General features: G+C 44.3%; 2 protein-coding genes and 1 long non-coding RNA gene across 6 annotated transcripts in view; all 3 read right to left on the bottom strand.

Moving 5' to 3' along the window:
- Positions 1-28,425: 28,425 nt before the first annotated feature.
- On the bottom strand, positions 28,426-43,750 carry LOC139268070 (uncharacterized). Its single transcript, XR_011593968.1, has 3 exons — positions 43,622-43,750; positions 29,018-29,132; positions 28,426-28,566 (listed from the first exon to the last, which is right to left on the bottom strand). It is a non-coding gene; the product is annotated as an uncharacterized lncRNA (long non-coding RNA).
- Positions 43,751-95,442: 51,692 nt separating this feature from the next.
- On the bottom strand, positions 95,443-218,178 carry ptch2 (patched 2). The gene is made up of 23 exons (XM_070886061.1): positions 218,038-218,178; positions 215,704-215,896; positions 170,161-170,350; positions 169,460-169,529; positions 165,556-165,647; positions 159,438-159,633; positions 158,548-158,669; positions 153,334-153,481; positions 140,655-140,786; positions 137,925-138,080; positions 137,619-137,717; positions 134,738-134,863; positions 131,202-131,320; positions 129,948-130,353; positions 128,903-129,215; positions 117,460-117,602; positions 116,338-116,518; positions 114,699-114,979; positions 109,302-109,439; positions 108,200-108,342; positions 100,598-100,697; positions 96,930-97,205; positions 95,443-95,997 (listed from the first exon to the last, which is right to left on the bottom strand). Exons 1-23 carry the CDS (start codon positions 218,176-218,178, stop codon positions 95,443-95,445), a joined length of 4,320 nt encoding a protein of 1,439 aa, XP_070742162.1.
- Positions 218,179-277,030: 58,852 nt separating this feature from the next.
- Positions 277,031-288,358, bottom strand: part of eif2b3 (eukaryotic translation initiation factor 2B, subunit 3 gamma) — a 171,475-nt gene continuing 160,147 nt past the window's right edge. For all 4 annotated transcript variants that reach the window (XM_070886757.1, XM_070886756.1, XM_070886755.1 and 1 more), the window contains exon 12: positions 277,031-278,539. In XM_070886757.1, the coding sequence (XP_070742858.1) occupies positions 278,487-278,539 (53 nt within the window). In that variant the 3' untranslated portion in view covers positions 277,031-278,486. The remainder of the gene's footprint in view (positions 278,540-288,358) is intronic.

Raw genomic sequence — 288,358 nt, 5'->3', positions numbered from 1 at the left:
GGAGCTGGAGGAGTCTTCAAAGGGCCTCACCTGCATCAACACGCACAAGGGACTGTTCATCTACAACAGATGCCCGTTTGGAATTCGGTCGGCTGCAACGATCTTCCAGAGAAACATGGAGAGCCTGCTCAAGTCGGTACCACGCATGGTGGTTTTTCAGGACGACATATTGGTCACGGATAGGGACACCATCAAAACCTGGAGGAGGTCCTCCAGCGACTGATCGCGTAGGGCTGCGGCTGAAGAGGTCGAAATGCGTCTTCATGGCAACAGAAGTGGAGTTTTTGGGGAGAAAGATCGTGGCGGATGGGATTCGGCCCACAGACAGCAAGACAGAGGCTATCAGGAACGCACCCAGGCCACAGAACGTCACGGAGCTGCGGTCGTTCCTGGGATTCCTCAACTATTTTGATAAATTCCTACCGGGGTTAAGCACCCTCTTAGAGCCCCTACATCTGTTATTGTGTAAAGGTGAGAACTGGGTATGGGGAAAAAAACCAAATAATTGCTTTTGAGAAAGCCAGAAACATTTTATGCGCCAACAAGCTGCTTGTATTGTATAACCCGTGTAAAAGACTTGTGCTAGCATGTGATGCGTCGTCGTATGGAGTCGGGTGTGTATTACAACAAGCTAACATTGCGGGGAAGTTGCAACCTGTCGCCTATGCCTCTAGGACCAAGAGGGCCTACAGCATGATTGAGAAAAAGGCATTAGCATGTGTGTTTGATGTAAAGAAAATGCATCAGTACCTGTTTGGCCTCAAATTTGAACTGGAAACCAATCACAAGCCCCTCATATCCCTGCTTGCTGAAAACAAGGGGATAAATACTAATGCCTCAGCCCGCATACAAAGGTGGGCACTCGCACTATCAGCGTATAACTATACCATCCGCCACAGGCCACGCAATGAGAACTGTGCGGATACTCTCAGTTGGCTACCATGGCTCACCACGGGGGTGAAAATGGCGCAGCCTGCAAACTTGTTGATGGTGGCACAGCCCGCAGACTTATTGATGGTTATGGAAGCATTTGAAAATGATAAATCACCTGTCATGGCCCGCCAGATTAGGACTTGGACCAGCCAAGATCCTCTGCTGTCCCTAGTAAAAAAAACTGTGTACTGCAAGGGAGCTGGGCCAGCATCCCCGTTGAAATGCAAGAGCTAATCAAGCCGTTCCAGCAGTGAAAGGACGAGCTGTCCATTCAGGCAGACTGCCTGTTGTGGGGTAACCGCGTAGTGCTACCCAAAAAGGGCAGGGAGACGTTCATCTCGGATCGCCACAGCACACACCCAGGTATAGTAATGATGAAAGCGATAGCCAGATCCCACGTGCGGTGGCCCGGTATCGATTCTGACTTAGAGTCCTGTGTACGGCAATGCAGCGTGTGTGGTTAGTTGAGCAACGCGCCCAGAGAGGCACCACTAAGTTTGTGGTCCTGGCCCTCCAGACCATGGTCGAGGATCCATGTCGACTATGCAAGCCCGTTTCTCAGTAAAATGTTCCTGGTGGTGGTGGATGCTTTTTCAAAATGGATTGAATGTGAAATAATGTCGGGAAGCACCGCCACCACCACCATTGAAAGCCTGAGGGTCATGTTTGCCACCCACGGCCTGCCTGACATACTGGTCAGTGACAACGGGCCATGTTTCACCAGTGCCGAATTTAAAGAATTCATGAGCCGCAATGGGATCAAACATGTCACCTCAGCCCCGTTTAAACCAGCCTCCAATGGGCAGGCAGAGCGGGCAGTACAAACAATCAAACAGAGCCTTAAACGAATCACAGAAGGCTCACACCAAACCCGTTTGTCCCGAGTACTGCTCAGCTACCGCACGAGACCCCACTCGCTCACAGGGGTGCCCCCAGCTGAGCTACTCATGAAAAGGACACTTAAAACCAGACTCTCGCTGGTTCACCCCAACCTGCATGATCACGTAGAGAGGAGGCGGCAGCAACAAAATGTAAACGATGGTCGCGCCACTGTGTCACGGGAAATTGATCAGAATGACCCTGTGTATGTGCTAAATTATGGACATGGTCCCAAGTGGATCGCGGGCAGGGTGATAGCTAAAGAGTAGAGTGTTTGTAGTCAAACTAGACAAAGGACAAATTTGCAGAAAGCACCTGGACCAAACGAGGCTGCGGTTCACAGATTGCCCTGAACAACCCACAGCAGACACCACCTTTCTCGAGCCCACAACACACACCCAAAGGATCAACGACACCACGCCGGACCAGGAAATCGAACCCATCACGCCCAACAGCCCAGCAAGGCCAGGCTCACCCAGCAGCCCTGCAGGGCCAACAACACTCCAGCCCAGCGAGGGGACAGCCAACACACCAGAACAGACATTTGTACCGAGGCGGTTCACCAGGGAAAGAAAGGTTCTTGACCGCCTCACCTTGTAAATAGTTTTCACTTTAACTTTGGGGGGGGGGGGGGGGAGGGGGGAAGTGATGTTGTGTATCTGTAAAGCATGCACTCCCATGTTCCATCACCAGTAAGTGCATCCCCTGAAGTCCCAAGGGATCCCAGCCCCTAAGGCCTGTTCCTCACTCTGGAATGCCTTAATAAAGACTGAGGTCACTGTTACTTTAACCTCCCTGTGTGCAGTCTCATCTAAGTTAGGAACACAATAAGGCGTCTGCAACTAATTTTGCGAGCTGGGTGCTAGCATGGTCGTTGCACCAGGACTGATGTCATGACCGGACCGAAAGTCAGCAGCCGGGCGCTAGCATATCGCGCCGATTTTAGCCCTTAACTAAATTTTCTGGCGGGGCGCTGCAAGCTACATGCCCGGTCGCTAAGCTATTATGTACGCTTTAATGCCCCTCCTGGCCCCTAACTGACACGCTAGTCAACCGAATTTCCACACAAAAGTTTTAGAAAGAATTAAGAACTTGAAAATAGATAGAGCAGTCGGGCCGGATGATATCCACCCAAGGGTCCTCTGGGAGATGGGACATGTGCTGTGCGAGTCCCTGGCCTATATTTTTTAATAGCTCACTGCACTCTGGAATGGTTCCTACAGATTGGAAGGAGGCTAATGTAGTCCCCATTTTTTAAAAAGGTGACTTGACAGACCCAGGTAACTATAGGTCCATCAGTTTAACAACAGTAATAGGTAAGATGCATAAAGGAATCATAAGGGATGCAATATATGAATACTTGGATAGGGAGGGACAAATTCGGGACATCCAACATGGCTTAATAAAAATAGAGGTCATGTCTTACAAATCTAATTGTATTTTTTGAAGAAGTTACAAAGTTGGTGGATGAAGGAAGCCCAGTAGATATAAGATTTCCAAAAGGTTTTTGATAAGGTACCGCATAAGAGGCTTCTTTATAAGATCGGAGCCTCGGGTATTAGTGCTAATATATTGAGTTGGATTCAGAACTAGCTGGCAGGACGCAGGCAGAAAGTAGTTTAGAGACCGGTCACCAGTGGTGTCCCACAGGGATCAGTGTTGGGACCGTTACTTTTTACTATTTTTATTAATGATCTGGATTTTGGGGTTGGGGGCACAATTTGCAAATTTGTAGATGATACCAAGATCTGTGCGTGTGTTCGAACTGTAGAAGATGCTCGTCTGCTTCAGGCAGATCTTAATGTGTTGGGAGATTGGGCTCAAGACTGGAAAATGATGAATAACTTAGATAAGTGCAGTGGTATGCATGTGGGAAGGGCAAATGCTCAACATTCAGGGAAAGGCATCAAAGATGGTGGAGACAGAAAGAGATTTGGGCATTTTAGTGCATACATTCTTAAAGGTACATGAGCAATGGCTTGCAGCAATAGCTAGAGCAAATAGGGTGTTGGAAATAGGACAATTGAGTATAAGATGAGGAATACTGTTTTGTCCTTGTACAAGACCTTTGTTGGGCTACACTTGGAATACGGAGTCCAGTTTTGGTCTCCTCATATGGTGGGTAATATTGAGGCTCTGGAAAGGGTGCAGAAGAGGGCCACTAGACTAATTTCAAGTCTAAAGCATCTTAGTTATCAAGATCGGCTGAAAGAGTTGGGACTCTATACCTTAGAGCAGCATCGACTTAGGGAGGATCTGATTGAGGTTTCTAAGATAATGAAGGGAATAGATGGTGTTTCAGCTGACAGTTTATTTCAAATTAATAGGTTAGGCAGGACCAGGGGGCACAAATTTAAGTTGTATAGGGCTAGATCTAGGTTAGAGGTCAGGAAGTGGTTCTTTTCCCAGAGAATACCTTAACAAGCTGCCGTTTCATGTGGTGGATGCAGACTCGCTGAATTCCTTCAAACAAAAACTAGATTTGTTTCTGGCTGTGGTGGAGATCACCTCTTACAGAAGGTAGTTAGGTCCTGCAGGGAATTCAAGGCCAGAGTGATCTCCTGCACCAGTTTCGATCGCCCAGATAGGTCGGAGAGGAATTTCCCAGATTTTCTTTTCCCAAATTGGCCTGGGTTTTTAATCTGATTTTTTGCCTCTCCCAGGAGATCGCATAGTTTGGGGTGGGGTGGAGTGGACATGTTGTGATACACAAGGTATCGCAATTGTGTGGGACAGCCAGATGGACCAGATGGTCTTTACCTGTCTGTCATTGTTCGTAAGTTAGTTAAAAAAAGGTTTCTTGAAAGAAAGAGAGATGTAATAATGTTAAAGTTGTACAGAGCCACCTAGTGGCATTGATAGAAAACACATGTGCCCAGTGACATTTTGAATAAAGTTTGAAACATTCTGCAAACAGTCTCCTGAAAATAATTGTTCAAATACGCTCCAAATCTTTACAGGTGCCTGCTGAGAGGTAACTGTCCTCTTCTGCAGTCTGACTTGCTTGACCTCTCTCTCTTGGCCTTCCTCTAAAAAGCATAAATGAAGGAAGATTCTCAATGGAAAACCCACTGTCCCAGTCTTGTGGAAGTAACAAGAAAAATACTTGGAACAAAGCATCCTGACCAACTAAACACAGACAGGAGGAAAAAACAAGATCTTTCCTGTTTTACTCAATAAATGGAGAAACCCTGAATCTGTGGTTATTATTTGTGAAAATAATATACATAATAACAAGGAGCAAGTAGTAAACATGCATTGCAATAACCCCCAGAGTTGACGCCTTTCATATTGCTGACCTATGGAGGCAATAGCCTAGAAATTGCAGTGGTGCTCAGAATGAGGCAGGACGGAACTTCTGGCCATCATGGGTGGGTTTAAATACTCGGGGGTGTGTGCCCGTGCCAGCAGCAGCCCCACAGGAGTGCCCACTCCACACACAAGCAGCCTAATTGGAGAGCTGCAGGGTGCCAGTCCAAGAGGGCAGTCAGAGGCTGCTTGAGCTGAAGCAGTGCAGCAGCCTAACATTTCTCAAAGTTCTCCCCCAATGATGTTACGGTCTTTGTCGCATAAAATTGATCCTTCTGGGATCTCTCAGCTGACATATGTTCCGTTGGGCCAATTAGCGGCATCCCTGGCTGGATTCCCAGCGTAGTCTGGGAACGTCCCCAGACATGACTCCAAACTACTGCCAGGAGGTAAGGGGGACAGGGAGAAGAAGCATTACCCCTACCCCCTTACCAGATCCGAAGTTGACACACAATTGAAAGTGGGTGGAATCCCAGATCAGAGTTCAATCCCATTTTCCAATGTCCCCTTTCCCGGCGGGGGAAGTCTGCAGTTTTGGCAGTAGGACCTTTACACCATTTCCAAGCTAATATCTCCTTTAGAATTCATGGCACTGACTCCTGGTGCTAAACTCTCTTCTAATATTTGCAGTAGCTGCTCCCTCGCTCCCATCATTGGCTGGATTGCTTTCTTTCACAGATTGACACCAGCAGTAGCAATTCCCCCACTTCCCTGGTATGAATCCAACTTCAGTAAGCGACTGAATAGCACAATATTGTCATTCAGTCAAAGGGCAGTGAGTAAAAGCAAACACATTTTCATGTGGAGAATTAGACAACCTGCACAAACTGCTCAATTTTCACTCTTGCAATTAAGGGCAGCATCTGAATGCTCAATGCAATTACTCTATTAAACTTGCGCCTTCAAAAGCTATTATTCTCTCTGTTGGGTCCCACTGATAGGGGCCATAAAAGCTGATACTTTGTTTACACAGGTGAAAAAGTAACAAGAGACAGAAACAAGCATAACCAGTGTGGGAAATGTAATTTGACACCAGTTCAGTCGGAAGTGTTCTTCTGAGGTTTGGGGTTATAATGCATTATGGGGACAAAGCAGCAGGTTTTGTGTTGGTTCCATACCTAAATTAGCTAAACCATGTTTCCACACTTTGAAGACAGTTTACATTGTTAACTAATATCTTTTCCACAATATGTTATTTATGTTTTACCCTTTCTTTCTTTGGTCTCCCTGCTCCGCTGCCACCGGTGCCGCTCTGGAACTGAGCTGACTGGTAGCATGACTCTTAGGAGGCTGAGGGACAAAGTAAAGGGAACTTTACTCTGCATCTCGTCTATCTTACCTCATCCATCCAGAAACAGAAACGCTTACAGACACTCCTTCACCTCATTCAACTGGATCTAGTATTGACTCATCATCATCATAGGCAGTCCCTCAGAGTCGAGGAACATAAGAACATAAGAATTAGGAGCAGGAGTAGGCCATACGGCCCCTCGAGCCTGCTCCGCCATTCAATAAGATCATGGCTGATCTGATCATGGACTCAGCTCGACTTCCCTGCCCGCTCCCCATAACCCCTTATTGTTTAAGAAACTGCCTATTTCTGTCTTAAATTTATTCAATGTCCCAGCTTCCACAGCTCTCTGAGGCAGCGAATTCCACAGATTTACAACCCTCTGAGAAGAAATTTCTTCTCATCTCTGTTTTAAATGGGTGGCCCCTTGTTCTAAGATCATGCCCTCTAGTTCTAGTCTCCCCCATCAGTGAAAACATCCTCTCTGCATCCACCTTGTCAAGCCCCCTCATAATCTTATACATTTTGATAAGATCACCTCTCATTCTTCTGAATTGCAATGAGTAGAGGCTCAGCCTACTCAACCTTTTCCTCATAAGTCACCCCCCTCATCCCCGGAATCAACCGAGTGAACCTTCTCTGAACTGCCTCCAAAGTAAGTATATCCTTTCTTAAATATGGAAACCAAAACTGCACAAAACTTCCAGGTGTGGCCTCACCAATATCCTGTATAGCTGTAGCAAGACTTCCCTGCTTTTATACTCCATCCCCTTTACAATAAAGGCCAAGATTCCATTGGCCTTCCTGATCACTTGCTGTACCTGCATACTATCCTTTTGTGTTTCATGCACAAGTATCCCCAGGTCCCGCTGTACTGCAGCACTTTGCAATCTTTCTTCATTTAAATAATAACTTGCTCTTTGTTTTTTTTCTGCTAAAGTGCATGATCACACACTTTCCAACATTATACTCCATCTGCCAAATTTTTGCCCACTCTCTTAGCCTGTCTATGTCCTTTTGCAGGACTTGCTTCCACTCAAAGTTCTCAGGTGACTGAGGAGTCCAATGCTGAACCTACAATCTCTGTCACAGGTGGGACAGACAGTGGTTGAGGGAAAGGGTGGGTGGGGAAACTGGTTGGCCGCATGCTCCTTTCGCTGTCTAAACTTGGTTTCTGCTTGTTCTCGGCGATGGGACTCGAGATGCTCAGCGCCCTCCCGGATGCTCTTCCTCCATTTTGGATGGTTGAGGGCCAGGGATTCCCAGGAGTCAGTGGGCATGTTGCACTTTATCAAGGCGGCTTTGAGGGTGTCCTTGAAGCGTTTCCTCTGCCCACCTGGGGCTCGCTTGCTGTGTCGAAGCTCCACATAGAGTGCTTGCTTTGGGAGTCTCATGTCGGGCATGTGGACGATGTGCCCCGCCCAACGAAGTTGATCGAGCGTGGTCAATGCTTCGATGCTGGGAATGTTGGCCTGAGCGAGGACACTGACATTGGTGCGTCTCCAGTGTTTTGAGGTGTCCGCTGTACATAGTCCACATCTCTGAGCCATATAGGAGGGCGGGTATCACTACAGCCCTGTAGACCATAAGCTTGATGCCGGATTTGGAGGTCCTGGTCTTCAAACACTCTCTTCCTCAGGCGACCGAAGGCTGCGCTGGCACACTGGAGGTGGTGTTGGACCTTGTCATCGATGTCTGCTCTTACTGGAAGACCATTCTACATGTTCATAAGATAATTACAGATAAGGATGGCCTTTTTCATCCAATGCTTTCTTGTTCTTCAGTCATTTCAAAAAGAAACAGTGAAAACAAACAAAGAAAGACTGACGCATTTTATATAGCACCTTTCACAACCACCAGACGTTTCAAAGCGCTTTACAGCCAATGAAGTATTTTTTGAGGGGTAGTCGCTGTTGTCATGTGGGAAATGGTGGAGACAGTGGTGAGAGGTGGTCCTGTACCATATACATTCACTATCTGTGGGAGTCCTGGCAAATATGTTGCACCATTATCCTTTAGGGCAAGTGTGTCCAATCCACTGCTTATGACGCATTTCGAGCCATTCAAACCCAGGAAACTGAGTTCTATTTGTGCATATAATTCTTCCACAATTTGTTAATATTTCAGTTTTACCAGGATGGAAGTTTATTTGGCATAAAGAAAATTTGAATGGGGAAAGGATTATGGAATCTTTCTCAGCTTGCTTCACTGATATGAGGCGAGAGGTGAATGATATCCCATCCTTCGGAGAATCATATCTGCAGCTGCTTGGATCGCTTAAATGTTTAAAGGAACAGAAACAATAACGCATTAAATTTTAATTATATTCTACCCAGCTATTTTAATGAGTGACCTCGCACAAGTTGAGCCACCTTCCACATGCATACAGTAATAGAATGAAGCTCCAGAACAGGAGTGTCCAAGTTTTGTGGACCGCCTAGGCTCATATCATGGAGCCCTGGGGCTACATAATTCAGGCTGGATTTCCCTCCTCCCGCAAGGTGGATGGTTGGGACAAGACGTCTGCTTGCCAATGGACATTATCTATGCAGCTTTGCCTTCTGGTGAGACCCATGCTGAAAAGAAAGAACTTGCATTTATATAGCACCGTTCACTGGCCAATGGCAGGTAACGTATGTGCCACATAAGAGCTAGCTAATGCCAATCGCCAAGAGAAGGCCCAACCACCTCCCCTTTGCCACGTCCCCCACCATCAACATCCAGGAGGTCACTATTGATCAAAAGCTTAACTGGACTGATCAAATTTACACAAGTTGGACAGAGACTGGGTACTCTGCGACATATGGCGAACCTCTTAACTCCTCAAAGCCTTTCCACCATCTATAAGGCCCAAGTCAGGAGCATGATGTAATATTTCATCATCGGCAGTCCCTCGGAATCGAGGAAGACATGCTTCCACACTCTTAAAATGAGTTCTTAGGTGGCTGAACAGTCCAATACGAGAGCCACAGTCCCTGTCACAGGTGGGACAGATAGTCGTTGAAGGTAAGGGAGGGTGGGACTGGTTTGTCGCATGCTCTTTCCGCTGCCTGCGCTTGATTTCTCCATGCTCTCGGCGATGACATTTGAGGTGCTCAGCGCCCTCCCGGATGCACTTCCTCCACTTAGGGCGGTTTTTGGCCAGGGACTCCCAGGTGTCAGTGGGGATGTTGCACTTTATCAGGGAGGCTTTGAGGGTGTCCTTGAAACGTTTCCTCTGCCCACCTTTGGCTCGTTTGCCGTGAAGGAGTTCCAAGTAGAGCGCTTGCTTTGGGAGTCTCGTGTCTGGCATGCGAACTAATTGGCTTGCCCAGTGGAGCTGATCAAGTGTGGTCAGTGCTTCAAAGCTGGGGATGTTGGCCTGGACGAGGACGCTAATGTTTTTGCGTCTGTCCTCCCAGGAGATTTGTGGGATCTTGCGGAGACATCGTTGGTGATATTTCTCCAGCGTCTTGAGGTGTCTACTGTACATGGTCCATGTCTCTGAGCCATACAGGAGGGCGGGTATTACTACAGCCCTGTAGACAATGAGCGGTGGCAGTTTTGAGGGCCTGATCTTCAAACACTCTTTTCCTCAGGCGGCCGAAGGCTGCACTGGCGCACTGGAGACGGTATTGAATCTCGTCATCAATGCCTGCTCTTGTTGATAGGAGGCACCCGTGGTATGGGAAATGGTCCACGTTGTCCAGGACCGTGCCGTGGATCTTGATGACTGGGGGGCAGTGCTGTCCAGTGAGGACAGGCTGGTGGAGGACCTTTGTTTTACGGGTGTTTAGCGTAAGGCCTTGCTTTCGTATGCCTCAGTAAATAAGTCGACTATGTCCCGGAGTTCAGCCTCTGTATGTGCGCAGACGCAGGCGTCGTCCGCATACTGTAGCTCGACGACAGAGGTTGGAGTGGTCTTGAACCTGGCCTGGAGACGGCGAAGGTTGAACAGGTTCCCACTGCTTCTGTAATTTAGTTCCACACCAGCGGGAAGCTTGTTGACTGTGAGGTGGAGCATGGCAGCGAGGAAGATTGAGAAGAGGGTTGGGGTGATGACGCAGCCCTGTTTGACCCCGGTCCAGACATGGATTGGGTCTGTGATGGATTCGTTGGTAAGGATCACGATCTGCATGTCGTCGTGGAGCAGACGAACTTTTGGGGGCATCCGAAACGGAGGAGGATGCTCCATCGACCCTTGCGTGTCCACTCTGCCGAATGGGTGCAGCCAGAAGAAGCTCAACAACATCCAGGACAAAGCAGTCCTCTTAGTTGGCACACCTGCCACTGAACTCAATGTCTACCCCTTCCATCAATGCTGTACTGTGGCTACAGTAGGTACTATCTACAGGATGCAGTGCAGCAACACCCACAAGCTTACTTCAATCGTACCTCCCAGCCTCACAATATCTACGACCGAGAAAATAAGAGCAGTAATGTCGATTTTCAGGCTGCATCTGCTTCTGCTGCTTATGTAGCACGTACGTTTGCTGCCACTTTAGCCTGGATTTTAATTCGGGGGCTGTTGTGAGGTCAGGAAGCCCGGAAGAATGGGTTTCCTGAAGGTCCTGCAGCTTTTAACTGCAGGCTCCTTTAAAAATAATTCTGGTGGTTTCCAGCCCAGAGGCAGCCTGATTGACAGGATGGAGGCCTGTCAGGTGAAGAAGCCTGCTTCACAAGGCCGCAGCCGAGGAGGTCAAGCTGCGGGGTTCCAATCACAGTGTCGGGAGGAATTTCCTATTGCAGGCGAGCAATCCTGCTCGCAGGGGGAATCCCGATCGTGGTGGGGGTCCTCATCGCAGTGAGGGGGCGGGGGGAGACTCCAAATTTGGGGGTTCCAATCACATGGAGTGGGTGCGTTCTGATCACGGGGTGTAACACATAAACAAAGAAACATAGAAATTTACAGGGCAGAAGGAGGCCATTTCGGCCCATCGTTTCCATGCCAGCCGACAAAGAGCCACACGGCCCTTGGTCAGCAGCCCTAAAGGTTACATATTAACCTATGAACAGTGACGGAAAGGCAAAGAGCACCCAGTCGACCAGTCCGCCTCACACAACTGCGACACCCCTTATACTGAAACATTCTACACTCCACCCCAACCAGAGCCAAGTGATCTCCTGGGAGAGGCAAAAACCAGATAAAAACCCAGGCCAATTTAGGGAGAGAAAATCTGGGACAATTCCTCTCCGACCCATCCAGGCGATCAAAATTAGTCCAGGAGATCACCCTGGCCGTATTTGATTCCCTGCTGTACTTACCATTATATCTGCGCCAGCCAACAAAAGGTCATCCAGTCCAATCCCAATTACCAGCTCTAGGTCCGTAACCCTGTAGGTTACTGCACTCTAAGTGCACATCCAACCATCTCTTAAAAGTGGTGAGGGTTTCTGCATCCACCACTCTTCCAGGCAGCGAGCTTCGGATCCCCACAACCCTCTGCGTAAAGAAGCCTCCCCTCAAATCCCCTCTAAGCCTTCCACCAACCACCTTAAAACTATGCCCCCTCGTAATAGACCCCTCCACCAGTCCTGAGCTTGGGGAGATCCTGATCCCAGGGGGACGATCCTGATCACCAGAGGGGGGGGGGGGTGGTCTCGATCGTGGGGGGATCCCAATTACAATAGGGGTGCCGATCATGAGGAGTCACAATTGCGGGGAGGAGCTTACGATCGTGGCGGGGTGGGTTCTCAATTGCGGGTGAAGAGTCCCAAGCATGGGACGGGGTTCCGATCGTGGCGGGGGGGGGGTTCCAATCGCGGTGAGGGATGGGGAGGCACGGATTCCGATCGTGGGGTTCCTGATTGCGGTTGATTGTTCTGATCGCGAGAAGGCCCGATCGCGCAGGGGTGGGGAGAGAGTCCAACGGGGATGGGGCGGGTAGCAAATAGTGGTCAGCAGGAGCAGATAGTGGTGTGGGAGTCCTTATCACAGGAGGGGGGTCCGTTGGTGGTCGGGGGAAGTCCGATGATGGTCAGGGGGAGCAGATGATAATTGGGGGTTGGGAGAGGAGCAGATGCAGGTCGGGAGTCCAATGGTGGGGACAGGGAAGCTGACGGATCACAGGGGTGGGGTTTACTGGGTAGCTTGTTGGGCCTGGAGGAAGCACTCCTGCTCCTCCTGGCCCCCAAGCAGTGCTGTAAAGGCACTTACTTCATGGATTCAGCCCCTCTCACCTCTTTTCAGTTGACGGGTTTCCCGAGGCCTGGGAAACCCCAGCCGACATAAATTAACAATAAGCATAGTTAAACGACCAACTCACTTTCTGGGCTAGATTTTCCCCAACAAGTTTTGTCGGCGCACTGACCTCAAGCGCACCGACTTTGCTTGCTGGAAACGGCGCCGTCAAAAACCTGCCCCACCCTGGCGCTGCGTGCAGTCCCCGGAGTCCTGGTGTGGCGTCGATGTTCAAGTGAGGGGCGGAGCCAAATGCCCGCGCCGAAAACACTGCCGGCACCTTCGCGCATGTGCAGTGGTGCCGCCCCCCCCCCCGCCGTGTGCGCATGCGCAATAGACAGAGATAGAAAGAAAACTTGGCTCCAACAGCTACAACTTCCCTCCCCTATCGCAGGCCGAATGGCCTCACACACAGGCTGGCCCGCTGCCTTTCCCGGGCAGACCTGCTCGGCGGGCTCCCCCCGCCCCCCACACACATTAAACGCAACTCCAGCAGTTTCTCGGCTCTCTCTTCCCCCCCCCCACCGCGATTAAACACGCAGCACTTCTCCGGTGCGTCTCCCCCCATCCCGAATGGCCTCACACACAGGCCGGCCGGCTGCTTTTCCCGGGCAGACTTTAAAGATAAGGTAAGATTTATTTCTTTTTTTATTGTATTTTATTGGTTTGAGCTTTTCCTTAATGTTTGCTGCTTGTACGTTGAGATCCTCTCCAGTTCCCTTCCCTCCCCTATCCCTGCCCTAATGTCTGTTGAATGTGCGCTGCTTTTTCTTCACTGCCCGCAAGGTTTTTCAGAGCTGGCCACATACGCTGACCTAAGTGGATCTGGAGTACTTTTTTGCTGGCCAAAGTGACATAAATGGCCAAAACTGACGTAAGTGTCTGGGAACGCCCACTGTTGGAAAAAAAAACGATCTGAAAAAAAATCGTACCTAACTGACTTACTCTGGAGCAAGTTTTGGGGGGAAATGGCATTTTCTAACTTAAGACACGAGAAACAACTTACTCCAAAAAAATTGATGCAAGTCATGGCCAAAATTTGGCCCTCCTCATCTCACTTCCAGTAAAACCGTAAGTGGGCAGGTTCAAGGCAGGTTGAGTTCCTGATTCAGATTTTCTGAATTTTAATCTCTGACCAGACACCAACCCACCTGTTTTTGGCAGTTAAGATTCAGCCTTTTGTTCCACTTGGGGGTTTTTGTCCTCCAGGGTCTCCATGAAGAGTAATACTGCTCTGAGGGAAAAACCAAGCCATACTTTCTCAACAAATACGCAAAACTCCATATTTATCCGTGTTGTTTAGTTTGCCATTTAACTGCACAATTACAGATCCAATAAAAACCTTTCTACAGTGAATGTTTTCTCTGTCCCTACTGCCCTCTCTATTTCAGTGTCATCAGCAGCTCTGATCCTGGTAATTAATCTAGATTAGAAACAGCAGGGGTCCAAACACTGACCCATGTGAGTCTCCACTCAGTTGAAAAATGTTTGGAGTGTCCCCCAGATTGGGGGGCACTTGATCTAATGTTTATTTTGTTCCCCCCCCCCCCCAAAAGGGTTGTAGAGCTTGAAAAATGTTTGGAGTGTCCTCCCCCTTTAATTAGGGGGGCGCTTGATTTAATTGGTTAATTTGTTTACAACCAAAAAGAGTTGTGAGTCTCCACTCAATACCTCTGCCCAATCTGACATTGCTCAGCAGGCCGGGGCCATCAGAGGGAGCAGCGTGCGGCGGCATACCACTGCAGGAGGGCGATGGCTGCGAAGTCAGCTGGCTGATTGCAGTGCAGGCAGGCACAGCAGGAGGGGCGAAGGAGCGGCAAGAGTTTGTAGAAGGAAGTGACCGGGGCCCAGGAGAGGCGAGGGCCCAGGGGCAGCATGGGCAGCCCACACTGCGATATGTGTACGCGCTCGGTCCATGCAGCAGAGCTGGTCTCCAGTCGTCTTGGGTAATCCTTCCAACTGGACCAAGACCTAGCTCTGTCAAGCCCGTGTGGTGGCTGGTGTGCAACGGTCACCACACGTTAAAAAAATCCATGCACAGGCATCTTCCATCTTCCAAGATGTAGTTCGGAATCTAGAATATTAGGTCCTTCATTGAAACACCTGTGAACTTATCCCTTTTCAGCGTGGAAGCAAGTCATCCTCGCTTCAAGGGACTGCTTATGATGATGATGATAGCCCTCCCCAAATGCAATACCTCACACTTCTCCGGATTGAATTCTATTTGCCATTGTTCTGCTCCGCTGACTAGTTAATTGATATCTTCCTGCAGTCTACAGCTTTCTTCTTCATTATCAACCACATAGCCGATTTAGTATCATCTGCAAACTTCTTAATCATACCCCTGACATTCAAGTCTAAATCATTGATATATACCACAAAAAGCAAGGAACCTAGTACTGAGCCCTGCGGAACCCCACTGAAAACAGCTTTCCAGTCACAAAACACCGATCAACTATTGCCCTCTGCTTCTTTGAGGATGTAACGAACTGGGTGGATAAAGGGGAACCAGTGGATGTGGTGTATTTGGACTTCCAGAAGGCATTTGACAAGGTGTCACATAAAAGGTTACTGCACAAGATAAAAGTTCACGGGGTTGAGGGTAATATATTAGCATGGACAGAGGATTGACTAACTAACAGAAAACAGAGAGTCGGGATAAATGGTTCATTCTCTGGTTGCCAATCAGTAACTAGTGGGGTGCTGCAGGGATCAGTGCTGGGACCCCAACTATTTACAATCTATGTCAACGACTTGGAGGAAGGGACCGAGTGTAACGTAGCCAAGTTTGCTGACGATACAAAGATGGGAGGAAAAGCAATGTCTGAGAAGAACACAAAAAATCTGCAAAAGGACATAGACAGGCTAAGTGAGTGGGCAAAAATTTGGCAGATGGAGTATAATGTTGGAAAGTGTGAGGTCATGCACTTTGGCAGAAAAAAAATCAAAGAGCAAGTTATTATTTAAATGGAGAAAAATTGCAAAGTGCTGCAGCACAGCAGAACCTGGGGGTACTTGTGCATGAAACACAAAAGGTTAGTATGCAGGTACAGCAAGTGATCGGAAGTCCAATGGAATCTTGGACTTTATTGCAAAGGGGATGGAGTTTACAAGCAGGGAAATCTTGCTACAGTTGTACAGGGTATTGGTGAAGCCACACCTGGAATACTGCGTCCAATTTTGGTTTCCATATTTACGAAAGGATATACTTGCTTTGGAGGCCGTTCAGAGAAGGTTCATTAAACATAGAAACATAGAAAATAGTTGCAGGAGTAGGCCATTCGGCCCTTCAAGGTCGCACCACCATTCAATATGATCATGATCATGCAACTTCAGTACCCCATTCCTGCTTTCTCTCCATACCCCTTGATCCCTTTAGCTGTAAGGGCCACATCTAACTCCCTTTTGAATATATCTAACGAATTGGCCTCAACAACTTTCCGTGGAAGAGAATTCCACAGTTTCACAATACTCTGAGTGAAGAAGTTCCTCCTCATCTGGCTTATCCACTATCCTTAGACTGTGTCTCCCGGTTTGGACCTCCCCAACACTGGGAACATTCTTCCTGAATCCAACCTGTCCAATCCCGTCAGAATTTTATATGTTTCCATGAGATCCCCTCTCATTCTTCTAAACTCCAGTGAGCCTAGTCGATCCAGTCTTTCTTCATATGTCAGTCCTGCCATCCCAGGAATCAGTCCGGTGAACCTTCGCAGCACTCCCTCAACAGAAAGAATGTCCCTCCTCAGATTAGGAGACCAAAACTGCCCACAATATTAGGTTGACTTATGAGGAAAGGTTGGACCTCTACTCATTGGAATTCAGAAAAATGACAGGGGATCGTATCGAACCGTATAAGTTTATGAGGGAGCTTGACAAGGTGGATGCAGAGAGGATATTTCCACTGATAGGGGAGACTAGAACTAGGGAGCATAATCTTATAAGGGGCTGCCCATTTAAAACTGAGATGAGGAGGAATTTCTTCTCTGAGAGTTGTAACTCTGGAATTGGCTGCCTCAGGGAGCTGTGGATGCTGGGACATTGAATAAGTTTAAGACAGAGATAGACAACTTCTTAACCGATAAGGGATTAAGGGGTTATGGGGAGCAGATAGGGAATTGGACCTAAGTCCATGATCGGATCAGCCATGATCGTATTAAATGGCGGAGCAGGATCGAGGGGCCGTATGGCCTACTCCTGCTCCTATTTCTTATGTCCTTATGTTCTTCCTGCCTCTGAGCCAATTTTGGATCCAACTTGCCACTTTGCCCTGGATCCCATGGGTTTTTATACGTGTGACTAATCTGCCATTATCAAAAGCCTTGCTAAAATCTATATACACTACATCAAACGCACCACCCTCATCGACCCTCCTTGTTACCTCCTCAAAAAATTCAATCAAGTTAGTCAGACACGACCTTCCCTTAACAAATCCATGCTGACTGTCCTTGATTAATCAGTGTCTTTCTAAATTAAGATTTATCCTGTCCCTCAGAATTTTTTCCAATAATTTTCCCACCACCGAGGTTAGGCTGACTGGCCTGTAATTACTCAGTCTGTCCCTTTCTCCCTTTTTAAACAAAGGTACAACGTTAGCAGTGCTCCTGTCCTCCGGCACCACACCTGTAACCAGAGAGGATTGAAAAATGATGGTCAGAGCCTCTGCTATTTCCTCTTTTGCTTCTCTTAACAGCCTGGGTACATTTCATACGGGCCTGGGGATTTATCCACTTTCAAAGCAGCGAAACCCCTTAACACTTCCTCTCTCACTATTTTTATTTCATCTAATATTTCACACTCCTCCCCGATTGTAATCCCTGCATCATCCCTGCATCATACAGATGCAAAGTATTCATTAACATAGAAACATAGAAAATAGGTGCAGGATTAGGCCATTCGGCCCTTCGAGCCTGCACCACCATTCAATATGATCATGGCTGATCATGCAACTTCAGTACCTCATTCATGCTTTCTCTCCATACCCCTTGATCCCTTCAGCCGTAAGCGCCACATCTAACTCCCTTTTGAATATATCTAACGAACTGGCCTCAACAACTTTCTGTGGTAGAGAATTCCACAGGTTCACAATTCTCTGAGTGAAGAAGTTTCTCCTCATCTCGGTCTTAAATGGTTTACCCCTTATCCTTAGACTGTGACTCCTGGTTCTGGACTTCCCCAATATCGGGAACATTCTTCCTGCATCTAATCTGTACAATCCCGTCAGAATTTTATATGTTTCTATGAGATCCCCTCTCATTCTTCTAAATTCCAGTGAATATAAGCCTAGTCGATCCAGTCTTTCTTCATATGTCAGTCCTGCCATCCCTGGAATCAGTCTGGTGAATCTTCGCTGCACTCCCTCAATAGCAAGAATGTCCTTCCTCAGATTAGGAGACCAAAACTGTACACAATATTCAAGGTGTGGCCTCACCAAGGCCCTGTACAAATGTAGTAAGACCTCCCTGCTCCTATACTCAATTCCTCTCGTCATGAAGACAAAATGCCATTTGCCTGCTGTACCTGCATGCCGACTTTCAATGACTGATGTACCATGACACCCAGGTCTCGTTGCACCTCCCCTTTTCCTAATCTGTCACCATTCAGATAATATTCTGCCGCCTTGTTTTTGCCAACAAAGTGGATAACCTCACATTTATCTACATTATACTGCATCTGCCATGCATTTGCCCACTCACCTAACCTGTCTAAGTCACCCTGTAGCCTCTTAGCATCCTCCTCACAGCTCTCACTGCCACCCAGCTTAGTGTCATCTGCAAACTTGGAGATATTACATTCAATCCCTTTGTCTAAATCATTAATGTATATTGTAAATAGTTGGGGTCCCAGCACTGAACCTTGCGGTACCCCACTAGTCACTGCCTGCCGTTCTGAAAAAGACCCATTTATTCCTACTCTTTGCTTCCTGTCTGCCAACCAGTTCTCTATCCACATCAGTACATTATCCCAATACCATGTGCTTTAATTTTGCACACTAATCTCTTGTGTGGGACCTTGTCAAAAGCCTTTTGAAAGTCCAAATACACCACATCCCCTGGTTCTCCCTTGTCCACTCTACTAGTTACATCCCCCAAAAATTCTAGAAATTCTAGAGCATGATTTCTCTTTCATAAATCCATGCTGACTTGGACCGATCCTGTCACTGCTTTCCAAATGCATCCCTTGACATCCAGGGGGCTCTAGATTTGTTAGTCCCACCCTTTTTCTTTAAGGGAATATATTTGCTCTGAGCCCTCAGGATCTCCTCCTTGAATGCCTCCCACTGCTCTGACACTGATTTACCTTCAGGTAGCTGTTTCCAGTCCACTATGGCTAAATCACCTCTCAGCTTGGCAAAATTGGCTTTTCCCCAATTGAGAACTCTTATTCCTGATCTATCTTTGTCCTTTTCCATAACTATCCTAAATCTAACTGAATTATGATCACTAGCACCAAAATGCTCTCCCACAGACCCCTTCCACCAGCTTCATTCCCTAAAACTAAGTGCAGAACCGCTCCCTCTCTTGTTGGGCTTGCTACATACTGGATAAAAAAGTTCTCCTGATTGCATTTTTGCATTTTTGCATTTTAAGAATTCTGCACCCTCTATACCTTTCACACTAATTCTATCCCAGCTAATATTAAGGTAATTGAAATCCCGTACTATTACTGCCCTATGATTTTTGCATTTCTCAGAAATTTGCCTAGATATTTGCTCTTCTATCTCCCTTTGACTGTTTGGGGGTCCATAGTACACTCCCAGCAGTGCGATTGCCCCTTTTTTGTTCTTCGATTCAACCCATATGGCCTCATTTGACGATCCTTCCAACACATCATCCCTCCTCACAGCTGTAATTGTTTCTTTAATCAATACTGCGACCCGTCCTCCTTTGTCATCCCCCTCTATTCCGTCTGAAAACCCTGTAACCAGGAATGTTGAGCTGCCATACCTATCCTTTATTCTGCCATGTCTCAGTAATATCATACTCCTAAGTGTTTATCTGTGCTCTCAGCTCATCTGCCTTATTCCCTATACTCCTTGCATTGAAGTCTTCTTACGCAGTCCCTCGTATTGAGGATGACTTGCTTCCACATGAAAAAGGGATGAGTTCACAGGTGTTTCAATGAAGGACTTGACATTCCAGGTCCCGAACTACATATTGAAGCGTGGAAGATGCCGGTGCGTGGATTTTTTTAATGGGTGGTGGCCGTTGCACACCAGCACTTGACAGAGCTAGGTCTTCTTCCAGTGGCGAGGATTAACCAAGATGACTGGAGACCAGCTCTGCTGTACGGACCTAGTGAGCACAGACATCGCGTGTGGGCTGGCCCATGCTGCCCCTAGGCCCTCACCTCTTCTGGGCCCCGAACTCCCACCTCTCCTGGACCCCGATCACGTCGCTCTACAATCTCTCATCGCTCCTTCGCCCCGACCTCGCCGCTCCTCTGCTGTTTGCCGCCTCTCCTGCTGTAATGCCATGCTCCAATCAGCGACCTTGATTTTGGTGACGTCCAATCCCGTCGCCCTTCTCCAAGTCATCGCCCTCCTGCACCAGCTCGCGCTGCTTCCTGAAGTAGCATGCCTCCATGTTACTCCCAGGCCACCGCACCTCCGCTCCTTTTATGGCCCCGACCTGCGGCTGGTGGTTTCTCGCAGGTCAGGGCCTCCACGCTACATTGAAGTATATTCCATTTAGCGCTGCCAAACTTTCTTGCTGTCTCTTTTCTAACCTTTGTTTCCTCTGCCTTCCAAATTCACTTTCTATTTTTCTGATTTTCAATTAAATCTTTGCTTCTCTTCTTACTGAATCTATCCCCCTGCCAAGCTAGTTTAAACTCTCCCCAACAGCACTAGAAACACCGCCCCCCACCGCCGCCATCCCACCCCCCCCGGCGAGGAAATTGGTCCTGGCTCTGTTGAGGTGTAACCTGTCCGACTTGTCCAGGTCCTACCTCCCCCAGAAATGGTCCCAATGCCTCAGGAATCTAAAGGCCTCCCTCCTGCACAATCCTTGCAGCCACGCATTCATCTGCTCTATCCTATTTCTGTACTCACTACCTTTGAGGTCCTGCTTTTTTCTCTCTCCTAGCTCCCTAAAATATGCCTGCAGGACCTCGTCTCTCTTTCTACCTATGTCATTGGTACCAATATTGACTATGACCTCTGGCTGTTCACCCTCTCCACCCAGAATGCAGCCGCTTGGTGACAGCCTTCACGCTTGCACCAGGGAGGCAACATACCATCCTGGAGTCACATCTGCGGCCGCAGAAATGCCTGTCTGCTCCCCTAACTATTGAATCCCCTTCCACTATTGCTCTTCCACTCTTCTTCCTCCCCGCCCCTGTGCAGCTGAGCCACCCATGGTGCCGTGGTCTTGGCTCTGGCTGCACTCTCCAGAGGAACTATCGCCCCCACTGGTACTCAGAACAGAGTACGGGTTGGAGAGCGAGATGGACTCGGTGGACTCCTGCACTACCTGCCTAGTCCTCCTTTCTGTCTGGCAGTCACCCACTCCCTCTCTGCCTGCACACTCTTAAGCTGTGGGGTGATCACCTCTAGAAACGTGCTATCCAAGAAGTTCTCAGCCTTGCGGATGCACCACAGTGACTCCAGCCGCCGTTCAAGCTCTGAAACACAGAGCTCGAGTTGCTATAGCTGGTGACACTTCCTGCACATGTGGTCGTCCAGGCTATGCGAAGCATCCAGGACTTCCCACATGGCACAAGATATGCATTCCATGGGACTGAGCTGCCCTGCCATGCCTCTAGCTATTTGACTATGAACTAAACTATGAACTATTTGACTATGAAATAAACTTAAAACTAGAAGACAAAAACTCTCGTTGGCTACTCACCAATCAGCTGTTTCCCTTGAGCTGACATCACTCTGATGTCACACTTTCGATTTTAGCCTCTGTTGAGTTGCTCCTGCTCTCCGCGCTCTTTTATCCTGCTCCTCTGCTCCGGCTCCTCTTGGGTCCGCCGTCTTGTATTTTATTTAACTAATTTGTTTTTTGAGTTTTGAAATATCACTCAATTATCTATTTGCAGTTTCTAATCTATAATCACGGCTCTTAATTTACATCAATGCCCTAGTTGTAGAGAAAAAGAAATAGAGAGAAATACTCACCAACCAATCACTTATCTGCTTTCCTGTGATGTCACTCTTTGGTTTTTTTATTCCCTCACTGGTCCGTTTTCTCCGCTCCCAGCTCGCTCCCCCTAATGGCCACTTCCTCCACTCTGCTCCCCCTAATGGCCGCCTCCTCCGCTCTGCTCCCGCTGCTGGTCTCGAGCGCTCGCTCCCCCTAATGGCCGCCTCCTCCGCTCTGCTCCCGCTGCTGGTCTCGAGCGCTAGCTCCTCCTTATGCAGTTAAGGCAAGACCTTTGTCTACTAGATCCATTAAACTATTGCTAACCAGATGCTCATCTAGCTTACCTTCAGAATATTTGTCCTGATTTTATCTGTTGTTAGGCCTGTAGTTGCATGGGTCAGATTGGTCAACCTTTCTAATTATAGGCAGTAGATATACTTGCCTCCAGTCCTTGTGTCAGCTGTGGCTTAGTAGGTAGCCTCTGAGTCAGAAGGTTGTAGGTTTAAGTCACACCCACTTCAGGGACTTAAGCACATAAATGTCAGCTGACACAGGGGGAGTGCTGCACTGTTGGAGGTGCCGTCTTTCGGGTGAGACGTTAAACCGAAGCCCCATCTGCCCTCTTGGGTAGATGTAAAAGATCCCATGGCACTATTTCGAAAACGAGCAGGGGAGTTATCCCCGGTGTCCTGGCCAATATTTATCCCTCAATCAACATAACAAAAACAGATTATCTGTCCATTATCATACCGCTGTTTGTTGGTGCTTGTTGTGTGCAAATTGTCTGCTGTGTTTCCCACATTAGAACAGTGACTACACTCTAAAAGTACTTCATTGGCTGTAAAGTGCTTTGAGATGGCTTGTGGCCGTGAAACCCTTGTGTTCGCTGACATTGGCTCCCAGTTAAGCACCGCCTTGATTTTACAATTCTCTTTCTTGTTTTCAAGTCCCTCCATGGCCTCGCCCCTCCCTATCTCTGTAAACTCCTCCAGCCCGACAACACTCCAAGATATCTGCGCTCCTCTAATTCTGTCCTCTTGAACATCCCTGATTATAATCGCTCAACCATTGGTGTCTGTGCCTTCAGTTGCCAAGGCCCTTAGCTCTGGAATTCCCTCCCTAAACTTTTCCACCTCTCTGCCTCATTTTCCTCCTTTGAGACACTCCTTAAAACCTACTTCTTTGACCCGGCTTTTAGTCACCTGCCCTAATATCTCCTTATGTGGCTCGGTGTTACATTTTGTTTCATAACGCTCCTTTGAAGCACCTTGGGATGTTTAACTATAAAAATATAAATTGTTGTTATTATTACTGACCTCTTTATTCCCCCATAATATCCATTTCACTTGTTTTAACAAATTCCTTTCTTCCTCCTAGAATTCACCCCAGGTGAACTTTATGTATTTTATTTTGTTTCTTTATCCTGTTTCAATTGCTCTATTCATCCATTGGTTTGGTTCATATTTATTTTTCTTAGGTGTTTACTTATCTTGTATATCCAACAATATTGTCTTGATGACATTCTATTTTCCTCAGCTGAGTGCAGTGATAATCCCAGTGAATTTATTTAGTTCATTCCTTTGAAGTTTGCCTTTTTCAAGTCAAATGTTTTTGTCCTGCCGCTAATTGCTGCTGATTGCCAGATGATCTTCAATTTAGTCATATTCTGGTCACCAGTTCCAGAGGTTCCATTCCTTCTATAGCACAGATCTTGTCATTGTGTTATTGCAGCACTCCAGCTAAGCTGGTTAAAAAAATGAAGGTAAAAAGAATTGGGTGGCCCAGTGGGTTAGCACAACGTTCTTTCACCGCTAGAACCTGCGTTTGAAAGCAGGCCAGACCAGTGGAAGAAATTCTCCTCTCACTGACAACTGTAAGGATTCTTTGTGAAATGTACTTGGGTTGTCTTGCTCCAGTTTCTAATGGGCGCAGAGCCAGAGCCCAAAAATGCCCACAATTTGGCGCAAGCTGACAAACTCATTCAGAGATCATAAGATAGCTATTGTGCGGCAGGGGTGGGCGGGGTGGCTGGCAGGGCGGGAGCTCTGATGGGAAGGAATTCACACAGGTGCAGTAGAGTGTGATCTCCTGAAATTGGGGTTAAAAGAAAAGGTAGGTCAAAACCTTTCATCATAAAGCCTTCCCTACCTCGGAAATTCGTGTCCAATCAATGAAAATTAGGCCGAGAAATTCAGGTAGTTTGCGCCTCTTGTTAGCGCCCCCCTGTGGGAGTTTAGCGGTGGCAGCGATAACGCGTAGCCCCCCCCCCCTCTCTGCTGCCAATGTCAGTACCATGTGCAGCGCCCCGTTTTCGCCTTGGAACAAAAATTGGGGAGCGCTCCCTCAAGCTGCACCGGGCGATGCCAGCGACAGCTACAGGGGACATGAACCTGGCTGTAGGCTGCTTGCAGGGCACTATTTAAAGGGGAGGTGGCAGCCAAGTTTTTTAAATTGACATTTTTTTTCGCCGCCCCGTTGGCTCGAGGGGACCATGCCGCAATCAAGCAAAGTGTCAGGCTGTTGGCATGACACCCCGCTCTCCGGTAGTCCATGGAGGCCCGGTTCTTACCTGCAGAGTTTGCAGCTTGGGCCCTCACCTTTAATGAAGGGGAGAGCCCTCCAACACCTCCCGCTCCTGATCCATCTGCCCCACTACCGCACCAGAAAGGAAGTGGAGCGCGTTATTTTGCACTACGCTTCCTTCCAGGGGCGGTAACCCGAATTTTTCAAGCGGGGCGAGACTTTCTCACCTGGCGCAGAATGTCCCACCTTCCGTTTGTTTTGAGAAATTTCTTGCACCACAGGAGATATTCCTAGTTATAGGGTCAATTTTCCCCAGTGATTTGCGCATTTTTTTTGGTGTAAATTAAGAAATCCAAGTTTCCCCAAAGATTGTGTGCTAGCGTAACTCAGTTAGTTATGATTTTTTTAGGTTAGTTTTGTTTTGTGTCATGGGGGTGTAACCTGATGTCTGCGCCAGTTTTTCACATTTATGCAAGTTTGTCCAACTTATATTTTTCCTAGGACGGCCTATGTGACCACTCCCAAAAAACCTTCTGAGCACTTGGTTGTAATTTACCAAAATGCCCTGGATTCTGGGGAGGTCCCAGCAGATTGGAAAACTGCAAATGTAACGCCCCTATTTTAAAAAGGAGGCAGACGAAAAGCAAGAAACTATAGACCAGTTAGCCTAACAACTGAGGTTGGGAAAATGTTGGAGTCCATTATTAAAGAAGCAGTAGCAAGACATTTGGAAAAGCAAAATTCGGTCAGGCAGAGTCAGCATGGATTTATGAAGGGGAAGTCATGTTTGACAACTTTGCTGGAATTCTTTGAGGATGTAACGACCAGGGTGGATAAAGGGGAACCAGTGGATGAGATGTATTTGGACTTCCAGAAGGCATTTGACAAGGTGCCACATAAAAGGTTACTTTTATGTGGCACCTTATGTGGCAACAGAAAACAGAGAGTTGGGATAAATGGTTCATTCTCTTGTTTGCAACCAGTAACTAATGGGGTGCCACAGGAATCAGTGCTGGGACCCCAACTATTTACAATCTATATTAACGACTTGGAAGAAGGGACTGAGTGTAACGTAGCCAAGTTTGTTGACGATACAAAGATGAGAGGAAAAGCAATGGTGTGAGGAGGTCACAAAAAATCTGCAAAAGGACATAGACAGGCTAAGTGAGTGGGTAAATATTTGGCAGATGGAGTATAATGTTGGAAAGTGTGAGGTCATGCACTTTGGCAGAAAAAAATATCAAAGAGCAAGTTATTATTTAAATGAAGAAAGATTGCAAAGTGCTGCAGTACAGCGGGATCTGGGGGTACTTGTGCATGAAACGCAAAAGGATAGTATGCAGGTAGAGCAAGGAAGGCCAATGGAACCTTGGCCTTTATTATAAAGGGGATGGAGTATAAAAGCAGGGAAGTTTTGCTACAGTTATACAGGTTATTGGTGAAGCCACACCTGGAATACTGCGTGCAGTTTTGGTTTCCATATTTACGAAAGGATATACTTGCTTTGGAGGCAGTTCAGAGAAGGTTCACTAGGTTGATTCCGGAGATGAGGGGGTTGGCTTATGAGGAAAGGTTGAGTAGGTTAGGCCTCTACTCATTGGAATGCAGAAGAATGAGAGATGATCTTATCAAAACGTATAAGATTATGAGGGGGCTTGACAAGGTGGATGCAGAGAGGATGTTTCCACTGATGGGGGAGACTAGAACTAGAGGGCATGATCTTAGAATAAGGGGCTGACCATTTAAAACTGAGATGAGGAGAATTTAATCAGGGGGGCAATATTGACAATGCCATACCTCATGCAAGCCTTCTGTATGATGGTGCTGTGGAGGACACGATTGATTCAATGTCATCGCATGAGGAATCTCAGAGCACGTAGCATGATGGGCAGGAGGCCTTACCCACATCGGGTATATTGAGACAGGCGTTCATACCTGCACCTGAGTGATGCAGACTGTGCGGGAAGGCTGCATTTCCGCAAAGAAATTGTAACTGAGATCTGTGAGTTAGTAAAAGCAACCTCGAAGCATCAGCAGGACTGCTTTGTCAGTTGAAGTGAAGATTACAGCTGCACTTTCATTCTATGCATCTGGATCGTTCCAGGCCACAACTGGGGATAAGTGCACCATTTCTCAACATGCAACACATAGCTGCATTCGGCAGGTGACTGCTGCACTATATGCCCGGAGGAATGACCAGATAAAGTTCCCCATGACTGCCCAGGCAATGCGTGAAAGGGCTACGGGCTTCTCCAGGATTGCTGGCTTCCAAAAGGTCCAGGGCTGCATTGATTGTACCCACATCACCTTCGAGTACCTTTGTAGGATTCCGAGATATACAGGAACAGAAAAGGGTTCCACTCTGTGAATGTGCAGCTCATGTGTAACGACATGCATCGCATCATGTCAGTTGATGCAAGATATTCTGGGAGCACCCATGATGCGTTCATCCTAAGCGAGAGCGCTATATCTACCATATTTCAGCAGCAGCCAGAAGGGCAGAGCTAGCTACTGGGAGACAAATGGTATGGCCTTGCCACCTGGCTCATGATGCCCCTATGCGTAACCCGGACAGATGCTGGCTGGGAATACAACATGTCACACATTGTGATGCGTAGCAAAATAGAAAGAACCATTGGCATTTTGAAGCAGCATTTCTGATGCCTGGACCATTCTGGAGGCTACTTGCAATACTCCCCTGAGATTGTTGGTCAGTTCACCTGAGGTGAGAGTGGCTGCTGATGAAGAGGAGGAAGATGCAGATGACGAGGGGGAGGAGGAGGAGAACAAGGAAGCCATGCAACTACCTGAACCCGGAGCACGACGGTGGAGGAGGGCGGGCCGTCGTGCCACTTTAACGATTGCTCGAGCCTTGCGCCAGCAGCTCATCAGTGAACGCTTTGCTGCCTGAAGGCTCAGCGGCAACTATTCCAAATGGACCATGTTTACTGTTTGAACCTGTTCTGTAATGTTGTGTTGTTTTAATGGAGCAAATAATGTAAATGATTCTTCTTTACTTCAAAAAGTTGTGTTAATAATGGAATAAATAATGGAAATGATTCAATTATAATTTAAAATATATTTTAGTCAAAAGTTTAACAAACACTTGTTTGTACTTAATTTAACTTTAATAAAAATATTCTTGTATCAAACTTTAAAGTTTTCAGTTAAGATCACTTATAAACTTTAAGATCACTTAAAAACTTTAAGATCACTTACAAAGTTTTAAACTTGTAAATTTACATAACTTACAAAAAACGTTTAATTTGAGAACAGTTATAACAGTGACAACAATAATAATAACAACAGCTGCAAAGAAAGACTGCACCCATCTCTCCTCCACCTTATTCTAAGACCACCTGCTGCACTTGGTCTTGTTGATGCCACTCCTGCCCGCAGGCGGTGGCGCAGCATTTCTCGAGTTGGTACCAGGCTTATTCTTTCGAACATCTCGAGTAATGTGCACTTCTTGATGGGGAGGGAGGGCAGGCGGTAATGTAGAAGGCCTGGCTTGGGCCTCTTCAGAGGCTGGTTTGGAGATTGGATTGGGAGTGGCATTTGATTCTCTCAACGGGCGCGGTATCTGGGCATGTTCCCTTATTGCAACAGCTAACTCCGATATTCCCTCCCTCATGTGCCCTGACAGTGCCTCAACTACCTCCAACATTCCCTCCCTCATGTTCCCCAACAGTGTATTAGCTACCTCTGACGTTCCCTCTCTCATGTTCACGAACAGCGTGTCAACTACCTGCGACATTCCCTCCCTCATGTTCCCGGACAGTGTTCCCATTTCTCGAGAGAGTGTTGTTACTTCTCCCAACAGTCCCGATACCTCATCACCCACCCCACTGATGGTATCCAAAAGTGATTGTGTAAGGTGACTGCTCTCCGCACTCACCTGAACTACATCTGTTTGATCCTGCACCTCAGGAGAGCGTTGTTGAGCTCTCCTTTCCCTCCTCACCCTGTGTGTGGCTCGCTGCATCCCACTGGGACCCGCGGCTTCGGACGGTGGTGCCCTGGGTATGCCTCGCTGCACCCCACTGGGACCTGCAGCCTTGGAAGGTGGGGCTCTTAGTGTGTCTCGCTGCACCCCACTGGGATCCCCAGTCTCGGACTGTGAGAAACCATGGAATGTCCCAGCACTCGTACCACTCAGGAAAGGGCCTGGTACCTCAATGGATGGCACCTGCACCTCCTCCAGAGTGAGTACAACAGTGGGGGCTTCATCATCCCCTCCCCCTGCCCCTCCCCTTCCTCCTCACCGCCATGCTCTTGGTCTGGAAGGTCAGATTGGAAGATGCTCTCCTCTTCAGGCTCGTCCGCGTCTGAATCTTTTTCTGAATCTTCTTTTGCATCAATAGGATTGGCCTCAAGTTCTTCAAAATATAACAGAACAAACAAATGGTTAGCAGCAAAGGAGGGGGCAGGGTGGGTGGCATGAGTAGGCTCACACTGTGCAGGCAGCAGGCTGATTTGAAGGACTATGATGAATGATAGCACATTGCATCAACCGAAGTGTAGCTGACGGAGACATCCCCATAAATGCAGATCGGGAGCTGTACTGGGCATGCGCGCCCATAGCAATCACATCAAAAACGTCCTTTTTTTTGCACATGCGCAGAAGGGAGGGCATTGTTTTTCAGCGCAGACATTAGGCTCCACCCCCGGAAGCTAAAGGACAGGCTGTGCGGTGCCAAATTCAAAAAATAGAACAGGGGATCTTGCTAGGTTTTTTTTGAGTAGTGAGAGCCCAACAAAACGGGCATAACTCTTGCAGTATGGCAAAAAAACAGCATTGGGGAAAATTGAGCCCATAGTGCCGCTTACCTTGCAAAGATTAGTCAATCAGTGTTGAATCTTTCTGGCTCTTCTGCATCTTTATTCACTTGGTGGTTTATTTTTCAGTATATTTCTGAGGTCCATGCCACATGCTTTAGGTGAACTGTGTAAGAATGTGCACAAGATAGAGAAAAGATGTTCTTAGTGAGCAGGCTGTAGCACCACATGTGTGGAAATGCACCAGTTATAATGCTGTAATGCTGTTACATGGTTGTTGCTTCTTTTGTAGTGCTATGGCGACGCAGAGCATTAGTACGACTATGTCTATATTAGTTACATACATGGATCACAAGACACGGGTTAGGAAACTGCTGTTGCATGTATTGAGATATTAGCCTCTGGTTTTAAGGTCATTTTGGGTCAATAAGTAGCTTGGAATTAAGTGAAAATTTGTTTCTAATGAATGGCCTTTAACCTGTTAAAATCTAAAGTTTAAGCTGCATATGTGTTTTAACAGTTAATGAGTGGAGTATAACCTCCCTTTTATCATTATTTTAACAACAAATTATGTTAATCTATTCAAACTATGTGATTGCATTCCATTTTTATATTTCCTTCTTAAAAATTATTTTTCTTTTTCAGATCCAAGTGCTGACTCAAAATAGTTCAGAAACCCACTGAAACCTGACTGTTTTTCAGTGTTACTGTGGTGGGTGACCCAAAGTGAGGCTGGAGCCAAGCAGGTATCTGGTTTGGCTTCAGAATTGTTGATGCAGATGCTTTGAGGCCAATTGCATTTACTGTTTGGCTCCGAATTGTTTTCTTATGGGTGGTCTACTGTTCCACAGGAGCTAACAATTTAAATAATGTCTCAACACTGCTCAGATTCTTTCTTTTTACTTTATGAGTTAAACCTGAAGAGACTCGTTACTAAGCTGCCTGTTTGTGCCTTCGTACATGTCTGTAATCATTTCAAATAATTTGCACATTGAAGAAAAGATATGTTTAGCTTTTATTTCTTTTTAAATGAGGGTACTGTATATTGTATCCCTGTTCCTCCAAAAAGTATACTTTAATAAAAACATAAATCATGATTGCTTTATCTTCTATCTATTTTTGTTACCTCATCTCACCCCATCGCTCAGACCAACTCATTCATGCCTCTTTATATTACAGAACCGCAGTTGTATGATAAAACCTGGCTCTCTTGCTACTGAATCTGTCTTGTTTATATTGTGCAAAATCTGCACAAAGCACAATTGGAATCTGTTTATATTTGCCGTCACCGTCAGCCAGCAGTCAGAGGTGCCCTGTGAAACCCCCTCCCAAAGGGAGTTTTGGTACATTGATTTTTTTGTTTCACTGATGTGTTGTAAAGTGAATAGGGTATCTCTGAGTCTATCATGCCTGTCACCCATAGCATAAGCAGTAACAGTGCAGACACGGCATCTGTAGTTTCCTCACCTTGATCAAAATTTAAGTTCTCACTTTGGTGGGTTACAGGAGTGATAGTTTGATTAAAATTATATTTTGTACATTTATATTTTCTTAAGATTTTAGCTTTTTGCAGTTGAAATTGTGGGTCGTGGAATAGTGATATTGAAGGTATCAGGGATGAAAGCCTTCTCTGTTTGTTGGCAGTAAGAGTGCTTAATGCAATGGGTTTGGGGCAATATTTAATTCAATTCTGATTTGACTTGAGTCCACAGCATCGAGCTGCCCATATTATGATACAACCAGCACTAGATTAGTGGTCTCTATCAGAGAAAGTACAAGGGTTCCTGTACTCTCCTGCTATCTTCCCCTGGCAGGAAAACCACAATGGCTTCCCCACTCAGGCCACCAGTTAAAATTGCAGTTGGGGCCCAATGACGTTATCGGACCCTGGTTTGCATATTTAAAGAAAGACGCCACGTCTTCAGGTGAGTCTCCTTCCTGCGAATGTCCTTCCCGCTTGCTCAGAACAGTAGGTTAAACGAGAAGGCATCAGGAATGGTGCAGGACATTGGCGAATAAGTCTCCCAGCCGATTTTAATTGCCCACCTGCCTGGTTTCTGCCGGGTGGATAGGGTTAAAATCGCCCCTCATACCTAGAAAGACTGGTAAAGGTTGGGGGGGGGGGGGGTGCGGAATCTCTGGACAATCCATTGATGATTTGGCCAATCATATTATAAGACAGACAAAGTGACGGGCTCTATTTAGAAGCACGAGCAGAGTACTGAACTTTCCTTCAAACGGCCTGGTACCAGAAATTTCGTCTGCCAGAGTGTGAGGCTCCCAAAGCTTGGTAGCTCTAGTTGTTGAATAGTGGGATCCCAAAGAGACGGTTCGGTAACTTAGGTGGTGGAGTGCTGGGCTTTAATTCAGACGATGTGGTGAATCTAGCATTAGAAGTTTCAGATATCCAGTAGCTGTCCTGCGACAGTGATTGCCTCAAATTCAGGTGGTCTGTATTTGAATCCAATTTTCAACGACTGTTGAACATTGATTCTTCTCATTTGGCAATATATTTAAAAATTACTCACTGGCTCTCAGCCAGGCCACTAGAAGGAGCACTTTAGGTAGCATATTACTTGGGGGAGAGAAAGCAAGCAGGGCTAATCCTGCCTTCACAGCAGCACAGTGTGGGTGGGCTGATGCTGTTGCAGAAAGGTCTGTAGGCATTACCACCTTCACCAAATGAAAAAAATGTAACAATTTGTTTCAGCAATGTCTGATGTGAAAAACTGGGGTAAGAGTGCAATCTCCATGAATTTTGCACAAGATAGAGTAAAAAAAAATCTCTTATTTAAAAAAATATGAAGAATGCAGTAAATTTCAGTTCAGAACAAGTTCAATTTGCCATGAAAAAACTTATTCATAACAAGAATAATTTTATCTGGAACACCTCTTTTTCTGACTGATCAGTGGGGATAATCTGCTTGTAAACCACATGCTTTTAAATTGGGAAACCTATAAAATATAATTGCAAAAGACAGGATAATATGTTAGACATCTCACTGAATTGATTCTAGTTAGTCATGAGACATCTCGCTCAGGTATGCTAGTTTGTGGTTACACCTCCCCAGTTCACTCAAATGCTCTCAGCAGTTAAACATCTCCTTGACATCTTTGTTGTGTATTACGTTGCTGTGTCTGTCCTTCCAGGGGATTTGCAGGATCTTGCGGAGACATCGTTGGTGGTACTTCTCCAGCAACTTGAGGTGTCTACTGTATATGGTTCACGTCTCTGAGCCATACAGGAGGGTGGGTATCACTACAGCCCTTTAGACCATAAACTGAGGGTGCTGAGCACCTCAAGTCTCGTCACCGAGAGCATGCAGAAAGCAAGTGCAGGCAGCGGAAGGAGCGTGCGGCAAACCAGACTCCCCACCCACTCTTTCCTTCAATGACTGTCTGTCCCACCTGTGACAGAGACTGTAATTCTCGTATTGGACTGTTCAGTCAGCTAAGAACTCACTTTTAGAGTGGAAGCAAGTCTTCCTCGATTTCGAGGGACTGCCGATGATGATGATGATGATGTTGTGTATTGGATTTGGTGAAAGAAAGAGGAACAACTCATTCTCACTGGGAATTTAGTCTCATTGGGGCAGGGAAATGAATCCATACATGGAGCAAATTGAGTAGACCTTACAGTTATTAGGGTAGTTATTAAGGGGTAGACTCTGCTTTTCTAGTAATTGAATGCCTAGTCGTGGAACTCAGCTATTGTGTCAGAACGCACATTCACATTCTCGCAAAGCAATTTGAAAGGGCTCTGCCGTTATCATTTTACAAAACAGAAAGTGCCAGCTTCACACACAAAGGCAAAGGTTGCCATCATTTTTGTACCTGTATTTTGTATTGGAATCTCTTCTCTCCCCTTTAGGCACGCTGCCCCAGTTTTTGCCTTTTAACTTTGGAGAAGTATACCGTCCCTTCGAGTAAATACCTTGAAGTAATTGGGAAAGAGCAGATCGTGCAGGTTCTGAATGGCTCAGGGTGATACTTGAACAGTAGGTGGCAAACAAGCTTCGTCAATAAATCTGAAAGGATCGACTGCCGAAATGAAGCCCATTCATAACAACAGTTCTGTGATGCTTGTAAGTTTTTTTTCTCTCAAACTTATCATTCCCTTATTTAAAGGAGAGGGGAACTCCAAGGGGAAGGTATTAAGAATGCCAAGTCTTTGCTCCCAGTTTTGTGCCAGCTACATTTTTACTTTTTCTTTCTTTCCTTGTGGAACCACAATTTTCATCTATCACTAGGAGAGCAGATCTGCCGGTAATGCAAAGCAGGGGAGACCAAGGAATCCCCACCACTGTAGTCTGTGCTGAGTTAACTGATCTCAGCTGGGGCAATGGGGAGGGGAGGAAACTAGAGTTATGTGTCTCCAGGCTGTGGGAAGAAGAAAGACTTGCATTTATATAGCACCTTTCACGACGACCAGACGTCTCAAAGCGCTTTACAGCCAATGATGTACTTTAGGAGTGTAGTCACTGTTGTAATATAGGAAATGCGGCAGCTGTTATGTTGATTGAGGGATAAATATTCGCCAGGACACCGGGGATAACTCCCCCGCTCTTTGAAATAGTGCCATGGGATCTTTTACGTCCATCTGAGCGAGCAGACGGGGCCTCGGTTTAACGTCTCATCTGAAAGAGGGATGACGGGTGAAAAAGCCACTTTTGACCACTATCCAGACATTTCAGAGAGTTACATAGAGTGTACAGCACAGAAACAGGTCCAACTTGTCAATGCTGGCGTTTATGGTCCACTCGAGCCTTCTGCCAAGATAATTTGGAAGTTGGCTGAAGATGGGAATAGGCTTGGCTGTGATGGTTTCCGTTGTAAAATAGCCTGCTGACAGTTGCTGTCCACGGTAACCCAGGAGAGATGGCCATTTGGGCAAGGTAACTGAAGGTTGTGCCTGTGGAACCGTACATTTACAAAAAAGTGAGGGGGGTGGGGTGAGCCAAAATAAAAATATTAAAATAACCTGAATCAGTGGTAGGGATGCATATTTCTTTTGCTGCTTGCACTGAATCACCGCTCACCCACATAAATTTGAGAGTAATCAGAAATTATGTAGATCAAGTTGAAGCAAGATTGATAAGTAAGGAAGCTTCTGGCAAATAGTATGTTTGGTCTGGCTTTGGTTAATAAGAACAATAATGAACTTGTTACGATTGCTGTTATAATTAACATAGCATCATAGAGGAGGCTTTCTGTGGGTAAGGGTAGGTATCACTCTGTCACCATGACAAACAAAAGTATAGGTTTCTTTTCAGCTGGCATCTCTGGAGAGCAGCCCTGCTTAACAAATGCATATTCAAATTGTCAGTAATTGCACATTGTCTTATTAATGGGCTGCACCATACTGCTTGTTGTCTTCCAAAAAGCCTCGATAGAAAATGTGCTGCATGTCATTCTTCAAACATCAGGTGTCTTTGAATGGAGGAGGTGGTCTCATGCCCACAATGTCACGCAATGTGAACTCATGGAGGAGGGGGAGGGGCCCTTCTTCACTTTTTCGCCAAGAATCGGGCAGGATCGCAGCAGAACCAGGATAATTGGATAGTAAGGCATACTACTGCCTCATCACCCCAACTGGGATTTCCTTCTCTCTGCTCCCGTTGGGACTGCTGTTACCCACTCCTTCCCTCCCTGTCACATCCAAATAATGGCTGGGGCAACAGATCCTGGGTCCCCGGGGGAATTTCCTTCACTCTGTCCACGTTTCAACGCCTTCTGGGTGTTGCCATGGGGAAGATGGTGGAGGGCCCTGGGAAGTGGTAGTTCTTATGTTTTCGGTACAACCCACAAACACACACAGGCTGCAAGATGGCTGATAACTTCAGGAAGCCAGTCACGTTGACTTGTTCCCTCTATTGTTGTAAACTGCAATGGCTGCAATGTCACAGAAGTCCACTGGGTGGAGCTACATATATATTACAGTGATAATTGCCCTGAGATGCCCCCCTTCCGTCCCCATGGAGTGGGAGAGCTTTGTGGCAGGCTCTTCTTTCTCCCCCTTCTTGCCCCCTATGGCTTGTCTGTTGAAGGCCCTGGTCTCTGCCAAGGCCTTCAGTGAGTCATGGTCTCTGATCTTTGGGTGGCTCAGTCTCTTTAAGGCTCCTTGTTTGATCTGCTAGTGCTACAGTGACACTCCTGCTGCAGCACCTCCTTTGCACTGATGGGCTCCCTCTTGTATAGTGGAAATCCCATCAGGCATCTGCATACACACTGAGCCACGACCCAGGAAAACTGCTGGGTTGGGCTGGGGTGTATATGAAAGGGCAGGCGAAGGTTTTTCCACATCAGAACTCCACCCTGAAGAGATGAATCCTCCCATTTAATAAGAACATAATTAGGAGCAGGAGTAGGCCATACGGCCCCTCGAGCCTGCTCCACCATTCAATAAGATCATGGCTGATCTGATCATGGACTCAGCTCCACTTCCCCGCCCACTCCCCATAACCCCTTATCCCCTTATCGTTTAAGAAACTGTCTATTTCTGTTTTAAATGTATTCAATGTCCCAGATTCTACAGCTCTCTGAGGCAGCGAATTCCACAGATTTACAACCCTCTGAGAGAAGAAATTTCTCCTCATCTCTGTTTTAAATGGGCAGCCCCTTATTCTAAGATCATGCCCTCTAGTTCTAGTCGCCCCCATCAATAGAAACATCCTCTCTACATCCACCTTGTCAAGCCCCCTCATAATCTTATAAGTTTCGATAAGATCACCTCTCATTCTTCTGAACTCCAATGAGTAGAGGCCCAACTTACTCAACCTTTCCTCATAAGTCAACCCCCTCATCCCCGGAATCAACCTAGTGAACCTTCTCTGAACTGCCTCCAAAGCAAGTATATCCTTTTGTAAATATGGAAATCAAATCTGCACGCAGTATTCCAGGTGTGGCCTCACCAAAACCCTGTGTAGCTTGTAGCAAGACTTCCCTGCTTTTATACTTCATCCCCTTTGCAATAAAGGCCAAGATTCCATTTGCCTGCCTGATCACTTGCTGTACCTGCATACTATCCTTTTGTGTTTCATGCACAAGTATCCCCAGGTCCCGCTGTACTGCGGCACTTTGCAATCTTTCTCCATTTAAATAATTGATTTTTTTCTGCCAAATTGCATGACCTCACACTTTCCAACATTATACTCCATCTGCCAAATTTTTGCCCATTCACTTAGCCGGTCTATGTCCTTTTGCAAATTTTTTGTGTCCTCCTCACACACTGCTTTTCCACCCATCTTCATATTGTCAGAAAACTTGGCTACGTTACACTCAGTCCCTTCTTCCAAGTCGTTAATATAGATTGTAAATAGTTGGGGTCCCAGCACTGATCCCTACGGTACCCCACTAGTTACTGGTTACCAACGAGAGAATGAACCATTTATCCCAACTCTCTGTTCTCTGTTAGTTTGCCAATCCTCTATCCATGCTAATATATTACCCCCAATCCCGTGAACTTTTATCTTGTGCAGTAACCTTTTATGTGACATCTTGTCAAATGCCGTCTGTTAGTCGAAATACAACACATCCACAGCTCCCCTTTATCCACCCTGGTCGTTACAGCCTCAAAGAACTCCAGAAAATTTGTCAAACATGACTTCCCCTTCATAAATCCATGCTGACTCTGCCTGACCGAATTTTGCTTATCCAAATGTCCTGCTACTGTTTCTTTAATAATGGACTCCAACATTTTCCCAACCACAGATGTTAGGCTAACTGGTCTATAGTTTCCTGCTTTTTGTCTGCCTCCTTTTTTAAATAGGAGCGCTACATTTGCAGTTTTCCAATCTGCTGGGATCTCCCCAGAATCCAGGGAATTTTGGTAAATTACAACCAATGCATCCACAATCCCTGCCGCTACTTCTCAAGATCCAAGGATGCAAACCATCAGGTCCAGGGGATTTATCTGCCTTTAGTCCCATTATCTTACTGAGTACCACCTCCTTAGTGATGAGTTCCTCCCCTCCACATAGCCCCTTGACTATCCACTGTCAGAATATTGTTAGTGTCCTCTACCGTAAAGACTGATACAAAATATTTGTTCAGAGTTTCTGCCATCTCTATGCTCCCCATTACTAATTCCCCGATCTCGTCCCTCGTTTCCTCTTTATATACCTATAGAAACTCTTGCTATCTGTTTTTATATTTTGTGCTAGTTTACTTTCATAGTCTATCTTTCCTTTCTTAATCATTTTTTTAGTCGTTCTTTGCTGGTTTTTAAAATCTCACCAGTGACACGGGTTGGGGGTTAGAATCAACAAGGACAATGGTTACATAGTTGGATTCTTGGATTACAGATGTAGTTGAAACATTAAAAAATAAAGTTAAAGTACCACAATTAAAAAGAATATGGATATCATCTTGACACTGGCGATCAAGGTGACATTGGGAATCAAGATGACACTGGAGATTTAGGTGACATTTTGGGATCATGGTGCCATTGTTGCGCCCGTGTAGCACGGCACATATTAGCACTCATAATTCCCCTTATAAAGATATCCAGATTTCGACTGTACAGCCGTGAGAGGGAAATTTGGCAAAACAGGCACCACAGGCGAGCCTTGTGCAGCTACTACTCTGGGAAAACATTGGCAATGGTCTGGCAAGAGATTTCTTCTTGTAGCTGAGGAAGGTATGTAACATATAAAATAAGTTACCCGAGAAAAAGAAAGAAAGCAAGGATAACTGAAAAAAATTAAAACATTAGTTAGGGCAACCAGGAACTGCAAATAGATAGATTTTTCCAAGGTGCTGTTGTTAGAAACATAGAAAATAGGTGCAGGAGTAGGCCATTCAGCCGTTCGAGCCTGCACCACCATTCAATATGATCATGGCTGATCATGCAACTTCAGTACCCCATTCCTGCTTTCTCTTCATACCCCTTGATCCCTTTAGCCACATCTAACTCTCTTTTGAATATATCTAATGAACTGGCCTCAACAACTTTCTGTGGTAGAGAATTCCACAGGTTCACAATTCTCTGAGTGAAGAAGTTTCTCCTCATCTCGGTCTTAAATGGTTTACCCCTTATCCTTAGACTGTGACCCCTGGTTCTGGACTTCCCCAACATCGGGAACATTCTTCCTGCATCTAACCTGTCCAATCCCGTCAGAATTTTATATGTTTCTATGAAATCCCCTCTCATTCTTCTAAATTCCAGTTCATATAAGCCTAGTCGATCCAGTCTTTCTTCACATGTCAGTCCTTCCATCCCGGGAATCAGTCTGGTGAACCTTCGCTGCTCTCCCTCAATAGCAAGAATGTCCTTCCTCAGATTAGGAGACCAAAACTGTACATAATATTCAAGGTGTGGCCTCACCAAGGCCCTGTACAACTGCAGTAAGACCTCCCTGTTCCTATACTCAAATCCTATCGCTATGAAGGCCAACATGCCATTTGCCGCCTTCACCGCCTGTTGTACCTGCATGCCAACTTTCAATGACTGATGTACCATGACACCCAGATCTCGTTGCCATAAAATCATAGATAGTATGTAAACAGAAACCCTGCACTTAAATGTATCTACAGATGAGCCCATACCTCAAATCTGATCATTCAAAATCCTGTACACACGCAACAGCTACTTTGTGGAGACTTAAAGTAAACTTCTAACTTTTACAACATATACTCAATAGTCTGATAGCAAATGCGTCCTTTATTAAAGTGAATTGTCTCAGTTATATTGCTCCCTCTTTTCCTATGTTGGCTTTAGTGGATGATATCATAAGTTCATGCAAAAGAGTCTGGCCGAGATTCAACTTACGACATTGTCAATGGAAGGAACATTGGTGCTCGTCCTGGTGCCACAAAGTCCTCCTGATCCACTGCCAGCTTGTTCTCATCCCCCGAGATCTTCCCCTTCACCCATCAGGTCCTACCTGCCGTCTGGCTCCGCTGCAGAAGCTGGCCACTTTTTACCGCACCAAACTGGCGAGCTGCTTCGAAGTGCCCATTTGGCATCGGCAGCTCGGTGGTAAAAGTTAAATAAGGCCCAAAGCTGAAAATGGTTCAGAAATCCCACCTTGGGAGTGCGCTGTGGATACACACTGCCGATATCGCGCCCGTTTTGAGCATGAGTTAAAAATCTCCCCCCTGACATTGCTTAAAACCAAGAGCTAGAGTCAACCAGGGTCAAAAAGACTAATTGGCCAAAACAGGTCCATCACAAGCTCCATGGGCCAAGATACAAATGGCTTGAATCAAATGAAGACTACAGGACATCTGTAAACATTTTATGAAAAAAACATTTGTGATTTCATTTAACACTACCATCCAATGAATTGGAGTGGGGGGGGGGGGGGTAAAATTCCAGTGGATTGTGATGGAGGGGTTACAATGTGGGGCAGAAAATGGATCCATCAGGTTTTATTCCTCTAAACTTCTGTCCATCCCAGTTATATGGAAACTTGGCTCTTGTACCTCTCCAGAACTCTGCCCCACTTGCTACTGATTGAAGACATAGGTCTTACTGGACCCAAGGGCAGACATGCCAAACCCACATTGTGGGTCTTCTGAAGTTCTCAAAATGAAAAGCACCAAAGGTAATCGATCCTGCCTCCTTAACAAGAAAACATGTTGATTTTAACAAAATCCAAATACAGTATTATATCTCAACTCCTTGAGGGGAATTAAAATAATTTAAAGACTTGTTTTCTTAGACCCAATCCAGGCCTTGGGTCAGTGCCCACTTTTGGAGTGGCAGGCTGCCATTCCAACCTCCGCTCCCTCAGTTCGGCAGGAGTTTCTGCTACATAGAAACATAGAAAATAGGTGCAGGAGTAATCCATTCGGCCCTTCGATCCTGCACCGCCATTCAATAAGATCATGGCTGATCATTCGCTCAGTACCCCTTTCCTGCTTTCTCTCCATACCCCTTGATCCCCTTAGCTGTAAGGGCCATATCTAACTCCCTCTTGAATATATCCAATGAACTGGCATCAACAACTCTCTGCGGCAGGGAATTCCATAGGTTAACAAGTTTCTCCTCATATCATTCTTATCCTAAGACTATGTCCCCTGGTTCTGGACTTCCCCAACATCGGGAACATTCTTCCCGCATCTAACCTGTCCAGTCCCGTCAGAATCTTATACGTTTCTATGAGATCCCCTCTCATCCTTCGAAACTCCAGTGAATAAAGGCCCAGTTGATCCAGTCTCTCCTCATATGACAGTCCGGCCTAGTGAACCTTCGCTGCACTCCCTCAATAGCAAGAACGTCCTTCCTCAGATTAGGAGACCAAAACTGAACACAATATTCCAGGTAAGGCGTCATTAAGGCCCTGCAGTAAGACCTCCCTGCTCCTATACTCAAATCCCCGAGCTATGAAGGCCAACATACCATTTGCCGCCTTCACCGCCTGCTGTACCTGCATGCCCACTTTCAGTGACTGATGAACCATGACACCCAGGTCTCGTTGCACCTCCCCTTTTCCTAATCTGCCGCCATCCAGATAATATTCTGCCTTCGTGTTTTTGCCCCCAAAATGGATAACCTCATATTTATCCACATTATACTGCATCATGCATTTGCCCACTCACCTAACCTGTCCAAGTCACCCTGCAGCCTCTTAGCGTCCTCCTCACTGCTCACACCGCCACCCAGTTTAGTGTCATCCGCAAACTTGGAGATATTACACTCAATTCCTTCATCTAAATCGTTAATGTATATTGTAAAGAGCTGGTGTCCCAGCACTGAGCCCTGCGGCACTCCACTAGTCACTGCCTGCCATTCTGAAAAGGACCCGTTTATCCCGACTCTATGCTTCCTGTCTGCCAACCAGTTCTCTATCCACGTCAGTACATTACCCCCAATAACATGCGCTTTGATTTTGCACACCAATCTCTTGTGTGGGACCTTGTCAAAAGCCTTTTGAAGGTCCAAATACACCACATCCACTGGTTCTCCCTTGTCCACTCTGCTAGTTACATCCTCAAAAAATTCCAGAAGATTCGTCAAGCATGGTTTCCCTTTCATAAATCCATGCCGACTTGGACCGATCCTGTCACTGCTTTCCAAATGCGCTGCTATTTCATCCTTAATGGTTGATTCCAACATTTTCCCCACTACTGATGTCAGGCTAACCGGTCTATAATTACCCGCTTTCTCTCTCACTCCTTTTTTAAAAAGTGGTGTAACATTAGCTACCCTCCAGTCCATAGGAATTGATCCAGAGTCGATAGACTGTTGGAAAATGATCACCAATGTTGTGTCACTGCAGACCAAGGTGCTCACCCTAAATATTCTAATAACCCTGTCCCTGAGATTTGAGATGGAATCACCAAAAGGGCAAAATGTTGGGCGCAGGGAAAATCACACCCTGACGCACTTCCGTCCCTCAAAAGGATCCGTGGAATTTTCTCCCGAAAAGACTACTACATTTCAGCAGACTGATCAGTACTCAAGATTGCTACTGATGACAGGAGAAAGAGAACAGATGATTTGTCTAGATTTGGAGTTGGAAAAGGAAAGAGGGTAGGTGAAGTTCTTAAAGGGACAGTATGTGAGCTTTGTTAATAGCACCCTCGCCTCTATCAAAAGCACCATTTACTTCCAAGTCTATAATATTTACCACCTCTTCATCCATTTCAATCTTACCCGCCCTCCTGTATGGCTCAGAGACATGGACCATGTACAGCAGACACCTCAAGTCGCTGGAGAAATACCACCAACGATGTCTCCGCAAGATCCTACAAATCTCCTGGGACCAACATCAGCGTCCTTGTCTAGGCCAACATCCCCAGCATTGAAGCACTGACCACACTCAATCAGCTCCACTGGGCAGGCCACATCGTTCGCATGACAGACACGAGACTCCCAAAGCAAGTGCTCTATGCGGAGCTCCTTCACGGCAAACGAGCCAAAGGTGGGCAGCGGAAACGTTACAAGGACACCCTCAAAGCCTCCCTGATAAAATGCGACATCCCCACTGACACCTGGGAGTCCCTGGCCAAAGACCGCCCTAAGTGGAGAAAGTGCATCCGGGAGGGCGCTGAGCACCTCGAGTCTCAACGCCGAGAGCATGCAGATATTAAGCGCAGGCAGCAGAAAGAGTGTGCGGCAAACCAGTTCCACCCACCCCTTCCCTCAACGACTATCTGTCTCACCTGTGACAGAGTCTGTGGCTCTCGTATTGGATTGTTCAGCCACTAAAGAACTCACTTCAGGAGTGGAAGCAAGTCTTCCTCAATTCCGAGGGACTGCCTATGATGATGAGGACTTTGAAATCCTACCCATGTATCCTAACTCACACCAAGTCTCGTTCACCTATCACCCCTATGCTCGCTGACCGACATTGGCTCTCGGTTGAGCAACATCACAATTTTAAAAATCTTGCACCCATGTTTACAAATCCCTCCATGGTCTCACACCTCCCTATCTCTGATACATCCTCCACCCTTTTAACCCTCTGAGATATCTGCACTTCTCCAATTCTGGCCTCTTGCACATCCCCAATTTTAATTACTCCACCATTGGCGGCCGTGTCTTCAGCTGCTGAGGCCACAAGCTCCGGGATTCCCTCCCTAAACCTCTCTACCTCTGTACCTCTCTTTCCTCCTTTAAGACATTCCTTAAAACCTAATTCTTTGACCTCATCTGCCCCAATATCTCCTTATGGGGGGTCAGTGTCAAATTTTGTTTTATAATTCTCCTGTGAAGCATCTCTGGACATTTTACTACATTAAAGGCACTATATAAATACACGTTGTTGTTTTGTCACCTGTGAGAAATCTGGCTTTACTGATACAACTTAAATATAACTAGCACCTCTTGAAGGGGAGGAGCATTGTGGCTACAGACAACAGGGACATTTCAGAAGTAGAAAGCCTGGCTGCAAGAGGCCCTGAAGACCCAGATTCTCAGATGTAGGATTGGAGATTTTGGTCTCAGGCAGTAGACAGGAGAAGGAAGACTCTGTTCTCCCTGGAGGGCAGAAAACCCTCTATCCATCATGAGTACACAGGAAATTGCACTATGTCGCTGATGTCCCCTGCTACAGCCTGGAAAGAGCCTGTGACATAAAAGATAAGGGCCACGGTGACCTTGACAGCCACAGGCAGTACTGGTCATGCCCTGGTTTGGGGTTCCATTTGTGGCAGATCTCATTATAATATTTAGTTAAGGGCCCTATGCTTATTTTGTAGGATGCTTTTGTGAAATTGGTCTACCCCAGCACCCAACTCACCATGCGATAAACTCACCCAGAAAATCATGATGCTAATAGTCATCGGGGACCCTGCAGGAGCAACTATTTAAAGAGCTCATCCATTCCATACAGGTTAGTTACTGGTTTGTCTTCAGGCTGTTGGTTGAAGTGCAGGTGCCTCATATAATGCTCCTCGGTGAAGTTGAGGTACAAGACATGCTCCCTGAAGACCCACTGTGGGTATGGCCTCCTGTGTAGTGCCCTCCTTCTCCCTCTTCTACCAGATGCTCCTGCTCTCTCTTGTCTTCCTCGCTGCTCCCCTGCATTCTCTAGCCCCAAAGGCAGAACCTACCAGACCACCCATGACTGCAATAAAACATTTCAGTAGCAGTTCAGCACCAGCACAAAAGTTGTTCCCAGAATTCACTCATAGAACGCAGAAAATAGCCAAACAAAGAAAGGCCCAGAAGTTAACCAACAGCCTGAGGACAAACCAGTAACTAACCTGTATGGAGTGGATGAGCTCTTTAAATAGTTGCTCCTGCAGGGTCCCCGATGACTATTAGCATCATGGTTTTCTGGGTGAGTTTATCGCATGGTGAGTCGGGTGCTGGGGTAGACCAATTTCACAAAAGCATCCTACAAAATAAGCATAGGGCCCTTAATTAAATATTATAATGAGGCTTTTAATTGCTTCTGACGCACGCTCTGAATGCCTACTGGGCAGCCCGATCCAATACGGCCATGCTGCACTTCTAGTGTGCACACACTGCCTGCCATGTTGGACCCTTAATTGCCCATTTTACGCCTGTAAAACGGACACGGCGCGATCATATTTCTAGGCTTATTTGTCTGACCTTTTAAGAGGACATTGCCTTCATGTAAAACTGTTTGGCAAATTAGCAGATGTTTGGAGAGCCTAGCCTCATTTTTTCAAAGGGACATCATACGCAAGTGAGGTGATGATGCATTTTAATGGGATTTAGGTTAGTGCAGTGCATGTTGTGGAAACATACTTAGCAATCCTTTGTTTGGCTACAAAGATGGTGCCTCATTAATTTCCCACACTTATGGCCTCTGTGAATGTGATTGTCAAATTGGTACCAATTAGCGACACATTTGAGTGCTGCTTAATGCTGCTGCTTTGTGTCCACTGGGATCTGGATTGATGACTACCTGAACCCATTTAATTTGTGACTCTTAATAGCTGTCAAAGAAGAGGCCTCCATTCCCTCTTGCTGGGTTGAATTTCAATCAAGATCCCACTGATAAAAGGACAATCCTATAACTACTGTGCCACCCAGTACCCTATTTGAAAAAGGGGAATTTGATCCCAACTTTCTAAGTTTGACGGGCAATGAAGTCCAAAAGGTGAAATGATCGTACCTTAAACCAATGCAAGCCAGTGACCCATTAGATTCAGGAGAACTTTGTCCAATCTCTGGCTTGCATTCAAATTCAGAACCCAGAAATAAAAATACACTCTCCGAACACACATTTGCAGTCAGACCCAAGAGGTGAAAGGCCGTGTATATCTTGTGTTTATCTCCCCTCGGTGGCATTAATTGTTAGAAACTTAAACAACGTCAAGCTGCGTTGGAAAAAAAAATGATGCAAGTTTCGAATTAGCCTGGCAGTGCTCTGGTCGCCATAAAATATTTCACTGTTTTTGCACAGTCAAAGCTGTCAAAGCTTCTTAAAACAAACAGCTGCTGGAAGCTGGTATTAACTCAGCCTTTGTAGCAGGGTATTAGCTGATAGATACATTGTGGTCACTCGTCAGATTGACATAACCACCCAGAAGCAAGCAGTTCGCCACATACCAGGTTCAATCAAAGCAGATGGAAGAAAAAAATATGCAACAGAAAATAATTACATCTTTTTTTTAACCCCTCTTCATGTAAACAGTTATTAAGTTTAATTATGGTTTTAAAAAATATCTGTATGGGGCCCACCTCAGAGTTTCTTACCTCACTGAAATATTTCCCGCCCCCCCCACACACCAGATTCCTCCACAATGTGCTGATCAGTTGCACCCCATAAAAGAACGCTCTCTTGATAGCTTGCGAGGAGAAGTCCAAGACCCAACGTGTCCCAATCGCTGGGCTGAAGGTTGCTTATAGATGTCGGCCTAATGTGAGCTTAAAATGGGAAAACTTAGTTGTTTTTTTTAAATGTCTGATTGAGTTGCAGACATCATTAGACCCTGTTGGGTGGTAAGACCACCTGCTAGCAGGCTCCTTCACCTGCTGCCTTCACAAAGGCCCCCCCTACAGCTCCCCCTGTGTGTTGTGGAATCTGCTGCTGCTCCTCCTCTGCATTCAGTACAATGCAGCAAGAGGGCCACCCATCAGAGGTTTTCACTGCTTACTGAGGGTAAGTAGCAAAAGAAAGTATCACAGATACATGGAGCAAGACCTAGATGACATTCAGGCTTGGGTTGCTAAGTGGCAAGTAACATTCGCACCACACAAGTGCCAGACAATGGCTATCTCCAACAAGAGAGTGTCTAACCACCGCCCCTTGACATTCAACGGCATTACCATTGCCAGATCCACCAACATCAACATCCTGGGGTTACCATTGACCAAAACTTAACAGGACCAGCCACATAAATACTGTGGCTACAAGAGCAGGTCAGAGGCGGGGTATTCTGCGATGAGTGTCTCACCTCCTGACTCCCCAAAGCCTTTCCACCATCTACAAGGCACAAGTCAGGAGTGTGATGGAATACTCTCCACTTGCCTGGATGAGTGCAGCTCCAACAACACTCAAGAAGCTCGACACCATCCAGGACTAAGCTGCCTGCTTGATTGGCACCCATCCACCACCTTCAACATTCACTCCCTCCACCACCGACGCACGTGGCTGCAGTATGTACCATCTACAAGATGCAATGCAGCAACTTGCCAAGGCTTCTTCAACAGCACTTCCCAAACCTGCAACCCCTACCACCTAGAAGGACAAGGGCAGCAGGCATGTGGAAACACCATCACCTCCAAGTTCCCTTCCAAGTCACACACTATCCTGACATATCGTCGCTGGGTCAAAATCCTGGAACACCCTCCTTAACAACACTATGGGTGTACCCTCACCACAAGGACTGCAGCAGTTCAAGAAGGCAACTCACCACCACCTTTTCAAGGAAATTTAGTGATGGGCAATAAATGCTGGCCTTGCCACTGATGTCCATATCCTGTGAACAAATAAAAATAATGGCAGAAGGGATTGTCGTGAAAATCAGATTCTGATAAAAGTGAACTCATTGCTTTCATAAATGAGCATTTTAATATTTCCAGCACATAGGCTGGTATCAAATCTTTAACCATCTGAGTGAGATGTCTAACTGCCATCTGCCTAATAAATTGTACTGCATCTTTTAGAAGGACACAAGCCTCGAAATTACCATTGGTGATACTAGAGGGTGAAATAATTAAAATGAATGAGTTAATATCTGCATTAAAATAACAGACAAAGGAATGTCACACTAATTTCTTAAATGTTCACTAATATCACCATCATTATGTCTGGCCTGCCCTGTTATTCACAGGTTTTTTATTTCACTTAGATTCATGTGGTTGAGGAATAACACACTGTAATGTCTGGCCAGTAAAACATCTTTCACTGATCCATGGCGAAAAGGATGGTGGGCAGGTGACCAATTCCCATGGTCAATATGAAACACAAAGAGGTGGACAAAGTGCCTGTCCGCCACTTAGCACTTCCCCACAGCAAGGTGGCTGAGATTGGGAACTCCCTGCTGTGGGAGGCTCACAGGCACAAAGCAGTATCCCATCATACCATAGTACTATGCCATGGCACTTCAAACTGAGTGACAATGCTTCGTTTAATACTGCTAATGGTTGTACGAATCCCCAAACTCTTTAAACGCTGAATCTACTTTATAGCGGGAGTAAATCTTGAGTTGTTTGTTTTTAAAGTTTTCTTTAAACTTAATTTTGTTTATAGTGAGTATTCACTTCAGACCGAGTGAAGCCTGATTTTAGCTGAATATTTATGTCTTTCTCCGATGTACAGTTTAGTCTAGCAAACGGAAAAGTGCATACAGTTAAAATAAACAGGAAAGGCACTAAACGCATATTGCATTAAAGCAGTCTGTCTTTAAAACAACTGCAGAGCTTAGTTCTTGTGTCTACTCCTCAGTAAGACCGAGGAAATGAGCAAAGTGTAGCTCATTGGTATTCACCAGTGTTGCACCTGTAATTGGGGATTTGTTTTAGTCCTACAGTGGCCAAGCAGGGTAGATAGGAAAGCTGTGGTAGTTATTGTTTTGTACAGTTGACGGCCCTGTTGGTGATATTTCAAATACTACATTGTAGTGCATGAGGAATCCTTCATTCAGTGCTTTCAATAAATAGAGTTTCTTGTTTGCAAAGTGCCACATTAGCCCAATCCATTTCTCTAAAGGGTTATAGCACGTATTGAGTCGAGGGGGAACCATTCAGTCATGTCTGGCTCTGTACAGCTTGTGTATGTCTCAGTGTCAGCTGTTGTACACGTGTGCTGTAAATTGAGTATGTTTCATGCCTGGTGCAGCAGAAAGGTCAGCGTCTGAGAGCGAGACAAGCTTTTATGGTGATGGAGGCGCTGATACTCTTTTGCCTGGAATCTCACATGGTTATCAATAGTTTATATCGCCTCTGAAATTGTATTTTTTCTCTACCAATGACATCCAGCTCCTGTATGATCTGTGAACAATGGACTTTCCAGCTTCTCTGTAGTGAATGCTGCACGTAAGCTGAGTGAAAAAAATCTCTTTGCAATGTCTTTGTTATGTTTATCCAGGTGGGGCCATTTCTCAGCAGCCTGCAGATCCATACTTATCGTACATGAACATAAGAACATAAGAAATAGCAGGAGTAGGCCATTTGGTCCCTCGAGCCTGCTCTGCCATTCAATAAGATCATGGCTGATCTGATCATGAACTCAGCTCCATTTCCCTGCCCACTCCCCATAACATAGAAACATAGAAAATAGGTACAGGAGTAGTCCATCGGCCCTTCGAGCCTGCACCACCATTCAATAAGATCATGGCTGATCATTCCCTCAGTACCCCTTTCCTGCTTTCTCTCCATACCCCTTGATCCCCTTAGCCATAAGGGCCATATCTAACTGCCTCTTGAATATATCCAATGAACTGGCATCAACAACTCTCTGCAGCAGGGAATTCCACAGGTTAACAACTCTCTGAGTTAAGAAGTTTCTCCCCATCTCAGTCCTATATGGCTTACCCCTTATCCTAAGACTATGTCCCCTGGTTCTGGACTTCCCCAACATCGGGAACATTCTTCCCGCATCTAACCTGTCCAGTCCCGTCAGAATCTTATACGTTTCTATGAGATCTCCTCTCATCCTTCTAAACTCCAGTGAATAAAGGCCCAGTTGATCCAGTCTCTTCTCATAGGACAGTCCAGCCATCCCAGGAATCAGTCTGGTGAACCTTCGCTGCACTCCCTCAATAGTAAGAACGTCCTTCCTCAGATTAGGAGACCAAAACTAACACAATATTCCAGGTGAGGCCTCACTGCAGTAAGACCTACCTGCTCCTATACTCAAATCCCCTATTCCTTCAAAGACTTGAGTTTGTTTTCCCACTGATATTTATTGGCTAACCTGTGGAGAAATAAATTAGACTATCTTCTTTAGACACATCCGTAGATGGTTTACCAAAGTCATTAAAATGTTATACAGGTACATTCGTAGACTGTTGTTGATGAAGTATTGCAGGCTGTATAACTGTTTTTAAAGGTGTTCTGTGGATCACTCTTAATATCCTAACAATAACCCTTTACTTTCTTATCGCTCAAAAATCTGTCTATCTCCGCCTTAAATATATTCAATGACCCAGCCTCCACAGCTCTCTGGGGCCGAGAATTCCAAAGATTTACAACACCTGAGAGAAGAAATTCCTCCTCATCTCAGTTTTAAATGGGCGACCCCTTATTCTGAAACTATGCCCTCTAGTTCTAGATTCCCTCATGAGTGGAAACATCCTCTCTGCATCTACCTTGTCGAGCCCCATCATTACCTTATATGTTTCAATAAGATCACCTCTCATTCTTCTGAACTCCAATGAGTATAGACCCAACCTACTCAACCTTTCTTCATAAGTCAAACCCTTCATCTCAGGAATCAACCGAGTGAACCTTATCTGAACAGCCTCCAATGCCAGTATATCCCTCCTTAAATAAGAAGACCAAAACTGGGCGCAATACTCCAGGTGTGGCCTCACCAATACCCTGTACAGTTGTAGCAGGACTTCTCTGCTTTTATACTCTATCCCCCTCGCAATAAAGGCCAACATTCCCTTTGCCTTCCTGATTATTTGCTGTATCTGCATACTAACTTTTTGTGTTTCATGCACAAGGACCCCCAGGTTCCTCTGTACTGCAGCATTTTGTAATTTTTCTCCATTTAAATTAATTTTTCTGCCAAAATGGATAACCTCACACTATCCCGCATTATACTCCATCTGCCAAATTTTTGCCCGCCTGTCTATATCCCTTTGCAGATTTTTTGTGTCTTCCTCACAACTTGTTTTCCCACCCATCTTTGTATCATCAGCAAACTTGGCTACATTACATTCGGTCCCTTCATCCAAATCATTAATATAGATTGTAAATGGTTGAGGCCCTAGCACCAATCCCTGTGGCACCCCACTAGTTACTGTTTGCCAACTGGAAAATTACCCATTTATCCCGACTGTCTGTTTTCTGTTAGTTAGCCAATCCTCTATCCGCGCTAATATATTACCCCCAACCCCATGAACTTTCATCTTGTGCCGTAATCTTTTATGTGGCATCTTTTCGAATGCCTTCTGGAAATCCAAATACACTACATCCACTGGTTCCCCCTTATCCACCCTGCTCGTTACATCCTCAAAGAATTTCAGCAAATTTGTCAAACATGATTTCCCTTTCATAAAACCGTGCTGACTCTGCTTGATTGAATTATGCTTTTACAAGAATGATATGGGACTTCGTATAACTTCTTGTTGTAAATTGAAGGTACACGCACCCTCACTGAAGCCATGCTCTTAAGTCCTTCTCCTACACACTTGAACCCCTAGCTGATAAATGTCATAGGAGGAAATTGAGTTAACACCATTACATGAAGGTAACTAACTCCAAATAATAACAGAAAATGCTGGATATACTCACCAGGTCAGGCAGCATCTGTGGAGAGAGAAACAGAGTTAATGTTTCAGGTCGCTGACCTTTTGGCAGGTTTGGAAAAAGTTAGAGATGTAACAGATTTTAAGCAAGTGTAGGGGCAGGGAAAGGGTGGAGCGGAGGATGGAACAAAAGGGAAGGTCTGTGATGGAATGGAAGGCAGGAGAGATTAAGAGACAAAAGGGATGATGGTGCAAGGCAAAAGGAACTGTGGCAACCAATCTTTTTGGCGCAGATCAAGGCTCCACCCCCAAAACTAAACGACAGGCTAGGCAGTGCCAAAATGAAGAAATCAAACAGGGGAACTTGGAAGATTTTATTTGGCGTACTTGGATCCCCCCAAAAACGGGTGTAACTCTTCAAGTATGCCAAAAAACAGCTTTGGGAAAAATTGAGCCCATAGTTTCCAGAAGAACTTGGTGCTGCAACCACCCCTTTTTATTTCAGCCACCACCGCTTCTGGTGCTGCAACTGTGATAAAAAAGACTTGCATTTATATAGCGCCGTTCACAGCCTCAGGATGTCCCAAAGTGCTTCACATCCAATTAAGTCCTTTTTGAAGTATATTACCTGGTGTAATGTAGGAAACGCAGCAGCCAACGTACCACAAACAGCAATGAGATAAATGACCAGATTGAAGGATAAATATTAGCCAGTACACCAGAGAGAATTCCCCTGCTGTTCTTCGTATAGTGCCATGAGATCTTTTACTTTCACCTGAGAGGGCAGACGGGGCCTCGGCTTAACATTTCATGGAAAAGATGGCACCTTCAACAGTGCAGCACGCCCTCAGTACTGTGCTGATATGTCAGCCTGTATTATGTGGTCAAGTCTCTGGAGTGGAACTAGACCCACAATTTTCTGGGGCTGAAATTCGGTTGCTACCACCAGCTGATACCGCCTGGCAGAGACAGCAATGGGCTGGGCGCCGGTGTTAGGCAGTGGTGCCATCTGATGGGAAATTCAGTTCTGTTTTTTCAAGGGGGTAAAGATTTGCTGCTTCACCGACTATTGCCATGGAAATCCTGACATCAGTAAGCGTGTAACACCTCGTTGGCACCGGTCTCGCCAAATTCCCTTTTGCCGCCTCTCTTACCGGCTAACGGGGAACACGCCACAAAAAGTTGGTGTTCACAAGTCGATGTGATGATGCTGGGGCGGTATTTAAAGGGTCAGTGCTGCGTTCTCTCCTCGCAGAGTGCGTAGGCGTTGGCATGCTGCGACTACTCAGCTTCACAACTAGCATTTCGCAAACATTGGTGAGTTTCAGGTCAGATACATTGGTGAGTAGCACATCGCGGCTACCTTGTGCAATTTAATGGGGGCGGTGATGGCAAACCATGTTGTCCTGTGGCGAAGACTTCAAAAGCGCGGCTATAGAGATAGCTTCAGGCCAATGTGGGTCCACGCCAGAGGAGAGGCCCCAGACCTCGGGCAGGAGCCGCACATACAGAAGGTTTACTTTGCACATTACTCTTACCTTGATATGTCCGAGGAGCAGTGCATAAGAAGGCTGTGGTTCTGCAAGGAGGTGCTCACCGAGCTCTGCCACCTCCTGCAGACAGACCTCACAGCTGACATCGGCACCAGGACCTCGCTGTCAGTGCCAGTGAAAGTGACAGTAGCCCTCAACTTCTACGCTACCGGCTCCTTCCAGTCTCCTGTGGGCAATACATGCAACATCTCGCAGTTTGCAGTACAATGCTGCATTCGCCAGGTGACCAACGCTCTCTGCAGCCGATGAATGGACTACATAAAGTTCAGCATGTCCAGGCAGAGCCAGGATCAGCGCTCCCGTGGCTTCGCCAGGATAGCGGGTTACCCCAGGGTTCAAGGAGCCACTGATTGTATGCATCTGGCATTGCGGACCCGCATCACAATGGAGAAGTATTTCGGAATCAAAAGGGCTACCACTCCCTCAACGTTCAGCTAGTCGGCGATCACAGGCAGATTATCCTCGCTGTCAATGCACGCTATCCTGGCAGCTGCCACGATACCTTCATCCTGTGGGAGAGCAGTGTGCCACATCTGTTCCAGCCACCGCTTGAAGGGCATGGCTGGTTCATCAGCGACAAAGGATATGGTCTCGCCACCTGGCCGGTGACACCCCTCCACAATCCCACCACAGCTGCCGAGCAGCACTATAATACCAGCCATACCGCAACCAGGACCATTATAGAGCAAACTATCAGGGTTCTGAAGCAGCATTTCCACTGCCGGTACTCACCTGATAGTGTCCATCTTCACCGTTGTGTGCTGCATGCTACTCAACGTGGTCATCATGAGGGACCAGCCATTACCAGAAGGGATGGCAGCTCCTCCACCTCAGGAGGACGACGATGATGAGGAGGAAGACGAGGAGCTGCAGCCAAGGAGGAGGCAGCCTGATACTGTTACGGCTGCAAGGGCGATTCGTCAAAGGCTCATCGCGCATCGATTCCAGTGAGTAATGCAAGATGTGCCGAATGGCCAGCCTATTCACCTGCTGAAGACACTGCGCCCCACCCTCCAAGAAACATAGAAACATAGAAAATAGGTGCAGGAATAGGCCATTTGGCCCTTCGAGCCTGCACCGCCATTCAATAAGATCATGGCTGATCATTCCCTCAGTACCCCTTTCCTGCTTTCTCTCCATACTCTTTGAGCTCTTTAGCCGTAAGGGCCATATCTAACTCCCTCTTGAATATATCCAATGAACTGGCATCAAAAACTCTCTGTGGCAGGGAATTCCACAAGTTAACAACTCTCTGAGTGAAGAAGTTTCTCCTCATCTCAGTCCTAAATGACCTACCCCTTATCCTAAGACTATGTCCCCTGGTTCTGGTCTTCCCCAACATCAGGAACATTCTTCCCGCATCTAACCTGTCCAGTCCCGTCAGAATCTTAAACGTTTCTATGAGATCCCCTCTCATCCTTCTACACTCCAGTGAATAAAAGCCCAGTTGATCCAGTCTCTCCTCGTATGTCAGTCCAGCCATCCCTGGAATCAGTCTGGTGAACCTTCGCTGCACTCACTCAATAGCAAGAACATCCTTCCTCAGGTTGGGAGACCAAAACAGTACACAATATTCCAGGTGAGGCCTCACCAAGGCCCTGTACAATTGCAGTAAGACCTCCCTGCTCCTATACTCAAATCCCCTAGCTATGAAGGCCAACATACCATTTGCCTTCTTCACCGCCTGCTGTACCTGCATGCCAACTTTCAATGACTGATGAACCCAGATCTCGTTGCACCTCCCCTTTTCCTAATCTGCCGCCATTCAGATAATATTCTGCCTTCGTGTTTTTGCCTCCATAATGGATAACCTCCTATTTATCCACATTATACTGCATCTGCCATGCATTTGCCCACTCACCTAACCTGTCCAATTTACTCTGCAGCCTCTTAGCGTCCTCCTCACAGCTCACACTGCCACCCAGTTTAGTGTCATCTGCAAACTTGGAGATATTATACTCATTTCCTTCATCTAAATCGTTAATGTATATTGTAAAGAGCTGGTGTCCCAGCACTGAGCCCTGCGGCACTCCAACAGTCACTGCCTGCCATTCTGAAAAGCACCCATTTATCCCGACTCTCTGCTTCCTGTCTGCCAACCAGGTCTCTACCCACATCAGTACATTACCCCCAATACCATGTGCTTTGATTTTGCACACCAATCTCTTGTGTGGGACCTTGTCAAAAGCCTTTTGAAAGTCCAAATACACCACATTTACTGGTTCTCCCTTGTCCACTCTACTAGTTGCATCCTTAAAAAATTCCAGAAGATTCGTCAAGCAATATTTCCCTTTCGTAAATCCATGCTGACTTGGACCGATCCTGTCACGGCTTTCCAAATGCGCTGCTATTTCATCCTTAATGATTGATTCCAACATTTTCCCCACTACTGATGTCAGGCTAACCGGTCTATAATTACCCGTTTTCTCTCTCCCTCCTTTTTTAAAAAGTGATGTTACATTAGCTACCCTCCAGTCCATAGGAACTGATCCAGAATCGATAGACTGTTGGAAAATGATCACCAATGCATCCACTATTTCTATGGCCACTTCCTTAAGTACTCTGGGATGCAGACTATCAGGCCCCGGGGATTTATCGGCCTTCAATCCCATCAATTTCCCTAACACAATTTCCTGCCTAATAAGGATATCCTTCAGTTCCTCCTTCTCACGAGACCCACTATCCCCTAGTATTTCCGGAAGGTTATTTGTGTCTTCCTTCGTGAAGACAGAACCGAACTATTTGTTCAATTGGTCTGCCATTTCTTTGCCCCCATTATAAATTCACCTGAATCCGATTTCAAGGGATCTATGTTTGTCTTCACTAATCTTTTTCTCTTTACATATTGATAGAAGCTTTTGCAGTCAGTTTTTATGTTCCCTGCAAGCTTCCTCTCGTATTCTATTTTCCCCCTCTTAATCAAACCCTTAGTTCTCCTCTGTTGAATTCTAAATTTCTCCCAGTCCTCAGGTTTGTTGCTTTTTCTAGCCAATTTATATGCCTCTTCCTTGGTTTTAACACTCTCCTTAATTTCCCTTGTTAGCCACAGTTGAGCCACCTTCCCCGTTTTATTTTTACTCCAGACAGGGATGTACAATTGCTACAGTTCATCCATATGATCTTTAAAGCCTCTGTATGTATTAATGGCAAGACAAGAATGTGACAAATCAAAACAATGTTTATTCACAACAAAAACTATAGTGTGCTGTGAAGAAGCACAAAAGGATGCCATCATCCACAGCAAATAATAATGGACACAAGTCCCCTTGAAACATTCTCACCCACATCCACGTGCAACTATTTACATGAATTTATATTCGAACAAGGACAGCATCTCTGGCCACTATCGCACACATCTTTAGCGGGTGTTTCTGAGTGTTTTCCCACTCCTTACCTTCTCCCCCCTCCCATGCCAACCGCTCCTCCTCAATGGGATCTCAGTGACTACAGGAAGACTGGTAGAAAGTTGCTCTGTGTGCGCCGCGGTCACACCGGATGGCCTAGCAGGATGTTCCACACCAACTCGGGCCCTGGAAGGCCCGGCTGCGGACTGCATCACCTCAGCATGGGGGGACAGCACTCTGCAGTGGATGGGTTGCAGAGAGTGGCAGCGCATGGGCGGAATGATGTCGTCCTGAGAGAGGACGTCACGTTCCAACAGACCTGACACGCTGCTATTCCCTCAGGCAAGAGCCTCAGCATGTGAAGTAATCTGGCTGAGCACAGATTGCTGCCGTGCTTCGCCAATGTTAGCTCCCCGTTGAACTGATGGAGCCCCAGGCACGATGGCAGCAGTCAGTACGTGCGTGGCATCAAGTTGGCTCTGCATTAGGGCAGACTGCGCCTGCAGCACACCACAGAGCTGATTGATGCCAACACTCACTGACAACATGACAGTCTGTAGGCCCACCATAGCGTCGGCCTGGTGCTACAGCCACGTCAGCCGTAGCCCGTGCCACCATATCTGAGACACCATGGTCACTTGAAGCATCCAACATCCGTTGGTATCGACCAAGGATGCGTTCAACGGGCTGCTGAGAGCCATGTGCAACAGTTGACACGGACTCCTCCATCCTCACAGCTAGTACATCGAAACTCTCGGGCACCCCTGCCAATGCACCCAGCAGATCGCTGTGCATCCGCAATGGCTGTCTTGTGAGATCCTCTAATTCGGGCTCGTCATCAGAGTGCTGCTGGGCATCACTCAGGCGCACACACCCCCTCCCTTTCCCCTCCCCCGTGGCATTGCTGCAGGCCACTGGGTCCCGGGGCATCACCCACCTCCATCTCCCCAACCACGCCTTCCTCCAAAAAGCTGCTGGCCCCGCTCGCTGAGGCCGCGAGATCCTCTGTCACATCCACCTGCAGTGGAAGGCTGACGTGCAGGGCCCTGGCCATCTGTGTCATCATCTGAAAGCACAATGCCAGAGAATAGTGGTTACCTGCAGGGGAGCGGGCCAGGACTGGGAAAGGCGTTCGCAAATGCCAGTCTCATGGAAAATGATGCAGGATTGTGGTGTCAGGGCTCAGTGGCCTGTTAGAGGCTGCAAAGGAACTCAACGTACCGTCACTGTCCCGAGGGGGCTCGGCCTGACCCACCGCCACTGCACCCACTTGTGGCCCATCAGGGCCGAGACGCGTTCCTCAACAGGAGTTAAAGGTTGCAGATCAGGGACCACTCCTTCAGTCCGCATCTGTTCCTTTCTATTGTGGGAGAGCTTGGGTTGCAAGATTAAAGAGAACATCAGAGTTAGTGCCCTTCTATCCGTCTGTCCGAAGTGCCTTACAAAGTTCAGAACATGTTAGTGTATGAGAATCTTTAAAGGTCGATGTAACTTCCATTAGCTGCGAGTACTTGTGGCAATGCCTGATTAAGGGGGCTGACCTCAGCCTGGTGCTGATGCCTCAGGAGCACCCCTCCAACGAGGTGCCTGAGACAACTCCACGCCGGGGGCAGGATTTCCTGCCCGGGCAATAACTGACCCGGGCCCAGAAGGTTACCACTCCCGGACAGGCGTGGGGCATTTTCGGCCGCCAAAACTGTACACAGTACTCCAGGTGTGGTCTCACCAAGGCCCCATATCATTCCAGCGACTTCCTTACTCTTATCCTCCAATCCCCTTGCAACCTACCATTCTCTCCAATTTAATATTGGGAAGACCGAAGCCATTGTCTTTGGACCCCACCACAAACTCTGTTCCCCAGCCACCGACTCCATCCCTCTCCCTAGCATCTGTCTGAGGCTGAACCACACTTTTCGCAACCTTGGTGTCATATTTGACCCTGAAATGAGCTTCCAACCACATATCCATGGCATAACTAAAACCGCCTATTTCCACCTCTGTAACATTGCCCATCTCCGCCCCTGCCTCAGCTCATCTGCTGCTGAAGCCCTCATCCATGCCTTTGTTACCTCTAGACTTGACTATTTCATTGCACATCTAGCTAGCCTCTCACATTCTACCCTACATAGACTTGAGTTCATTCAAAACTCAGCTGCCCATGTCCTAACTCGCACCACTTTCCGTTCACCCATCACCCTATGCTCTGGAGCTCCCTTTATGTCCTCTCTAGCTCTCTTTTCTCCTTTAAGACGCTCCTTAAAACCTACCTCTTTGACCAAGCATCTGCCCTAAGTTCTTACGTGGCTCAGTGCCCATTTTTTGTCTTATAATACTCCTGTGAGCCGCATTGGGACATTTTACTACATTAAAGGTGGTATATAAATACAAAGTTGTTATTGTTGTTGTTGCTTTCCACTTGCTTGCTGTGCCTGCATGTTACCTATTTACTTGCCTGGCTTATTCTTCATTTTTGAGGTGGGAACTATTTCCGAATAAACTGAACGCATATAAACACAGTGAAACAGGAAGGGACTCTGCAGAATGGGGATTTCCCCCCAACAGTACCTAGGGCTCCTGCACAGCTCCATGAGGCAGAAGAAAGGCTGGAAACGCTAGTCAGTGGCATTTCTGTCAATCATCATTATAGTCTGTGACTCAAAATCGAGGAAGACTTGCTTCCACTCTAAAAGTGAGTTCTCAGGTGACTGTACAGTCCAATAGTGGACCTACAGTCTCTGTCACAGGTGGGACAGACAGTGATTGAAGGAAAGGTTGGGTGGGGAGTCCGGTTTGCCGCACGCTCCTTCTGCTGTCTGCGCTTGATTTCTGCTAGCTCTCGGCGATGAGACTCAAGGTGCTCAACGCCTTCCTGGATGATTTTGTCTCATGGTTTGAGGCTTTTTTTGTTGATAAACATATTAATTCTGACAATTCCTATGGTGCAAAAGTGAATATCCCATGGATCCCAATTTGTCCGTTACTGCAGCTATTTGTAATGAAAGTAAATGGACAAAAAAAAGCTGTCAGCTGCTGGCAGGCCAGGTGATCTGTTATGTTCTGTGTAAAACTCCGTAGGCCCCATGCTGGTCTACTGCAGTCCCCAAATGTTAATCACCATTTACTAAAACCCACTATGGATGGCAGGGCAAGTGAGTGTGTCAAACCCGGCCTTTGTCACATATCACAATAAGAGTAAAAACAAAGCAAGAAGGAAATGAGGAGCAAAATGAGAGAGAGAAAAAAAATAATTACCCAGAGGCAAAATCAGCTCGTTGTCTGTAATCAGGCTCCATTCTTCTGAGCATAATCATAGTCGTTCAGTCCGACCACCCAAGTTGTAATGATTGGAGATCAAGTGTCAGTCCTTTTGTCGTTTCTCCCTTCTCTTTTGTTAAGAAGCAAATGTTTGAGGCTGCAAGCTGGCTCCTTAAAAAGATTGTACCACCTAGATTAAACCATCTGCTTTTAAAGAATGTCAAAGCATGTCACTCAAAGATCTGTTTGTTGGGTCAAATTATGTGACAAACAGCAATCACTTGTCTTGGAAGTTGGAGAGTCACTTCTCAGTGCCTGTATGTATGTGGGAAGAGGGCAACCTATCTATTTTAAACAGCTGCATGTTGTACTGTGAAAGTAAATGGACGCCGCGTATTTCTCAACATGGTCGCAGGCGCCAGGAAACTTGTCACGCAACACTGCATCCTGGTGTTTAAAGTGATGTTTTCACTGTAATCGGTGAGGCTCAGTTCCTGGAACAGCCCACTTTAAATACTCCACTGAGCTCTGCCACATTGGCTGACAAGGGAAGTTGGTGCTGCAGCAAATGTCGGACCGTCATTTTCTCATTCTATGTCATTCATTAGTCTCAAACTCCTTACTCATTCTTTCTTCCATACGGTTCTGGTAGTCTGCAACCTACACGTCTATTCCCCCCCATCACTACTTTACTATTCCACACCCATTGCATTAATGTATAAAATAGCGCAATAGCGGAATACTTTTTAGAGGTTTGGAGAAGAGTTACAGTGGGGCTAACTTTCATCTACTGGTGAAAGTCAGTTCTAAATGGTTATGAACTACTGCTAATCCTGTCAGAATGTCCAAGTACTAATGGCACCCAAGTTTCCTGGGTCAGCCATTTTGTATAATTATTCATAGGTCTAAGTGAAGGTTTAGACAAGTGTAGGGAGTACACTTGTGCTTGTACTGGAAAATTGTGCGCAAGTGAAATTTAAAGGAAAAGGGACAAGTAAAAGGGAAATGTTATAATAGGGTGACAGAAATTCCTAAAGCTTTTGGAAAGGTTAAATAGACATCTTGATCCATTGGCAGCATTTGCCAAGGCTGAAAGGACAGGTGATTAAAAAATGACAAACAAGAATGAAGAGAAAGGAAACCCCTTGTGCAGGCATGAGTCTGCAGGTAACTGAATGAGCAGCTAAGCACCTAACCTCCTGTTTGATGGCTGCCGATGTGAAGACGGTGTTGCAGGCATTGGTTGTGAAGAGGTTGCTCTCTTCCCGCCCCTGCATTGTTACTTCTGGTGTCCCCCAAGGATCTATCCTTGGCCCCCTCCTATTTCTCATCGACATGTTGTCCCTTGGCGACATCATCCGAAAACACAGCGTCAGTTTCCACATGTACGGTGATGACATCCAGCTCTACCTCACCACCACTTCTCTCGACCCCTCAATGACCCCCCCACGTTCCGACATCCAGTCTGAATGAGCAGAAATTTTCTCCACCGAAGCCATTGTTTTCGGTCCCCGCCACAAACTCCGTTTCCTAGCCACGGACCCCATCCCTCTCCCCAGCTTCTGTCTGAGGTTGAACCACTCTGTTCGCAACCTTGGTGTCAATTTTCACCCTGAAGTGAGCTTCCAACCACATATCCGCAGCATAACTAAGACCGCCTATTTCCACCTCTGTAATATTTCCCATCCCCGCCCTTGCCTCAGCTCATCCGCTGCTGAAGCCCTAATCCATGCCTTTGTTACCTCTAGATTTGACCATTCCAAAGCACTCCTGGCTGGCCTACCACATTCTACCTGCTATGTTCAGAATAAATCCGCAGGACCGTATCGCAAGCTCAAACTGTTGTGACCTCGGTCTCTTTATTCAGCCTCCAGAGTGGAGAAGCAGCATGGTGAATCACCTTTTATACCTGCTTGCCCCAGGGTGCACAGGTGACCCTTAGGTCTCCCACAGGTGTGCCCCCGAGTGGCAAGTCTTACATTTTGGTGAGGTTTACATACATACATAACATCACTGCCCCCCCCCCCCCCTCAAAGTCTTATGTACAAGTTATTTGCAAATTGAGGCGATCTGGCGCCCTGTGTCCCCGGGTCGATCATCTGGGTTGAAGTCCTGACATGGTGGGTTCATCCTCGTGGTTGACGGCAAGTTTGATTGTGTAGTGGGTCGCTGGGGGCCAGGTCCTTTTACAACGATTTCTGGTATTCTGTAGTTCACAGTTTGCTGCTAAATGCTTTATGTGTTACCCCAGTACATGGTTTCATAATCAAGCACTCCATTTTCATCACACACACTCCATTCCCCCCCTTGGCTAATGCGGTGCTAGCAGCCCAACTGGGACCCTGATCATGGTCTACATCACTTATTCTGATGTCGCGTGGAGGGGCCGTGCGATCATGACACATTCTCTGCTGATGGCATATGGACGGCTCAGTTCTGAGTGATTCTGTTTAGTGACAGCGTAGCACCCGGGATAGCCGGGTCTGTAGGGAGTCTACCGTGACATGTGTAGTGCTTGGCTTTGTGATTTGGGCTGCCTGCTCCGGACTATTGTCGCTGACCCTAAGGTCTAGCAAGCCCAGGATGGCTGCAATGACCTTGAGACTTTCAGTAGTGGCGGGAGGCCTCGTGATCCCCGTGGATCCTGGGCCGTAGTATGGGGGCTCCGGACCATTGACTGTGTGTAGCCGCCCTGCCTTGCTTTGCAACGTTAGGATGGGCCTTTCATCTTTGCGACGGATAGGTTGCAACATCCCGTCACGCAGTTCACCTTTGGCAGGCGGTAATGTGGGATCCTGGCTGGTTCAGGTCCTAAACTGGGGGGCCGTTACAATTGACCTCTTGCTTTCTAGCACTTCCACGACCGCGAGTGGGTCTGCAGGCTGCGTCGTTTCCACCCTGGTGGTGGGAAAACATAGCCAACTGAGGGCATTAGTGCCGTTCTCAGTTCCTGGCCCATGGCGAATCATGTTACAGTACACAGACAGTGTTAGACATTCTCGAAACTACGCATCGATAATGGTGCCTCTGCGCTCCCAAAACTGTGGGATGGGCAGCTTGTCTGACTCGAGCATATATTAGGACACTCTTTGGTACGTCTCTTTAGTCCCCGTGAATGCAGGCTGCTACCTTGGTTAACTTATTGGATACATGTTCAACCGTTTGGGGCTCGCCCTCTACTTTGGATTGCTGTACAACACTCCCGACCCCGTGCGGTAACACATCACTTGCTACAAGTACTTTGTCAGATACATATACGACCGGTTGGTGTTCGTACCGCTACTCTGGCTTGTTGTAAGGTCCCCCCCGACCCCATATAATGGTACATCATTGGCCGCGAAAGACCGCTCACATGGGTTACATAGTGCAAACAACCTATTGGAACATAGTGGGTTCCTGGCCTTCACAGCGGCCGCCCCATTACCTTTGCCCCAAACCCAGTCGTCTTCCTTGCTAGGCGACACATTCCTCCGTCCGTTGCGGCAAGATCCCGTGGTCTGGACGCACCTTCGTCCCGTAGTCTGGACACACTTTTGTCCCGTGGTCTGGACACACTCTCGTCCGTGTCCGTGATGCTGACTGCCGCGATCTTCCTCCCCAGGGATTTGGCCTCTGGCATCGGGAAGACACATTCGGATCGTTTCGGCCGGAGTCCCACTCTGTTTGGTCGACCTGGAGTCTCTTCCATTGTCGGGAAAGGTCATCGGCTTCGGGTGGTGGGTACCGCGCCTGTACCGCTGCTCGGTTGATCTTCACCTCCTCGTGGTCGTGATGAGCGGCCTGTGCTTCGGAGATCTACAAATGGATCTGCACTTCAATGCCTTGTTCAGCTGAAGATGGGGGTTTGCTCAGCCTTTGAGAAGAGGCGACGTCATTCACCGGAGAAGCTACGCAGAGGTCTTCCCAGTTCCATCGAATCTTCCCCATCCACCTTCCACCAAGCAGCGTTGGCCCATCACGTGAAACAATTCACAGTGGTAAATCATGCCCCTCATGGGATACTCTTATGTCCGCACTACCAATAACTGGTATCAGTTCCTTGGTGTATGTGTGCAGCTTTGCCTGAATTGGGATCAGCTTGGGTCGCTGTGCTTCGTCGCTCCACAGCCTTCTGGCTCATAACTGATTGACTCGCCCCCATGTCTAATTCCATGGAGACTGGAGTGCCGTTAAGTTCAACTTTTAACATTATCGGAGGGCTTTTGGTGGTGAAGGTGTGTATCCCATATACTTCCTCTTCAACCTAAGGTTGAGTTGCCTCTCCTGCTCGTTCAGTGTTATCTTCGCTGGATCGCTCGTCCTCTCCTGATTCTGCCACGTGGTGAGTCAGAGATCGTTTGCACATTCGCTGGACGTGTTCCATTGTACCACAGCCCTTGCACACATAAGGCTTGAATCGACATTGTTGAGCTCTGTGACTGCCCCCGCAGCGCCAACATGGTGCTAATGGATACGCATTCACGCCCCACTCTAGGCCTAGGTCTGGCCTCTGCAGTCATGTGGGCCCTGTCCCATACCATTCTGCTTGCTGAAGACATTATTTTATGCACAGTACTTGCCGGTGAGCTTCGATTCTGTGAAGATATGTTTCTTGTTATCGCTAGTGGATATGAAGGATTGGGCTATCGTGATGGCTTTGCTCAGATTTAGGGATTCCGGCAGACAGCAGTTTGTGAAGAATGACCTCGTGGCCAATTCCAAGCATGAAAAAGTCCTGCAACATTTCCCCCAAGGATCCTGCAAATTCGCACTGTCCCGCAGGGCGTCTTATGTCGGCGACAAAACTCGCCATATTCTGGCCCTCGGAGTGATGGTGCGTGTAAAAGCGATACCTGGCCATTTGGCTTGAGGTGTTCCCTAACCAGTGTACACAGCTCTGTGTAAGACTTGTCCATTGGTTTGACCAGTGCCAGCAAATTTTTGAGGAGGCCACATACGGTTAGGAGAATCGCCCTGCGCTTGATCGCCATCTCAGCCTTGTCCAGTTCGTTGGCCACGAAGTACTGGTCGAGGTGCTCAATGAAGGCTTCCCAATCATCACCTCAACAAATCTCTCAAGAATACCAATGGCAGCCATTACCATGTGAAAGTTCGTGATCCGTTACTCGTCGCCAATTTGTTATGTTCAGAATAAATCCACAGGACTGTATCGCAAGCTCAAACTGTTGTGACCTCGGTCTCTTTATTCAGACTCCAGAGTGGAGAAGCAGCATGGTGAATCACCTTTTATATCTGCTTGCCCCAGGGTGCACAGGTGACCCTTAGGTCTCCCACAGGTGTGTCCCCTAGTGGCAAGTTTACATTTTGGTGAAGTTTACATACATACATAACACTACCCCACGTAAACTAGAGGTGATTCAAAAGATGGTCCTAACTCGTACCATGTCCCGCTCACACATCACCCCTGTGCTCGTTGACCTACATTGGCTCCCGGTTAAGCAATGCCTCGATTTCAAGATTCTCATCCTTATTTTCAACTCCTTCCATGGCCTTGCCCTTCCCTATCTCTGTAATCTCCTCCAGCCCCACAACTCCCCTGAGATGTCTGCGCTCCTCTTAATTATGTCCTCTTGAGCATCCCTGATTATAATCGCTCAACCATTGGTGGCCATGCCTTCTGTTGCCTCGGCCCCAAGGCTGGAATTCATTGCCTTGACCTCTCCATCTCTCTTTCCTCCTTCAAGATGCTTCTTAAAACCTACCTCTTTGACCAAGCTTTTGGTCGCATGCCCTAATTTCTCGTTATGTAGCTTGGTGTAAAATATTTTGTCTCATAACACTTCTGTGAAGCGCCTTGGGACATTGCACTACGTTAAAGGCGCTATATAAATACAAGTTGTTGTTGTTGTTTGATGGGTACTGATGTGAAGGCGGTGTTCAGGCGTTGGTTGCAAAGACATGCCGCTCCACTGCACGCTGCCTATAAATGCACATTGTATCACGCCCAGAGGCAGGCGTAAGGCCACTGGTAATCGGTATTATCTATTGCTGTACCTGCACTGCGGTGCACATTAGCAGAAGATGTCCTTATGGAAAATGGTACAGCTGTGCATCTGGCTTTCTGCTGACCAGGACCCTGTGAAGACAATTCCCCCATGGTCGTTGCCAGGAAGCTGCGACAAACCCGCAAATGTAGTTAATGACATCTTAGCAGGTGTGGCCAATTAAGCTGTGCTGGCTGCTGATCAACCAGGAATGCTTTCTTTCATGCAGTACCACATAAAACATGGGCCTGCTGTGGGTGGAATGCCTTTGAATACCCACCATGTACCTCCCAGTGAGCTGATCGAGACCATTGACAAGAGTTATTTCCCTGTAGGTCACCTTGGCTACAAAATGGTGCAAAAGTCCATAAGGATCATAAGAGAATTCTGACACTTGATCGCTGACTTTGCTCAGTGCATTGTTTTACGCCAGCCAATCAGTCGGGGCATTACAATTGACCTTAAGACCAGGAACACTTTCTGGAAATGCATACATATAGGTTTGGATGAGATCAGAGATGAGCTGGGCTGTGATGGCCCACTTGGTCAAATAGCCCACTGAAACGAACTAACCAATTTCACGTGGGGTACCAAATGCCTGTGGGATCAAACCGCTGATTATTCAGTAGATGGATATGAGATGAAAAATATGCATAAGACATTCATTATATGAAATAAAAATTAATCAAAATCGAGAATGAAAGCTAGTTCCTGAGGAGTTTCTGGAAGAATCTATTCAGGAAAACAATTTAAAGTCGCTGGTATTATCAACACAGGACTGAAATTTTAACCTCAAAAAAAGGGTGGATTGGGGACGTGGGGATAGTTAAAGTATTAAAAATGTGAATCCTGACCCAAACCCGCCTCCCACTTCTGAGGCGGGATGGGCACGGGAAGCCAACCCGCTGCCTGTAGGCGGGCGATCTATTTCATTATTATAATGAGGCTAGAAGCCTCTTTAACCTCAATTTTGTGTTAAACTGGAGCTGGTCTGGTTTTGCACACTTTGTGAAACCTGCCAGCGACAGCAAAGTGCGGACTATGCATCCAGGAGGTAAGTGCCTTTACCCCCTACCCCCACCGATGATCGTCTGACCCCGATTGACTCTCTCCCCACCCCATCCCCCGCTCCCTGACCCGAAGCTCAGGCCTGATCCAGTCTTCCCTCCTCACCTGATCCTCTGGTCCCGATTCTCCTACGGCCAACCTTGGCCCCCACCTGATCCCTCCCTCCCTCCTCCCTGTGGCCTAGTGCCGCCGGCCTACCCGCCTGCAGCCAGCCAGGCTCTCTATCTGACTGGCTGGCTGCGGGCGGGTAGGCCGGCCTCTCTATCTGACTGGCTGCGAGTGAGAAACAGAGGCATCCCATGCAAAGCAGGTCCTGCCGTTAAAGTCAGCAGAGCCTGCGGAAAACCCGGGTTTCCCGACACCTCAGAGCCCCCCCCCCCCCGTCCACAACCCGCCTTCCCGTTAAAATTCAGCCCCGTGCATCATTTTGATTTCACCTTGCGACAGTGTTTGACCTGATCTGAGATCACAGCTGTGAACTACAATAGAATGCGCCTATGAAATAGAAGAATGGCAGGTCATCCATTAAATAGCACACATTTACCTCTGTTACTTTGGCCGTGGGATCTCAATTACAACTTATTTTAAATTTATAATCAACAGTCAATGGTGGTGTGAACAAAATCTAAATGAACAAAGGATGTAACAAATAATATCTGTAACCCCATTTACACAGGAGTGAACAATGGCCAGAATAATACTGTGGTATCTGTAATCACATCTATACAGCAGATGTCATCATCATCATAGGTGGTCCCTCGAAATGAGGATGACTTGCTTCCATGCCAAAAAAAGGACGAGTTCACAGGTGTTTCAATGAAGGACCCAAGCTACATCCTGAAGGGTGGAAGATGCCTGTGCGTAAATTTTTTTAACGTGGGGTGGCCGTTGCACATCAGCCACCACACGGTCTTGGTCCAGTGGCAAGGATTACCAAGATAACTGTTGACCTGCTCTGCTGCACGGACCTAGTGCATACACGTATCACAGTGTGGGCTGGTCCGTGCTGCCCCTGGGCCCTTGGCCCAAAACTCATGCCTCCCCTGGGCCCCGATCACGTCCCTCCATAGTCTCTCGCCGCTCCTTCGCCCTGACCTCGCCGCCCCTGCTGTATCTGCCCACGCTCTAATCACTGACCTGGATCTCGATGACGCCACTCTGCACAGCCGTTACCCTCCTGCACCAGCTCGCGCTGTACCTTGTAGTGGCATGCCTCCACGCTGCCTATGGCCGCCGCTCACCGCTCCTTTTATGGCCCCGACCTGCCGCTGATGTTCCTTCGCAGGTCAGGGCCTCCATGCTGCCCGTGGGTCGCAGAGGGTTGTCATCATCATAGGTAGTCCCTCAAAATCGAGGAAGACTTGCTTCCCACTCCAAAAGTGAGTTCTCAGGTGACCAATATGAGAATTACAGTCTTTGTCGCAAATGGCACAGACAGTCGTTGAAGGAAAGGGTGGATGGGGAGTCTGGTTTGCTGCACGCTCCTTCCGCTGCCTGTGCTTGTTTTCTGCATGCTCTCGGCGACGAGACTCGAGGAGCTCAGTACCCTCCCGGATGCTCTTCCTCCACTTAGCGCGGTCTTTGGCCAGGGACTCTCAAGTGTCAGTGGGGATGTTACACTTTATCAAGGAGGCTTTGAGGGTGTCCTTGAAACGTTTCCTCAGCCCACCTGGGGCTCACTTGCCGCGTAGGAGTTCCGAGTAAAGCGCTTACTTTGGGAGTCTTGTGTCCGGCATGCGGACAATGTGGCCCGCCCAACGGAGCTGGTCAAGTGTGGTCAGTGCTTCGATGCTGGGGATGTTGGCCTGATCGAGAACACTGACGTTGGTGCGTCTGTCCTCCCAGGGGATTTGCAGGATCTTGTGGCGGCATCGCTGGTGGTATTTCTCCAGCAATTTGAGGAGTCTACTGTATATGGTCCACGTCTCTGAGCCATACAGGAGGGCGGGTATCACTACAGCCCTGTAGACCATAAGCTTGGTGCCAGATTTGAGGACCTGATCTTCGAACACTCTCTTCCTCAGGCGGCCGAAGGCTGCGCTGGCGCACTGGAGGCGGTGTTGAACCTCGTCCTAGATGTCTGCCCTTGCTGATAATAGGCTCCCGAGGTATGGAAAGTGGTCCACGTTGTCCAGGGCTGCGCCGTGGATCTTGATGACTGGGGGGCACTGCTGGTGGAGGACCTTTGTCTTATGGATGTTCAGTGTAAGGCCCGTGCTTTCGTATGCTGCGGTGAAGTTGTTGACAATGACTTGGAGTTCAGCCTCTGAATGTGTGCAGACGCAAGCGTTGTCCATGTACTGTGGTTCGACGACGATGGGACAGTCTTGGATCTGGCCTGGAGGCGACGAAGGTTGAACAGGTTCCCACTGGTTCTGTAGTTTAGTTCCACTCCAGCGGGGAGCTTATTGAGTGTGATGTAGAGCATTGCAGCGAGGAAGATCAAGAAGAGGGTTGGCGCAGCCCTGCTTGCCCTTAGAAGATGAGAAGGGGGATTTAATAATGGGAAATGTGGAAATGGCTGAGACCTTAAACAATTATTTTGCTTCGGTCTTCACAGTAGAAGACACAGAAACCATGCCAAAAATTGCTGGTCACAGGAATGTGGGAAGGGAGGACCTTGAGATAATCACTATCACTCGGGGGGTAGTGCTGGACAGGCTAATGGGACTCAAGGTAGACAAATCCCCTGGTCCTGATGAAATGCATCCCAGGGTATTAAAAGAGATGGCGGAAGTTATAGCAGATGCATTCGTTATAATTTACCAAAATTCTCTGGACTCTGGGGAGGTACCAGCGGATTGGAAAGCAGCTAATGTAACGCCTCTGTTTAAAAAAGGGGGCAGACAAAAGGCAGATAACTATAGGCCGTTTAGTTTAACATCTGTCGTGTGGAAAATGCTTGAAACTATCATGAAGGAAGAAATAGTGGGACATCTAGATAGGAATCGTGCAATCAAGCAGACGCAGCATGGATTCATGAAGGGGAAATCATGTTTAACTAATTTACTGGAATTCTTTGAGGATATAACGAGCATGGTGGATAGAGGTGTACCGATGGATGTGGTGTATTTAGATTTCCAAAAGGCATTCGATAAGGTGCCACACAAAAGGTTACCGCAGAAGATAGAGGTACGCGGAGTCAGAGGAAATGTATTAGCATGGATAGAGAATTGGTTGGCGAACAGAAAGCAGAGTCGGGATAAATGGGTCCTTTTCGGGTTGGAAATCGGTGGTTAGTGGTGTGCCACAGGGATCGGTGCTGGGACCACAACTGTTTACAATATACATAGATGACCTGGAAGAGGGGATAGAGTGTAGTTTAACAAAATTTGCAGATGACACAAAGATTAGTGGGAAAGTGGGTTGTGTAGAGGACACACAGAGGCTGAAAAGAGATTTGTTTAGGTTAAGCGAATGGGCTAAGGTTTGGCAGATGGAATACAATGTCAGAAAGTGTGAGGTCATCCACCTTGGGAAAAAAAACAGTAAAAGGGAATATTATTTGAATGGGGAGAAATTACAACATGCTGAGGTGCAGAGGGACCTGGGGGTCCTTGTGCATGAATCCCAAAAAGTTAGTTTGCAGGTGCAGCAGCTAATCAGGAAGGCGAATGGAATGTTGGCCTTCATTGCGAGAGGGATGGAGTACAAAAGCAGGGAGATCCTGCTGCAACTGTATAGGGTATTGGTAAGGCCGCACCTGGAGTACTGCGTGCAGTTTTGGTCACCTTACTTAAGGAAGGATATACTGGCTTTGGATGGGGTACAGAGACGATTCACTCGGCTGATTCCGGAGATGAGGGGGTTACCTTATGATGATAGATTGAGTAGACTGGGTCTTTACTCGTTGGAGTTCAGAAGGATGAGGGGTGATCTTATAGAAACATTTAAAATAATGAAAGGGATAGACAAGATAGAGGCAGAGAGGTTGTTTCCACTGGTAGGGGAGACTAGAACTAGGGGGCACAGCCTCAAAATACGGGGGAGCCAATTTAAAACCAAGTTGAGAAGGAATTTCTTCTCCCAGAGGGTTGTGAATCTGTGGAATTCTCTGCCCAAGGAAGCAGTTGAGGCTAGCTCATTGAATGTATTCAAGTCACAGATAGATTTTTAACCAATGAGGGAATTAAGGGTTATGGGGAGCGGGCGGGTAAGTGGAGCTGAGTCCACGGCCAGATCAGCCATGATCTTGTTGAATGGTGGATGCAGGCTCGAGGGGCTAGATGGCCTACTCCTGTTCCTAATTCTTATGTTCTTATGTTCTTGACACCGGTTTGGATGTTGATTGGGTTTGTGGTGCATCCGTTGGTCAGGATCACAGCTTGCATGTCGTCGTGGAGCAGGCGGAGGATGGCGACAAACTTTTGGGGCAGCCGAAACAAAGGAGGATACTCCATAGTCCCTCGCGGTTAACGGTGTCAAAGGCCTTTGTAAGGTCAAAGAAGGCCATGTGTAAGAGTTGGCGCTGTTCCCTGCATTTCTCTTGCAGTTGTCGCGCTGTAAAGATCATGTCTGTTGTACCCTGTAGTGGACGGAATCCGCACTGTGACTCCGGGAGGAGCTCCTCAGCCACAGGGAGAAGATGGTTGAGGATGATTCTAGCGATGACTTTCCCAGTGGCTGACAAGAGGGAGATTCCTCTGTAGTTGCCGCAGTCGGACTTGTCTCCTTTTTTAAAGATGGTCACGATCACTGCATCTCAGATCTCCCGGCATGCTCTGTATCTGTATATCAGATATGCAACATTCTTTGAGTACTGCTATCACCATTTCATGCAATTCAGCCAGTGTACCATGCACTGTTGCCTGCTGCACTCCACCTCAGCTCAGTTACTGTCGTGCACCTCAGTCTCACATCATCCTTCGTCTCATTCATTTTTCCCTTCCTTTCAGTTAGCAAGGACTGGATGCTGAAGCATCTCTTGAGTAACATCACACCTGCCATTCCCTCTTCCCCCTTTCTTCCTCATTCCTTGCTGGGTTTTCACCAGCCTTTTTAGCCTTTACCTTTCTCAAACTGAATGATATGTGCTCAGCAATGGCCCTGGCTTCATCCACCTATGTTCCCATGTCCACAAATACCAAGCTCGACATGATGCGCGAGCTCTTTTCTTGACACCGTCGCCTCTCTGTTGCCTTTTATGTTTAGAAATCTCTCCCTAAACTCTGCTTCTGTCTGCACCCTTATCAGTCCTCCTGGACCCTTCCCTCTGGCCTCTTGCCTTGTCTCAAGCTTTTCATCGAGAACTGCTTCCATGAAAGGGGCCAACTTAATTTCTCTGCTCCTGTTAGTCGCTCTATTCTATCGACCTCTGAACTCACAGCACACCATTCTTTCATTCTAACAATGTTATAGAAACATAGAAAATAGGTGCAGGAGTAGGCCTTTCGGCCCTTCTAGCCTGCACCGCCATTCAATGAGTTCATGGCTGAACATGCAACTTCAGTACCCCATTCCTGCTGTCTCACCATACCCCTTGATTCCCCTAGTAGTAAGGACTTCGTCTAACTCCTTTTTGAATATATTTAGTGAATTGGCCTCAACAACTTTCTGTGGTAGAGAATTCCACAGGTTCACCGCTCTCTGGGTGAAGAAATTCCTCCTCATCTCGGTCCTAAATGGCTTCCCCCTTATCCTTAGACTGTGTCCCCTGGTTCTGGACTTCCCCAACATTGGGAACATTCTTCCTGCATCTAACCTGTCTAAACCCGTCAGAATTTTAAACATTTCTATGAGGTCCCCTCTCATTCTTCTGAACTCCAGTGAATACAAGCCCAGTTGATCCAGTCTTTCTTGATAGGTCAGTCCCGCCATCCCGGGAATCAGTCTGGTGAACCTTCGCTGCACTCCCTCAATAGCAAGAATGTCCTTCCTCAGGTTAGGAGACAAAAACTGTACACAATACTCCAGGTGTGGCCTCACCAAGGCCCTGTACAACTGTAGCAACACCTCCCTGCCCCTGTACTCAAATCCCCTCGCTATGAAGGCCAACATGCCATTTGCTTTCTTAACCGCCTGCTGTACCTGCATGCCAACCTTCAATGACTGATGTACCATGACACCCAGGTCTCTTTGCACCTCCCCTTTTCCTAATCTGTCACCATTCAGATAATAGTCTGTCTCTCTGTTTTTACCACCAAAGTGGATAACCTCACATTTATCCACATTTACTTCATCTGCCATGCATTTGCCCACTCACCTAACCTATCCAAGTCGCTCTGCAGCCTCATAGCATCTTCCTCGCAGCTCACACTGCCACCCAACTTAGTGTCATCCGCAAATTTGGAGATACTACATTTAATCCCCTCGTCTAAATCATTAATGTACAGTGTAAACAGCTGGGGCCCCAGCACAGAACCTTGCGGTACCCCACTAGTCACTGCCTGCCATTCTGAAAAGTCCCCATTTACTCCTACTCTTTGCATCCTGTCTGACAACCAGTTCTCAATCCATGTCAGCACACTACCCCCAATCCCATGTGCTTTAACTTTGCACATTAATCTCGAGTGTGGGACCTTGTCGAAAGCCTTCTGAAAGTCCAAATATACCACATCAACTGGTTCCCCCTTGTCCACTTTACTGGATACATCCTCAAAAAATTCCAGAAGATTTGTCAAGCATGATTTCCCTTTCACAAATCCATGCTGACTTGGACCTATCATATCACCTCTTTCCAAATGCACTGCTATGACATCCTTAATAATTGATTCCATCATTTTACCCACTACCGATGTCAGGCTGACCGGTCTATAATTCCCTGTTTTCTCTCTCCCTCCTTTTTTAAAAAGTGGGGTTACATTGGCTACCCTCCACTCCATAGGAACTGATCCAGAGTCAATGGAATGTTGGAAAATGACTGTCAATGCATCCACTATTTCCAAGGCCACCTCCTTAAGTACTCTGGGATGCAGTCCATCAGGCCCTGGGGATTTATCGGCCTTCAATCCCATCAATTTCCCCAACACAATTTCCCGACTAATAAGGATTTCCCTCAGTTCCTCCTCCTTACTAGACCCTCCGACCCTTTTTATATCCGGAAGGTTGTTTGTGTCCTCCTCAGTGAATACCGAACCAAAGTACAAGTTCAATTGGTCCGCCATTTCTTTGTTCCCCGTTATGACTTCCCCTGATTCTGACTGCAGGGGACCTACGTTTGTCTTTACTAACCTTTTTCTCTTTACATATCTATAGAAACTTTTGCAATCCGTCTTAATGTTCCCTGCAAGCTTCTTCTCGTACTCCATTTTCCCTGCCCTAATCAAACCCTTTGTCCTCCTCTGCTGAGTTCTAAATTTCTCCCAGTCCCCGGGTTCGCTGCTATTTCTGGCCAATTTGTATGCCACTTCCTTGGCTTTAATACTATCCCTGATTTCCCTTGATAGCCACGGTTGAGCCACCTTCCCTTTTTTATTTTTACGCCAGACAGGAATGTACAATTGTTGTAGTTCATCCATGCGGTCTCTAAATGTCTGCCATTGCCCATCCACAGTCAACCCCTTCAGTATCATTCGCCAATCTATCCTAGCCAATTCACGCCTCATACCTTCAAAGTTACCCTTCTTTAAGTTCTGGACCATGGTCTCTGAATTAACTGTTTCATTCTCCATCCTAATGCAGAATTCCACCATATTATGGTCACTCTTCCCCAAGGGGCCTCGCACAACGAGATTGCTAATTAATCCTCTCTCATTACACAACACCCAGTCTAAGATGGCCTCCCCCCTAGTTGGTTCCTCGACATATTGGTCTAAAAAACCATCCCTTATGCACTCCAGGAAATCCTCCTCCACCGTATTGCTTCCAGTTTAGTTAACCCAATCTATGTGCATATTAAAGTCACCCATTATAACTGCTGCACCTTTATTGCACGCACCCCTAATTTCATGTTTGATGCCCTCCCCAACATCACTACTACTGTTTGGAGGTCTGTACACAACTCCCACTAACGTTTTTTGCCCTTTGGTATTCTGCAGCTCTACCCATATAGATTCCACATCATCCAAGCTAATGTCCTTCCGAACTATTGCCTTAATTTGCTCCTTAACCACCAATGCTACCCCACCTCCTTTTCCTTTTATTCTATCTTTCCTGAATGTTGAATACCCCTGGATGTTGAGTTCCCAGCCCTGATCATCCTGGAGCCACGTCTCCGTAATCCCAATCACATCATATTTGTTAACATCTATTTGCACAGTTAATTCATCCACCTTATTGCGGATACTCCTTGCATTAAGACACAAAGCCTTCAGGCTTGTTTTTTTAACACCCTTTGTCCTTTTAGAATTTTGCTGTACAGTGGCTCTTTTTGTTCTTTGCCTTGGGTTTCTCTGCCCTCCACTTTTCCTCATCTCCTTTCTGTCTTTTGCTTTTGCCTCCTTTTTGTTTCCCTCTGTCTCCCTGCATTGGTTCCCATCCCCCTGCCGTATTAGTTTAAATCCTCCCCAACAGCACTAGCAAACACTCCCCCTAGGACATTGGTTCCGGTCCTGCCCAGGTGCAGACCATCCGGTTTGTACTGGTTCCACCTCCCCCAGAACCGGTTCCAATGCTCCAGGAATTTGAATCCCTCCCTGCTGCACCACTGCTCAAGCCACGTATTCATCTGCGCTATCCTGCGATTCCTACTCTGACTATCACGTGGCACTGGTAGCAATCCCGAGATTACTACTTTTGAGGTCCTACTTTTTAATTTCGCTCCTAGCTCCTTAAATTCGTTTCGTAGGACCTCATCCCTTGTTTTACCTATGTCGTTGGTACCAATGTGCACCACGACAACTGGCTGATCTCCCTCCCTTTTTAGAATGTCCTGTACCCGCTCCAAGACATCCTTGACCCTTGCACCAGGGAGGCAACATACCATCCTGGAGTCTCGGTTGCGGCTGCAGAAACGCCTATCTATTCCCCTCACCATTGAATCCCCAATCACTATTGCTCTCCCACTCTTTTTCCTGCCCTCCTGTGCAGCAGAGCCAGCCATGATGCCATGAACTTGGCTGCTGCTGCCCTCCCCTGATGAGTCATCCCCCTCAACAGTACCCAAAGCAGTGTATCTGTTTTGCAGGGGGATGACCACAGGGGACTCCTGCACTACCTTCCTTGCACTGCTCTTCCTGTTGGTCTTCCATTCCCTATCTGGCTGTGGACCCTTTCCCTGCGGTACGACCAACTCGCTACACGTGATACTCACGTCATTCTCAGCATCGTGGATGCTCCAGAGTGAATCCACCCTCAGCTCCAACTCCGCAACGCGGACCGTCAGGAGCTGGAGGTGGATACATTTCCTGCACACATAGTCGACAGGGACACTGGAGTCATCCCTGAGTTCCCACATGGTACAGGAGGAGCATAACACCCGACCGAGCCGTCCTGCCATGAATTAACCCTTAGATACACTTAAATTGGCAACAACAATGTTAAAAGTTACTCACTGATATAGAAGAGAAAAAAGAAAAACTACTCACCAATCACTTACCCTCAAACTTGATATCTGTCATGTATTCAACTGTCATTGTAACCCATGTATAAGCTGACCTAAGTTGTATACCTTGAGAACACTGACCACAGGGGGCGAACTTGTGGGAGACACTCCTAACCTGGACTTCCCAGTATAAAAGGGGAAGCTCCACCCACCATCTGCCTCTTGAGGTCTTGGTAATAAAGGTAACTGGACACAGAGTGACCTTCTCTCAAGTATGGGCCTCGTGTGCATTTATACTATATAGTAAGGACATATTATTGGCGATGAGAAACTGGGATTTAAACCACGCGAGCATGGCCACTAGCAGCACAGAAGTGAGGTACTGTGTTGGTGATGATTGGGACGACTTTATTGAAAGACTACAGCAAAGTTTTGTCACTAATGAATGGTTGGGACAGACAAATGCAGGGCTCATCTCCTGACGGTATGTGGATCCAGAACGTACTCCCTGATGAAGGACCTTCTAGCGCCAGAGAAGCCGGCGGACAAGATGTTCGAAGAGCTCAGTAAGTTGATCGGGGAACACTTTAAACCGGTGAGCAGCATGCACATGGCGAGACACGGGTTTTACACACACCGGCGGCGAGAAGGGCAAAGCGTTCCAGACTTCGTGGCAGATCTCTGGCGACTGGCGAGCCTATGTAAGTTCCCGGATGCATGCAGAACGGAGATGCTGCGAGACTTTTTTATTGAGGGCATCGGGCACGCTGGGGTTTTCAGGAAACTGATTGAGACCAAAGACTTAACCTTGACCTTGGCTATGATAGCCCAGAAAATTATCTCACGGGAGGAAGAGACCAAAATGATTTATGGCAAAAATCTTGGCTCAAATGTGGCAAACGAACAGGGAGTCAACATTGTTAACGCAGCACACAGTTCTCTAGGCAGACAAGGGCAATCGGACATGCCCCAGCATGCAGTCGAACCCAAAGGGGGAATTCAACAGAGATAATGGCTAGCTGAACGGCGATTCATGCCATCGCAATGGACAATGCGGCCAGTAATGGGGCCATCAACACCTGTTAATGATGCGCTTAAGGACAGTTACAGAGACTGATAATGAACCTTTCCAACAACGGTGCCTCCAGCTCATGCTGGAGGTGTGGAGGCAAACACCCAGCCAGAGCTTGCAGGTATCAGCAATATACCTGCAGAAACTGCAACGTCAGCGATCACTTGGCGCGTATGTGCAGGAAGCCTGCAGCCAGGTTGATGTACGAGGAGGACGGGCCCGATGTATGAGGCCAAATGAATACTGGGGGAAATCGCTGGAAGCTGAAGTTCAGCAAGTTCATATGGAGCACTTATACAGTTCATATATCAGGACACCACCGATAATGATGAAAGTATTCCTCAATGGCATCCCAGTATTAATGGAGCTAGACACAGGGGCCAGCCAGTCCCTGATGAGTATCAAACAGTTTGAAAGGTTGTGGGTGTCCAAGGCCAGGAGGCCAAAATTATTGCCGATTGACGCACTGCTACGGACATATACAAAGGAGATCATTCCGGTGCTAGGTAGCGCCACAGTAGTCGTGACCCACAAAGATTCGCAGAACAGGTTGCCACTCTGGATTGTCCCGGGGACGGTCCAGCACTAGTGGGGAGGAGTTGGCTTGCTGTCATGAACTGGAAATGGGGCGATGTCAATGCAATTTCTTCTGTGGAGCGAGTATCATGCTCACAAGATCTGGACAAATTTGACTCATTATTTCAATTAATTTTATACTTGTGGAATGTCAAATTTTTCTAAGAATGATAAGTTTTTAAATAATATTTAAGAATGCTAAGTTTTATGGCACTTTCATGGGACCAAGGTAGTGATTCACATAAACCCAGGCGCCAGGCTAGTACACCACAAGGCCAGAGCGGTGCCGTACGTGATGCGGGAAAAGATAGAATGCGAATTGGACCGCCTGCTGAGGGAGGCTATCATCTTGCCAGTTGAATTCAGTGACTGGATGAGCCTGATCGTGCCAGTGCTCAAGGCGGATGGGTCAGTCAGGATATGTGGCGATTACAAGGCCACCATCAATCGGGTGTCACTCCAAGACCAATACCCGCTACCGAGAGCGGAGGACCTCTTTGTGATGCTATCCGGTGGCAAACTTTTTTCAAAATTGGACCTGACCTCAGCTTACATGACCCAGGAGCTGGCGAGTGAGTCGAAGAAGTTGACCACCATCACGACACACAAGGGGTTGTTTGAGTATAACAGATGTCCGTTCGGGATTCGTTCGGCCACCGCGATCTTTCAGCGAAATATGGAAAGCCTCCTCAAGTCGATTCCATAATGGTGGCTTTTCAAGGTGACATCCTCATCACGGGTCACGATTCTGAAGAACATCTCTACAACCTGGAGGAGGTGCTATGCAGACTGGACCAGGTAGGGCTGCGACTGAAAAAGGCGAAGTGCGTCTTCTTAGCTCCAGAGGTAGAATTCCTGGGGATGAGGGTAGCAGCAGACGGGATCAGACCTACAGGTCCAAAACGGAAGCGATCCAGAGAGCACCCAGACCCCGTAACACGACGGAGCTGCGTGTGTTCCTGGGACTCCTGAACTATTTTGGCAACTTTCTTCCCAAATTGAGCACGCTGTTAGAGCTGCTACACGTGCTCCTATGCAAAGGTCGCGATTGGGTTTGGGGGGACAGCCAGGAAAGGGCTTTTGATAGAGCACGCAATTTGTTATGCTCCAACAAACTGTTAACGTTATATGACCCGTGTAAGAAACTAGTTTTAACGTGTGATGCGTCATCCTATGGGGTCGGGTGTGTGTTGCAGCATGTGAATGCCAATGGTCAGTTACAGCTGGTAGTTTATGCCTCCAGAAGTCTGTCCCGGGCAGAAAGGGGCTACGGGTTGGTAGAAAAGGAGGCGCTCGCATGTGTATATGCAGTAAAAAAAATGCACCAGTAGCTGTTTGGCAGGAAATTGGAGCTGGAGACAGATCACAAACCCGTAACGTCGCTTTTGGCTGACAATAAGACCATAAATGCGAATGCATCGGCCCGCATACAAAGGTGGGCACTTACATTAGCCGCCTATGTCTACACAATTTGGCACAGACTGGGCACTGAAAACTGTGCCGATGCACTCAGCAGGCTACCACTAGCCACCACTGAGGGGGCAACTGAGCATGATGCTGAGATGGCCATGGCTGTTGAAACTTTCGAAAGCGAAGGCTCACTTGTGACAGCCCGTCAGTCTGGACAAATAAAGACCCGCTACTGTCTTTAGTTAAAGAAATGTGTCCTGAATGGGGACTGGGCAGCCACGTACGGGGCATGCCTTGAGGAGTTTAAACCGTTTCATAGGCGCAAGGATGAACTCTCGATTCAGGCCGATTGCCTACTGTGGGGAAACCGAGTAGTCATGCCCTAGGAGGGCAGAGAGGTGTTTATCAGAGAACTTCACAATGAGCATCCGGGCATTGTCATGATGACGCAATTGCCAGGTCATACGTTTGATAACCAGGGATAGATGCAGAGCTGGAACTTTGTGTTCGCAGGTGCAACACGTGTGCTCAGCTGGGCAACGCATCCAGGGAAGCCCCCCTAAGCCTCTGGTCCTGGCCTGCCAAGCCATGGTCACGCATCCATGTGGACTATGCAGGTCCTTTCATGGGAAAAATGTTTTTGGTTGTAGTAGGTGCCTACTCCAAATGGATTGAATGTGCCATTTTAAATGCAAGCACATCCTCTGCCACGGTAGAAAGTCTACGGGCAATGTTCGCTGCCCATGGTCTACCAGATGTCTTGGTCAGCAACAATGGCCCGTGCTTCACAAGCACTGAATTCCAGGACTTCATGGCAGCCAATGGAATCAACCATGTCAGAAGGGCACCGTTCAAGCCGGCCTCAAACGGCCAGGCGGAACGTGCAGTGCAGATAATCAAACAGGGGATGCTCAGAATCCAAGGGGTCCCCTACAAAGCCGCTTATCACGCTTCCTGTTGGCCAATAGATCCCGACCACATTCGCTTACAGGGGTTCCACCCGCAGAGCTGCTAATGAAAAGGATGCTCAAAACCAGGTTATCCCTTATACACCCTACTATGAAAGAAATTGTTGAGAGCAGGTGTCAGTCACAATGTGACTACCATGACAGGAATGCGAGGGCGCGATGTATTGATGTCAATGACCCTGTTTTTTTACCTTAATTACGCTGCAGGGCCCAAATGGCTTGCAGGCACTGTGATTGCCAAAGAGGGGAATAGAGTTTTGGTAGTTAAACTTACCAATGGACAAATCTGCCGCAAACACGTGGATCAAACTAAAAGGAGGTTCAGCAACCCCATAGAAGAAGCAGAGGAAGAACACGACGTAGAGTTTACTCCACCACAGGTGACCGAACACTGGAACCAAGTAGAGGAGAGCCCAGTCACTGTGGGCAGTCCGGACAGGCCTGAGGCACCGCAAACAGCAGACACTCAGGCCAGCGCCCAACAACCGGAGCCCCAACTCAGGCGCTCCACAAGGAATCGTAAACCACGAGAGAGACTTAACCTGTGATCCCAATAAGACTTTGCGGGGGAGGTGATGTCATGTATACAACTGTCATTGTAACCTATGTATAAGCTGACCTAAGTTGTATACCTTGAGAACACTGACCACAGGGGGTGAACTTGTGGGAGACACTCCTAACCTGGACTTTCCGGTATAAAAGGGGAAGCTCCACCCACCGTCTGCCTCTTGAGGTCTTGGTAATAAAGGTAACTGGTCACAGAGTGACCTTCTCTCAAGTATGGGCCTCATGTGCATTTATACTGTATAGTAAGGACATATTATTGGCGACAACAAACTGGATTTAAACCATGCGAGCATGGTCACTAGCAGCACAGAAGAGAGGTGCTGTGTTGGTGATGATTGGGACGACTTTATTGAAAGACTACAGCAAAGTTTTGTCACTAAGGAATGGTTGGGACAGGATTCGGCCGACAAACGCAGGGCTCATCTCCTGACGGTTTGTGGATCCAGAACGTACTCCCTGATGAAGGACCTTCTAGCGCCAGAGAAGCCGGCGGACAAGATGTTCGAAGAGCTCAGTAAGTTGATTGAGGAACACCTTAAACCGGTGAGCAGCATACACATGGTGAGACACCGGTTTTACACGCACCGGCGGCGAGAAGGGCAAAGCGTTCCAGACTTCGTGGCAGATCTCTGGCGACTGGCGAGTCAATGTAAGTTCCCAGATACATGCAGAGCGGAGATGCTGTGAGACTTTTTTATTGAGGGCATCGGGCATGCTGGGGTTTTCAGGAAACTGATTGAGACCAAAGACTTGATCTTGGAAGCGGCGGCTGTGATAGCCCAGACAATTATCTCAGGGGAGGAAGAGACCAGAATGATTTATGGCAAAAATCTTGGCTCAAATGCGGCAAACGACCAGGGAGTCAACATTGTTAACGCGGCACACAGTTCTCTAGGCAGACAAGGGCAATCGGACATGCCCCAGCATGTAGTCGAACCCAAAGGGGGAATTCAACAGAGACAATGGCTAGCTGAACGGCAATTCATGCCATCGCAATGGACAATGCGGCCAGTAATGGGGCCATCAACACCTGTTAATGGTGCGCTTAAGGACAGTTACAGAGACAGTCAGAGACGATCGACTGGTAATGAACCTTTGGTTTCCAACAACGGTGCCTCCAGCTCATGCTGGAGGTGTGGAGGCAAACACCCAGCCAGAACTTGCAGGTATCAGCAATTTACCTGCAGAAACTGCAACGTCAGCGGTCACTTGGCGCGTATGTGCAGGAAGCCTGCAGCCAGGTTGATGTACGAAGCCAAATGAATACTGGGGGAAATCGCTGGAAGCTGAAGTTCAGTGAGTTCATGTGGAGCACATATACAGTTCATGCACCAGGATGCCACCGATAATGATGAAAGTGCTCCTCAATGGCATCCCAGTATTAATGGAGCTAGACACGGGGGCCTGCCAGTCCCTGATGAGTATCAAACAGTTTGAAAGGTTGTGGGTGTCCAAGGCCAGGAGGCCAAAATTATTGCCGATTAACGCACAGCTACGGACATATACAAAGGAGATCATTCCGGTGCTAGGCAGCGCCACGGTAGTCGAGACCCACAAAGATTCGCCGAACAGGTTACCACTCTGGATTGTCCTGGGGGACGGTCCAGAACTCGTGGGGAGGAGTTGGCTTGCTGTCATGAACTGGAAATGGGGCGATGTCAATGCAATTTCTTCTGTGGAGCGAGTATCATGCTCACAGGATCTGGACAAATTTGACTCATTATTTCAATTAATTTTATACTTGTGGAATGTCAAATTTTTCTAAGAATGATAAGTTTTTAAATAATATTTAAGAATGCTAAATTGCATGGCACTTTCATGGGGACCAAGGTAGTGATTCACATTAACCCGGACGCCAGGCCAGTACACCACAAGGCCAGAGCGGTGCCGTACGTGATGCGGGAAAAGATTGAATGCGAATTGGACCGCCTGCTGAGGGAAGGCATCATCTCGCCAGTCGAATTCAGTGACTGCGCGAGCCCGATTGAGCCGGTGCTCAAGGCGGATGGGTCGGTCAGGATATGTGGCGATTACAAGGCCACCATCAATCGGGTGTCACTCCAAGACCAATACCCGCTACCGAGAGCGGAGGACCTCTTTGCGACGCTATCCGGTGGCAAACTTTTTTCAAAATTGGACCTGACCTCAGCTTACATGACCCAGGAGCTGGCGAGTGAATCGAAGAAGCTGACCACCATCATGACACACAAGGGGTTGTTTGAGTATAACAGATGTCTGTTCGGGTTTCGTTCGGCCGCCGCGATCTTTCAGCGAAATATGGAAAGCCTTCTCAAGTCGATTCCAAGGATGGTGGTTTTTCAAGACGACATCCTCATCACGGGTCGCGATACTGAAGAACATCTCCACAACCTGGAGGAGGTGCAACGCAGACTGGACTGGGTAGGGCTGTGACTGAAAAAGGCGAAGTGCATCTTCTGAGCTCCAGAAGTAGAATTCTGGGGAGGAGGGTAGCAGCAGACGGGATCAGACCTACAGGTCCAAAATGGAAGCGATCCAGAGAGCACCCAGACCCCGTAACACGACGGAGCTGTGTTCGTTCCTGGGACTCCTGAACTATTTTGGCAACTTTCTTCCCAAATTGAGCACGCTGTTAGAGCCGCTACACATGCTCCTACGCAAAGGTCGCGATTGAGTTTGGGGGGACAGCCAGGAAAGGGCTTTTGATAGAGCATGCAATTTGTTATGCTCCAACAAACTGTTAACGTTATATGACCCGTGTAAGAAACTAGTTTTAACGTGTGATGCGTCATCCTATGGGGTCGGGTGTGTGTTGCAGCATGTGAATGCCAATCGTCAGTTACAGCCGGTAGCTTATGCCTCCAGAAGTCTGTCCCGGGCAGAAAGGGGCTACGGGATTGTAGAAAAGGAAGCGCTAGCATGTGTATATGCAGTAAAAAAAATGCACCAGTAGCTGTTTAGCAGGAAATTTGAGCTGGAGACAGATCATAAATCCCTAACATCCCTTTTGGCCGACAACAAGGCCATAAATGCGAATGCATCGGCCCGCATACGTTAGCCGCCTATGACTACACAATTCGGCACAGACTGGGCACTGAAAACTGTGCCGATGCACTCAAGAGGCTACCACTAGCCACCACTGAGGGGGCAGCTGAGCATGATGCTGAGATGGTCATGGCTGTTGAAGCTTTCAAAAGCGAAGGCTCACCTGTGACAGCCCGCCAGTTTAAAGTCTGGACAAATAAAAACCCGGTACTGTCTTTAGTTAAGAAATGTGTCCTGAATGGGGTCTGGGCAGCCACGTACGGGGCATGCTCTGAGGAGTTTAAACCGTTTCATAGGTGCAAGGGTGAACTCTCAATTCAGGCCGATTGCCTACTGTGGGAAAACCAAGTAGTCATGCCCCAGAAGGGCAGTGAGGTGTTTTTCAGAGAACTTCACAATGAGCACCCGGGCATTGTCATGATGACGCAATTGCCAGATCACACGTTTGGTTGCCAGGGATAGATGCAGAGCTGGAACTTTGTGTTCGCAGGTGCAACACGTGTGCTCAGCTGGGCAACGCACCCAGGGAAGTCCCCCTTAGCCCCTGGTCCTGGCCCGCCAAGCCATGGTCATGCATCCATGTGGACTATGCAGGTCCTTTCATGGGAAAAATGTTTTTGTTGTAGTGGACGCCTACTCCAAATGGATTGAGTGTGTCATTTTAAATTCAAGCACATCCTCTGCCACGGTAGAAAGTCTACGGGCAATGTTCGCTGCCCATGGTCTACCAGATGTTTTGGTCAGCGACAATGGCCCGTGCTTCACAAGCACTGAATTCCAGGACTTTATGGCAGGCAATGGAATCAACCATGTCAGAACGGCACCGTTAAAGCCGGCCTCAAATGGCCAGGTGGAACGAGCAGTGCAGATAATCAAACGGGATGCTCAGAATCCAAGGGGGTTCCCTACAAAGCTGCTTATCATGCCTCTTGTTGGCCAATAGATCCTGACCACACAGGGGTGCGGCCCGCAGAGCTGCTAATGAAAAGGACGCTCAAAACCAGGTTATCCCTTATACACCCCACTATGAAAGAAATTATTGAGAGCAGGTGTCAGTCACAATGTGACTACCATGACAGGAATGCGAGGGCATGATGTATTGATGTCAATGATCCTGTTTTTGACCTTAATTACGCTGCAGGGCCCAAATGGCTTGCAGGCACTGTGATTGCCAAAGAGGGGAATAGGGTTTTGGTAGTTAAACTTACCAATGGACAAATCTGCCGCAAACATGTGGATCAAACTAAAAGGAGGTTCAGCAACCCCATAGAAGAAGCAGAGGAAGAACACGACGTAGAATTCACTCCACCACAGGTGACCGAACACCGGAACCAAGTGGAGGAGAGCCCAGTCACTGTGGGCAGTCCGGATAGGCCTGAAGCACCGCAAACAGCAGACACTCAGGCCAGCGCCCAACAACTGGAGCCCCAACTCAGGCGCTCCACAAGGGAGCATAAACCACGAGAGAGACTTAACCTGTGATCCCAATAAGACTTTTGGGAGGAGATGATGTCATGTATTCAACTGTCATTGTAACCCATGTCAGCTGACCTAAGTTGTATACCTTGAGAACACTGACCACAGGGGGTGAACTTGTGGGAGACACTCCTAACCTTGACTTTCCGGTATAGAAGTTGAAGCTCCACCCACCGTCTGCCTCTTGAGGTCTTGGTAATAAAGGTAACTGGTCACAGAGTGACCTTCTCTCAAGTATGGGCCTCGTGTGCATTTATACTGTATAGTAAGGACATATTAATATCCTTGCTGCAACATGGAAGGACATATATTTGGCTGAGGTTCAGTGCCACCGACAATTTGTATCTTTGGTGACTCCTTCTATCTCTTTCCTGATCAAGACCCCACTATTGAATACCAAATCATAATTTCCCAGACTGTTCCTGACTCCACCTTTTCTGGATATCTTTCCCTCCCTCTCCCCATCTCACAGCCTCCAACCTAATAATTCCGCACATCCTATTTATGCCTCTTATAAAAGATGCACACGCGGTCAGACAGATCGGTTTCAGCCTGCTCCGTTCCGACTGATGTATTACATGAGATTTCAACCTCTATTCGAAAACTTCAATGTCTTTTCCTCCAATGTACACAGATTGAAGGTTTTATTGATATGTATTTATGATTGCCACTAATGCAGATTCGTGGACATGCATCATGCAATACTGATATGAATAAAAGTTATAAATTAGCAAATATTATTGAAGGAATGAAAAAATCTCAAATACTACAATAAGCTGATACTGTTGAAATGAAATTAACCTCACCCAAGGCATTCAAACAGAACGAGGACCATGTATTGTAAAAGAGTGCACTGACTGCACTGATGATATGGTTATGCCCACAGCTTTTAAGCGAGGTGGTTAAGACAAAATTCCTCACACTGGTGCTTAAGAACTCTCACTCCATTATAGGCCGTAAAGGGCTATGCAGAAGTCTGACTTGCTGAATGTTATTCAGATCAATTTGTTTTCAATATATTTCACTGTTACTTCGAGGAATCATTGATGTTTGAGAGCGCCATGTATTCAGGCTGAATGTCAGCTGTGGAGGGTATGCCAGGAATGACAACTGATCCTGTTGGACTCTTTCGAAAACTAATAGAATGCTTCCAAGTGATTACCCATCGCAGCTGTGGAGCAGTTCTGGACAATTGGATGGTATGTAAAGGGTATGTGTGAAAAGGTCAAAGGATAATAGATGCCTGGCAGTGATCTACAATCTAATAATACAATCAACGATTTCCAATGAAGCTATAAACCATTATATTGAAGCTTAAGCAGGTTCTGAACTTCAACAGGATTGCAGGATTTAATAGCTTACATTAAACTTATCTACATACTATTATTATATGTGGCCTATTATATGTACCTTTTTGATAACCATTTTATGGTAGGAGTTCACTAGAGGAAGAGTTTACCTCAGAATTCAGATGAGCAATTGCCAATTATGTTTGATTTCCCATGGGAACTATTTAACATGCTATTGGATTCTTATTATGATTCCTTTAACAGAATGTATGTGTGGGCAGCCCCTGTTACAGCTTGTTTTGGCAGCAGCTATAAGTGGATCCATCTAAGACCAGTGGCGGAGGACCTGGAATCACCGCAACTGATGGAGTGCTGCACTGTCTTTCGGATGAGACATTAAATGAGAGCCCACCTGCCCCCTCAGGTGCACATAAAGATCCAATGATACCATTTAAAGAGCAGGTGTGTTTGCTTGATGTCCTGGGCAAAGTTTATCCCTCAACCAACATCACTAAGTCTGATCATTTATCTCATTGTTTCTTGCACAAATTGGCTGCTGTATTTCCCCTAAATTATCACAACTTCAAAAATATTTTGTGGGCTGTATTATGCTTTGGGATGTCCTGAGGATGTGAAAGGCATTATATAAATGCAAGTTCTGTTATTTTATTGTTGGGACTTGCACTTGGCAAACAGATGACTTCAAAGCAAATGGCCACAACTTTGCCCTATAAATGGTTCCATCCTTACCTCCAAAGCACATTGTCACACGGACAGATAATGTCACTGTTGCCAGGTACCTCAACAACTACCAAGCTACTTGTCCCAAGGTGTCTGTACAGATCCATCAGAGAGAGCATCACTGGTGCAGGATCTCACTGACTGCTCAGCATCTGGCTGGATTTCATAACCAGATGGTGGCTGTGGTCCCCAAAGGCATTGTCTAACCTCACAAATTGAGTCTGAAAATAAAATCGACTTTGACAATTTAATGCTAATAAGGATGTCCACATTTTCCTTACAGTATTATATTGACTTTTGGAGCGATTCTGATCCTGAATTTCACATTGGCTTGACCCATAACCAACTCGTATCATCCACTGTTTCACTTATTTGGTTCACGGTTAGGATCAATTTAGAGTGAAATACATGTGGTGATTATATGATTGCACTACATTAATAATCTGAGATACAGCTATTTTATAACTTGGAAGTAATGCTGATGGTATCATATGACCTCAAGGTCACAACTATCATCTGAATGTTTAACTTGTGAGATTCCTCTGCATGTTTATAGCGGCTGGATGAATGTGAGGGTCTTCCCCAAATGTTAGGGGAATAAAATGAAAGAGCAATTAACCACATGCATTTCCCCTCACTAAATGACTGTCCTGTGAGTAAAACCAGCAGACAAACCACAATCTCTTCTCTTGATTGAGCAAAGGTTTACAGATTGACAGAAAAATGAGGCGTGGAGAAAATTAATTAGAGAATCATAGAATCATAGAAATTTACAGCACGGAAGGAGGCCATTTCGGCCCATCGTGTTCGCGCCGGCCGACCAAGAGCTATCCAGCCTAATCCCACTTTCCAGCTCTTGATCTGTAGCCCTGTAGGTTACAGCACTTTAAGTGCACATCCAAAAGTCTTTTAAATGTGGTGAGGGTTTCTGCGTCTACCACCCTTTCAGGCAGTGAGTTCCAGAACCCCACCACCCTCTGTTTGAAGACATTTCCCCTCATGTCTCCTCTAAACCTCCCCTCAATTACTTTAAATCTATGTACCCTGGTTGTTGACCCCTCTGCCAAGGGAAACAGATCCTTCCTATCCACTCTTTCCAGGCCCCTCATAATTTTATACACCTCAATCAGGTCTCCCCTCAGCCACCTCTGTTCCAAAGAAAACAGACCCAGCATCTCCAATCTATCCTCATAGTCAAAATTCTCCAGTCCAGACAATAGATAAAATAATAATAAAAAAACGTGATTGAGTATGCCTCAAAATCTGATAGTTATTTCACTGATGAACAACAGAATAAAGTACACAGGACAATCATTAGATTAAATGGTTCATGTTTTATTTTTATTTTGTTAGTTAATCTCCTATTGTGCTGGAGACTAAACATGGCAGTATAACAGTCACAAGGAGCAGGCTTATTGGTCACAGTGTCTGGATGTCCAAATAATCACCTCAATTAACAGGAATGGGAAGAGTGTGAGGAGCAGTAACAAAACAAGATGACAACGCAGACAGTAACAGTTCTGTACACATCCTTCATTCTGCAGATGTGTATAAGAGAAGGTGTGCCACCAGACCTTAGTAATGAACCCAATTAACAATATATAATATAATAATATATATTTACTCTTTAAAAATATAGTTCAGTCAGATGGCTACTTCTGTACAACTACAAAAATAAAAATTTATATAAATAACTTATATGGCATACAATATTTTAACTGTGATTACATATACCCAGCAACCAAACCAAGCCCGCATGAACAGATTAAATTTTTTCATGTGGTGGGTATATTTTCTTTCTTGCTACAGTAACTACAATTTACAAGATTCTTACTTCACAGAAAGAAACAAGACATATTCTCTACTGGATTCTACAATAAAAAAACATTTTTTTCTTTTTTTACCCCCTCACACTTTAGACAGATACAGCATTTGTACGCTCATGAAATATTGTTTTTAAAAGTTAAAGGTTGAAGCAGCCCCTTTTTGCTTCAAATACATTTATCAAAAGTCTAGAAAAAAAACAAAAGTAAATTCCCTGCATTTGTTGAACTGGCAGTGATTAGACAAATCACAGCGATGAACCCTTAAAACTCTGGATCGCCAACTGTGCTCTCAATTGGGTGAATGATGCTAAATCTTGAGCTAGTATCAGAAGACACAATGGTCTCTTTCTGTGCTGCACTTTCTATGGGAAATGGTAGAGTGAAGTATGTACAATTAACAGGATTTCTCAGTGCTCCCTCACTCCTGTACTTTAATGCTCAAAGCCTTCTTGATAAAGTGCAACATCCCCACTGACACCTGGAAATCCCTGGCCCAAGACTGTCCTAAGTGGAGGAAGAGCATCCGGGAGGCGCTGAGCACCTCGAGTCTCATCGCCGAGAGCATGCGGGGGACAAGCGCAGACAGCAGAAGGAGCATGTGCCAAACCAGACTCCCACCCACCCTTTCCTTCAACCACTGTCTGTCCCACCTGAGACTGTAATTCCTGTGTTGGACTGTACAGTCACCTGAGAACTCACTTTTAGAGTGGAAGCAAGTCTTCCTCGATTTCGAGGGACTGACTATGATGATGATGTTGGTGACTTTAATGCTGCGCAAATTGTTGCTCACAAGCCTTCTCGGGAGTAGAGACTTCGAGTGGAAGGTTCACTTGCAGCGATAATGTGAATGGTGATTTGATTGGTATTCCAGGCTCTGTGGCCAGTTCACCCTGAGTAGCCCTCCGCAGAGATGGTACCAGAAAGCTAGAACATAGGTTTTCCAAACTGGGGTCCTGGGGATTCATAAGGGGATCCTATGGGACTGTGAGATCATCAGATTTCTGTGTTCATAGACTTACTAGTATGCCATTTGGGTTGCTGTGTATTAAAAGCATTTACAGCACTTATAATGCTGTTTATCTTTGGGTAGCTGAGGCGGTCTTTCAGAAATTAGGATAGGTAGTCCCCAAGAGTTTGTTTGTATTTCCAGGGGATCCTACATTTAGAAAAGTTTGAACACCACTGGACTAGAGGGACATCACAGGAAATACATGTATTAATAATTGAGTGAGTACACTGTGCTGACTTTATAAAAATATTAATTAAACTCATTAACACTAGAAATTGGGCTGCATCATATTATACCAAGTACAGTTATATTCTGTACTTGGTATAACTGCTGTTCTATTACAGGGAAATATTAAAAGCAAAACACACTTATTTGATCTTATTGGGAAGGATAACATTATTTTTTTAACTTCAATTATTTTGTAAATTGAAAATGAGGAGGTATTATTTTAATGAATAACTTCAAACAACAAACAGGGACAAAGTCACCCAACTGATGGATGAAGCGAAGTTTGTAAGGGGTTCGAGCACATATTGTGCTTTCACTGATAGGGCCTGTTGACATGTCTTAGGCCTCGAAGGAGAAAAAAACAACGGAAAGTAAAGTTAGAAAAAAGAACAATTTAGAGCAATTAACAAAACTGGGTTTTAAAAATGTTAAAAATTGAAGCGCACACTTTGTTTCAAATATATTTATAAAAAGTCTAAAAAAAAACAAAATTAAAATTCCTTGTATTTGCTGAACTGGCAATGATTAAACACACAGCTACAGACCCCCACCGCCCCCCCCCCCTCCATGTATTATTTCAGCAGAGTTGGGATCAGTCAGTTCAAATGATTGGTGGATGGGGGTAATGTACAAATTGCAAAATCAAGTTTGTTGATGTAGTTTATTGTGACATCCTACAGATTTCAAACCATGTGACTCAGTTTGCGATCCAGAGCATTATGGGTAAATACCTCTGTGACAAACACTGTTTATTTTTCCATATTGTACAAAAATATAAATATAACACCACTGGCAACAACAAAAAATACTATTAAAACACTTTTTCATTCATTCATTTTTACTGGCTTTGAGGCTCCATTCTCCTCAGTCTGGTTAGAAAACAGAGTACTTGGTGCTGAAAATGGCTGCGTGTTTTGTGAGAATACAATGGCTGAATGTTCTGTGAGAATACACACAAGGGAAATGATACAAGGGACATTTTAATCACATTCATCCAATATGAATGATTTGAGCAGGAAACAAATCCAATGTTCCAAACAAAACTTTAGTGTCTCACTCGGTTGAGTGTTAAAGATGGGCTTCCTCTGAATTAGGTTTAATGTTTATTTAAACAGTGGGCCACAGGTAGCATTATCTGTTTACATCACCACCGTTATTGGGACTAATACCTTTCAAACTGTTAAGATGCCAATTTTTGTTATGTTTAAAAACAAATCAGTCATGGTTTGGAAGATTGCAGTTGATTTCCAAAATGCCTATGCTTTAAATCATTGCTTATTTCATTTGGTGAGTCTTTCTTTTCATACAGGAGGGAAAATTCAGAATAGGTTAAGTCATCTGCTTGGAGAAAAGTTATGCACATCCAAGCAACAGGCTTCAGTGCGGCATCGGCAGTAGCCTAGATACAGGGCTGCAAATTAGACAAATCATTATTTGCATCAAACTGTGACTGACAAGCCCTTTAAGCAAATGGAACACCAAATGCTAAAAGCAACTTTGAATGGAAGCAGAATACTGGAAGAAAGAAGGCCCCTTTAAGAGTGCTATATTGCATAAATCTCACACTGATGCAATAGAACTGGAGAGGCTGTTTGGGTTGAATAGCCTCAAATAAGTATAGTATAGCGGGTCATGGGTGCAAGCTTGCAGTTTCTCACAGGCATAATGGGACTATGTTAATTGGACTAAAAAGGGTAGCACTTGGAAAACCAGTGTCACCAAGACAGAAATCAGCACATGTGTCCTCTGAATCGGAGGAGGGCACCACTAATAAAACACTCTTATAAATGGTACAATTAAACTGAAAGAAGTGCAAAATAAAACAAAATTGTGATCTAATTGTCATGATCAATAATAGTTACCACCCTGCGGGGCCCACCAGTCATGGAAGGCCACAAGCATACTGATGGGAAAAATCACATTAGAAATGCTGGAATCATACATCTCCTATTGATTAGCACTGACAGATGCCTGGAACAGCACACCTGACCAACCCCGGTGGATGTGTGAAAGGGATGGTGCGTGGCATTTAAAGAACTGGAGAAAAGCTAAAGCTGCCCTGATGGCTCAACTGATTAAGGCACTGATTTGTTGAGTGATCTGGACCACAAAAGTGGATTCGCTGTCTGTGTTAAATTAGCTAGGATCATAGAGATGCTGCTACAATTCATCCCAACTCCACTGGGTTAGCAAGGGAATTACATGGAATTTACAGCACAGAAACAGGCCATTTGGCCCAACTGTGCCAGTGTTTATGCTCCACATGAGCCTCCTCCCACCTTGCTTCATCTCACCCTATCAACATATCCTTCTATTCCTTTCCCCTTGAGTACTAATCTAGCTTCTCCTTAAATGCATCTATGCTATTCACCTCCATGTGGTAGCAGGTTCCACATTCTAACCACTCTCTGGGTAAAATAATGTCTCCTGAATTCCTTACTGGATTTATTAGTGACTATCTTATATTTATGGCCTTAGCTTTGGACTCACCCACAAGTGGAAACATCCTTGCTATGTCTACCCTATCGAACCCCTTCATAATTTTAAAGATTTCTATGAGGTCATCGCTCAGTCTTCTCTTTTCTAAGGAAAAGCCAGTTCAGTCAGAAAATCCTCAAGGGTTTCGGCTTTGGATTGCTTTTCAGCAACCTCTCTGCGTGTGTGAACGTTGGATGAGGACAGTATCAAGCTTGACTGTGATCACCACGTCTAATAGCTTGCTGACACTCAACTGTCAACGTTCACACATGAAAGGATGGCCATATAGATGGGGTACCAAAGGGCATCCACAGAACCATACCTCAGCAAGGAGTCAACACCCTAAGAAGGAGAGAGAAAAATAAAACTTAATGGCCCGTAATTTGCGGTCAGCAAATCACCAGAGAAAGCTGCCCACAGAGATCTGGCGATGATTGCGGCCAGTGTCAGAGCAGTGAATGACTGACCACAACTTCAGCATTTCTGAGTTTAAATCCTGAAGTTTCGGTCAGTTTCAGAGGGGTAATAACGGCGAACAGTTCGCCATCATTACCCACTGCATAATCTGGGCCAATATCTTCAGTGATTGAAAAGAAATCTAATTATAGAGGTTAAAGTGTTTAATTTTTTTTTAAACAGAACAGATTGTTTCATTTGAAGCTTTGGCCACTGTAACATCCGATGGATGATGGGCGCAGATGGCAAGCTTTTGCAGAGAAAAGATCTTAAGTGCATTTAACACTGAATTTATTATACTTAAAATATTTAGAAAAAGATTTTCAGAACACATGCATTTTATGGTTTTTTGTTCCTGGTTGCAGCCAGCTAAAAAATGTTGTGTCTTTCATTTTGTACATTGTTCTTATTGAAACATCAGCCTTGAAACATTGACCTGCACTGGATGAAAGCCCAAGAATTTCCTTTAGGTGCAACGGCTCACCAGGGCTTTCTCGGAGTAGTATACAGTTAAATAATAGTCAACGTTCTTGATCCTTGCCAATTTTCTTCCCCCTTCCTGAAGTACTCCTTGTAGGGGCCTGGTTCCTGGGGTGCCAGCCACACTCTAGCACCTAGCTTGTATGTGCGTTTTGATGATCAGTTTGGGCAGGTTATTTCCCCCACGGGGCATCATAGCTGAACCCAATTCTATCTTCACCTGACATCCATATACACACGCACACACACACCAAGTAATTGTCCCCTCCATAATCCATGAGTGCTGAGACTAATTCTATCACTTCCACCAGGATCAACTAACTCAGCACAGACCAGGGTTGAAGCTGGGACCTTTCTCGTCACTGAGCCATCGAGGGAACTCAGCATTCAACTTGCAGAAGGCTAGATGTAATGGCTGACTTCTAATTTTACATTGCTCCCCGTGTTCTAAATAGTCTGGTCCATAGATTGTCAGAGTTCAATTACGACCACATTCGGCTCTATCGCTCGTGACATCATCCAGTGGAACAGTTTATTTGAAGGGGAAAGGATGGAAAATCTTTTTATGATATGGCAGATAAGCTGTCATTAAAAGATCTTGATCTTGTGTTTGAAAAAAAATGGTCAGAATTTAAAATATATATTGTTAAATCAGGGATTTATTTTGGACCATTAAATTACCTTATAATGAAATTATAGTACAGTCCAAGCATTCCCATACACAGGCCTGTGAGAAAGGCAAGTTGCTTCTGTAATCTTGGTAATTTGTCTGAACTGGAAAACCTTTCATGGTGACTTGGTACTTGCATAGAAAGAAAATCCTGACAGGGTTTGGGGGGTGGGGTGGGGGGGCAGTGATGGAAAATCTAACCTATATAAACTTATAAGTTTTAAAAGAGTAGCAGCAAAATAATCAAGCAATTATCATTTATCTGAACCCAAAGTTACAAAAATTCTCTTCATTGTATACAGACTACACATCTTACCATTCATTAGAACTCTGACTCTGAATTTTCTGGTGCTTTACACATTATATAATACAGAAGTATACAGTACATCATTAAATAGGTTTGTTTTGTTTTGTTTTTAGTATTAAAATATATTTAAACACCAACTTAATATTTTAATATAAATTTTCCTGTCTCCGTCTTGAGGTTTATGTACATAGGCAGTTTTACACATTTCTTGAGCCGGAGGACATCGGGATGTGGGGGGAATGTAAGCATTCTTTGGTTGCCACATGCATGTGAGGCGACCTGTAGAGCATAAGGTGAATGATAAGAATATCAGTAACATAAAGCCAAGCACATACGTTATAACTGATGCTACTGCCAAGTACCATCTCTCCTCCCACAATATTAAATGCAGCTTCACCATACTTCAAATCACAAAAATTGAGGTCCAAACAAATTACATCTACTTTAACTAACAGTAGGCCTATAAAAACAAAAAACAATATTATTGTTCTTCTTTCTCTTGAATTTTGACAGAATCTCCATTTTGGAATCACGATTCAACAGCCTCGTTATTCCATAATCGTTAACATGTACTTCTAATTGTTTTTAAAAGCATGATTTTAAAATTGTTGAAAAATTCTGTTCTGTTGCTGAAAATTACTACAGGTAAGCTTTCCTGTGATTTTATTTCCTTCAGTGACAAAGTCTTTTGTTAGATTATGATTATGCCGCACAGTGGCCATCGATAGCTGCCTTCAGCAAATAAACGCAGACCAAAAACAGAATAAAAGTCCCACACGTAAAATCTGAATCAGTATTTAAATTAGTAAGATCACATATCAAGAAATGCGTTCTCATTTTTTTTCTTAAGCTGCCTCGATGACACAGCAAATTTATTGAGCCATATAGACCAGGCAGGAAAGTGTCTAATTTGATGATAGTTCGGTTCTGAGCTAGCTGATCTCGGCTGTAGGGGCATTACAATAACAACTTGTATTTATATAGTGCCTTTAACGTAGTAAAATGTCCCAAGGCGCTACACAGGAATGTTAATAGGCCTCAGTCCCACTAGGTTGGAGAGAAGTGAATCAGCTAGAGTTCCCACTCCTGAAAGTGTATATGCATGGGCAGGTTCTCAGATCTATGATTTAGGAGCATATATAGGTAGAGGGCATACAATCTCATCTCATGTATTTCAGATAGTAGATAGGTTTGAGGTGTCCAAGCACATCTGCAACACCATGAAGGAGGTATGCCAGGGCATGAAGAACATCATGGTGTGTTGGTGACCAGGAGATATCACAACAGGAGGAGGTTCTACGGGTAATCACTGCTTCCGAGTAACAGGAAACACTGTTTCGATAGATTCTCTCAAGGGCACCCTAGCTTGGGATTTCAGAAATTTAATTGGGACCATTCGGCCTGCTCACATGGTGACCATTAGACTAATTGAGCCCCGCGCACAGAACCAGTAGCTTGAAAGGAATGGTCATAGAAGTTGTTGTTTCTCGCGAGTGACAACATAGCTGCATTAATCAAACCCTCCTCAAAAACCTGCACAGGAGGGAGCTTGTGGCCTGGGCCCAATAGACATTGGATGTACATACAAAATGACACCAGAAGCAGATCTGCAAGGTCATCAGCATCACAAGTACTAAGGAAGACAGGTGTATCTTGTCTCCCATAATATGACTCTAGCCGCTCTCTCTGAAGCATGTGGAAAATCAAAGTGGGTGAGTAAGTGAAGGTGGGAGAAAATAGATTAATGGTAGTGAACGGCTGGAAAGTCAATGCGAAATGGGGACATAATAAAACAAGTCTGCCATTGCAGCTTTGTATTTGATTCTCCAAAAATCACAATTTATTTTTTTTAAGGGGAGGAAAAGAGGATAATCAGGACCTATATTCAGCACTGTATTTAAGGGCAAAATGAGAAATTTTGAGTCTGCCTTTAATGTTATTTTTTGGGTTGTTTTCCTGGAGATTACCATGAAAAGTAGAAAAACTCACCTAATGCCTTCGAGGGACTTCCCTGCTCCTTACTTCACATTCAACATCCTGAAGTTCAAAACCCTCTACTTTGAAGTCTGTCTTTTTTTCATGATTCACATACAAGGAGGGTATGTGCGGTTCCTCGAAGCAGTCTGACTCACTGTCCTCGAACCCTTCATGTGTGTACCCTCTAAATGTCTGTGATACACTCGGGTGCACAGCTAGTGTCACTGATGCTGTGGCGGTCACTGTAGTGAAAGGGTTACTTGGTCCAGGCACACTGGTAGAGTATGCTGGCAGTGTAGTCCTCGGATGGTGAGTCCTGTTGTTCCGAGACCTGTGTTGACTCCTGGAGGAATTGACAGGCTGGATGGGTTGAGCAACACCCCTGTTGTGCAGTTCATTGTTGGAGACCTGTTGCCTCCCTTCTCCTGCCGCCTGATGTAAGTCTTTAGGTTCTTGCCAGGCTAGCTGAGAACTAACAGAATCCACAGTAGGCCGAGGTTGTCCTTTTGAGTTTATGCGATTCTTCCTGTATGAGGAATCCTTAAGCTCTTTGTATGGCTTCACAATCTGTTGGGGAGCATTCAAAATAATATTGTCTACATATATATTTTTTCAACAATGTTTTAATATTCAAAAAATGACTGCATCATTCTAGCATTGCATGCAGTTGTCTAAAAGGTTATACAGGCCTCTGAAACTGTATGAACAGTCATTAGGATTACTGAGGCCTGCATTGGCTGTGGAGTAGTAACTAGTCCCACTGAAGGAAGGTGGTATTCTTTGAGTTCCTTTCCAAAGCAGCCTTATGAATGCAGAACTTGCAGACTGAATTATTATTTCCCAATGATATAAAGAGCAAAGTAAAATGCATGATTAGATATCTCCAGTGGAATTTTCCTTCTATCAATGGGAAAATTCTAGCCACAGTCTCTAAATATCTTTCCATGCACACATGATTTACAAGAACAGATTGGAGATGTAATTCGCTATTCTCCCTTTTTAGGGCAGGACAGTAAGGTAGCCGAACACGTGGATACCTTTGGACACCAGCAGTGCTCTCGAGTGACACAGCAAAAGATGGTGGGGGTGGGGAGAGGGGGGTAGAACTACACCAGCCACTTTTCCTTCCCTCCCAAAAATTAGATTAATGGATCTTTCACTCAATGAGCAACTTGAGTGGAAATATGGTATTTTGAATCCACTACTTGCACATTTACTGACAGCACCAATCAATTAATAAATATGTCCTTATGTTGCCTTTGATGTGTATAACCTAGAGATGAGCAACCTTTTAGTTTCCTGCTTTCGCTGTGGTAAAGGACCTAAATTCCATTTGTGACCTCTTACCAAAAGTTGTGGTCAATATGATTAGCTCATTATATGGGCTGGGTGCAACATTCAGCAGTGCAGCCCATTTCCATAGCCTACCATTTTCTGACTCCTATCAAAATGCCAATAGAAAATTGAAAATGTTTTGAATGACAAAGAAAGACACTTACCGTGACTCGTGGGAAGTTTGGGTTATTTCCAGACTCCACCAGTATCTGTGAGTGAGTTGGTGGGATGATGTACGCACTTTGGTCAAAGTGCGGCAGGTCCTCCTCGCTGATCCCAGACACTGTGGTCTCGGAGTAATATTCTGAATCGGAGGATTCAGAAAACGTACTCTGCTGACGTGGAAATGAACGGACATAAAAGCCGTGATGGTTCATGGGTGGAGGAATGGGCTCGGGTGAGGGGGTTGGCAATCGACTGCCTCTATCTGCTGGAGTGACCTGGAGACAAAGAGTCAAAAAAGATTGATGAGCAAAAATAAGGTTCAGCATTCTTGGCGGTTTTAAGAGGGATTAGTGGTACAGATGTCTCTGGGGTCCTGATTACACCCCATGTCTGATCTCCCAATAATATTTTTTCACTTCTGATATTTTTGTCTCTCGTTTTCTCTCATAGACTCGTGAGGGGTGAGGGGGCAGTAAGGTACTTTGGGCTTCTTTGGCGGAAACCTCCATTTACGCATGCAAATGGGGTTTTGGCCGAATTTTCGCCATACGATGGTGGAGTGGGAAAGGTCCCGAGGAAATTCAGCCCCAAGACCACAAACCAACTGCAGCCAAAAGAGTGAGTAGGCAGCCTTCTCCCAGGCTCCGACTATGGACGTATGCGAGAGTGCTCTGGGCACAAGACCCCACAGTGACCAGGCGGAGATTGAGAAATAAATAGCATTGGGGATTGCACCTACATCCCACCAGTGCTGTGATACTCTGCATCAGAACTCTAGCATTCTGTCTCTCTTCTTCACCCACTTGTGGTGATGGTATGATCGTAGTAGCCCTGTTCACACTATACTCAAGGCAGGACAGCCCTCTACCCAGTGACAAAAGTCAAACAGACATAGCACATTCAAAATAATCTCTGTGGCATTATGTTACATGCAGAATAATAGATACTCTGAAATGATTACAGAGTAGTAAATCACATCAAAGGTTTCACATGGTTTGTATACAAAATAATGGATACCTGCGAATTAGTTACAAGACTTTAATCTAATCATGGGGTTCAGATCAGGTCACAAACTGGGAGAGTCGCTGAACCCCAAGACTAAGATTTCAGTCTAGAGTTACTGAGCTGCTGTGCTTATGCTGCAGATTCACAACAAACATGAATTTGTAACTCATGTATAAAAAGGGCCTGCTTCCAATTATATTAATTACCTTTACTGGGTGAAGCTCTTGTTACACAAAATTCAGTTTTCAATGCAAAAGAACCTAAATCTTTTGTTAATCAAACACAAACATGCTTCTAAAAGCAATTTGCATTTGCTGTTTGAGAAATACTCAGACAAAATTTGAAGCTCTGGGATAAAGTACTGGGATTAAAGGTGACACAGAGGAGCCAATGTAGGACATTAGAAAAGGTACAAATTGTGTGTTTTAGAAAGTGTGTTTTATCTGGGTTTGTTGTTACAATGGAGCCGTCGCTAGGTTGGTTAAGGTATATCAAGCTGCAAGGTGCTGTATTGAAGGTATCTGCTATTTCAGAAAGTGTAATAGTGAGGGATGTGAGGTATATCAGAGAGTGTAATAGTGAGGGATGTGAGGTATATCAGAGTGTAATAGTGAGGGATGTGAGGTATATCAGAGAGTGTAATAGTGAGGGATGTGAGGTATATCAGAGAGTGTAATAGTGAGGGATGTGAGGTATATCAGAGTGTAATAGTGAGGGATGTGAGGTATATCAGAGTGTAATAACGAGGGATATGAGGTATATCAAAGAGTGTAATAGTGAGGGATGTGAGGTATATCAGAGTGTTATAGTGAGGGATGTGAGGTATATCAGAGAGTGTAATAGTGAGGGATGTGAGGTATATCAGAGAGTGTAATAGTGAGGGATGTGAGATATGTCAGAGTGTTATAGTGAGGGATGTGAGGTATATCAGAGAGTGTAATAGTGAAGGATGTGAGGTATATCAGAGAGTGTAATAGTGAGGGATGTGAGGTATATCAGAGTGTTATAGTGAGGGATGTGAGGTATATCAGAGAGTGTAATAGTGAAGGATGTGAGGTATATCAGAGAGTGTAATAGTGAGGGATGTGAGGTATATCAGAGTGCTATAGTGAGGGATGTGAGGCATATCAGAGAGTGTAAATGCAAAACATTTTGTACGGTTTCTTGATTAGTGAAGTACCAATATATGCATGCTATATCACAGTCTTGTACACATAAGAGTATTATAAAAATATGGTGAGCGCTGTGAGCTATGCCTAACAGTGTTATATGGAGGGTTGTGTCTTATATCAGAGGGTGTGGTATGCCAGAATGTTGTAGTGTGTATTATAAAGGGAGAGTATTGTGTGTGGATGTTAATGAAGCAACAATAAACCATCCATGCTATATCAGGAGTTGTGCAATTCTAAAGACTGCTCCAGTGAGGGGCATAGGATATATGTTGAGGGGGCACCTGAGCATGTCAGATTGTGTATGGTTTCTTTATTAGAGAAGGACCTATGAAGAACGTATGTCAAGTCAGGGGCTGGCATCGATCAGACAGTATATAGGAGAGCTATGGGTTCCATCAAAGCATGTGTTACATCAGGTAGTGCTATTGTGAGGGGATGATAAATTGTCAAAAGGAGGTTTCAGGCAATCCCTAATTGAAAGATAGCTTTTCAGGCACATATTAATCCAGGGAGTGTGTGCCTCAATCATTAGGAAAACGAGCTTCCTGCATTTAACTCTCCATGCACCCAGCCAAATGAAACCTGCTATTACTGATTAGGAAAAGGCTGGAGCCGATGCAGAGCAGATGGAAACATCCAAGCCCCTGGGGAAAATGAGCCTTGCATGTTTAGTTTGGAGCACTAGTCAGATCCAACCACAGATCTTCTAGGTTTGTAATATTGTTCCTCTCGCCATTCACTGCTATTTAGAAAAGTAAATTGAGGAGGTGCTGAAAGCTGCATGAACAACCTAAGTGAGAGTGGGGCAAGACAGAGAAAGACAAATACTGACACCAAAAAATGAATATCAATACTGCAAGGTTGGATTATGAGTCTTGCCAATGTATGTCACTGCGTAAAAATCAGGCAGCCAAGTACTGCCCGTTCACATTCAGGTACATGTGGGGACATGGGTTCAGGATGCATCCCACAGAAGAGAGGGGGGTTTGTGGGGCGAGGAAAGGATGTCTGGGACGAGGAAGGTCTAAACTTTCCTTTTGGAGCCTGGAGAGGAGGAGCATTCCTGCCCTTCCTCGGCTTCACAAAGGAACGTATAAAACATACCCTGAATGGCCTCTTCTACTTCCTGGTCCTATTCTGACAGGCCTTCACCTTGCTGGAAAGCTTCAGCAAGTCTTTGCTCAAGCTGAAGTTAAAATTGCAGTCGGGCCCAATGACATCATCAGATCCGGATCTGCCTTTTTAAAGAAGGACCCCGCCGGCGTTAGGCGGGTAGCTCAGCCGCCTGTCCAGGAGCGGTGGTAAAAATCAGAAATGGTGGGATCTGAGCAGTAAGCCGTTCATTGGATTTTAACTGCTAGGGTTAAATTCTACCCCAACATAGCACTTGCCACAACAAATCACTTGCCCAATTAATGATATACAGAATTACGCTCGTTCTGGCAGTAGGTCTAAGCAGGTTCAATAAATCAAGAATTTGCCAAGCTTACCTCAGCTGGGGGTCCAATGACTGACAGCAAAACAGGAAGTAGAACCAGACCATTAAGGATACCCAAAACTGTTAATATGGTCAAAACAGCAAAAAAATACCTGCAAATGGAGAACAGAAATTCATATTGTTAGAACACTCTCATTTTGGTTTAATGTTATTGCTTTAATTATACTTTATGCTCATCAAGGTCAGGCACAAACCTGGTAATTCCAAGTCAGCTAGTCTGGCATCCATAATGGCAAAAATATTGAAGAGTGAGGTCAAGGGTTGATCTTAGTATTTTGAAAGGGAAGGGATCAGTACCTGAGGACAGCAAACTATTTGTCTATCAGCTACTATGAGAGCCAGTAAGGGAAGTTGGACGATGAGAACTTTAGTGGGCATGGGATCAAAGAAAAGAAAACTAAAGAGATGGCTTTCAAGACAAGAGTGGTGGAGTGGTTATGTCTGACTTAGTGGGCAAGCGAAGGAGGGAAACAGCAGAGGCAGCTAAAGGGCTGGTGTGAATCCGCTTGGTGACTAAACAGAAAACTAAGCAGCCAATATGTGTTGGATGGGTCATGGGAACATGGCGAGAGGAAAGAATCTGCTCAACTCTGTCCATCCTGACCAAATTGAGGGATGTGAAAATATGAATGTAGCTACATGATGCAGTTACCACCCCCCAGCCACCACTACAACCACAAACATTCACCACCCTCCCTTTGAATACACTGCAATCCCACATCTTTTGTCAATGCATTTTGAAACTAGGTGGCATATTCCAAGGTCAGCTGTGAGCTACATCTCTTGTTGTGTAAGTAAATTGGGAAAGGTTGTGAATAATTATGGCCAATTTTCAGTTTTGGGCCTGCTGGTCTGGAGGCATTCATTACAGAGCAAAGGGCCTCCACAGAAAGTCCTTACTCTACTTAGAAGGATTAAGACATTTGGCGCGATTTCAAGTGAAATTCCTCAGCAGAAGGCTTAGCCCAATTCCCAGTGGCAGGCTCATCTATCATTACAGTCTTGGTACTTCCTGCACTGTGTGAGTATATGTGTGAGAGAGAGAGAGAGAGAGAGACTTAGTTCTACACTCAAGAAAAATCCAGTCTTCTCCTTTTTCAGAGTATCACACCCCTCATACATGGAACCCAGTATTCACTACTACTCCTTTAGAGGGAATCCTCATTCTAAAACCCTCTTAAATGATGCAGAAAGGAGCTGGAAGCTTACTGTGGCAGTTTAGATAAATTCTTTGGAATTGCAGTGGAAAACTGTTCAGTGTTCAAATATATTGCACAGATTATGCATTCAGAACCCACATTTAAAAAGAAAATTTGTAGTGAACTTTGAACTTATCAAGTGCTCGATGCGGAGCTTCTTCACAGCAAATGAGCCAAAGGTGGGCAGCGGAAACGTTACAAGGACACCCTCAAAGCTTCCCTGATAAAGTGCGACATCACCACTGATACCTGGGAGTCCCTGGCCAAAGACCGCCCTAAGTGGAGAAAGTGCATCCGGGAGGGCGTTGAGCACTTAAAGTCTCAACGCCGAGAGCATGCAGAGGTCAAGCGCAAACAGCGGAAAGAGTGTGCGGCAAACCAGTCCCACCCACCCCTTCCCTCAACGACTATCTGTCCCACCTGTGACAGAGTCATACTGGACTGTTCAGCCACCATAGAACTCACTTCAGGAGTAGAAGCAAGTCTTCCTCGATTCCGAGAGACTGCCTATGATGATTATGATATCAAGACCAAAGTTGGCTGTTTGAAAAAAAATAGAATGAACGTGCATTTATATCGCGCCTTTCAAAACCGCAGGATGTCCCAAAGTACTGGTGTACTGTAGGAAAACACAGCATCTGATTTGCGCTCAGAAAGGTCCCACAAACAGAAATGAGCTAATGACTAAATAATCTGTTTTTAATGATGCTGGTTGAGGAATAAATATTGGCCAGGAAAACTGCCCTGCTTTTCTTCGAAACGTGCCATGGGATCTTTTACATCCACCTGTGAGGCCAGCCAGGCCCTGGATTCAATATCTCATCTGAAAGACCTTTGGTGGATTTTATATCCTTCCTTTTTGTTGTTGGGTTTAATATTGATCCATCCTCAATATACCTTCTTTTAAGCATTTGATGATCATTTAAAATGTGCAGTAGCCTAACTTATTTTTTAAAACACAGGAATTGTTGCAAACTGGGAACTCAGGCACAGCTGCAGAACAGCAGTAATCTTTCTACTAGTCCTTTCTGCCTTTTCTGCTTTAAAGCCTTTGAGCCCCATGTGTGCAGAGGAAGGCCAAGTGTTTATTTAACAGCACAGCAAGATAAGCAACAATATACATTGCTTGGAATTCATGCAACTCCAATGGAGCCTAAGGATCTGTCTCCCCGCCTCACTGAAAACATTTTTTTTTGGCTTATGAATTTCCACTGTGGCTTGGTTATGTCTACACATGTTTGGGGTTGGCGATGAAACCTCTTGTATTACCATTTGTTAAAGGAGCCTTGGCATCTCACGAGGAGCCAGTGGTTACAGCAGATAATACCCCGTTGAAATCCTTTGTACGTCTCCTATAATCTTGCTAACACGGGTTGACAAATTTCTAAAAGTGATTTAAGGAATGGCATTGGTCACAGCAGAATGAACCCAATCCACATGTCCCTTCTTTGTGCCAATCTCCTTCTCGCCCTGTTAAAAATAGTTATGGTCCTGGCTTCTAAAACTGCTGATGAATCATTTAGTAAAAGATTCTTGCAGTGATATTGTTGAAATGCCAAACTTCAGTCACTCTTTTTTTTCTTGATCCAAACACAACTCCCTCTCATTTTACTGCCTCCCTCACTTACTGCCAGAAAATTCACCAGACTGAATTATCCGCATTGCTATTTGTTTCATTATAATAGCCACTTCAGTGTTTGTCTTCTACCAATGCTAAGAACAGAGGGAAGAAAATGCTTTGCCTCAGCCGCCCTCCTCTTCCCCCGTGATTGAGATCAGATCACGGTGTGGAGAATCACGAGATGCAAAGTCTCTCCCTAGGACTCTGAGGCTCCGTCACTTTAACTAGCCACAAGACCAAGAGTGGTCACTGCTACAATATACAATCCCCTTCCCGGTGGCTGTGGGGTTAACAAAATTTGACTTTGGTGTTCAACAGTGGCAAATTAACATGCTGGCTGACTTCCCCCACCCCCACAACACCAAGAAAAAAAAATTAGGCCTTGATTGCCACCCTCCTTTGCCCTTTGTAACAAGGGGGGGGCCCTCCTGTTACTGCAATCAGACAAATAACCATCTTCTATTTATTTTACTTAAGCCAACAGTCTGAAAATCAATCGGTTGGGCTGTTGTACAAGACCTCCATGCAGGCAGCATGTCAGAATCCCGTTGTTTATGCTTTCTGTAATCTTTTCCATTCTGAGGAAGGCTCGCTGAAAAATGCAGAGTTTGTTCAGCTGTTTATGGTGCATGCACCATAGAAGAAATATTTACAACAACTTCTTTACACTAACCCACGCTATCTGACTGGCTCTCTAAACAAGACCTCCCTGATCGAAAGTCTACCTTGTGGTTCATTTAGTTCAATGTTTAAAATAAAAATGACAGTTTGGGCTTTCAAAATATTATCTCTGTTTCTCATCATTTCTAAATGATTTGGAGTGGAAAATATATATTTTTCCTGTTTTTCTATCAACTTTTCCCATTTTATTAACGATCCTTTTCCCCTCTGCCACCTATGCAAGAATTCTCTCTGATCAACTGGGTAGCCAGGCAACCTAGTCCCAACCCTCTGCCAATGCCACTCTGTGGGTTGACTCACAGTCTATCATGGTCCACCTTCTCCCAATATGATGCCAATATATGAGAGTATAAAAGTCACCTTGTGCGGTAATAACACATTTGAACCTCAGCAGGAATTTCAACCTCTTTCGCCCCCTCTGCAAAATAGCTAACACAGGCAGAGGATTTTACTTGGATTTTAACATTTATTTTGTGACTGGCCAACTGATTTACTAGCCTTGTCATGAATAAAGTGTGTTTTTACTGAACTAGCAGGGTTCATTACACTGCAGGATGTGCAGCAATATGATGACTGCTATTTTAGTGTTTTCTTTAGGTTATGCTATGTGGATCCATATAGTGTCAACCATGGCTCAGTAGTAGCACTCTTGTTTATAAGCCAGATGTTGTGGGTTCATGCACCGCCCCAGTGACTCAAGTGCATAGCCCAGGCTGGCACTTGAGTGCAGTTCTGAGGGAGTGCTACGTTGTTGGAAGTGCTGTCCTTCGGATGAAATGCTGAACCAATGCCCTGTGTGCCGTCGCAGGTGGACGTAAAATATCCTATGGCACTACTTCAAAGAAGAGCAGTGGAGCTCTCCCTGGTGTCCTGGCCAATATTTATCCCTCAAGCAACATCAAAACCTAATTATTTCATTGCTGTTGGTAGGAGCTTGCTGTGTGCAAATTGGAGGCCGCGTTTTCTACATTACAACAGTGACTGCACTTCAAAAGTACTTCATTGGCTGTGGGACGTCCTGAGGTTGTGAAAGATGTGATATAAATGCAAGTTATTCTTTCACCAAACATGCTCTACTGACTGAAAATGCATTTTAAAAAATGGATGCAGGAGGAGATGACAATTAAATTATCTTTATTTTATTTTTGCTATCACTTTATATCCTAAAATCTTAATTGACATTTCTCTTTGGCAAGGCATCTGGAATAGCTTCAACTTTTGAAGTGGATATCAGTGATAGCCGGATGACGTTTCCAGCTTGGGACTGGATTTCAAGAATGACAAATTTCATCTGGATTCAGGCGTCTCTCTTCCCTGTGTACTGGCCTCCAGAGATATGCTGGGTCCCATCTGAGCCAGTGGGGCAGGAACTCCCAGTATAAGGATTTCCTGCCCCATCTCTGGCTCGAGATAACATCTGCCCTGTAGGGGGCGGTAGAGGGTCTGCTCCATACAATACAAGACAGAAACTCTGGGTTCTGCCACAGTTACGGCAGTGCCCCAAGGAATTGTGGCCCTTCTGAGTCACGTACCCACCAAGGCTGATCTGGCAAACCTTCAGGCAAATGGCTGTAAAGTAGCATTGCTAGGCTGCCTGCCTGCCTCCCCTCTCAAGCTGGGTGTATGGTTCAAGGAAGAAGGGAAACACATATACAAAAGCTAGGGAGAAAACAAAAATGAGCTTACTTCATCATTAGATATTTAATTTTATAGTACATTTAAAATCTCACCAGTTCCATTTTACTTAAAGCAATGGATTTGAGATTCAGAACATTAGTCCCAGCTCCCTCCGGAAGGCAGTGTGTTCCAGTCTAACTTCTGCTCTGGGAACACTTATGGACTGGATATCTACTCAGTGTCATAGGTTACATCAATCAAATGAGCAGGAATGACAGCTGAGTATCACCCTTACAGGGAGCGATGAAAAAGACTTAAATCACTATCACATATGGGCATCAAATTCCCTATAGACATTGGACACTGCTTCAGCACCTCAGCACATCTATTGCAGACATTCTGTTCTATCATTGGCACGTTTAAAAGAATACAGCAACAGCTTGCATTTATATAGCGCATTTAACATAGTAAAATGTCCCAAGGCGCTTAACAAGTGTGATATCAATAAAAAAATATTTTGACACCGAGCCACAACGGAGATATCAGGACAGATGACCCAAAAGCTCGATGAAAGAGGGAGGTTTCAATACAGTTTATTAATGTTTAATTCAAAGATTATTTAACCCTGAAATAATAATAATTGAGGTGCTGCATTGGTTTGAGGTGCTGCATTAATTTGAGGTGCTGTAATAGTTTGAAGTGCTGCAATAGATTGAGGTGCTGTGTTAGTTTGAGGTGCTGTGTTAATCTGAGGTCCGGAAATAGTTTGAGGCGCTGTATCACTTTGAGAATAAAAAACGTTTCAGCGATCACATCATTCTTTTAAAACGTGTCCTCTTTTTTAAAAAAAAAATGCTGTCTCACCCTCCCTTGTTTAGTTGCAGTCCCCAATACCACAAACCATCCCCCAAATGAGAGTGCCTGTAGGTGGCTACTCCCAAGCCTGTGTAAATATCACTCTGTATTTCTCTATTATTGGCAGGGGCAAGGGCTCCTCCCCCATTCCAGGGTCAGTCACTCTCCTTCACTGTAAGGAAACACTGCCCTCACCCTCATCCTCTCTTTATCTCCCTTTTGGGTTGGGGGTAGCGGAGGGGGGAATAGAAGAAAAATCGCTGATGTATAACATTATGTTTTCAACTCTGCAGGCGAATATAGTTCTTTTAAAGTCAACTGTAAATCTCACTGACGAATCTCATTCATCTCCCAAATGATGAGTTTCCATTTTCAGGTACAGCATCAGGTTGGGGGAGGAGGGGCTCCAGGCAGGAGGAAGTGCCAGATGAAAGCTAGGCACTTTCTGACAGGGGAAGGGTGGAGAGAAAACAGCAATTTGTTTCAGATGAGAGGGAGGAAGTTAGGACGTTTTTCTTTCCCCCCCAGAAGATTCCTATTCTTACATCGCAAGCATGGTGTGATTATTGAACCTCTCGATCAGTCCCCACTCTGGAGACATTATTGCATTCAGCGAAAATACAAGCCAATATTGACGCACACAAGCTGTAACAGTATAAGAGGCTGGGTCCCTTGTGCAGAAAGGAGCTGTACTGAGCCCAGAATGGCAAGTTTCCAACAATTCTGTATTTGACTCCCGCAGTCATTAGATCAGATTATATTCCCACTTTCTGATGTATAAGAATTGCTGGGGCATGATACTGCTAACATTCCCCCAGAATTACAACACTTCTAACATTCTCCCAGTGTTACAGGAATGCAACAGCGTTAACATTCTCAGAGCTGCAGGAGTACAAGATTTCTAACATTCTCCCAGTGCTACAGGAATGCTACACCTTTAACAGCACCTAGTGTCAACATGACTTTCATTGAAGTTTGAACATGTTACCACTGTCCCGCTGAGGCAGTCAATTGGCATGTGAAAGGAATTGTGCCTGTAAATGGCCAAAGAGTGGAAGAATGTGTGATTTCTCATCACCCTACTACACTGGTAAACAAGTAAAAGATTTACCCCCAAGTTCCAACATGTTCAGCACCCATACTGAAATGGCTCAGGAAGAGTGAGGGACTGAATGGAGTCCATGTACTTTGCCACAGAGACACAATGAAGCTGAACCTCAGAGAAAATCAACAACAGCTGCATTGACGGACACCTGATAAAAGTTATTATGGGTTAACCTAACTCGTCAGTCTAGAAACTGATGGGATTGGGTGCAACGCTGGTTTTACACCCTACCCGATCTTAATCTCCATTAAAGCCAATGGGGCTGGACGTAGAGCCAGCATTCCACTCAATCCATTGGCTTCCCACCAGGTGAGTCAGGTTAAAATTGCCTCCATTTTCTCACCCTCTTTTTTGGGGAATGGTATTTACCAACATCAGGAGCAGGGGAAACGAAACGTTCAAAATGAAATAGATAAAAATATATATTTTTTAAAAAGTTCATCCATTCTGGCTTATTTGCATTGGATAATAGGAAAGAGAAGTTTGTCCCGGCAGGGTTCTCCACTCAAAACCTACCTAATGATGAAGTCAAACTCAGAACCAGCCAACATCAGGACCCCGAGTAGTGTGGAGATTGCCCCGTCTATTACTGGTGCAAACATGTGTTCCAGTGCCACAGCGGAACGCAGATTCCTATTCCCAATGGCAGTCAGGAAACCCTATAGTGTAATAAATATGACATATTTGTAATAGGCAAATTGTACAAATAGGAAGAAATGCACCTAAACACATTATTAGGTTTAAAAATTAAATTAACAGGATTTACAATTAACTCAAATGAATTTGCTAAATACCCCAGATGTTAATTTCTCTCTTGCTGCAAAAAGGAAAACACTTTTCTTTTAGAGTCATAGAATTATAGAAGTTTACGGCACAGAAGGAGGCCATTTGGCCCATCATGTTTGTGCCAATCAAAAAAGAGCTATCCAGCTTAATCCTACTTTCCAGCTCTTGGTCTGTAGCTTTGTAGGTTACGGCACGTCAAGTGCATATCCAAGTACTTTTTAAATGCGATGAAGGTTTCTGCTTCTACCAACATTTCAGGCAGTGAGTTCCAGACTCTCTGAGTGAAATGTTTCTCCTCAATTCCCCTCCAATCCTTCTAACAATTACTTTAAATAGTTGTATCTACAATGGTCATCAACGTTAAGTCTATTCTGCAGCTAAATTATTCTGTTCTAAATTGACATATTTATCAGCACCACCATCACTAACTTGCATTTATTTGGCGCCTTAAAAGTAGAAATTGTCCCAAGGTGCTTCACAGAAGTATAATCAGACAAGAATCAACACTGAGCCAAAGAAGAATATATTAAGAGGGGTGATTAAAAGCTTGAGCAATGAGTTTTTAAGAAGGGTCTTAATGAGGAGAGGGAGGTAGAGAGGCTGAGACGTTTAGGGAGGGAACTCCAGGACGTTAACAGCCGAAAGCATGACCATCAATGATGGGGCGAAGGGAGTGGGCCAGAGTAGGAGGAATGCAGAGACAGGAAACAACTAGAGAGTGAGTCACGGGTTCAGCACCAAGACTTGACTGTGGGCAAAAGTCATTGCCCTAATGATGGGCTGCGATTGCCCTTGTTGGCAGGAATATACACGACTATGGTGATCTACTTACCAGAGCTACATGGACAGTGAATTCCACTCCAATTCCAACAGATGCAATCAGGATCACTACAGGGATTGCACTCAGTTTGATGCCCATCAGTCCCATAATTCCAAACAGCTCCACTGTCATCATAGCCAGAATAAACACCTACAGATAAACAAGAGAAGATGAAGATCTTAGACTTGGATGGATAGCAAGAACTCTCAATGACTTGGGCTTGGGTGGAGAGAAGTCCAACTGCAATGGGTAGTGTCACCAGGGTACAGTACCTTACAAGGCATTTTACCATTTATATGTATGGTGCATGAGTGAAATGACACTGTTAATTTCTTACATATAATCACAATTTCCATAAAATACTAGGTTTCAAAATACAAAAAAAAGAGAAGAAATTCTAATAGATAGTGCTGCAGTAGATACAGGAATAGAAATGCACAGTTTGGTTTTTACCTTGAGTAATTAATCAGTGAAACAGAGGCTTGCATACTGCTAGACAAGAATGAAATTGGTGGATAAAAGCACAGATATTATTCAGAACCCGGTAAGTTGCTCTTTTACAGGATTAGGCAAATATCTTGCCCTTGGTGTTGAATTTGCCAAAGTTTGTAGCTCTCCCCTGCCAACCGACCCATTATAATGCAGTCCTTTGGAGCCATACGAGTCAGAAGGTTGTGGGTTCAAGTCCAACTCCAGGGATTTGAGCACAAAAATCTAGGCTGACACTCCAGTGCCGACAGTTAATTCTTGAGGGACTGCTGCACTGTCGGAGGTGCTGTCTTTTGGATGAGACATTAAACCGAGGTCCCGTCTGCTCTCTCAGGAAGACATAAAAGATCCCATGGCACTTTTTCGAAGAAGAGCAGAGGAGTCATCCCGTGTGTCCTGGCCAATATTTCAACATAGGCAGTCCCTCGAATCATAGAAAGATAGAAAATAGGTGCAGGAGTAGGCCATTCGGCCCTTCGAGCCTGGACCACCATTCAATATGATCATGGCTGATCATGCAACTTCAGTATCCCATTCCTGCTTTCTCTCCATACCCCTTGATCCCTTTAGCCGTAAGGGCCACATCTAACTCCCTTTTGAATATATCCAATGAACTGGCCTCAACAACATTCTGTGGTAGAGAATTTCACAGGTTCACAATTCTCTGAGTGAAGAAGTTTCTCCTCATCTCAGTCCTAAATGGCTTATCCCTTATCCTTAGACTGTGACCCCTGGTTCTGGACTTCCCCAACATCGGGAACATCGAGGATGACTTGCTTCCACGTCAAAAAGTTCACAGATGTCTCAATGAAGAACCTAAAATTCCAGGTCCCGAACTATATCTTGAAGGGTGGAAGATGCCTGTGCGTGAATTATTTTAACGTGTGGTGATCGTTGCACACCAGCCAACACATGGGCTTGACAGAGCTAGGTCTTGGTCCAATAGCAAGGATTAACCAAAGCGACTGGAGACCAGCTCTGCCGCACGACCTAGTGCGCAAAGTATCGCAATGTGGGCTGGCCTATGCTGCCTCTGGGTCCCAAACTCATGCCTCTCCTGGGCCCCGATCACCTCCCTTGACAATCTCTCGCCACTTCTTTGCCTGACCTCGTCTCTCCTGCTATATCTGTCCGCACTCCAACCAGCCAATATTTATCCCTCAATCAACATACAAAAACAAATTATCTGGTCATTATCACATTGCTGTTTGTGGGAGCTTGCTGTGCGCAAATTGGCTGCCGCATTTCATACATTACAACAGTGACTACACTTCAAAAGTACTCCATTGGCTGTAAAGCGCATTGGGACGTCTGGTGGTCTTGAAAGGCGGTATATAAATGCAAGTCTTTCTTTCATATAGAACATACGTTGAAAAATGGTACAGGATTTGTGTCATAAGAACAAAGTTCTTTATGGGTTCTCCATCAAGTTGTATAAAAATGTGCTAAAGAGAGTATTTTATTTTTTCTTGTTCATATTTCCTCACTTATGTGGGTGGCAGAGTAATCTGAGAGAAACATGTTGCTCCCTTGCTTTCAATGGGCTATTCCACTGATGATGTCATGGATTGAGTTACTGCAGGTTTCCCACATTATCTTTTCAATTCATTACATCATCCAGTGGAACAGTTCATAGAAAAAGAGGGGGAAAATAAGATTTCTCGTATTAACATTTAAGGTGTATTCAAGACTTTTGAATGCTTGAAACAACTAAGGGACTCACTCGGTGACAGAATTAGAAAAGCTTCCTGTAAGTTTGAGGGTTTACTTTAAGGGTTAACTTCAAAAGGGGAGAAGAGAAAGGTGTTGCCCTTTTGTAAGAAAATGCTGGAGCAAGGGGTTTGTTTATAGTCTGTGCTTTTATCATCCGCTGCAAGCTATTTAAATGTAAATTCTTTCAGCCTCCTCTAGCCCAGACCTGGAGAAGATGAGGTTAGCAGCAAGCAAGCTTTCTCTCTGAACCTTGCTGGCACCATCATCTGTTAGGCATCGAGTTACAGGGGCCTCCTGTGATTCAATGTTTACAAGGAATGTCTACCACCTTTAAAGTGGGGACAAATAAACCTTTTGTTTAATTTTTTTATTCCACAGGACCAGCGCCCACTCCTAACTCTTTGCTTGCAAGTTGAAGCCTTACACATTTGGCTGAATGACTACAGTGAACAGCCAGGGTTTTGCGTGCCTGCATGAAAATTGGTTCTCTCTTTTCTTTTTCGGCTTCCCTGTACCTAGGTTATGATAAGATTCTTGCTTTGAAGTCAGCACGGGGCAGGTTTCGTCACGCATACCCTGTTGTTTGACTAGCGCAAAAGGAACCATAGATAACTTTCAAGATTCCTTCATAATGAAATTGAATAGGATTACTATACATGGATGAGTTTCCAGCTTGCCACAGTTATAAAGGGCATTGTCACTACTGTAACTAAGCATCAAATAACAAGAAAAATATATATAGTTTAAATTCCAAAGTAATGTTTTTTTTAAAAACAGATTTTTATAGAAAAATATGTCGGCAGGGGTTTTGTGCAGAAACATATTGTGCCATAAAATGGGAGGAAAATATTTCACATCCGAGATACACTGGTCTTCCCTCCCCATAGTTATTTTCCAATCTCAGCTGTACCAAACTAAAGGCTGGTCTCTGCTCCTCAAGGAGAGAACATTGACGGGCAGCTCATCCCTCAGCCTTGGTGCTGATGCACGTTGACTTGTTTAGTGGCCAACTGAACAAATAAGAGGGTTTTGACTTCACAATTCCACTTGTGTTCAAGCCTATCAGCATGTAATGTTGAGGAAAGGGAGTCTCAATGCCTGCGGGTACACTACAAGGCTGTAATTGAATGGGGGAGGGGGTCGTTCAGATAATATCACAAATTACAAGAATGAAACTTGAGTATTTTGTGAACATCATCCAAAACCCCTCAATTAATTTACATCCTTGTAACTTAATTCCCGATTTTTATTATTTCCATCTTTTGAACTCAGTATAAACCATATGTCCTTTAGAGAACATAATGGTTTCTCTTAATTGTTGCAGTTTCTGTATTTTGGTAAGAAAGACTTGCATTTATATAGCATAGTTCATGATCTCAGGATATCCCACAGCGCTTTACAGCCAATGAAGTGTAGTCATTGTTGTAATGAAGGAAACATGGCAGCCAATTTGCACACAGCAAGTTCTCATAAACTGCAATGAGATCTGTTCTTTTTAGTGATGTTGATTAAGGGATAAATGTTGGCCACGACACTGGGGAGAACTCTTCTGCTCTTCTTTGAATAGTGCCATGGGATCTTTTACATCCAGTTGAGAGGGCAGATGGGACATTGGTTTAACATCTCTTCCGAAGGACGGCACCTCCATCAGTACTGTACTGGAGTGTCAGCCTGGAATTTGTGCTCAAGTCTCTGGAGTGTGACTTGAACCCCCAACCTTCTGACTCAGACGCACGAGTGCTACCACTGAGCCACAGCTGACACATTTGGCTTTGCAAAATGTTATTCATTCTACATTTCTCAATGTAAAGTATGTCTGCAGATTCTTTTCCAAAAGAATCAGTTTTCGGCAATTTCCTCTTAAAGCTGGGTTTGCTTTTCATGGTATTATTAACTGGGCCTTGGAAAAATGCCTTGCGGTGACCCCTCCTGGCCAACAGGCCTCCCTCTCCTTACTGTGAAATCCTTCCCAGCCACTTTGCTGCCATAGCCCGTCAGCTGCTGATGGATTGATTTAGCACGTGAAGGTCAAGCCAAGGACAATTCTTTCCCCAAATTCAAACAGACAAGGATGTGGGGGTCCCTTGAGCACTGACTATTTTATCACTGTTTTCTTAAAAGATTACTTCCCACTGTACTCCATCAGTCTCAAACAATATCGCCCACAATTTAATTTATTGGCAACTGTCAGTGATTCTTCAGAGACTAGTAGGGTTATAAAAATGAAGGTATCATACTGTATTTTCTCTGGCATTTGTGTTGTCAACTTCGATTCGTTTTTAAAGCTTTGGTTGATCTTGTAACAAAAAAAACAAGGTATTTGACGAACAAATATTAGAACCTCTCGGGTAGCAACACAAGATGCTAAAATATTGAATGTCCAGATTTCCAAATGTCATTTTGAGGGACACAATGGCCAGTGCCATCATTGGTCCTCCCAGGAACACAACTGGAAAGGCTCCATCCAAACTGTGCGTATGTGTCTGAGAAAAGGGCATGTTTTTTTTAAATCAAGATTGTCAGCCTTGATTGTGCTTTTGTACAGTATTCTGCTTACAGAAAATCATGGGCAATCTCTGAATTTTAAAGACCTTTCGGACACCGACCATGTGAAAAGGAAATGATTTACTCAAAGGCGCTGGGGAGAGGGTATTCGTCACAACTCGCTATTCCACCAATCATAGGATCAATATTGCAAATGTATTTAAAACAAATTGAACAGTTTGCATGTGCAAAACAACAACATTGAACATAATAAACCTCATCAAACAGAGCCACTAGTGGTAGGTAATAAAGAGGCCTGGGAGATGGTCGTTTGTTTAACCTCTCTGCTAGGGTAATACTTGGTGCGGGAAGAGAACAAATGAAAAGGGCCTGTCCAATGTTACCTGTAAGCTGCACGCGGGCACAGCTGTGCAACAATCGAGACCGTACTGTGTAGGCCGCTCACTAGCTGTTCCCTCTAAGATACCGCACATGCACAATTTAAAAGGTAGTGCACACGAAAAACATTTAGAAAGAACTTTGAGCCCACCTTTGACCCTGAACCACCTAAGCATTACAATTGTGGTAGGCGTATTTTTGATGTAGCTCTTTAAGGGGTCCAGTATTTGAACAAGATGCATACATCATGAAAGAAATAATAACGGAGGAAAGTGCAACTCCCCTGTCTGACCATCACAACCGTTAATTCTGAGAGACACTTACAATGATGCCAGCTGTCCAAGGGTTGAGCAGCAGCAGAGCGCACACCAGGAACGTGCAGGCCAACACAATGCTGATGGAGAGCAGAAACCAATGCCTCAGACCGATGTACTGTTCCCAGAACAGGAAAGGGTAACCGTTGGGATAGTTGAGCACCCCCTTCCTAGTGAACTCCTCACATATTGCTCTGATGCTCTCGATGGCTTCAATGAAATCTGAGGTTTTCTGCAGGCCGGTCAGGTAGAAAGGGAACTGAGCAAACTCGATAAGCTCCGCAGCAGGAACTGGGTAAAAGGGTGAGAGGAGGGAAAGGCAGAAAGAAGTTAAAATGAGGTGAAAAGTTAAAACATGATAGATTGTAACATTTGTGAAACTATACAATGTGACCCATACTGCAGTGGGTTTCAGGTTAATAGCACATGCTGTATCTATTATACTACTGAACAGGAAATTTCATTGTTGTAATTGATGTGGTAACAGCACCAGGAGTCTATGTACCACTGTTTCAGGGAACCACTGAAAGGGTCCGTCCTTATCTTACATTAATCTGTATAGCAGTGATTGCATTGATTGCAGCAGGTGGGACGAGGCTGCTGCAAAATAGATTTGCTGTCAGGGATTAGATGTGGTATGACTGCCATATGGAACATCTGAGCACTGCAGACGGGACATGACCATTTGGTACAGTCAGTGGATGTCCAGGTGACCTCTGCAACTGGGTCATGTGGCTGTTCGCTGCTGACTGTGATTGTTCAGAACAGGTGGTTGCTGCTAATTAGGCAAAGAAGGTCAGCAGCATTGCAACAATAGAGAAACCCGTCAGCACCCAGAGGGCATGACTGATCTGGCCAGATGATTCTTCAAACAGACAGGAGACCAGTTTACACAGAATCTCCTTAAAGTTGCCAGACTCCAGATTTCTTTGTGCCACCCTTTGCACCATCTCCTGACTAAGACGGCTCGCAGCCAGCCTAATTTTAAATCTCTATGCCAGTGCCACCTTGGGGTCCTGCTGTTAAAAAGAAATTATTCAGAACAGCCTTAGAGAGCTCATATTGCTCCAGCCCTACCTCACTGACTTTATCCTCCCCTAGACTAGGTTTTGCTGTAAAGGGAAATGAAGGCGAGCACATGAGCATTATCAGTCCAGGATGCAGTGCATCGATTCATTGACATAATGTGTCGCCGCCATTGTTCCAGATGGTTGTGAAGAAGCGCCCAGCTTGACTCCATTTTTTACAAGAACTGTGGGTCACTCCATCCCACAGTGACACCGATGACAATGTCAGACTTACTAAAAAGTGAATTCCAGCATGCTTAGCAAAATGATGATATAAATCGATGTGCATGCGGGAAACAAGAGATTCCTTTGGTGGTGTCATCGTTAAATAAATTATAGGTTAATTACTTTCAAAATGGCTACTGCCAACAGGGGAAAGCGGAATAGCAGGTGGTGATGGAAAGCCAATTTCAGTTTTATTTCACTATATTGATGGACTTTTATTGCACAATCAGGATGGTAAAGGTTTACAGGTAGATTTTAACAGTACATCCTCTGGGTTAAATTCTAAAGTTCTCCTCAAGACAGGCAAGGCCTTTCGCCCAGTCACACATAGACTTTGGAACACTTTGCAATACCTACTTCTCAAATTCTCTCCAGTTGTGTCATATTTGTCATGAATCCATTCAGGTGGGTGAGGGTTGAAGTTAGCCTGGGATGCAGCGTAACCCAGGGGGTCGTTGCTGACCCATACCGTGAGATAGATGTAAAAGCTATCAGGATTGATGATTCCATCCTCATCCACCAACTGCCTTGAAGTCAACTATAACAAAGAAGACGAGGAAAGTGTTATTGCAACTTTTTACCCTTATGTGGGACATGGACAAAATGGTGCACCAGCCAGCCCTAGAGACCACAACATAAATGAACAGTAAATTTGTCCTCACAAACATTGAAGCTTTCATCTTCGACAATCTGGAACTAGAAAGGTTTTAATTCTGATTTTATTTCTGTTCGTGATTTGTGAATAGTTTTCATTTATGATAGGGTGGAGTTTGCGTTCAGCAAAATGGAGAATATCCATGGTGGGGAATGGAACATTTTCCTGCTTTTTGCATCATATAATCATACAAGTATGATGGACAGGAAAAGGCCAGATAGTCCATCAAGTTGTGATAAAACTGAGCATCAAGATCCCCGTGGCCCCATCACCCACCAGGAGCCACGTAATCTCCTGGAATAGAGAAAAGATCAGAGAAAAAAAACATAGGCCAATTCAGGGAGAAAAAATTTGGAAAATTCCTATCTGATCCCCGAGAGCGATTAAAGTAAGTTCCAGGAGCCCACAGTGAGCATGAGGCACATCACCCAGTATCATCATCAAGTCAGGTACAACACAAGTTAGATTTGGAGTAAAGCTCCTTCTACTCTGCTCCTTATATATGCCTTAACCTAGTCTTAGAAGGCTATACAAGCATCAGTGTGACATTTCCTGCATTGAGTATCCTTGTAATCTGAATGGGACTCCTAATTGATTGCCAAATTAGGAATGTTGGAGAAAGGGGGTTTCCATTCCGTGAATTAAGACTGGATTCAAACCCAGGCCTTAGATTGTGTGCGCTAATCAACTGCGCCATTCAGATCCATAAAATGTTATGATTACTGACAGCTTAATTCGGTCATTCTAACAGAGAAGGCAATTTTGTGCCATTTGAGCCCAGCCTGAACAGACCAATCAAAGAACTGTATGCTTATCTGGCTCACCTGGTTATAGTTGAAGGGCTCTTTCTTGTTTCCAGTTTGTATGAGTAATTTATAGGCGAGAACTCCATCTTCTGAGCCATTGCGGTAACTCTCCCTGGTGATTTTGCCTGTCCGCCAATCTTCATCAAATGCAGCCTGTAACCCTGGGTGATGAAGTCAATAGCACGTGAGAAGTCAGAACGGCTGGCATGCAGCTACTATAACACAAATGAGAAATGCTTTTAGTCTGAGCCTGGGAAGAGCTCCTACTCACGCATGGTTGGGGATAGAGTATTGTGGGAGATCAGCTGTACAACTGACCCATCCTCAGATGAATACTCTTTACCACATGGTTGTCAAATTTATATTTACCAAAGCTTCTATCCATAATGGAGCCTCCAAAGTAAGATTGCTGCCACATTCGAAGTAGTATTGCTCAGGCAGTTAAGGCGCATCTTGGGAGCTCAGATGGCACCAATAAATCACTGAGGGGAAGCTTTGCCTCTTCACCACCTAGGCAGTAATCTGGCAGAGGGGATCGCTCACCCAATATAGAACTGGCCTAATTTTCATATGATTCATTTCAATGGAATGAAAACCTGGCAAGCTCTGCAAAGGTGGGTGTGATCTGCCCCACCAGATTATTGCCCTGAAGACAAAAATCTACCCCCGAGCTTCGCTCTCGTAATTGCGACAGTTACAAGTGTGCACTCTACACCTGCTGTCCTGGTCCTTCTAGGTGGTCGAGGTCACTGGCTTGGGAGGTACTGTCGAAGAAGCCTTGGCGAGTTGCTGCAGTGCATCTTATAGATGGTTCACACTGCAGCCATGGTACGCGAGTCACTTGCTGTCGAATACCCAGCCTCTGACCTGCTCTTGTAGCCACAGTATTTATGTCGCTGGTCCAGTTAAGTTTCTGGTCAATGGTGATCCTCGGGATGTTGATGTTGGGGGATTCGGCGATAGTAATGTAATTGAATATCAAGGGGAGGTGGTTATAATTTCTTTTGTTGGAGGTGGTCATTGCTTGGCCCTTGTGTGGTATGAATGTTACTTGCCATTTATCAGCCCAAGCCTGAATGTTGTCCAAGTCTTGCTGCATGTGGGCATGGACTGCTTCATTATCTGTGTGGAGTTGCGAATGGAACTGAACACTGTGCAATCATCAGCGTACATCCCCACTTCTGACCTTATGATGGAGGGAAGGCCATGGAAGAAGCAGCTGAAGATGGTTGGGCCTAGGACACTGCCCTGAGGAACTCCTGCAGCGATGTCCTGGGGCTAAGATGATTGGCCTCCAACAAGTACAACCATCTTCCTTTGTGCTAGGTATGACTCCAGCCAGTGGAAAGTTTTCCCTCCCCGAATCCTATTGACTTCAATTTTACTAGGGTTCCTTGATGTCACACTCGGTCAAATGCTGCTTTGATGTCGAGGGCAATCACTCTCACCTCACCTCTGGAATTCAGCTCTTCTGTCCATGTTTGGACCGAGGCTGTTAAGAGGTCAGGAGCCAAGTGGTCCTGGCCGAACCCACAATTTGTCCCGAAATTCAAAATAAGTGTAATAAAACAAAATGATTCAATGTTTTCTATGTTTCTATAGGAAGGGGGTACTGAAGTTGCATGTTCAGCATGAACTCATTGAATGGCGGTGCAGGCTAGAAGGGCTGAATGGCCTACTCCTGCACCTATTTTCTATGTTTCTCTAAAACTTTTCAGAACAATTCAGTTGCTGCCGCCATTTAATCTTGTGGCTTTAACTCTCCCCCCTCTCCCCCCCCCCCCACCCCCCAACTTCAAAGCGGTAATTTAACATCACTGGAAAAAAAACACAATTAAGATCTGGGACTGCCTGGGGTGTATTAAAAGGCACTGTGTGCAAGTTTAATTTTTATTTTTAGATCGTTGAATGATATCCTGTGTGGTCCGACAGAAAAGGATATACTGTCTTTCAAAAAGCAATAGTCTGCTCAATCTGTTACGGCTGTGACAAAGGCATTTTTTTAACCAGTAAACTCCATCTGGCATATCCTTTGAACATTCAAGCATCTTTACTTCACTTTTATTTTGCATCTGTTTATCTGTTTCGCACTCTAGTTCTTTCTATCTGTGCCTCTGACACTCTTTAAGAGCAGCAAAATGCTCAACTATGCCAATGACTATTCTATGTGTTGATTATTTCCCCCAAAACGGTGGTAATAAAGGATACCCTCATAGGCGCAAGCATGATTTGATGTCAATAGCAGTGGAAATATCCATATTATACATTAGTGACAAATTTGCTCAGCCTGGGTGTACAAGTTGTATAAAAATGAAATACCATTTGTAGCCATGGGATGAGCTAATTATGCCGTGAAATGAACCAAGATGTGGTAATATTTTCACTGGTGGAGAAGAAAGTGAGCATTTTTAAATAAAATATCTGATGCCTGCATTCATTTCAATTGTTGTGCTATGATTCTTGAAGAAAATGACTAAGTATCATTTTGTCACATACCAAGGTGACTTTCTCTCAGCTGTGGCAACATGTGTCTGCTAAACTGGCGGACTGAGCCTCATCTTTTAACTTTAAGCTCTTTGATATTTTAATAGAAAGAATTGTGGGAGGAGGATGGGAGACTTGACTTTTTTTAATGCAAAACTGCACAAATTCACTTCTGAAACTCCATGCACTGTCTGTCAACAGTGTAGATTCAAAAAGAAATGTTGGTGGGACTCTTGGGAGAGTTGGGTCAAGAGTTTCAAAGTTTGCGCATTTCTGGCTACCACAAGCTTCGGTGAGGATTGTAGCTGCACTCAGTAACTGTCTGTGCGAGGAGAAGCTGTGTGGAGTGAGTGTACCTGCCTAATGTCAGACCAAAGTGCCTGTCAGGGAAAAAATAAAAAGCCATCCAGCTGTCAGGTGCATTGGCCATGGTGTTAGCACACCCGTGTATAATTGGTCAACAGCATAAAGGCCAAGCTCCTTTATCTTTTTTCTAAATCATGCAAAATGTGTTTGCAGAAGCAGCGGTGGTATCATGAGTTATTTTTATATTTAGCTTTGTTTCCCTGGTGAGATTATATGTACGCACAGTGCACATGGTGGTCATCTCAGTACATGAATGCAAAAGACAACAGGAGGTTTACTGAATGGGGAGGGTGAGACTTTCAGCGTCAGCTTCTGAGTTCCAGATGTGGACTCCGTACACTCCTCCATATGATCATTACACCAGACAAACCTAGGTCTGAATTGCAGGCAGGTATGATGAGAACAATATCTCACAAAGGGAACAAAGTCTGTGTATGTGCATATGAGAGAAAGAGTAACGGGCAATGGGAAAATGACAGGATCATGGTCACAGTATCGCTAAAAAACCCACAAAAATAACAACACCGTTGAAGGAAGTTTTGAAACAAAGCTATAAAAAAATCCTAATCTACAGTCTTCGATTACAGGGTTGAGGTAGGATAATGATCCCACCTCATGCACATCCTTGGCAAAGTGTTGGGTGCTTGTCAGAGAGATTCTGCTGAAATGTAAACACACCTTGTCATTCAATCTCACAACTGCAATCAACTCAAACCCTCGTGGCATCAGGATGTAATACGAGTCGGTTTACTGGGGAAACAGAAAGGCATCGTTGTATTTCCCGCCCTCCCTTCCCCTCGCCTTCCCCCTTCAGCCCCGAAGGGAATTCAACTCTACAGAGTACTTTTCTCCACTCTATGCTCATGAGAGCTGGGAGGCAGCTGTGTTTATGCTGATGAGCGCCTAAGAACAATGCTGTTTACTGGTACCAGAGGGCACCACCGAACCTACCCCTGGAAAGGCTGGGACAAAGCAGGAGGTGCCATGTTTTGGGCAGTAGGGCACATGAAAAAAATGAACACCACTTCAATAAACCATTGGAGAATGATAGAAGGTGATGATGAGGATAGGTACCAGATATATAGCACTTAAAACTCTCATCAACTATCAGTAACCAGTATCGCAGAGCTGTCAGTTGCGAGGGATTGGTTTACTCTACTTTGAAGCTGACTTAAGGACAAGATTCAGGATTTTAAATACAGATCCCAGTGAGACGTTAAGAATCATACATCTGATCAGTAAGCAAATGGATCCTTGGATGAAGCACAGCGAGTTTCTCTCTTTTAATGTAACACCACTTTTTAAGAAAGGAGGGAGAGAGAAAACGGGTAATTATAGACCGGTTAGCCTGACATCAGTAGTGGCAAAAATGTTGGAATCAATTATTAAAGATGAAATAACAGCACATTTGGAAAGCAGTGACAGGATCAGTCCAAGTCAGCATGGATTTATGAAAGGGAAATCATGCTTGACAAATCTTCTGGAATTTTTTGAGGATGTAACTAGTAGAGTGGACAAGGGACAATCAGTGGATGTGGTGTATTTGGACTTTCAAAAGGCTTTTGACAAGGTTCCACACAAGAGATTGGTGTGCAAAATTAAAGTATATGGTATTGGGGTAATGCACTGATGTGGATAGAGAACTGGTTGACAGACAGGAAGCAGAGAGTCGGGATAAACGGGTCCTTTTCAGAATGGCAAGCAGTGACTAGTGGGGTGCCGCAGGGCTCAGTGCTGGGACCCCAGCTATTTACAATATACATTAATGATTTAGATGAAGGAATTGAGTGTAATATCTCCAAGTTTGCAGATGACACTAAACTGGGCGGCGGTGTGAGCTGTGAGGAGGACGCCAAGAAGCTGCAGAGTGACTTGGACAGGTTCGGTGAGTAAGCAAATGCATGGCAGATGCAGTATAATGTGGATAAATGTGAGGTTATCCATTTTTGGGGGCAAAAACACGAAGGCAGAATATTATCTGAATGGGGGCAGATTAGGAAAAGGGGAGGTGCAACGAGACCTGGGTGTCATGGTACATCAGTCATTGAAAGTTGGTATGCAGGTACAGCAGGCGGTGAAGAAGGCAAATGGTATGTTGGCCTTCATAGCTAAGGGATTTGAGTATAGGAAGGTCTTACTGCAGTTGTACAGGGCCTTGGTGAGGCCTCACCTGGAATACTGTGTGCAGTTTTGGTCTCCTAATCTGAGGAAGGACGTTCTTGCTATTGAGGGAGTGCAGCGAAGGTTCACCAGACTGATTCCCGGGATGGCTGGACAGACATATGAGGAGAGACTGGATCGACTGGGCCTGTATTCACTGGAATTTAGAAGGATGAGAGGGGATCTCTTGGAAAGATATAAAATTCTGATGGGACTGGACAGGTTAGATGCAGGAAGAATGTTCCCGATGTTGGGGAAGTCCAGAACCAGGGGACACAGTCTAAAGATAAGAGGTAAGCCATTTAGGATGGAGGTGAGGAGAAACTTCTTCACTCAGAGAGTTGTTAACCTGTGGAATTCCCTATCGCAGAGAGTTGTTGATGCCAGTTCATTGGATATATTCAAGATGAAGTTAGATATGGCCCTTATGGCCAAGGGGATCAAGGGGTATGGAGACAAAGCAGGAAAGGGAGACTGAGGTGAATGATCAGCCATGATCTTATTGAATGGTGTTGCAGGCTCGATGGGCCGAATGGCCTACTCCTGCACCTATTTTCTATGTTCCTATAGCAGCAGAGTAGATGGAAAAATGTCACCAAACTGCACAACAGAACAACCTTTTGAAGATTGCATTTTCTCTGTGATGCATGTGTTTTAAAAAATTTTAAAAACAGAATCTCTACCAATCATCAGCCCAAGGAATACTGTACTCATTTCTGATAATACCTCTGCTCGAGCAAATACATTTTTCAAAATGCAAAATATTTTTTGATTTGAAAATTTTCTGAACAGTCTCTTTATGTTGTGACCTTTTTTGTCTTTGCAGCACAAATGTGGTCAAGCCATCAACGGGTTAAAGAATGTTAATTTCCTTTCTTGGAACTTAATCCTGAAAGCGCTCGTCACTTTTGATAAGTGCATGCAGTAACTGGGCTGCTTTTTACTTCGAAGGGTAGGCCATGCTTATATAACTCTTAATTTGAAATTCACTATGAATACATTTAGGAGGCCATCATTATGTGTCATTATGGGGGAAATGGAAAGGGAACATAAGAAAGGATGTGTTTTCTGCGATTTCTTTTAGTGAAGGGCCCAGAATCAAGTGCAAATTGCATTGCTATCTCGGGTTATCTGGCATCATTGGATCTACTGTAGCTATATAAAAATCATTTGTTAAAGCCAAGGCCTTTTTAAGGCATAAACTTTACTAAAACAAAACCACTGCTAAATCATCTGAATGTTCATTGCATCCATGCATAGAAAATATTGGAGCATCATAATTTCCAATGGGAATGATAATCGACCATTGTTGAGATTGAATAGAAAACGTTGCAGTTTATTTATACGAAAAATAAACATATAAATTCAGTGATTCCTTAATGCCTATTATGACTGCAATGCTTTAAAGGTTTTTTTTGATTCTTGCCCCAACTTCAAACCTCTTCCATACATTGACTGAAAAAGTTTGGCCTTAACCCTTCCCCCATCTCGCTAATCCAGAAGCTTTCAGGATCCAATACAATTTTACACAACACGTCTGTGTTTCACTCTATAGAAATTGGGCTCCTTTATCTACAAGCCTTCATAATCCAATAAAACATGCCACCCACAAATTTGTTCAGATAGTTGAGTCACAGCTGTATATCATTACAATTAAAACTGTGAATCGAAACACCACATGCATGCAGATAAGGGCATTCTGTATAAGTCTAAAAGCAAGCTGGACCAGCGCCAATTGAGAGTAAAGGCTGTCTCTACAACTCGCATTTACACTGCCCACTTTGCTCACGCTGTGTGTACTCCTTTCCCAAATTCACTCTGTGCATGTGGATGTGTCTACCTTCAGGTCTCACAGGGCATGCTTCTCGCTTCCTTCTTCATACTTTTCTAGGTCACAAACTCCCTCTTGTGTGCTTTCATTTCAAACATGTACATGTTCAGTTGTTTGAAAGTTGCAATTGTTATTTTCATTTCTGGCCACTGCAACTTCCCTTTAGCTACACAAGGTCCATATAGGCTTGGTCTCATGCACCATCGGTGGCAGCCACCGACCCCATACCATCTCCAGCACAAATACCACCTACTTCCACCTCCGTAATATCACCTGTGGCTGCCATGCCTCAGTCCATCTGCTGCTGAAACCCTCATCCATGTTTTTGTTACCGCCAGACTCGACTCTTCCAATGCTTTCCTGGCCAGTCTCCCTTCTTCCATCCTTGCGCCCTCCATAAACATGAGCTCTTTCAAAAATTCTGTGCCCGTATTCTGACTCACACCAAGCCCCATTGATCCATGTGCTCGATGACCTACATTGTCTCTCGGTCCAGCAGTGGCTCAATCTTATAATTCTCATCCTCACGTTCAAATCCCTCCACGGCCTCGCTCCTTCCTATCTCTGTAATCTCCTCCAGCCCCACAACCCTCTGAGAACTCGGCGTTCCTCCAATTCTGGCCTCTTGTGCAGCCCCCACTTCCTTCGCCCCACCACTGATGTCGAGACCCTAAGCTCTGTGAATTCCCTCCCGAAACCACTCCACCTCTCTCTCCTCCTTTAAGACGCTCCTTAAAACCCACTTCACCTGTCCTTCTTTGGCTCAGTGTCAAATGTTATATACAAGCACTCCCGTGAAGTGCCCTGGCATGTTTTATTACATTAAAAGAGCTATATAAATGCAAGTTGTTATTGTTAAAGGCGGCCGCTCACCACCACCTTCTGAAAGGCAATAAATGATAGCCTTGCCAGCGACACTCACATCCCAGAACGAATAAAAAAAAAAGTTGCTGCTGGCTCTGGCTGCACAGGGAAAACCAGCAACACCTCAGTTACCCTTTTACAGTGCGACTGGAATGCAGGTTGGTAGCAGCATCAGCACTATGATAGTGAGTAAAGGGAACTGTGCCTCATGGTTTCACTTTCGTTCTATGTGTTTGTGCCTCTCAAGGGTTTGGCTTTCATCCCGTATGTTTCTCTCGTTTTTCACAATCTCACTATGTGTGCATGTGTGTTTATCTTTTCTCATTAGGTGCTTCTACATTTTTACTGTGCCGGTTATAGGAGAGTGGGCCTCTTTCTCCAGTTTACATTTCCAACCAGCTACATTCTCTGCAGACACTGGGGAGAATAGAGCCAGTAAATGGGATGAGAGGGCTGCCTTATGATGAGAGATTGTGTAGAATGGGCCTGTACTCTCTGGAGTTTGGAAGAATGAGAGGTGATCTCATTGAAACGTACAAGATTCTGAGGAGGATTGACAGGTTAGATGCTGTCTAGAACTAGGGGGCACAGTCTCAGGATAAGGGGTCGGCCAATTAAGACAGAGATGATGAGAAATCTCTTCACTCAGAGGGTTGTGAATCTTTGGAATTCTCTGCCCCAAAGGGCTGTGGATGCTGAGTCTCTGAATATATTCAAGGCTGAGATAGATAGATTTTTGGATTCTAGGGGAATCAAGGGATATGGAGATCAGGCGGGAAAGTGGAGTTGAGGTCGATAATCAGCCATGATCTTATTGAATGGCGAGCAGGGGCCGCATGGCCTACTCCTGCTCCTATTTTCTATGTTCTCATGTCCTTAAATATTTCTTCAGTTCACGAGAACCATGAAAAAGTGAAGAGTCTCTGTTGCTGATTGAACAAGATAAGCCAACCGATTTAATGACAAGGGAACGGTGTTGCCCATCAGTTTAAGTTTTATAATGTAAAAAGCATCTATTCTTTATTCTTTCACGCCTCCTTCTCACATTCACCTGTCAAAAATGACCCATCAATCTGGCTTAGTCAGAACACCCACATAGCTGATTGTACATTAACTCAATCACTGTTTCTATTGTAATGTTAACATATGCATTTGATGCTACTACAGTACCATTGAACATAGAATTAAAACCGCTCTTGATTTTACGTAATTAAAGACACTTGTCAAAATAAGTGCCTTTTGTTTTCTATTACCTACGCTCAGGTTTTCAAGCAAATTCCTAATGTAATAGAAAAGATATTCAATATTATTAGGCACAGAAATATCTAGACATAGCAGCTGAGTAGCACTGAAACTCTTCAAGTTATTCACTCAGAATAAGTATTAGTAATTGTTCCCACAGAAAAGTGTCTTGCAACACTACATCTTTATACAGGGTAGCAAATAATGGTGCAATTTCCTTGTCATTCGTGTCTGCCGCAATCATTGTTCTTTTAAGCCTTAATAAAAAATTTAATGGAAACTGCAGGCAAAATCCACATCTCCAAAGTTTGAGATGCAGCAGGTCAAGGAAAAGCCTCAGCACAATACAACTTGCATTTAAATAGAAAACATTCCAGACACTTTAAAGACTTGCATTTATATAGTGCCTTTCACGACCACCAGACATCTCAAAGCGCTTTACAGCCAATGAAGTACTTTTGAAGTATAGTCACTGTTGTAATGTGGGAAACGCAGCAACCAATTTGGGCACAGCAAACTTCTACAAACAGCAATATGATAATGACCAGAATAATCTGTTTTTGTTATGTTGATTGAGGGATAAATATTGGCCAGGACACCGGGGATAACTCCCCTGCTCTTCTTCGAAATAGTGCCATGGGATCTTTTACGGCCACCTGAGAGGGCAGACGGGGCCTCGGTTTAATGTCTTATCCGAAAGACGACACCCCTGACATGCAGCACTCCCTCAGCACTGCACTGGAGTCCAGTTGTGGGTTGAAGGTTCTGACTCAGTGCTAACAGTGACTCAGAACCAGTGCTACCCACTGAGCTGCAGCTGATACTCGGGAAATAGATGGGATTAACAAGGACAGCACATGAGGATTTTAAACAAGAGGCAGGAAAGATGGAAGAAGATAAGATGCCCAAGGAAGCAAAAGGTGCCACAAGATTGGATTGAAGAACAAGGTAGCACTTGGCATAAACTTTCCTGGCCCTTTTCATACCACGTTTAAAGACCAGGCTGTTCTCAGTGCTCAACTTGCCAACAAATTCCATAGCTTTTGGGAGACAGCTTTCCTTAGAAATTTTGGGCAGAGTTTAAAGATTATGTAAAACTAGCCCCACAGCAGTGGTCAATTAGAATCGGGTAAGCCATGTGGTAGTTTGGTAAATCGAAGTTTGTGCTCTCATGGACTGGGAGGGACTAAACTTCAGGCATTGATTTGAGCTGGCCATTTCAGTTGTGGTCAATATTTCTTCTGCAAATGAGTCCGTTGGAGGAATGTTGACAGCTTTAGCTCAGCAACAGCCAGACAGTCAGACAAGGTGGCTGGCTGTGTATGTCCCCAACATTATGAGAAATCACAAGCACACATCAGAGCTTAGGGTAACGGCAATGGGATCACTTCGGATCGCCTCCTACCAACTTTCAAAACAATGGATAGGCTTAAAACAACAGCTTGACATCCAAAATCCTCTGGCAATTAAAGAGCCAATGTCACAAGCAGCAAACTTGCTAATATTTTATCAGCTCAAAATCTGGACAGGTCTAAAATAGAGGTACGGGTGGGAAAAGGGAGGTACAATACTGTAATGTCAGCGGGTTGGAGAGATGTTTCTTGCAGGAATCAAAGGTACTTAAAATGAAATTGAATGCAAAGCTCTGAATATGGAATATAGCTGCTGAATCATCATTGGGTTGGAAAAAAAATTAATATGCTGGTTGACAAGAAAGTATCAGGACCCCTCATGCCATGAATGTGTTGCAAATAGATTTTGTTGCTTTCAAATCATTTATATATATATTTTTTGTTGGCTACTTGTTTAAGCAAAGTATGGCAGCATTACTGGACCAACCCCACACAAGAAGTACCAACTAACCACACATGTTATTGCTATGATGTGTCACTAGGACCAGTGCTATCCCATGCCACCCATTTACATTAAATAACGTACTACATACAGCAAAGGGAGCATCACTAGACTTCAAGCAGTCCAAATTATCCGAGTTTATTTGCTACAAGACATCACAGGGTTCTAACAGTTCAGCATAATACATACCCCATTGCTGTGGTATGCCGCAAAGAAAGAAAGACTTGAATTTACCATGTCTCTGAGAAATGTCTCAAAGTGCTTTGCATACAATGAATGACTTTGAAGTGCAGAGACTGTCATTATGTATGCACAAGGCCCCAATGTATCCATTCTCATGCTATTTTGCAAGCATCTTCAAGTACCCCATGCAGTGCTGTACTTAGCAGATGTTATTCAAAAGCTCATGTCATAAGAATTATGACAAAGAATATAGGAATGAGAAGATTAGGAACAGACTAGTATATAGTGGGACTGTGCCTGTTAACCCTAAGCTATTGGGAGCGCTCTGTTCCCGGTATCTGCATTTCACCTACACAAGCACAAGCTAATATTTTCTTTGTCTGAGCATTGATACAATCAACACAAACTTTCACATACTTTACAGCTCACTATTCAATTCTGTGTGAGGAGTAATAAAGAGAGGCACTGAAATCTTACCTCTCAACCAATCTTGAATGTAATGCAACCACATTTTCGGCAACTCCTTGTTCTCTTCACGAACAATGTATTTGATATTATTGAAACTCTTGTGCAAGTCATACAGCAACTTCTGGGCTGTGGGATAATCAAACCCTCCCATGGAGACGACGTACATGTTATAGAAGGAGAAATACTTGAACTGGGCGGCAATGAAATCATACTCCTTGGTTTCACGGGGAACAATGTCTGTAAGGTACAGCCCATCATGAACCATGGTCGTTCCATAGAGGCTCATCCCAAGCAAGGCCATGAAGAGGACTAACACGACAACCTGAATTGTTAAATAAAACCATACACGAATAAATAAATAAATAACTTATTTCAAATCTGAGTTCAACAGATGCCATTTATCCTGAGTAATAACGCTATATATATTTTTTTACATTTATATACCTTTGCTCTGCCACCGAACGTTTGGGAGGGAGGAAAGGATAGTCAGGACTGCCAGCCTACTGGGCCAAACTAGTGTGAATACTAACCAGGACTGGGATTTGAACCTGTTTTTTTTTGTTATTGAGTGCCTAGTGCTGAATTATTTGCCCTTGGAAAATGAAGCAGCAAGCATGATGTGAAAGTCCACAACAAATCACCCTGCAAGCCAAAGGAAGACAATGCAGAGACAGGAAGGCGGAGAAAAGGATTTACAAATGAGTGATGAAATGGCTCCAAGTGCTCGGATACAGAGTCATGTTAAGTGATTTCCCCAAATGCCGGGTGCCTGATAGCACTATCTGTCACAGAAAAGGAGGGAGGTAAAAGTGAGGCATGAGTTCAGCTCTCATACTGCAGGTTGTACATCGGCATTACAGGGGGTCTGGGACCAAATCACCAGTTGAAAATTGGTATGTGACAAGTGGAAGATGTAAAGAAGAGAAATAATAATAATGTATAATATATTGTTTTTAAATTGAAGGACACATGGAGTTGGTTGGCATATGGCTGGACAAAATTGCCCTCAAAATAATACAAAGAAAGAATAGAAACTTAGCTGCAAATTGCTTACTTTAGATTCTGTCTTGAGAAGGAGTGGCGCATACTTGTCCCGTGCAAAATCCGCCAAATTCCATTTGACAAAGCGCATCTGACCACAGTCCCTGCCGGCTTTCGCCTCATCCATCTGGGCCAGCAAGTCCCGAGTCGAGCTCGTGGGGTCCATACCCTGGGAGCCAATATGGTCTGCTGAAGGCACGATGACAGAAGGGGTCGAAGAGATCCGTGACGTTGGAGAGATGATGGTGACAATGTGCTGCCCGGTGGGATCGCACTGGGTGAAGGCCTGCACGGTGGTGGTAATCTGGGTACTGTGGGTAAACGTTGGCCCACCGTAAGGAGAAGGATGGAAGTTATGGTTTTCATTCGCATCTGCAAACTCTTGTGGTTGGACCTGAATCACTCTTGTTGAGCAGAGACTGGAAAACAAGATACTTTGTTCACATGTAATCCATCCTCTACCTATATTATTATACATTATTATATATATTAAAACATTGAGTAGCAACAATGCATGCCTGGGACTGATTATGACCTAGTAATCTTATTGAGGAATTCAGACAGCATCATAAACCATGAGAACTAAACTCGAATGATTTCTAACTAACCCCTGAATTAATTCCTGAAGTGAAATTATTGCCCTGAAATCACTCTTACATATCCATTTTACAGTTGCTGAAAGCAGCTTTGTCCCATTTTTATCCCTTCATGGTGGATGCAAACGCCCAGAATGTTTCATGTGGTTGATTGATGATTGTGTCCAGACTATGAGATTATATATTATTACAAGAAAATAAAGCAGTGTTCACATACTGCTATTGTACCATTCCCTGGTTTAAAGGGCAGGTAGACAATGTGTCCCAAGCAATTCAGCAATCAGGTGTTAAGAATTTCCTGTCCTCCTGTCTGTTCCCTTCTCCCCTTCCTTAATGACCTGATCAACATCAGGAACTTACTGGGGTGAAATTAGTGAACAACATTAGGGTAGAGGGGTTGGTCACAGATCGGCAGCACATTATACACCGTGCCAGATTGTTCAATGGAAGAGAAAATGGGGCGCAGTGCAAATCGGGCAGCTGAATTGCTTTAGCCCATTTTGCGCTAATGCCATTGACGAATTTCACCCCACTCCCGCCCTCCCCCCGGCCCTAGTCTTGGTAAGTATGGGCACAAATTCCTACATCTTTCTTATCTTTCCCCTTTAGTCCACCACCATGCTGTGGGTGATAATCGTATCGGAGAACTTTACCATGAAAGCAAGCCTCACCTGGAAAAGCAGCAGAAAATATCCAGCCTTTTATCTTCCCGCCGATGGAGGTCCAAGCTTAAAATGGCAGGAAAGATGAGGAGCACCATTGCAAAATTAAACACCACAACTATCGCAGCCTGTGAGGGACAGGAACAGGAGATATTAATCATATTCTAGTACAATTGCAGACTGCTGGCTAGATTTCAAAATCTGCAAAACTAGGACTTTGAAAAGCTCTGAAAGGTTAGTGGGGATGTGAAGAAGGAGGCTTCCATTCTTGATGAAAATCAACAGCCCACCGTGAAAGCTCTACTGCTGTGCCACTATATTGGCAAGAGAGGCACCTCCATACTATATCTGGCATTATTTCTGTTACTAACTTTTCCAACTAAAAATTATACTTCTATAGTGCCAAATGAAATTGGTGCTGGTTGCTTACTGCACTCTGACTTTGTTTATTAAGTGCTGTGCTGTCTTGCGAGACTGCTTACCAGCTAAGATAATCCCTTTAAGATTTGGAAGAAGCACAGTTGTAAACCTATAGCTTCACTGTAGGCCCTAGGCCTCAGGCAAAGTGTTCAGAGAACAGCAGTTTCTGATTTCTAACCAAGATATTTCTAGCTTTAAGTGAGTTGTACTACAACCCACTTCCAGACCTCACTAAATCCATGCATTAAGCCAAAGAAAATATTAAATCACTAAAGGATTTGAAGCAAGAAATCCCCCTTCCCAAAATGCCCCCTTCTCCACACCCCTGTTCCACATAAACATTAATGCGAAGGAGACTCCTAAGGTCACAGCAGTCTGATGTAAGTGAAAAAGGAGGGGGTGGGGTTGCCCAAGGCAGACATTATAATACGTTATTATCTCCCGGACCACCCAGTAAGCTCAGGCAGATCACATTGCTGGAGCTGACGTCTAGATGATATATCCCATCATTTATGCCAACTACCTTGGCTGTGCAACTTGGAGGCCTGCTTACAGGCTGGCCTAGTGTTCGAGCATGTCAGGTTCTCGCTGCTTAATTCCCATTGTATTGTTTTCAATCAGGAACTCCCAGTCTTTGCCAAGTCACCAGTTGCAGTAGGCCGGTGGGATTGTGTTTTCAATAGAACAGCATTCAGTATGTAAATAAATATTGTTTTCAGCAGTGACATAGGAGAGGAAAACAATCATTACTCAATGGAAATTAAATTTTTTATTATTATATTAATAGATACCCTGTACTGATATTTTCCTTAGCCGTTCCTCCCAAAAAAAGACTATTTTATAAAGGGAATGGAACTAACTTTTTATTTACTGATCACTCCTACCATATGACTCTTTCTCTGCCCAGTCCTTCTCTCAAAGACAATTTTACAAAGGAAAATAAAGCATCATTTAATTCCTCTGAAGAAACAGATAGTAATCCAATTTTAGTATCAATTCCAAAAGGGCGAGATTGGGTACAAGACCATTTATTTCGAAGATGTTAGATGCCAAAAAAAAATGAAACCACCTTTTCTAAAAAAAACAAAACTGCATCTAAACTTAAAAAATGAGTAAGTCACGTCGAAATGTTTCACATCACTCGCACATAATGTTATCTCGACAAAAATGACTGCCCCTTCAAATAAAACTCAAGAGTTGCTGAACATCGACTACTTCTTCCTCCTGTGCTTCTCTTTCTTCTGAGGCGGTCCCTCGTATCGAGGATGACTTGCTTCCACGCCAAAAAGGGATGAGTTCACAGGTGTTTCAATGAAGGATCTAATATTCCAGGTCCCGAACTACATGTTGAAGGGTGGAAGATGCCTGTGTGTGTATTTCTTTAACGTGTGGTGGCCGTTGCACACGGGCTTGACAGAGCTAGGTCTTGGTCCAGTGGCAAGGATTAACCAAGACAACTGGAGACCAGCTCTGCTGCACAGACCTAGTGCGCACACATATCACAGTGTGGGCTGGCCCGTGCTGTCCCTGGGCCCTCGCCTCTTCTGGTGCTTATAGTCTGAGCCTGGGTGACATTGTTACACATGTGGAATTGCAGGCTGCAAAGCTCGCTGTCACACATCGCGTCAGATGAGGTGTTGTTCCTTGAGCTTGTGTTTGAGCCTCAGTGGAACAGTGTAGAAGGACCGAGAGGTCAGAGTGGGAGTGGGATGGACAATCAAAGTGGCAAGCAACTAGAAGCTCAGGATCATGCTTGTGGACTTAACAGAGGAGAAGATCAAAGCAATCACCCCATCTTTCGATTAGGCACTTTACACCCTTCCAGCGTCAACACTGAATTCAACATCTTTACGACATAATCACTGCTCCCTTTTTCTCGGACAGCAGATGCTGGTCGTGGTCCTGCTGTAACCATTTATACCGCCTCTGGACATGTCTTTTGTTTCTTTACATGTTCCTTTACTTGTCCTATTACCATCTCCTTTTGCCTTGCACCAACATCTTTTTTATCATTTCATCACTTCCTGTCTTCCACCCTATCACAGATCTTTCCCTTTTGTTCTTTCCTCCCCCTCTTTTTTCCCTGGCCTTGCATTTGCTTAAAAACTGTTACATCGCTAGCTTCTTCAAGTTCTGATGAAGGGTCATCGACCTGAAACATTCACTGTTTCTCTCTTCACAGCTGCTGCCTGACCTGCTGAGTGTTTCCAGCATTTTATGTTTTTATTTCAGATTTCCAGCGCCTGCTGAAACGTATTTTACGTTTGTTTTAGTGCCCCCTTTGAACATGTCTGTAAGTGTCCTTTTTAAATTGAACATTAGTAATCTAGTGAACTACGTTAGCTCTGGGGCATTTTATATCGGCCTCCAACTTGGCGCCAATTGATTCAGTTGTGTTAACCAACAGTTTAACAGCAGTACCCAGTTTCCAAAAGGTCATTATTACTTCTTGCCGACTTTAAAAAAATAACATTTGCAGCAATTTTTCACATCGGAGACCACTGCAGCAAAAGATTGTAGCCAACCAGCAGCTGGTCGGAGAGCACCCCTTGGCGAACCGTTCTCTCTGACCTTGTCAGGTGGAGAATGGCATGCTTTGTAGGGGGCAGAACTTAAAAAGGAAAAAGTTGCACCCAAATTTTGATTTCCTTGATAGCCTTTCATTCGTCTAAAGCTGGCTATATATGCGTGACTTTCCAAATCATGTGCAATGCCAAGGAACACACGTAATTATATTGGTGCTGTTCCAATCCTACAAAACTGCTACCTTTTTCTTTTAATTGCAAAAGATTTGAATCAATTCATCACTTTTTTTTCTCTTACCTTTCAAGAAGCCAAACCCCATCCCTCCCACACGCCTAATGACAAGCTACCTTGTTGTTTAGCAGACAGTTAAGCCCCTTCCGCAGCAGACATCTGCAGGTAAGCAACAGGGGCGGTGCAGGTAAATTCAAAGAAGCGTGCAACACCTGGAGCAAAAGAATTCAGAGGCCCTAATCCACCCTCATCCAGCCTGCACAGACCCCCCCTCCCCAACACAAACATATCGCAGATTGCTATAAAAAGGCAAAACCGATATACTGAGCACTTAATATACAATCAAGGTACTTGTATGATTCACCTACCTGTAAGGAAAAAGCTCGAAGTGCAGGAATAGGAATCAGAGCAGCCAGAAAGAAAGCGATCATGTTATTAATGGATGTGAGGGCAACGCTGGTCCCTGTCCGCCTCAAACACTCTCCTGTCCTGTCCTTTAGCACAAATTAAAATAATCAGTGAAAAACGACTGAAATGTTTCAAATTGCAAAGTTCAATTTTACTTGCGGGCAAGACTGAGCAAGTGCACACACACACACACACACACACACACAAACACATAGGGGCCGAAATTGCCTTCCACCTGAAACGGGGCGCACCTACCAATTTCGAAGGATTCCGTCCGCTCCCAATGTATGGGGCGGACAATCTGGAGAAATTCGGGTCTTTGTGGGGTATTTTTGGAGGGGGGCGGAAGTGGTGTCATCATCGGGACGCAAGAGTGGATGGGTCGGAGTGGCCGTTGCTCTGAGTCATCAGTGATGCGTCACAACATCCTTCCCCTTCAGTTAAAGGGGAGGGCCGGTGTGAACTCTGCAGCCACTTTAGAGTTAAACACTGGGCCACTAAGGAGGGTTTCAGAGCAGCCTGGCACCCAATAGGGCTGCCTGTTGGCCGCCCGCTCGAACCCGTGGCCGCCATTGTCAGGCAGACCTGGCAGTCGGCCGACAATTAAAATAAAATGACGACTGTGGCAGTGCGCCCTCCCCTTTAAGGGCGGACATGATGCCCAGCCACAAAAAGGTTCCCGCTGGCAAAAGCTGTCATGGCACTGACTGGCGGCCGGTCTGCTCCCGTGGGGCAATTTCCTGCGTGGCGGAAACGGGGTCGCCGCTGGTTGTAAGGAGTCAATGGGGCAGCAACACGGGCGAAGTGGAGACGTTCTCCACCGGGAAAATCCACGAGGGCAATTTATAAAATGGCGGCCCCTCTGCGCCGACTGACTCATTGCCGCCGTTTTCAGGCAGCCATGGCTCTTATAGGGCCCAAGTTTCCACATGATTTGCGCCTGATTTTTTAGGAGCAACTGGTGGAGAACGGACTATCTTAGAATTCGCAATTCTCCACATTTTTTTTTCTGCAGTTCTAGTCAGGTAGAACAGTTCTACTTTGGAACAGAATTTTTTCTTCAAAAGGGGGCGTGTCCGGCCACTGACGCCTGATTTGAAAGTTTCCACAGTGAAAACGTACTCCAAACTAAAGTAGAATGGAGCAAGTGAAGATTTTTGTAGAACTGAAAAAACCTGTTCTACACATTAAAAAATCAGGCGCAGGTTACAAATCAGGCGTCCAGAACGAGGTGGGGGGGGGGGGGGGGGGGAAGGGAAGTCATTAAATTCTATAATAAATCATTATTTATACTTATACAAATATTATACAAATAAATCCAACCTGAATAAACATTTATAAGCAAAGAAAAGATTAAATAAACCATCTTCCTACCTGTGTGAAAGTGCTTCAGCCAGGAAGAATGGTGGAGCAAGCCTCACAAAACGAGGGAGCCGACCGAACGCGGGCGGGGGGGGGGGGGGAAGGGAAGGGAAGGGAGCCGACGAACGCGGGAGGGAAGGGGGGGAGGGAAGGGAGCCGATGAACGCGGGAGAGAGAGAGCTGACCGAACGCGGGCGGGTGGGCGGGAGGGAGGGAGCCGACCGAACGCGGGGTAGGGAGCCGATCGAACGTGGGCGGGCGGGAGCCAGGGAGGGAGCCTACCGAACGTGGGGGGGGAGGGGGGGGGGGGAGGGAGCCGACCAAATGCGGGAGGGAGGGAGCCTACCGAACGCGGGGGGGGTGGGGGGGGGGGAGGGAGGGAGCCGACCGAACGCGGGCGGGAGGGAGGGAGCCGACCGAACGCGGGGAGGGCGGAGAAGGGAATGGAGCCATTCCAGACGGCTGGCGGGAAAGAGAGAAGGCTGCAGGAAGCCTCAGAAATTGAGGAGCCATTTCCCAACAGCAAAAGGGGGAGGTCGTCGGGAAATGGCTGCCTCAACTTTCTGAGGCTTCCTGCACCCTTCTCACTGCTACAAGAAGCTTCTGTGCTGATGGCAATGTACTTTTATTAAAAAATGTTCAAAAACTAAACAGCTACAAAGAACTACAAAAATGGCCGAGTGCCAATGTTTTTTTCACACTGAGCATGCGCGAACACTCCAACGCGCACGTGCAGGGTTGCCGGCAGGAAAAAAACTAATTTAAATAGTACCCGACCCCTCCCACTTACAAAATCGGCGCGAGTGTAGGCTCCGCCCCCCTGGGCGCCGCGCCAAGCAGACAAGGAGCTGCAAAGCGCTCCAGAATCGCTCGTTTTTTTTCGGGAGCCGTTTTAGGCGCGAAAAACGGGCGCCCAGCTCGGAGGGGCGCCCGTTTTTTATCATGTGGAAACTTGGGCCCATAGAAAGGAACAATTTCGGCCCCGTACACTTTCACACTGTATGCAATTATGTACACCTCACGTATGTAGAAATCTTTTTTAATCAACTCCAAACTTAACCAAGACTTTGTTGCCTTTATGTTGGTTGTGGAATCTAACAACAATCCCAATGTGAACCTGCTAAATTTGAACTTTTGCTAGCCTGTAAAATATATTGCAAGCCATGTGAATTCAGCACATTTACATTAGGGTCGCCACCAAGTGTGCAAGCGACAGGTCATTAACCGGTTGACACAAGCAGTTCTCTGAGGCGAACATAAAAGTAGCTCTCATAAAAGTGGCTCTTGACTAGAAGTAAATAGGTTGGATTTCCGATTTCTTCGAATTTATCAACCTATTCAAACTTGTTGACAAAGAAACATACTCTATTAGCTCTGTGGAAAGACGCTTTTATAATGTTCCCCTGATTACCCCAGTGTAATAACAGGAAAGAGTAAAGTAATGTTGTATTCCTGTTTTAAGCAGAGTTGGGTCTTTACCTTGAAAGGAATGTTCTTATTTTGACCTGTCTCAGTGAATGCGTGAGCCAGCAGAAACATATCATCGACACCAATGCCCAGAGCCAGAAATGGTAATACCTAGAGCCAGGAGATGGAAAGAAATGATTAATATTTGGGAATTAGTATTATAAATAAAATCTGTTCGGCATAAAATTCACTTAATTCCTTCAATGACAAAAGCAGATGCCTTTTTCCCTCCTCCAACTATGACAATTAACTTAGTTCGGAAATATTCAGTTGTGATCCTGTGGGGAGAGATAGGTGTAAAAGCAAAGAATTATGTACCTGGGTAGTTGCCGCATTGAAGGAAATGCCCAGAAGGGAGCACAGCCCCAGTCCTGAAGCTACTGACAATGCCACCAATAGGACTCCAGCTAGACCCACAGCCCCTTGGGATTTTGAGCAGTCCCACCTCAGCATGGTCACACAAGCATATGCCAACTAATAGAATCAGAAAAAAAAAATTGATCAACATACAATGAACAAGGAGTACAGCAGAAACAAAAATTGGCACAGCGGTCAGTCAGATTCTGTGGAGAGAACAGACAAGTTAATGTTTCAGGTAAGGGTTAGCATTACAGGTGACTACACCTCAAAAGTACTTCACTGACTGTGATACGCTTTGGGATATCCTGAGATTGTGAAAGGTACTATATTAATGCAAGTTCTTTCCTTCAATGTCACTGGAGTTCAAATTGGATAGCACAATATTGTTTCAATTCAAATCAGGCGACTCATTGGTAAGGGTCTACCACCTGTCACTATTGATCATAATTTCCACTATATCGGAAACAAATATCTTGCTTAACATAGAATAAAAGATCAAGGCTACTAAGTATCAGCTTGGCTCAGTGGCAGTACCCTTACCTCTGGGTCAGCAGGTTGTGGGTTTGAGCACCACTCGAGAGCTTAAGCACGTAATCCACGCTTGCACTTTAATGCGGTACTGAGGGATGTCTGCATTGTTGGAGATCTTATTTTAGATGAGATGTTAATCTGAGGGCCCAGCCACTCGTGTCCCATCATTATCATAGGCAGTCCCTCGGAATCGAAGAGGACTTGCTTCCACTCCCAAAGTGAGTTCTTTGGTGGTTGAACAGTCCGATACGAGAGCCACAGACCGTATTACAGGTGGGACAGACATTCGTCGGGGGAACGGGTCGGTAGGGCTGGTTTGCCGCGCGCTCCTTCCGCTGCCTGCGCTTGGCTTCTTTATGCTCCTTGCGTCGAGCCTCAAAGAGCTCAACGCCCTCCTGGATGGACTTTCTCCACCTCGGGCAGTCTGTGGCCAGGGTCTCCCAGGTGTCAGTGGTGATGTCACACTTTACGAGGGAGGCTTTGAGGGTGTCCTTATAACGTTTCCGCTGTCCTCCTTTGGCTCATTTACCATGAAGGAGCTCCACCTAAAGCATTTGCTTAGGGAGTCTCGTATCTGGCATGCGAACTATGTGGCCTGCCCAGCGAAGCTGATCGTGTGTGGTCAGTGCTTCAATACTGGGGATGTTAGCCTGGTCGAGGACACTGATGTTGGTGCGCCTGTCTTCCCAGAGGATTTGCAGTATCTTGCAGAGACATCGTTGGTGATATATCTTCAGCGACTTGAGGTGCCTTCTGTACATCGTCCATGCCTCAGACCCATACAGGAGGGCGGGTATTACTACAGCCCTGTAGGCCATGTGTTTGGTGATAGATTTGAGGGCCTGGTCTTCAAACACTTTTTTTCCACAGGCGGCCGAAGGCTGCGCTGGCGCACTGGAGGTGATGCTGAATCTCCGCATCAGTGTCTGCCTTTGTTGATAAGAGGCTCCCGAGATATGGGAAATGGTCCACGTTGTCCAGGGCCATGCCGTGGATCTTGATGATTGGAGTGCAGTGCTGCGCGGCGATGACAGGCTGGTGAAGGACCTTTGTCTTACGGATGTTAAGCGTAAAGCCCATGCTTTTATATGCCTCAGTGAATATATTGACTATATCGTGTCTATGGCACTGAGAAGAGGAGGGAGTTCTCCCAGTGTCCTGGTCAATATCTATCTCTCAACCAACACCACCTAAACAAATGAACTGATTATTTATTTAATTTGCTGTTTATGGTGCCTTGCTGTCTGGAGATTGGCTGCCATGTTTGCATACGTAACAAAGTCACTACACCTAAAAGTAATTCATTGGCTATAAAGCACTTTGGAATGTACGGAGGACATGAAAGGTGCTCGGTTAATCTAAGTTCTTTCTTTTCTGAAATGATACCCGTGACCCTGAACAAACACACATTTAAAACTAGCCAATTTCCCGTGTGTTACACACGAAAAGTCAAGACCAAAGTGAAGTGGGTTAGTGGTAGCGGATAATTGGATCAGGACACGCAGACATAATTCAGTGCAGTCCCCATTTTAAAGTCATATCATCTGTTCTATTTTTATCTAATGCTTCAATTTTACATTATTGTTTTGTTAAATAGCCAAATGTACCCATTGGGGTTTCTCTGCAGTACAGGCTCAGAGGCTGGGAAATGCAAAAATGACGCACTGCAGCGCCACCACCGGCAGAAGGTTATAATTACAGCACCATATGTTCACATAGCCAGATTCCATTGTAAATATGTATATTGGAATTTATAATGGAAAAGTTGAGACAGGAAGGGTGTACCAATATGAAATGTTAATATATTGTTAAAGATAAATACACAGACTAGAGTGCGTTTTAAGAATGTAACAAATTTGATGATTCAGATGGCGTCGATGAATGGCTAATGATGTCTTCTGAACTGTTCAATGTGTTTTTGCCTTGCAACACTTTCAGCAGATGTATTATATCCTACATATAAACAGTCACCGCCATTGTTGACTATTCCCCTTACAGCATCAATCTGAGCTGAATTTAAAACTAGGTTGCAGAAATGAAAGATGAGTTTCCACAAAACTGTACACCCTGTGCTTTTTTTTTGATGACATTACATTCAGAGGCACCCGAACGTGATGTTAACTCTAAACATATATCCAGAAGTAAAAATATGCTCACCATTAGCAAGTAACCTCCAGCAACTCGGATAGCGCTGACATCGGAAAAAGACTTCATGATGTCATTTAGAGTGGTGGTAGAAAAGGCATGGATATTTTGGGAGGAATTCTGAGGTACAGTCTGGTGCGCTACCTACAAGAAAAAGTTTTTAAAAAAGAAGGTAAACATACCATCATTGAAACATGTACATTGAAAAGTTTGAAACAAATATTTTAAGACCTTCATTTGGTAGCAGAGAAAACCTCCCTCAAATGCAAAGATTCACATTTGCTCAGTCAGGACTTCCCTGAGGGTTAGTTGGTAAAAGGGTGTAGCTGAGCCATATGGAGCAGAAGATTCCGGATTTGATTTCTGGCCTATGATGAGTTGGTTGATCTAAGCCAGGGTAGCAGTCGATACGTTACAATTGACCTCAATGTTCTGGGTTCGGAAAGGGGGCAAAAATCAGCCAGGGTTCCCGCTACTGATTGTTAAACAAAGACTCAAGCTGAAAGCTGTCCCTGTGTGGCCATTGGGTGAGGATGGGCTGAAGGAACAGCCTGCCAACATTCTCTCCCACAAGTGGAAAACCCAAGGACACTGAGGTCTGCTGGGGCTGCCTTGGCTGACATTGCGTGCTCAAAACAGTCCATGGATTGACTTCCTGCTCTAGTTGGCTAAATAACACACTGCATACTGCATTCACCCACTAAACCATCAGCAAAACTAGAATTTGTTTGTAAAGAGTGCTGATGGTGACTCCTAGTTTTAATATCAATAAAACTATGAAAGAGGCACGTTCTAAAACATATGTCCAAATTAATCTTACAATAATTCTTTTAAAGAATCAACTTTGTTGACTTGGTCTCTCACTAATGTTGTCAGGAGGATCATTTTGCGATCAAGACTCCAAGAAGTTGCACTCTCCTGATGCATTTGTTACAATGCCACAGGTTCCTGTATTTAAAAAAAAATAATTTGTATAGTCTTTTAACAAAAGGAACCTGTAACTGGAAAATGTTCAGAACAAATATTCACAGGTTCCTTCAGTTAAAAAGGCTGCAATTAAGGCATAAAACTGTGGCTCAGCACATTGGAATACCAGTAGGTACTTGCTCCACTCCACCGAGTTCCCGATCTCAACCATGCTGTTGGGAGATAGAACATTGACTGGAGTATTCCCTAGGCCAGGATGGTGGGCCTTTTGGCAATTGCTCAAAAGATCCACTCACAACGGCTTGGTGCCTGGTCTTGAAGAGCGGGTGCAGGACATTCTAAAAAGGGAGGGAGAACAGCCAGTTGTCGTGGTGCACATTGGTACCAACGATATAGGTAAAAAAAGGGATGAGGTCCTACGAAACGAAACTAAGGAGCTAGGAGCTAAATTAAAAAGTAGGACCTCAAAAGTAGTAATCTCGGGATTGCTAACAGTGCTACGTGCTAGTCAGAGTAGGAATCGCAGGATAGCGCAGATGAATACGTGGCTTGAGCAGTGGTGCAGCAGGGAGGGATTCAAATTCCTGGGGCATTGGAACCGGTTCTGGGGGAGGTGGGACCAGTACAAACTGGACGGTCTGCACCTGGGCAGGACCGGAACCAATGTCCTAGGGGGAGTGTTTGCTAGTGCTGTTGGGGATGAGTTAAACTAATATGGCAGGGGGATGGGAACCAATGCAGGGAGACAGAGGGAAACAAAAAGGAGACAAAAGCAAAAGACAGAAACGAGATGAGGAAAAGTGGAGGGCAGAGAAACCCAAGGCAAAGAACAAAAAGGGCCACTGTACAGCAAAATTCTAAAAGGACAAAGGGTGTTAAAAAAACAAGCCTGTAGGCTTTGTGTCTTAATGCAAGGAGTATCCACAATAAGGTGGATGAATTAACTGTGCAAATAGATGTTAACAAATATGATGTGATTGGGATTACAGAGACGTGGCTCCAGGATGATCAGGGCTGAGAACTCAACATCCAGGGGTATTCAACATTCAGGAAGGATAGAATAAAAGGAAAAGGAGGTGGGGTAGCATTGTTGGTTAAGGAGGAGATTAATGCAATAGTTAGGAAGGACATTAGCTTGGATGATGTGGAATCTATATGGGTAGAGCTGCAGAACACCAAAGGGCAAAAAACGTTAGTGGGAGTTGTGTACAGACCTCCAAACAGTAATAGTGATGTTGGGGAGGGCATCAAACAGGAAATTAGGGGTGCATGCAATAAAGGTGCAGCAGTTATAATGGGTGACTTTAATATGCACATAGATTGGGCTAACCAAACTGGAAGCAATACGGTGGAGGAGGATTTCCTGAAGTGCATAAGGGATGGTTTTCTAGACCAATATGTCGAGGAACCAACTAGGGGGGAGGCCATCTTAGACTGGGTGTTGTGTAATGAGAGAGGATTAATTAGCAATCTCGTTGTGCGAGGCCCCTTGGGGAAGAGTGACCATAATATGGTGGAATTCTGCATTAGGATGGAGAATGAAACAGTTAATTCAGAGACCATGGTCCAGAACTTAAAGAAGGCTAACTTTGAAGGTATGAGGCGTGAATTGGCTAGGATAGATTGGCGAATGATACTTAAGGGGTTCACTGTGGATGGGCAATGGCAGACATTTAGAGACCACATGGATGAACTACAACAATTGTACATTCCTGTCTGGCGTAAAAATAAAAAAGGGAAGGTGGCTCAACCGTGGCTATCAAGGGAAATCAGAGATAGTATTAAAGCTAAGGAAGTGGCATACAAATTGGCCAGAAATAGCAGCGAACCCGGGGTCTGGGAGAAATTTAGAATTCAGCAGAGAAGAACAAAGGATTTGATTAGGGCAGGTAAAATGGAGTACGAGAAGAAGCTTGCAGGGAACATTAAGATGGATTGCAAAAGTTTCTATAGATATGTAAAGAGAAAAAGGTTAGTAAAGACAAACGTAGGTCCCCTGCAGTCAGAATCAGGGGAAGTCATAACGGGGAACAAAGAAATGGCGGACCAATTGAACAAGTACTTTGGTTCGGTATTCACTAAGGAGGACACTAACAACCTTCCGGATATAAGGGTCAGAGGGTCTAGTAAGAAGGAGGAACTGAGGGAAATCCTTATTAGTCGGGAAATTGTGTTGGGGAAATTGATGGGATTGAAGACCGATAAATCTCCAGGGCCTGATGGACTGCATCCCAGAGTACTTAAGGAGGTGGCCTTGGAAATAGCGGATGCATTGACAGTCATTTTCCAACATTCCATTGACTCTGGATCAGTTCCTATCGAGTGGAGGGTAGCCAATGTAACCCCACTTTTTAAAAAAGGAGGGAGAGAGAAAACAGGGAATTATAGACCGGTCAGCCTGACATCGGTAGTGGGTAAAATGATGGAATCAATTATTAAGGATGTCATAGCAGCGCATTTGGAAAGAGGTGACATGATAGGTCGAAGTCAGCATGGATTTGTGAAAGGGAAATCATGCTTGACAAATCTTCTGGAATTTTTTGAGGATGTATCCAGTAGAGTGGACAAGGGAGAACCAGTTGATGTGGTATATTTGGACTTTCAGAAGGCTTTCGACAAGGTCCCACACAAGAGATTAATGTGCAAAGCTAAAGCACATGGGATTGGAGGTCGTGTGCTGACATGGATTGAGAACTGGTTGTCAGACAGGAAGCAAAGAGTAGGAGTAAATGGGGACTTTTCAGAATGGCAGGCAGTGACTAGTGGGGTACCGCAAGGTTCTGTGCTGGGGCCCCAGCTGTTTACACTGTACATTAATGATTTAGACGAGGGGATTAAATGTAGTATCTCCAAATTTGCGGATGACACTAAGTTGGGTGGCAGTGTGAGCTGTGAGGAGGATGCTATGAGGCTGCAGAGCGACTTGGATAGGTTAGGTGAGTGGGCAAATGCATGGCAGATGAAGTATAATGTGGATAAATGTGAGGTTATCCACTTTGGTGGTAAAAACAGAGAGACAGACTATTATCTGAATGGTGACAGATTAGGAAAAGGGGAGGTGCAATGAGACCTGGGTGTCATGGTACATCAGTCATTGAAGGTTGGCATGCAGGTACAGCAGGCGGTTAAGAAAGTAAATGGTATGTTGACCTTCATAGCGAGGGGATTTGAGTACAGGGGCAGGGAGGTGTTGCTACAGTTGTACAGGGCCTTGGTGAGGTCACACCTGGAGTATTGTGTACAGTTTTGGTCTCCTAACCTGAGGAAGGACATTCTTGCTATTGAGGGAGTGCAGCGAAGGTTCACCAGACTGATTCCCGGGATGGTGGGACTGACCTATCAAGAAAGACTGGATCAACTGGGCTTGTATTCACTGGAGTTCAGAAGAATGAGAGGGGACCTCATAGAAACGTTTAAAATTCTGATGGGTTTAGACAGGTTAGATGCAGGAAGAATGTTCCCAATGTTGGGGAAGTCCAGAACCAGGGGTCACAGTCTAAGGATAAGGGGTAAGCCATTTAGGACCGAGATGAGGAGAAACTTCTTCACCCAGAGAGTGGTGAACCTGTGGAATTCTCTACCACAGAAAGTTGTTGAGGCCAATTCACTAAATATATTCAAAAAGGAGTTAGATGAAGTCCTTACTACTAGGGGGATCAAGGGGTATGGCGAGAAAGCAGGAATGGGGTACTGAAGTTGCATGTTCAGCCATGAACTCATTGAATGGCGGTGCAGGCTAGAAGGGCCGAATGGCCTACTCCTGCACCTATTTTCTATGTTTCTATTACTAAGACAAGTAAGCTAAGGGGGAAAAAGAGAACAATGTACCCAGGAGGGTGAATAACTCAGAATAAAACAAAACAAATTTATAGTACGTTTCAATGAAAACTGAAGGCACTAGCAATTATATAGAGGACTGAATGCTATTTAGGTAAATTACAAATCTCAATAGGTGCTTCCAATTTGAACACGCAAACAATTTGAGAAAATTTTAATTTGAAACCAGAATTTAAAAAACATCAGAATTCCTGTGGTGCTTCCTCTGGTTTTATCTGACTTATCGTGTCTTGTTAAAAGTGGAAACATAAACTTGAGGTATGTTGTGAAGCCATCCAAGTTATTTGACAGGGTTTATGCGAATCCAATTTTGACAATCCATCTCAGTGATCTTTCTTTTTCTTGGGGTGCTCCTTTTAAACGTGTATAAAATACATTATTTTTGAGTCTTGACAGTTTAGAATAATGGTCGCAGATGCCAAAGATCATTATGGTCAAAGGTCAGGTGAGATCACATGGTCTCCAGAGTACAGCAAAGTTCCCGTCATTCACCACCTAAGCTGCCACAGCCAAAGGGACTACAACCTTGGGATTCAGTGAAACATCTTCCACATTTGTTATTCACCCCATCACAACCCAATTCCCTTTCCAAGCAGGCGTTTCATAGGCCTCAGGTCTTCTTGCAATCAGCATCTGGGTGTCAGTTATCACCAAACAGCTTGTTCCCATAACTCTCCATCTGTCAGAAGCCCAGAATCTGACTCCTTGTACAATACAGCTGCAGACTGATGGAAATCAGCCTGATAAGTAATTCCAGCATTTAGAGAAACAATTCTCCTGCACACACTGGAATGAATCCAATTGAAGAAAAAAAAGAGAAAAGCATGTTTGTTTTCTTTATTATAAAAAAAAATCCTTAAAATATTTTCCCATAGAAATGAAGCCTGAAGTTTACTTGGAGGGGTTTATTAAATGGAGCCAAGCTGTTAGCACAACCTTGTACTCTCAGTGCGAACACCTACTTTCTTAATGCGCTCAATATAAATATTGTGCACGGTACAACTAATGATAAAGGTCAACTCCTGATGATTTGAAGTGTCTCTGATGTACGCTGATGTGGCTTCCAGTGTGTCATATTTTATACTGATAAAAGCCCACTTATTAACTGCAATAATACCCAATTTTTGCTGAAGGATCAGTTTGCTCTATGCACTTTAAACTTAAGTTTGGCATCCATCCAACACACTGCTTATTGATTTCTTTCATCTTCCCTTTTCTTTTGGGGGAATTTTCTCTTGAAGGCACTGACTTGTGTCTGAATACAGTTCCTTGCACCTAGCAGCCCTGTGGTACCTTGCCCAAATGGTCATAGAAATATAGAAACATAGAAAATAGGTGCAGGAGTAGGCCATTCGGCCCTTCGAGCCTGCACCGCCATTCAATAAGTTCATGGCTGAACATGTAACTTCAGTACCCCATTCCTGCTTTTTCGCCATACCCCTTGATCCCCCTAGTAGTAAGGACTACATCTAACTCCTTTTTGAATATATTTAGTGAATTGGCCTCAACAACTTTCTGTGGTAGAGAATTCCACAGGTTCACCACTCTCTGGGTGAAGAAGTTTCTCCTCATCTCGGTCCTAAATGGCTTACCCCTTATCCTCAGACTGTGACCCCTGGTTTTGGACTTCCCCAACATTAATAAGAACATAAGAACATAAGAATTAGGAACAGGAGTAGGCCATCTAGCCCCTCGAGCCTGCTCCGCCACCCAACAAGATCATGGCTGATCTGGCCGTGGACTCAGCTCCACTTACCCGCCCTCTCCCCGTAACCCTTAATTCCCTTATTGGTTAAAAATCTATCTATCTGTGATTTGAATACATTCAATGAGCTAGCCTCAACTGCTTCCTTGGGCAGAGAATTCCACAGATTCACAACCCTCTGGGAGAAGAAATTCCTTCTCAACTCGGTTTTAAATTGGCTCCCCCGTATTTTGAGGCTAGTTCTAGTCTCCCCGACCAGTGGAAACAACCTCTCTGCCTCTATCCTGTCTATCCCCTTCATTATTTTAAATGTTTCTATAAGATCACCCCTCATCCTTCTGAACTCCAACGAGTAAAGACCCAGTCTACTCAATCTATCATCATAAGGTAACCCCCTCATCTCTGGAATCAGCCTAGTGAATCGTTTCTGTACCCCTTCCAAAGCTAGTATATCCTTCCTTAAGTAAGGTGACCAAAACTGCACGCAGTACTCCAGGTGCGGCCTCACCAATACCCTGTACAGTTGCAGCAGGACCTCCCTGCTTTTGTACTCCATCCCTCTCGCAATGAAGGCCAACATTCCATTCGCCTTCCCGATTACCTGCTGCACCTGCAAACTAACTTTTTGGGATTCATGCACAAGGATCCCCAGGTCCCTCTGCACTGCAGCATGTTGTAATTTCTCCCCATTCAAATAATATTCCCTTTTACTGTTTTTTTCCCCCAAGGTGGATGAACTCACATTTTCCGACATTGTATTCCATCTGCCAAACCTTAGCCCATTCGCTTAACCTATCTAAATCTCTTTGCAGCTTCTCTGTGTCCTCTACACAACCCGCTTTCCCACTAATCTTTGTGTCATCTGCAAATTTTGTTACACTACACTCTGTCCCCTCTTCCAGGTCATTTATGTATATTGTAAACAGTTGTGGTCCCAGCACCGATCCCTGTGGCACACCACTAACCACCGATTTCCAACCCGAAAAGGACCCATTTATCCTGACTCTCTGCTTTCTGTTAGCCAGCCAGTTCTCGATCCATGCTAATACATTTCCTCTGACTCCATGTACCTTTATCTTCTGCAGTAACCTTTTGTGTGGCACCTTATCGAATGCCTTTTGGAAATCTAAATACACCACATCCATCGGTACACCTCTATCCACCATGCTCATTATATCCTCAAAGAATTCCAGTAAATTAGTTACACATGATTTCCCCTTCATGAATCCATGCTGCGTCTGCTTGATTGCACGATTCCTATCTAGATGTCCCACTATTTCTTCCTTAATGAGAGCTTCAAGCATTTTCCCCACTACAGATGTTAAACTAACCGGCCTATAGTTACCTGCCTTTTGTCTGCCCCCTTTTTTAAACAGAGGCGTTACATTAGCTGCTTTCCAATCTGATGGCACCTCCCCAGAGTCCAGAGAATTTTGGTAGATTATAACGAATGCATCTGCTATAACTTCCGCCATCTTTTTTAATACCCTGGGATGCATTTCATCAGGACCAGGGGACTTGTCTACCTTGAGTCCCATTAGCCTGTCCAGCACTACCCACCTAGTGATGGTGATTGTCTCAAGGTCCTCCCTTCCCACATTCCAGTGACCAGCAATTTTGGCATGGTTTTTGTGTCTTTCACTGTGAAGACCGAAGTAAAATAATTGTTTAAGTTCTCAGCCATTTCCACACTTCCCATTATTAAATCCTCTTTCTCATCTTCTAAGGGACCAACATTTACTTTAGTCACTCTTTTCCGTTTTATATATCGGTAAAAGCTTTTACTATCTGTTTTTATGTTTTGCGCAAATTTACATTCGTAATCTATCTTCTCCTTCTTTATTGCTTTCTTAGTCATTCTTTGGTGTCGTTTAAAATTTCCCCAATCTTCTAGTTTCCCACTAACCTTGGCCACCTTATACACATTGGTTTTTAATTTGATACTCTCCTTTATTTCCTTGGTTATCCACGGCTAGTTATCCCTTCTCTTACCGCCCTTCTTTTTCACTGGAATATATTTTTGTTGAGCACTATGAAAGAGCTCCTTAAAAGTCCTCCACTGTTCCTCAATTGTGCCACCGTTTAGTCTGTGTTCCCAGTCTACTTTAGCCAACTCTGCCCTCATCCCACTGTAGTCCCCTTTGTTTAAGCATAGTACGCTCGTTTGAAACACTACTTCCTCACCCTCAATCTGTATTACAAATTCAACCATACTCTGATCACTCATTCCGAGAGGATCTTTTACTATGAGATCGTTTATTATTCCTGTCTCATTACACAGGACCAGATCTAAGATAGCTTGCTCCCTTGTAGGTTCTGTAACATACTGTTCTAAGAAACAATCCCGTATGCATTCTATGAATTCCTCCTCAAGGCTACCCCGTGCGATTTGATTTGACCAGTCGATATGTAGGTTAAAACCCCCATGATTACTGCTGTTCCTTTTTCACATGCCTCCATTATTCCCTTGATTATTGTCCGCCCGAATGTGAAGTTATTTTTTGGGGGCCTATAAACTACGCCCACCAGTGACGTTTTCCTCTTACTATCTCTAATCTCCACCCACAATGATTCAACATTTTGTTCATTCGAGCCAATATCGTCTCTCACAACTGCCCTGATATCATCCTTTATTAACAGAGCTACCCCACCTCCTTTCCCTTCTTGTCTATCTTTCCGAATTGTCAGATACCCCTGTATGTTTAATTCCCAGTCTTGGCCACCCTGCAACCACGTTTCTGTAATGGCCACCAAATCATACCCATTTGTAATGATTTGTACCGTCAACTCATTTACTTTATTTTGAATGCTGCGTGCGTTTAGGTGGAGTGTTTTAATACTAGTTTTTAAACCATGATTTTTTAGTTTTGACCCCTCCTGCAGCCCCTTTATATTCATACATATTGTCCCTTCCTATCACCTTATGGTTTACACTTACCCCGTGCTACTCTGCTCTGTTGCCTCCTGCCTTTTGCATTCTTTCTTAGGGTTCTGTTCATCTGAGCTCTCACCCACGCTAACTAGCTCAGAGCCCTCTCCTGGGTTCCCATCCCCCTGCCAAGCTAGTTTAAAGCCCTCCCAACCGTACTATCAAAACCACCCGCGAGAACATGGGTGCCGTCTCTGTTGAGGTGTAACCTGTCCGACTTGTACAGGTCCCACCTTCCCTAGAAGCGGTCCCAATTGTTCAGGAAAGTAAAGCCCTCCCTCCTACACCAACGGGAGAGTGGAGAGCACCAGTTCCAACTGTCGCAGGACGGGAGAGTGGAGAGCACCAGTTCCAACTGTCACAGGAGAGAGAGTGGAGAGCACCAGTTCCAACTGTCGCAGGAGAGAGAGTGGAGAGCACCAGCTCCAACTGTCACAGGACGAGAGTGGAGAGCACCAGTTCCAACTGTCACAGGATGAGAGAGTGGAGAGCACCAGCTCCAACTGTCACAGGAGAGAGAGTGGAGAGCACCAGTTCCAACTGTCACAGGATGAGAGAGTGGAGAGCACCAGTTCCAACTGTCACATGAGAGCCCAGACAGTGAGTGCCAGGAGATTATTCCACTGTGGAGGGCATCTCACCCATCGTATATACTTGTACACTTTTTAGCAGGGGTCACTGCATAGTAATCAGGAACGGAAAATCTTGGCTGACTTTTCCACTCCCACTCTTATGACTCTGGTTTACTATGCAAAATCCTCCCCTTCACTATCATTGGTGACAGATCCTTCAGGCACCGACACTGCACTTTAGAATTTTCTTCCTAACTACCCCTCTCTCTCTCAACCTTCGAAAGCCTCTGCAAAACCTGCCATCTTTGACCATGCCTTTGGTCACCACCCCTAACTTCTCTCCCTCTTCTTGCTCATATCACCAGATCTCCCACTAAAGCATCTTACAATGTTTCATTATGTGAAAGTTGCTACAAAGGTGAAAATTATTTTTATTGTGTTCTGGCTCAGACTAGATAACCTAGCACAGGTTGGGAATTAACTCAAACCTTCCAGCTTGTAAAGGTTCACCCCACACATTTGCCCATTAGACCACTGGGGAACTTTTACATTTTCAGCTTTGGTGGAGTTCATAGAAACATGGAAACATAGAAAATAGGTGCAAGGGTAGGCCATTCGGCCCTTCGAGCCTGCACCGCCATTCAATAAGATCATGGCTGATCATTCCCTCAGTACCCCTTTCCTGCTTTCTCTCCATACCCCTTGATCCCCTTAGCTGTAAGGGCCATATCTAACTCCCTCTTGAATATATCCAATGATCTGGCATCAACAACTCTCTGCGACAGGGAATTCCACAGGTCAACAGCTTCGCGGGCCATGGCTCCTCAACCAGGTTTCTCAATGACATAAAATACAAACTAGTCCTAATAAGGGCATTAAAGAAGAAGCCATTTAGTTGTATTCTAGTGGAACCAACCACTCCATATGACATCACAATTACCTCTTTGGTGCTGTAGCATCCTCCCCATGAAAACAAGCAGCAGCTGAGTTAGATTCATAGACCTTGCAACACAGGAGGAGGCCATTTGGCTCATCACACCTCTGCTGGTACTACCTCTTTAATTGAAGCTATCCACTCTAATGCCATTGCCCTATCTTTTGCTTATATTATTTTATATTGTTCCTTTTCCAATAAATATCCAATGCCATGTAAATAATTGTATAGTCTCTGCTTCATTGGCCCTATGCATTCCATGTTCCAATGACTCTCTGACTAGGTTTTCCTAACTCTGTCCCAGGGAGGTTGGGGTGTGGAACTTTCACTCACCACCCTGGCCCTCTGGGACTCATTCTGATTGAAGGATGGGCTTCTAAAAGGATCTCCGCCATTAAGAGGGTACACCTCTCGATCTCTCTTTTCCTCCAGTTCGTTAAGAATCTTAGTATTTGATGTAATGTTCCTTTCACTGTCTTGTCCCAAAATGTATCACATTTCACTACATTGAACTAGACCTGTCAATGTCCTCCTGCAACATCCCTCACTCTTTGCCAAGCCCCTTATGCATTTGTCTAAATCATTTATATAAATATAAAAAAGCAAAAAAAACTTTTTAGCACAGATCCCTGGGGCACATCATTACCCACAACCTGAAATAGATCTGTTTATCTCTCTCCATACCACTCCATTCCCTTTAATACTATGTGCCTTAAGTCTAACAAGCCTCAGATATGTCATGTTATCAAACATCTTAAAATCTGTATCTACAATATTCAACACATCCCTTCAGCCATACACTCTTAATTTCCTCAAAAAATAAATTCTAATAACAGAAATATTACAAATATACAAAGTAAGTACTTAAGTCTTCTGGCACAATTACATGTAGAGCACTAGATGGGTGGTAATGAGTAATAGCTGTCTATAATTTAGTCTAGAGGGTCCAGATGACATTATAAACCATAAAAGCAATGTTTCAGTACTTTATGGATATCATATAAACCCTAAGATTAAATTACAGCCACATACACACTGTCTGCCACAACAGTGGAATCCTGTTATACCAATTGGTTTGGCCAGTAGCCAACATGATCACTGTAACTGACTGAGCAATACATCAAGACAGCAATCCCAGAGGAGTACTGCTGGTCTATGGTCCATGGTGCATACTGCACTGCCAAGCAACACTCCTTAGCAGTCATTGGCATTTTAAACAGCTTATTAAATAACTGCTGAGAAACTCTCTCTCTGATGAGCTGCTAAGCACATTCTAGAAAATAACATTACATGCTTTTATTTTGTTCCATTCATTGCTCTCAACCCAAAACCACCATTATGAGTGGAGCACTGTTTCCAAGTGTTGGTGAACGGCACCCAAAGTTCATGGGGCCATCCTTTGCATCCTTTATAGTTAACCAGTTAAGGACAATAACCAGTCCATTAGTAATATCATTACTTATTCATATACTGGAGAGTGCAGATCAACGATCAATCAGTTACAACGTCGGCAACAATCTTTCAACAAATTAGGAACTGCCATTGAAATGATCAACCGGACTACACTGATCACTGTGAACAATTAGAATAATATAACAAAATGGGTTGTAGCTTATTTATCACTAAGATGGAGACCACCTGCTCAGCTGCTTCCTGCCCCTTGCCAAGCAGATAAGTTCCTTACTTGTGGAATCAAATTCTTATTTCATTTCCCCCCACTATGTAACATCAACTCCATTCATAGTTCCCTCCAAAAGGAGAATAGGAAAGAGCACATCAGGGAATACCTCGACAAATTTCCGCTGCCAGCTTTCCAGAATAGCCGTTGCCTTTTCCTGGTTCCAGTTGATATCATGGATTTCGTAATCATCCTTGAAATGTTCGTAAAGTTGCTTGGGGCTCATCAGTAGATACATGGTCTGGAGAGCTTCGGCGCTGGGTAAGGGAAGAAAATAGGCAAAAACGTGTATTTAACAAATATATAACATGAAAGACTTGCCTTTATATAGTACCTTTCATGGTCTCAAGATGTCGCAAAGTACTTTTAGCAGCCAATGAAGTACTTTCGAAGTGTAGTCACTGTTATATAATGAGAAGGGAAGCCACAATGCCTAGCGTATCCCAGATCACAGTAAATCAGAGAATCTTTCAAATGAAAACCATATCGTTGGGGAGAGAGTGGGTTTATATTGTTTCTCTATTAATGAAGATGATATAAGCAATCTTTTTATTTCAGAGGCAGGGTGTCCTCAAGGATTTCACTGCATTTGGTAGGGACAGTTCAGTAGCAGAGTGGCACAGTGCACTCCAACATGATGTGATATGCCGCTCAGAGTTCTTTAGCATCTAGGGTGGGAAAGAGGCGTCGACATGCTTCCAAACAGGGTGGGGGGAAAAACTGGGTGAAGAGTCACCGGCATGGGTGCTTTCACTCAGCCCCTAGTTTTAAATTATAGAGGGGTAAAGGCCCGAGATAAGGATGCCTGCTCTCTCTGCTCAAGGTATAGGGTGTGGAAAATCAAGAGAGGCAAACAAGAGAAAATAAACAAATATGTAGAAAATAAATGCTAAACACCTTGTCTGATGGATTTGTGAGTAAATGCACTACACATTGTGGTACTAAACCAGATGTCCCACACAATCTGTGGTGAGTTAGCAGGTATCAGCTGGGACAGAAATAGAAGCCCTACAGCTGGCCTTAGTGTTCCTGGGCTAGGAAAGGAAAAAATCAGCCAGGGCTCCTACTCCTGATCCCTATCCAGTGAACCCCTGCTAGAATGTGCATGTGTGGATATCAGGTGAAGGTAGGATTGGCCTTGGATGTGATGCCCTCCACAGTTCAACAGCCCACTGACACTTGTATATGAAGATTTGCTGCTTGGCCGATGTACTGGAGAGCTGATAATGCCTGTGGAACTAACCGCCAATATCAATCGGCAAGAGGGGAAGGACACTTTCAAACAACTTAAAAATAAATGGTGTCGCCGAAGGCTTGGTATGAAACACTGTGACTGGCTCAGTGAGTTTAGGCAGTGAGTAAAAGAGTTATACATACCAGGGAAGTCTGTGAGTGAGCTCATTTCAGCCTGGATGGTAACGGGCATACAGGTACTACAATTAGCCTCAACAATGATGGGAAAGACAGCCAGCTCCTGATTGCTATCCAGTATGGGGCCCAGAAGAGGTGAGGGCCCAGGGGCAGCACTGACCAGCCCACTCCGCAATATGTGTGCGCACTAGGTCCGTGCAGCAGAGCTGGTCTCCAGTCGTCTTGGGTAATCCTTGCCACTGGACCAAGACCTAGCTCTGTCAAGCCCGTGTGGTGGCCGGTGTACAACAGCCACCACACGTTAAAAAAATCCACGCACAGGCATCTTCTACCCTTCAAGATGTAGTTCAGGATCTGGAATATTAGGTCCTTCATTGAAACACCTGTGAACTTTTTGGCATGGAAGCAAGTCATCCTCGCTTCGAGGGACTGCCTATGATGATGATGATGATAAGGAGTAGAGCCGCAGTTGACTAGGCCTAACTATTGGGGCTAACACAATGAGTAATGGCCACTTGGTGGGGATATTGGAGGGCATCAGTTGGCCCCATAGCTGAGCTCTAGCAAGGAGGCAAAAAAGGGCAAAGGAAAACAAATTTAAAGAAAAGAGACTCATTATTGTCTCTAATTTGTCTATGGATAGAATAAATATTTGAGGGAGGATTAACGTGCCTGCTCTAGAAAGAGTTAAAAGATTCCTTCTTCTGATTGAGAACTGAAAATTGGGAATTTCTGCTTCTCAACAAGCTCATGGTTTTGTACAAGTCCCCGGTCCACTGCGGGATCTTTTACATGTTGTTTAGTCACATTCTCGTATACTGAGCCTAAAACTTTAGACGCAGGTCAGGTAATCTATAATAGCTTTGGGCATCAGGCCAGTCGGACTCCTCCCAACACCTTAATAATATCATCATTCTAAGGCAGTTCCATCATGGAGACTTCACAGGAGTGGTGTCACAGGTGGAAATTCAGTTTGTGCTTTCAGCTACTGGGCAGCCTGCTGGTTGGCACACTGACAATCATAGCTCAAAGAGCAAAACTAGGATATCATAAATCACATTGCAAAGTAATGTTTCCAAGTCCTTCACGGCCTGTTTAAAGGGATTGTACCACATCCATGGAGATTTCCCAGGTCATGTTCTGGGCAAAGGACCAAATTTGTTGTAATCCCACTCATTTCAGATTGATTTTAAATAGAAAAAACAGGCTTACAAATACTGGGATTGTAGAACATTCCATTCATTTTTTTATGATTTAAAGTATTTCCTCTTTATAATTTGAAATGATCTGTGTTATTTTCTCCTGTCTTTAGGTTTCTCTCTTTCCGGAGCCACACAGTGCTCCCCAGGCAGTCTTGGAGTTAGACAGGGAGATCAGCTGCCAACTTCCACCAGTGCCTTTTTTGAAGAGGCTGCGGGAAGGTGTAAAATGGTAACCCTGGAAAGGACCCGCTTTGTCCGGGAAGGGAGAAGCTCCCATGATTGTGATAACAGCTGTACACCAGTATATTGACAGTGTTTTACTGAACTGACATTCTGTGCCACTAAAGTCACCGATTGCCTTCCCCCAACTCCATTACAATATAATTTCCATTCATTAATAATGGAAACAAAGCAATATTTTGGACAATTATAAATACCATTACCTCCAAGGTGACAGTTGTTCTTAAAGTGAGAGTTTCATTGGCACTGTAGTCAGTTTTTTAAGGGTGTTATAATATTATAAATATTATGTTAACATCCTTGCCATCCTATATGATGTTAAATAAAACTGTTAAAATACTGAGCATAGATAGTACTTAAGTGGAATAAAAATAGAAAATGCTGAAAACACTCAGCAGGTCAGGCAGCATCTGTGGAGAGAGAAACAGAGTTAAGGTTTCAGGTCGATGACCTTTCCTCAGATGCTGCCTGACCTGCTGAATATTTCCAGCATATTCTGTTTTTACTTCAGATTTCCAGCATCCACAACATTTTGATTTGGCAGTTAAGTGGAGACTGGTTCAGAAGAACTCCTCAACACCACAATGTGCAGTAGCTGAATTGACATAACCATTGCTGCAAGATTCAGAGCTCATCTGGGTTAATCCCAGAGTGGATCCATAACCTTCCTCAATCCCAGAGTGGATCCATGGCTTTCCTCAATCCAAGAGTGGATCCATAACCTTCCTCAATCCCAGAGTGGATCCATAACCTTTCTTCCGGGAGCTGAAGGTTTTTAAAATAAGCTTCTTTTCTTCAGTCCGGGAACCTTACGAGATCTCAGCGAGAGAAACGTACATGGCGAAGGTGCGACAGGTGCTGCTAAAAACCCCCTTACAGGTACCAGTGTTTTGACCCAATCATACAAATGACCCCATTCCCACAATTTCAGACGGGCTTACGTCTTTGGGCACAGGCAGACAGGATTTCCGCTCTGCGTAACGTCGGGTAGTGGAGTGGGACCCCTGGAATTTCAGGCCCAGCATCTTTTACTGATATCAATTCAGCTCCTGTATGCTGGCAGGCTTCGTATTTGCTATTTATGATAGATCTTCTAATAACATTATTGGCACTCAGAAATAAATAGGCAGAAGGATGTTAAAGTTAATGATAATTCTTTAAAATGGTTTAATTTTAAAAGGAATCTTGGTGACGAGACTGTCTCTTTAAAAGGGAATCCCAGTAATGAAATCCTGATGGTGAGGCTCCTTCTTTAACAGGGGTTGCAATGACGAGACCCTCTTTAAAAAGGATCTGTTGGTGGGACTCGCTCTTTAAGAATGAAAGAGTGATGTAAGAGGCAGGATTATATAACCATCCACTTACTGCAGCTGGCTACTCCAGAGTTTAGGTCAAAGGGCAGCACTGATTGCCCTTGCAACGAATTCCTTTGCAGTGCGGTTATTGGAAGGCAAATCAGCCTGATTTAGGTATTAACCCTTTCAAAACCGCTTGGGACCAAAACAAAGCAAGCCCACATTAATAAAAAATAATAATTCTGTAATCGTGTAATGGGACAGCCAGCTGGTTATTTCTGATTCTCTAGTTTTCAAGCTGAATGTTCTTTAGGATGTTGTCAAAGTGGGTACAACGCCTGAACAACTACCAGCACCAGGTCTGATCAACTAATACCTGGCAACTGTGACTGCACCTCCCTGAAACAGTCCCAATAATGTAAGCACACATTTTCACCCTCGTTTGCAAAATACACATCCTGCTCTGGATGATAGGGTTGGCAGGCATTCTGGAGTCATCACTACGTATCTGGCCTGTGACAGAAGCATGGGCTCATTCTGCAGACAGAAGAGCCATGTTTCTGTGGATCAGAATGCTGGTATTCTGAACAGGCATCCACCTTGCCCACCTCTGAACAGCCTGTCCTTTTCACTCCCAGATTAGTTACAGTACAGGTTAGCTGCAAGGCAGGGTCCCTCACAGAATGCCAGAAACACTATACCTCACCCTGCAATTTCAAAAGAATATCATCCGCTTCTCCACCGTGACATGTGCATTTCTCACTCCAGCCACTCTTGCTGCCTTTCTGACTGAGTCCCCAATAGGTGTTAATTGGCGTACGATTAGAGATGATTTTGTATTGTGGACGCAAGACTTCTAGGAAATGGACTGTGGCTCCTTAAACTCCCTGGGAGGTAAGATTCAGTCGGGGGTTTCCCGATCACCTGCTGTAACTTTAGCAGGAGAGCCACGGACACCCTGAAAAAACCGCTATCACGGCATTTATGCCATTTTTGCTGGGTTTCCATAGCTCTTCTGCTGAAGTTATGGTAAACGATTGGGAGAGCCCCATGGAAATTCATCCCCTATGTACTTATTAGCCTCTTAAGATAGAGATGAGACTTTCATACAATCAGCCTGCTATGGATTCAAACCGCAGTCTCAAACTTCTACCTAATTGCACCACTTAGACCCAATTCTAACTGCTCTGATATTTCTTCTCTCTCTTGCCTTACCTCAGCAGTATGTTCTGGGAATCTTTCTTCACACCGCCCAAAATCAGCTCCTCTTGCCAATGCATAAACTTCTTTGAGAATCCATGGCAGCCTCCTGTTAATTCTGTGGGAATATTTGAAGCCTGTAACAATATAAAAATTATGTTTAATTTACACGTAGCAACGCAATGGTGACCATTCATTGTTCACACTCAAGAAACAGGTTCTAATCTCAAGTGGGGTTCATGGAGAACAGAGGCAAGACCAGTTCTCTGAAAAATGTAAGTAGATAGCTGGAGCCTTTACCACTAACTTACATGTAAAAGGCCACCTTGATCGGAGTGGTCCCCGTCTCTGAATAGTTACACTTGCCTCTGCCCAAATTTCTTCTGAGAGTCTTCACAAAGCATTTAATGCATTGGATGAACAAAGCAGAATGGACAACTTTACTCACAGCGACCAATTTGTGTGTGAGTGTGTTCCCTGGACCCACAGCCACAAGACATTGGGTTTAGACTTTTTCCAACATAGGCCGTGTACCATTGTCAGAGAGGAGATTTTCCTTCTATCAGTCTTGCCAGGCTTCAAAAACCCAGGACCAAGTAGTGAAATGGCAGTAACATTCAACAAACTTCACCTGGTCTCTTAATGTTACTCCTCAAATGAATAAGGAAGCCATAAGCTGAATACTGGGCTCCTTTGTAACTAAAAAGTACACTGGTCCCAACTGTCAGAAGCTACCGGGTAAATTCTGCTCTGTTGCAGCATTTCCAATGCAGAGCTTTGTGCACTGGGGCAATTCCCAAATTCCTGTAGTATGCCGGGCATGTGAAGCTCAGCGCTGGAAATGCTAAAGACTAAAATTTTACCTTGAGGCAAAAAGTACAGAAGTAAATTGCTAAAGGGCTTACCTCCAGTGATTTTTTGTTTCGGGCAGTTATGGGGCATTCAGTGTCAACTGGTTGTAAGCAAGGTCTATCCATGTAAGCATGTCCTACTTGGGCCTTATCTAGCATCTCCCTGAATCCCTCCAAAGATGTAAACTGCCCCAGTTCATCCAGGAGCTGCACAGGGTCAAGGTTCATCCATTGAATATCTGGTTTTCCTCTGTTGAAAGAAAAATAATCCATAAATTGTTCATTTTTGCTAAGCCAACATGTATGCTGCCCCACCTCTGATTAATACCACTGATGCACGAATCTGGAGTAGTCTGTAACAGGTAATTTATAGACAGGCTGAGGAATCATCTCCGTAATGGCTGTATTCATTACCATACAGGTTGAGCTCTCTTCACTGGAATTAGATGAGATAGCTCATGGACAATTTGTTGCATGCTGAACCAATGGGCTAGAAGCTCAAAACCCAGTCTTGACTGGCATTCAAAGCCAACTTTGATGGTTCTTATCAAAGCCAGTATATGGAGTGCTGTGCTAAGTTTCATAAAGGACAAATCAAGGAGAAAAAATAAATAATGACTCTTTTTAAAATACAGCATTATCAGCATTGCAAAAGTGCAATAATGTTGATCATTATAACACTATGTTTTTCACTTGAGAAGCAGCATCACAGAACCAATCTCTCCCCTCACTAGTGACATTGGATCCACAATACCTTGGGGTTCTGCTGGTCTCCCACCATAACTCTTGCAAGAGACCAGCAAAACCCACAGAAAATGATGTACATCTGGATGCACTCGGTCTCTACCAACCCTGGGAGTCTCCTGGTTGTCTTGTGGATGGCAGAATGATGGTCAGGTGGCAGAGGAAGGGTGCAGACTCTCAGAACTAGGATTTGGCACTCCTCAAGCTTTAGTGGAACTTGGCATATTACTGGAGGCTGGTACATGTGTGAGTGGAGGCGCACCAGCCTGCACAAGGTGTATGTTGGCCCCACTATAGGTCCCAGGTCAGGCAGGTGCCCTGGAACACTGAAGACCACGATTTTTAAACATTTTTTATAGACAAACCTTTTTGCGTGGAGGGATGTGGCGATGATGGCTGGGGTCAGGGTGTGGGGGGGTGGAGGGAGAGTATGGGTCGCTTGGGGACCCCTGCCCCACAGGTGGATAAATGTTGAAGTTTTGGGCTGGCATGGGCAATTTGGCACTGGAGATGTGACCAAAATAGCACTAGCACTTGACTAGCCCATGTAAATGAGGTGCTTTTCCACTAACCCCACCAAGGTCAGCGCCGTCAGACATGATCCTAGCGACCTGAGCAACTTCAGGCCCATATATCAAGTCTCCTCTGACTAGCCCTTGCCCTCAGTCTATTAACCAAGGCATTTGGATTATATGACTAACGCTCGCCCTTATGCTCACTGCATTGCTAGTTTCGGAATACATGGCCAGGTGTTACACGTTCTGTGCCAAGTTTATTCAAAGATTCTGCTAACGTTGCTTTTTGAACTTTTTTCAATATAACCAAGCCAATGTCATTTACAGAGGAAGTCTCAATATCAAGGATCTCTTTTAATGGGCATATTTCACCATCAAGGCCTCTTTAAAATCTTTTTTCTGTCTATCCTGTTGATTTTTATGTGGGATATTGCTACTTATACAGTGAAACAGTGAGGGTGTGTGTGTGTGTTGGAGGAGTTACAAAGCGAGACAGTATAAGGGAGATGAATTATCGTTAACCTGGGCAACCTCTGTATTTTTTGTTTTGTCTGTTGTCATTTCAACTGTGGGTGTTAATTCATCACCTCCCCACTATCAGATTCAGCAGCTCCTGCAAGTCTATTCTGTCAATGATGTTATTCCAGTGACTGTTTGAATAAAAATATCTGCTGCTCAAAAAAACCACCAACAAAAATAGACATTGCAGAAAGCAATGTTACTAACAATCATAAATCTTTTTAACTGTTCAACTTATAAAGGGGGCTACTGATGACAAGACTCCCTCTTTATGGAAGCGATAATATCTCTTTCAGTTACTGTGCAGGAAGATTTCCTCTGTCCACTACTTGTAGTGAAATCAAAAACACATGTATGAAGAATGCATGTATAACTTTGGCTACAAACAGTAAACAGAAGAAATCTCCCCCATGTCACCGAGCTCTTCTGATCGCTGTGTGTTTCAGTTGCTCCACACTTTTAATATTAGTCTTGGCAGAGAAGACAACTATACAGGTAACTTCTGTCAATGGGAACTGTTTTCCCTGACAAGAACCAGCCCACAATCACTTTCTAAAGACACTGCTGCCATTGATGCTGTCCAAAGTCTCATGCCACTCCATCACACCTGCCCCATCCTTCATAGCAAGACATGGACAAATAGATAGGGGAGTCCCACAAATACAAATATTTTTTTAAATGAAAATGTTGTGTTCTCCTTGATAATTTCCCCGCCCCCCCCCCCCCACCGATCCCCCCCCAAATATTACAAAACACATAGAGGTAGCCTACGGGTAAGTACTTCCTATTGACAATACTTACCCATAGTGGTACCTTCTCCTTTAAGCTTATATCATTGCCAGATGCAGAGTAAAAGACCATGTATTATCCCATTATGGAGGAACAAAGTGAGGGAAAGCCTGATCAGGCCGCGGTGCCCACTCGCATTTCTTAACATTGTGCAGTGAGACATGACAATTACTAGGGAACTCTCAAATGTCTTGATATTACTGGCATGTGGTTTGTCCTGGGTCGTTTTAAATTCCTGCAGGGAATGAGGGGAAGAGAACCTCTCCTCCTCTTCTGACTTGACGTCGTTGGGATAATTAATGAGAAATGCTTGTCAGCTGAAGAACTGACTAAACTGTAATCAGAAGCAACCTGCATGTGAGTGAGAGGAACAGGCCCTTTAAAGAGACTTTCAGAGGCCGCCCTACCTGTGAGCTTTTCTGTCTGTAGGCTTTATGTTTAAGGAAATAGGGCAAATGGCTCCCTGGAGTATTATGCTATTTAAAAAAAAAAATCCTGTAAAACTAATCAAAAATCAAGAAAATGAAATACATCAAGACCAAAAAATAATCTTAATGTTAACACCAATGAAACACCAATGGAGGAATATCTCGTCATTCAATATTAGTATGCAAATGTGTTAATACGCTTGTATGAAATTGGCCTAGCCAGTATTTCCCGCTCTCTGTTAAAATAATGGATGAAGGAATTTCATACAAATGTGCTAACATTTCACACAGCACAATACCACCCTAGAGAACATAAGAGATGCTTAACAATTAGCTGAACTGCAGAAAAAAGATCATTTTATAAAGCATTTTGATATCTGATGTGACAAGACATTAGAATCCTGTTCCCACCGCCTGTGCTTCTTTAAAGTTGGGATTAGTGCCCTCAAACTCTGCTGCAATTAGGTGATGTTTTAATAAACCCATTTTCCTTCAGCCAGGCACTCTCCACCTGCACTTATCCAGGCTGTGTGCCAGGCCCAATCAAATAAATTTTTCATTAAAGGTCTTTCCTCTAAATAATCAGATTACGCCCCACAAACAGAGCCCTGCGGTCTCCAGCGCTGGCTGCCACTCTTGATTGTGTCTCTCCCCCTCCCCCATTGTGCTCGTTCCTCCTCCCACTCTCCATGTAACAGCTCTCTTCTCAGCCACATTAAATCATTAATCTCTTCATCTGTAAAATATCCTTTTGTACGGTTTTCTCCCGCCACCACAAAGAGTGTCTTTTTTTTCCCCCCTCTCTTTCTTTCTTCTCATTTCAGTGCATTTCAATACCCACTGCTGCCAGCCCATCACCATTTGGGAGCTGAGTGGAATACTGGACTCAGGAAGGCAGGATAGAAGAGGTTTCTATATGGACCTTGCACTCCCCAGGCTGCCTCTCTCCATTTCCATAAGACCTAATAAAGTTCTTCAGAACTGTCAGGTCTCTTTTTACTGAGTTACTTTACTGGAGGGGAGGGGGGGAGGGGGAAGGGGGAGATGGGAGAGGGGGGGCTGAGGAGAGGGGGTGTGGGGAGAGGGGAGGGGGCAGGGAGAAGGGGTGTGGGGAGAGAGGTGGGGGGGCTGGGAGAGGGAGATTGGTGAGGGAGGGGTGGGGAAGGGGGAAGGGGGAAGCTGGGGAGAGGGGTGGGGACGCGGGGATGGGGAGAGGGGGGCGGGGTGGTGGAGGAATATGTCAATCTGTTCTTTTTATTTCAAGCCTTTCTGTAACATTTAAATAAACTAAGTTGCTTGGGTGACTCAAGTAAATAATATAAAATGTTACTGTGGTGAGCTATAGAATACGGGGCACCGCAGAGTGATTATACGCTAGTATTTTAAGCATAAAGTGCACAAAATATAAGGGTGAAGTTCAAAAACTTTCAAACTATCCTCTAACAACTGAGATCAGGTACCAATCTTAAAATTGCTCCATACCATCTGCTTTCATTTAATATCTTTTATATATATATATATATATATATATATCTCATATATATATATCATATACAGTATTAAAACAACTGAAGGCAGAGAGATGCTCAGAGAGGTGTTTTATTGCATTTCTGCGCTGCCAGTAACTGTCAGCAGATGCTGACTGGTGGCAGACTTCAGCTCCTTAATGCGTGGTGATGTCTGCACAAGAGAAGTGACAATCTGTGACATCATCGCAGGTTTAAGGTTTAATAGCAAACGATCAGGACAACTGAATAAGTCAAACTCTGTTTTATTGCATAGGATTCTGCGAGTTTATGGGTGTTTTGGGGATTGAATTCCAAAATACCGTCCCTTTCTCCGTGAGAACTATAAGGCTTGCAAAGAATCTGTGACACATGGAAATGAAATGCTATCGATCATAAATGATTCGAGGGCTCAGCGTTGGCCATATGTCCGTAAAGGAAATTTGAAAATGTGTTTTTTCAGACACTCACTTAACAAAAAAAAGACTTTGCTGCCATTTTAATGCTATGTCCTGAGCTTTCCAGCAGCACCCAAGCTGAAACCAGAGTTACGACTATCCGAACTGAAATGATTAAAATGTTCTTTGAATATGGGTACTGCCTTGTTTTATTAGTTTTCTTTTTAAGTCTGATTTTCAATTATTTCCTCATAAATAAAGCCTGCCAATGATTTTGATTTTTTTTTCCAAGTGAAGGGATTTAAAAAAAAAAATCTGTTGGAAAGAGGGACGCGAGTGTACAGGACATCTCACATAGAAGACAAGGAGGATAAAAAGTCCAACTCTGGCAGAATGACACTCCAATAATTCATGAGCAAGGCATTGCATGAAGCAAGCTCTTTCTGATTCCCACATACCAGCAACCCCTTCTACTGCAACCAAAGAGAGGCTCCTTTATCTCCTATTTCTTGCTTGAGTGAGCCTGCTCAAGCCCTTTTGTTTTTCCACTTTTGAGAATAGATTGCCATTCTTTGTTCTCCTTCTTTCTCGCTCTCTCTCTCTCTCTCTCTCTCTCTCTCTCTCTCTCGCGCGCTCTCGAACTGGCTGAACTGAAGCGGAAGCTGACGGCACACACAGACTAACCCTCGGCAGGGAAGGGGACGGGAGGGGAGGGGGAGGAGAGAAATGGGGAAAGTTCTGTGGTTCAGAGGGAGGGAGGAACCAAACTCCAAAGATGCTAAATATTGAAAATGTCACACATACGCAGCGATTTTTTTTTTTAAAAGAGCATTTGAATGAATAAGAGTCAGTGTCAGTTTAACACTACAGAGTAAACACGCAAAAAAAAAGCTGTGAAAAATCTTTCAAGAATGGAATGCTGTCAAGTGAGCTGATTTTAATCGAAAGAGGGCCTTTCTCTTCTCAGGGGCATTTTTTAAATAGGGCCCGTGGCATGAATAATGTGTACATTTTATTAGTTGGGCAACTTGCAGCAATAAGGCTCAGATTAGCATGAGAATAACTTCAGTTACCGTCTGTTGACAAAGAATTCCCATGGGTCTCTCTGCTCTGCCTGACAAGTAACCACATCGCAGGGAAGAATGCAAGCCATTGTTCGGCCTCTCACCACTTTAATTCAGACCCAAAACTTGGGAGAAACATCCAGTGTGTCATTTTCAGAGTACCAATCCCTAAAACCCCAGAAACATAATAATTAACGCAGTCGTACTTACGGTAGATAAGCAGAACCTCCTTGAAGCTTGGCACCATCCCAGAAACAGTCCAGGGGAGTTAGAATGACACAGGGAAAGAGCTTCTCAATCATCTAAAGGGTGGAGGGGAAGCAAGTGAGCAAATATTACTATATTTTACCATAAAGAAGGCAATAAGAGCAGAAAAATTGGGAGAAAACAATTCATTTAGTCTTATTTTGACTGTTGGTTTCCATTAATTGGGGTCTGTTGTTGAGGCGAAGTATTTTTAGTGATGGGGCGGGGACAAGACATTAATGAGTTGGTGTGTGTGTATTGACATCTTTGGTTTATGGTGATGTAATCCCTTCACTGATCTTTCAGTCTCTCATTAAATTGCAAAAACTGGAAAAAAAATGACTTCATAAAGTGTCATAGTGCTACCACAGTGATAAAACAAATAGTTAAAGGGTCATAGACCTGAAATGTTAACTCTGTTTCTCTCCACAGATGTTGCCTGACCTGCTGAGATCCCCAGCATTTTCTGTTTTTATTTATGTGAAAGGGCTGAGGTTTAGGGGAAGGTTTATCCTGGCTGACCCAACTTTGTCAAGGATGAATCAAGCAAAGGGGTGCATTTCTAAGGTAATGGTAATTCTTTAGTGTTTTATTTTAAATAGTCATTGTTCATGTGTGGTCCTAAACAGTGAAATGTCATCAGGCCATTCAATCATTAGATCCACCTGAGCTGAACCTGTTCGTGCCCTCCCTCACCCAACGTCCACAGATACATGCCATCCAGGAGGGGTCACTGCATAATGATCACCACATTGACTGATTTCCCCCAACATAGCCCAGACATGCTAAAGCCAATTGTAATATTTTTAGCACCACCCTGGTCGGGTTCAACTAACTCAGTATCAACCAGAGACTGAGCATTTAACCGTATTGATTAGTATGGCTCAATAACACACCAAGTCGTGCATTTACCCACAGCCATTTGGGGAGCTTAGCAGCATTATTTATTACAGAAGAAGCAAAAGTCCCAAGAGGTTCTTATCTTTGTAGGTCCAGAATGGAGCAGGACTGCTCCTCCAGGCCCCACAAGGAAAGTCTGAGCCTCTGCTGCCTTGGGCTCCCCGCTTCTCACCCACGAGACCCTGCTCTCCTGTAACTTACCTGCCTGCAATCATCGTTCGTCGGCAGCCAGACAGCTGCCTCTTTACACCCACTTCGGGCAGGCAGCTGGTGGTGAGCACATAAATAAGGCCACTATCTCCTGCATCACAGCAAGAGAATTGGAGGGTAACACGTTTTATCACTGCAGTGGGGTGAAATTCTTTTACTGCTGGAAATTGGCAAAATGCCTGTCCTGCATATGTCACTGTCCACTTTTACTTTTAAATCAGGGGGCAGTCACTCTGCGCTCCCTTGTAGAATGTTGAGACCAAGGGGGCGAAATTCAATTTTGGTGGGGGTGCAAAACGAGAGGTGGCAATTCGACTGCCCATTAGTTGCTGTATCAGCGGAAATGTGGGGAACTGGCTCCCTAACATTCCCTTAATCTGATGGTACGTCCCATAGGCCACAAGGGAGATCCTTTCAAATTCTCGGCAGTCTCTCTCACACAGTCTCTAATATGGTCCACCGCTGGGTTGACAGAATTTGATGCCTGTGCTTGTAACCAACAACTTCTGCTCTTTAATTTCCAATCTTAACTCTGGTCTGAACGAACTGGCCTTTTTAGCCAGATGACAAGACCTGGGTCTTCCCACTCTGCAGCTCGTTCTCACATGGATACAGCCCCTCCTTTGTTCCAAACGGCGAAGAACTCGGAAAAGAATTCTTCCATATGTGATCCGGGACAAGACGTGGAAGAGAGGGAATACTAAAATACGATGTATCACTGGGTTAAACTACAGATTAGAAAATTCAAGCAAATGGCAAACGGGCAAGTTATGATGCTTAACAGCACTTTTTTATGTCTTGAATTTGGCCCAAATCTATGTGGCTGAGTGTCAAATCTAGGTATAACAAGCTACAATACTCTGTCATAATTCATATAAAAAGAGCTAATACTTCTACCTATTTCTGACCCTCGTAAACGACAATACCCAATTGTGGTCAGTGTTGGATTGATGTTCAATAATTTGTGGTTGTGTGTTTGTGAGTGAGTGAGTGAATGAGTGTGTGTGTGTGTGTGTGTGTGTGTGTGTGTGTGTGTGTGTGTGTGTGTGTGTGTGTGTGTGTGTGTGTGTGTGTGTGTGTGTGTGGGGGAGAGGGTAGGGAGGGAATGGGGGAGGAGGAAGAAATGAACCAGAGGAGATAATTAATGATGGTGTGTGCCAAACATCCTCTTCCACTGGAGCATATACAGGCTATGTTGGCAGAGACCACGTTGAACTCCAAACCATTAGCCAGCCATAAATCAGGGCAGCCTGTCATCAGCCTTCTGCCTCTGCGTTTCGATCATACTAGCTGGCTTTGAAACCCTGACAGCAACATGCAAGTTCCATTGTATACAATACCATAGTGTCATATCATGTCAGGATCTCCACATGGGAGCATTTTTTTTTAAATGTCTGCATCCCGCCACCGCTCCCCACCCCCCAATCACCATATTAAATTAACCCTTTCGCCCTTATAACAACATAAATAATATAGATGCCAGTTTGCGTTTCAAGACAAAGAGATTGCTAGCTGTAAGGTATGGGTGTGAGGGCACAGGTCCGTTGACAAAGTGATCTGGGTGTAAAGAGTAGCGATTTATGTGCATTGATAATATTGTTAAAATATTAAATCGCTTCCCCAATGGTTCAGCAAGCTTATCTAGTGAACGATACAGACAAGGTAGGTCCTGGGCTCATCTCCAATCTGTGCTAAATTAGTCAATCTGAGATGGGGTGCTTGGAGGGCAGCAAAACTGAGTCAGGGCTTATCCAGTGACCTCTGCTGAAAGTCGAGGATGTTTGGATGGGACAGGATTGAGTTCTCCTTTAATGCCCCCTGTGATCATGCAGCCTGTCAATATTCAGTACCAAAGCTGATATATGAATACAGGCCATTTGGACAAGCTACCATGCCCAGCACAGAATCATAGAATGGTTACAGCACAGAAGGAGACCATTCGGCCCGTCGAGCCCATGCCGGCTCTCTGCAAGAGCACTTCAGCTCGTCCCACTCCCCTGCCCTTTGCCCGTAACCCTGCAAATGGTGAGAATAGGGGCAAAGAAAGGTATTGACTGATGCTAAGAAAATAATCATTGCAGGGGACTGGTTGGTGCACTGAGCTTTCATCTCTGGCATATGCTTGTGAATCCAGCCCACAATGATAGCTGAGAATTCTCACTATTTTAGCTCTAATAGTTGCACAATCTAAACACAGTTCCAGCAGATTGGATTCTGGAATTATGGCCTAGAAATTCATCTCGGGTGGCGCGCAAAATGGGTGCTCTTGGATCGGCCGCCAGTTAGACGCAGTCAATGGAACGGAATATCAGACGCTGCGTATAACGGGCAGCGATCCAATACTACCTGCTTTGTGCCACCGCCCTAAGACAATGTTCTAGACCTTTGTTTCTCCTGTTAAATGCGGCTAATACATGGTATTCCACTGCTAAACCATCACTCTAAATTGCCTCTTGATGGAAAAAACTCCACTAAATCAGAGTGAAATGGATTTTTATACCAACTTTTTTCAATGTGGTCATCGATTCAGTTCATAACAAAAGCTCTGCGCACATGTTTGGGATCAGGCAGAGGAAACGTCATTGTATATCAGGACTGCAATGCTGAAATTCAGCGCATATAGAACGGTATCCCAGCACTGATATCGCTCACTTTGATAATCACCAGAAAATTCTCTCGAGAATTATGAATAACAAAAAGCTCTTGCGAGCAAAGAGACACCCTTGTGATTGCAAATTATAATTTTTGTCATACTTACTCGCTCAATCATTCCATTCTCAATGATAGGCACTCCAGATTTGTAACAGATTTTGTTTAAATCCCAGGACCTGAAAGAAAGGTTAAAGGGCAATGACCTGGTTAAATAGTACACTGACGGAGCCAGCAATGCTAATTACTGAGTGCATGCACATACGCATTTATTTACAACTGTGGATGTCTGAACATTGTACTGTTAAGAATTTAATTTAAATGTTCTATAGACAATACTTTTTCAGTGTACCCCTCTCTCCCCGAAAATATAGGTAAGCAGGACAAGTTTTCAATTGTGTCATCAGATACTGAGTGGAGGCATGAAAGAATGACTTAGAGTGAGAAACTTCTATGACGTCAAGTTGAATCAGGTTGGTAGCTGGTGGGAAGGAGGAAGAGGCCATTCAACTATTGAGAACATTTTCTTTATGGGGCCAAGTGGAGCCAGGCCCTCCCGAAACACCAACATACACCTGGAGGCCAGTGAGAGGCCCTCGGCCGCCTGATCCTTCACCTGCTGCCAGCTGCTCTGTGCCCTCTTCCTGCCCAGAATGGATGGGAAGTGCACTGCCGACATTTAAAATGAGGTCCAGGGGGTAAAATACCCCAGACCTAAAAATCAGGCTAGCGAGTGTGTTTCGCCCTGCCTCCCCTGTCCACCTGAAACCCGACCCGCATGTCAATATGTGATGGGAGCAGCTTTCTTACTTTCCGTATAGCAAGACTTGTACTTTGCTGGCTGCAAGTGCGGCATCCAGGTGCTGAAGCAATGCCTCCTGAGTAAGGATATTTTCCCCTTCTTTTTTCGAGGTCTGAATTAGCATCTGTGTAGTGAAGATCGTCTCCTCGCCCAGTTTGTCCCGTGTGTACATTAACTCTCGACTCACTCTGCTTCCCACTGCAGAAAAAAACCCACAGAAAAGTACATTATGAATAATATAATTAACATGTGATTACTGTGACAATAAACCTAAGAAAATTGTTCAACAAGATATCCATTCACTTCAGCAGTAGTCATGTCAACAATTACCAGCTCTAGCTTAAGAGATGTTCGCTAGGGTCAGAGTAGTGTACATGATTAAAAATTGTCCCTTCACCTTTGGGAAGCAGATCAAATCCAGTTTAGACTGATGGAATGGAAGTCTCTGCTGTAAGAGTCTCAAACAAAATGAGTTTAAGACAATCTTGACCCAGTTCCTAGTGGGCAAGAGTCCATGGAAGAAATTGGTACTAAACAGACAATCTCACACAGAGGCCATAAAGATGGCTGGCATGGGAAATGGAAATTCTGTACAGTGTAAATAGGATGGTTCGCCTCATCGTGGGGGTCATGGCATGGTTTGTGCAATGGAGTTTAAAGAATTTTATCCTGCATTTAACTGAAGACCTGGAAAGTTTGATGGTGACACTGGGAGAAAAATATTCCAGTCCGCAGCACTAATAATCCTCATCGTTTGAAGTACAAAATTCACTCTTCTTCCTCTTCCTTAAATCATATCTGCTTTAAATGACATATCTGCCATTTTGGCCGAGCTTACAGAACTGCTTGTTCTCACCCACCTGTAGCCTGGCCCAGAGCAGCAGCACATGGACACCTACAGGCTGGAATGACTCCTGAACACCTCCACCTGACCCAGAGAGGAGGAGGAGGAGGAGGAGACGGTGATGCCTTTTGTGTGAGCGGCTAACTATTTAACCCATTCATAAAAAATATTACAGATTTTCTTTATTTAAATTCTCCCCTTAGAACGTGTGTATATTAAACACTTGGGGGGGGGGGAAATGAAGCTGCTAAATGAAACCTTACATAGGGGCACACATACCTGCCACATTGCCTTGAACGCAGTGTTTGAATTTTTTTATAATTTATTTTTGAACAATGGTATATTGTACCCCATCCCTCCAGAGGGTATTCTAAAAATATGCATAATAATAATTTATGCTGTAGTGCAGCTCCAGTCCAGCAACTCCGCCTCCTTCCAGATCAACTGGAGTAAAGTAAAATGTGGCAGAAAAAAGATAGGAAAGTAAGAATAGATATGCAAAACAAGTAAGTCTATTACCCACAAGAAATAAAAAATAGTTTTCCTGCATTGACCGTGACTTGGAAGTGCGGACCAGTAACTTTCCACAGAGCTCGATCTTTGATCGGGAACTGTGAATTCTCTTTGAGCCCCGAGGTAGTATTGTTGACTGTTTACATTTTGTACTGGATCCTTGAACTCAAGATGTTAAAAGGAGTATAAGGGAAAACTGAGGCACTGTGCCTTTAAAATAGGAATAGTCCAAGCATTGATTACAGTAATGGGCTGTCCTTTCACTCATAAAAATCTACACTGAGACAGTACAGCCTCTCTTGGCCTGGAGTGCGTAAGTCATTTCCTGGCTTGCGTGGTGCATGCCTCTCACTTTCATTCCCCGATAACTACCCCGGCTCCCGCTTCCCCACAGTACGGCTCCATTTCCTACATGCTTTCGTCTGCTATACAGTCCAAATTGAAGGGCTGGCAAACGTCCAATGTGAGGTAAACCAGCATCACAGAGCGAGACCACAAACAGGGAGTATTATAACGCATTATTTTTAATATCCTGACAGATGTTGAGTTCCCTCCCCTTGCTGAGCCAAACATCTCTGCTCTGTTGATTGTCAGTTTAATATTTGTGCTCCTAGGGGGTGGCAGGGCCTACTCAATGAATATCTACATCACAGCCTAAACAGAACCTTCCATTTATACAGCAGCATTCCGTTGTTCTGGGGGGAAAAAGTGTCACAGTAATTTTTTTTTTAAATATGTTTTTGAAGGTATAATAATTAGAGGAACATCCCCAGAGAGCAAGCTTACCAATCCGGCATTCCCAGTGGAGAGCTGTGCTCGAAGGGCGAGCAGGGCAGAGAATCAATGCTATAGTTTTGTAGCCTTGTCTCCAGTGCGCAATCCCTTCGAGAATGTCTTCCCACAGGGAGCGCAGGATCACTGAATTTATGCTTATATTTCCTTCCATTAAAGGGGTGCCGTCATCTCATAAAACATATTGCTAAGTAACTTACAAATAGAGGAGAGGTTTGCCAAGAGGCCTCCTTTACTATCAAACTCAGATTGTAATCCACTCAGTCATTTCTCTAGTGCAGGAACAAAAATCTAATCTCAGTTTTTGTGTTTGTGACATTGTAAAGACGGGAATAAAAGTGTGAAGTTTTCCATATGCCTCAAATTGGAATGATATGAAATTTTGCACAAGAGCTTGATGTTGGGAACATATTAACAAAATGAACAGGTATGTTCAACACCAATATATTTTGTATTTTCGTTATTGTTTGAAGTGTGCTGCATTCTGTATATTTACTTTGACCATTAAAAGAAGTAAAACAAGGAGAACAGATAGGATTGGGGATTCTAGGACTAGGGGGCATGGTCTAAAAATTTCAACCAGACCTTTCAAGAGTGAAATTAGGAAACACTTCGCAAAAGGTATTAGAATTTTGGAAGTCTCTTCCGCAAACAGCAATTAATGCTAGATCAATTGTTAATTTTAAATCGGAGATTGATAGCTTTTTGTTAACCAAAGATATTCAGGAATATGGGCCAAAGACAGGTATATGGAGTTAGGTCGCAGATCGGCCATGATCTCATTGAATGGTGGAACAGGCTCAAGGGCTGAATGGCCTACTCCTGTTCCTATGTTCCTAATACTTAGAACTTCGATGAAAGTGTCACTATACACTGTGAAGTAAATCAAATGGATCACCTGTCACTGTCCTGAAGAAGGGCAAAAATATAACTTTAAAGTTGGACAAGTAATGTTATACAGGTATACAGTTTTATTTTGAAAAGGTCAGCTCAGTTCTGAGTCAGTGCCAGGACACAAATATGCACTTGGGATTTCATAAGAATTAGGAGCAGGAGTAGGCCATCTAGCCCCTCGAGCCTGCTCCGCCATTCAACAAGATCATGGCTGATCTGGCTGTGGACTCAGCTCCATTTACCCTTAATTCCCTCATTGGTTAAAAATCTATCTGTGATTTGAATACATTCAATGAGCTAGCCTCAACTGCTTCCTTGGGCAGAGAATTCCACAGATTCACAACCCTCTGGGAGAAGAAATTCCTTCTCAACTCGGTTTTAAATTGGCTCCCCCGTATTTTGAGGCTGTGCCCCCTAGTTCTAGTCTCCCCGACCAGTGGAAACAACCTCTCTGCCTCTATCTTGTCTATCCCTTTCATTATTTTAAATGTTTCTATAAGATCACCCCTCATCCTTCTGAACTCCAATGAGTAAAGACCCAGTCTACTCAATCTATCATCATAAGGTAACCCCCTCATCTCCGGAATCAGCCTAGTGAATCGTCTCTGTACCCCCTCCAAAGCTAGTATATCCTTCCTTAAGAAAGGTGACCAAAACTGCACGCAGTACTCCAGGTGCGGCCTCACCAATACCCTATACAGTTGCAGCAGGACCTCCCTGCTTTTGTACTCCATCCCTCTCGCAATGAAGGCCAACATTCCATTCACCTTCCTGATTACCTGCTGCACCTGCAAACTAACTTTTTGGGATTCATGCACAAGGACCCCCAGGTCCCTCTGCACCGCAGCATGTTGTAATTTCTCCCCATTCAAATAATATTTCCTTTTACTGTTTTTTTTTCCAAGGTGGATGACCTCACATTTTCCGAAATTGTATTCCATCTGCCAAACCTTAGCCCATTCGCTTAACCTATCTAAATCTCTTTGCAGCCTCTCTGTGTCCTCTACACAACCCGCTTTCCCACTAATCTTTGTGTCATCTGCAAATTTTGTTACACTACACTCTGTCCCCTCTTCCAGATCATTTATGTATATTGTAAACAGTTGTGGTCCCAGCACCGATCCCTGTGGCGCACCACTAACCACCGATTTCCAACCTGAAAAGGACCCATCTATCCCGACTCTCTGCTTTCTGTTAGCTAGCCAATTCTCTATCCATGCTAATACATTTCCTTTGACTCCGTGTACCTTTATCTTCTGCAGTAACCTTTTGTGTGGCACCTTATCGAATGCCTTTTGGAAATCTAAATACACCACATCCATCGGTACACCTCTATCCACCATGCTCATTATATCCTCAAAGAATTCCAGTAAATTAGTTAAACATGATTTCCCCTTCATGAATCCATGTTGCTTCTGCTTGATTGCACTATTCCTATCTAGATGTCCCGCTATTTCTTCCTTAATAGCTTCAAGCATTTTCCCCACTACAGATGTTAACACAGTTAACTCGTTAACAGTTAACACGTGGCACTGGAGGGAAGGAGGAGATAAACCATAAAATACCTTACAATTAAATGAATACATATCAAAAGTAACTTTCATTTTTAGTTGGAATAGAAATGAATGTTCAGCCATGAACTCATTGAATGGCGGTGCAGGCTAGAAGGGCTGAATGGCCTGCTCCTGCACCTATTTTCTATGTTTCTATGTTTCTATGAATGAGGGCCACACCAAGCAGTCAGACCCTCAATGAAGCACATACTATTTTATTGGTGCCTCGAGTATGCTGTTTAAAATGACTTGCATGTAAATCTAAGCTCAATTTAATTTTATTAGAAATGTTAGAAATAATGGGTACATCGTGTATGGGTTTTGATCAAAACTGGCTCACAATGGAAAACAGTGAGAGAGAAAAATCCCTTTCATTTTAAATTCAGCAACGTGATCTAAAGTCAATCGCACGTAAGCTTGTAAAAAAAGGAATGAATCCTCAAGTTCCAAAAGTTGATTAACTAGACCAAACACGACAAGGCGAGATGAAAAATAACCATCTGAAAAGCAACACATCAAAGGAGACCCAGCCTCGTTTGATGCACCAATTTCAAACTACTGTTCCTCTTTAACAAGGATAAAACAATATTCTCGGACCAAGTGATTTACAATTAACAAAGACATCAACTGGTAGGTTGCACTCTTGAAGAGGGAGTGTTACCATCAGACTCCTTTAAGAGTATCTCTTCATTAGGACCCATTTTAGAGAGGTTCGCCCCAATCTGGTGGGAATGGTATGGGTGGGCGAAGGACAGGTTTAAATGTGTTCATTGCCATTTTAACGCCCGAGTTTTCGGGAGTGTGGAGGCGCTATAGAAAAACAGATTGATGATGTTAATAAAGGACGAGCCCACCTTCGGCTTCTATTTTACAAAAGGACTTTCATTATCAAGATCTTTATTTAACTTGTAAAGAGGAGTTTGCGCCATTATTGGGGTATCGTGCATCATTCATAGTTTGGTAGAGCTGGCAGGGGACCTGTTTCCAACCTAAGCACAAACTCCTTAGAGCATTAAAGCGCATGACCTCAAATTGGTACAATCTCAAATCCCCCCACCACAGATATTGTACCCCTCACCCTCAAAGATTCTGTGGCTAAGACTGGGAAGTTGCTGCATGAGCTCTGTGCAATGTCTATCGGGGCCTCATACACATTGCACTGCCATTCACTTCTTAGAATTTTATACTTAAGGAAATTACATACAACCTTGCCAAAGTTGTGTAAAATAAAAGATTGTCTTTAATTACTTTCTTTTTGTTTAAATTAGCCAAAAGGATGGTTTCAACAGTTCACAAAACCACGCTTCAAATGAATTATGTGTCAGGAAAGCCTTTTTTTAATTGTTTTTTTTAGTAAGTTTGGAAACTGCAGTCTTGTGTAGGCAAACAAATGGAGACTGTCCCTTTAATTGCTGGGTTGCTGAACAAAATTACAGTTATTTGCTATCTCCTGTTCATCCAGTTGGACCACCCAGAGTACCCAAACATAAAACTGGCTGACACCCCGTCATGTCATACCCAAATGCTAGGCGGTATCCAGTTTAAAAACCAACAGAGTGATGAGAAGCTGTCCTTCCTTTTAATAATGGCTTTGTTCCTGCAGTCACATGCTATTTTTCCGATGCTTGCTTTATGACACCATTAAGACAAGTCTGGTTCCTCCTCTTTGTCTACAGGCATTACTATATAACGAAACAGAACTCACCCCCGCCACACCAAACTTCTTCACTGATCAAATAAGTATTGGTCTCAGATCTCCACCAATGTGGCTCCATTCAACCTGCTGGCTGGTGCATGAGCGTAATCCCGTGGTTAACATTCATCCTTTTCTGTAGGGGAAGTGCCTGGGCTCCATTCAGTTATGGTTAAAACTGGGAGAACAGCAAGTGAGGGATGATGGGTGTGAAGCCTTCCTACAGTGCAGTCTGTCAAAGTTCCAACATGTTTTACCACCATGATACCCTTTAAAAACAATTTGCCTTCATCCATTTAAGTCCCTATGTATATCAAATTTACTTGGCACAATACAGCAACACCCATCTCCTACTCTAGGCCTCTGTTAATGTTATTCAATAATGAACCACTAAACATGATAGAATGAACTCCAAACCTCCAAACCTAGCCTGGAAAAAACTGAAAGTAAAGGCCAACAGCAAGAGAGAAAGGAAGTAAGTAAATGAGAATAAAATTATGAGAATGCTAAATTCCCCCCCAAAATATAAGAAAATGGAAAATGCACTGTTAATCAGCGACAAAATGCAGTGTTTTTCTTGTGCTTCCAATATATTCTAAAGAGGGTGACAGTTATCGTATTATGCCAAGGGAGCTATAGCTGTGCTGAGAGATGAGAATCTGAAGGTGCATGACATCAAGTAACAGAAATGACTAGCGATACAGGAATATTTTTGCTGCTTGAAGGTTATAATTGCTATAAATTATGTAGAGAATAATAGATGCTTGGGGGTGATTACAAGGCTGTAGTCTAATTGAGATGTTGGGTGGTTTATATATAGGATAATGGATGTCTGTGAATGATTATAAGGCTACAATCTAGTTAAGGGAATGAGATGGTTTATGCATAGAATAATGGATACCTGAGGATGATTCAAAGCAGTAATATAATTGAGGGGTTCAGCTAAGCTTAAGTTGGTTTATAATTGTTATCTGAAGCCCAAAGCTTATAGCCCTGAAATTACTCTAGGTGATGCACGTGGGTGGCTTCAATCTAGTTTGGGTCCTTATTTTTGTTCACATTGACTGTCATGGAGGACAGTCAGTGCAGAAGAGGCTAAAACAGTAAGCTTAGGCCTCACTAGTGCGCTCATTAAGTACTTGATGCAGGATGATATCCGACTGTAGGACTATCAACACATGAATCATAGAATTACAGCACAAAACAAGGCCATTCTGCCCAAGAGGATTGGTACATTGCAATCAAGTGCAGACCTTCCAACGCATTCTCATTTTGATGGTCTTATCTGAAAAATTACCTACATATTTAAAGAATTTCTCTTAAGTATTTCATAGATTTATCTCATTAGTTTGTTTACTGATATATTTGGTATCCAACAGAATGAAGACTTTGTGACAAACTATTCTGTGGCCTAATGCAGCCTCTATATTTCCAGTAAACTTAGCTACACCATGCATTTTTTGACACTTGGATTGGTCTACACCTTTACCTGTAATTGCCAATATAAAAATACTGCTACATTACCATAGTGACATGAATTTTTGAAACAACCTCATTTTTTTTTCAAACTAGCTTTTCATTCTTTTAAATTAATTAATTTCCCATCTTTAGTACTCCAAGCATTGAAGCCTCAGCTGTCATCAGGGTCAGACTGCTTCGAGACCTCTTCCAAGACACTCTCTCCACCCTCAGTCAGCCACCAGGAAATGCTAGAGACTGTGCATGCTCCCTCTGATTCCCTCCTCCTCGGGAAACATCGCAACCCTTGCTTTGTGCCTCCCCAACAACAGCAATTTGTATTTATATAGCACCTTTAAAGTAGTAAAATGTCCCAAGCTGCTTCACAGGAGTGTCATAAGACAAAAATTTGACACCGAACCAGAAAAGAAGAAATTAGGGCAGATGACAAGGTAGGTTTTAAGGAGCATCTTAAAGGAGGAAAGTGAGGTAGAGAGGCAGAGGTTTAGGGAGGGAGTTCCAGAGCTTAGGGGCCAGGCAGCCGAAGGCATGGCCACCTATGGTTGAGCAGTTATAATCAGGGATGCTCAAAAGGGCAGAATTACAGGAGCACAGACATCTCGGGAGGGTTGTGGGGCCGGAGGAGATTACAGAGATAGAGAGGGGTGAGGCCATTGAGGGATTTGAAAACAAGGATAAAAATTTTGAAATCGAGGTTTTATGCTTAACTGGGAGCCAATGCAGGTCAGCGAGCACAGGGATGATGGGTGAGCGGAAATGGGTGTGAGTTAGGACACGGGCAGCCGAGTTTTGGATAACCTCAGGTTTACGTAGGGTAGAGTGTGGGAGGCCAGCTAGGAGTGCGTCGGAGTAGTCCAGTCTAGAGGTAAAGGCATGGATGAGGGTTTTGGCAACAGATGAGTTGAGGCAAGGGCAGAGATGGGCGATGTTACGGAGGGGGAAATAGGCGGTCTTAGTTATGCTGCGGATATGTGGTCGGAAGCTCACTTCAAGGTCAAATATGACACCAAAGTTGCAAACAGTGTGGTTCAGCCTCAGACAGATGCTAGGGAGAGGGATGGAGTCGGAGTCGGCAGACACTCAGATTGGGAAATGAATGGAGTAGAAATCAAAACTTACAGCTGGCCCAGCTCTATGACTCCAAGAACTAGTGCCCTAACACTTGGTATCACCATGTAGGCCCATTCTTATCTCCATCACTATCAAACAAACAACTGCCAACATGGGTAAGCAAACAGACTTCAATAAAAACATAACCTCCACCTGGTATACAATCATAAAGAACAGAAATCGCTAGAGGAGATATAAGGCATTATTCAATTCTCAAGAGTTCTGCTTTTGCTCAAATATTACCTATCTTAGAAAAAATGACCTGTTTTAAGTTTCAGTCTCACTCTCCAAGGAGTGAATAACAATGTTACCAACTGTGTTACAGTGATCACATTCATGATGACAATAAAACACCTGAAAGCAATAACTGCCTTGTGTCTTACTGCCAAACATTTATCTTACAAGTTTTACATCGCTCCTCCTCTGTGCACGAGAGAGAGAAATTGGCTACAAATGGCTCCTTTCCTCTCTTTTTCATTTGCAACACATTCCAGTCAGACACTTTAAACAGATTTGGACTCCTTGACTTGCTATTTCCTTTTGACTTATTTTTAAGTCAATGGTGTCACTTTTGGAAATACAGTACCAAAACCCTTATCTGGCGATTTCACTGGGATTTAGTGAAGCCGGCACTCTAACTGCAGCTGTACTCGAGCCTCAGGGGGCACTGAGCCAAGACAAATACACAAAGCAGCATCTTCACTCTTTCAACAGACAAATGAGCTGTAAAAATGTTTTGTACTGGGGAAATCAAAAATGAATTTTTAGATTTTTTTTTTAATAAGCACTTTGACCAGCTGGTTATGATGTTGCTGTTACTCTCTGCTTAGTGCTAAGTTCTGGCTTTTATGTTGGAATTTAGATTCTCCCGCTCATTATTACTGATTATTATAATAATTTTGTTACTCTTTGATACCCTACTTTTAGTAATTTCCACCCCACCCTTTCTTTGCAGTTCCCTAACCCACGGACCATACTAAAGTTGATTAAATAGGCAAAGCAGCACTTCCATTCCAGCTCAGTGAGCAGCTGTCAGATAGTGCACAGGAGAAGACCTGGGAGCATTGCTCTGCCAATTTTTCCACTGCTTCCTGTGGGTAATCACTTAGCCTCTGCTCTGCACCTTCCCTGCAGTCAGAAAGTTGACAGATGTGATCTGGCACCCTATCCAGAACAGTGGTGCACCAAATCTGATGTGCCATTGGGCTGCCTAATAACCGATAATTATTTTACAAAGTTGCCACATTTTCTACAGATTTGTATCTGGTTTATTTATATTGGATCCATGCAGTGACACAACACTTTAACTGCTCAAAATCCAAAATGTGATGATTTCCAGGCATGCAGAAAAATAGGATTATGCTGTTTGGGCCTGAGCTGTCACTATTAAGATTTTTGTCAGGTAAGGGTATGAAGGGCTATGGGGGGGGGTAAATGGGATTGAGTTAGAGATCAGCCATGATCTAACTGAATGACAGAGCAAGCTCCAGGGCCTGAATGCCCTACTCCTGTTCTATGTTCTTGTATCAAGGTAAGAAGAGCTGGATTTTCCGGTCCTTTGTGCTCGGGGTTTCACCCCGGAGTGGTGTGAAAGGCGGCGATGAGGTCTCCTGCGCCCCGTCGCGATCCTCCAGTCGGGTTTTGCGGCAACGCTGAACAGGACCGCCGGGAAGAGCTGCGCCGGGTGTGCAACGTCCCTGGTTGCGAAATCAGCACGAGTTTGAGCTCCTGCCCGACCAATCCGCCCGGAAGTGCGCCCGCAATGACTGCCTGGGAAATCAGAGCGTTCCAGCAATGCCGGCGGGGCAGAGTAAGGTAAAGTACTCCAAAGGTAAGTGCGAGTGTTTTTTGTTTTAATTTTTTGTGCGATTTGTCTTGTGGTGACGGGGGCAATGTTTTAGGAATGTTTTTGTGGGTTTTTTTTAGGTTGCCCAGGCGCCAGGCCTCTCTCGGAGCGCTCCTGCCCCGGCTCTTTAGCTCGGGAGTTTCCCATCCTTGCGCCACAAAAGGTGTACAATGCCTCCCTTAGCGCTGCGCCTACCAACGCAGGGCCCAGATGCCCAAACTTACATACTAAAGCACAACCTATTCCCGGCCCCTAACTTTCCCGCCCTGTCGCCATTATAGCCCCGAAAACAGAAAAGCCGAAAATCCAGCCCGAAGTCTTTCAATCCCCCAGTGGTCAAATAATAGATAGGCATTTAACATAGAATATACAGCACACGGACAGGCTGTACAGCTCAACTAGTCTGTGCCGGTGTTTATATTCCACACACGTCTCTCCTATTAATATGGTCAAATTTGTGGATTTAGCTCATGTCTTAAGTGCTTCTTTATTTTTTTTAAAGATTAGTTTGAGTGCATCTCTTCTTGTCCCTCCTATAGATCTGTAGGACAGTAATTCTACTAGCGAAGTGTAAGGTGGGTCAAGGATTACCCACACCCCCAACGCAACATCCTGCCAGATGTGTGAAGGACGAGATGAGACTGCTTGTAAACTGTGCCAATGCGACTGTGCTGCAGCCTCAGAATTCCTAATTCATTGTAGAATGCAGAATTGTTGCATGACTAAACAGCTCTGTGTTTTATTTTGTGCAACTATTTTACATTCAACATTGACTTTTGAAATTTGGTTTTGCAAGTCAGGAAAAGTCCTTTGTCGTTAGTTATCAACTGACCCAACAAACAGGGACAGGTACTGACAACCATATCAGAAACACAAGTCAGACTGCACTTCACACTATTCCTCTCAGCACACATAGGGTGATTTGTAAGATAATTCTACATTTGCATACAGTGGTGTACACTGCACCTTGATTGACAGCGTGATCATGACTCCGTATTCCCAGTTACTTCTGACATAGAACTACAGGAAGATACTAACATGGAAACAGGCTGTTTGGCCCAACATTTGGCTCCTAATCCCATATACCCATTCTGTTCCCATATCCCTTTATCCCCCTTTCCTCCAACCATCTGTCTAACTTTTTCTTAAATGTTGACATGGTCTCTGCTTCATTCACTAACTCTGGTGGTACATTCTACGGTCTCACAACTGTCTGTGTAAAGAATGTTCCTCCTGCTCCTGTCCTAAACCTCTTACAATTAATCTTACATCTATGTGCCCTCACTCTGGACCCCTCAGTCACTGGAGACAGTCTGTTTCTATCTACTCTGACCCATCCCTTCATAACTTTAAACACCTCTATGAAGTCACCCTGTAATCTCCGTTCTAATGAAAACAGCAAGTGTGTTTTTAAGACTTTCATCATATTTGTATTTCTTCATCAAAGGCAGCATCCTATTGAATCTGTGTTGTATCCTTTCTACTGCCAGAAATGACACCAGGAATTGATTTATTTAAAAGAGAATCTTGTTTTAAAGAAAAGACAGCAATCTGAAAACTGCATTGCGAAAGTTAGCACTGAAGTAGATTGTAGGCTGTGCACTTGCCGTGGAGTCTGATGTGGCTCAGTTGCAGTTTTCGGAGAAAGCTATTCTACGAATTGAGCCTCCCAGAACAATTCCCTGACACAACAACTCTGTCCCTTTAAAAAATGACCTAAACTGGTCAATGTGAAACCTCAATAATCGCCGAGTGTCTGAGAGCAGTTGCTGTAAAGGTCGCAATGAATGGAGAAGATTTCCTGTGTGCTGCATTAGGAAATTATGAACCTGTTCTGACCCGAGTCATTTTATGGACATTAAACTTTATATAATATATCAAACAACAGCACAACTTATGCATACATTTTTTATAGCACAGGATAGTAGTATCTATGATCCAGGTCTTGTGTGAAAATACAATCTCAATAACACAACTACTTAAAAAAACTTTGCAGCTGAGAAGTTTGAGACCATGAGCCAGGACATCAGCCCAGATTCTTTGACAAATTTGAGCTGGCAGGAACGAAGACATTGGACTAATATGCAGAGACTCAGAGGCACCTTCTCAAGAAGTGCATTCCCTGTTGTATATGTCAGGGTTTACTTTCTGCCATGGGAGGCTGTTAGCAAGCTTTTATAGTACCCATCAAATTTCACATATTGGGGTAAGAACATAAGAACATAAGAAATAGGAACAGTAGTAGGCCATCCGGCCCCTCGAGCCTGCTCCGCTATTCAATAAGATCATGGCTGATTTGATCATGGACTCAGCTCCACTTCCCCGCCCACTCCCCATAACCCCTTATTCCCTTATCGTTTAAGAAACTGTCTATTTCTGACTTAAATTTATTCAATGTCCCAGCTTCCACAGCTCTCTGAGGCAGCGAATTCCACAGATTTACAATCCTCAGAGAAGAAATTTCTCCTCATCTCTGTTTTAAATGGGCGGCCCTTTATTCTAAGATCACGCCCTCTAGTTCTAGTCTCCCCCATCAGTGGAAACATCCTCTCTGCATCCACCTTGTCAAGCCCCCTCATAATCTTATACGTTTCGATAAGATCGCCTCTCATTCTTCTGAACTCCAATGAGTAGAGGCCCAACCTACTCAACCTTTCCTCATAAGTCAACCCCCTCATCTCCGGAATCAACCTAGTGAACCTTCTCTGAACTGCCTCCAAAGCAAGTATATCCTTTCGTAAATATGGAAACCAAATGGTAATTTTGACTTTGTGTGACAGTGTAAAATGGGTGATAGTGAAGCAACAGCTCGTTTTACATCCCTCCCAATTTTTATTTCCATTGTTGTTTCTAATACTGCAGTCATTAATTTTGCAAAATAAAATGATAAACCCTGTGATTATATGGCTCTTTGTTAAAATGTATAAACAAGCACAGCTCTATTAATTCCAGGAGCAACGCAATCAGCTTCACCCTTTTTTTTCCAGGTGCTGTTTGCTGCTGGTATTTTCTGTTTCTGGTCAGTCTGGCTGGATTTGGACTGTGCTTACCATCTCACTGAAAATATCCCCAAATTAGATTTGCAACCCTGTTTCTCTACACTGCAAATTTTATGGGTGTGCAAAATGCAGCAATTTCACGGCAGAAATCTCACAATGAAGCACGGAAACATTGGTTTTAACACCTAGCACCTGTGTGGTGAAAGCGAGGAGGAGGTGGTGGGTTTGAAAATCCACTCTCCAATAAACACACTAAAATGAATCCCTGCTGCTCTGCAGTGATATGACATTTTTAAACAATTTTTTAAACTCAGTCTTACTCCCTTCCCTCCCCTTCACTGTGAACATAGAAATGAAATTGCTGCTGCTGAATCCGAATAATCATACAACTGTTTTTTGCCAAGAAATGTTGTGCTTGGTTCAGGATTTCTATAAACTCTGGATAAAAATAGCCAATTGGCAGTTCTTTGCATCTTAGTTCGTTTAATGCTTTCAGTCAGCAATTCAATTTAAATAAAAGCAACAGAAACCATTTAACAAAAACATTACTTTATACAAGACTTCTAATATGTCGTGAAATTTGGCAGTGTAGAAACCGCACTTACAGATAATTAAAATTTTAATGATTCGTATCTGGATTTTGTATTTTGTAGGATCTGGAATTTCTATACTACAGGAGTGAATAGTTTGTGCATTGGGATTTCTAAACCTGGATGAGGTATTGATTTACTTGGGAGTCAGCCTCTTTAGTATTGCATCAATCTGATCACTCTATCACAATATAATGCAAAGCAAGATATCTTGAACTTGTGGGCACACCTACCTTTGGGAAAATTCTTTAGTCCCTCAGTACAATACAATACCAAATATCCTTCAGGGGAATGCACCTGCAAATCCCTCTAAAATGAACAATGAAAATACCAAAGCACCAATTGTGAAGATTCAATCTTTTCATACATTTAAGACAATTGCTGACAGTCACACATAATTTATTCCATTCCTTTCCAAAAACAAATTGAGCCTGTCAATAACAGCTTTACAGCAGACAGCTGTCGGTGTAAGTGAGAGAGGATACAAAAAAGTTTTAAGAGTTTAATCACGCTGCTATGTGCCTGTAATGGGTTATATGGGAAAGCATACAGCTGACTCCTATTAAAACACATTAAGAGGGTTTATGAAATGCTAGCACTTTTTTCCTTCATTGGGTACTCAGCCCCTCCCCCACCCATGTAACCATGCACTATTCCTCACCATACAATAGCAGAAAAGCAGTCAACCTGTTCCTAGAACTTTTCAAATGCTGCACTATGTTGGAAACTCTATGCCAGGGATTGGAGAGAGGAGAAGGTGACTCAACATCTCCCTCCCTTTTGGGAATTGTCAAGCAGTTTGTTGTCCATCTTTTTCCCAGTGCACTCTCAATGATAGGAGAAAAAAGACCAGGAACTTGGGTATTGAGGAATTATTGGCATGAGCCTGAATTCCATTGCTCCATGGCACAGTGCAATGATACATAAAAATAGAAACTGACAGTACTACCATGCTATTCTAAACCAAACACAGGTGACTCCAGTCAATTACATAACGTAACGTGCCAAACTGCTCCCATTCAAATTTGCTCATCAAATCCCAATACAGGTAGAATACTTAAAATAAATACCAATTGCTACCACAAATTATTCTCCCATTACCTATGTTTTTATTACTCATCCTACTGACCATCATCAGTCCATCACGTCACTTATTGTTTGCTTACTGATAATCTTTTTAATTGAACAGTTTAAAGTGACTTCCAAATTGTGTAGAGTTCGGATACAAATTGTGTAAATTGGTCAATTTTAAACGATTTGTTTTAATATTCCTGATTCAAGCCGACGTAGACCCAGGAATACTATTTCTTGGGAAGTTATGTTATGCATGTGCAATGGGAATGAAAATGGGGAGAGATGTACACCGGGTGGCCATTTTACACTACCGTCCAGATTCAAAATGACTCCCGCTGTATCATTGAAGTATGATGCCATTCACACTCAGAGATGAATGACACCATTACCGATTGTGTGATCAGTGTTTATTTTACAGAAAATAATGAATATGTGGGAATGATTGAAGTGTGGGAATCACAGCAAAAAGTTCAGATGGCATCATGATCAAAAATTAGCTTTATTACCATAAGTGAGTTCATGGTAAATTGGATAATACCCTGTTTTATAAGGACTTGAGCATTATACCATGTAATATATGATATATTATTCTGCTAAAGTGGATTATGCCTGTTTAATGCCATTGTCTAAAGGGTTGATTTTAACCCGGCCCACCCTGCGGCAATGTCCTGGGGAGGGTCAGAGTTTAATTGTTCCTCAGGCGGTCGGACAGACTCGCCCTTTCTTTCACTCTTTTTAAGTGTAATTGGTCGTTCAGTCAGGGGTTGTAACAATACATTCTGTTTTACTGCGTTAGAATATTTTCTAAATGCAATATTCGTTTGCTGAGAGCAATTGTAAGGCAATAATTTCTATGTTTCTATGTCTATGTTTCTATGTTTCTTAATTGGAAGGTTCAGATGACTTCATAAACCTCGAGTGAAGCTCAAACAGCTTCCAACCTCATCTATAGCCAGATATATTCCATGTCCTATTATTCTTAAATACATTTGTGAAGTTGGCATTTCTCTTTCATTTCTGCTCCATTTCTTTTTCCATTGTCTCTGCCTTTGCTTCAGCTCATTCGCTGCTGAAGCCCTCATCCATGCCTTTATTACCTCTTGACTTGACTATTCCAACACACTCATGGCTGGCCTCCCACATTCTACCCTACGTAAACTTAAGGTGATCCAAAACTCGGCTGCCCGTGTCCTAACTCGCACCAAGTCCCGTTCACCCATCACCCCTGTGCTCGCTGACCTACATTGGTTTCCGGTTAAGCAACGCCTCGATTTCAAAATTCTCATCCTTATCTTCAAATCCCTCCATGGCCTCGCCCCTCCCTATCTCTGTAATCTCCTCCAGCCCCACAAACCCCTCCCGCCCTCCTCCCCCCGAGATGTCTGTGCTCCTCTTATTCTGCCCTCTTGAGCATCCCTGATTATAATCGTTCAACCATTTATGGCTGTGCCTTCTGTTGCCTAGGCCCCAAGCTCTGGAATTCCCTGCCTAAACCTCTCCACCTCTCTCCTCCTTCAAGATGCTCCTTAAAACAAACCTCTTTGCCTGCACTAATTTCTACTTATGCGGCTCGGTGTCAAATTTTTATCACATAATACTCATGTGAAGCGCCTTGGGACGTTTCACTATGTTAAAAGCGCTATATAAATACAATTTGTTGTTGTTGTCATGTACAACCAGGATTTGCTATGCAACTGATATGAGATAATGGGGCTAGATTTTTCGTATACCTGTAGTACCAAAGCTGTACTTCTGGCAGTCGGTGTAACGCCTCCCAGAATCAGTCCAGTTTTTCTCAGTTCACCTTCATTACATATTCATGGATTTCTGGTGCTATTAGCACCCTCTATAGACAGTAAGGAAATACTGATAGGATTTACATAGAAAATAGGTGCAGGAGTAGGCCATTCGGCCCTTCTAGCCTGCACCGCCATTCAATGAGTTCATGGCTGAACATTCAACTTCAGTACCCCATTCCTGCTTTCTCACCATACCCCTTGATCCCCCTAGCAGTAAGGACTTCATCTAACTCCTTTTTGAATATATTTAGTGAATTGGCCTCAACAACTTTCTGTGGTAGAGAATTCCACAGGTTCACCACTCTCTGGGTGAAGAAGTTCCTCCGCATCTCGGTCCTAAATGGCTTACCCCTTATCCTTAGACTGTGACCCCTGGTTCTGGACTTCCCCAACATTGAGAACATTCTTCCTGCATCTAACCTGTCTAACCCCGTCAGAATTTTATATGTTTCTATGAGGTCCCCTCTCATTCTTCTGAACTCCAGTGAATACAAGCCCAGTTGATCCAGTCTTTCTTGATAGGTCAGTCCCGCCATCCCGGGAATCAGTCTGGTGAACCTTCGCTGCACTCCCTCAATAGCAAGAATGTCCTTCCTCAGGTTAGGAGACCAAAACTGTACACAATACTCCAGGTGTGGCCTCACCAATGCCCTGTACAACTGTAGCAACACCTCCCTGCCCCTGTACTCAAATCCCCTTGCTATGAAGGCCAACATGCCATTTGCTTTCTTAACCGCCTGCTGCACCTGCATGCCAACCTTCAATGACTGATGTACCATGACACCCAGGTCTCTTTGCACCTCCCCTTTTCCTAATCTGTCACCATTCAGATAATAGTCTGTCTCTCTGTTTTTACCACCAAAGTGGATAACCTCACATTTATCCACATTATACTTCATCTGCCATGCATTTGCCCACTCACCTAACCTATCCAAGTTGCTCTGCAGCCTCACAGCATCCTCCTCGCAGCTCACACTGCCACCCAACTTAGTGTCATCCGCAAATTTGGAGATACTACATTTAATCCCCTCATCTAAATCATTAATGTACAGTGTAAACAGCTGGGGCCCCAGCACAGAACCTTGCGGTACCCCACTAGTCACTGCCTGCCATTCTGAAAAGTACCCATTTACTCCTACTCTTTGCTTCCTGTCTGACAACCAGTTCTCAATCCATGTCAGTACACTACCCCCAATCCCATGTGCTCTAACTTTGCACATCAATCTCTTGTGTGGGACCTTGTCGAACGCCTTCTGAAAGTCCAAATATACCACATCAACTGGTTCTCCCTTATCCACTCTACTGGAAACATCCTCAAAAAATTCCAGAAGATTTGTCAAGCATGATTTCCCTTTCACAAATCCATGCTGACTTGGACCTATCATGTCACCTCTTTCCAAATGCACTGCTATGACATCCTTAATAATTGATTCCATCATTTTACCCACTACCGATGTCAGGCTGACCGGTCTATAATTCCCTGTTTTCTCTCTCCCTCCTTTTTTAAAAAGTGGGGTTACATTGGCTACTCTCCACTCCATAGGAACTGATCCAGAGTCAATGGAGTTGATGAAGTGGGTTGGGAGGAGGTTCGTGTGGAGTATAAACAGCATCAGAGACCAGTTGGGCCAAATAGCCTGTTTATGTGCTGTAAATTCTTTGTAAATTCTGTGCTGCTACAGCAGCTGAAAGGGCTAAGGCAGCCATTTTCTTTGGTAACCAGGTGGCTCACAAGCTCGTGTGGAGCATTAACACCAACATGGACCTGTTGGGCCGAATGGCCTGTTTCTCTGCTGTAAATATTATGCAATGCAATGTCAGAATGTCTGTGGCTGATGTGACTTCAGTGGTGATAGGTAAAAGGGGAGGTGCAACGAGACCTGGGTGTCATGGTTCATCAGTCACTGAAAATAGGCATGCAGGTACAGCAGGCGGTGAAGAAGGCAAATGGAATGGTGGCCTTCATAGCTAGAGGATTTGAGTATAGGAGCAGGGAGGTCTTGCTGCAGTTGTACAGGGCCTTGGTGAGGCCTCACTTGGAATATTGTGTTCGGTTTTGGTCTCCTAATCTGTGGAAGGATGCTATTGAGGGAGTGCAGCGAAGGTTTACCAGACTGATTCCAGGGTTGGCTGGACTGTCATATGAGGAGAGACTGGATCAACTGGGCCTCTATTCACTGGAGTTTAGAAGGATGAGAGGGGATCTCATAGAAACGTATTAGATTCTGACGGGTCTGGACAGGTTAGATGCAGGAAGAATGTTCCCGATGTTGGGGAAATCCAGAACCAGGGGACATAGTCTTTGGCTAAGGGGTAGGGCATTTAAGACTGAGATGAGGAGAAATTTCTTCACACAGAGAGTTGTTAACCTATGGAATTCCCTGCCGCAGAGAGTTGTTGATGCCAGTTCATTGGATTTATTCAAGAGAGAGTTAGATATGGCCCTTACGGCTAAGGGGATCAAGGGGTATGGAGAGAAAGCAGGAAAGGGGTACTGAGGGAATGATCAGCCATGATCTTATTGAATGACAGTGCAGGCTCGAGGGACCGAATGGCCTACTCCTGCACCTATTTTCTATGTTTCTATGCTTTCTGGGTTGCGGATCAGGCAGTAGACCCCTCTACACCATTTTTCTTTCCAGTTAACTCAATTGGACAGCCCAAAATTGAACGGATTCCCAGAAGAACATTCAGGCCATTATCTTTTGCTGAAGGATTAATTATTATAATCAGCGCAAGCTTGTTACAAACATTGATGGACAGGTAAAGATTATCTGGTCCATCGAGCCAGTCCCACACAATTGCGATATCTTGTGTATCACAACATATACACTCCACTCCACCCGAAACCATGTGATTTCCTGGGAGAGGCAAAAAAAAACTGATTAAAAACCGAGGCCAATTTGGGGAGAAAAATCTGGGATATTCCTTTTTGATTACCATTAAAGTTATCAGTGGGTAATAATGCCCTTTGCCAGATTATAACAGAGTCCTGCGTATAGTAGCAGCACTGCCCTTTGTTGGATTATAACTTTCTTGTGCACATTACACACTTTTCTGTTTTACTGAGGCACAGAACTCCTGAATATATCACACAATTTATACTATGCCCACACTGCTCAGTCAATGTATGCTCAAGTAACGAAAAGAGCTTTTATTTTAAAGCTATGCATCTATTTTAATTGGTGATAAAAACAAGCGTGTCTCTGTCATCTAGCAGCAACGAGAAAAAGACAAAAAATGACATGCCCTGCTCTCGGGCTTTTCTTCCAATCATATGGTACATGGCTAAGGCCACCTTCAAAGTGTTGTGGGTAGGATTAGCTGGATTAGGGCTCCACTGAAAAGACCCATGCTGCTTTGGAGGAAGTCTCACTGTGGACTAGTTGAAAGAGACTCTTTTTTTTTTATACCTGTCCAAGCCACTCCTGCCTTCTATTAGAAGGGGGGTGGGGGGCAAGAAATAAGCCCAAGAGGCTCATAAGTGCTCTCCAGCCAAGTGCTGTCACAACATGTATTGGCCAGAATGTTTTTTTTTGTTTTACATCATTGTTCAATCAGGACCTTTCCCAGAACCACCTTCTACATTTTTTAAGGGGACTAGTGTTGGGGGCGGGGGGAAGAAGAGAGAAAGAGAGAGAGAGAGAGGCCTTTAGGAGAAGCTTTGTTGAAAATAAATCTTTCCATTCCCTGAATCGAGTAGCAGATGTGTGCTCCACCTCAGGCCCAATAGGCTGGGCTCATCAAGCCTCCACTGAATGAATGCAAGGCTTTGTCACTACCATGAATGTCCGTCAGAGATGTTCTGTAACAAACAGGGGGAAAAAAAGAATTCTCTACAACAAAAGCAGGAGACCAAAGCCTCCACATAAAAAAAAATAAACCAGGGAAAGTGGGTGGAGGAGAAGAGAAGGTCGTGGTGGGGGGGGGGGGGGGGGGAGAGGAATTATACAGAAGACAGTTAAGATCCTTGTAAAATTAAGAAGGGAAGGAAAGGAAAAAGTTGAGTGATTAAGGGTGCAAGGGAAGTGCTGCTGTCGAGTTTGTTTTACAAGTCTAAGCACTCAATCCCATCTGGCTTTAGCCGCTCCATACTTAGATTCAGAAACCAAAGACCCTGACTGGGTTGGGGACAGTGTGACCCAAAGAGGTACAGCTGGGAACTATTGAGCCCTGAGACTCCTGTCAGCCTTGACATAAATTTCCACTGGTGCTGGCATTTACGCAGTTGGCATTTCCATATGTATAGACTTGCCTGTACTAATTATGCTAATCATCTCCTCTGTTGGCTCCTGTGAAAAATGGCCACATTAAGCACTCCACTGCCTGCTAATGCGGCTTAATGTGTGGCTGAGATATACATTCATCCTGCTCTGAAAGGCAAAATTTTTCCACGTTGCTGGCTTCATTCACGGAAAAAAATGAATTTGTTGAACTCAGATCAGTCCTCTACACCAAGGCAAGTGAAATGCTGGCTAAAATAAAAAATTACTGTTGAACTTTCTCTCCCTCATTCCTTTTTTAAAAAAAAATACCCAAGATACTCCCACTACCTAATAAAATAAGACATGTTTAAAAAAAGGAAAATGCTTATTGCCAGACGGTCTTCCTGATCTTCTGGCAGTCAGAGCTGTGCAATGGGAAGGAAAGCTCCTCAGCTCTGTCACCTCCCCCCCGCCACCCCCCCCCCCCCCCCATACCCCGCCACCTCCCCACCTCCACACACACACATCCCTGCTTCAAAGCAAGATCACACATTTCACATTAGCAGGCTGGGCCCCGTTTAAATTGTGTCCTTCGTTCTACACCCTCCCCCACCAAGTGAAAGTTGTTGGGACTCTATGTTAAAAAAGGATGTAATGGGTAGTTTGCCAGCCCATACGATTAATATACTGGGGTTGAAGGATTTAAAAAGTGCCTGCCTTTAAAAAAAAAACTTCCATGTTAAAAATAAACAGCCTTCGGGACAATCGGCAGCTACAACAGGTATCAGGCAGCAGTCAGCAGCTCAAAAGTCTCTCTCACTCAAAAAATCTGGGGCAGATGTGGGAAGTGATCATACAGCTTCTGGATGGACAGGGTCAATGCTGTTAAGGATGGCGGGGAAGGGGAGGGGGGGGGGGCACGGTGAAGAGAATGATACGTCAAACAATCTAAGCAATAACAGAGTTGTCGACCCACCCACACACACACAGGCAGACAACAGTCTCAGTTCGAAGGGAACAGCTGACCCCAGGCAGATCAGCATGCAGTATCTTCCCAATGTATACAGTGCTATCCAGATTTCATCAGCAGACAGGAATCCTCCTATACGTGCAAGCAAGCAGTCACAAATACTGACACCATCTCGTGCTCTGGGTCATGGTAACCCAATAATTTCAGAACACTCTGCCCCTCCATCTCATAACTAATTCATCCGTGCTCTCTTATTCAACACACACACACACAAACATATCTACCACTAGATCATTCTAGCTCAAGCAGGTCTTTGCTGGACTACCCTATACAGTACTACCAACTCAATCTTTATAGATGTCACTTTCGTACTCATAACCAAAACCTCTACTTCATACCTTTTTAATATCTGGTGTGAAATCTCAAACCTGGTTGTTGTACTATGCACACTGTGATGTTCCTCACTAGCACTTCAGAGGACAACAAACAGATGGTAACAAATGTTAAACATACCATAGCAGTGTCATTAAAAGAATAACACCAATGTAAAATATATTTTTAAAGCTGGAAAATCTGCTTAACCCTTAAAAAAAAACACTGCAATGGAACAGGTAAAAATACTAAACTTCTATCTTTAATCTGGCTTAATTTCCGCCCTGATTATTAATGGCATGTTTTTTAAAGGAACAAATGTACACTGCAACCCTGATAAAGATTATATCGTACAAAATGTCTCAAAATTCCCATCTTCAACTTGATTTCCAAATTGATACCTGTCGTCGCTCTGATGATGTCGGGACCTAATTTTTGTTTTATCAACAGCACTACATCAATTAGGAATATGCTTGTATGTTGTTGCCTTCCAACTGTAATCTCTTGCTGTTTTCTCATAAGCAGAAATGAACCATATCACCACCGCCACCAATCCCTTTCCTAGCACACAAAGGACTCACTCCCTCTAAACCCTTCACTGCACCTCTATCTGGAGCCCCAAGGCTGTTGCCTCTTTTGTTTATACTTACTGCTGCTAAGGTATGCAGTTCTACAGCAACAGTTTATTTGTGTAGCTAGTGCCCCACAGTTCATGGGCCATGGCTACAGCCTGTGTTAATAATACCAGCATGAACTAGGCCTCCTGGTTGAGTTGTTAGAGGGACCAGAGTCTTTCTATATCTTTATCTCAAAATTAGAATGAACTCTACTATGGTGGCACAACACACTGGGTGCTCCAATACACTATGGCTGAGGAAATTCCACAGGGGCACTGATAGTGTTCCACTGTAACTTTGGCAGTAAATCGGCAAAACTCCGAATGTAAATGAGGGAAAACCGGTTACGTCAGGTCTTCAGCATTTCTGTGAGTTTCAGGGATGCCCCGTAAGAGATGGAACCTCTGTGAGCCCCTTACAAGGGAAATAACGGGCTGAGGACAGGCTGAGGCAGAGACCCCATAAGCTGCAAATTCCTAGCTCTGGATATGGATCAATATGCTGAGTAAGATGAGGTGTATCGGCTTCACTGAGGACACAGGTGGGCCCATAGGCCAGGCAAGCACCCTGGGCGAACCCCAAAGAGGAGAACATTTTTTTTTTTAATTTCCTGATTGACCCTCTTGCTTGAGGTTCAATGAGAGTAATGCTGGAGTTGGGAGGGTTGGCGTGTGTCTGGACAAAGAAACCCTCCTCGTGCATCCGTCCCCCACCCCAAGGGAGACGGTCAACTAAACTTACTGTTGACATGGGGCAAACGAGAGCCAAAGAAGTACTCAAGTGGCATTTCTGCCTTCCCCCTCCCCAATCCCATGCAAATCAGGCACCCTCCCACTGACCCTGCAAACTCCAGCAGGAGTCAGTGTTGGAGGGCACAATCCAGACGCCACCTGTGGAATTTTGGTGCCAATGGTGTGAAGTGATAGGAGATGAATTCACAGCCCTGATTTACATCCCAGGGAAGGTCATAAAACAGATAGCAGTATCTTACCCCATAAAGTACAGAGGTGTAAATTAAAAATGGGAACTATCTCCATACTGCTCTCATACACCCTCATCTTTCGGTCAGCTTGCTTCAGTTGGAGGCTGAAGGTTGTGGGTTCAAACTCTAGTTCAGGACTTGAGCACATAATCTAGGGCTTAGATTCTAGGCTGACACCTCAGTGCAGTACCAAGGAAATACTGCATTGTTGAAGGCGCTGTCCTTCGGCAACTTGCGGCACTATCTACCTGTTGAGGTGGACATAAAAGATCCTATACCATTACTTGAAGAAGAGCAGGGAATTCTCTTGGTGACCTGGCCAACATTCAACTAATACCAGCAAAACAGATGAACTGGTCATATACAACATTCTTGCTAAGCTGTGGCTGCAAAGCTATCTGCCGGTCCCATGCAGCATGGGGAACGGCTTTTCCAATGTGAAACTTTGTGCATGCGTGAAACTTTGAATGGGCCGCACAGCATGTTAAAGGGATCGCGCACCCAAATCTATAATTGGAGGAACATTGGTCATATACCTTATTTGTTTCTTATGGGATCATGCTGTGCATAAATTAGTTCCAGCAATTAAATCATAAAATAGTTACAGCACAGAAGGAGGCCATTCGGCCCGTCGAGCCTGTGCCAGATCTCTGCAAGAGTACTTCAGCTAGTCCCGCTCTCCCTCCCTTTCCCCATAGCCCTTCAATTTTTTTTCCTTCAGGTACTTATCCAATTCCCTTTTGAAAGCCACGATTGAATCTGCCTCCACCTATTGCTTAATAATAACTGGATACATTTCAAAAGCAATGCACTGACTGTAAAGCACTTTTTACTTCCTGAGGACATGAAAGGTGCTATATCAATGCGAGTTCTTTGTTTCCTTGTCTAGCTCAGTCTCCTGTCCTCCTTCTGAAATGTGAATGAGCATAATGCAGAGAAATGTAGCTAAGAGCAAATGGTGAGATGTAGACAACAACTTTTAAGGGCCGGTGTGAATGCACCAGTTAAAACCTTCTGCCATGATTCTGATTTGTGGTAAATAAAATCCTCTGCCACTGCGGTTTCCCTTTCACTCTTGAGAATGATTTTTTAACAAGGACAGAGCCCAGGAATAAACAGTACATGTCTCTGTCACCTGCAGTACCTAATTTTATTTGTGACCATCAATATAATAATCAGCTTGGTGCTCGTTGGTTCACTTTAGGTTCACTTACCGCATTGGAATAAAAGTAAATTGTATCCCAAAGTAGGTAACAGTCTATATTGCTTGTGTGTACTGGTAACTAAAGATACATTTCCTGCATATCCACCACAATTAAAATACAAAGACTAAGTGGTATCACCTGCCGTCTTGCAATGGTTTTACATGCTGTTTGAAACACCTAATAAAAATTCCATCAAACTACATTAAGTATCATGAGAAACTAAGCTCAATGCTTCCTTGTGGAATATAATTTTCGGTTCTACACATGAAGCAAACTGTCATATTAGCAAGAGTTGGCCATTCAGCCCTTTGAGCATGCTCCGCCATTCAATTAGATCATGTCTGATCTGTACCACAAATCTATTTACCTGCCTTTGCTCCAGATCCCTCGATACCCTTACCTAACAAAAATCCAGCAATCTCAATCTCAAAAAAAATCCAATTAACTCGGCCTTTTGGGGGCAAGAATTCCAAATTTCAACTACCCTTTTTATGAAAAAATGCTTCCTGATTTCACTGCTGAATCTCCTAGCTCTAATTTTAAGTCCCTCGTTCTTGATTCCCCCCACCAGAGAAAATAGTTTCTCTGGATCTATCCTATCAAATCCTGTTAACATTTTAAACATCTCAATCTGATCACCCCTCAATCTTCCATAATTAAGGGAATACAAGCCACTCACTCTTTATATTTGTAATGTCTGTAAGCTTGTAATTTTTGTAGCTCCACACTGTGGATGTGGACGTATTGTGTACTGCAACTGCAGAGTTAATAATAAACAGAACCAGGCAGATTCCGGAGGCTTCTGAGAGAGAGCTGCCTGCCATGTTGGAAGCTGTGTGTGCTTGTGCTTTGAGAATATATCACATTTGGCGATGACATGGGATTTTTCGGATGATTTAAAGCTTAAATTTTGTTGGGGAAGAATTCAGCCAGCCGACAGAGAGACTTTGGAAGTTTCTGTCTTTGGAAAAAAGCTACAAAATCCGAGGTAAAATACAGCACACGGTGTGAACAGCTAGAGATTAAAATGACAGGTGTAATTGGACATTTGGGGGAATATAGACACAACCGGGAACGTTTTAAAGCGTAAGTGGATCAGCTAGAAATGTATTTCACTGCAAATAACATAATCGAAATTCCAGACAATGTGATCTTCTTATCGGAGACGGGTCCGGATTGTACGAAACCCTTGTAAATCTGCTTGTGCCTGACGAGCCAAAGGACACAATGCTTAAAGAGATTTTAACGAAGCTGCAGCAGTACTATAACCCCAAACCGTTAGAAATTGCTGAAAGCTATCGTTTTGGGATTCGGAATCAAAAGGCTGATGAAAGTATCAGTGATTATATAGCATTATATAGCAATATATAGCATTAAAAACCGAGCATTATGGGATCGTTTTGTTTGTGGGGTGAAAAATGATGCGATCAGAAGGAAGTTATTGACGACGGATGACTTCACTTTTGAGATTGCTTGTCAGACAGCGAGGTTGATGGGCATGGCCGAACAATATTCTTGAGAATTAAATAATGATTACAGTCATCAGTCAACCGCGGTAAATCACCTGCAGGTTCAAAGTAAAAGACGGTGGGGGCCCAAAGTCTCAGAAACTGGAAATTCTAACAGAGCGTCGAAGTCGTGCTACAGGTGCCTGGGACAACACATTGCTCAAAGTTGTCCATACGTGAAGGCAGAGTGTTTCTTCTGCAGAAAGACTGGGCATCTTGTGAAGGCATGCCGACTGAAGGGTAAACCAGTTGTTAAAGCTATGAGTCCAGTGTTTAAAGCTTTGAGTAGAAATCCCAAGAGACTACATAGCATGGAAGAACAACAACAGGACGAGGAGATGTTAGAGTTACACGTCATCAGGAGCACGAGGTTAACGGACAGCAATTCGGAAAGCATCAAAATCCACATAGATGTTGCGGGATTCAAGATACCAATGGAAATTGACAAGGATGCATCCGTGAGTATAGTACCGGAGTCGCTGTACCTCGACAAATTGCGTGATTTCCAACTGGAGAAATCCAAAATAGAGCTGTGAAGCTACTTGGGAGAGAAAATTCCTGTGGTAGGTCGTATCACCGTACCGGTGAAATATAAAGATCAATTTCAGAACTTGCATCTAATAGTAGTGAAAGAAGACAAGCCTGCCTTACTAGGAAGAAATTGGTTGAGCTCACTGAAGCTGGATTGGAGTAAGATTTTCTGCGTGGAAGCGAGATTTTCATCAACGGATGATGTTATCAAGAAGTATCCGAAGGTGTTCTGCGAAACGGGCAGTCCGATCCAAGGCTTCAAGGCAAGTGTCAGGGTATAGAAGGACGCTAAATCGGTTTACTACAAGCCATGCACTCGAGGAGAAAGTTGAGCAAGAACTCAAAAGACTAGAGACTGAGAACACTATTTGTAAGATAGATCGATGTAATTGGGCTACACCCATTGTTGTTGTACTTAAGTCCAATGGTAAGGTAAGATTGCGTGGTGATTATAAAGTAACCGTAAACCAGGTTCTAGATGGTAATGTCCCCAATACCTTGCCGAATATAGAAGATTTGTTCACAACACTGACAGGTGGTCAGATCTCAAAACTGGATCTTACAAATGCCTACTTACAGCTTGAACTAGATGAGGAGTCCAAGTCATGTTTGACTATAAATACTCAGCTAGGCCTATATCAATTTAATAGGCTACCGTTTGGAGTGTCTTCTGCCCCTGCCATATTCCAAGGGGTGATGAACCAGATTTTGCAAGGTATTGAAGGGGTAGTATGGCATTTGGATGACAAACTAATTTCCGCACCAAATAGGCAAATCCATAATAACATATTGAATGAAGTCCTCAAACCGCTAGAGAAGCACAGAGTTCGAGTGTCTGCTCGTAAGTGTGAGTTATTTAAAAACTCAGTGGAGTACTTAGGGTACAGAGTAGACAAAGATGGTTTACATCCAACCATGGAAAAATTGGATGCAATTAGAAATGCACCCACTCCCAGGAATGTCACTGAACTTCGTTCATTCTTGGGTCTTTTGAACTATTATGCGAAGTTCCTACCAAATTTGGCTACAGTATTACATCCACTGAATGAACTTTTGAAAAAACAGGTCCATTGGAAGTGGTCAAAAGAATGCGATACAGCATTCAAGGAGTATAAAAGCAAATTGGTAGAGAGCACCATGTTAGTTCACTATGACATATCTAAGGAGATTAAGCTAGCATGTGATGCCTCTCTATATGGAGTTGGGCAGTGATCTCTCATGTATCATGTAGGGGGAGGAGAGACCAATTGCTTTTGCTTCACGCACTCTCAGTGCCAGTGAGAGTAATTATGCACAAATTGAAAGGGAAGCTTTGGCATTAATTTTTGGGGTCAAGAAGTTTCACAAATACTTGTATGGTCATAAGTTTACCATCGTTATGGACCATAAGCCCCCAACAGCAATCCTCCATCCAAAGTCTCCAGTTCCAACATTAGCTGCAGCCCGAATGGAGAGATGGGCTTTGATTTTGTCAGCATATACATATGATATTGAATACAGACGATCAGCTGATCACAGTAATGCTGATGCAATGTCTAGATTGCCTTCCCCATCATAAGTTACACCCGATAGGGAAGAAGTGTTCATACATTGATGAACTGCCAGTCACAGCTGAAGAGATTGGTAGAGTAACCAAACGTGACCCAGTGATGTCAAAGGTGTATGAGTATATTGCAAATGGATGGCCAAACCAGGTAACAGACAAAGATACACATCCATTCTTCATTCGTAGGAATGAATTATTAGTCGATAAAGATTGTATCATGTGGGGTGCAAGAGTGGTTATACCAAATGAATTCAGGTCCAAATTATTAGGAGACCTCCATGACCAGCACCTGGGAATGTGCTTGACCAAGAGTTTTGCACGCAGTTATTTATGGTGGCCAGGCCTTGATAAAGATATAGAGTACATCGTGAGTCAGTGTACGATATGTCAATCGGTAAGCAAGCAACCACCACCAGTACCATTACAGCCATGGAAATGGCCTCCCAGGGTGTGGCAAAGGCTACAGATTGATTTTGCTGAGTTAGAAGGACAACAATTGTTCATTGTGATTGATAGCCATTCGAAGTGGGTTGAGGTGTTTCCAATGTGGAAAATAACAACAAGTAAAACATTGGACATTTTGCGAAAATTATTTTCTTCATTTGGCCTCCCTGAAGAGATTGTTTCGGATAATGGATGACAATTTCGTTCAGAAGAATTTGCACAATTCATGAGCAAAAATGGTGTGAAACATACCAAGGTTCCACCTTACCACCCTGCTTTGAATGGTGCAGCAGAGCACACTGTACAAATTGTAAAACATGCCCTCATAAAACAAATGTTAGATCCAAATCCAAGGAAACGACAGTTGTCATTAGATCACAAATTGGCTAATTTTTTGATTACATATTGAAATACTCCTCATACAACTACTGGTAGAACACCAGCAGAGTTGTTTCTCAAACGACAGCCATGAACCAGATTCTTGTTGTTAAAGCCAAATTTGTTAAAGTCCGTAGAAGAGGCACAATTAAGACAGAAAGAGAATCATGATAGAGGTAGAGTAAAAGAGAGAAGTGTGAAATTAAACCAGGTGGTGAGAGTGAAGAACCATCACCATAAATGGTTAAAGTGGTTACCAGGAAGAGTGGTAAAGATATGTGGTCCTCGCACATATTTGGTAAAGATGTTTGATAATGGACCGGTTAGGTTTGTTCATATTGATCATATTTTACCTACAGGCATGGAAGGAGTTGAAGGTGGGAATGATTCAATTATTTCTGACTCATCAGATCATTTTGGTACACCAGTAGCAAATCCTAAATCCAATGTACTGGAAACAAATCCAGGAGAGAATCAGAATGAAAGTCTGAGTCCGAGTCAGGAAAACAAAGAGCCTGAAGTTAGAGTGAGTTCAAATGAAAATCAAGGAAATTCTGTGGAGGAAAACGTTTCTCAGGATGAGCCTCGAATGAGTTTAGATTCGACACCATGTTTGGAAGGTTCTGTTCGAGAGCAAAGATATCCTCTTCGAAACAGAAAACAAGTGGTAAAGTTAAATTTGTAAATATGGAAAAAAAATAAGTTTATATCCTGTGTTATGTATCAACATGAAAGTTATGTATGATGTTTGTTATAATAACTTCTTCATTAAGGAGAGAAAAGTGTAATGTCTGTAAGCTTGTAATGTTTGTAGCGCCACACTGTAGATGTGGACGTATTGTGTACTGCAACTGCAGAGTTAATAATAAACAGAACCAGGCAGATTCCGGAGGCTTCCGAGAGAGCTGCCTGCCGTGTTGGAAGCTGTGTGTGCTTGTGCTCTCTGTGAATATATCACAATATTAAAGTCAGCCTAGATTAATAATTCATGTCTTGGCCTCACTCGTGAAAATAGTAACATTTCCTTTTTGTATACTGACTGAGTATCTTATATTACAGTTTTAATCAATCAATTCAAAGGTAAATGAGGCAAATAGGCTTCCATCTTTACTCCAATATGTATGAAATTATATATTTTTTAAAGGCAGGTACAGAACTTCCAAGTTATCAATTGCAAATAATTTCTAGATAATACTTGTTTTCCGTTGTGAAGGAGATTTTATCGAGGCATAAGTCGAAAGACTAGTCCTGCATTTTATTAATAGCCAACCACTCACTGGGTTTATATGTGGTGTATGGTATGTTGCAATGTTTAGTTTAATGTACAGTGTAAAGTATACATTTCACGACAATATTATGTGATGAATTTGAGTCACGTACTTCCATTAGCCATTCCATTTTTGACAAAATTCAGTGCAACAGTTTAAAGGGATGCAACATAGTATGGGAAACATTAAACTGAAAGTGTAATTTTTAATTTTTTTGAAGAAAGGGCTTTTAGTAAGGACTCATTTATTGTGAGATTTAAAAAAAATATACACATTTTTGATGGGTTCGAGATTTATTTCAGCCATTTGTAGAATGGTATTTTACATACAATACACAAATGGTACAGTACAGTTCATGCCATTTTACTGCAAGTTTTAAATATGTTTACACAACTTTTACATTAGATAAAAGTAGTTTGTTTTGTTCCCTCCATCAGCTTTTGTCAGAGAAATTTGGCAGAAAACTAAAATATTCCGTTGGTTTACATAAAATCTTTACAGATGCTGACCTGACCAGCTCTGTCCAGCCACATTCATTTTGTTTGGTTAAAGTCAAAATAGAGACAACAAAACTAAATTAAATAATCTGATGTAGGCAACACATTGTCTTATCAAAAACTTAAATGTTATTACATTTCCCCTCCCCCCCCCTCCCAACAAATGCAGAACCTTTCTGATTCAAAAATTTCCCAAGCAATAGATGATTCCAACTTTAGGCACTTGAACTGGCATCAGCCTTCATCCTCCATCAGAAAATCTCTGCTTCTTTAAGCTCCTTTAAGTTGCAAATCTAATACTAAACACGTACCCCCTCGAACTGGGCTTCAGTGCAGCCAGCTCCTCTTCCAGCCTTCTCTTTTCTTCTCTCTAACAATGGTCCGTTGGCTCTATTATTCCCTCCATCCAAACCTTTCAATGCTTGAGCTCAGATGGCCAGCTTTTTCTTTTCTCACTCTGTAGTTTTTCCAACAACTCATTTACATATCCTCTTCTTTTTGCCAAAAAGCCACAAATTCAAATTAAAGTTGCACATTCCCTGTTTTCCCTAAGCCTTCTGTAGATCTATATTGAAACACAGAACACTACAGTAGTATGCTGTTAATGTTTGACCATCTGTAAGTAGTTCTTTATTCCTCTTCTGAATGATTATTAATAACCAGTAACTATATAAAACTATCCTAATAAGGAATTAGGATGCATATGCTTTGTGCTATATGTGTTTTCACATACACACACATTGAATAAAGCAGATAACTGTCAACATTGATACATGTTGCTGACACAAAACTGACCTAATATGGAATAATGTCACCTCAAAAGATCACCACGGTATGTTTTGTGAAAAATTTAACAGACACTTAAGTGAGATTTTGAGAGGCGATGAAATTACTACTTTGTGGTCATTCCCAGCTATATTTTTAATATAGAAGAACAGATTTTCTAATGTTGCATTCCTGGCTCCCTCCCTCCCGCTGCAGCAACAGACGTGATACAATCTTGCTTCCGACCAACACACACTCTGCCTGGAAAATGGGTGTCAGGCTAAAGTGGCTGGCTGTAAGTAATTCTCGCTTTGCAAATGCTGATCCTGACACGAAAATGCCCTTAAAATCATTTTTAAAAGTGACGTGCTTTTACCTTCCCTACATTCTCCACGTTGTTCTACGGCCAATTCTAGAACCCCAGCTAAAATGGGGTATTGGCTGAGATGGGCTTCACATCATCATCATCATAGTCCCTCGGAATCGAGGAAGACTTCTTTCCACTCTTAGCATGAGTTCTTCGGTGGCTGTACAGTCCAATACGAGAGCCACAATCTCTGTCAATCTCTGTCACAGATGGGACTGATAGTCGTTGAGGGAAAGGGTGGGCAGGGAGCCTGGTTTGCCGTACGCTACTTCCGCTGCCTGCGCTTGATTTCTGCATGCTCTCGCCGTCGATACTCGAGGAGCTCAGCGCCTTTCTGAATGCACTTCCTCCACTTAGGGCGGTATATGGCCAGGGACTCCCAGGTGTCAGTGGGGATGTCGCACTTTATCAGGAAGGCTTTGAGGGTGTCTTTGTAACGTTTCCTCTGCCCGCCTTTGGCTCGTTTGCCGTGGAACGAGTTCCGAGTACAGCGCTTGCTTTGGGAGTCTCGTGTCTGGCATGCGAACTATGTGACCTGCCCAGCGGAGCTGATCAAGTGTGGTCAGTGCTTCAATGCTGGGAATGTTGGCCTGGACGAGGACGCTAATGCTTGTGCGTCTGTCCTCCCAGGGGATTTGTAGGATCTTGCGGAGACATCGCTGGTGGTATTTCTCCACTACACTGCTAAATGGGGGCCAGCGGTCTGATTCTACATAGATCCCTGGTCATCTGTAAGGAATCTCCAACAGCCAGAGCATGACAGGAGATGACATGGATGAGGTAGCTTCCTCTAAGGGTGATGCCAAATCTGCCTAATCCAGCTGGCTTCCTCAGAACAAGTGGCATGTAGAAAATGAGCCAACTGGTTAGGGAAAGAGAGAGCAAAGTACTGGTAGAAGTTGTAGTACAACTTGATGACTCAGCACAAAGAAACATGGCAGCACAGCCTGGTCAGGAGGCCCCATTGAGGAGCAGTAAGCTGCCGCTATACTTATCAGGGTATCTGCAAATCGAGTCTCACATTGTAAAATGCAGTTCTAAATATAAGCAGCAGGTCGTACCCCAAAGATAATACAGATATAGCTATGTGAAAAACCAAAAAAAACTCGCATCTTTCAAAGCAAACTCCAAAAGACCAGAGCAGGAAATCCCAGCAACCTCCATTTCAGAAGGGTGAGCAAAGTGAACAGATGAAAAAGAAAGATTTCTGATTTTGGCATGGGACCAGTTTACATAGGTTTGCCTAAAATTATGGGGTTAATGAGGTATATTACACATTCTGTGTAATGTTTCTAGAAAATTTGCTAAATTTACAGCTGACCATCTTTGGCACTCCACGAATAGGGCATTTGGGCCTACTTGCCTGGTATAGCGAAGTGTACTCTTTAAAATGCAAGTCCACAATTGCTGAATTGGCCCTTATATTGTGTTAATGTGGTTCACCTGATAAGAACATGCATGACTGGAATGTGAGTTTCGGCCAAATTCAGCAGCAATCATCACTAAATCTCACTCACATAGGTCACACGGATGCCGAGTGTGAGAAATGAAATGCCACTCTAAGTCTCTTCTGAGATTGGGGTTAAGGTGATTGTTGGAGCCATGTAGCTTAACTGCATCTCACTCATGCTACACCTGCCCTCAATGCATGAGGCCGACATTTCGGGGGGGGGGGGGGAAGATAAATGCAACTTCTCAGCATAGACATCCCTCACCTTGACAAACACAATTAGTTCACCAAAATGAGTAAGAAAATTTAAAATATGTCTGTGTGATAGTAGCCACACTACTTGAAACGTTAATCATCTAGTTAGCAGTTGAGCTACATTAACTCTTGACCTGTCAAGTGGCCTTGCTTTTCAGTCTTTATGGTTTAAATTAGACAGTCATAATCTGGAGCTAGGTTTATACAAGTAGTCTTTTCAGGCACTCTTAGTTAGTAGCTCCATTCAATGTGCAAGGAGTTCTTTTTCATAAAGTTTCACTCATAAGAAGGAATCTGGTCATTGGCACTGGTTAGGAATGGAAAATATACGTTAAGATAACCCATCACTGCTGGAGAACCATTCCCCAGCCGGGCTGTTGCTTCAGATCTTAGCTACTGCTTCCAGCTTCCCTGTACCCTCGGGGTTTGGCTTCTGGGCTTCCCGCTCCACCAGCCTGCTCCTTTGGGTATCGAAAGGAAAAGAAAGAGCAGGCAAAAGAAGACAATGGACAGAAGGCAAAAAGAACAAAAGACAGGACAAAGAAAGATCCAGAAAAGAAGACAAAGAGTGAAAGAAACACAAAAGAGGACAGAGAGACAAATAGAAAAAAACAGGCAGAAACAGAGAGAGAGTACTGGCAATATGAAGACAATACACACACACGTGTGTGCTGCTGCTCAGGGTCACTCTGACGGTGAATTATTTCCTATGGAACGGGGTGTTATGCTGTGTAACACACAATGTATTACTGTGCTAAGGTGGCACTCTCTCTCTTTAAGGGCAGAAAGTCTAATTCTTAAACAAACACGGGCTGAGGTCACTCAGCGTATAATTGTTTGGTTAAGGAATTTTGAAGCTTGGCAGGTGGTTGTCATTTTGAAGCTGTAATTCAGAAGAATGTGGGATTAAAACAGAGTGACATGTGGAGTGTGACGTGTGTGAACACTAGATGCATCATATTAGAATAATTACAGACAGGCACACAGACATGTATAATCAGTAATGCATATTTAGCACAGAAATTTACATTTAGCAGATCTTAATGATATATTAATTCAGAGATCTTTGGGCCTCGCGGTTTTGGTGTATGTTGCCTCCACCGCGTCGAGTCTGGGCACAAAAATGGACCTCATTTCTACATATATCATATAGCAAAGAATGAGGGTATTCGGCCCATCATGCCTGCTCTTTGGAAGACCTATCCAATTAGTCCCACTCCCCTGCTCTTTCTCCATTGGCCTGCAAATGTTTCCTTTTCAAATACAGTGTATATCGAATTCCCTTTTGAAAGTCACTGTTGAATCTGCTTCCACCGCCCTTCAGGCAATGCATTCCACATCATAACGACTCGTTGTGTAAAAATATTTCCCCTTATCTCCCCTCTGCTTCTTTTACCAATTATCTTAAATCTGTGGTTACCGACCCTCCTGGCAGTGGAAACAGTTTCTCCTTATTTACTTTGTCAAAACCCCATATCATTTTGAACACCTCTATTAAATCTCTCCTTAAGCTTCTCTGCTGTACGGAGAACAATCCCAGCTTCTCTAATCTCTCTCTCTCTCTCTTCTGAAATCCTACTCTTCCAGTAGGAAAGCTGAGCTCAAAGAGGGCACAGGTCAGAGAATGGGATAAAACATTAAATCCTAAATTCTCCAACCTGTGCTCCCTATGATTGCAGTTCTCTGCTGGGATCAGGGCCATGATTATGAAGTCAATTCCCTTATATTTGCATTGGTAATAGATTTTAGGATTAACCAATCTAAAGATTTTAATTAAATTGTAGCTCCCAATAGATGAACTGGGGTAATCTCCATTCTGAAAAATGGAACATTTTGTGACTTTTTGACCTCTTTTCCCCCCACTACAAGCATTTACACTCCCAGACCATGTACAGCAAAGGTTCGATACAAAGTAAAGCTCCTTCTACAAAGCCATGACAGAAGAGCACCACAGGAGTGTGTTTTTTTTTGTATTTCTCACACTGCCCATCTTGTTACCTTTCTGGGTGACACTGTCAATTTGATAATGAACTATGGGCATGTTTATGGTGTGGACTTTCATCTTCTGGGAATAAAACCTCTGGTTAATGAACATCTGGACAGGTTGCCAGGAAGGGTGTTTGAAACCAAGACTCTGGACTAATTTAAGAAACACTATAATGCACTGTATTCTGTAAGAATGAGATGCTATGTTTTATTATGTTTCGTTACCTACTCAGAATGACAAAAGGCATTGGGAACGTCTCCAAGGTTGATGCTGAATTATGACATGTAACATGCAAATTTGCAACACATCTTGGTCAGTTTTTTGGAGCTGTTGGCTAGCCTCATTTCTTGTGATCATGTGTACATGATAGGACCTTTACTCATCATCATATCATCACAGCTACAAAAGTCATCAGGCCCAAAAGTGCTCACCTCGATTTCAAAATTCTCATCCTTATAAGAACATAAGAAATAGGAGCCTGCTCCCCCATTCAATAAGATCATGGCTGATCTGATCATGGACACAGCTCCACTTCCTTTCCCTTCCTGCTTCCCATAACCCTTTATTCCCTTATCCCTCAAAAATCTGTCTATCTCTGCCTTAAATATATTCAATGACCCAGCCTCCACAGCTCTCTGAGGCAGAGAAGTCCATAGATTTACAACCCTCTGAGAGAAGAATCCTCCTCGTCTCAGTTTTAAATGGGCGGCCCCTTATTCTGAGACTATGTCCCCTAGTTTTAGTTTCTCCCATGAGTGGAAATATCCTCTCTGCATCCACCTTTTCGAGCCCCCCTCATTATCTTATATGTTTCAATAAGATCACCTCTCATTCTTCTGAACTCCAATGTGTATAGGCCCAACCTACTCAACCTATCTTCATAAGTCAACCCCTTCATCTCCGGAATCAACCTAGTGAATTTTCTCTGAACAGCCTCCAATGCAAGTATATTCCTTCCTTAAATACAGGGACCAAAACTGTACACAGTACTGCAGGTGTGGCAGGATTTCTCTGCTTTTATACTCTATCCCCCTTGCAATAAAGGCCAACATTCCATTTGCCTTCCTGATTACTTGCTGTACCTGCGTACTAACGTTTTGTATTTCATGCACAAGGACCCCCAGGTCCCTCTGTACTGCAGCACTTTGCAATTTTTCTCCATTTAAATTATAATTTGATTTTCTATTTTTTCTACCAAAGTGGATAATCTCACATTTTCCCACATTATACTCCATCTGCCAAATTTTTGCCCACTCACTTAGCCTGTTGATATCCCTTTGCAGATTTTTTGTGTCCTCCCCACAATTTGCTTTCCCACCCATCTTTGTTTTCAAATCCCTTCATGGCCTCGCCCCTCCCATCTCTGTAATCTCCTCCAGCCTCACAACCCCCACGAGATGTCTGCGCTCCTCTAATTCTGCCCTCCTGAGCATCCCTGATTATAATTGCTCAACCATTGGTGGTCGTGCCTTCTGTTGGCTGGGCCCCAAGTTCTGGAACTCCCTGTCTAAACCTCTCTGCCTCTCTACCTCTCTTTTCTCCTTCAAGCCGCTCCTTAAAACATACCTCTTTCACCAAGCTTTTGATCACCCGCACTAATTTCTACTTTTGCGGCTCAGTGTCAATTTTTAAAATCTTATCACACTCCTGTGAAGCGCCTTGGGAAGTTTTAATACGTTAAAGGCGCTATATAAATACAAGTTGTTGTTGTTAATAGACTTGTCCCTGTACAGTATTTCCACCCATCTTTCTCTCCTTCCACCACCCCAATTCAGGAACCTAGGTCAAAAATTCCTCTCTGCCCCTCAAGGAAATCAGGCAACCCCCAGGAGGCCCCAAGGATGAGATCAAATGAACTGAAGGGCCTTTATTCATATAAATTGACTGCAAAGTTATTAAGAATCTAATCAGATTGCAATCAATTCCTGTTATTTTCCTTCACTCTGCTAAGAAAAGATATCTATATAAGAACTAATTTCTGTTTCCCTCATTCATAGACAAAGCTTTAGGTAAAGGTCAACTAAAGTACAGACGCCAAAGACAGGGCTGTTATTACAGTTCAAATGGCTAACAAGAGAAGGTTTTAGAAAAAGTTGAGCACCTGAATACTTGGAAAATATTTTATTCAGATTAAAACGAGAAAAGAACACGGCTATTCTAGAACCAGAAAAAGGAACAAAATTGTTAGTTGAGCAATTAAGAGACTGAACTATTGAGCTTTCTTTTCACAAAGTCTCATGCGCTTGTGTGTGAACTTTTAGTTGAAACCAATTAGGAAGAACCTGTCAAATGGTATTAGGAACGTCTCCAAGATTGATGCTGAATTATAACATGTAACTCATCCAAATTTGCAATACATCTTTGCAAGTTTCTTGGAGCTGTTGGATAACCTCATTTCTTGTGATCATGTGTACATGATAGGACCTTTACTAATTATAGCATATCATCACAGCTACAGCTTATATATTAAAAAAGCACAAAAACTGCAAAGGCAGGAAACCTGAAATAAAATTAGACAATACTAAAAAAAAGCAAAGACTGCTTTATCTCTGGGTGTAGAGCATTTTTCAGAATGAGTTCTGATGAAGAATCTTTACCCAACATGGTAACCTGTCTCTTCTCTTTTCAAATACTGATGGACCTCTTGTATCTTTCCAGCACTTTCTGTTTGTCTTTTTATGCTATTCCCAGTACAGTAGTGAAATAAAACCCAACGTCGTTGTAATACAAAACAGGTATTACAACAGCACTCCAGCTCAACTCATGCGTTTACCATAGTTGCAATCTCTTACTGTCCACCATGACACCAGCCTCAGCACACAAAAAGCTCCATCAAAGATGTAATAAAAATGCTTCTGCAAACTCCACATAGTTCTACTACAAAGAATTACACGGGATGAAACGCGTTTAAAAAATCACACGATTCAGTGCTCAGGTAACTGATCATTCCAAATTTGTTCTTGCAGTTTATTGAATCATCTGAATATGCCTTTAATTTAAAAAAAATGCAACTTGTAGTTTTAACTGCATGATGAATGATTCAGTAATATCAATGTTGGACCCATTGCTGAATGTTTTGTCCTCTATTCAACCATAGAACACACTGGGTCATTCATTATAGCATCATTATGGCATTTCTAATGAGGAAAAATATAACCTAAATTAAAATAGGGTTTTGTCATTCTACTTTTTAAAACTCCCACATATACTATTTTAAAAATATTTAACAAACTTGAAAAATAAACCCTATGGAATCCAAAGTGACAAGAGGTTTCCTTAGCATTCACTTAATATGTTTGCCCTCAATAAAAAATAAATCTTACTTTGTGCAGCAGTGTGAATGCTGCAAGAGAATACACAATACGCTGAGGTCTCCTGGGCACGTATTCAACAAAAACTACGGGTTACTTTCCAGACAGATTGTAATCAACTCAAAGATTTGCCCAGAGTCCTTTCAACACTGCTTAACAGAAAAGTGCAGTATTTGTGAGAAACTGGCTGGTGAACCACTTCAACCTGATTCAGATAGCAATCCTTTGAACAAGCCATAGGGGATTGCAGGGCCACTCGCTCACCAAAACAAGCCAATGTTCCTTCAATGCAAAATATCAACTCTTCCACATCCTTACTTGTGTTGTTTTAAAGCTGAATTTGAAATATTTACATAGATATAGGTTTTTGAAAAAGTTTACCGGATTACTGAAATTTACACATGATATGTTGATATTCCAATTTACTTCAATCGTTGGCATTGTGTGTATACATTTCCAAGCTGTTTTGACCCACAATCTAGAGTCATCCTCAGCTTCTCGTGGTATTCAGTACATAGTGGCTACATAGTGGGACATGTGCAAAGGGTGTTCTAAAGTAGTCAGAAACTTAGGAAGACACAAGGAAATTGCTGGATATTTTACACAAGAGCAAAGGCAGAAATGAGAAATTTCAAATTTAAAATACATAAGGACATAAGAAACAGGAGCAGTGCCATTCGGCAATTCGTGCCTGCTCCCCATTCAATAAGATCATGGCCGATCTTCTACCTCAACTCCACCTTCCCGCACTATCCCCATATCTCTTGATTCTCTTAATATCCAAAAATACATGAAATACATAAAATAATATGCACTAAGCAAACTAAATCATGATGAAATATTATGTAAATCAATCTGATTAATATCCTCTTTCATTAACAGCATATATAAGGTGAATTATGACATTGTAATCATGCTCCCTTATTTTCTATATAAACCAGTTGCTCCCTTTAACAAAAACACACCCTTTTAACTCACTTCTATCTACTTTCTACACAAATAATTCTCATCCCAAGTATTTTGCTTCCAAAAATACATCTAAAATAACTCAGGTGCAGCAAAATATTATAAAGCACTGCAAAGTCATTTATATTTTCCAGAGAAAATTCAGAAATTTGAAAAAGTAATGATATAAAATATAAAAGTAGTAAGTTATCATCAATCAACCTTTTTGCACCCTGAAGACTTTAATCCATATTTAAATTCTTAAAAAAGTTACTTGTTTGTAAATTGTCACCTGTTTTACACACACACACAGACACACGTAGGTACATAAACTTAAACATATTCCAGGTCCGAACCAGAATGGTAGGATGCGGGTTTCTCCACAGATCTCCAGTGTCAGCTGGCCACAGGAGGCAGCACTGAGCATGAGGGACACCAAGAGCTTAGTGGTGGCTGATGTACAGCAGTCACCACATGTTAAAAAAAATCCACGCACAGGCATCTTCCACTCTTTCAATTGGAGTTCAGGACTGGAATATCAGGTCTTTCATTGAAACATCTGTGAACCCATGTGGAAGCAAGTCATCCTCGTTCGAGGGATCGCCTATGTTGATGATGACTCTAAGGGAAGGGAAAACTGCAAGGTGATTGACTTGCTGAGGAGATGGGGTGGGGGTTTTATGTTCTGGCAGTAAGTAACAGAACACCGTGGGGAGTAGGCTGCCTGTCTTCTTTTGCACTGGAGAATGTTTCTGATGTTGATGGGAAGGAACTAAAATTGGGAGAAAAACCACTTTCCTTCTCAAGGGGAGAAACTACAGGATTCATCAAAACTGTTTCATAAAAACCCAATGACATGCAAGAAACATTATAAAAATAATATTCTCAAAAATAATATGGCTAGTCCCTTGACGATATTGTCATTACTCATCTTAATCTGAATCAGCAGCAGGGAGGGTTAGATACTGACATACACGCCTGCAACTAATGTTGCTATTAGCAGACAGATAAAGAAAGACTTGGATTTATATAGCAGCAGCCAACTTAAGCACAGCAAACTCCCACAAACAGCAATTGATAATGACCAGATAATCTGTTTCTTTGTCATGTTGATTGAGGGATAAGTATTGGCCAGTGATATTTCGGGGATAACTCGCTTGCTCTTCTTCGAAATAGTGCCATGGGATTTTTTACGTCCACCTGAGAGAGCAGACTGTGCTTTAACGTCTCATCCGAAAGACTGCACCTCCGACAGTGCAGCACTTCCTCAGCTCTGCCCTGGAGTTTCAGCCTAGAATTATGTGCTCAATTCCCTGGAGTGAGACTTAAACCCACAACCTTCTGACTTAAGAGGCAAGTGTGCTACCCACTGAGTCAACAGCTGACACAATGCTTAACAAATTTGTATGACATTCCTCTGATTGAATTTTAACATAGGTGTTAACCCATTTATGTTGGCACTCTATAAATTCAACTTATTGGTAGCGTCTTTGGTGAAATAGGGAACGGAGGAATGTCAGAGAAACATGTCACAATTCATCCGGCAGTAATTTCTAGGCTACATTTTTTCCAACTACTAAAAGTTTTTTTTAAACAAAAAGCTACTCAGCTCAAGGCACCATAAATAAACACATAAATCTCAATTGAAAGGAGTCACAATTTAAAATGTTATCAAACACCTTCCTGATGAATAGTTCAAGAGTATTTTGGTATTTTTTTAAATCCCAATATTAAGAAAGAAAAGCCAAAATGTTAGTTTGTTACTGGAAGTTCAGTCACATTTTCTATTGAGATTTTATATTCACAACACTGTTATGAAGTAAGAAGAAAAGAAACATAAAAAGCAAAAATGAATTAACACTTTTTTCACAGTAGTATTTTCAAAACATATAAACTATAACTTCATTTGTAAATTCGACCATGCTCCTCAAAGGGTTAACACATATTTGATGTAGTTTGTGCAGTTCTTGCAAATGCAGCTCATTAAACAAAAAAAAGATGCAGTGCTTTAGAACATAAAAGTAAGAACAGCTGCTCTTCCCCGTGGTGTTGTATCTGGAAAAAAAACTTTAAAAAAAACTAGATGAAAGAATTAGGAGAGGCATCAGTCTCCTCTTTTTTCTTTTTCCAACTGCTGTGAAAACCTTGTGTGCAAACAGGTGGGTAAACTTTAATGGCATTCAGGTTTCGTAAGAGAGGTTCCCTCTATTGTTGAATGGAGTCCAAGAATAGTTTGGGACCACACACATACACATACACGCACACACATACATACACACACAGCTCCATGCAGGGTCAATAGCTCAAAATGGCGTAAATTTCACACACCACATCTGCTCCCGAGAGCAAAACAGCAGAAGTTTTTCGGGGTGGGGGGGGGGGGGGGGAAGTCAAAAGCAGGACTTAGAAAGGGTCGGAGTGTGAAAACTGAATTGAACACATGGCCCTGAACTGTCTGAAACAGAGAGGGAGGTGGGGGAGTATCAGGAAGCACAGCACACAGGAAGGGAAGGGAGAAAGTCATGGAGAGAAAAAAAACTCAGTCAAAGGTAGCAATTAGCATACAAATGTTAAAATAAAAACAGCACAGTGTGGGAGAGACCGGAAAAATAGGAAAGAGAGGAAGAATGATCAGTTAAGGGATAGAAAAGGGACACACAAGTAGCTTCACAGTTAAAACTAGACAAAGTAGACGCATTTTACAACTAGAAACGGCTGCAAGCGGAGTCAGCAATAAACCACTCACTACTGCTGTCTAAAACTGTGCTCCATTTCGACCAGTAGATGACTGTGTTATTGTAAGTGAAGTTTGAAAGCTTAACGCTATACAAGATGAACATGGCTGCTTCAAAGCAGATTTAACCCTTTGAGGACTGCAGTTGTATTTCTGTATCCAAATAACATTTTTCTCCAAATTGTTGAGTTAAAAAGCACAATTTTATTCTTCATTTTAAGAATGCAATGAATTAACAAATGTTTATGTGTTTTTGAATGTCTAAAATGCTATTTCTGAAAAACACTCAAGCTTTAGAAGCTTGCGGAAAATCACTTCTGCAGGTTACCTGAGAGAAATAAATCATAACGTCTTAATGCCCAATGCCAACTATATGCAGAATCAAAATAAAATTGTTTCAAAACTAGCAATTTTTAAACTAATTCAATGCCTTCAATAAACTGCCTTGAAAACGGAATTGACACACCACGCTGGTGCTATGGTAGAATTTTTTTTTAAACGATAGTTTCTTTAAAACTAAGATTAACAATAATAAATTAGTAACGCCAGATGTGATGTACAATGCATTATCATTGGGATTGCATGGTTATTGCGCCATCTTCTTGTTCATTGATCTGTCAAACCTCCTTGTGACACAATGTACCAGATCAGAATGCCCCTTTAGCAAGAATGACTTCCTTGGAGCAGCAATATTCTGCTTACGGTTTGAAGATAAGTTCAATGTTTACGTTGTCATTACCTCATCGATACATTGACAGAAACAGAATTTGAAGAGATTGTGTACTGTATAACTGATGAAAAATGTCTATTTCTCCTCTGAGACATGGGAAGAATAATATTAAAAGCAAAAAATAAAAGCCTCTATATTTCTGATCACTTGTTTACTGTGCCCTGCCATTCTGATGTCACTTGCTGCCTGCTTGTATTCAACTCCTTGCACAGCTGCAACAAGGACACCATCTGGAGTACTCCCACAACCTGGAATAATGGTGGGAATGACAACAGATGGAATCTTTAGTAGCAAACCAGTTAAAAGGCATTTTATAGGCCCTTGAACATTTACATCTTCAGATTTTTAGATAACCTATAATTTTCTCCCTCCCTCCCCCAATCCCCCCACGTTCTTTTAGCCAGAGGAAATCTTGGACTAATTCACAGCCCAGACGTTTTAAACACTGCTGTTTAATCTGAAGAGTAAATGGAACCAATAAAGCGTCAATTCACCAATGTACCATAGGTATCAAGAATTTTCTGCTTCTACGTACAAAACAATAAAATCAGCATACTCATAAATGTAAACGTTGCAGGAGCTGCAACTCCTCAACTCTTCTCTACTTCAAACCAAAATAAAATACATAAAGCTTTGTTTTAATTCAACCAACACAATGCAAAACCTAAAGTAAACAATCAAGAAACTATGTCCACAAGTAAAACTTATGATCTCCATGGCAATATCTGCAGTGCAATGAAGAATCAGTCTGAATGTGTATTGGTGATGTGGGTGGTTTTGCAAGCATTACATTGGTGTGATTGAGATTGGCACTAGAATGGGGATGAGGGGGAGTAGGTGAAGCTGGGCAGTGTGGGTCAGGTATTTCCAGGGATTTATAGTGTGGAACATGCTGCCAACATATTCTGGGTGGGTGAAGAGAACACATTGTAAACAGTCATTTTAATGTGTCCAATAAGATTTATCAATAAGGGGAGGCAATAACAGAACAGGAGAATCAAGAGGCTAGAGGATGATCTATGTAATATTGAAGCGAAATGGAAGAAATGTTGCAATGAAAATCATGCATTTATGATAAAACACAAACTAAAGACTGTGAAGTTTAGATGCAAGAGAAAAGGTGTTACATGATAAAATTGAACACAGAAAAGGTAATTGTGAAAGTAAGGACTGAGTGGTGTCAGCCTGTGTCATTCGCTCAGGGGTTCATTTGCAATTGCCTGAATGTTGTAAACCCATTTGCATTGATATGTGTTTCTTTTTGCTTTGTTTGCTCTCCATTTCTTGCTCTCGCTTACCTTCCACCCAAAGCTGCTCGATGTCAGTCTCAATGCTAGCAACCCTCAGGCCAACAGCAAAAGCTCCAAAGACCAAAAGACCGATGAAGAGGAACTTGCCACAGTGCCGCTGGATGCTGCAGCCCAGCCTGAAGAGCAGAGCCTGGAAATGGGCTCGCAGCCACAGTGGAGCCCGGCGCCCCTCTGCCTTCCCCTAGGGAAACAAGACAAAAGCAGCGTCAGACCAGGGGTTTATTGGAAGAAGGGAAGAGAAAAGTGAAAAAAGGAAGAGAAAGAAAGCAGAAGGATGGAGTGGCTACAGGGAGTGAGAGAAGGGAAAAGGACGTGGGGACATAGGAAGGGGAAGGATGGGGAGAGGGGAAAAAAGAGCTGAAATGAATGCAGAGAGAGAAAACAAATAAGGAAAGAAAAAGGATGGTGAGAGGGAAAGAGAGAAAAATGAGACAAAGAGATAGAGAAAAATGATGATGAGGTTAAGTGAAGGGGAGGAAATGTAAGGGTAAAAGGGAGAGAGAGACAAGGTGAAGAAGGGCAGCAAGGGAGGGAAAAGGAGAAAAGAGAAGAGGGAGAAATTAGAAAGGGAAATCAAGAATATTGAGGGAGTGATTGAAAGAGGGAAAGAAGAAAGACTTGGATTTATACAGTGCCTTTCACAACCACCGGACGTCTCAAAGCACTTTACAGCCAATGAAGTACTTTTGGAGTGTAGTCACTGTTGTAATGTGGAAAGGAGAAGAGAACATGGGCAAGGAGATCGGATAGCTAGAGAGACCATGGAGCAAGGAGAAGGGGAGAGGTACAGGAAAAAGAGGGGAAATGGCAAAGGTAAAGAGGGAGAAGACATGGAATCAGATAGTGAATAACGAGAGGGAAAAAACTGAAAATGATTCAGCAAGAAAAGAGCAGACAGAAAAGGCAAAGAACAAGGAAAAATAATTGACATAAGTAAAACATGGTTAAGAGAAAGAAGATATAAAATGCCATGGCACTTATAAAGTAGACACTGGAGAGAAAAATAACTTCATTCACCCCATTTCCCCTTATGCCTCTTGCATTCTTCATTTCCTTTTTCATTTCTTCCTTCCATAATTCATTCTTTCATTCTGCTATTCTTTCCCTTGTGTTCTCAGTTTCCTTCTCCTTCACTGCTTCCCCTCATTCCTTTTTCCATATCCTTTCAATTCTTCCATTTCCTCACATTCCTTAATTCTCTGTCATTCTTTTTCCTTCACTACTTTATTTACCCTTCTTTATTTCAGTTTTAGTCAGCATTTATTTTTCAGTGTTTGATTCTTTACTGTATCCTTTTTCACTTTTCTCTGACTTCTATGTTATTTTTTTTTCGCCTTCTGTTCTCCCCCAGCCCCCGCCCCCCATTCCCTTCTCACTTGCTTCTGCCCGCAAGTCCTTTCATTCCTATTGCCATTCTGTCTTTTGCTCCTGGACATTTTCTCATCCTTCCTCCTTTTGTGTCATCTTTGCTTCTCCTTCCGTCAACTCTTATCAAATGCTCATTGGCTGGATCCTCTCTCCCGCTTCACAATTGTCAAAGCTCCCCAATATTCTCTCACTCCGCAGACTGATCTCTTTCTCGCCTCTCGCTCCTTCTCTCCCCATTGCCATTAAGATACCGCTCTCCTCCCACCACGGATGGTTATACATTTTCCCGAGTAACAGCCTCCACTTAGTTCAATCAAAAATCCTGACACTCTTCCAAGGTTTCCTCAAGTTCAGCGATCACTGTGCCAGATTTTTTTTTAAAAGAGCTCCCTGGACCCACAACATCGTAATATCCAGGTCAGTTACATACAAGGACACTCACAGGCTGGGGGCATACAGAGACACACGCACATCTGTGTACACTTTCTCACACACATACTCACTCTGTGCACACACACTCACACATTGCGTGTACTAAACACCCCCCCCCCCCCCCCACTCACTCATAAACCCCAGGCACCGTCTTCACCAACATCTGCACGAACTGTTATCCGGAGACAGGCTCAGTCAATAAACCTATCCCCGCCTCTGGAGGGAAAGCAGTTGCTGAAAATATTGACAATTTTTCCTATCGTTACTTTCAAAACATCTAACCACAGTTGCTTGGACCGGGAGACGTGCCGTTTCCAAACAAGCGAACAAATCTGACATTAAAAACACGCGCCTGGATCAGCGGAGGTTCCAGCTCGGTATTAAACTTATTAATAAGAGCAGTTACAACAACAACTTCCCCGGGAGCCCCGCCGACCTCCTGGTGTTATTAATGCATTATTACGCGCTTCCTATTGCAAGGGAGAAACTTAAACAATCAGAATATTCTTTTTTTGTTTGCACCTTGGAGATCTGTTTCAACGCAAAAGCAGCGTGGCAGTAGCTGGGTCTCCGGAGCAGATCCGAGCAAGCGGCCGGGGCTTGGTGACTGGACCTCGGGGGCAGCGCTCCATCGTTCCGGGGAAGGTCAGAAACCGGAGCCATGTCGCTGGAAACCAGTCGCAGATCGTTCGGTTCAACAACAACAACAGTAATAATCCCCCAAAAGTGACAAGAAAAACAGCTGGAGAATCCCTAGTCTCTTCCTGAGCGAAAGCCTGATATTTGCATCCCAACATTTCGCGCAGAAATCCTTGAGGATCTTGACTCTACATCCACGTGTAGTCTATCTCCTCTCTCTCTCACTCTCTCGCTCCCTTTACCCGTCCTTCTAGCACCACGGAATAAAAAAGAAAACCCCCTCTTTCAGCTCAATCTGTACTTCTGTCCTCGATCTCAGACATCCAACATTTGGAGAGAAAAACCCGCCTCCAGCCCATCAAAAAGAGTTGATGGAAAGTCCTCTCGACCGGATTCCCATTGGCTAAGGAAGAAGCAAATTACTTAGCAAACATCTACTATTATCAGCTGCTAAGCAACAGCTCACCAAAGTGGACGGACCACCCAGGCTGCAAGGGCATCAATGGGAGGTAGCGAGCACTTCTGCATACAAGATCTCTGCGGATCTTTCCAAAACCCTTGCAGTTTTTTTTTAAATGCCAAGCTTCCCATCTGATACCTGATACTGCCAGCTAAATACGATCATATATACTTTAGGTATAGGCACACATAAAGGTCTTTATGGTTGCAAATAAAGTTTGTTAAAGAGCTTTTTTTTAAAAAAGAAAACAAAAAAATTGCAAGTAGTGGGAACGGCAGCTCGGGCTGTCTCTCACACACGCACACAGAGCCACACACAAGTCTGTGTATGTGTATTTATATTAGGTATGTATGTATGTATATATAAAACGTCGCGAATTGCCTCTTGAGGTACCCGGGCCCCCCTTAACCCAACAAACGCAGGGGAGGTCCCAGCTGAATTCTGGAGCCTGCATAAATAAGCCAAGGGCAACTAGATCTCAACAAATGTTGTGCAGAAATCTGCCATTGCTAATGCTGTTAATAAAATGCAGCGAAAATGAATGAGGGAAACGTGTAGTGAAACTGCATCCAGCCATTTACAAGGCTTGGGATCGGAATATTTTATTGGCTGAGTAATAAAAGGATGACAATGAAGAGAAAAAGAGAGATGGGACTGGGGGCGATCTTATTTCCAATGCAACAATTTAATTAAAACAAATTAAAAAAAACATATGTAAAAGTAGATCACATTCTTTTAAGACTTCAATATTACTCAAAAGAGCAACATCCTTATCAAAACACGGAGTTTGGATTGTACATGTAAAGCTGCGTTAGGGAGTTTAAAATAAGGAAACGTGTTAAAAGTTCCCAAATCAGACGGGCAAGAGCTTGCGATTTTCTGATTTAAGACATTTTATGATGAGACTTTCACACGTCTGTATGCTTATATGATTTTATATAAATGTGCGCGTTGTGTTTACTTCAGAAAATGTTGTTTTCGTTGCAACCAGCAGCTGCACTCTGTTTTTCCTTCCCTGAAGATTGTTTACCAAGCGGCTAAAATCCTGTGGAAACCCTCCCTGACTGCTTCCACAAAAGCATGTGTATCTGTTAACATTACTAGTGTCCAACATTACCTTAAAGGACACACAGCATGCCACCCACCAGCACTGATAGGATTAATTATGATAATTTATTTCTTTTCCCCTTTGTCGACCTAATGAATGGTCTTCTTTAAGATTTTTAAGGTCTTTTGTTTGTCTTTTAAGGATGTATTGTAGGATTGCAGATAGCAGGTGGTTATTCCAAACCCGCCTTTGTCTCCATTGGGGGCTTGACGGAGTTTCGGCCGGACGTGGGTTTACTCCTAACTTGCTTCTGCACAATCCACAGTCGTGTTAAAATGTAACGGCAGAAAGAGCATTATTGTAAAATCTTGTCCTCTGTGGGGCTGTTTCATAGACCCTGTTAAATTATGTCCCCCCCCACCCCCAATCCTGCATCCTGCACCAACCAGTCAGTGGAGTCTTTCATCGTGAAACATGTGTTACAAACTTGTCAATATTCCTAGATATTTCACTGCTCCACTTCTGTATGTTAACAGCATTTATCTTTTTTTAAAAATGATCACGACTTTAAATAGTGTATAAACTTGAGCTGGTTGTATTATTTCAATAAAACCTGAAATGGAAGTAAGTTGCTTTCCTTTTTCGCACATTTTTGTCTTTTAGATCCCGCACACAGCATAATATTAAGCGAAGGTGTATTCCAGCTACAAGTTTAACAGAGACATACAAACTACACGCGTTGCCCCGCTCCAAATGGTCTCCAATTAACCTTTATAATAAATGTGAGACCCAGATGAGTTCAATCGCACAGTCGTTCGTTTGTGTAGCTGAAAAGCCCGGTATCAGCTACTACAGCGACCTCTACGGGGCATTTAAGATAGGCAGCTCAGCCAATATATTTATAGTCGGGAAGTTCGTCGGAGCTGCTCCCGCTTCGCCAGCGTTACGCGCGTAATTGGGCCTTTCCGACAAGTAACGCGGGCAGAGCGGGAACAGCTCCGAGGCATTTCCCCACCATATGTTCATCAATTTACAAAAGCAAAATACTGCTGATGATGGAATCTGAAATAAAAACATAAAATGCTGGAAATCACAGCAGGTCAGGCAGCATCTGTGGAGAGAAACAGAGTTAGTGTTTCAGGTGGATGACCTGATCAAAGGTTATCCACCTGAAACGTTAACTCTGTTTCTCCCCACAGATAATAATAGTCTGTCTCTATAGAAACATAGAAACTAGGTGCAGGAGTAGGCCATTCGGCCCTTCTAGCCTGCACCGCCATTCAATGAGTTCATGGCTGAACATGCAACTTCAGTACCCCATTCCTGCTTTCTCACCATACCCCTTGATTCCCCTAGTAGTAAGGACTTCATCTAACTCCTTTTTGAATATATTTAGTGAATTGGCCTCAACAACTTTCTGTGGTAGAGAATTCCACAGGTTCACCACTCTCTGGGTGAAGAAATTCCTCCTCATCTCGGTCCTAAATGGCTTCCCCCTTATCCTTAGACTGTGTCCCCTGGTTCTGGACTTCCCCAACATTGGGAACATTCTTCCTGCATCTAACCTGTCTAACCCCGTCAGAATTTTAAACGTTTCTATGAGGTGCCTGACCCTCTGTCATTTCCATTATGTTTATCAATTTATATTTTGTGTCAACAAGCGATTTTGGACACTGTGGATGTTACACGATAACTTACCAGCTTTAAACAAGTAGTGGAAGTTCAGAATTAGAAGCTTGAGTGTCAGCCGTGGCTCAGTGGGTTGCATTCTCGTCTTAGAGTCAGAAGGTAGTGGGTTCATAACCCCACTCCAGAGACTGAGTGCAAAAATCTAGGCTGACACTGCAGTGCAGTGCTGAGGGAGTGCTACTCAGTCTGAAGTGCTGTTTTTCCAATGTAGATGTTAAATCAAGGTCTGCTCCCTCAGGTGAATATAAAAGATCCCATTGCACTACTGTCAAAGAAGAACAGAGAGTTATCCCTAGTGTCCTGGCCAATATTTATCACACAATTAACAAAAACAGATTATTTGGTCATTATCACATTGCTGTTTGTGGAGCTTGCTGTGTGCAATTGGCTGCCGCCTTTCCTTCATTACAACAGTCACTACACTCTAAAAGTACTCCATTGATTGTAAAGCGCTTTGAGACGTCCAGTGGTTATGGAAGGTGCTATATAAATGCAAGTCTTTTGAGGAATTATCTGGGCCGAACTATCAGGTTGTTATAACACAGGAGGGTTATTAGGAGTACAATGGAAGGGGGTAATAAAACTATAGGGGCAGTGCACATTGGGGTTTACAGGGGCAGACTGTGCGGGGAACGTCATCGGACAAAGCATGGCGGGAACATCTTGGCGCCGCGAACGTGAGCTGGATTATCACATGGTATTGCTCAGAGGGTTTATCAGGCATAGTTGGAGGGGCTGCCAAGATAAAAGTGGCAGAGTTAGTGGAGGGTTTATCAAGGAAAAGCAAATGGAAGATTGTCAGGGCAGAGTGAGAAAAAAGAGCGCAGGTGGGGAGTGATGTTTGCCAAAGTGAGATGGTACAGCTGTTGAAAGGGTTAATAGGGCAAATTGGGTCCAGTCCAGAATAGGTAGCGTTCTCAAGGTGGAGTGCATGGTTGGATCTTTATATGGGATGGTGTCCCACATTCCTTATGAGGTCCTGGTACTGCATGCTCCCTCTTCAATAGAAGTTCTGGAGACTTGTCAAGCCTCATTTATTATAATTAACAATCACTCAAATTGGTTTAAAAATCTAATCTATTTTGAATTATGCCTTTCTGAAAAATAAACAGTTCCATATGTTTTAATATGTTTGCAATCTGTTCACTCTTACCAATCAAACTCTGTTCTTTCCTGACACTTACAGCTGAAGGCTGACATCAAACGACCGAGGCAGCTAATGTAAACAGCAAATGGAAGGGAAAAAATCTGGAACAAGATCGTGGATGATCTGAAAAATTAGGAGGAAGAAGCCACATAAAATTATGTTCATAATAATTTAAAGAAAATCTTTATAATGAAACATTTAATAGTTTATTTAAAAATGTGCTTTTATTGCGATTGCTCTTAATTAAACACAGTGACATAATTCACATTCAAAATACACAGTGTACATGGTTATAGTATAAAAGGTAGATTGTGGCAGTGAGTAAACTTTGCTGAGTGGTTTGGGTTGTGCACAGTCCTGAAGACTGATTCCAGGTAGCGATGGCGGTACTTATTATGACTATAAAATCTTTATAATTGAGTTTCTGCTTCTCCTTTGCTTTACAACATTCACCAGTATTATGTCCTATTGTGCTTATGTGCTCAATTGTTAGCCTTCTCTATCTCTGTCTAAATGTACTCCCATGAACGTCTATGTATTGTATAATAAGTTAGAACTTTACTGACATTTGCTGTTCACTGTGTTTTAGGTTCAGTAGTACCTCTCGACAGCTAACCCTTTTCATAAATTCTAACTTATGGTACTATCTCATTGGTTGTTGGACCTCTGTTGTGTGCACAATTGTTTCCTAATGTTGGTTACAACTCCCCATACAAGCACATAGTTGTACCTCTGATTGTTTACTTTCCACTTGGTACCTTACGCAGGGGTATCTTATGCTACAGCTATGTTCCTTTTCAGGCCATCTTGCAATGTTTATGTGGTTCTTAATGGAAACCATTTTCCAATCAGAAAGGTCACATTTCCTTAAAGTTCTATAGGCTTGAATTTACATGCCAATAACAGCACTGAGCTACTGATACCTAAATGGTGTTGTAATTCTCTGCTAAGTTAGTACAAATGAGCCCTGTGGCTACTGTAAAAGATGACAGTAGCACCTGCCAGGTATCTGGGCGCAGCAATATTTGGTGTATGGCTCAGTGAATGTAGCTGTAAAGACACGTCAAATTATGATTAGTTTTAATTTTTCTTCCTACTGGTGTCAACTACACTTTGTAAATGTATGATTTCTTCCTGTTTGCAGCTAATGCTGGATACTTCAGAACAGTTTGCGCTGCCCACACTAAGCACGTGTGGCAAGTCTTTTACCCATCCTGTCTCCATCAGGAATAGCATGAGACATGAATGGAGACATAAAAGAGGTAAATAAATATAGAATAATGCATACGTGGGAGTGATTACAAGGCTGAAAGCTTAAGGAAACAGAATCACCAAATGCTTGTGCTCATCAAGATGAAGGAGGTTAGTGCTGGGAGGTCAATTCCCTCGATAATGTACAACCAAAGCCTCAAAGGAGCATCTCCTACTGTGCCAGTGTGACAGTTCCATTTCCCACATCAGTCATTCTTGTGGCTTCTCTGAGTAACACTGGTAATTAATGCCAAATAGAACTGAATTATGGGCAGTTAGTGCTATGGACCTGTGCCCACTAGGATTGAGACTGCCACATACTCATTTAGCTAAGAATCACTTGCAGGCCGCAGAGAGAGGAGATTATCAACCCATCAGTCTGTGGTAGATTACAATACATCTCAAACTTTGGAGGCGAAAGGACAATTAAAAAAATACATTTAAAATAAAACAAGAAGAAAATTAATAGCAACTCCTGCAAAGTTAAACATGACCTTTGATAGGCATAAGCACCAAAACCTTATGGTAAATTAAGCTTTCAACAAACATCACTGACAAAACCTTCCTCTAGGCTTCCAGTTTCATTAATTACACACATAATACACTGCTCTGTTATTTCTGAGAAAATAATAAAGGATGAGCTGTACTTCATTTTTTATACATTAAATGTTCTCATTTGCAAGTTTTTTCTCTCTCTTTAGGTACCCTCTCATCAATCACATGAGGATAGATAGATTTTTGTCAGTGCTGCTGTTGAGTCATCCTTGGCCTGGGCTTGCCTCTTTATCAAATGTTTCTCTACTCTTGCCTGTGAGGAAATGTCATGCTGTCACTCTCTGTCCCTTTCTGACAACTAAGATAGGGACATGCTAATTTGGAACCTGCAAAGATGTGACCCTCATCATGTCATGCTTGCTGTTTGTAGCCACCAGATGATGTCATTGTTGGAGGCCACTGAACAGCACGCACATGGTGCTGCTCTGGTATAAAAGGCCAGCCATTTTGTGAGTCATGCACTTTGGGCCATAATAAAGCAGAGCCATGGTTGTACCTTGTTCAGTTAAATAGAATTCAGTTTGTACCTTTATTGCATACATAACAGTTGGCGACGAGAATAGCTTTATTTGAAAAATGAGCACGATTGGATTTTTAGAGCAATTCGTGGAGGGAGAAGATTGGGCAGACTTTGTGAGCCGTTTGAACCAGTACTTCGTGGCCAACAAAATGAAGGGGGTCGACGATGCAGATCGGCGCCGGGCCGTGTTCCTCACTGTGTGCGGTTCAAAGATCTACGGTCTGGTAAAGAATCTACTCATGCCTAGTAATCCAACAGAGAAAACGTACGAGGAGTTGTGTACATTGGTACGGGAGCACCTCAAGCCAGATGACGGCATCATCATCTTGAGATATAGGTTTTATACACACGTTCGATCGGAGGGCCAGAGCACGGCGGAATTCGTTGCCGACCTGAGACGTCTAGTGGGACTGTGCAAGTTCGGGACGGTGTTGGCAGACATGCTGCGGGACTTCTTTGTTATCGGTATCAACCACGAGGTGATCCTGTGCAAACTTCTGGCGGTGGAGGAATTGGATTTAAAAAGGGCCATCCAGATCGGTCAATCATGTATGACGACAGACAGGAGTTTAAAGCAAATATCGGTGAAGAACCAAACCTCGGCAAGTACTGTAAATGCAATTGATTTGGTGTTCGGCAGAGCGGCACATGGCAGGGCCTATCTGGCTGCATTCGTGAAGCCTGTGGCTGCCCAAAGTCCACCAGCGGGAATGTATCTGACTTCTCCGTGTTGGCATTGTGGGGGAAATCATCGGCACCAGCAGTGTATGGATTGTACTCTTTCATAACCAAGAGTAAACCAATTTTGATTAACATGAAGTTTAACGGGATACTGATATCAATGGAACTGGACACAGGGGCAAGTCAATTGATTATGAACGAGATGGCATTTAATAAGCTGTGGGATAGTAAGACTGTGAGGCCCAGGCTGAGCCCTTTTAATGTCAAGCTGCGCACGTACACCAAAGAACTGATAAAGGTGATTGACAGTGCACAAATTAATGTGTCGTATAACAGTGTGGTTCACGAGTTACTGCTGTGGATTGTTCCAGGCAATGGTCCAGCGCTGCTCGGCAGGAGCTGGTTGGAGAAAATCAGATGCGACTGGAACGACTTAAAGGCATTGTCATCGGAGGAAGATATATGTGCCCAAGTATTGAGCAAGTTCCCCTCGCTGTTTGAACCGGGTATCGGCAACTTCACGGGAGCCAAGATGGAATCAGATGCAAAATCCGTCCATCATAAAGCTCGGGCAATGCCGTATATGATGAGGGAAAAAGTAGAAATTGAACTGGACAGACTCCAGCGTGAAGGGATCATATCACTGGTCAAATTTAATGAATGGGCCAGCCCCATTGTTCCTGTGCTGAAAAGTGATGGCACAGTCAGAATTTGTGGAGACTACAAGGCTACGATCAACAAGATCAGTACCCCTTACCGAAGGCTGATGACTTGTTTGCGACGCTAGCCAGAGGGAAGTCGTTCACAAAACTGGACTTGCCATCAGCCTATATGACGCAGGAGTTGGTCAAGATGTCGAAGAGACTTACGTGCATTAACACGCACAAAGGACTGTTTATTTACCACAGATGCCTGTTTGGAATTCGCTTGGCTTCGGCAATATTCCACAGGAATATGGAAAGTCTACTGAACTCCGTTCCCAGAACCGTTGTGTTCCAAGATGACATCTTGATCACCGGTCGTGACTCCAAGGAACATCTGAACAACCTGGATGAGGTTCTACTGCATTTGGACAGAGTGGGACTCAGACTTAAATGCTCAAAGTGCGTCTTCATGGCACCGGAGGTCAAATTCCTTGGGTGGAAAATCGCCGCTGATGGCACCAGACCTACTGACGTGGAAACCAAAGCCATCAAGAATGCACTCAAGACGCAGAACGTGACAGAGCTGCATTCGTTCCTGGGTCGACACAACTACTTTGGTAACTTCCTAAATTGAGCGCGTTACTGGAACCAGTGCACATGCTATTGAGAAAAGGCAACAACTGGGTGTGGGGCGCATTGCAAGACAGAGCTTTCGAACAAGCCACCAATCTGCTTTGCTCGAACAAGCTGCTGGTACATTATGACCCATGTAAATGTTTAGTTTTGGCCTGTGATGCAACGTCATATGGAATTGGTTGCGTGTTACAACAAGCCATTGAGTTGGGGAAACTTCAACCTGTCGCGCAAGCATTCAAAAGTTTGTCTAAAGCAGAAAGAGCCTACAGTATGGTAGAAAAATAAGTTTTAGCCTGTGTGTACGGTGTTAAAAAGATGCATCAATATCTGTTCGGTCTGAGGGTTGAATTAGAGACCGATCACAAGCCTCTCATTTCTTTGTTTTCCGAGAGCAAAGGTATCAATATCAACGCTTTATCCCGCATCCAAAAGTGGGCGCTGACATTATCTGCCTATGATTATGTTATTCACCACAGACCTGGCACAGAGAATTGTGCCGATGCTTTGAGCCGGTTGCCGTTGCCCACACCGGAGGTGGAAACGCCACAACCGGCAGATTTAATGTTAATCATGGATGCTTTTGAGAATGAAGGTACCCCTGTCACAGCTGATCAAGTTAAGACCTGGACCAGCCAGGACCCGATATTATCGGTGGTAAAGGGGAGCATCCTCAAAGGGGATCGGTCTGCCATACCTAAGCAAATGTGCGAGGAGGCCAAACCGTACATTTGTCGCAAGGACGAACTGTCTATTCAAGCGGATTGCATATTGTGGGGCAATCGAATTGTAATGCCTAAGAAAGGTAGAGAGAAGTTTGTGTGTGAGTTACACAGCACACATCCTGGTATAGTGATGATGAAGGCCATCGCCAGGTCCCATGTATGGTGGCCAGGAATTGATTCTAAGCTGGAAGCATGCGTGCATCAGTGCAACACCTGCATGCAGCTCAGCAAAGCACCAGTGGAATCGCTGCTGAGTCTGTGGTCATGGCCATCCAAACCTTGGTCCAGGATCCATGTAGATTTTGCAGGTCCCTTCCTGGGCAAGATGTTTTTAGTGGTGCTGGATGCTTATTCGAAATGGATAGAATGCATAATCATGTCATCCAGTATGTCCATGGGAACCATACAGAATCTCAATGTCATGTTCGTGACACATGGTCTGCCTGACATAGTGGTGAGCGACAATGGGTCGTGTGTCACCAGTCAGGAGTTTCAGGAGTTTGTAAAACTTAACGGCATAAAACATGTAAGGTCAGCACCGTTCAAGCCTGTGTCCAACGGGCAAGCAGAACGTGCAGTACAAATTATCAAGCAAAGCATGAGGAGAGTAACCCAAGGGTCACTGCAGACCCGCTTGCCCTGCATACTGCTGAGTTACAGGACAAGACCCCACACACTCACAGGAGTCTCACCTGCTGAACTCATAATGAAAAGAGGTCTTAAGACCAAGTTATCTCTTGTACACCCGGATTTAAGTAACCGTGTTGAATACAGAAGACAAAGTCAACAAGGGTACCACGATCGCTCAACTGTCAGATTTCTGTTAATGATCCTGTATATGTGTTGAATTATGGTCAGGGTCCCAAATGGATCGCTGGCACAGTCATGGCCTAGGAGGGCAACAGAGTATTTGTTATTAAGCTCAAGAATGGGCAAACTTGCAGGAAACACATGGATCAAACAAAGCTGAGGCACACAGATGAGCCAGAGCAGTCGGACGAAGAAATCGTCGATGACCAACAAATCTACCAGCAGCCTTCAGTGGACTCAAGGATCATCAGTGAACCCGGAATTCCCATCATGGACTTGTTCAATAAAAATAGACTTGCAGTTCCTGACATTGCCACTGCCACCCCCAACAAGTCAGCCATCCAGCCACCAGCCACAACAGACTCCACACATTCACCCAAGGCCGGAATCGAACTGAGACAGTCAACCCAGGAGCGTAAAGCACCGGACCATCCCAACCTGTGAAAGACTGTGATAAGATCTCAGAGGAGGGTATTGTCATGTATGGACATGCTGTTTGTAGCCATTAGATGGTGTCATTGTTTGAGGCCACTGAGCAGCAGGCAAAAGGTGCTGCTCTGATATAAAAGGCCAGCCATTTTGTGAGTCAGGCACTTTGGGCCGTAATAAAGCAGAGTCAAGGTTATACCTTGTTCAGTTTGTACCTTTATTGCATAGATAACACATCACCACTCCCATTCTAGAGAACTATGGGATATTAATACACCAATTCTCTACATCACCAGCCTTGCATAGAAGCCTTTTAGCAATTCACTTAAAACTATTTATTCTCATAATCTGAGGCTGACTCACTCTTAACCATAAACTGCTAATTAATCTCAGAACATCTCAGAGGACTGGGAGAAATTTAGAATTCAGCAGAGGAGGACAAAGGTTTTAATTAGGAGGGGGAAAATAGAATATGAGAGGAAGCTTGCAGGGAAAATAAAAACTGACTGGAAAAGCTTCTATAGATATGTGAAGAGAAAAAGATTAGTGAGGGCAAATGTAGGTCCCTTGCAGTCAGAATCAGGTGAATTTATAATGGGGAACAAAGAAATGGCAGACCAATTGAACAAATACTTTGGTTCTGTCTTCACTAAGGAGGGCACAAATAATCTTCCGGAAATACTAGGGGACCGAGGGTCTAGCGAGAAGGAGGAACTGAAGTAAATGAGTTGACAGCACAAATCATTACAAATGGGTATGATTTGGTGGCCATTACAGAAACATGGTTGCAGGGTGGCCAAGTCTGGGAATTAAACATACAGGGGTATCTGACAATTCGGAAGGATAGACAAGAAGGGAAAGGAGGTGGGGTAGCTCTGTTAATAAAGGATGATATCAGGGCAGTTGTGAGAGATGATATTGGCTCTAATGAACAAAATGTTGAATCATTGTAGGTGGAGATTAGAGATAGTAAGGGGAAAAAGTCACTGGTGGCCGTAGTTTATAGGCCCCCAAATAATAACTTCACGGTGGGGCGGACAATAATCAAGGGAATAATAGAGGCATGTGAAAAAGGAATGGCAGTAATCATGGGAGATTTTAACCTACATATCGATTGGTCAAATCAAATCGCATGGGGTAGAGTGGAAGAGGAATTCATAGAATGCATACGGGATTGTTTCTTAGAACAGTATATTACAGAACCTACAAGGGAGCAAGCTATCTTAGATCTGGTCCTGTGTAATGAGACAGGAATAATAAACGATCTCCTAGTAAAAGATCCTCTCGGAATGAGTGATCACAGTATGGTTGAATTTGTAATACAGATTGAGGGTGAGGAAGTAGTGTCTCAAACAAGTATACTATGCTTAAACAAAGGGGACTATAGTGGGATGAGGGCAGAGTTAGCTAAAGTAGACTGGGAACACAGACTAAATGGTGGCACAATTGAGGAACAGTGGAGGACTTTTAAGGAGCTCTTTCATAGTGCTCAACAAAAATATATTCCAGTGAAAAAGAAGGGCGGTAAGAGAAGGGATAACCAGCCGTGGATAACCAAGGAAATAAAGGAGAGTATCAAATTAAAAACCGATGCGTATAAGGTGGCCAAGGTTAGTGGAAACTAGAAGATTGGGAAAATTTTAAACGACACCAAAGAATGACTAAGAAAGCAATAAAGAAAGGAAAGATAGATTACGAAAGTAGACTTGCGCCAAACATAAAAACAGATCGTAAAAGCTTTTACCGATATATAAAACAGAAAAGAGTGACTAAAGTAAATGTTGGTCCTTTAGAAGATGAGAAGGGGGATTTAGTAATGGGAAATGTGGAAATGGCTGAGACCTTAAACAATTATGTTGCTTCGGTCTTCACAGTGGAAGACACAAAAACCATGCCAAAAATTGCTGGTCACGGGAATGTGGGAAGGGAGGACCTTGAGACAATCACTATCACTAAGGGGGTAGTGCTGGACAGGCTAATGGGACTCAAGGTAGACAAGTCCCCTGGTCCTGATGAAATGCATCCTAGGGTATTAAAAGAGATGGCGGAAGTTATAGCAGATGCATTCGTTATAATCTACCAAAATTCTCTGGACTCTGGGGAGGTACCAGTGGATTGGAAAGCAGCTAATGTAACGCCTCTGTTTAAAAAAGGGGGCAGACAAAAGGCAGGTGGCCTTGGAAATAGTGGATGCATTGACAGTCATTTTCCAACATTCCATTGACTCTGGATCAGTTCCTATCGAGTGGAGGGTAGCCAATGTAACCCCACTTTTTAAAAAAGGAGGGAGAGAGAAAACAGGGAATTATAGACCGGTCAGCCTGACATCGGTAGTGGGTAAAATGATGGAATCAATTATTAAGGAAGTCATAGCAGTGCATTTGGAAAGAGGTAATATGATAGGTCCAATCAGCATGGATTTGTGAAAGGGAAATCATGCTTGACAAATCTTCTGGAATTTTTTGAGGATGTTTCCAGTAGAGTGGACAAGGGAGAACCAGTTGATGTGGTATATTTGGACTTTCAGAAGGCTTTCGACAAGGTCCCACACAAGAGATTAATGTGCAAAGTTAAAGCACATGGGATTGGGGGTAGTGTGCTGACATGGATTGAGAACTGGTTGTCAGACAGGAAGCAAAGAGTAGGAGTAAATGGGGACTTTTCAGAATGACAGGCAGTGACTAGTGGGGTACCGCAAGGTTCTGTGCTGGGGCCCCAGCTGTTTACACTGTACATTAATGATTTAGACGAGGGGATTAAATGTAGTATCTCCAAATTTGCGGATGACACTAAGTTGGGTGGCAGTGTGAGCTGCAAGGAGGATTCTATGAGGCTGCAGAGTGACTTGGATAGGTTAGGTGAGTGGGCAAATGCATGGCAGATGAAGTATAATGTGGATAAATGTGAGGTTATCCACTTTGGTGGTAAAAACAGAGAGACAGACTATTATCTGAATGGTGACAGATTAGGAAAAGGGGAGGTGCAAAGAGACCTGGGTGTCATGGTACATCAGTCATTGAAGGTTGGCATGCAGGTACAGCAGGCGGTTAAGAAAGCAAATGGCATGTTGGCCTTCATAGCGAGGGGATTTGAGTACAAGGGCAGGGAGGTGTTGCTACAATTGTACAGGGCCTTGGTGAGGCCACACCTGGAGTATTGTGTACAGTTTTGGTCTCCTAACCTGAGGAAGGACATTCTTGCTATTGAGGGAGTGCAGCGAAGGTTCACCAGACTGATTCCCGGGATGGCGGGACTGACCTATCAAGAAAGACTGGATCAACTGGGCTTGTATTCACTGGAGTTCAGAAGAATGAGAGGGGACCTCATAGAAACGTTTAAAATTCTGACGGGGTTAGACAGGTTAGATGCAGGAAGAATGTTCCCAATGTTGGGGAAGTCCAGAACCAGGGGACACAGTCTAAGGATAAGGGGGAAGCCATTTAGGACCGAGATGAGGAGGAATTTCTTCACCCAGAGAGTGGTGAACCTGTGGAATTCTCTACCACAGAAAGTTGTTGAGGCCAATTCACTAAATATATTCAAAAAGGAGTTAGATGAAGTCCTTACTACTAGGGGAATCAAGGGGTATGGTGAGAAAGCAGGAATGGGGTACTGAAGTTGCATGTTCAGCCATGAAGTCATTGAATGGCGGTGCAGGCTAGAAGGGCCGAATGGCCTACTCCTGCACCTATTTTCTATGTTTCTATGGTAACTATAGGCCGGTTAGTTTAACATCTGTAGTGGGGAAAATGCTTGAAGCTATCATTAAGGAAGAAATAGGGGGACATCTAGATAGGAATAGTGCAATCAAGCAGACGCAACATGGATTCATGAAGGGGAAATCATGTTTAACTAATTTACTGGAATTCTTTGAGGATATAACGAGCATGGTGGATAGAGGTGTACCGATGGATGTGGTGTATTTCGATTACCAAAAGGCATTCGATAAGGTGCCACACAAAAGGTTACTGCAGAAGATAAAGGTACGCGGAGTCAGAGGAAATGTATTAGCATGGATCAAGAATTGGCTGGCTAACAGAAAGCAGAGAGTCGGGATAAATGGGTCCTTTTCAGGTTGGAAATCGGTGCTTAGTGGTGTGCCACAGGGATCGGTGCTGGGACCACAACTGTTTACAATATACATAGATGACCTGGAAGAGGGGACAGAGTCCAGTGTAACAAAATTTGCAGATGACACAAAGATTAGTGGGAAATCGGGTTGTGTAGAGGACACAGAGAGGCTGCAAAGAGATTTAGATAGGTTAAGCGAATGGGCTAAGGTTTGGCAGATGGGATACAATGTCGGAAAATGTGAGGTCATCCACCTTGGAAAAAAAAACAGTAAACGGGAATTTTATTTGAATGGGGAGAAATTACAACATGCAGCGGTGCAGAGGGACCTGGGTGTCCTTGTGCATAAATTCCAAAAAGTTAGTTTGCAGGTGCAGCAGGTAATCAGGAAGGCGAATGGAATGTTGGCCTTCGTTGCGAGAGGGATGGAGTACAAAAGCAGGGAGGTCCTGCTGCAACTGTATAGGGTATCGGTGAGGCCGCACCTGGAGTACTGCGTGCAGTTTTGGTCACCTTACTTAAGGAAGGATATACTAGCTTTGGAGGGGGTACAGAGACGATTCACTCGGCTGATTCTGGAGATGAGGGGGTTACCTTATGATGATAGATTGAGTAGACTGGGTCTTTACTCGTTGGAGTTCAGAAGGATGAGGGGTGATCTTATAGAAACATTTAAAATAATGAAAGGGATAGACAAGATAGAGGCAGAGAGCTTGTTTCCACTGGTCGGGGAGACTAGAACTAGGTGGCACAGCCTCAAAATACGGGGGAGACAATTTAAAACCGAGTTGAGAAGGAATTTCTTCTCCCAGAGGGTTGTGAATCTGTGGAATTCTCTGCCCAAGGAAGCAGTTGAGGCTAGCTCATTGAATGTATACAAATCACAGGTAGATAGATTTTTAACCAATAAGGGAATTAAAGGTTATGGCGAGCGGGCGGGTAAGTGGAGCTGAGTCCACGGCCAGATCAGCCATGATCTTTTTGAATGGTGGAGCAGGCTCGAGGGGCTAGATGGCCTACTCCTGTTCCTAATTCTTATGTTCTGATGTTCTTATGTTCTTATGTTCTTATTAATCAGAAAATTGTGTTGGGGAAATTGATGGGATTGAAGGCCAATAAATCCCCAGGGCCTGATAGTCCTAGAAATACTGGATGTATTGGTGGTCATTTTCCAGCATTCTATAGATCCTGCATCTGTTCCTCTGGACTGGAGGGTAGCTAATGTAACACCACTTTAAAAAAAAGAAGGATGCGAGAAATTAGGGAATTATAGACCGGTTAGCCTAACATCAGTAGTGGGGAAAATATTGAAATCAATTATTAAAGATGTAATAGCAGCGCATTTGGAAAGCAGTGACAGGATCGGTCCAAGTCAGCATGGATATGAAAGGGAAATCATGCTTGACAAATCTTCTAGAATTTTTTGAGGATGTAACTAGTAGAGTGGATAAGGGAGAACCGGTGGATGTGGTGTATTTGGACTTTCAAAAGGCTTTTGACAAGGTCCCACACAAGAGATTAGTGTGCAAAATTAAAGCACATGGTATTGTGGGTAATGTTTTGACGTGGATAGAGAACTGGTTGGCAGACAGGAAGCAAAGAGTAGGAATAGACGTTTTTTTTTTCAGAATGGCAGGCAGTGACTAGGGGGTAACGCAAGATTCAGTGCTGGAACCCCAGCTAGTTACAATATACATTAATGAGTTGGATGTAATATCTCCAAGCTTTCAGATGAGTGGCAGTGTGAGCTGTGAGGAGGATGCTAAGAGGCTGCAGGGTGATCTGGACAAGTTAGGAGAGTGGGAAAATGCATGGCAGATGCAGTATAATGTAGATAAATGTGAGGTTATCCACTTTGGTGGCAAAAACAGGAAGGCAGAATATTATCTGAATGGTGACAGATTAGGATAGGGGACCTGGGTGTCATGGTACATCAGTCATTGAAAGTTGGCATGCAGGTACAGCAGGCGGTGAAGAAGGCAAATGGCATGTTGGCCTTCATTGCGAGAGGATTTGAGCATAGGAGCAGGGAGGTCTTCTGAAGTTGTACTGGGCCTTGGTGAGGCCACACCTTGAATATTGTGTTCAGTTTTGGTCTCCTAATCTGAAGAAGGACATTCTTGCTATCGAGGGAGTGCAGCGAAGGTTCACCAGACTGATTCCCGGGATGGCAGGACTGACATATGAAGAAAGACTGGATCGACTAGGCTTATATTCACTGGAATTGAGAAGAATGAGAGGGGATCTCATAGAAACATATAAAATTCTGATGGGATTGGACAGGTTAGATGCAGGAAGAATGTTCCCGATGTTGGGGAAGTCCAGAACCAGGGGACACAGTCTAAGGATAAGGGGTAAGTCACTTAGGACCGAGGTGAGGAGAAACTTCTTCACTCAGAGAATTGTGAACCTGTGGAATTCTCTGTGAAAGTTGTTGAGGCCAGTTCGTTAGATATATTCAAAAGGGAGCTAGATGTGGCCCTTACGGCTAAAGGGATCAAGGGGTATGGAGAGAAAGCAGGAATGGGATACTGAAGTTGCATGATCAGCCATGATCATATTGAATGGTGGTGCAGGCTCGAAGGGCCGAATGGCCTACTCCTGCACCTATTTTCTATGTTTCTATGTTTCTATCACTCAATCTTGGAATATATCATCTATTGTAAAGATGAAGCCAGAAGTACTGCGAACTAACTTGCCTCAAACCAGGCAACTGCACAATCAACCCCGACCCATAAAAATTCATCTGCATGAAAAGGAAAAACAAAGAATGACTTCACCTTCAGTGGTGTACTGGGTAAAGGTTCCATCTATTTAATACTAAGCCAAACAGATCAGAGGGTATCACCTTTAATTCCCGTTCTCCTTTAGATTAATCCATCTCAATCAAATCAGCTGTTGGGGCAGTAAAATTAACCTAACCTCTTGGGCTCGGAAGCAGAACAAATGAGTGAGTTCAGGTGTGATGCCTTCCATTGTTTAATAGCCCACTAACATTCACTATCGAGATTCACACATGAAGAATGGCTACTTGAGTAAAGTACAGGAAGGCTGTCAGTACCCATGGAATCGTACCCCAGCAAGATCAGTGCCTTCAGCAAAGATGGGGAGAAAACTGGGGGATTTCCTTGCTCTTTGTAGAATTCTGTAATAACAATGTGCACTTATATAGTGTTCTAAATGTAGAAAAATGTCCCAAGGCACTTCAAAGAGGTAGAATCAAAAAAATGGGGAACCAAATTTGGAGGCATTGACAGACCAGAAACCAGTGTAAATTAGCAAGGACAGGAACGGTAATGTCCACTGATCATGATAACTCTATTTCGGTGAATGTGTTACCTCACCATTTATTGACTTTGTAGCTATAGGAAATGTTATTGGAAACAAATCCTGAAACCATATTTTGCTCCTAGTTCTTCATAGTGCAGACTAGTACATTGCCTAATTAGCAAACACCATTGCCTATTTCCAAAATGGATGTTTTCCATTGACCGAGAGCTCCCATCAGTTGCTGTGGAAAGACTGCTAGCCTATGATACAACAGTGCTTGCAACTGGCTGATATCATAAGAAAATCTAGAAATATTAAGTTAAAAAGATAAATCTTTCAGCAGAATTTGAAACGGTCATTAGCATATACAACATTCTTTTGTTTAATCTCTCGTTAAAAACATAGGCCATGAAATTCTACAGGGGTTCTACTGGTCTCCCACCATAACTCTGGTAAGAGATTAGCTGAACCCTCAGGGGAACAGCATAAATGACTGAAAATAATCATTTCCTGACTGGCAGAATTTCAGGACCTCTGTGTATTTTAGTCAGGTTCAGCAAGCAATGTGGTCTAATCATTTGTTGTTCAAGGAAAACTGCAGTCATCTTTATCAAAATATATATTTGATTGTTTGACACTTTCTAATCCATAGAGTCAGAGAAGGAGGCTATTCGGCCCATTGTGCCTGTGCCAGCTCTTTGAAAGAGCTATCCAATTAGTTCCACTCCCCTGCTCTTTCCCCATAGCCAAAACATTTATTTTTCCTTTTCAAGTATTTATCCAATTCCCTATTGAAAGTTATTATTGAATGTGCTTCCACCACCCTTTCTGTCAGTGCAGTTCAGATCATAACAACTTGCTGCGTAAAAAATGTTACCTCATATCATTTAATTCTTTTGCCAATCACCTGAAGTCTGTGTTCTTTGGTTACCGATCCTTCTGCCACTGGAAACAGTTTCTCCTTATTTACTCTATCAAAACTGTTCAAGATTTTGAACACCTCTATCAAATCTCCCCTTAACTTTTTCTGCTTTAAGGAGAACAACCCCAGTTTCTCTAGTTTCTCCACGTAACTGAGTCTTTCATCCCTGGTACCATTCTAGTAAACTCCTCTGCATCCTCTCTAAGGCCTTGACATCCTTCCTAAAGTGTATTGCTCAGAACTGGTCACAATAGGTGCAGCCTAACCAATGTTTTACAAAGGGTTAGCATAACTTCCTTGCTTTTGTACTCTTTGCCTCTATTTATAAATCCAAGAATTGTGCATGCCTTTTAAACAGCCTTCTCAACTTGGTTGTACATACACCCCCAGGTCTCTCTTCCTGCAACCCCTTTAAAATTATACAATTTAGTTTATTATGCCTCTCCTCATTCTTCCTTCCAAAATGAATCACTTTACACTTCTATTCATTAAATTTCATCTGCCTATTTCACCAGTTTGACTCTGTCTTCCTGATGTCTGTTATTATCCTCCTCCCTGTTTATTACATTTCCGAGTGCCGTGTCATCTGCAAACCTTAACATTATGACCTGCATATACCATTAATATATATCAAAAATAGCAGTAGTCCTAATATCAACCCCTGGGGAACACCACTGTATACTTCTCTCCAGTGTGAAAAACAACCGTTCACCACTACTCTCTGCTTTTTGTCCCCTAGCCAATTTAGTATCCATGCAACTCTTCTGTAGTCTCAGACATGTTGCAACAACTCTGAGGTACACAGTCCAATACCCCCCAACAACTGCTGATGCACATCAAGGAATCTCCTTTTGAGATTATTAGTTTAGTGCTGAGTTAATGCAGCCATCTAAGCCATATCTGAGGACCACAGGAAAATAGTGCTGGCAGCATCATTGTCAGAAATAGGGCAGTGTCTTTCCCCACATTTTTCGGGGTGCTACCGCCTCGATTCTGCCAGGCAAGAAGACTCAAAATTCACCCCCATGTCTTCGGATAATGTCACCATGGAGCAGCATGTAGATGAGGAAGTTGATGGGACCAATGGTAGATCCTTGGAGGATTCCAAATGTAATGGAAAGGGAAGCCATTGCTGGAGATGCTCAAGCTACAATTGGATAGGCAATAACATCAGAACAGGAGTAGGCAATTCCACCCCTTGAACTTGTTCTGCTATTCTATTAGATCATAGCTGATCTGTACCTCAACTCCATTTACCCACCTTTGTTCCATATCTTTTGATAGCCATACTTAACAAGAAAGAGTCGAGCTGAGCTAGTACATTCCACTGAGCTGGACAATGGAGGAGAGGCATTGAAGGAGGATGGTGTGATCAACGATGTCAAAGGCTGCAGAGATGTCAAGGAGGATGCACAATAGTCACAGAGGATGTAATTATGTGACTTTGATTCGGGCCATTTCTGTACAATGGCAGGGGTGTAAACCTGAGTGGAAAGATTCAGACATGGAGTTGTGCCAAAGGTGGGCACAGATTTGGGAGGTGACAACATGTTCAATGACATTGAAAAGGAAAGGGAGATTGGCAATGGAGCAGTAGTTTGCAAGGGCAGAGTGATCAAGGGTGGTTTCTTTGAGGAAGTAGGTGCTGGTGATAATATTGAAAGAGAGGAGGACAATACCTGAGGTGAGGGAGTAATTTGCAATGTCAGCTGGCTGGGGGACCAGGAAGGGAAGTTGGGTGCTCAACAGTTTAGTAAGAATAAGGTCAAGGGAACAGGAGGAGGAGGAGTCTTATGGACAAGATGAACTCAGAGATGGCATGAGGGAGCCTATTGAGAAGTTTCATTTGGTAGGCAGGGGGAGGTGGGAGGGTGGGGGAGGATGATGGTGGAGAAGCAGCAGAGTTGTATGGTTACTGTACAAAATGTAAAAAAATCTACACTGGTACAATAGGAGGCACTCGTCTGAGGTTGGGGTAGGGTCTATGAGGAGTTTTTCTCAATTTCTGGATGCGCTATAAATCATTGACTTGGGACTGCTACATGCTGACCCTGAATGCCTGAGTTCCATTCCCCAGCACTGAAGTCCCTTCTTTTGATAAATACAACAGAAAGTTATTGTATACTCCTAAAAGTAAATTGAAGCTATCCAGTTAGTACCTCGATTAAACAATCCCTTTATTGTTACGGTTACATTTTCTTTACTGCATTGGTCGTGTGGTCAAAATATGCTTTGTTGGCTTATTTAGCCCACTCAAGTTGTCATTGTGTCTTTTTCTATTACAAGTTGTGGGCTAATTAAGTTCCAGTACTTCCTATCTAAAGCTCACTCTCCATGCTATCTCCTGGGTTATGGAATAATAATTCAGTGCATGATTGATTCCTTTCTTGTACAACAACCATTGGTTACAGTTCGAGTTAGACACTGCTGTTCACTTCAACCTGATAAAGGGATCAATTGTGTATGTGAATTTGTCCAAATTGTAACTGGTTACCATTAATAAGCTGTGAACAAAGGTAATTAGCCAATCAGAAGCAAATCATATAAATGCTGATCTGATCTAAGCACAATTCCAAGGAAGATCAAAATACTTACCTTTCACCCATTAGAAAGAATTCCAATGTTCTAAACCACTTTCCATTCATTGAACTGAAATTCAAAGGACTGGGGCATGAAATTGTGTAGCGCCCCATTGGGGCGATAACCTTTGCAGCAGCGCAAAAGCATCGCCTGGCGTCACGCAACTGAAGCTGACGTGAACTTCCGGTTTAGCGCTCCAGGAAGGAAATGGAGCATTAAATCAAGCGCTACTACTTCCCTTGGAGTATTAAAGCCGACAAGAGGGGCGGTCGCGGTGCAGCGCTGCACAATGTCAAGTGCAGCACTGCTGGGATCCAAGGCTCCTTCCCCCCCTTAAAGGGAATGGCCATTGCTGCAGGTTCTGCATGGAAACGAGATCCCTTGTCGCCAACGGCAGCCGCGATCCGTGACGATCGGCCCCAAGTACTCGAACAGGGCTGATCAATCGCAGCACAGCAAAATGGTGAAAAAATACCTAAGGGAGGAAAACACATTTTTTACTTACCCAAGTGGCCTTACCTTTAAATACTATTCCTCAAGTGGCCGGCCTCCCTTACAACACCTCCTGCAGCTGCCGCTGCTGAAGCCCGGTGTTGCTGCAGGGGGCGGAACCAAAGTTCGCACCCGGGGCGCTGCACAGCCGGCTGACATCGCAATCTGCAGGCTGCAAGAGATCGTGGCGCTAGGGGATACCAAACCTCCACGGCAAGTTCGCGGGCGTCGGTACTCTCACCATGCCCGGTCGCACAGTCGGCAATGCCCCGTTATCACACCCCGGAGGCGCTAACAGGAGGCGCAAAGGAGACCAATTTCTCCCGCTAGACCTTTAATATATCAAATTCAAACAGGCCAAGCCACTTCCCCTTCATTCTAATCATACAGAATTACAATGAAGGAAACGACTTGCATTGGATAAAAGTTCAATGGACTAAATCAATTGTCATTCATTTCAGAATTCTAATTGATTAAATCATGACTTTTTTAACTTCAGATCTTAGCTACACCCACCATTTTCTTCACAGTAGAGGATGCTTCTGATTGCGGAGGATCTATTAATGCTCAGCGGGAGGGGAGGTGTTTTGGCATATGGGGTACAGACCGTTCACCCAAGCACTGCACCGGTGGTCCGAACCTGCGGTAGGGACCTGTATACCCTCTATGTTTCACTTGCATTTTCGGTTTTCACTTCAGATCTGCTACATTTGCATTTTTTTCTTTCTTTGTTTTCCTATTTTCACACTCTTTTGTTTGTTTGGACCATTCCTGTGATTTTTTACTCACTGCTTGCAAATGTTTATTACATATCTGTAATATCTCACTGATGATGTTTTATATCATTTAATGGGCCCTGAATGTCTGTATGGGTTCTGCCAATTTCTCGCCTTAACTTTGGCAGACGACTGGGAGACCCGGGGAAATGACCATTATCAGCTTTTTACACAATCTCCATGGGGATTCTGCCAATCTCTCGCTGGATTTATGATAGGAGACCAGTAGAACCCGAGCAGACTTTTAGGGCCACAGTTTTCACTTAAGCCATTTAGAAGTCATTTGACCTATTAACTATCTCTTTGTGATTGGGGAGAAATAGTGAAACAGCATAATGGAAGTGCATGTTAATTATTCTTCACTGTGACAAATATGAATCATTTTTGTCCCTGGTGAATTATTAGGGATCTTTAAAATCAGTTTAATAACTTTCCAGATTTTTTGCTTGGATGGTGAAGCTTTAACAACTGATTTTGCCTTGAATTGGAGGGGGAAAAAAATCGACATTTCCCATTTTTATCTTACCAGTTAGGTGCAGAGATGTGTGTGCATTGCAAAATAAATAAAGATAGAACTAGCGTTTATATAGTGCCTTTCATGACCTCAGGACGTCCCAAAGTGCTTTACAACAAGTAAGTACATTTTGAAGAGAAGTCCCTGCTGTAATGTAGGAAATGTGGCAGCCAATTTGTGCACAGCAAGATCTCACTGAATAGCAATGAGATAACGACCAGATTATCTGTTTTGGTTGAAGGATAAATATTGGCCAAGACACCGAGAAAACTCTATTGTTTTTCTTCGAAAAGTGCCGTGGGAACTTTTATGTCCACCTGAGAGGGCAGGCGGGCCTCGGTTTAACGTCTCATCCAAAAGATGGTTCCTCCTACAGCGCTGTATTGAAATGTTAACCTGGATTATCTGCCCAAATGAGGCTTGAACCCATGACATTCTGACTCAGAGGTGAAAATGTTACCACCGAGCTTATAGTTGAGACATTTCAATCATAGGCCTAAATATTCGGGTCGTTTGCTCAAACGACTTTTCGCCTGAGCGCGGCGCCGCTAATGACTCCTGCTAAATTCCAGGGAGTTTAGCAGCGGCAGTAACCTGTAGTGCCTCACTCCTCTGGGCAGCGATGACAACGTGCACAACTCCTCGTTTTCACCCAGAACCCTAAATTGGGTATCGCCCCCTGAAGCTACACTTGACAATGCCAGCGACAGCTTCAGGGGGCGCGTACAGGGTGGCTGGCTGCTCGCAGGGTGCAAGTTATAGGGGAGGGGCCAGGACAAAAAAAATCAATTGATTTTGCCGAGTGCCCCATTGGTGCTTTCAACATGGGGTCCATGCTGCGATTGGTCGGCCTGGCACTCTGTTTGAGTGCCGAGCTGTTGGCACGGCAATCCTGCTGACAATGGTCCATGGAGGCCTGTTTCATCCCTGTAGAGTCTGAAGCTTGGGCCCTTCCCTTTAATTAAGAGTAGAACCCCTTCTACACGGCAGCGCTGCTGCACCCACTCCAAACCTGCCCCCCCCCCCCCACTACTGCCCCAGAAAAGAAGTGGAGCGCGTTATTCTGCACTCTACTTCCTTTCGGGGACGGTAACCTGAATTTAGCGAGCGGGCCGGGATTTCCTCGCCTGGCGCAAAATGTCCCGCCTCCTGGATGTTACCACCCCCAAACGGGACGCAACGGAATTTTTCCCCTATAATGTCAAAACCCATACACTACAATGATCACTATTGATCGGGCAGAATTAAACTTCAGCATCAACTATTTAATATTTCAGTCAGACTATAAAATTATTTCTGGTTTATGATACAATGGTGGTGTTATGCTACTTTAATCATTAATTTTAGCATTAAACCTTTTGCACCGCGCTGACTATTCACAAATAGTATAAATCGGCCGATCTGATGCCGCCCGTTTTGCGCCACAGCCCAAGACAAATTTCTAACCCATATGTTCTTTTACCTACTGAAGATGAAATCATCACGTGGTAACATGTGATATTTTCCAGTAAGCCAGGCACCGACAGCATGCACATAAAAGGCTAATAACGGCAGAGGACCAATTTCAAGCTCGCCTTAGCCTCTCTGCTCACGCAGGCTCTGGGCCCAAATAAAAATCTATCCCGCACTCTGGTTCATTGGGGACATGAGGTCCACTTATGGGTGTGGCCCTTGATGCTGAATCCAAGGAAAATATTTACTGTAAAAACCCAATAATGTAAATTTAAAACATTCATACAGTAGTAGCAATGCAAAATATGCATAGGTAAAAATTGATCATTGACACTGCTATATTCCAAATTGTCCTTAATTCTAGTGCTTGCATCAAAGGTAATTTTGAAATCAGATGTTATTCTTATTGCAAGTTATAATCTTATTTTCTTCCTTTAAATATTCCCAAACCATGTAAGAGAATGGCTGGAAATCTGCTCCCAGCTCTCCACCAGTGCTGTTTTATAATGAGCTACTGGAAGGTAGGACAGAGTGGCCGAGGCTAGTGGGGTTTACTTTTTGCCTACAATTTCCCCCCCCTTCTTTGAAAGAAGTATCTAGCTTCCCATGATAGCACAGTTCTGTAAAACACACAAGGATGGCGATATTAGACACAAACCTGGGACCTGGGACTCTATAATGCAGCACACTTCTTCAGTCATTATGATTTCTGTCCAATGTTCTGTTTGTAGTCTGATATTAGTGTAGTATATGGAAGCACTCTAATAATGACTCCATGAGGTAAGGGTATAATACTTGAACAGTAGTGACCTTAGTCTTTTATTGCAGTTTCTAGAGTGAGGACACCAAGAGGTGAGCTCCCTTTTATACCTGGTTACCTGCAGTGTACAGGTGACCCTTAGGTCGCCAGCAGCAGCACCCTCTGGTGGTACAGGTATGGTGTATACAGGGTGCAGGTACATTCAATGGTCTAGTGTTACAGTACATACATTAACATGCATACATAACAACACTCCCCCCTAAGCCTTTCCCAAGTCCTTATTGCCATGACATGGGAAGGTGATCAGTAGTAGACGGTGGGGGGGAGGGGGGGGGTGGGGCATGGGTTGTGGTGAGGGTTGTGTGGGTGCCGGGTGTGATCCATGTGTTCGTGGCTGCACACGTCCATTTCCCCCCACCCCCATACATAGACCATGTGGGTATGTCACTGTTGGAGGATTCCACAGTGGTGGAGCATGTACATGTTATTCGGGTAAGCTACATACATTGTTGACTGGGTAGGTGGTGGCGTTTAGTGCTGGGCAGGGCCACAGGTTGGTGTGGCTTCCTTGTCCTCCATTGGTGGTGGTGGAAGTCTGGTCATCCCAGGTTCTGCCGGGAAAACTGGAGGGTACTGACCTCTTGCTCCCGGTGCTGGCCCTGGTGGCCAGGGGGGGTAGGGCCGATCTGGGGCAGGTTGCCAGTGGTGGTGGCTTTGCTGTCCATTGACCGCTGTCCCTGCAGCGGATATGCACCCACTGGGTGTGTGTGAACCCTTCCTGGGGCATCACATTAATCCTGGAAGCACAGGCTACATGATCGGGTAGCCCACTGGACCTGGGTGTTTCCCCCGGGGGGGTTACCTTTGGCATTGTCAGTATACATATAGAACCCGGTATCATTTCTCATTCTATCATTCACATACATGATACATTGGCTCCGACCGCAACTAGCCAACTCAACATTGTTATATCTCTTTACACTTTCATATTTGTCACTTACAACGCTTTCTTGTGTGCTATCAGTATCTCTGTACAAGGTTACATTTGGATACCTGCCTTTGTTAGTTACATTTGTCATGTTAGCATTACTGACATCACTGTTCAACAGTACAAACTTGTCATTTACATCACTTTTTGAAGCATTCGTTACATTTGTCCCATTAGCATTGCCGGCATCACCATTCAACAGTACATTTATATACCTGCATTTATTAATTACACTTTTATCTTTAATATCACCGGCATCGTTGTGCCAAGAGTGGAACTGTCCCTTTAATTGTTTTGGGTTGCCGGTCTCCTTTAAGAGGGCCTTGCAATCTTTACCCCAATCCGGTTCGCCGCTCCCTCAACGCTGCCCCTCGTGGTCTGGTCACGGCCATCTTTATTCCAGATACTTCGCCTCGTGGTGCGGGCGCCATCTTCTTTCTCTCCATGAGATAGGCTGCGGTGATCCTTTTCTCCCCAGGTTCTGGCACGGAAGCCGGGAATCTACCTTCTGCGCTGAACTTCTTCCCTCGGAGTCCTGCCACTGGAGCCCGAAAGGTGAGATCTGGTCGTTCAGGTTGGAGCATCTCGCCGTTGAGTTGTGCAGTCTGTGTCGTCGCCGTGCAGTCGAGTCGGACGGTAGGATTTTCAGGTGCTGCGATAGATCCAATGGGACCGCGTGGGATGTCGGTCTCCAGGGCCCGGAGGCCTTCGTCGCTCCGACAGATTTGGACTTGCTTCATCCATCTTCTTCCCAGCAACGTTGGACCATCACCGGCAACGATCCACAAGGGAAGCTTGTGCATCGCACCACCATGGGACACCTGGACCTCCACACTGCCAACGACCATGATGGTGCCTTTTTGTGTAGGTGAGCAGCTTTGCCTGGATTAGGGACATTTTGGGTCGTTTGGCAGGGTTGTCCCAGAGTTTCTCAAAGGCCGTCTGATTCATCAACGACTGGCTGGCCCCTGTGTCGCTCTCCATCGAGACTGGAACCCCGTTGATTTCTACTTCCATTTTCCACGGGGAACTCTTGGTGGAGCATGTATATATTCCGTACTCCTCTTCCAGGGGCTGAGCAGCTTCATCTTCATCAGCGCTGGAGCCCGGGTGATTGGCCAACTCTTCAGCGACTTGGTGAGTAAAACTTTTTCGACACATTCGCTGAAGGTGACCTTTAGTGCCTCAGCCTTTCAGGTATAGTCTTTGTATCAGCACTGGTGGACCCTGTGGTTTCCTCCACAGTGCCAGCACGGGGCTAGCTGATTGGTCCCATGTGGCGGACTCAGGGTTGTGGGACCTGGGGCAGCAGTCTTGCCTTTGAAAGTCGCCGTTCGGTTCACTGTACTCATCGGGTTAGAGTCCTGGGTGTGAGTCATCATCTGTTTGGAGTCGCAGACCAAAATCATGAATGCACTACAGGACATAGTCGACGTATTTACTGAGGCGTACGAAAGCATGTCCTTACGCTAAACATCTGTAAGACAAAGGTCCTCCACCAGCTTGTCCTCATCGCACAGCACAAGCCCCCAATCATCAAGTTCCACGGCGCAGCCCTGGACACCGTGGACCACTTCCCATATCTCAGGAGCCTCCTATCAGCAAGAGCAGGCATCGACGACGAGATCCAACACCGCCTCCATTGCGCCAGTGCAGCCTACGGTCACCTGAGGAAAAGAGTGTTTGAAGACCAGGCCCTCAAAACTGCCACCAAGCTCATGGTCTACAGGGCTGTAGTAATACCTGCCCTCCTGTATGGCTCAGAGACATGGACCATGTACAGTAGACATCTCACATTGCTGGAGAAATATCACCAATGATGTCTCCGCAAGATCCTACAAATCCCCTGGGAGGACAGGGGCACCAACATCGGCGTCCTCATTCAGGCTAACATCCCCAGCATTGAAGCACTGACCACACTCGATCAGCTCCGCTGGGCAGGCCACACAGTCCGCATGCCAGGCACGAGACTCTCAAAGCAAGTGTTCTACTCAGAGCTCCTTCATGGCAAACGAGCCAAAGGTGGGCAGCGGAAATGCTACAAGGACTCCTTCAAAGCCTCCCTGATAAAGTGCAACATCCCTACTGACCTGGGAGTCCCTGACCCAAGAATGCCAAAGTGAAGGAAGTTCTTCCGAGAGGGCGCTGAGCACCTCGAGTCTCAATGCCGAGAGCATGCAGAAATTAAGCACAGACAGCAGAAAGAGCGTGCAGCAAACCAGTCCCATCCACCCCTTCCCTCAACGACTATTTGTACCACCTGTGACAGAATCTGTGGATCTCGTATTGAACTGTTCAGCCACCAAAGAACTCACTTCAGGAGTTGGTGCAAGTCTTCCTCGATTCCGAGGGACTGCCTATGATGATGATGGAGTCGCAGACTGAAATCATGAATGCCTGGCTCACTTTGATTGCCTTGTGCAGGATGATCATAGTGTCCACAGAGAGCAGTTTATGGAGGAGGCCCTCGTGGCCGATTCCAATAACGAAGATGTCCCTTAGTGCTTCGGTGAGGTGGTCGCCAAAATCACACGGTGCAGCCAACCTTCTCAGACATGCAGCATATTTAGCAATTTCTTGGCCATCGGGCCACCGGTGGGTGTAGAACCGGTGTCTGTCTATGAGGATGCTCTCTTTAGGTTTGAGTTGTTCTTGTATTAAAGTTACGAGCTCTGTATAGGTCTTGGTTGTCATCTTCGCTGGGACTAGCAGGTCCCTAATGAGGCCGTGGACATTGGTCCCACAACTACTGAGCAGGATGGCTCTGCGCTTGTTCACCAGCGAGGTCGGTGAGTCCCCAGCCAGGTCATTCGCGATGAAAAAGTGTTCGAGCCTTTCCACAAAGGCATCCCAATCTTCCCCATCAGCGAATTGTTGGAAGTTGCTTAGGTTAGACATATTGTGCGTGGAAAGTCGTAACCTCGTCACCAGTTGTAGTATATGCAAGCACTCGAATAACGACTCCACGAGGTAAGGGTATAGTACTTGAACAGTAGTGACCTTAGTCCTTTATTGCAGCTCCGAGAGTGAGGACACCAAGAGATGATCTCCCTTTTATACTGGGTTACCTGCAGTGTACAGGTGACCCTTAGGTCTCCAGCAGCAGCACCCTCTGGTGGTACAGGTATGGTGTATACAGGGTGCAGGTACATTCAGTGGTCTAGTGTTACAGTACATACATTAACATGCATGCATAACAGTTAAACCTAAAACGACTCCAGCAGTGAAATGGTTAACAAGGGTACATTTCTGGCATACCCATAATGTGTAAACTTTTTTTTTCAAACCTGACATATTCCAGTGAATCTAAACTGAGCATTGCAGCACCAGATGGATTCTGGTATAAATAGATCGTTTCTTCTACTCCTTGTTGTTTAGATTAGTTGCACTGAGTGCAGTCCCTGAAACATGCTTTATTTATACAGTAGATGTACCAGGAAAGCCCGTTATCCTGCCGTGCCCCTGATGCACAAAGTCTGCTCACTCTGATACAGCCATAATAATCTCTCCTACTCTTGTTTACACTGCAGTTGTAAAACTGGATTCTTTATCATTTCCCAGTTATACTCTCAGTTGAGAACTTGGGCATTTCCAATTTCCAGCACAATCTGATTTCTAACCAGCAGTAAAACTGTCACAGACTTCGTAAAACAGATTCTAGCAGACGTATGTGATCATTGGTGGTCTGCTGAATCTACTTTGGGTAGAACTGGAATGAAATCAGGATAATCCCAGGTTCATTCTGCACGAGGAAGTGCTGTGAAGTTATTCTGAATTGAAACACATGTAAAATAGTGTGAATGAAATACGTTCCCTTTGAATCTGGTGCGAAACTATGATCTTCCTCATCAACATTTTCTTTCCCTTCCATCTCCATTCCCACCATTTGACCTTAGCACACAATGATGTAATGATCATTTTAATGGGCTTTGGTTCTTTTATTTACTGTCAAATCCTGTGCCTCCCAACCCAGACTGGACCACACATCTTGCCCTGTACTACCTGCTTCTCTAATACATTAGCTTTTTTTTATCTTTGACAATGTTGCCAGCCTGAGTAGTTTAGCCACTTTGGCAAAATCAATGCTACACAACTTTGGCCTAGTTACACCACAAAGACAGACACATTTGTACATGACAGCTCACTCTGGTGTATCCCAGTTGAACATAGTTTGACCATGTTGAATAGAATGAGCAGTATGAATATAGTTAAGATTTGAGGTACATGCGTTGTAGCAAATATTGACTGGTAGCATAAGGAAAATTAAGACAGACAGCCATAAGTAACACAGAAGGAAGTACCATCAACGAAGCTACAGAGGCAAAGCAATTGGCAAAGCAAAACAGTTTGGAGGGTCATGAAAACGCTGGGGGATCTATCTAACTAAATATCCTCTAATTTTGATCAAATTCAAGCAGTAGTTTCCCACCTTTCCTAATCCGAACATAATCACTATTGTACCACAGGACTCAAACTTCTGTGAAGTTGTACACGACTGGGTAGTGATTCTGTATTACATTGCTGAATGTTACATCACTCAGTGACTACAATGATATATAAAATGGATACAATAATTGAAGTTGTTGAATGCAGTGTTTATTTTTATGACTAATGAATGACAAGGTCATAACATACTTATGCAGGTCAGCTCCACTCATGGAATAAACATGGCATGCAATAAAGGCATCTGTAGCATTCTATTTATATACCTGTGCGGTATAGTTAAATATTTAAAAGAAACTGTTATGAATGGAGTTTGGTAGTTTGTATTTGTTGAACGGCACAGAACCCAGAATGCTCACGGGCAGTCATTGACTGCCATCGGCTACTCGCTGAAGACATTGCAGTGCATGTTAAGCGTGAGTTATTAGAGCATCATTTTAATGGGAACGTTTGTCTGGTTCTATTTTATTTCAGTAGTGTTTATATAAGTTTCTTGCGGGTTGTTTGTGTTTTTGTGCGTCAGCTGTATCAGTGCCAGCGACTTGTTTTTTTTTTCAGCTCTAAGTACTCTAGAATATTTAGGGGCAATCACAGTGAAGGAGTTGTTATGGTTTCAGCTAGTTCTCACTGATGATGAAAGCATGCAGGCTTGCAGAAAAGTAGTTTTGTTTAGTTTGTTGCCTCACAAATGTGGAACAAATTTCTTATCCCATATGTGTGAAGTAACAAATATATATTGCATGCCTTTCTGGGCTACAAACTAAGGCTTAGAAAATGGGCCGTGCAACTCCCGTTTTTCGGGCACTAGCTGGCCTATTGAGCTCCAAATATGGTGGGCAGGAAACACGCGTCGCAAGTGTGACGCCAGCCAATCGGTGAAGGTGGATTGGCGCGGTGGTGACAAGAGCGCATTTCGGGACCATTTAAAGTCCAGAATAATTTATTCAAATTAGGGCCCTGTGTGAATGCAGGACCTGTTGTTGATTTTCTAATGCCCCAGCATTTCATTCGCCAAGTGCTGAACTCGCACAGCACAACGTGGCGATAACCGGCAGGAAGGTCTCCTCACCAGTACTATTTAAAGGGATCATGCAGCATTATAGGTTAGTTGCTGGCTTCTTAGTTCAGGTTGCTGCTTGACTTCTGATGTTTTATCACTCTGGAAAGATCATTTTGTCTACACAAAGAAAGATTTTGCTGGTCTTGCACTGTTGTTGTTTGCCTCAGAAATAATCTGGCTGCAGGTATGGGTGGTCTTATAGGGCTTCTATCAGGGCTGGAGGACGAGAGGAGCAGCAAGGAAGACATCGCAGAGCAGGATTAGCTGCCATATGAGGGAGGAGGGCACTTCACAGCAGGCTATATCCACAGTGCGTATTCAGGGGACACGTCTTCTACATGAACTTTACTCAGGAGCAATTTATGAGGTGCCTTCGCTTCATCAGGGAGGCTGTCACCAAATGATGTCACCTGCTGCAGCCACAACTTGAACTTCGAACCAGGGCACAGCCTGTGGCTGTCCAGCTCACCGTGACCCTCAACATTTATGCCATGGGCTTCGTTCAAGCTACAACAGGTGACATCAGCAACATCTCCCAGTTTGCAGTGCACAGTTGTATCAGGGAAGTCATCGAGACTCTTTATGCTGCAAGGAACAACTATGGACAGCGCAAAGCAGGATGAGAGAGCACTAGGTTTTGTCCATATGGCAGGCTTCCCTGGGGTGCAAGATACTGTTAACTGCACACACATTGTTCACTATCACCAGCCTGGAATCTTTATCAATTGAACGGGGTTCCAGTCCCTCAATGTACAGCTGGTTTGTGACCCCAGATAGCACATCATGCAGGTTTGTGCTGTCTGTGCTCGCTATCCTGTCAGCAGTCACAACTTAGCCCGCGACAGTCCTCTGTTTCGCCTTTATTCAAACTAGCCTGTCAAATTACAGACTGGCTATTGGAGGACAAAATCTATCCCCTCCAGACATGGCTCATGACTCCTGTCAGGAACCTCCACACAGCTGCTGAGCAGGCCTACAACCAGAGCTATGTTGCCACAAGGAACATTATTGAGCAAACAATCGGCATGCTCAAGCACCGCTCTGCTGCCTGGACTGTTCTGGAGGAGCTTTGCAGTAAACCCCCGAACAGGTCTTGCAGGATGACCTCAAATAACTCTGTGCCTAGAGGGTACAGCTGCAGACTGTAGCATCTCACCATGGGCTGTAGCAGTTTGGGCCGGCTTGCAGTGTGGCTGAAAGCAGAGAGAAAGAAATGGATGTTGAAAGCACCTGCAAGGAGAAGACAAAAGAGACAAAGATGCTTAGATATGAAGAAACTTTGAGCGACATCTCCTCCAGCGTTGCCAGTCTTCCCCTGCCCATGATGGCCAGCACAATCTTTTCAAAGGGGGAGATGGTGTGCAGATAGGCTCTTCTCCTCTGATACCAGGCCTGGTGTTACGTGCAATCTTCTCCTACAAGAAAGAAGGGAGCATGTTAGTGAGAGTGTTGTGAGGTGTTTTGAAAAAGTGACTGTTATTATGTATGTAGGCACCTTTGGTAATGACTCCACGCGGCAGAGTATGGTACTTAAACTGTGTAGGCTGTAGTCCTTTATTTGCAGCTCCTCGAGTGAGGACACCAAGCTGTGAGCTCCCTTTTATACTGCAGGTTTGTGTTCTCTGTGCTCACTATCCTGTCAGGAGGCATGACTTAGCCCATGACAGTCCTTGTGTCGCCTCTGTGCAGGTAACCCTTAGGTCTCCAGCAGCAGCACCCTCTGGTGTACAGGTAATGGTGTATACAGTGTAAAGGTACATTCAGTGTTACAGACATCATATAACAATACAAGCATGCATACATAACAACACTCCCCCCTAAGCATTTTTCAAGTCCTCATTGTCATGACCTGGGGAGGTGATCAGTAGTGGGCTATGGGAGGTTGTGGTGAGGGTTGTGTGGGTGCCAGGTGTGATCCCTGTACTTGAGGCTGGCCTCATACATTCCTCCCCCCCCCACCTCACACACAGACCATGTGGATGTCACTGCTGTGGGATCCCTCAGTGGGTTAGCCAATACAGCAGTGGGTGGGGTCCATACTCTGTGATGTGGGTGAGTGTGTGGTGGTGGGCGAGTGTGTAGTGGTTTTCAGGGCCACAGGACTGTGTGGGCTCCTTGTCCTCCATTAGGGGTGAGAGTCAGGTCATCTCAGGGTTTGCCAGGAAAACTGGAGGGTACTGGCCTCTCCCTCCTGGTGCTGGCCCTGATGGCCAGGGGGTGTAGGGCTGGTCTGAGGCAGGTTGCCAGTGGTGGTGGCTGTGCTGCCCATTGACCCCTGTCCCTGTAGTGGGTCTGCTCCCACTGGGTGTGTGTGTGCCCTTCCTGGGGCATCACATTTGTTCCAAAGGTCCAGGCTACATGGACTTGTAGCCAGCTGGACCTGGGGGTCTCCCACAGGGGGATTCCTCTCGCATTTGCATGGTCCCTGTAGAACCCGGTGTTCTTTAACAGTGTCCTACCTATATACATGACACCATGGCTCTGATCATATATAGTCGAGTCTACATTATTGACTGCCTTTACATTGTTAATAAAGCATTTGCATCACTTTTTTTTATATCATGGTCCCACCAGACATGGTTACATTAGGCATTTCAAACTCTCTGTCATAATCATCACAACTAACAAGCTTGTTCTTAACCTTACTTACACAAGCATTCATTTCATTTTTCACATTAGTTACACCAGCATCACAATTCATGGTTACATTATCATATTTGCATCCTTTTACTGCATTTTTAGCTTTAAAGACCCTGTCATCTTTAAGTTGAAACTGTCCCTTTAAATTTTTTTGGTTACCGGTCTCCTTTAAGGGAGCCTTCCAATCCGATTGGCCGCTCGGTGCCACGTGTTGCTCCTCCAAAGCTGCCCCTTGTGGTCTGGTCATGGCCATTTTGATTGCAGGTTCTTCTCCTTGTGGTGCAGACGCCATCTTCGCGCTCTCCTCCAGGTAGGCTGTGGTGGTCTTTTCTTCCTCAGGTTTGGCCATGGACATCGGGAGTCCACCTTTCTCAATGATTCTCGCATCTTGGGAGTCCTGCCCCGGCCTGGAAGGAGAAGTTTGGGTTTTCGGTCCTGGAGATTTCGCCGCGCAGTCGAGCTGGAGAGTGGGATCTCTAGATGCAGCGATGGATCCATGTTCGATGTCGATTGCTGGAGCCTGGAGGCCATCGCCACTTCGACTGATTTGGACCGGGTTCATCCAATTCCTTCCCAGCAGCGTGGGACCATCGCCGGCATTGATCCACAGGAGGAGTCTGTTTAACACATTGCCTTGGGAGACCTGGATGTCCACGCTGCCAACGATTTGGATTTTACCTTTGGTGTAGGTGAGCAGCTTCTCTTGGACAGGAGACAGTTTTGATCGAGTGGCGGGATTCATCCAAATTTTTTCAAAGGTCGTTTGGCTCATCACAGACTGGCTCGCCCCTGTGTTGATGTCCATGGAAATTGGGACCCCGTCGATGTCTACTTCCATCGTCCACGGAGAACTTTCGGTGGAACAGGTATAAATTCCATACTCTTCTTCTGGGGTTGAGCAGCTTCATCTTCATCTGTGTCAGAGCCCCGGTGATCTGCCAACTCTTCGGTGACGCGGTGAGTAAAGCTTTTTCTGCACATTCTCTGAAGGTGCCCTTTTTCTTTGCAGCCTTTGCATGTATAGTCTTTGTAGCGGCACTGGTGGGCCCTGTGGTTTCCTCCACAGCGCCAGCATGGGGCCATCCAGTTTGCCCCATGTGGTGGACTCAGGGTTGCGGGACTCGGGGCAGCCTCTCTGCCTTTAGAAGTATCCATACGATGCACTGCATTCGCTGGTTTAGAGTCCTTGGTCAGTATTCGCCTGGAGTCGCTGGCCGAAACCATGTAGGCCTGGCTCACTTGAATTGCTTTCTGCAGGGTGACCGTGATGTCAGCCGAGAGCAATTTGTGTAGGAGGCCCTCGTGGCCGATTCCGATGACAAATATGTCCCTTAGTGCTTCATTAAGGGGGTCTCCAAAGTCACACGGTGCAGCTAGTCTTCTAAAGTGTGCAGCATACTTAGTAATTTCTTGGCCTTCGGGTCGTCGGTAAGTGTAGAACAGGTGCCTGGCTGTGAGGATGCTTTCTTTTGGTTTTAGTTGCTCCTGTATTAGTGTTACAAGTTCCTCATAGCTCTTGGTGGTTGTCTTCTCCAGGGCTAGCAAGTCCCTGACGAGACAATGGGCCCACAACTGCTAAGCGGTCGTGTAGTCGGTGTGTCCTCATCCAGGTCGTTGGCTATGAAGAAATGTTCCAATCTTTCTACAAAAGCCTCCCAATCTTCCCCATCGGTGAATTGCAGAAAGTTGTTGAGATTCGACATGCTGAGTGTATAGCTCGTGACCTCGTCACCAATTATTATGTATGCAGGCACCTTTGGTAATGACTCCACGAGGCAGGGTATGGTACTTAAACTGTGTAGACTGTAGTCCTTTATTTGCAGCTCCTCGAGTGAGGACACTAAGCTGTGAGCTCCCTTTTATACTGGGTTACCAGCAGTGTGCAGGTAACCCTTAGGTCTCCAGCAGCAGCACCCTCTGGTGTACAGGTAAGGTGTGTACAGTGAAAAGTACATTCAGTGTTACAGACATCATATAACAATACAAGCATACGTACATAACAACTGTCATGGAACAAAAGCTGTGAGATGTGAGTTCTGGATAAATGAGGGTTGTAATAGTGGTGAGTGTGAATATAAGGGGAAGGAGGTGTAGTGAAGTATGATGCAGTAATTGTAGGAATGTGAAAGGTAATGGAGGAGGGGAGGCTGGTGAGTGCTCTGAGTGTTGTTATTAATGAGGCTGTAAGTGGTTTAGCTGTGAGCAGTGAGTATGAGAACAGCATTCTTACCTGAACAACTCTAGTTAGATCATTAAACTTCTGTGGCATTGCAGCCATGTCCTGGGTTTAATGATCCTGGCATTGACATGCTCGGAGGGGGAAGAGGATGTCCCTCCTCCTGCACCAGGGCCTCCAGGTCAGCATCGGAGAACCTTGGAGCCCGCTCACCACCTTCTTAAGCCATTTCTTCAGCACAAGCTTGTTTGGTGTCTGAAGCCAGAATGCACCACCCCCTTAAGAAGTGCTGGCCGCTTTTAAATGACATCATAGATGCCAGATATCCATCTGCCTCCTCCCATCCTGGATAGGCGTGCATTCAATAAGTAGCGTAGGTACTGCTGGCTGCACGCCTATGTGATTAGAATTGGCAGGCAACAGGAATATTACATGCTGACTGAGTTGATACTAACAGACATGCCGTCCGTTCCCCAACCCCTGCTGAAAACAGGCGCGATCGCATTTCTAGGCCAGTATGTTTGACTGATTCATGCAGGGAAATAATGTCTAAATTGATCATTATTTTCAGTTGTGGGGGTATGAAACTAGATTTTTGTGATGCTAATTTTTAATTTATTGTTTACAACTAATTCATCCCCCCACTTACTCTCTCTCCTAGAGTTAGTGACTCATGTTGGTCCAGAATCCCATGTGCAGTATCTATCGTCCAGTAGTTTTCCCAACTAGCTATTCTCCATATGTGAGCCCAGCAAGTAGGCTGTTCTATCATGGGGACCATCAGAGCCATAATGCGACCCAGCGCTCTCTCTCCCGCGCACAAGCACATCTGCAGAGGATCACAGGATAATAATCAGAAGTAGGTACTCTGGCCATCTTTTCCATTTCCTAGTTCAGGAATGCACTTTCTAATACAATGCATAATGTTAGATATGGCATTTTTTTAAATTGGAGGCAATTTTAACCTAACCCAACCCATCCATTAGAAAACTGACAGAATTAGGTGCATCACTGGCTTTACAATTTGGCAGGGTGTAAAACTGGTGTTCCACCTGATCTGGTGGGTTTCCCGCCCAGTTATTAGATTAAAATCACCCCCTAGGAGTCTATTCAGATATCGCTCTCCAATATTCAGGTGTTGTCCATTGTTAGACTTAAGAATAAAAGTAAGTATTGGATGAGAAAAAAATATTTGGTCCTGTGAGGCCAATCTTTTCAACACTTGGGGGCTGAAATTCAGGGTCTCAAGGAGACCCGTTAATGCCCGCTTGCGGCGGCCATTCCTAAAAATCGAATGGTCGCCGCCTTGGGGTTAACAGGCCGACCCGATCTAAATTCAAGTCGGGGATTTTTCAGCCTAGACCCCATCCCACCCAAGTAGATGCACCGCCAAATTAAAATAAAAGAAATACTTACCCAGCCATTTTCACCCCGATCCGTCGATCCCCCGTCGCGTGGTGCCCCCAGCAGGTTTTTCTGCCAGTGCACCATCTCCACACTGAGTGCGGCCCAGCAGCATGGCTGCCCTTAAAGGAGAGGGCCCACTGTCGCGGCCGCAACGCAAAACTTTTTTCTGGCCGACTTGCTGATCAGCCGGCAAAATACTGCCTCCGGGTTCAGCCGTGCCGCCAACCTTTTGGGTGCCAGGCCGCTGGCCCAGCCGAAACCCTCCCTGGTGGCCCAGTGGCCAAAGTTAAAAAATGATCGAATCTCTCCCCTTTAACGGAGGAGAGAGAGCGCGGTGACGCACACGCGCTGTGACGTCACCACGTTGATTGACAGCGGCGGATGGTTCAACCGACCCATTTTCAGCCCCTCAGCCTGGCTTTGAGTCTAAGGCCAGCCACACTATGATCCATATCCTGTAGGACTTTGAAAAAAATTCATAGTCCTGAAAATGGATCGACTTATCGCACCAAGAGTTCCAGCGGTGAATACCAGCGAAAAACTCATAAGTGCGCCAACTTTCTGGTGCACCTGTCTTTCGGTTCCTTGCACTCTTATGGACTTGTATTTTATTTAGTTTCACGAGGGGCTGCTTCCCTTAATCAGTCTTCACAAGAGTATAGCCTCGAGTTATCTCACTGCCCTGCTCTCCTTAAACCGTAATGTCCTAAACAGTGAGCTAACAATTCCATTTTACAGTGATGTCCCTGGAAGCACTATGTGAATACTATAACAGAATCACATTTGTAGATCTAAATAAATGTTCTTCAACCCCATTAAAAGAATTATCTTCTGACAGAGGTGAAGATAAAACTTCTGGAAGATTTCTCCCTGGCCTACCACCCAAAGCAAAATGCACAGGATATCAGTCTAACTTACAAACGATATCATATCATTCGAGTCAAACTGCAAAAATAAATGTAATGTATTGAGCATCATCTGCAAAGATTTTGAGTAATAATTTACATACACATCCTGTACAGTCTAAATTACTTGATATAACCATGTAAATCCATGTAGATTTTTTACTAATCATTCTTTCCTCTTTGGAGGCATTCTTTTCATCAATTTCAGGCACCAGAATTGTAGATTAGTGTTTTGTCCTAGGTATCAGTCATTCCCTTTGAATTAATTTTTAAATAGCAGGAATAACTACAGTTAATCCAGATAGATGTTATGCAATTGTGATGAGTTTTTGGAGACACTCCCTAGGAGAGGTAGACTGTCGCCTCTTTAGAGTATGAGAATTGGCGTCAATGTCCCTTTATGTACCATGAGTTTGCAGAGAAAGTTTATTTATGAAACAGAACATTGGAGACAAATTGGTGGAGAGCAGCATGAACGTGCAGGACTCGGCGGTTAGGCCTGACTGCTCTATGTGGGTGGGCTGCTGGTTCACCCACCCTGATTTCCCTGTGCATAGTGAATGACCCTGACTTATAATCTCTATGTCCTTAATGCTCTCCTATTTACATGTGTAGTCCCCCCAACCCCCCCTCAAAAACCCTTTGCTTTTCATTTGCAATGCTTCACTGAGCACCAGGACAACACAGAAACACACTTTGTTCATTCTCTTCTGTTTCTCTCCGAGGATTCCAGCAGCAGAGTCACATCAAAACAAATGTTAACAGAGAAGGAAAATTAAAGGGAAATTGTAATCACCTAAATTACCCACTATCCTAATGGTTATTAAATAGAAAGATTTTGATGCTCAATGTTTCTCAGTTACCATTTCTTATATGTCTTAACCTTTAAGTTGCTGGTTAAAGACCGGTTAGAAGAGACATTTGTGTGGAACTCACCACTACCGTGACACCAAGGCATAGATTTTTCTCTGTGGTGGGGCTTGCATTGTGGTGGGTCGTCTGCTTGTTGTTGAGACCCACACTCTGACCCTGATGTATTTCTCAGGGTCAGCATCATTCTAATATTCAAGGTGAGCTCCTAGTATTATTATCAGTGCTCTCTATTGGATGCTCACCGCTAGGTAAGGGAGGGGTAGGGGGTTGGAAATCTGGTGCTGTTGTAGCTTTTAAATGGCGGCAGTGGCTTAAAGGGGCAGACCACAGTTTGTGAAAATGGGAGCATAGAAACCTTATGGTGCTGCAAAGAAGTGTGTCTGATGGTACTGCAGCACGACACACAGCCTCAGCCGTTTCTGCCTTCTCTCCAGCAGTTTTATTGGCTCAAATAAGGGAAAGGAGGAAGCAGATATTTGAGACAGAGGGAAAAAAAGACAACAAATGGAATAGTACAGGCACATTGGAAGGAGGTGGTCTTGACAGCCAAGGAGTGAAATTGGCCGTTGGCGGTAACGCAAACCAGGCGATAGCGAATTGGCCGCCTGCTTTACACCTGCCTGATCTTCTTTCCCGTTGAAGACACTGCATGTTTGTGCCCGATGGCCACTCAGCTGCACATCAGAGCTCTGAGCACAGGCAAGACAAGAGACCAGTCCCTGCTGAGTGACTGAATATTAACACTCTCTGTAAAATGTAACTGAAAAATTGAGGAGCAGCCCCTTCAAATAGTGAGAGAATATAGGGCTCAATTTTCCCCAATTATCTGCGCTGTTTTTTGGGCGTGCCCCATTTTTTGGGGAGCAAATTAAAATCTCCAAGTTTCCCCAAAGTTTCTGCGCCAGCCTAATTCATTGAGGTTAGTTTTTTTCAGGCTACGATTTTTTTACCTTGGGGACATAGCCTGCCACCCGCGCCAATTCTGGCCATTTATGCAAGTTTGGCTAACTACGATTTTTCTTAAGACAGTGTATGTGTCCGCTGTGAAAATTCTTCTGGGCAGTTAACAAAATTGGCGCAGGTAAGAGAATCAGCACAGAAGATCCAGTTCCACGGCCGGTAACAGTACAACTCCATTACTGTAACAATCTCCTTTTTCTCTTTAATCTTGAATTAACTTTAATCTGGGGCTTTTGGTCTGGTCTGTCCACCCATTTGGCCTTGGCTAGGAGCAGCACTGGGCACCGGCGGGGGTGGGGGGGCTTTTCAATTCAGTTTACTTTTGGCACAAAAACTCTTTAATATTTTCATGTTGGTAAGCTGCAAGGTGCTTGCGCAGGTTGCTGCGAGCTGGCCAGAATGTCTTGTATGTTTCACTTTCCAGCCTCAGTGTGTTCCTCGTTACCCTAGCAACTCGATCTTTCTGGCGCGGATCTTAGGCTCCACCGACAGAGCTTAAGGACAATGTGCACCGAGCCACATTCACAAATTAAAACGGGGAAACTTTCAACTTTTTCTTTGGCGTAGTTGGGCCCCAAAATAAATTGGTGTGACTCTTCAAATATGCCAAAAAATGGCATTGGGGAAAATTGAGCCCATAGAATGTGGTGTCACCCTGACTGCAGAATGGGCAGGGGCCAACCAAAAAATGAGCGGGATATCAGAGGAAAATTTAGATCCATGTGTTATGCTGAAAGAGCTGTGAGCAATACTGCTAGTCCTCAAATGGAGGATACTTTAATTCCTGCAATAGCCAGGACTTCACTAAGGTGAACCTCCCATTTGTTCAATAGATGGGGAAGGTTTCACTCTAAGCAACAGATACTCTTCTACAGTGTGTTAAAATTGTTTTCAAAAATACATTTTCAACCTATTTTTTAAATTATAAAGCTAAGTGACATAGTAATGGATTCACATCAGCCATCTTAACTTCCTCTAACATTTGTATGGTGCTCATTACATAGAAAGTTTCCCAGCACACTGTACAGGGCGATGGATAACAGTAGAAACTGAGCAAGAAAATGAGTTTCAGGAGGGTCTTGATGAGATTTTTGAAGGCAGGGAGGGAGGTGGCATGGATGAGATTTTGAGAGAGATCAAGATGTCATTGTCAAGATGACAGAATAAATGGCCAACAACGGTGAAGTGGAAGGAATGATGAATGAGAAATGAGAAATCGGCTGGTGTTGGAGGACTGGAGTGTGCACATAGGAGCAAAGGGCTCAAATTTATCATGGAGGGCCAAAGGGAATGGACAGATTTGAAGGTGAGGGTGAGAATGCTCATAGAATTGATTCTCTGAAATATGGGAAGCCAGTGAAGTTTGGTGAGATCTGGGATGATGGAGATGTGAGTCTTAATGCAGCTCAGAACACAAACTATGGCATACTGAGTGACTTATAATTTACGTTGAAGCAGGGAGGCTAGAACTGAGAGCATTAGCGAGTCCAGAAACTAGGTGGTAAAAGAATGCATTGGGGTTTCGATAAGCCAGTGGCAAGCGATGTTGCGGAGGTTAAAAATGAGTGATATTCGAAGAGACCGAGTCAAATAATGTGCTAAGGTTTCGCACCTCTAGCTTAAATATCAATTGGGGAGTAAGATTGGGGGGAATTTTCCGGGAGGTCAGCGGACGTGATTAGTGATGGGCCGGGTGGGAAAGTATTTTTTTTGACAGCAGGTTGGACCCCGCTGTCAACCCGCCGCCACGCGCCTTTCCCAAATGTCGGGTCTGTCAGCGGTGAGCATACCCAGCACACAGTGGCGGGGGAGGCAATTGATATAATTAGTGGCTTGCTTACAGCCACTTAACAATGCTTTATTCCCAGCTTTTTGATGTTGACAGGCCACCCACCAGTTGCCCGCTGTGCCTGGACCTCGTCAGTGAAGCTGAAGCCGGAGGTCGCTTGCCATTGTTTCAGCTGATGAGTTGACAGCTTCAAATGTTGTCAAATCTCCCAGCCGATTCAAATATCTTCGCTTAAGCACTAGCTTCTCGAAACTGCATTTCCACTACGGATTCACCTTGCTGCAAGTCTTTACACAAGTCTCCATCCAGTCTGACCTCATTACCTCTCCCACCATTGACAGGTCGCTTCTGTCATCTCTACTGCACCTGCCATCTATTCCATCAGCATCGGTGCCATTTATACTGTCTCATCTTAGTCCTCAGAATCCCACCACAATCAGCCCCAACACCAGCAGCACCAGGCATACCAGCAGTACCAGCAGCACCAACAACAACAACAACAACACCACCAACCTTCTCTGCAATCACCTGATGCTGCACAGGACAAAGGGCATCAGCACCCGACCACATTGCTGCCCAGGATGCCAGGGTTGGCCTCACCATGGCCAGATTTACTTCACTTGACGCTTTACACCCTGGCTGCCACTTGATGCACCAGGTTGGCACCTCCCCACACCAGCACCATAAAGCTTCTCTACAATGCCCAAGCCATTCCTTTCACACTCATCACCATTACGGGGGTACCTTTGTGTTTCACCATTCACTGCAACTCACTAAGCCACTTCCAAAGGTGCACACAAATCTGTCCAAGAATGCAAAGTGCTGAAAATAAAGGTTTCAATGTTTTTTAAAAATGTATTCGTTCACGGGATATTGGCGTCGCCGACAAAGCCAGCATTTATTGCCCATCCCTAATTGTCCTTGAGAAGGAGGTGGTGAGCCACCATTTCAGAGGGCAGTTAAGAGTCAACCACATTGCTGTAGGGCTGGAGTCACATATAGGTCAGACCAGGTAAGGACGGCAGATTTCCTTCCCTACAGGACATTAATGAATCAGATGGATTTTTACGACAATCTGGTAGTTTCATGGTCACCATTACTGATACAAGCTTTTCATTCCAGATTTATTTATTAACTGAATTAAAATTCCCCAGCTGCCATGGTGGAATTTGAACTCATGTCTTCAGATCATGAGTCCAAGTCTCTGGATTACTAGTCCAGTAACATAACTACTATGCTACTGTACCCATTTGACAGCTCATTAACAGAAACTTCATATGAACCTTGCATAAAATACCCAAATGCCTACCCTTGTGTGTTGTTGGTCGGTATGATTGGATTAAGTTGATGTGAGTGTGAGGAGTGGCTAGTAAGATGGGAAAGTGATAATGTAGATAGAGAGGGATGGGTGGAGGTGCAAGGTAAGTTGGTGTGAGTAAGGATGTGCAGGAGTAGGGTAGGGAAGGCAGAGTGATGGTGATGTGATGAGTGGCACAGCAGGATGAGGTTGATTGTGGTTTGCAGTAACGTTTCGTGATCTACTGATCATTGAAAGGTTTGCGCCATTGCATCCAGCTTCTCCCTGATGCGATCCCTGCTTCTGTCCACCTGTGCAATGTGCAACCAGGCTGCGTTGGTGTCCTGGGGAGGTCTCTTCCATCCATTGGAAGGGAAGAGAACCTCCCTGCCTGCTGTGACTCCCTCCATAAGCATCTGGAGGGAGTTATGGGAGAGCCTGGGCGCAGCCCTGTGCCTTTGTGCAATTAATGTCAGTGTTTGCAGCACCTTAATGCTGTAGAACACTGACAGCACAATTGTTAAAATAAATTTGCACATGGTTCCTTTAAGGAAACCGGCTGATGACATGTCATCAAATGACATCATTAGATCCAACTTCCAAGCCCAATCAGGGAAAAATCATTTTGGACAGCGGGCTGGAGCCAGCAGCGAGGCCAAGACTTGCCAAGGTTGGTAAAATACATCACATTGAGTTGAAGCCTAAGGGAAGTAGGTGTTTGCGGTAGTTCAGTGGTTGTGCTGATATTAAACTAGAAGAAGTTTTGGTTCATCCAGGTCTTAATGTTGAATAGGGAATTGGAGAAAGTGGTTGATGGGGGGAGGTGGTGAGATAGAGCTGATGCCTTCCGAGGTGGGTGGATAGATGCATGTGGCAGTAATGAGCAAGGGCCGAGGGCTGGAAGGCAAAGGCGGCTGAACAGCTGTGCTCAAATTTAGACACGAAAATGTCCAACAGTTCCACATATTTGGTTTCTGAAGACTCTCACAGGTATCCTAAATGACATCACATAAAATTAATTAACCGGAAGTAGAATCATTATTGTTATGTGGTAGCCATTTTGCACACAGAAATGGAGCTGGAAACTATCTAGTTGGGAATGACTCTGAGAATCATGTAGACAAGCACTGACCAGCACGATTATGTAATATGGAGCACGTTCCTGTGATACTGGAACCAAGATACTATAATCTCCGAAAAGTAGTTACTTCGGGTTAAAAATTGGAAATGTGGGGATGGATGAATATTCTGGAGTTGCACTTGATAGAATTATTCCATCTCCACTAGAAAAATGTCTTGAAATTGACCTTGAACTCTGGAATGCCGTTAATAAACGTTAACAAAATTTTTCAGAATCACTTTCCACCCATCAATTCCCTGCGTCTCACCTTCATGTTTGTTGCATGTCTGGTATGATAGGAGCATTGGAAGAGCTGAGCTGGAATAATTGGAAATATAAGATACAGGTGGATTGCTGACGAAACAAAAATAATTATGCAATGGCTCCAAGCAGCTCTTTCAGCTGTGGCTCAGTGGGCAGCACCCTTGTCTCTAAGTCAGAAGGTTGTGGGTTCAAATCCCACTCCAGATACTTAAGCACACAAATTTAATCTGATTCTCCAGTGCAGTATTGAGGGAGTGCTGCACTGTCAGAGATGCCATCTTTTGGATGAGACGTTAAATTCTTAGGTGAATGCAAAAGATCATATGGCACTATTTTTAAGAAGAGGTGAGTTATCTCCGGTGTCCTGGCCAATATTTATCCCTCAATCAACATCACTAAAACAGATTGAAAACTGGTTGGCAGACAGGAAGCAAAGAGTAGGAGTAAATAGGTACTTTTCAGAATGGCAGGCAGTGACTAGTGGGGTACTGCAAGGTTCTGTGCTGGGGCCCCAGCTGTTTACATTATACATTAATGATTTAGACGAGGGGATTAAATGTAGTATCTCCAAATTTGCGGATGACACTAAGTTGGGTGGCAGTGTGAGCTGCGAGGAGAATGCTATGAGGCTGCAGAGTGACTTGGATATGTTAGGTGAGTGGGCAAATGCATGGCAGATGAAGTATAATATGGATAAATGTGAGGTTATCCACTTTGGTGGGAAAAACAGAGAGACAGACTATTATCTGAATGGTGACAGATTAGGAAAAGGGGAGGTGCAACGAGACTTGGGTGTCATGGTACATCAGTCATTGAAGGTTGGCATGCAGGTACAGCAGGCGGTTAAGAAAGCAAATGGCATGTTGGCCTTCATAGCGAGGAGATTTGAGTACAGGGGCAGGGTGGTGTTACTACAGTTGTACAGGGCCTTGGTGAGGCCACACCTGGAGTATTGTATACAGTTTTGGTCTCCTAACTTGAGGAAGGACGTTTTTGCTATTGAGGGGGTGCAGCGAAGGTTCACCAGGCTGATTCCCGGGATAGCGGGACTGACATATCAAGAAAGACTGGATCAACTGGGCTTGTATTCACTGGAGTTCAGAAGAATGAAAGGGGATCTCATAGAAACGTTTAAAATTCTGACGGGTTTAGACAGGTTAGATGCAGGAAGAATGTTCCCAATGTTGGGCAAGTCCAGAACCAGGGGTCACAGTCTAAGGATAAGGAGTAAGCCATTTAGGACCGAGATGAGGAGAAACTTCTTCAACCAGAGAGTGGTGAACCTGTGGAATTCTCTACCACAGAAAGTTGTTGAGGCCAATTCACTAAATATATTCAAAAAGGAGTTAGATGTAGTCCTTACTACTAGGGGGATAAAGGGGTATGGCGAGAAAGCAGGAATGGGGTACTGAAGTTGCATGTTCAGCCATGAACTCATTGAATGGCAGTGAAGGCTCGAAGGGCCGAATGGCCTACTCCTGCACCTATTTTCTATGTTACTATGTTTCTATCACATTGCTGTTTTTGGGAACTTATGTGTGCAAATTGGCTGCTACATTTCCTACATTACAACAGTACCTGCAGTTCAAAAAGTGCTTAATTGACTGTAAAGCACTTTGGGATGTCCAGTGGTTGTGAAAGGCGTTATATAAATGCAAGTCTTTTTTAACAATTTAAAAACATGAAAGCTCAGCGGAGTCTCAGGACAACAGTATGATCCAAGAATCCCGTGGTGATTGGCTGCTATTATCTGTGCTCTTACGGGGGACCACTGAGTGGCGGTCCGACATTCCCTACAAAGAGGAAGGACAATTATCTTTTTGTGTCCTTCTCTAATGGCCAGTTTTATAGCAGCAGTAGTAGCCTGGGAGGTCATCCTGACCATCATCTCAAGCTAGGGATGATGCTAGGCACAGTGGAGACAAGAGAAAATAAAATAAATAAAACAAACTCCATAAGATAAATATAAACTCTCTGACTAAACTGGGAATGAGCTGCTCATCTGAACTGTTCCAGGCTGCATACTCCTAAATCATTATTTCTCTCTCCCTCCTGACACACACTCTGCTTTTTCCCTTTGCATACAGAGCTGAAAAATCTTTGAAACAGATCTCCTGTGATATACTCAGGTAGGAGTGATGTGGCATGTCTCTACGGATAAGACAGTTATTGATTATACTTGTTGAAAAATCACTGAAATGTAGGATTACATACGAAGTCCTATGAAAAATGGGAATCCAATCAGCCAAGTCAATATTGCACACAAGAAAGTTATACGTCTCCTCTGTCAATATTGAACTTCTAAGTGCTACTTGTCCTTCCATTGGTGGTTGGATGCTGAAACACTAATCAGAGAAACAGATGATCGCTGGCTACTTTAACTGGTTCTGAGGGGGTGTGAAATCACAGCACAAAACTGCCCATAATTCTGCACTTAGCCACCAGTCTAACAGCAGTTTTTCTCTTGGATTGATTATTTGCAACAACCTTTTGTGTCCTTCTGCGCATGCGGGTCTTGTACGCCGCTACCTTTTTGCACATGCGATTCGGTCGCGCATGCGTAGTGTGACATACGAGGAAGCCGGAAGTGAGGCCGAACCTCGAACCACGTGGAGCTCATTGCTGTTGGAGCTGCTGCTATGGGCATTTGGATTATCTGCAGGATTTTTGCCTAAAATATCGCTGTGATTATCTACACGAACATTTCTGCGGCCTTCTATGGGAGAGAAGAAAATCAGAGGCAGTGAGAGACTGGGGAGCGAGAGAGAGACTGGCGGGGGAAGGGGGAGGAGTGAGAAACTGGGGGAGAGTGAGAGAGACTGGTGGGGGTGTGTGAGAGACTGATGGGGGCGGAGTGAGAGACTGGTGGGGGGGCGGGGGGGGGGGGTAAGAGAGACCGGGGAGTGTGAGAGACTGCAGGGAGAGAGAGAGACTAGGGAGAGAGATTGGGGCAGGGAGAGAGAGAGAGTGGGGCAGAGAGAGATTGGCGGAGAGAGACTGGGGGCAGAAAGAGAGAGAGAGACTGGGGAAGAGAGAGAGTGGGGCAGAGAAAGATAGAGAGACGGGGGCGTGTGGAGAGAGTGGAGCAGAGAGACTGGGAGAGAGATTGGGGCAGAGAGAGAGAGAGAGAGACTGGGGAGAGGGAATCGGAAGAGAGGGGAACTCAGGGAAGGCAGATCACGCTCTTCCAACCCCATCCCCTTTGAACTTGCACCAAGTTCTCCCTCTCCACCCCCTATACCTGGTTGATTTCTCGGAAAGCTCAGTGCATGTGTGACAAGTGACATAATTGGAATGGATGAAATCTGGAAGTCACGACACTGTCACTATTCACTTCATGCCCAATAAGCCTGTTAACAATCTGTGATCCACACACAATGCCCCATCTATGGGGGCGGGGGGGTGCAGTAAGGTCAGGAACTTGGGCTGGGATGGGGCAGGAACTTGGGCTGGGGGGACATGAACTTGGGCTGGGGGATGGGGCAGGAAGCCGGGTGGTGGGGGGGTGGTGGGGGGCGTAGAAGGTCTTAAACTGTGAAAGCGAGCTCTCTCTCTCCTGTCTGGAGTCAGCAGTCAGAATAGATCAAATTACATTTTGCAAAGTCACTGATTACAGAGGCAGGGCAGTTCTATTTGTACAATGCAGAGGAACTGTAGGATGTGTCTGATCCTCCAAGGGGACCAACCAGCAATCAGTCATGTGATCAAGGGGACCCAATCATAGCATTTTACTGTTGCAAAAAACACGTCCTTTTTCTCTTAACAAAAGCAATCAGCAAATTACACCAATAGTCCCATTTAAGAACATAAAAACATAAGAAATAGGAGCAGGAATAGGCCATACAGCCCCTTGGGCCTGCCCCGTCATTCAATAAGATCATGGCTGATCATCAACCTCAACTCCACTTTGCCGCCTGATCTCCATATCCCTTGATTCCCCTAGACCCCAAAAATCTATCTATCTCAGCCTTGAAGATATTCAGAGACTCAGTATCCACAGCCCTCTGGGGCAGAAAATTCTAAAGATTCACAATCCTCTGAAGAAATCCCTCCTCATCTCTGTCTTAAATGGCCTACCTCTTATCCTGAGACTGTGCCCCCTAGTTCTAGACACTCCAGCCAGAGGAAACAACCTCTCAGCATCTACCCTGTCAATCCCCTTCAGAATCTTGTATATTTTAATGAGAGATCCTCTCATTCTTCTAAACTCCAGAGAGTATAGGCCCATTCTACACAATCTCTCATCATAAGACAGCCCACTCATCCCAGGAATTAGTCTAGTGAACCTCTGCTGCACTGCCTTTAAGGCAAGTATATCCTTCCTTAGATAAGGAGACCAAAACTGTGCACAGTACTCCAGGTGTGGTCACTCCAAGGCCCTGTACAATTGTAGAAAGACTTCCTTACTCTTGTACTCCATCTCCTTGCAATAAAGGACAACATACCATTTGCCTTCCTTATTGCTTGGTGTACCTGAATGCTAGCTTTTTGTATTTTTTGCACAAAGACACCCAAATCTCTTTGAACACCAACATTTAAAAGTTTCTCACCATTTAAAAAGTATTGTTTTTTTATTCTTCTTACCAAAGTGAATAACCTCACATTTCCCTACATTATATTCCATCTGCCACCTCACTGCCCACTCACTTAGTCTATCTATATCCCTTTGCAGACACTTTGTGGTCTCCTCACAGTTTACTGTCCCACCGAGCTTTGTATCATCAGCAAACTTAGATACATTACACTCGGTCGCTTCATCTAGGTCATTAATATAGATTGTAAATAGCTGAGGCCCCAGCATTGATCTTTGCAGCATCCCACTAGTTACAGCCTGCCAACCTGAAAAAGACCCATTTATCCTTACTCTCTGTTTTCTGTCCATTAACCAATCCTCTATCCATGCTAATACATTACCTCCAATCCCATGAGCCCTTATCTTGTGTAACATCTTTTATTTTTGGCACCTTATCGAATGCCTTTTGGAAGTCCCAATATACTACATCCACTGGTTCCCCTTTATCTACCCTGCTAGTTACATCCTCAAAAAACTCTCTTAATAAATTTGTCAAACACGATTTCCCTTTCATAAAACAATGTTGACTCTGCCTAATCATGTTATGATTTTCTAAGTGCCCCTGATACCACTTCCTTAACAATGCTTCCAGCATTTCCCCGAAGACTGATGTCAGGCTAACTGGCCTGTAGTTCCCTGTTTTCTCTCTCCCTCCTTTCTTGAATAGCGGTGTTACATTTGCTACCTTCCAATCTGCTGGGACCAGTCTAGAATTTTGACTGCAATGACAAATACAGGTGAATGCCTGGTCCTAGCCAGTAAAATCAATGAGAAATAATTCTCCTGAACGGGTTTTCTTTGTATCATTCCTTTGATGACAAATTAAGTGAGTTAGGAAACTGCAACAGACATATTATCTACTTAAGCGGTAAGATTTAACATTTGATGGCTCGATGATGAAGCAGAAATTGTTTGATTATCAAAGGGAACAAAAAGCAAATAACTGCAAATGCTGAAAATCTGCAACAAATAAAGAACATTCTGGAAATATTCAGCAGATCAGTTAGCAACTGTGGAGAGAATAAACAATTTAACATTTCAGGTGTTGACTCATCATCAGAACTTTCTCTGACATATCTTCCTTTTTCCTCAACCGAGAATTCCCCTTCGCCGTGATTAACAAGGCCCTCGACCATGTCGGTTTTATTTCCCACACCTCTGCTCTCACCCCTTCCCCTCCCTCTCAGAACCATGACAGGGTTCCCCTTGTTCTCACCTTTCACCCCACCAGCTACCATGTTCAACAGATCATCCTCCGCCACCTCCAGCGTGACCCCACCACCAATCACATCTTCCCCTTCCCTCTCAACGTTCCGAAGGGCCCACTCCCTCCGCGGCACCCTGGTCCATCCCACAGTCACCCCCAGCACCCCCTCTCCTTCCGTCCACCCTACACACAGACATTACCTTTTCTTCTTTCTTCCCCTCCCCTTTTGTGCTTAAAAATGTGTTCTTTTCGAACACTCACCAGTTCTGATGAAGGGTCATCAACCTGAAACGTTAACTCTGTTTTTTCTCTACAGATGCTGCCTGACCCACTGAGACTTTCAGCATTTTCTGTTTTTATTCCTGATTCATAGTGTTAATTCTTTCCACAGAAGCTTACGACCTACTGAGTGCCTCCAGCATTTTGTTTTCGATCAAAGAAGCTTTTGTTCACGACACCCATATGATATCAAGAGTGGTTAGTAATTTCCAGTTTCCTGCTTTGCTCTGTCTCTACTCATTGTCATTTGTGGGACCCGGCTCTGACCAAATTGGCTGCTGAAGTTCCCGACATCACAAAAGCGACTACCAGCACTTTGGAATGTCCTGAGGTTGTGAAAGGCACTATATAAATGTAGGTTCTCTGTAGGATTGAACAGTGAGTAGTGTCAAGAAAGATGTATTGTGATATTACCCACCCATCATTATTCTATAAGGCTCTCTTCAGTTCCATGCTTTGGTAGCTATATCTAACCTAGATTGGGGCAAACAAATGAAGTCAACTAAAACATTTATAGAAGAGCAAGAATCCTCAAAAAAGCTTTAAACTACTCATTATCAGTGTTCTACAAAGCCTGCCTAGTGATGGAATACTGTACTTGTGCTTCTTATTAAACTGTTTCCAGCTATTGTTATGCCATGTAATATGCAAAAAAGGCAATGTCGGTGTCAAAATGAAAATACCACAATAGAATATTTGGTGCTTTTCTGAAATTGGGAATTAGAACACAATAGGTGTATCTTTCTAATTCTCTACTTAACCAATGTAATACCTCATTTAAGAGAGTTTGATGCTGCCAGTGAGCACACAAACATGAAAGAAATATTAATTTAACAGGGGCATACCTCACCATAAGCAGAACTTTCATCCTCAATCTTTATATGTACACAAATTGTTTTATGCATCATATCTATGTTAAAAATCTTGCATATATGCATCCCCTGGACCTGATGGCTTGCATCCCAGGGAATTACAAGAAGTAGCGGCAGGGATTGTGGATGCATTGGTTGTAAATTACCAAAATTCCCTGGATTCTGGGGAGGTCCCAGCAGATTGGAAAACTGCAAATGTAACATCCCTATTTAAAAAAGGAGGCAGACAAAAAGCAGGAAACTATAGACCAGTTAGCCTAACATCTGTGGTTGGGAAGATGTTGGAGTCCATTATTAAAGAAACAGTAGCAGGACATTTGGAAAAGCAAAATTCGGTCAGGCAGAGTCAGCATGGATTTATGAAGGGGAAGTCACGTTTGACAAATTTGCTGGAGTTTTTTTTTGCAGACAGAAATTATGTGTACAGCTTTGTAAACATGAGGCATTTGTCTTTACCGGCTGGGGCCTCTCACCCCACTGAACCAAACAATGGATGTGGTGTATTAGGACTTCCAGAAGGCATTTGACAAGGTGCCACATAAAAGATTACAGCACAAGATAAAAGTTCACGGGGTTGGGGGTAATATATTAACATGGATAGAGGATTGATTAACTAGCAGAAAACAGAGTCGGGATAAATGGTTCATTCTCGGGTTGGCAACCAGTAACCAGTAACCAGTGTGGCGCCGCAGGAATCAGTGCTCGGACCCCAACTATTTACAATTTATATTAAAGACTTGGAAGAAGAGACTAAGTGTAATGCAGCCAAGTTTGCTGATGATACAAAGATGGGAGGAAAAGCAATGTGTGAGGGGACACAAAAAATCTGTAAAAGGACATAGACAGGCTAAGTGAGTGGGCAAAAATTTGGCAGATGGAGTATAATGTTGGAAAGTGTGAGGTCATGCACTTTGGCAGAAAAAATCAAAGAGCAAGTTATTATTTAAATGGAGAAAGATTGCAAAGTGCTGCAGTACAGCGGGACCTGAGGGTACTTGTGCATGAAACGCAAAAGGATAGTATGCAGGTACAGCAAGTGATCAGGAAGGTCAATGGTATCTTGGCCTTTATTGCAAAGGGGATGGAGTATAAAAGCAGGGAAGTCTTGCTACAGCTTTATTACGTATTGGTGAGGCCACACCTGGAATACGGTGTGCAGTTTTACGAAAGGATATACTTGCTTTGGAGGCAGTTCAGAAGTGGTTCACTAGGTTGATTCCGGGGATGAGGGGGTTGACTTATGAGGAAAGGTTGAGTAGGTTGGGCCTCTACTCATTGGAATTCAGAAGAATGAGAGGTGATCTTATCAAATGGGGGAGACTAGAACTCGAGAGTATGATCTTTGAATAAGGGGCCGTCCATTTAAAACAAAGATGAGGAGAAATTTCTTCTCTCAGAGGGTTGTAAATCTGTGGAATTCGCTGCCTCAGAGAGCTGTGGAAGCTGGGACATTGACTAAATTTAAGACAGAAATAGACAGTTTCTTAAACGATAAGGGGATAAGGGATTATGAGGAGCGGGTGGGGAACATAAGAACATACGGCTCCCCCGTATTTTGAGGCTGTGCCCCCTAGTTCTAGTCTCCCCGGCCAGTGGAAACAACCTCTCTGCCTCTATCTTGTCTATCCCTTTCATTATTTTAAATGTTTCTATAAGGTCACCCCTCATCCTTCTGAACTCCAACGAGTAAAGACCCAGTCTACTCAATCTATCATCATAAGGTAACCCCCTCATCTCCGGAATCAGCCTAGTGAATCGTCTCTGTCCCCCCTCCAAAGCTAGTATATCCTTCCTTAAGTAAGGTGACCAAAACTGCACGCAGTACTCCAGGTGCGGCCTCACCAATACCCTGTACAGTTGCAGCAGGACCTCCCTGCTTTTGTACTCCATCCCTCTCGCAATGAAGGCCAACATTCCATTTGCCTTCCTGATTACCTGCTGCACTTACAAACTAACTTTTTGGGATTTATGCACAAGGACCCCCAGGTCCCTCTGCACCTCAGCATGTTGTAATTTCTCCCCATTCAAATAATATTCCCTTTTACTGTTTTGTTTTTCCAAGGTAAAAAAAATAGAAATAAATTGAAAGGTGACGTCACAGCCAAGTGGGTAAGTGATTGGCTGGCGATTGGTAAGTAGTTTTTCTTTTTCTTTTCTTTATCAGTAGGTAACCTTTATCATTGTTGTTGCCAAATTAAGTTAATCTAAGGGTTAAGTCATGGCAGGAGAGCTCGGACACGTGTTATGCTCCTCCTGTACTATGTGGGAAGTCTGGGATGCTTCCAGTGTCCCTGACGACTACATGTGCGGGAAGTGCAGCCGCCTGCAGCACCTGACAGATCGCATTGCGGTGCTGGAGCTGTGGGTGGATTTACTCTGGAGCATCCGCGATGCTGAGGATGATGTGAATAGCACATTTAGTGAGTTGGTCTTACCACAAATAAAGGGTACACAGCCAGATAGGGGACAGATGACCAACAGGAAGAGCAGCGGAAGGAAGGTAGTGCAGGGGTCCCCTGCGGTCATCCCCCTGCAAAACAGATACACCGTTTTGGGTACTGTTGAGGGGGATGACTCATCAGGGGAGAGTAGCAGCAGCCAAGTTCATGGCATCGTGGTTGGCTCTGCTGCACAGGAGGGCAGGAAAAAGAGTGGGAGAGCTATAGTGGTAGGGGATTCTATTGTAAGGGGAATAGATAGATGTTTCTGCGACCGCAATCGAGACTCCAGGATGGTATGTTACCTCCCTGGTGCAAGGGTCAAGGATCTCACAGAGCGGGTGCAGGACATTTTAAAGAGGGAGGGTGAACAGCCAGTTGTCGTGGTGCATATATGTATCAACGATATAGGTAAAAAATGGGATGAGGTCCTACAAGACGAATTTAGGGAGATAGGATCTAACTTAAAAAGGACCTCAAAAGTAGTAATCTCAGGATAGTCAAGTAGGAATCACAGGATAGCTCAGATGAATACGTGGCTTGAGGAGTGGTGCAGAAGGGAGGGATTCAAATTCCTGGGACATTGAAACCTGTTCTGGGTGAGCTGGGACCAGTACAAACCGGATGGTCTGCACCTGGGCAGGCCTGGAACCAATGTCCTAGGGTGAGTGCTTGCTAGTGCTGTTGGGGAGGGGTTAAACTAATATGGCAGGGGGATGGGAACCTATGCAGGGAGACAGAGGGAAGTAGAATGGAGGCAGAAGCAAAAGATAGAAAGAAGACAAGTAAAAGTGGAGGGCAGAGAAACCCAAGGCAAAAAGCAAAAAGGGCTACATTACAGCAAAATTCTAAAGGGGCAAAGGGTGTTAAAAAGACAAGCCTGAAGGCTTTGTGCCTCAATGCGAGGAGTATTCGGAATAAGGTGGACGAATTAACTGCGCAGATAGCAGTTAACAGATATGATGTAATTGGCATCACGGAGACATGGCTCCAGGGTGACCAAGCTGGGAACTCAACATTCAGGGGCATTCAACATTTAGGAAGGATAGACAGAAAGGAAAAGGAGGTGGGGTGGCGTTGCTGGTTAAATAGGAAATTAATGCAATAGTAAGGAAGGACATTAGCTTGGATGATGTGGAATCTGTATGGGTGGAGCTACGGATTACCAAGGGGCAGAAAACGCTAATGGGAATTGTGTACAGAACACCAAACAGTAGTAGTGAGGTTGGGGACAGCATCAAACAAGAAATTAGGGATGCGTGCAATAAAGGTACAGCAGTTATCATGGGCGACTTTAATCTACATATTGATTGGGTTATCCAAACTGGTAGCAATGCGGTGGAGGAAGATTTCCTGGAGTGTGTTAGGTATGGTTTTTTAGACCACTATGTCGAGGAACCAACTAGAGGGCTGGCCATACTAGACTGGGTGATGTGTAATGAGAAAGGACTAATTAGCAACCTTGTTGAGCAAGGCCCCTTGGGGGAAGAGTGATCATAATATGGTAGAATTCTTTATTAAGATGGAGAGTGACATAGTTAATTCAGAGACTAGGGTCCTGAACTTAAGGAAAGGTAACTTCGATGGTATGAGACGTGAATTGGCTAGAATAGACTGGCAAGTGATTCTTAAAGGGTTGATGGTGGATAGGCAATGGAAAACATTTAAAGATCACATGGATGAACTTCAACAATTGTACATCCCTGTCTGGAGTAAAAATAAAACGGGGAAGGTGGCTCAACTGTGGCTAAGAAGGGAAATTAAGAATAGTGTTAAAACCAAGGAAGAGGCATATAAATTGGCCAGAAAAAGCAGCAAACCTGAGGACTGGGAGAATTTTGTAATACAGCAGAGGAGGACAAAGGGTTTAATTAGGAGGTGGAAAACAGAGTATGAGAGGAAGCTTGCTGGGAACATAAAAACTGACTGCAAAAACTTCTATAGATATGTGAAAAGAAAAAGATTAGTGAAAACAAACGTAGGTTCCTTGCAGTCAGATTCAGGTGAATTTATAATGGGGAACAAAGAAATGGCAGACCAGTTAAACAAATACTTTGGTTCTGTCTTCACGAAGGAAGACACAAATAACCTTCTGGAAATATTAGGGGACCGAGAGTCTAGTGAGGAGGTACTGAAGGAAATCCTTATTAGGTGGGAAATTGATGGGATTGAAGGCCGATAAATCCCCGGGGCCTGATAGTCTGCATCCCAGAGTACTTAAGGAAGTAGCTCTAGAAACAGTCTATCGACTCTGGATCGATTCCTATGGACTGGAGGGTAGCTAATGTAACACCACTTTTTAAGAAAGGAGGGAGAGAAAATACAGGTAATTATAGACTGGTTAGCCTGACATCAGTAGTGGGGAAAATGTTGGAATCAATTATTAAAGATGAAATAGCAGCACATTTGGAAAGCAGTGATGGGATCGGTCCAAGTCAGCATGGATTTATGAAAGGGAAATCATGCTTGACAAATCTTCTAGAATTTTTTGAGGCTGTAACTGGTAGATTGGACAAGGGAGAACCAGTGGATGTGGTGTATTTGGACTTTGAAAAGGCTTTTGACAAGGTCCCACACAAGACGGGACTGGACAGGTTTGATGCGGGAAGAATGTTCCCGATGTTGGGGAAGTCCAGAACCAGGGGACATAGTCTTAGGATAAGGGGTAGGCCATTTAGGACTGAGATGAGAAACTTCTTCACCCAGAGTTGTTAATCTGTGGAATTCCCTGCCGCAGAGTTGTTGATGCCAGTTCATTGGATATGGCCCTTTCGGCTAAAGGGATCAAGGGGTATGGAGAGAAAGCAGGAAAGGGGTACTGATGGAATGATCAGCCATGATCTTATTGAATGGCAGTGCAGGCTCAAAGGGCCGAATGGCCTAATCCTGCACCTATTTTCTATGTTTCCAAGAGATTAGTGTGCAAAATTAAAGCACATGGTATTGTGGGTAATGTACTGATGTGGATAGAGAACTGGTTGGCAGACAGGAAGCAGAGAGTCAGGATAAACGGGCCCTTTTCAGAATGGCAGGTAGTGACTAGTGGGGTGCCGCAAGGCTCAGTGGTGGAACCCCAGTTCTTTACAATATACATTAATGATTTGGATAATTAAGTGTAATATCTTCAAGTTTGCAGATGACACTAAATTGGGTGGCGGTGTGAGCCGTGAGGAGGACACTAAGAGGCTGCAGGATGACTTGGACAGATTAGGTGAGTGGGCAAATGCGTGGCAGATGCAGTATAATGTGGATAAATGTGAGGTTATCCACTTTGGTGGCAAAAACAAGGCGGCAAAATATTATCTGAATGGTGGCAGATTAGGAAAAGGGGAGGTGTAACGAGACCTGGGTGTCATGGTACATCAGTCATTGAAAGTTGGCATGCAGGTACAGCAGGCGGCGAAGGCGGCAAATGGTATGTTGGCCTTCATAGCTAGGGGATGAGTTCTTACAGAAAAGTCTTACTGCAATTGTACAGGGCCTTAGTGAGGCCTCACCTGGAATATTGTGTTCAGTTTTGGTCTCCTAATCTGAGGAAGGACGTTCTTGCTATTGAGGGAGTGCAGCGAAGTTTCACCAGACTGATTCCCGGGATGGCAGGACTGACATATGAAGAGACTGGATCAACTGGGCCTGTATTCACTGGAGTTTAGAAGATGAGAGGGGATCTCATAGAAACATATACAATTCTGACGGGACTGGACAGGTTAGATGCAGGAAGAATGTTCCCGATGTTGGGGAAGTCCAGAACCAGGGGACATAGTCTAAGGATAAGGGGTAAGCCATTTAGGACTGAGACGAGGAGAAACTTCTTCACACAGAGAGTTGTTAACCTGTGGAATTCCCTGCCGCAGAGAGTTGTTGATGCCAGTTCATTGGATATTTTCAATTTTCTGTACCTATTTTCTGTGTTTCTATGAGTGCAAAGCTCAAAATCATGAGATTCTTTCAGCCTTGAGGAACACAATCCCAATCAAGCTCTCTGTACAATTCTGAGATACATGTTTTCACTGAATTTTATTGGTTTCGATTGGTATCTTCAGCTACCGTCACTGTGTTTTTGGTAATAATTCTCATGTGGACCAACTGATGATATAAAAATGTTTTGGGATAGTCTGTAAATTGTATATATTACAAATCAAAGTAAACACCAAGGTGTAAATAGATCTTTCTTTTATTGAGGTAAATACAGACAACCTGCAGGAACTTTATGTCTGTTCTGTCAGTATTTGGGATGAGCAATCAGTTGGGATCTCGTAGGCTTCTTTAAGGGACAGCAACTTTCTGCATTTACTTGATGTAGCCATTCAAATAAAGAGAAATCATACCTGAATCTGTCTGTGAGATTAAATAAATTATAACATGGATAAATATTTGGTGACATGCTAAATGGCAGATACAGAAACTTCATCACTGAAGTATCACTCATTTTCATACATGAAATATTGAAAATTGGAAGAAGACTGGCAGGTTTAACAGCTAAGCATCTGTGTCAGATAGTTCAGGTTCAAATAGCAGCACTATTTTAATGTTCATACTTGATTGGACCTCACCTATAGAGTGGCATAGACTCTTGGGTAGGTTTGCCAATGGGAAAACGTTACAATGATAGAGAGTTATAACTTTGGTGTTGGAAAGAGACCGATTCCCTTTAGTCCTACCCTGCTAAGCATACAGCTGGCAGGCGGATTTGGAGCAGTAGTTTGTGGAGAAGTCTGGAGCTCAGATGGTCCCACCTGGGGTTATGCTATTTCATCCAGGTTTGCACCTTGACCTTAGTCTGACTTGTTTTCCTTCTTACTGATTCCTGTAAACTCAAATGTATAATTTTTCTTGGTTCACTTTCTCCCAACTACTTGGCACCATTAACTAGCTGAGAGGAAGTTAGATTTCTGATCCCCTCTTACACCTTTACAAAAGATGATCAGATAATTCACCTGTTGCTTTACTCTCAGTACATGCTTTGTTTCTGTTCAGTGCCTTCTTGTCCGAGAACAGATACAAACCCATGTCCAATAATTCTACAGGAAAGCACATTAACATGAGCCATGACTTATTTTCTACTGATATCCCTGGAGGATTAATATGCTCATACAATGATTTCATACTCATGAGAAAGAAATTATGACTCAGATTGTCACGACTTGCAAGCATGAGAATCTTCTACATGCCAACCGCCTTATCAGAGTTATTAATACACAGTATAATTCCAATAACACTTTAAAAATTCTGATCATTTAAGGTTGTTTCAATTGTGGGATTTTCACAGAAATATATATATATTTTTTAAAAAGGAAAATGTCTGCCACCTACCATTCTCACTGATCTTAATTAGCTGTTGCATCAAGATTTTTAACAACAGACATTCCTGACATATTCCTCTAAGAAAACAGCACCATCTTGTAGATGTCCAAGAAATGGCTTTAAAAACCCCCAATACCAATCAACATCTCGAACGACAGAAATTAGCTTACAGGTGCAGTCAATTCAAACCCAGTGCCCATTCTATTCAGTGTTTAATGTGTCTTGCAATGATCTGTGGAAGCTGTTCCATGTCTGATGATGTCCAGATGAACAACAACTGCAGTGGTTCCAGAATATCAGCATCATCATCATATCTCCATCAAGCGATCGTTGCCCACTATCACTTCATTCACGTGTTTTACTGCAAGAACAAAGGAGGGAAGAAGCATTTGAGCACGAGAGCAAAATATAAAGAGATAAGAACTTTATGTAATGTTATTAACGGTAATACTAGCCCTGAAATTTCACCTCTACTGTTACTGGCTGAGGACATGGTATAAAGTAATACGTTTTTAATGAAATGGTTTTCCAAGCAAATAACTTACTAAGCATAGTCTAGCTGTGTATTTTTATAGAAATCAAATCACACTAGAAAGCTAGACACACTGTTATGTGAACATTGATAATTAATAAGTGATTAATGATGTACATTACAGATTAAAAGGTTGGAAGGTCACCTTTGATGTGGGAGCTATAACCTTTCTGGGCAACCTTTCTTTTCTAGGTAAAACATTTAGTCAGGGGTTTCTCTTGGGAATGATTTATTTTAACTCTGCTTCAAAAAAATACTTTTCAGCCATTTGTGTTCCAACTCCCTATACCAAGCACCATTCCCGGATCAAGAGTAGCAACAGTTATTAACACAGCTTCACTATGTGTGGTATGTGTGTGTTTATTCCTGCACTGTGGGACTACAAATTACTCAAAGTCAAATCCCTGATGCCAGCATTCACTTTTTTTAATTTAAAAAAGGGCATTTTTGAGCCTTAAGACTATTGGTAGGTTGAAGAAAATTATTTTCTCTGAGTAAGACAGTTTTAGGTTCTGTATATGCAGTGATGCTAAAACAAACACTATTTCAGTAATGAAGCTATTCAAATGTCACAACTACCCTCAAATATAAAAATGAACACTTAAAATACAATTTTGCTGAAAAATTAAAAAAATGAAAAGTAATTTGCTTGCTGTCAGCTGTGGCTCAGTGGGTAGCACACTCACCTCTGAGTCAGGAGGTTGTGGGTTCAAGTCCCACTGCAGGGACTTGAGCACAAAAATCTAGGCTGACACTGCAGTACAGTGCTGAGGGAGTGCTGCACTGTCGGAGGTGCCGTCTTTCGGATGAGACATTAAACCGAGGTCCCGTTTGCTCTCTCAGGTGGATGTAAAAGATCCCAGGGCATTATTTCTAAGAGGAGCAGGGGAGTTATCCCCGGTGTCTTGGCAAATATTTATGCCTCAATCAACATAACAAAAAGAGCTAATCTGGTCATTGTCACATTGCTGTTTGTGGGAGCTTGCTGTGCGCAAATTGGTTGCCACGTTTCCCACATTACAACAGTGACTACACTTCAAAAGTACTTTATTGGCTGTAAAGTACTTTGAGATGTCCGGTGGTCATGAAAGTCCTTCTTTCTTTTCTCTTTTGCCACTTGCCCCGTTCTCAGTAGCAACTTGTAGAGATGCATGAAGTTGCTCAGTTTTTTGAAAAAGTAAAAAACCTGGGGCAAAAATGTTTATTTTTTTCACCTCTCATGCAGATTGACTTGCAGTGATTTTTTATTTAAAAACTGGGTTTTAATTAGCTACAAACCAGTTGTGAATTCTGTTTCTATCTTAGCCCATTGAAAACCAGAAGTGAGATGATCAACATGCTTGATATCAATCTGTGATGTATTTTTACATATCAAAACAGGAAGGGTCTGCCAATGAACTGACGCAGTCATCTGTAGCTCACAGAACAGTGTACCAAGACAAGTAAAGTAGTTAAAATTAACAGAAATAGACAAGTAAAAATGACATTCCAATGCAGTACTGAGGGCATTCTGTACTGTCTTTTGGATGAGTTGTTAAACCGAGGCCTCATTTGTCCTCTCAGGTGGACGTAAAAGATCCCTTGGTGATATTTTGAACAAGAGCAGGGGAATTATTCCCGGTGTCCTGGCCAATATTTGTCCCTCAACCAACATCACTTTAAAAAAAAAACAGATTATCTGGCCATTATCTCATTACTGCTTGTGGAACCTTGCTGTGCGCAAATTGGCTGGCACATTTCCAACATTACAAGTGACTATTGTTCCAAGTACTTCATTCCTGTAAAGAGCTTTGGGATGTCCCAAGATCGTAAAAGGCGCTATATAAACGCAAGTTCTTAGGGGTGCAAAAATAATGACACCTACCGTTAAATAGAATCTAACCCTATATCATTGACCTCAACAACTGCTATTCTATGCTGCAGTGAATGGAAACAGCTTTATTCATGTGCAAATGATGATCTTAACCATGTTACATTGTCAGTTGAAATTTGATATTTTATATTAGTTGTTCATTTATCTTTTACACAAATTGTAAGAAAAATGAAATAAATGTACAAATCAACAAATAGCTCTTGCCCAGCTGTGAGGAGGTCATGGTTCTCAATCTAGAACTTTGCTGGGGAATTGCACTAAAAATTAATCTTTCACTAACCATTTTAATATATAATGAAAGAATTTCATATTGCTCATTTCTCCTCCAAAGGAGAATGACCATCAAAAAGTATTATTTAAAAATCCACGGAATTTATTTAGCTGGTGAAAGACTGGTGAGCTCACCTTGATGGGGCTCATTAGTTATCGGACTTTCAAACTTATAAAATAAACAGTATGTCTGCCACAGCAATCCGTTATCCTCGATCAACATCTCATAAAAGTAAAGGTGTTCCTTGATTGATCATGAGTGAGGTAATGATTTATAAATTATGTCTTAAGGTGCAAAATGGTGCTACTGTGAATTAGTCATTAAGAATGAGGAGGAAGGGGATTGTAGGAGAAAGCTATGAATAATTCAAACCTAGTCGAGCTGGTGAATAACTTTAGATAAGACTGGTTATTGGTTTAAATAGTGGGGGAGGTGTTAAATGTTCCAATTGATTACAATGTATACTGGCCCAAATCTTACCTTTATAGGAATATAGGAATATAATTTTTCATGTAACTGCATATTGAATTCTTCAGTATTAAGTTAAGGTATTTTACAAAATTTATTTTATAGGACTGAATATTTTTGTTGGCCTGCAGAGATATGTATTTCCTGAACATACGGACATTTGAACAATAAACTTGGTCTTTGCAAGCCAAAGATAAACAGCACATGTATAAAAAAAAAATCAATAAAACTACTACTTCCTTTAAGAAAATCTATTTATGCAGACCTGCTTCTCCACTATCCTATCTATGATGTATTGTAAATCATTAATAATAAAAAATGCACTGTTTTACAAGAAAATCCCCTTGTAAAAGTTACTAAGTCAGCCTGAAATCCTGTTGTTTGAATCTGTAGAGGATAAAGGCCTTGCAGCTTTTGCCAGAGCGGACACTGTTCCTGACAGATGTTAAGCTCATCTCATGATGAATCGCGCTGGCTCAGGACAATGACCCTTTTGTATGAGATTCAAATGTCAGGACAACAGAGAGCTTAGTGTAAAGCCAACTTCCCTTTACTTGGGGTGGGGAGGAAGAGAAATCTGCTTGCAAGCTCAAGGATAGATTGCTGCTGCCTGTAATAGCTTTTAGTGTAAAAGGTTAGTTCCTAGGCCAGGACCACCAAGAAACTCATTCCCTCAGGACTAACTGCTGCAGGTTGGCTGTGTGATTAAACATACCGATTTTTGTAAATACAGTATAAAAAGACAACAAAAACATTTTACATCAGGAATAAAAATGATATTTTATCCACACAAATTTTTCAAGAGGAAAAGTTAGGCTGATAATACCATTCAATATTGCTTTCAGCAAAAGGTATTAAATGATAAAATACAGCTGTTACATACCTTCAGTTTTGAAAAGAAAAACTTTTCATTACTCTGCTAGTCTATCCTCACCATTTACTTTTGTTGTCCCAACCTAACATGCACTGGCAATATTTTCTGACTAAGGAAGGTAGCCTGTTCCTATCTACTGTTGCTGTGTAACATGACCCTATCTCTCTTATCTGGAAGGAGGAGATCATGCCAAGAGATCTCAGATACGCTGTAATCGTGGCCATCTTCAAGAAAGGTGACAAGTCCGACTACGGTAACTTACAGCGGAATCTCCCTGCTGTCGACCACCGGGAAAGTCATCGCAAGAATCTTCCTGAATCGCCTTCTTCCTGTGGCTGAAGAACTCCTCCCAGAGTTGCAATGCGGATTCCGCCCACTAAGGGGCACAATGGACATGATCTTCACCGCGCGGCAGGTACAAGAGAAATGCAGGGAACAGCACCAACCTGTGTACATGGCCTTCTTTGACCTCACAAAAGCCTTCGACATTGTCAACCGTGAGGGATTATGGAGCGTCATCCTCAGATTTGGCTGCCCTCAAAAGTTTGTCACCATCCTCCGCCTGCTCCACTGTGACATGCAAGTCAAGATCCTGACCAACAGATCCACCACAGACCCATTCCACGCTCGGACTGAGGTCAAGCAAGGCTGTGTCATCGCACCAACGCTCTTCTCGATCTTCCTTGCTGCAATGTTACATCTCACCCTCAGCAAGCTCCCCGCTGGAGTGGAGCTAAATTACAGGACAAACGGGAATCTGTTCAACCTCCGCCGCCTCCAGGGCAGATCCAAGGTCGTCCCATCCTCTGTCATCAAATTACAGTACGCAGACGATGCCTGCGTCTGCACACACTCGGAGGCCGAACTCCAAACCATCGCTAACACCTTCACCGAGGCGTACGAGAGCATGGGCCTTACACTAAACATCCGTAAGACAAAGGTCCTCTTCCAACCTGCCCCCGCCATCAAAATCCACGATGAGGCCTTGGACAACGTGGACCATTTTCTATACCTTGGGAGCCTACTGTCAACAAGGGCAGACATCGACAATGAAGTCCAACACTGCCTTCAGTGTGCCAGTGCAGCCTTAAATCGCCTGAGGAAGAGAGTGTTTGAAGACCAGGACCTCAAACCCAGCACCAAGCTCATGGTCTACAGAGCACCCTCCCTCCTATATGGCTCAGAGACATGAACTATGTACAGCAGGCACCTCAAAACACTGGAGAAGTATCACCAATGCTGCCTCCGCAAGATCCTGCAAATCCATTGGCAAGATAGGTGCACCAACGTCAGTGTTCTCGCTCAGGCCAACATCGAAACACTGACCACACTCAATCAGCTCAGCTGGACAGGTCACATCGTCCGCATGCCTGACACGAGACTCCCAAAACAAGCGTTCCACTCGGAGCTCTGGCATGGCAAGCGAGCCCCGTGGAGCGGGGGGGGGGGGGGGGGGGGAGGGCAGAGGAAATGCTTCAAGGACACCCTCAAAACCTCCTTGAAAAAATGTAACATCCCGACCGACACCTGGGAATCCCTGGCCCAAGACCACCCAAAGTGGAGGAAAAGCATCCGAGTAGGCGCTGGAACACCTCAAGTCTCTTCGCCGAGAGCAAGCTGAAGTCAAGCATCGACAGCGGAAGGAGCGCATGGCAACCCAGGCTCCCCATCCACCTGTTCCTTCAACCACCATTTGCCCTACCTGTGACAGAGATTGTAGGTCCCGCACTGGACTCTTCAGTCACCTGAGAACTCATTTTTAGCGTATAAGCAAGTCATCCTCGACTCCGAGGGACTGCCTATGATGATGATGTAACCATCTGTTTCAGGTAGTGCCATGGTTAGAGACACATTCCAAATTCCCCTCTCTCACTTCCCTCTTGGGAGAGTATCCGACTTTACAGCAGTTATTTTAATAATTTTGTTGAAGGGGTTGTAAACTTGATAATCTTATAATCCGCAAGATTGAAAGAAGAGTGTGTCTCGATTTTGCTTGTCACCTCACTATAACCAAGTGACCAAGTTTGATGTTTGAGATCAGACACTGAGCACCCATAGGCTATTCAATAGTGGATCGGCATACACATGAACCTCCCAACAGTAATTGTTGGATTGCAATCAGGAGTTGGAACGGTGATTAATCTTTCCACTCACTAACCTTGGGATGCTTAGGTAAAACTGTAGTGCCTCCATTACCAACTTGGTTGAGATTAGCTAAATCAGGAAGATCAGCAATCTGAATTGTTTTTCTATACCATGCTTTATTTTAAAAACACATATAAAATCCAGAAATGGTACTGCAAAAAGCACTCAGCGAAAGATAGAATCGCTACTTTTAGTCCGAGCATCGGGATGTTTTTTCTGTGTTGTGAGAATGAGGTGGAGGATATGTTGGGGATTGGTTTACCATGCCTAATGATCTCAATGAGATCCATTTCTGAAACCTAGCAACTCTAATTTCTTCAACTTAGAGGGAACCAAAGTATAGATCTATTTTTAAACATACATTGCACCTGCGAGTGCTGCTAACTTTTCTTCAATCTTCCTTCATTCCTCAAAACCTTCCCTCTGAATGATTTCTCATTCTCTGCGACTTTAACCTACACATGAACTCATCCTGAACCCTTCTCTGGCTTCTCAGTCCTATATTCTCACCTCAATTTCATCAACCACAAATTTCCACCTAAATTCATGGCAAACTTCTTTACCTTGCTGTCATGAGGCCTCACAACCTCGAAGGTCACTGTTGGGGCCATCTCTAATCACTCATTTTTTTTCACAAGGCACATTCCCATGGCAAGCTCTGATTCCTCCAACCTCTCTTTTATCTAGTGACTCCTTAACTCCCGTATTAGCCTCCTCTCTTCCCTCACCACTTCCCACTCTTAACTCCCTGGCTGCAGCTAATCATGTGACCAAAGTGAATGTATTTGTTTGACAGAGCTCTGGATTAATGTCGATAAAGGCAAATCAATTGGAATACAACAATGATTCTTTAGTCCCTGGAAACCATGTGACCATTACCACAGTAATTGTTACTTCTTGGTTATAAGGTCTGCAGAAACAGTAGTACTGAAAAATCTCATCTGATCATTAATCCATCTTAACAACACGAACTTCAGAGGCTCATCCTTCAACACACATATGCTCATGCCACATAAGCAATTATATAAGGTATTGGAAGGCCTGCTAATGAGTATTCTAACTGGTGTGGTATCCTGTCACACAACATTAGCACTCTGCCTCCAGGGATGCTGTAATGGGCCTTCACACCAGAGGTCTTTATAGCTTTGATAAAAGCTCAAAAGACTGCCATCCAGACTCTGGGCTCCAAAGTGCGCTCCATCTCGGAGAAACTGATCGACCACATGGATATGGGCTTTCAAGGTCACAGTTATCTTCTGCAGTCTGCTCTCCCACAGATAATGGGAGTGATGAGCCACAGACCCATGGGAGTGGCAGTGGTGCAACGGGCAGCACATGCAGCCCTCTCTCAGAATGTCAGCATGCCTGCTCCCTCGCCTCCCCTTCAAACAATGTCAATCACAGTGCTGGAAAGCCAGCTGGGCCAGGCTGCCCCAACAGTAGCCGAAGTGGTACAGTCTGCAGCCCGGCTCTCTCTAGAAATCATCAACTGCGAGCATCTAAAGGCTCCCAACAGGAGCAACAGCAGCCTTCCACCAACATTACTGAAACCACTAGGGGAGGATCTTGTAGGAGTAGTCAAGTTAGAAAAACTTCTTTAAAAAAAGGCACAATGGGTTGACACTTGGCTGAGAAATTAATTTAAGGCAATTATTGCATTTACGATTAAATTCATAATTTTTATCACATTGATCTACAATGTCTTTTCATAGCAGCTTCTGAGTCTGCATTGTCCGTATATTAAAGTTGGTTGAATGGTTTCAATGTTTTTTAAAGGACTAAAGGAGTGGTGAAGGCGGTAACAAGGACGGCTAATCATAGAATCATTAAAGCACGGAAGGTTATTCGGTTCATCGAGCCTGTGCCAACTCTAAGCTAGTCCCACTCCCCTGCTCTTTCCCCATAGCCCTGCAATATCTTTTCCTTCAGATATTTATCCAACTCCCCTTTGAAAGATAAAACTGAGTCTGCCTCCACCATCCTTTCAGACAGTGCATTCCAGACCTTAACCACTCGCTGCGTAAAAAAGTATTTTCTTACATCGCCTTTGGTTCTTTTGCCAATCACCTTAAATCTGTGTCCTCTGGTTCTCGACCCTTCTGCCAATGGGAACAGTTTCTCTCTATCTACTCTGTCTAGACCCCTCATGATTTTGAACACCTTTATCAAATCAAATCTCAATCTTCTCTGCTCCAAGAAGAACAACCCCAGCTTCTCCAGTCCATCAAGGTAACTGAAGTCCCTCATTCCTGGAATCATTCTCGTGAATCTTTTCTGCACCCTCTCTAAGGCCTTCACAGAGAGTTGTTAATGCCAGTTCATTGGATATATTCAAGAGGGCATTAGATATATTCAAGAGGCCCTTATGGCTAAAGGGATCAAGGGGTATGGAGAGAAAGCAGGAAAGGGGTACTGAGGGAATGATCAGCCATGATCTTATTGAATGGTGGTGCAGACTCGAAGGGCTGAATGGCCTACTCCTGCACCTATTTTCTATGTTTCCTTGTTTCTACATCCTTCCTAAAGTGTGGTGTCCAGAATTGGACACAGTACTCCAATTGGGGCTGAACTATTGTTTTATACAGGTTCATCATAATCTCCACACTTTTGTACTCTATACCTCTATTTATGAAGTCCAGGATCCCGTAAGCCTTTTTAACTGCTCTTTCAACCTGCCCTGCCACCTTCAACGATTTATGCACACATACCCCCAGGAGAGGGGCTTTGTGTAACTTTTCAGGGAAAGGGAATCAGTTCTGTGAAAGTGCTGGGTTATCAACTGATCCCTGGTAACTTTGGCTGCAAGAAGTTTTGGTGGCCCTCCTTCTGCTTCTACCTCTCTTTCACCTCAGTCTTTCTCATCAGATGATGACAGCTATTGTTGCTCTGCCTCTTCCAACTGCAATCCTCTCTGTAATTACCATGCTGTGCAACATGCAGCACACTACAATGATGCAGGAGACTTTATCTGGAGCATATTATCAGCATCCCCCAAACCTATCCAGGGACCTGAACCTATGCTTCAAGAGCCATACAGTGTGCTCAATGATGATCCTGATGGTCCAACAAGGCATTAATTGAGCGAAAGACCTTCCTGTTGACAAAAGCTGCTGGCTGGTCTTCTGGCACACAGCTACATGAGTGTCCTCTTAGAGGCCCTTGGACACAATGGAAGCCAGCCACTACTGCCCATCCCAGAGCGGAGTGTTGGCATCCACAGGAAAGGTGAAGTATTGGTTGGCCCTGGCAAGTAGGGCAGTGGTGACCTGCTTGATACACTTGTGCACTGCAGACTGGGAAATGTCCCTGGAAGGAGCCAAAAAAAGTTAAGGGCGGTGGTGACTTGGCCACTGGCAAAACATGGTTACCAGGCACAGTGGGCAACAGGCCTTGTTGCAGGAGACTGCAGGGACCTGCTTGGAGAAGCGTAGCCTTTACATGCACTGCTCCTGCAAGATATCCAGGAAACTCACTCTTGGCCTATACACCATATGGGCTGTTTAAGACTTTCTACGAGCAGCCAATCTCACCTATCTTCCAACAGCCTGCTACTCCTCCTGGGTGTTGAAGCTGCTGCTATTGTTGCTACTGCAGCTTCCCTAAAACAAGAATAACGCCCCTGATAAGCTGTGAGTGCTTATTCAGGGTGAGTAATGCAAATAAAAATTTAGAAATGAGCAATCCCCAAGCTCAAAAGTTCCTTGGATATCTAAAAAACACAATTGCACCCCTATAATCTGAGTGCCCACACCTGAATGCCCCATTAAAAAGTACTTCCAGTGGCTCTCTGAAACCAATCCCTAGGTTTTACTTAGCAGGTCGAGTGTGGTGGGACTTCCGATTTTGATTTAAAAATGTCAGGGTCTTAGTGACATCACAGGGCAATTTGCATGAATTTATGAGGTTAAAACCATCCGGAATTACTATAAATAGCAAGTCTCTATAGCATATCTCTAGCTCGTGGTGTCTACTTGGGAAGGCTCCAAGTGGACAGCAAGGCTTGGAAACATGCTCCCG

The sequence above is a fragment of the Pristiophorus japonicus genome, chromosome 8 (assembly GCF_044704955.1).
Source record: "Pristiophorus japonicus isolate sPriJap1 chromosome 8, sPriJap1.hap1, whole genome shotgun sequence".
In the NCBI taxonomy this organism is placed as follows: Eukaryota; Metazoa; Chordata; class Chondrichthyes; family Pristiophoridae; genus Pristiophorus; species Pristiophorus japonicus.
The sequence above is the reverse complement of the archived record's forward strand: the minus strand, read 5'-3'. Positions and strand labels throughout refer to the sequence as shown.

Excerpts from the sequence above, each read along its gene's own strand:
- ptch2 (XM_070886061.1), bottom strand. The coding sequence starts at position 218,178 with ATGGCTCCGGTTTCTGACCTTCCCCGGAACGATGGAGCGCTGCCCCCG. Across the intron at positions 165,648-169,459 it reads AGAATGGAATGATTGAGCGA|ATGATTGAGAAGCTCTTTCC; the intron begins GTAAGTATGACA and ends TCCACCCTTTAG. Across the intron at positions 114,980-116,337 it reads AACTGGAGAGAATTTGAGAA|TTCCTGCTGCGGAGCTTATC; the intron begins GTAGGTATTGCA and ends CCTTTTACCCAG.